The 288358-nt window shown below is 31.7% G+C and overlaps 4 protein-coding genes across 4 annotated transcripts; 3 read left to right on the forward strand and 1 right to left on the reverse strand.

Annotated features, from left to right (window-relative positions):
* Positions 1-461: 461 nt before the first annotated feature.
* LOC135125970 (cytochrome P450 4C1-like) lies at positions 462-121691 on the reverse strand. The gene is made up of 13 exons (XM_064051756.1): positions 121612-121691; positions 107508-107585; positions 107256-107433; positions 107096-107202; positions 106813-106903; positions 106575-106763; positions 47323-47392; positions 46810-46936; positions 44826-45017; positions 37747-37815; positions 30090-30258; positions 17664-17843; positions 462-688 (listed from the first exon to the last, which is right to left on the reverse strand). The coding sequence occupies exons 3-13, from the start codon at positions 107425-107427 to the stop codon at positions 525-527; spliced, it is 1530 nt and encodes a 509-aa protein (XP_063907826.1). The 5' UTR covers positions 107428-107433; positions 107508-107585; positions 121612-121691; the 3' UTR covers positions 462-524.
* Positions 48155-49661, forward strand: LOC135126126 (putative gustatory receptor 28b). Its single transcript, XM_064051948.1, has 4 exons — positions 48155-48166; positions 48220-49191; positions 49287-49439; positions 49596-49661. The coding sequence occupies exons 1-4, from the start codon at positions 48155-48157 to the stop codon at positions 49659-49661; spliced, it is 1203 nt and encodes a 400-aa protein (XP_063908018.1).
* On the forward strand, positions 51035-52045 carry LOC135126412 (putative gustatory receptor 28b). Its single transcript, XM_064052462.1, has 3 exons — positions 51035-51724; positions 51770-51922; positions 51974-52045. Exons 1-3 carry the CDS (start codon positions 51035-51037, stop codon positions 52043-52045), a joined length of 915 nt encoding a protein of 304 aa, XP_063908532.1.
* LOC135126413 (uncharacterized) lies at positions 55572-56740 on the forward strand. The gene is made up of 2 exons (XM_064052463.1): positions 55572-56505; positions 56550-56740. The coding sequence occupies exons 1-2, from the start codon at positions 55572-55574 to the stop codon at positions 56738-56740; spliced, it is 1125 nt and encodes a 374-aa protein (XP_063908533.1).
* Positions 121692-288358: the final 166667 nt, after the last annotated feature.

Here is a 288358-nt window from a genome sequence, read left to right on the forward strand (position 1 = left end):
CTCCAATTGTTTTTTTTTTTATAATGTGGAACCTTCTGGGGGGGGGGGGCAATCTTTTTTAATAAAATGAAACCTCCCCAGGGGCTCCCGTGTTTTTAAGAATGTGACTAGTTTCAAAGAAGAGGAAAAATGAAAAAAAGTATAACATGTAATATTTATTCACTTTACATACAAGACAACAACCTAAACATAACTGATAACTAATTAGAACAATTTGGATGAATATTTGACGAAAGTTTAGCACTCACCTTTCAAGGAAAAACATCATTTCGTATTTGCCTATTTTCACTCAAGACGGCCAACTTCAACCCAAAACTTTCTCAAATATTGTGAAGTGTAAAGCATAAATATTATGTTCTCACATAAATATTTGATATTTAAGACCCTGGCGATTAAAAACACCTATTTTTAAACCGGATTAAATTTCCTAATTGCTAAACTAACTAAATCCTTATTGAATAAACTACAATAAATAAACAGTTACACAGTAATCAATTACAACGGACAAGGGAAGATCAAAAGTGTCATTTGTTTCTCAGCTCCAGCGCGACTTTCAGTCCTCCTTGCGGTCTAAGAACAATTTCCAGGTTGTATTTCATTTCGCTTATCTTCTTTTCGGATCTGACTTTGTACTTTCTAAGAATCGCAGCTAGGAGTATTTTCGTGTTCCTCATAGCGAACTTCTGACCTGAAATGAATCAATAATTACAGTAAACTGTATCAAGTTTTACATTACAACGTACAGAGGGCGCCACACTTATCGTTTGTCTACGCTTGAATAACATTGATAATATGTATAAGAGACAACCAATATTTATGTCGGGGGAGGGGAGTAGTCCGTGTGTATTTTTTCAGTCCGTTAATGAAGTGAGATTAATGAAACGTTCTAACAATAGTCACATAATTAAACCGCTAATTTAGTTGTTGGATGTGTGGCTTCGGGTCATGAAGGGTCTGCTTTGGATGCTTTGTCTGAATAAAATGAAACTCTATATGCTGCAATTAATTGGTAATTAAGCAATGATGGTTCAATGAATTTATCGTAGACTGATTACATGTGGAAATTGCCAGATGAAATATTCAGTCTACATCGATTTTACGTTGTATCAGCGGTAACTGAATGTCAGTTTGGATAGAAAGTCTGGTATCTGTGGCGTTTAGTGGCAGCGGTGGGATTAAAGACGTTTGAAAGATGTGTAGCAAAATAATGACTAATTGTTCAGTGTTGCGAGGATAATAATGCGTTTGCGTTCCACTTTTTTTTTGATAAATTGTATCAGAGTTGTTTGTATCGATTCCTATAGTTTCAGCTGTCAGATTCCTGCAGCGGCAATTCCTTGCACAGTTTCATTAAACCTCCTTTAATTAATTAGCTTTGTTCTCTCCCGCCAAACAAACAAGCACAACATGCCCTATAATTTCGAATTCGCATCCAAGAAAGCCCTCTTTGTTATTCTTCGGCGATGCCTCGTGCAAATTCGAAATCTGCTCCACACGCCAAAACTAAAAGCGTTTTCTCAAAGACTCCTATATTAAATCCGATATCAAAAGGGATTTTTAATATAACGGTTCCGTTGCGTTTATTGCTTTCGGGCTCCTCGCCTAAACATTGTTATAAACATTTCTTCCATCTGCTCGCAGTCAAAACAAGCCGTAAAAGAAAATTAATCGAATCCCGAAAAGTGGCTCACGTGAAAACTCATCAATGTTTATCTCGAGTCAAAGAAAATTCGCCTCTAAAATTTCATTTTCGTTCCGGCTCTTGCATTTGACAGAGCAAAGCTAATTTTTGCTTTTGTACACGACGAAATTATTAATTGGAAAATTCACAAATAAAATTACGCCGGCGAAGCGAAAGCTGAAAACGTCAGTAACAGTTTTCTTTGAGTTTATGCGATTGCGGAAGTTAGAGGCACGTGACGGATAATTACGAGTGGGGATCGATGCGCGGTCACGTGGTGGGATGCCACTTTTCAATTGTAATGAGTAGGATCAGCCCCATAGCTACGGGGGGGCAAGAGGGGGCTGAGCCCCCCCTAGCAGTTGTGGTTGCCCCCCCTGGAAGACTTATACATTATAAATTTCAAATTAGTAATAAAATTTCAATATAATGCCGATTGCCGAAGCATATTAACTGGCCCCACCCGCCCCACCTTTATTTTCTTACAGGGTATATTATTTGGCAATATCACCCTATAAAAAAATGAACATGTCACATTTTATTCCATAGCCTACTATGTACTTGAGAAAAGTCAAAAATATTATATGGATTTTCTAAAAATTGAGCTTTTATTGAAATGGACAAAAAATCGACAAAAAATTCTGAGATGTAGATCTCGATGAGCTTAATCAAAAAACATAAGGTCTTGATGGTCCCAGACCAAGATTTTTCAAAAATTCGGTTCCAAAGTCGACATTTCAAAATTTCTCAAAAATTACATTTCTTTTGGCGGCTCTGGAAAAATTGTACGAATTTTCGAAAAAATAAAACCAAAAAAAAAACATTTGGAGATCGAAATCAATAAAAAGATCCCTTCTGCTAGTTTTCGAAAATGCGTGGGAAAAGTCAAATTTTTTTTATAGATTTTCAAAAATTGAGCTTTTGTTGAAATTGGCTAAAAATCTACAAAAAATTCTGAGATGTAGATCTCGACGAGTTTAGTCAAAAAACATAAGGTCTTGCTGCTATTCGGTTTCCAAGTCGACTTTTTAAAATTTCTCAAAAATTATACTCCTATTTCTTTTGACGATTCTAGAAAAATTTTACAAATTTTCGATCAAATAAAACCAAAAACAACATCTGAAGATTGAAATAAATAAATGAATGACTTTTGGTAATTTTTGGAAATGCTTAAGAAAAGTCAAAATTTATTTAGTTTTCAAAAATTGAGCTTTTGTTAGAGTTGACAAAAAATTCTGAAATATAGATCTCGATGAGCTTAATCGAAAAACATGTTCATGCTCCCGGAGCAAAATTTACGAAATATTGGGTTTCTACCTAAAATTTCTAAAAAATCTCAAAAGTGACTTAAAAAAAAGTTATTTCTTTATGCGATTGTGGAAAAATTCGACGAAATATCAAAAAAATAAAACCAAAAATAACATCTGTAGATCGAAATCAATAAAGAGATCCCTTTTGCTAATTTTCGAAGATGCTTGGGAAAAGTCAAAAAATGTATATGGATTTTCAAAAATTGAGCTTTTGTTGAAATTAACAAAAAATCAACAAAAAATTCCGAGATGTAGATCTCGATGAGCTTAATCCAAAAACATAAGGTCTTGATGGTCCCAGACCAAGATTTTCGAAAAATTCCGTTTCAAAGTCGACATTTCAAAATTTCTCAAAAATTACATTTCTTTTGGCGGCTTTGGAAAAATTGTACAAATTTTCGAGAAAATAAAACCAAAAACAACATTTGGAGATCGAAATCGATAAAGAGATCCCTTTTGCTAATTTTCGAAAACGGTTGGGAAAAGTCAAAAACATTTTATGGATTTTCAAAAATTTAGCTTTTGTTGAAGTTGACTAAAAATCCACAAAAAAATCTGAAATGTTGATCTCGACGAGCTTAATCAAAAAACACAAGGTCTAGATGGTCCCAGATCAAGATTTTCGAAACATTCGATTTCAAAGTTCAAAAATTACATTTCATTTGGCGATTGCTGAAAAATTTTACGACTTTTCAACCAAATAAAACCAAAAACAACATCTGGAGATCGAAATCAATAAAGGAATCCCTTTCGGTAATTTTTGAAAATGCCTGGGAAAAGTCAAAAAATTTATATGGGTTTTCAAAAATTGAACTTTCGTAAAAGTTGACAAAAAATTCTGAAATATAGATTTGGACGAACTTAAAAAAACATGACAGGTTCATGGTTCCGGATCAAAATTTTCGAAATACTCGGTTTCGAGCTCGAATTTTCAAAATTTCTCAAAAATTACCATATTTCTTTTGGCGATTGTGGAAAAATTGTACGAATTTTCGAAAAAACAACCAAAAACAACATCTGGAGATCGAAATCAATAAAGGAATCCCTTTTGGTAATCTCGAACGTGCTTGAAAAAAGTCAAAAATTTGATACAGGTTCTCAAAAATTGCCATATTTCTTCCGTCGATTCTGGAAAAATTGTAAGAATTTTCAAAAAAATTGAATCCAAAACGATTTTTGGAAATCGAGATGAACAAAGGAGTCTGTTTTGATAATTTTTGAAAATGCTTGGGAAAAGTCAAAAATTTTATATGGGTTTTCAAAAATTGAACTTTCGTAAAAGTTGACAAAAAATTCTGAAATATAGATTTGGACGAGCTTAAAAAACATGACAGGTTCATGGTTCCGGATCAAAATTTTCGAAATACTCGGTTTCGAGCTCGAATTTTCAAAATTTCTCAAAAATTACCGTATTTCTTTTGGCGATTGTGGAAAAATTGTACGAATTTTCGAAAAAAACAACCAAAAACAACATTTGGAGATCGAAATCAATAAAGGAATCCCTTTTGGTAATCTCGAACGTGCTTGAAAAAAAGTCAAAAATTTGACACAAGTTCTCAAAAATTGCCATATTTCTCCCGTCGATTCTGGAAAAAATGTAAGAATTTTCAAAAAAATTGAATCCAAAACGATTTCTGGAAATCGACATGAACAAAGGAAACTCTTTTGGTAATTTTCGAAAATGCTTGGAAAAAGCCAAAAATTTTATATGGGTTTTCAAAAACTGAACTTTCGTAAAAGTTGACAAAAAATTCTGAAATATAGATTTCGACGAGCTTAAAAAAACATGACAGGTTCAAGGTTCCGGATCAAAATTTTCGAAATACTCGGTTTCAAGCTGGAATTTTCAAAATTTCTCAAAAATTACCATATTTCTTTTGGCGATTATGGAAAAATTGTACGAATTTTCGAAAAAACAACCAAAAACAACATCTGGAGATCGAAATCAATAAAGGAATCCCTTTTGGTAATTTCGAACGTGCTTGAAAAAAGTCAAAAATTTGATACAGGTTCTCAAAAATTGCCATATTTCTTCCGTCGATTCTGCAAAAAATGTAAGAATTTTCAAAAAAATTGAATCCAAAACGATTTTTGGAAGAAATCGAGATTAACAAAGGAATTCTTTTGGTAATTTTCGAAAATGATTGGGAAAAGTCAAAAATTTTATATGGGTTTCCAAAAATTGAGCTTTTGTTAAAGTTGACAAAAAATTCTGAAATACACATCTCGACGAGTTTAAAAAAAAAATGACGAGTTCATGGTTCCGTAACAAAAGTTTCGAAATATTTGGTTTCGAAGTCGGATTTTTAAAATATGTACTAAACATGCAAAAAAATAAACTCAAATAAATTGGATGTTACCTATATGGCCACTACACAAATTTTTGGATGCAGTACAGCTGTTTGTGAATCTACATTCTCTGTTTTAATCAGCATTTTAACCAAGTACCGTACTAATTTTTTGGACTTCGACAGGTTTTTACGAAAATTTAGCGTAAAAAATCGACGTTTCCGATTATTTTAATGTTTTTTCAAATATAAAAACTCAGAAAAAATAAAGTAGTTATCTGAGTGTATTATTAAAATATAAATATTTACATGAAGCCCCCTCTGTCGACAAACTTGCCCCCCCCCCGAATAAGTTTTCTAGCTACGGGGCTGAGTAGGATGGACGACCCGCGTTTTGAGTTTAGTTCCGATGTGTCCCGCTTGATTACCAAACGAATAAAATGTTTATGGGTTTTGTTTCTGAAACGCAATTTATCTCGTAGGTTTCCACGTAAATAATTTTCTAGTAGTTTATGGCATCCTTGGATTGAAGTCGTCCTCGGGGAGGGGCGGCGCTGCGCTGTCAGCGGCACGTGTGACGTCTCGCGTACCCTCCATGTAATCAAAGCTACAAAGCAGTCACATAACCGTCTAACGTGTAACTTTCGCCGCCGAAATTTTATCTCTAGCAACAATAAAGTTTTCGTCAATCGAAACCGACACAGGTAACTTCTTATAATCAATTTGGCGGAAGTTTCCGCCCCCGAATATTCCCAACTGCGTCTATATCCGATCCGCCTTCTCCGTGTGTAACGTGCCCTTGGCTCGGCTCGCAGAATTAGACTTTTTCTCAACAGTCACGACTTTTTGATCTATCGACAATTTCGGCAACAAAACCGGCCCATTTGCGTTTGAATGCATAAAACGTTCGTGTCGGAGGAAGTAGACTGATCGGCCGGGTTTTGTCTGGAATTCGACTAGGTGGAAGTCCCTTTTTTGCGGTCGATGCGGTGGGCTGGGATGCCACACGCGTTCGGGAGTGCGGTGCCAGCGGAAAAGTTTCTGCGGCTGAATGGGCGCCACGCAATAAAATATAATTAGAAAGATCTGCTGTTGATTTACGGAAGGCTACTACAAGCGATTAGTCGGGTCTATTTAGAGCGCGAAATAGGCGCAGTCGGTAGGATGAAGGTTCGTACCTTTGCACCAGCGTTTCGGAATTTTTAGAACATTGCTGTTTATGCAAGAATGCGGTGAGAATGTCGGGATTAAGCGGCACTAGGAATTTTAACCTATTTTAATAAGTCGTCAAAAATAATTTTCCCTCTGGCTATTACGAAGGACATATTTGTCTCCTTTTCGAGTCACCTAATTTCCCGAATCTTATTATCGACATTTCCCAAAAGAAGCGGCTTTCTTTACACCAAAGCATCAAATTTTCTTTTCGCCAAATTAATTAAAGTGTTAAGGACCCAAACCCATCCCCCTCCCCATAATTAAAGGCAATAAAACGGCTTCCTCAAAAACAGAAAACATCAATACTGAAGCATCAAAGACGGGGGAATTAGTTTTAATTGAATAAACGTCAAGCAACCCTCTGACGGTAAAAATTTTCGACGTATATCTTCCATAGTCGAGGAAAATTACATCGACAATAATCGATCACCCCTTAACTAACTCCACGAATTATGTCGCCGAGGGCGAGGGTTGGCAAACGAACAAAACGCGTCGCAGAGTTGTCACCTAGGTAAGGCCAGAAATTTATTGCTCTATTACTGCATCGCCGCAAGGAGGGGTGAAAAACGGCCAGAAATACGCCTGTTTGGAAGTTGCTGCAGTCGGTAAGGAACTGACCGAGTCAGAACGTGGCGCCATCTGGCGTCGATCGAGACTGATTGAGATTGAAGCAACATCCTTAACAGTACCACTCAATTTTATTTAGTTAGAGTACGAAATGCCTTTCCGCGGCGGCGGCGCCGTCCCCGCGTGCGAGCGGCTTTTCTAATCAGCTTTCGGTCCATTAAGCGCGTATAATACAAGGAATGCTGGCGGCGGTGTGAGCTTACACGCCTCCGGTACATTACCTGGATACAGATCTTTATGGAATAATGAAGTGGAACGACAATTTGTTTTATGGCGATTATCGTTTTATTGAGAAGCGTTCTATCACTGCACACGGTTTTACTATGGAACGGTTAATGGGATAAAGCGACGCTAACGGTCCCATCGTTCGACTCGGACACGACCTGCGTCGAGGATTGCCGCCGGATTTTCTCGTCCTTTTCAAATTGAACGACCGAGATCGCTCTGCATTGGAACGATTATGCGGGCCGAATTACATCTTTTAAGGTTCGTTTCGTCGGAACGACCGGACATAAGCGCTTTTTGTGCACTGGAACAACAAAAACGCATAATTGCAACGCTTGGAAGGGGAGGGGAAATGGTGTTCTTTGTTGGGGGTGGAGTTTCACTATGTTTTGTAGAGGGTTGACGTAGTGTACGATAATGATAACATGTGAGGTTCTTAGGTCAATTCTGAACGCGGATTCATATTCATGAGATTGAAATTAGTAAGTCCAGCAAGTTTCAGGCGACTTTCTTATCGAATAAGAGAGACCAATAAATCGAACGATGTCATTTTTCTAATAGAGGTCGCAACATCAAAAAAAGAAGATCAATTCTGAACTCGAATTCCTATTGGTGAGATTTAAATTAGTAAGTTCAACAAATTTCAGTAGTTTTCGAATAAGACTGGATTGTCATTTCTCTGTAAGCAGTATCATTAAAAAAAATCAGGAAAATTCTTAGGTCAATTCTGAATACGGATTCGGGTTCAGGAGATTCAAATTAGTGGCTCCAGTAAATTTCAGGAGTCTCCTTTGTCGATTAAGACGGATAAATCGAACGATGTCGTTTTTCTACAGGTAGTATCACTGAAAAAAATCAAAAAAATTCAGGAAGCTATTTAAGTTAATTTTCAACTCGGATTGGTATTCAGGATATTTAAATTAGTAAATTCAGCAAATTTAAGTAATCTTCCTTATCGAATAAGACTTGAGATATCGATAAAACATAAAACAAACGATGTCATTTTTCTATTGGTAGCATTATTCAAAGAACCAAATAAATTCGGTAAGCTTTTTTGGTCAATTCCGATTTCGGATTTGGATTCAGGAAATTTCAATTAGTAGGTCTTTCAAATTTGAGGAGTCTTCCTTATCGAATAATACTTGAGAGATCGATAAATCGAACGATTTAATTTTTCGGTAGGTGGTATCATTGAAAAAAAATCAGGAAATTTCTTAGCTCAATTCTGAAGCCGAATTCAGGTTTAGGAGATTCAAATTGGTGACTTCAGCAAATTTTAGGAGTTTCCCTTGCCGATTAAAACTTGAGAGCCGGATAAATCGAACGATGTCATTTTTCAACAGATAGTATCATTCAAAAAAGCAAAAAAATTGAGGAAGTTCCTTAATTCAAATCTCAACTCAGATTAGGATTTAGGAGATTTAAATTAGTAAATTCAGCAAATTTCAACAATCTTCCGCATCGAAAAAGAGTTGAGAGATCAATAAAACGAACGATGTCATGTTTCTATTAGTAGAATTATTAAAAAAAAACGGACAAATTGAGTAAGCTTCTTTGGGCAATTTTGAATTCGGATTTGTATTCAGGAAATTCCAATTAGTAAGTCTTTCAAATTTGAGGTGTCTTCCTTGTCGAATAATACTTGAAAGATCGATAAAACGAACGACTTAATTTTTCCTCAGGTAGTATCATTAAAAAAAAAAGAAAAAATTTGGGAAGTTTCTTAGCTCAATTCTAAACCGGATTCGGGTTCAGTAGATTCAAATTGATGACTTCAGCGAAGTTCAGGAGTCTCCTTTGTCGATTAAGACTTGAGAGACGGATAAATCGATCGATGTAATTTTTCTATAGGTTGTATCATTCAAAAAACCCAAAAAAATTGAGGAAGTTCTTTAATTCAAATCTCAACTCAGATTAGGATTCAGGAGATTTAAACTAGTAAATTCAGCAAATTTCAGCAATTTTCCTTATCGAAAAAGAGTTGAGAGATCCATAAATCGAACGATATCATTTTTCTATTGGTGGTATCATTACAAAAAAAAAGGCAAATTCAGTAAGCTTCTTTGGGCAGTTTTGAATTCGGATTTGTATTCAGTAAATTCCAATTAGTAAGCCTTTCAAATTTGAGGAGTCTTCCTTGTTGAATAATACTTGAAAGATCGATAAAACGAACGACTTAATTTTTCCTCGAGTAGTATTATTAAAAAAAAAAAAATGAAAAAAATTCGGGAAGTTTCTTAGCTCAATTCCAAACCGGATTCGGGTTCAGTAGATTCAAATTGATGACTTCAGCGAAGTTCAGGAGTCTTCTTTGTCGATTAAGACTTGAGAGATGGATAAATCAATCGATGTAATTTTTCTACAGGTAGTATCATTCAAAAAAACCAAAAAAATTGAGGAAGTTCCTTAGTTCAAATCTCAACTCAGATTAGGATTTAGGAGATTTAAATTAGTAAATTCAGCAAATTTCAGCAATCTTCCTTATCGAAAAAGAGTTGAGAGATCGATGAAACAAACAATATCATTTTACTATTGGTAGTATCATTAAAAAAAAAAACGGAAAAATTCAGTAAGCTTCTTTGGGCAATTTTGAATTCGGATTTGTATTCAGGAAATTCCAATTAGTAAGTCTTTCAAATTTGAAGTGTCTTCCTTGTCGAATAATACTTGAAAGATTGATTAAACGAACGACTTAATTTTTCCTCAACTAGTATCATTAAAAAAAAAAAATGAAAAAAATTCGGCAAGTTTCTTAGCTCAATTCTAAACCGGATTCGGGTTCAGTAGATTCAAATTGGTGACTTCAGCGAAGTTCAGGAGTCTCCTTTGTCGATTAAGACTTGAGAGACGGATAAATCGAACGATGTAATTTTTCTACAGGTAGTATCATTAAAAAAAAACAAAAAAATTGAGGAAGTTTTTTAATTCAAATTTCAACTCAGATTAGGATTCAGGAGATTTAAATTAGTTAATTCAGCAAATTTCAGCAATCTTCCTTATCGAAAAAGAGTTGAGAGATCGATAAAACGAACGATATCATTTTTCTATTGGTAGTATCAAAAAAAAAAACGGACAAATTCAGTAAGCTTCTTTGGGCAATTTTGAATTCGGATTTGTATTCAGGAACTTCCAATTAGTAAGTCTTTCAAATTTGAGGTGTCTTCCTTATCGAATAATACTTGAAAGATTGATAAATCGAACGACTTAATTTTTCCTTAGGTAGTATCATTAAAAAAAAAAAATTGAAACAAATTCGGGAAGTTTCTTAGCTCAATTCTAAACCGGATTCGGGTTCAGTAGATTCAAATTGGTGACTTCAGCGAAGTTCAGGAGTCTCCTTTGTCGATTAAGACTTGAGAGACGGATAAATCGAACGATGTAATTTTTCTACAGGTAGTATCATTAAAAAAAAAAACAAAACAATTGAGGAAGTTTCTTAATTCAAATTTCAACTCAGATTATGATTCAGGAGATTTAAATTAGTAAATTCAGCAAATTTCAGCAATCTTTCTTATCGAAAAAGAGTTGAGAGATCGATAAAACGAACGATATCATTTTTCTATTGGTATTATCATTAAAACAAAATGGGCAAATTCAGTAAGCCTCTTTGGGCAATTTTGAATTCGGATTTGTATTCAGGAACTTCCAATTAGTAAGTCTTTCAAATTTGAGGTGTCTTCCTTGTCGAATAATACTTGAAAGATTGATAAAACGAAAGACTTAATTTTTCCTCAGGTAGTATCATTAAAAAAAAAATTGAAAAAAATTCGGGAAGTTTCTTAGCTCAATTCTAAACCGGATTCGGGTTCAGTAGATTCAAATTGGTGACTTCAGCGAAGTTCAGGAGTCTCCTTTGTCGATTAAGACTTGAGAGACGAATAAATCGAACGATGTAATTTTTCTACAGGTAGTATCATTCAAAAAAACCAAAAAAATTGAGAAAGTTCCTTAATTAAAATCTCAACTCAGATTAGGATTCAGGAGATTTAAATTAGTAAATTCAGCAAATTTCAGCAATCTTCCTTATCGAAAAAGAGTTGAGAGATCCATAAAACGAACGATATCATTTTTCTATTGGTAGTATCATTAAAAAAAAACGGACAAATTCAGTAAGCTTCTTTGGGCAATTTTGAATTCGGATTTGTATTCAGGAAATTCCAATTAGTAAGTCTTTCAAATTTGAGGTGTCTACCTTGTCGAATAATACTTGAAAGATTGATAAAACGAACGATTTAATTTTTCCTCAGGCAGTATCATTAAAAAAAAAATAAAAATAATTCGGGAAGTTTCTTAGCTCAATTCTAAACCGGATTCGGGTTCAGTAGATTCAAATTGGTGACTTCAGCGAAGTTCAGGGGTCTCCTTTGTCCATTAAGACTTGAGAGGCGGATAAATCGAACGATCTAATTTTTCTACAGGTGGTATCATTAAAAAAAAAAAACAAAAAAATTGAAGAAGTTCCTTAATTCAATTCTAAACTCAGATTAGGATTCAGGAGATTTAAATTAGTAAATTCAGCAAATTTCAGGAATCTTCCTTATCGAATAAGACTATATAAGAGATCGATAAAATAAACGATGTAATTTTTCTATAAGTCGATCATTCAAAAAAACCAAAAAAATTCAGAAACCTTCTTAGGTCAATTTCAAATTCCGGTTCGTGTTTAGAAGATTCAAATTAGTAAGTCCAACAAATTCCTGGAATATTCCTTGGCGAATAACACTTGAGAGGCCAATAAATCGAATGATGTCATTTTTCTATTGGTAGTATCGTTCAAAAAAACCAAACAAATTCAGTAAGCTTCTCTGGTCAATTTTGAATTCGGATTCGTACTTAGGACATTTATATTAGTAAGTGTCTAAAATTTGAGGAACCTTTTTTATCGAATAATAATTGAGAAACCGATAAATCGAACGATGTCATCTTTCTACAGGTAGTATCATTAAAAAAAAAAAAAAATTAGGAAGCTTTTTAGCTGAACTCTGAACTCGGATTCGTATTCAGGAGACCGAAATTAGTAACTGCAGTAAATTTCAGGTATCGAATAGGATTTGAGAGCCCGATAAATCAAACGATGTCATTTTTCCATTGGTAGTATCGTTCAAAAAAACCAAACAAATTCAGTAAGCTTCTCTGGTCAATTCTGAAGCCGGATTCGTACTTAGGACATTTATATTAGTAAGTTTCTAAAATTTGAGGAATTTTCTTTATCGAATAATAATTGAGAAACCGGTAAATCGAACGACGTCTTTCCTCTACAGGTAGTGTCATTAAAAAAAATTGAAAAAATCAGGAAGCTTCTTAGCTCAATTCTGAACTAGGATTCGCATTCAGGAGATTGCAATTAGTAACTCCAGCAAATTTTAGGTGTCGTTTTTATCGAATAGGGTCTGAGAGCCCGATAAGTCAAACGATGTCATTTTTCTATAGATCGATCATTCAAAAAAAAAAAAAATTCAGAAATCTTCTTAGGTCAATTTTAAACTCTGGTTCGTATTCAGAAGTTTCAAATTAGTAAGTTCAACAAATTTCAGGACTCTTCCTTGTCGAATAACACTTGAGAGGTCGATAAATCAAATGATGTCATTTTTCTACAGGTAGTGTCATTCAAAAAAATTCAGGGAGCTTTTTAGGTCAATTTTCAACGCGGATTCATATTCAAAAGGTTTAAATTAGTGAGTTCAACAAATTTCAAGAGTCTTCCTTATCGAATAAGTCTTCAGAAATTGATAAATCGAACGATGTCATTTTTCTATAGGTCGTATCATTCAAAAAGATAAAAAAAATCAGGAAATTTCTTGGGTCAATTTTTAATTCTAATTCGTATTCAAGACATTAAATTTAGTAGCTCCAACAAATTTCAGGAGCCTTTCCTATGAAAAGACATGAGAGATCGATAAATCGAGTGAAATCATTTTTCCGAAAGCAGTATTATGAAAATTTAAAAATCAGGAAGCTTCTCAAGTCAATTCTAAACTCCAATTCGTATTCAGGAGACTTAAACAAGTATTTTCAACAATTTTCATTAGTTTTCTTTATCGAAAAATACTTGTGTAATGGATAAATCGAACAATGTCATTTTTCTATTGGTAGTATCATTCAAAAAAAAAAACAAACAAATTTAGTAAGATTCTTAGCTCAATTCTGAACTGGGATTCGTATTCAGGAGATTACAATTAGTAACTCCAGCAAATTTCAGGTGTCGTCTTTATCGAATAGGGTTTGAGAGCCCGATAAATCAAATGATGTCATTTTTCTATAGATCGATCATTCAAAAAAACCAAAAAAATTCAGAAACCTTCTTAGGTCAATTTTAAACTCTGGTTCGTATTCAGAAGTTTCAAATTAGTAAGTCCAACAAATTTCAGGACTCTTCCTTGTCGAATAACAATTGAGAGGTCGATAAATCGAATGATGTCATTTTTCTACAGGTAGTGTCATTCAAAAAAATTCAGGGAGTTTTTTAGGTCAATTTTCAACGCGGATTCATATTCAAAAGGTTTAAATTAGTGGGTTAAACAAATTTCTAGAGTCTTCCTTATCGAATAAGTCTTCAGAAATGGATAAATCGAACGATGTCATTTTTCGATAGGTCGTATCATTCAAAAAGCTAAAAAAATCAGGAAACTTCTTGGGTCAATTTTCAATTCTAATTCGTATTCAAGACATTTCATTTAGTAGGTCCAACAAATTTCAAGAGTCTTTCCTATGAAATAAGACATGAGAGATGGATAAATCGAGTGGTCATTTTTCTGAAAGTAGTGTTATTAAAATTTAAAAATCAGGAAGCTTGTCAACTCAATTCTAAATTCAGATTCGTATTCAGGAGACTTAAACAAATAGGTTCAACAATTTTCATTAGTTTTCTTTATCAAAAAATACTTGTGTTATGGATAAATCGAACAATGTCATTTTTCTATTGGTAGTATCATTGAAAAAAAAAACCAAACAAATTTAGTAAGACCCTTAGCTCAATTCTGAACTCGGATTCGTATTTAGGAGATTGATTTTAATAAGTGTCTCAAATTTGAGGGGTCTTCCTTATCGGATAATAAATTGAGAAACCAATAAATCGAACGATGTCATTTTTCTACAGGTAGCATCATTAAAAAAAAAATAAAATATCAGGAAGCTTCTTAGCTCAATTCTGAACTCGGATTCGGATTGAGGAGATCAAAATTAGTAACTCCAATAAATGTCAGGTGTCATCTTTATCGAATAGGATTTGAGAGCCTGATAAATTAAACGATGTCATTTTTCTATAGGTCGATTTCAAACTCCGGTTCGTATTCAGAAGATTATAATTAGTAAGTCCAACAAATTCCAGGAATATTCCTTGTCGAATAACACTTGAGAGGCCAATACATCAAAAGAGGTCATTTTTCGATTGGTACTATCGTTCAAAAAAAAAACAAACAAATTCAGTAAGCTTCTCTGGTTAATTTAGAATTCGGATTCGTACTTAGGAGATTTATATTAGTAAGTTTCTAAAATTTGAGGAGCCTTCTTTATTGAATAATAATTGAGAAACCGATAAATCGAACGATGTCATTTTTCTACAGGTATCATTAAAAAAAAAATTAAAATCAGGAATTTTCTTAGCTGAATTTTGAACTCCGATTCGTATTCAGGAGGCCCAAATTAGTAACTCCAGTAAATTTCAGGTGTCATTCTTGTCGAACAGGATTTGAGAGTCTGATAATCAAACAATGTCATTTTTCTATAAGTCGATCATTCAAAAAACCAAAAAAATTCAGAAACCTTCTTAGGTCAATTTCAAACTCCGGTTCGTATTCAGAAGATTATAATTAGTAAATCCAACAAATTCCACTAATATTCCTTGTCGAATAACATTTGAGAGGCCAATAAATCAAACGATGTCTTTTTTCTATTGGTAGTATCGTTCAAAAAAAAAACAAACAAATTCAGTAAGCTTCTCTGCTTAATTCAGAATTCGGATTCGTACTTAGGAGATTTATATTAGTAAGTTTCTAAAATATGCGGAGCCGTCTTTATCGAATAATAATTGAGAAACCGATAAATCGAACGATGTCATTTTTCTACAGGTAGTATCATTAAAAAAAAAATTATAAAAAATCAGGAAGCGTCTTAGCTCAATTCTAAACTCGGATTCGTATTCAGGAGACCGAAATTAGTAACTCCAGTAAATTCCAGGTGTCATCCTTGTCGAATAGGATTTGAGAGCCCGATAAATCAAACGATGTCGTTTTTCTATAAGTCGATCATTCAAAAAAACCAAAAAAATTCAGAAACATTCTTAGGTCGATTTCAAACACCGGTTCGTATTCAGAAGATTCAAATTAGTAAGTCAAACAAATTCCAGGAATATTCCTTGTCGAATAACACTTGAGAGGCCAATAAATCGAATGATATCATTTTTCTATTGGTAGTATCGTTAAAAAAAAACAGACAAATTCAGTAAGCTTCTCTGGTCAATTCTGAATTCGGATTCGTACTTAGGAGATTTATATTATTAAGTTTCTAAACTTTGAGGAACCTTCTTTATCGAATAATAATTGAGAATTCGATAAATCGAACGATGCCATTTTTCTACAGGTAGTATCATTAAAAAAAAAATTAAAAAATCAGGAAGCGTCTTAGCTCAATTCTGAACTCGGATTCGTATTCAGGAGACCGAAATTAGTAACTCCAGTAAATTTCAGGTGTCATCCTTGTCGAATAGGATTTGAGAGCCCGATAAATCAAACGATGTCGTTTTTCTATAAGTCGATCATTCAAAAAAACCAAAAAAATTCAGAAACATTCTTAGGTCGATTTCAAACTCCGGTTCGTATTCAGAAGATTCAAATTAGTAAGTCCAACAAATTCCAAGATTATTCCTTGTCGAATAACACTTGAGAGGCCAATACATAAAACGAGGTCATTTTTCGAACGATAGTCAAAAAAAAACAAACAAATTCAGTAAGCTTCTCTGGTTAATTCAGAATTCGGATTCGTACTTAGGAGATTTAGGTATATTAGTAAATTTCTAAAATATGCGGAGCCGTCTTTCAAACTCGGGTTTGTATTCGGAAGATTCAAATAAGTAAGTCTAACAAATTTTAGGAATCTTCCTTGTCGAATTTGAGAAGCCGATAAATCGAACGCTGTCATTTTTCTATAGGTACTATCATTAAAAGAAATATAAAAAAATCAGGAAGTTTCTCAAGTCAATTCTGAACCCGAATTTGTATTCAGGAGTCTTCCTCATCGCATAAGACTTAGAACCTCGATAAATCAAATGATGTCATTTTTCTATAGGTCAGATCATTCAAAGCAACTAAAAAAATCAGGAAGCCTCTTAGGTCAGTCTTAGTTGGATTCGTATTCAGATCTAAATTAGTAATTTCAGCAAATTTGATAAATCAAAGGATGTCATTTTTCTATAAAAATATTCAGGAAGTTTGTTTAATCAAATCTGAACTTGAATTCGTATTCAGATGATTAAGAGTAGTGGCTTCAGTAAATTGCAGAAGTGTTCTCAATCGAATGAGACCTGAAAGACCCATAAATTGGATGACGTCATTTTTGTGTAGGTTCTTTATTAATGATCTACAATTATGTAACTACTTAAGCAAACAGTTTCCATCGGAAGAATTGTGGAAATTGCGCCAACACGTGGAAATAATAAAATTTTAATAGAGTTTGAAACATCGAACAAAGACGAACATACGCGGCAATAAATCTGGTACTAACCCCATTTTAAATACACTGCATTATTTTCGTGCCTCGATCCATTATCTCCGCTAACCCCCTTAATAATGCGCTTTTCCGTCTCGTAAAATAAATATCGCCATCCTTCGCCCCAGCCTTCGCGCCCTTGATTTGATACACCCATTACGTTACATAGATGTCACGCCGCCGTAACATCCGTATTGATGCCCTGTCGTATCCGAACGAATGGTTATTGGACTTTTTTCGGGTCAAATTTAGATTTTATGGCTCGTGTCATATTGTAGGCGACATTTTTCACCGTTGCACGCGACAAATGCACTCCGATCATGGAAACGTCGGGCTTTTTCAGGCGTTCACGTACGGAATTTATCTGAACGCCACCTTCCGCCAACAATGGCCGATAAATCCGGTGGATCCCACTTTGTAGAAAGTAAGTTAGCCGGAATATCGCCGAATGGAATCTGTGATATGATTTATCGCCGGAGATTATTGAAAAAGAAATATTTCGACAATGTCATTACCTCGCCGCCCCCGCGCGGGACATACGCCAGATACACAATTCACCTCGCGTCGCCTCCATCATTCCAATTTATCTTGATGTGTGCTTAGGCGGGGACTTACCTAGGCAGTTCCGGGGGCCGGCGCTGAACGGGATGAAGGAGTAAGGATGTCGTTTGGCGATATTTTCCGGAAGGAAGCGGTCAGGGTCGAAACGTTCCGGGTCCGGGTAGTGCTCGGGGTCTTTGTGCAGGCAGGAGAGGTGCATGACCAGCATCACGCCGGCAGGAATCACGTGCTCGCCTGGAAAAAAGAAAACTTTACAGGAATGTACTTCATTTCACTTAAATTATGAACTTGGACTTCCGGCAAATGTACTCTGTGTTATTAAATTTTTTAAAGTTTTGCCAACTTTGGTGCTGGGAAGAATGTTTAGCAGGGTTTAACCTGTTCTCAAACAGTGATAATTCGTCGGAAAAAAATTTCTGTGACACCACAGTTATTTCCCGTCCATACGATGTTCATTATTCTCCAAAACCACCCATTTTAAACCCTCTCCAACCACGTCCTTTCAGAGGTGTTACTAACGAGTGCCGACGTTTACGAAAAGGACCCCGGACTTTTTGCCCCACGCGGGAGAGTATTAACAAGGATGGAACTTTGCGCAAAACAAGCCTGACCCAGATTTCTGGTCCATTGTCGTCCGAAGAGTGAAGTTTTAGTTGCCTGTCGTCTATATTGGTCATAACAATGGCGAGAGAAAAAATATGTTCGAGATATAAAAATCGCCACGATATTTATGGCCACTAATCACTGCAGAATAATGGACGCGACGACTATTTTCGCTCGAAAGCGAGCCTGTGAAGTTGGCCTGTGGAAATTAAATATGCAATTTTATTGCCGCTGTGGCTATCGGTGCCTGTATTAATTTATGGCGCTGAATAACGGCCGATCGATCCATGAATTATAAATTTATTGGGGCGCTAATTTTGCCCTCCATTAGGGTGTGAGACGAGATCGCGATTTTTTCGTGATTTAGAGCGACAAACGTGGGGGCGGGGTGGAGTGGATGGATGGCTTGTTTTTCGGCGCAGTCGAGAGGATAACATATATATGTAGTGAAAGTGGGTGTAATGAAGCTACTAGACAGTGAAATGATTTTTGAAATGGTTGTCTTAGATGAAATATATATGTTTATTCCCCCAACAATGACATGACGTCATCTGCAACCTTTACAATAGTAAAGGTTATTTAAATTTTATAAAATAACACAATGATGACGTCATTTTACAATTTTACATAACAAATTTTATAAAAAAATTCCTGCACTTGTTTTCAAATTTCAAAAAAATCGGAAAATTGAATTTTGTATTTGGCTTGAAAGTCAAATTTTTAATTTTCAATTGACAATTCTGGAAAAATGGTAGTAATTTTCGAAGAAATGAAGCTGAAACTAAATTCTGGAGGTGGAATTCTACGAAAAAAATGTTTTTGGTTAATTTTAGAAGGTGTTTGAAAAACGGTCAAAAATTTCACAATTGAAAAATTTAGCTTTTGGAAAAGTTACCAAAAAATCTACAAAAAATTCGGAGATGCAGATCTCAACGTTCTAATTCAAAAAATATAAAAGTTTTCTTGTTCAGAGCAAGATTTTTAAACATAATCCTAAAAACTGCCATAAAACTGGTGATTCTGCAAAAATGGTAGAAATTTTCAAACAAATGAGGCATAAAATAAATTCTAGGGCGTGAATTCTAGAAAAAAATGTCTTTAGCGAATTTTTGAAGGAGTTCGAAAAATGATAAAAAATTTATAAAGAAAGAAAAAAAACGAAAAATTGAGCTTTCGGAAAACTTTCTGGGATATTTGATTTTGACGTGCTAATTTGAAAAATGCAGCGTGTTTATAATCCCTGACCAAAATTTTCGAAATACTTATTTGGTTTGAACATAATTTTTTTTTTTAAATCCTAAAATTTCACACATTTCAGCGACTTTGGAAATCGAGATCTACAAGAAAATGTCGTTAGGTAATTTTCGAAGGTGTTTGAAAAATGATCAAAAGTTTCACAGAGGGCGATTTTTTGATGTTTCGATTTCTCAATTTTTCAAGTTTTCGATATTTTAATTTTTCAAATTTTGAAATATTAGATTTTTAGATTTCTCGATTTATTGATCCTGCAATGTATCTGTTTTTGAATTTTTTGGATATCTAAATTGTATACTTTTCAGTTTTTTGATGCTTCGATTTCTCAATCTTTCGATTTTTCGACTTCTTGCTTTCAGCTATCAGGTTTTTCAATTTTTCGATTTTTAAATTTTTTCAATTTTTTACTTTTTCAGTTTTTAGATTTTTCAATTTTTTTATTTTCTGATTTAGCGAGATTTCGATGTTTCGATTTCTTCAATTTTTTAAATGTTCCATTTTTTATTTTAAAGTTTTGAATTTTTGAATTTTTAACTTTTCGATTTTCCATTTTTCAACTTTCCGTTTTTCACATTTTTTTACGTTTCGATTTCTCAATGTTTCAATTTATCAATTTTTCCAAGCTTCTATTTTTGGTTTTTTTTGTTTTTTGGTTTCACAATTTTTCGTCATTTCAATTTTGGAATTCTTCAATTTCTAGATTTTTCACTTTTACGATTCTTGAGTTTTCCGATTTTTCAATTTTCCGAATTTTTAAATTTTGGATTTTTCGATGTCTCCTGTTTTTTGATTTTTTAACGTTTCGACCTCGCAATTTTTCAATTTCTCGATTTTTCAGTTTCTCGATTCAATTTTCCGATTTCTAAATTGAAGATTTATAAGTTTTTAAATTTTTAGATTTCTTTGTGTCACGATTTCGTGGTTTTGGAGTTTATCGATCTCTCGATTTTTCGGTTTTTCGGTGTTTGGATTTCTCGACCTTTCGATTTTTTGACTTCTCGGTTTTAGATTTTTCGATTTTTTAAATTTCGATTTTTAAAATTTTTGATTTTCCAATTTTTTAATTTTTCAAGTTATAAATTCTTTGATTTTTCAGTTTTTCAATTTCTCAGTTTGCAATGCTTCTTCAGTTTTTCTTTAATTTTACAAATTTTCCATATTTCCGTTTTGGGATTTTTCAGTATTTCGATATTTCAATTTCCCAATATTTTTTTCATTTCAATTTTGGAATTTTTCAATTTCTCGATATTTCAGTTTTTCGGTTCTTCAATTTTTCGATTCTTTTATTTTCCAATTTTTTAAATTTTGGATTTTTCATTTCCCGATTTCTCGACATTTTAAGGTCTACATTTCTGGACTTCTCGTTTTCCCGATTTTTCAATTTTGCAATTCAATTTTTTGATTTTTCAATTCTTCCATTTTTTAAATTGTCCACTTTTTTACTTTGATTTTTATAGTTTTTGGGTTCTTGATTTTCAGTTTTTCAATTTCTCAATTTTTCGATGTTTCAGTTTTGGGTTTTTTCAATTTTTCGATTCTTTATTCTTTCAAGATTTTGATTTTTCAATTTTGGGACCGTTCAATTTATCGATTCTTCAACTTCTCGATTTTTAATTTTTCCCATCTTTTTACTTTTTCGATTTTTCAATTTTTCGATTATTAAAAGTTTTGATATCTTAATTTTTCAATTTTTAAAATTATAGATTTTTCGATTTCTCGATTTTCAGTTTTTTAATGCTCAGATAACTCTATTTTTCAATTTTTTGATTTCTGGGTTTTAGATTTTTGAATTTTTTAATTTTTCCAATTTTAAGGTTTTTATTTTTCGATTTTTCAGTTTTTAGATTTTTCAATTTTTAGATTCTCCGATTTATCAGGATTTCGATGCCTGGATTTTTCGATTGTTCAATTTACCGATTTTTCAAGTTTCCGAATATTCTTTTAATTTGAAATTTTTAGATTTTGTCATCTTTGATTAACATTTTTGATTTTGGGCTGGCGGGATTTCTTAATTTTTTTTTTTGACTTCTCGATGTTTCAGATGGTCAATTTCCCGATTTTTCAATGTTACGATTTTTTAAATTTTGGATTTTTCGGTGTCTCCTGTTTTCGATTGCTTGGTTTTTAGATTTTTTAACGTTTCGACCGCGCAAGATTTTTCAGTTTTTAAATTTTTAGATTTTTTTGTCACGATTTCTTGGTTTTGCAGTTTTTCGATCTCTCGATTTTTCGGTTTTTCGGTGTTTGGATTTCTCGATCTTTCGATTTTTTGACTTTTCTGTTTTAGATTTTTCGGTTTTCAATTTTTTGGTTCTTCAGTTTTCTTCGATTTTTCAAAGTTTCGATATTTCCGTTTTGGAATTTTTCAGTATTTCGATATTTCAATTTCCCAATTTTTCAATTTCTCAATATTTCAGTTTTTCGGTTCTTCAATTTTTCGATTCTTCCATTTTCCAATTTTTTAAATTTTGGATTTTTTCTTTGTCCGATTTCTCGAATTTTTAAGGTCTATATTTCTCGACTTTCCCGATTTTTCAATTTTGCAATTCAATTTTTTGACTTTTTCATTTTTTTACCATTTTTTAAATTGTCCATTTTTGGACTTAGATTTTTGAGTTCTTGATTTTCAGTTTTTCAATTTCGCATTTTTTCGATGTTTCAGTTTTGGGCTTTTTCAATTTTTCGATTCTTTATTTTTTCAAGATTTTGATTTTTCAATTTTGGGACCGTTCGATATTTCGATTCTTCAACTTTTCGATTTTTAATTTTTCTCATCTTTTTACTTTTTCGATTTTTCAATTTTTCGATTGTAGATTTTTTCATTTTTAAATTTTTCAATCTTTCATGTCACGATTTTGTGATTTTTCAATTTTTCGATTATTAAAAGTTTTGATATCTTAATTTTTCAATTTTTAAAATGAAATATCTCGATATTTCAGTTTTTTAATGTTTAGATTTCTGGGTTTTAGATTTTTGAATTTTTCAATTTTTCGAATTTTAAGGTTTTCATTTTTCGATTTTTCAGTTTTTAGATTTTTCAATTTTTCGATTTCCCGATTTATCGGGGTTTCGATGTCTGGATTTTTAGATTGTTCAATTTCCCGATTTTTCGATTTTGCAAGTTTTCGAATTTTTTTTTTAATTTGAAATTTTTTGGTATTGTAATCTTTAACATTTTCGATTTTGGGCTAGAGGGATTTTTTAATTTTTCGTTTTTTTGACTTCTCGATGTTTCAGATGTTCAGTTTTCCGATTTTTCAATGCTACGATTCTTTAAATTTTGGATTTTTAGATTTCTTTTCAACCTTGCAATTATTTGATTTTCCCATATCTTGTTTTCTCGATTTTTGAGTTTTTCAGTACAATTTTTTTATTTTTTTTTTGTTTTCGGCTTTTCGACTATGATGTTTAAACTTTTCAATTTTTGATTTTTCAGTATTACAATCGCTCAGTTTTTCGATGTTTCAGATGTGGGTCTTTTCAATTTTTTGAATCTTCAATTTTTAGATTTCTCGATTTTTCGATTTTTTTACTTCTCGGTATTTAGATTATTAGATTTTTCAATTTTTCGATTTTTCAGTTTTTAAATTTTTCGATTTTTCAGTTTATTGATGTTTCAGTTTCTCAATCTTTCGATTTTTCGACTTCTCGGTTTTAGATTTTTTGGTTTTTTAATTTTACAATTTTTAAAATTTTAATTTTTCGATTTCCCAATTTTTCGTCATTTCAGTTTTGAAATTCTTCAATTTCTCGATATTTCGGTTTTCCGATTCTTCAGTTTCCCGATTTTTCAATGTCTCGATTCTTTAAATTTTGGATTTTTAGATTTCTCCTGTTTTTCGATTTCTCGATTTCTCGATTTTTGAGTTTTTCAGTACAATTTTTTGATTTTTTATTTTAAATTTTCGGTTTTTCAACTATGATTTTTAAACTTTTTAATTTTATGATTTTTCAGTTTTTCAATCGCTGTTTTTCGATGTTCCATTTGTGGGATTTTCAATTTTTTGAATCTTTGATGTTTCTTCGAAATTTTGGTTTTGGAATTTTTCAATTTCTCGATTTTTTCAGTTTTTCGATTCAATTTTCCAATTTTTTAAAATATCTGTCATTTTTCGATTTCACGACATTTTAAGGTCTCGACTTCCCTACTTTTCAATTTCCCGATTTTTCAATTTTACAAATCAATTTTTTGATTTTTCAGTTTTTCGATTTTTTAAATTTTTGGAATTTTCGATTGATTTTTCCATTTCTCAATTTTTCGATGTTTCAGTTTTGAGCTTTCGGAAAAATGTCCCAAAAATTCACAAAAAATTCTGGGATATATGACTTCGGCGTGTTGATTTGGAAGATACAGCGTGTTTATGGTCCCTGACCAAAATTTTCTAAATACTTGTTGATCTACAAAAAAATGAGTAATTTTCGTAGGTGGCTAAAAAATGAAATGATGTCATAAAATTTTTGGTGGGAACAGTAATTTTAGAGTAATAAAAACTCCAGAAAACAGACAGACGAAATGGGAGAACTACTTTTTCATTCTCTAGGATTCTAGAAGCGGTATTAGTTACAACTTCTAACCAATTTTTTGTACACTATATTTGGATAAAAAATCCCGTGAATTGTAACAAAAGAAAAATATATGTCACTATTGTTCCAAAATAAGTGTAGATAAAGGAGGCTCCAAGCTCGTAAACGCCGGCTGTAATTTTGAAATTAGTGTGAAGCATTTGACTATTAAATCCAGTAATCTACAACACTCTAAAATAATTTCAAACTTGAATGTGCTTAGTATGTACCTCTTTCTTTATCTTTATGTCAGAACTGTGCTTCACCATCATTTTTGAAAAAATACATTGTGACTGTTCAATCGCCTAGAATCAAAAATTTAGCGAAAATTATTAACACTGTTAGTTGGTACCTGGTTTTTGCATTTTTCGGCAAAACTGTTTAAACCAAGTACGATCATAAAAGCAAAAATTATCCACATTATAAAGTAGCTTAAAATAACTTTGCGAGTGTATATGTAGTAGATCCTGTAGACAACAAACGTTTGGTTGTAGTAGATAAAAACCGCCGATGGAATGAAATGTATAGTGTTATTTAGACGAAGTAAATCACACAGTTGGGCGTGAAGTACCGAATATCGTCTGATCGATTTGCACATAATAGTACTATCGTTTATGGATGTGTCTTCCATTTTTGAATTCATCATAGCAAAAAGTCGGTCACAAACATTAATAATAAACGAAAGTCGAATTAGTACTGACATTTGAGTCACGTCGGCGTACCAATAGGAAAAGTAGTACTTAAAATTGATATCTAGTCGTTCTTGTCTAATCAGACTCGTGATTTTTAAAGAGAACGTTATTAGAAAGAACAGTCCATAAAAATATAGCGGCGATGTGGACAACATTATAGACACCCCATTTTTCTCCAGTTCGTCTTCAACGCTGTATAGTTCGTTGTAAAGACCAACTATATGTTTTTCGTGATACATAAAAGTGATAAAAACCAAAGTGAGTAGAACGACTTCCATGAGGTGCATTAATGTATACAGGGTGTTTCTGAGGTCCCAGTTCCCGTCATTTGCGTCGAAGGTGTCGATCAACCAGTAAGTTAGGTTGCAGAAATTTACAACTAATAACACTTTTTGGAAAATATTGTACAAATTTGAGTTTTGTCGTGTGGTGGCTTGATTATCTTTGATTAGAATGGACGGTAGCATCAGCCACTTGCAGATGGTTTCTATTTTGTTAAAAAATTTCAAAACGTGTTGGTGGTTGGTCATTATTGGAATTTGTTGTCGTCGACCGGACAAATGAAGTAAAGTGTGAGGTAAATATTAGTTGGCCACGTAATAGCAAATACAATTAGTTATTTCAATTGTCTTAATTAAATTTCTTCTTTGTATATGTTCTTGTCGTTTTTCGTGTGAAAGCATACAGATAGAACAAATTACAATCACCATTCATCCACGTGACCATGAGCGCCGCTTTTTGTTTTTCGGTTTCCCAATTTTTCGTCATTTCAACGTTGGAATTCTTCAATTTCTCTATTTTTCACTTTTGCAATTCTTGAATTTTCCGATTTTTCAATTTTCCGATTTTTTAAATTTTGGGTTTTTCGATGTCTCCTGTTTTCGATTGCCCGATTTTTTGATTTTTTACCGTTTCGACCTCGCAATTTTTCAATTTCTCGATTTTTTAGTCTCTCAATTAAATTTTCCGATTTCTAAATTGAAGATTTTTCAGTTTTCAAATTTTTAGATTTTTTTGGGTCAAGATTTCGTGGTTTTGCAATTTTTCGATCTGTCGATTTTCGGTTTTTCGGTGTTTCGATTTTTAAAATTTTTGATTTTCCAATTTTTTAATTTTTCAGTTTATAAATTTTTCGATATTTTAGTTTTTCAATTTCTCAGTTTGCAATGCTTTATTTTGGGATTTTTCAATTTTTTGATTCTTCAGTTTTTCTTCGATTTTTAAGATTTTCGATTTTTCCGTTTTGGGATTTTTCAGTTGACGATTCTGGAAAAATGGTAGTAATTTTCGAAGAAATGGAGATGAAAATAAATTCTGGAGGTGGAATTGTACGAAAAAGTGTCTTGGATTAATTTTCGAAGGTGTTTGAAGAACGGTCAAAAGTTTCACAATGGAGGAGTATTGAAAAATTAGCTTTTGGAAAAGTTGCCAAAAAATCTACAAAAAATTCGGAGATGCAGATCTCAACGTGCTAATTATAAAAATATAAAAATTTTCTTGTTCAGAGCAAGATTTTTGAAACATTCGGTTTGAAAACCACTTTTGTTAATAATTCTAAAAATTGCCATATTTCAACGGGTGATTCTGCAAAAATGGTAGAAATTTTCGAACAAATGAGGCATAAAATAAATTCTAGGGTTTGAATTCTAGAAAAAAATGTCTTTAACAAATTTTCGAAGGTGGTTGAAAAATGAAAAAAAATTATAAAGAAATAAATAAATAAAAAAAAAAGAAAAATTGAACTTTCGGAAAAATTTTCTAAAAATTCTGGGATATTTGACTTCGACGTGCTAATTTGAAAAATGCAGCGTGTTTATAGTTCTTGACTAAAATTTTCGAAATACTTATTCGGTAAGAACGTACAATTTTAAAAAAATCCTAAAATTTTCGTGCTAATTCGAAAAATATAAAGGTTTTCTTGTTCCAGAGCAAGATTTTTTAAACATTCGAATAATCGAATCATAAAAAGTGCTATATTTCATTTATATTTTTAATTTTTCGATTTTGGGTTTTTAAATTTTAGATTCTTTGATTTTTCAATTTTTCGATTTTTTGATGTTTCGATTTCTCAATTTTTCGTTATTTTAGTTTTTCAAATTGTAAAACGTTAGATTTTTAGATTTCTCGATTTATTGATCCTCCAATATTTCTGTTGTTGAATTTTTTGGATTTTTAAATTCCATAATTTTCAGGTGTTTGATGCTTCGATTTTTCGATCTTTCGAATTTTCGACTTCTTGCTTTCAGCTCAAGGGTTTTTCAATTTTTTGATTTTTAAAATTTTCGATTTTTCAATTTTTAATTTTTTTCAGTTTTTCAGTTTTCCGATTTTTCAATTTTTCTATTTTTCTGCTTTAGCGAGATTTCGATGTTTCGATTTTTTCAATTTTTTAAATGTTCCATTTTTTATTTTAAAGTTTTGAATTTTTTAATTTTTAACTTTTCGATTATCCATTTTTCAACTTTTCCTTTTCCACATTTTTTTACGTTTCGATTTCTCAGTGTTTCAATTTGTTAATTTTTCCAAGCTTCTATTTTTCAATTTTTCGATTTTTTTTCGGTTTCCTAATTTTTCGTCATTTCAATTTTGGAATTCTTCAATTTCACGATTTTTCACTTTTGCGATTCTTAAATTTTCCGATTTTTTAAATTTTGGATTTTTCGATGTCTCTTTTTTTCGATTACTCGGTTTTTCGATTTTTTAACGTTTCGACCTCGCAATTTTTCAATTTCTCGATTTTTCAGTTTCTCGATTCAATTTTCCGAATTCTAAATTGAAGATTTTTCAGTTTTTAAATTTTTAGTTTTTTTTGTGTCGCGATTTCGTGGTTTTGGTGTTTTTCGATATCTCGATTCTTCGGTTTTGCCGTGTTTCGATTTCTCGATCTTTCGATTTTTTGACTTCTCGGTTTTAGATTTTTCAAATTTCAGATGTTTTGGTTTTTCAATTTTTTGATTTTTAAAATTTTTGATTAACCAATTTTTCAATTTTTCAGTTAATACATTTTTCGATTTTTCAGTTTGCAATGCAATTTTGGGTTTGGGTTTTTCAATTTTTTGATTCTTCAGTTTTTCTTTGATTTTTCAAATTTTCGATATTTCTGTTCTGGGATTTTTCAGTATTTCGATTTTTCAATTTCCCAATTTTTTTTATTTCAATTTTGGAATTTGTCAATTTTTCGATATTTCAGGCTTTCGGTTCTTCAATTTTTCGATTCTTCCATTTTCCAATTTTTAAAATTTTTGATTTTTTCATTTCCGGATTTCTCGACTTTTTAAGGTCTTCTCGTTTTCCCGATTTTTCAATTTTGCAATTCGATTTTTTGATTTTTCAATTCTCCCATTTTTTAAATTGTCCATTTTTCGACTTTAATTTTTAGAGTTTTTGACTTCTTGGTTTTCAGTTTTTCAATTTCTCAATATTTCGATGTTTCAGTTTCCCGTCCGTTCAATATTTCGATTCTTCAACTTTTCGATTTTTATTTTTCTCATCTTTTTACTTTTTCGATTTCTAAATTGTAGATTCATTCATTTTTAAATTTTTCAATTTTTTTGTCATGATTTCGTGATTTTTCAATTTTTCGATTATTAAAAGTTTGATATCTGAATTTTTCAATTTTTAAAATTATAGATTTTCTTTTCCTTTTTTAATGCTTAGATTTCTCGATTTCTCAATTTTTTGATTTCTGGGTTTTAATTTTTGAATTTTTGAATTTTTCGAATTTTAAGGTTTTTATTTTTCGATTTTTTAGTTTTTAAATTTTTTGATTTTTCAGTTTTTAGATTTTTGAATGTTTCGATTTCTAAATTGTAGTTATCTCCATTTTTAAATTTTTCAATTTTTTTATGTCATGATTTCGTGATTTTTCAATTTTTCGATTAACGGGATTTCGATGTCTGGATTTTTCGATTGTCCAGTTTCCCGATTTTTCGATTTTTCAAGTTTCTGATTGTTTTTTAATTTGAAATTTTTAGATTTTGTAATTTTTAACATTTTCGATTTTGGGCTAGAGGGATTTCTTAATTTTTCGTTTTTTTTACTTCTCGATGTTTGAGATTTTCGATTTTTCGATTATTCAAATTTTCAATATCTTAATTTTTTTTTTAAATTATAGATTTTTCAGTTTTTTAATGTTTAGATTTCTCGATTTTTCAATTTTTTGATTTCTGGGTTCTAGATTTTTGAATTTTTCAATTTTTCCAATTTTAAGGTTTTCATTTTTCGATTTTTCAGTTTTTAAATTTTTCCATTTTTCAGTTTTTAGATTTTTCAATTTTTCGATTCCCCAATTTAACGGGAATTCGATGTCTGGATTTTTCGATTGTTCAATTTTCCGATTTTTCGATTTGTCAAGTTTCCGATTTTTTTTTAATTTGAAATTTTTAGCTTTTGTAATCTTCGATTTTGGGCTAGAGGGATTTCTTAATTTTTCGTTTTTTTGACTTCTCGATATTTGAGATTTTCAATTTTTCGATTTCTCGATGTTTTATTATCCAAATTTTCGATATCTTAATTTTTCAATTTTTAAAATTATAGATTTTTCAGTTTTTAAATTTTTCGGTTTTTCAGTTTATTGATGATTCAATTTCTCAATCTTTCGATTTTTCGACTCTCGATTTTACATTTTTTGGTTTTTCCATTTACAATTTTTAAAATTTTTAATTTTTCGATTTCCCAATTTTTCGTCATTTCAGTTTTGAAATTCTTCAATTTCTCGATATTTCGGTTGTTCGATCATTCAGTTTTCGGATTTTTTAATGTTTCGATTTTTTAAATGTTGGATTTTTGGATTTCTCAGTTTTTCGATTTTTCAACGTTTCAACCTTGCAATTATTTGATTTTCTCTTATCTCGATTTCTCGATTTTTGAGTTTTTTAGTACAATTTTTTGATTTTTTATTTTAAATTTTCGGCTTTTCGACTATGATGTTTAAACTTTTCAATATTAGTGTTGGCCACGTAATAGCAAATACCTTTAGTTATTTCAATTGTCTTAATTAAAATTTCTTGTTTGTATATGTTCTTGTCGTTTTTCGTGTAAAAGCATACAGATAGAACAAATTACAATCACCATTCATCCACGTGACCATGAACGCCGCTCGTGCAGACCCCAATTAACCTCTTATTTACAGTCCCGTCGATTTGTAGCCCTTCCTGCAAACTATAAAAACCCTTTCCCCGAGCTTACAGCGAATAACTTCCGGTAAAAGCCAGCAATACCATCGCTCACGTTATTTATCCTTCCGCCCCCGCTTACGGCATCTAGGTGGAAACCCGTGACATTTTTATCCAGCCCATATACCCCGTTATTAAACCTACTCAAATACATAAAAGCCGAATGTACCGCCGAAAATAAAGTGCCGACTCACCGATTTTTACGTCGTGATCCAGCTGTCTGGCGATGGTCGGCACGACCGGAATGACCCTCTGGCTCTCCTTAATCACCTTGTCCAGAAATTGCATCTTGAGTACGTCTTGCGGCGTGATCGGCCGGTCCTCCCCCTGGAAAATCTCGTCCAGTTCTTGATGGACCTTTTCCTGAAAAGCATTGAAACTTCAGCGATTACTCGAACGCTTTGAAGGGTAGCGCAGCCCTTACGGGTGGATTTACGGTCGCTGTATTGCTATTAGGGGAAATTTAGCATAAAATACCGAATGAAATTAATGACTCGGAGGGCCATAAAGGAGACTCTTAATAATTGCAACAGGCACGGCCGGAAGGAGAGATATTTACACGTCATTCGTTCCGCAACGTATCAGATTGTTAGGGGTGTTTAGTACATTCGGTAAACGGTGTCAGGGAGGTTCGTTATGATGTTTAATAACGAATGGTACGGGGAGGTTTTACGGACTGGGTAATTTATTACGATAATGGAGGGTTTTCTATGTAGGTACAGATTTCGAAAACAACACGTTGGGTATTAATAAGGTGCTGCATATTCAACGGATTAGTGCGAGCTGTGTGTGGCGAGATATTTGTTTGACTAACACTTTCATGTATAATAAGTTTCACATGTATATTTCGGATGCGGAAATCGGAAAATGGAAAATCGGGCAAAATCTGGCCGAAATTTACTCATTTTGTAGAAATCCGAAAAGTTGAAAAGTTTACACAACTGACCTGTTGAAAAGTCAAAAAATTGTAAAAATCGAAAAACCGAGATGTCAAGAAATCGAAGCAAAAAATCGTCTCGAAAAATCAAAAAACTGAAAATTCGAAAAATTGAACAAAAGGAATATCGAAGAACTGAAAAATCGAGAAATTGAAAAATTCCGAAACTGAAATTACGAAAAATGAAAAATCGGACGAAAAATAGAAAATTCGAATACCCGAAAAGTTAAAAAACGAAGAAATCGAAAAATTGGTAAATTGAAACATCGAGAAATCGACACACTAAAGATCGTTAAATCAAGTGGAGAAGTCAAAAAATCCAAAAATTGCGAGATCGATATAGCCTAAAATCGAAAAGTTAAAAATTAAAAAATTGAAAAATTAAAAAAAGACGAAAAGTCGAAAAATCGAAAGATCGAGAAATGATAACATACAAAACTGAAAAATCCAGAAACTGAACAATCAAAATATCGAAAAACCGAAATTTGAAAAATTTAAGAACTGAAAAATCGAAAAATTAAAAAATTTAAAATTCAAAAAATTGAAAAACCGAAAAAGCTTAAACCGAGAATTCAAAAACTCGACAGATCTAGAAATCGAAACATCAAAGACGTGAAAATTGAAAAATCGGAAAATTTAAAATTCAAAAGTTGAAAAATGAAAATAAAAAAAATTAATTATAGAAAAATTGAAAAATCTATAATCGAAAAATGGAAATTGTGAAAATCTTAAAATTGAATTATCGACAACTTGAAAAATCGATGAAAACTTGAAGAAATTGAAAAATCAAAATTTGAATTACAAAACTGAAAAATCGAGAAATCGAGACCTTAAAAAGTCGAGAAATCGAGAAATGGGAAAATCAAAAATTGCGAGGTCAAAACGTTAAAAAATCAAAAAGCGGAGAAATCTAAAACAGTAGACATCGAAAAATCGAAAATTTAAAAAGTTGGAAAATTGAAAAATCGTAAAATTGAAGAATCGCAACAGTGAAAAATCCAGAAATTGAAGAATTCGAGAACTGAAATGACGAAAAATTGGGAAACCGAAAAGCAGAAAAATTGGAGCATAAAAGTCGAAAAATGGGAAAAAGGAAATTTGGCAAAATTGATAAATTGAAACATCGAGAAATCGAAGCGTCAAAAAAATGTGGAAAACGAAAAGTCGAGAAGTTCAAAAATCGGAAAGTTAAAAATAAAAAAATTCAAAACTCTAAAATAAAAAATGGAAAACTGAAAAATTGAACAAATGAAAAATCGGAACATAGAAAACTCGATAAATCAGAAAATCGAAAAATTGAAAAATCAGGAAACTGGAAAATTAAAAAATTTAAAAACTGAAAAATCGAGAAATTGAGAAATCGAGACCTTAAAAAGTCGAGAAATCGAGAAATGGGAAAATTGAAAGGCCGAAACGTTGAAAACTCGAAAAACCGAGAAGTCGAAAACATGAGAAATTGAAAAATCTCAAATTTAAAAAACCGGAAAATTGAAGAATCGAAAAATTAAAAATTCCAAAAATTCCAAAACTGAAATGACGAAAAATTGAAAAGGCGAGAAGTCGAAAAATCGAAAAGTTAAAAACTGAAAATCTGGAAAATTAAAATATCGACAAATTGACGAATCGAGGAATTTATAAATCGAAAAATCGAAATGCCAAAAAACGTAAAATTGAAAAATTTAAAATTTGAATAATCGAAAAATCGAAAAATTGAAACATCGGGAAGTCAAGAAACGAAAAATTAAGAAATCTCTCTAGCCCAAAATCGAAAAAGTTGAACGTTACAGAATCACAAAAATTTCAAATTAAAAAAAAAATCGGAAACTTGAAAAATCGAAAAATCAGGAAATTGAACAATCGAAAAATCCAGACATCGAAATACCGATAAATCGGGGAATCGAATAATTGAATGATCGAAAAATTGAAAAATCCAAAAATTTATAAACTAAAAAATTGAAAATTCGAAAAACTGAAAAATTGAAAAATTTCAAAACTGAAAATTCGAAAAAAAAAATTAAAAAGTCGAAAAATTAAAAAAACCGAAAATTTAAAACCGAGAAATCGAAAAATCGAAAGATCGAATTAATAAAGTGAAAAATTGAAAAATTTAAAAATTGAAAAATCAAAAAATTTATAATTTAAAAGTTGAAAAATGAAAATAAAAAATGTAATAATTGAAAAATTGAAAAAGCAAGACACTAAAAATGGAAATATTTAAAAATTGAAAAATCCACAATTTAAAAGTCGAAAAATTGGAAACTCGAAAAAGTATAAGATCGGGAAATCGAAAATCCGAAATATTGAAAATCTTAAAATTGAAATATCGACGACTTGAAAAGTCGAAGAAAAATTGAAGAATACAAAAATGGAGAAATTGAAAAATCAAAATTCAAATTACAAAATTGAAAAATCGAGAAATCGAGACCTCGAAATTGCGAGGTCAAAACGTTAAAAAATCGAAAAACCGAGAAATCGAAAACAGTAGGCATCGAAACATTCAAAATTTAATAAGTCGGAAAATTGAAAAATCGGAAAACTGAAGAATCACAACAGTGAAAAATCCAGAAATTGAAGAGTTCCAGAACTGAAATGACGAAAAATTGGGAAACCGAAAAGCAGAAAAATTGGAGCAAAAAGTTGAAAAATGTGAAAAAGGAAATTTGGAAAAATTGATAACATGAAACATCGAGAAATCGAAACGTCAAAAAAATGTGGAAAACGAAAAGTTGAGCAGTTGAAAAATCGAAAAGTTAAAAATAACAAAATTCAAAACTTTAAAATAAAAAATGGAAAACTGAAAAATTGAAAAAATGAAAAATCGAAACATCGAAAATTCGATAGGCAAATCAGAAAATCGAAAAATTGAAAAATCAAGAAATTGAGAAATCGAGACCTTAAAAATTCGAGAAATCCAGAAATTGAAAGCCCGAAACGTTGAAAACTCGAAAAACCGAGAAATCGAAAACAAGAGAAATTGAAGAATCTCAAATTTAAAAGATCCGAAAATTGAGAATCGAAAAATTAAAAATTCGAAAATTCCAAAACTGCAATGACGAAAATTCGAAAAGGCGAGAAGTCGAAAAATCGAGAAGTTAAAAATTGAAAATCTGAAAAATTAAAATATTGGAAAATTGACGAATCGAAGAATTTATACATCGAAAAATGGAAACATCAAAAAATTGAAAAATTCAAAATTTGACAATCGAAAAATCGAAAAATTAAAAAACGAGAAATCGAAAACGCGAAAAATGGAAAAATCGAATTCAAAAAATCGAAAAATCGAAGTCGAGAGATCAAAAACTTGAAGAATCGAAATATTGAAAAATTCCAAAACTGAAAAATCGAAGAAAAATTGTAGAATTAAAAACTGAAAGAATCTAAAACTGAAACATCGAAAAATTGAGAAATTGAAAAATTGAAAAATCAAAAAATCGAAAAATCGGGATCGAAAATACGAAAATTTAAAAAATCGAAAAACTGGAAAATCAAAAAATTGATTTGCAAAATTGGAAAATCGTGAAATCGAAAAGTCGGGAAATAGAGACTTTAAAATGTCGTGAAATCGAAAAATGACAAAATCCAAATTTTAAACAAATTGGAAAATTGAAGAATCGACAACCTGAAAATCAAGAAAATGAAAAATTCCAAAACCGAAATGACGAAAACTGTGAACTCGAAACTTCGGAAAGTCGAAAAGTCGAAAAACTGAAGAATTGCAATATTGAAAAATCCCGAAACTGGAATATCAAAAACTTGAAAAATCGAAGAAAAATTGAAGGATCAAAAAATTGAATAAAACCCACAAATGAAACATCGAAAAACTGGCAATTGAAAAGCTGAAAAATCAAAAAATTGAAAAGTAAAAAAATCATAGTCGAAAAACCGAAAATTTAAAGTAAAAAATCCAAAAATTGTACTGAAAAACGCAAAAATCGAGATATGGGAAAATCAAATAATTGCAAGGTTGAAACGTTGAAAAATCGAAAAACCGAGAAATCGAAAAATTCAACATTTAAAAAATCGAAACATTGACAAAGCGGAAAACTGAAGAATCGACAAACTGAAATATCGAGGAATTGAAGAATTCCAAAACTGAAATAAGGAAAAATTAGGAAATCGAAAAATTGAAAATTTTAAAAATTGTAAAATTGAAAAACCTAAAAAGTCTAAAACAGAGAAGTCGAAAAATCGGAAGATTGATAAATTGAACCATCAATAAACTGATAAATCAAGAAATCAAGAAAATCGAAAAACTGAAAAACTGAAAAATTTAAAAACTGAATAACGTAAAATTTAAAAACTTTAAAATTCGAAAAATTTATAAATCCAAAAACTAATATTGAGAAGTCAAAAAATCGAAAAATCGAGTAACCTAAACATTAAAAAACTGAAAATTCGAGAAATCGAAAAATCTATAATTTCAAAAATTGAAAAATTAGGATATCGAAAATTAGAATAATCGAAAAATTGAAAAATCACGAAATCGCGACATAGAAAATTGAAAAATTTAAAAATGAAAAATCTACAATTTAGAAATCGAAAAATTGCAAAATCGAAAAAGTAAAATGATGAGAAAAATTAAAAATCGAAAAATTGAAGAATCGAAATACTGAAAAGTCCCAAAATTGAAAAATCAAAATCTTGAAAAAATAAAGAATCGAAAAATTGAGAAAAACCCAAAACTGAAACAACGAAAAATGGAAAATTTAAAAAATGGAAGAATTGAAAAATTTCATTGCAATTGCAAAATTGAAAAATCGTGAAAACGAGAAGTCGACAAATCTAGATCTTAAAAAGTCAACAAATTGGGAAATGAGAACATCCAAAATGTAAAACATTGGAAAATGGAAAAATCGGAAAATTTAAGAACCGAAAACCTGCAATATGGAGAAATTGAAAAATTCTAAAACTGAAATGACAAAAAATTGGGAAATTTAAACATCGAAAAGTCGAGAAGTCGAAAAATTGAAAAATGGAAATACTGAAAAATCCCAAAATTGAAATATAGAAATTTTGAACATTCGAAGAAAAATTGAAGAATCAAAAAAATTAAAAACTCAAAATCGAAGCACTGAAAAACTCAAAAATCAAAAAATTTATAAACTGAAAACTTGCAAAATTGAAAAATCAAAAATTTTAAAATTCGAAAAATTGAAAAACCAACAAATTTGAAATTTTAAAAATCGAAAAATTGAAAACCAAAAATTCTAAAACCGAGAAATCAAAAAATTGAAAGATCCAGAAATCGAAACATCAAAAAACTGAAAATTCGAGAGATCGAGTAATTGAAAAATCACGAAGTCGCGACATAAAAAAAATCGAAAAATTTAAAAATTGAAAAATTGAATTGAAATACCGAAAATAGAAAAATTCAGAAATCGAGAAATCGGAACACTGAAAAGTCGACAAATCGAGAATTGGAAAAATCAAGAAGTCGAAAAATCGATTAATTGAGACACTGAAAAATCGAAAAATTGAAAATTCAGAAACGCCAAAAGTTGAAAAATAGAAAAATTGAAGAATTAAAACATCACAGAAAAAAAACGAGAAATCGAAGATTTGAAAAATCTCAGAAAAATTGAAAAATTAAAAAATGAAAAATTAAAAAACTGAAAAATCCCGAATCAGAAACATTGAAGGAATGAGAAATCGAAAGTTAAAAAATGGAGGCATCGCAATCTCGATAAATTGGTAAATTTAAAAACTGAAAAATTGAAAAATTAAAAATTCAAATATTTTAAAAATCCAAAAATCTACAATCAAAAAGTCGAAAAATCAAAATATCGAGAAATCGAAACATCAAAAAACTGAAAAATCTAAAATTGAAAAATCGAAAAGTCAAAAAGTAAAAAATCGAAAAATGGAAAAACCGAATAATCAAAAATCGATCGATCGAGACATCCAGACATCGAAAAATCGAAATCTTGTAGAATCGAAATACTTATTGAAAAATCCTACAAAATCGAAGAAAAATTGAAGAATCAAAAATTGAAAAAACCCTAAAATTGAAACATCGAAAAATCGAAAATTTAAAAAATCGATAAATTGAATTGAAAAACTAACAAATAAAAATCCAGAAATCGAAAACACTAAAAAGCCGAGTAATCCATAAATGGGAAAATCGAGAAGTTGAAGAGTCGAATCGTCGAAATGTCGAGATATCGAGACATTGAGAAATCGAAAAATCGAAAATCTAGAAACCTCAAAAATTGAAAATTTGAAAAATTAGAAGAATTAAAAAATTGCAAAAAAAATAGAAACTGAAAGATAGTAAAATTGAAGAATCTCAACATTGAAATATCGAAACATTGAAAAATGAAGAATAAAATGTGAAAAGTCTCAAAACTGAAACATTGAGAGAATGAGAAATCGAAAGTTGAAAAATAGAAACATCGAACAGCTGAAAAATCGAAAATTGGAAAAATTGTTGTATCTATAATTTTGATTTTTTCCAAAAATTTCGATATCTCGTATAAAAATTTAACACGGATTAATAAATTGCAAGATGACGTCGTCAATTCCTGCACAGACAGACAGACAGACAGAAACGAATTCAGCAGAGCACACTGATGATTAAGTATGTGCTAATTTAAGCAAACTACATCTGCGGAGAAGTCTGCTTGTACAGGTGCTTTAATTATCACGGGGTTACCGACACCGGCGAACTCCGGGGTGCCCCCGCCCTCGCAAATCTCCTCGCCAATCTCACACCTGATTTGACAGTTACATCACGTCCCGGTAAATATCCGGCACGACAGGAAATGACTCGGCGCCACCTAGCGTTATTCTTTTCGTCATCTTCTGGCAGGCCCGATCGGAAATTCCCGATTCGAAACAGCACTCGTCATTTGTTATAACGCCGCACGATTTATTTACTTCGCCTCCAATTCATTTCCCGCATCAATATTTATTACCTGGTACTCGGGGTGGTTCGACAGCGTGAGCAGCGTCCAGCTCACGGTGACCGTGGACGTGTCGTGACCCTGAAACATACGACGAAAAGTAATAAATAAGTTTTCCGGCCACGAGGGCTGATGTGACGAAAAAATATGTAATTCTGCCAACAGTTTTCATAAAGGAGGAAAAGTTTTTTTCGCCAAGTTCGAACGATGGAACTAATCGGAAGGGGAGTTTTTGTGTCCGGTCTGACAGAGCCGGGAACATTTGTACACATCATAAACAAAGTTTTTCTGTAATCTGTTTCTGTATGTGGTTTTTGTAAAAGGGGATAATTGGGGGCAGCGGACGGAAAATGGGGACGCTTCAAAGGGTTGCGGACGAATGCAGGTTCGGGGATTTTTACTGAAGTTCATTGAGCGACTTCAGGTTTCGGTGTTCCGATTGTGGAATTTTAGTGTAGCGTGACGATTTCCCTAATCGCGTAAACAGTTTTTAAATGCGATGCGCCGCCCCCGTTTCCTTCCCAGCCGTCACGTGCCAAGGTTTTCCGTGATTAATCTCCCTCTGGGCAAAAATGTATCCGTATAATATATGAAAAGCACATAACAAGAATCTCGTTAAATTTTTCCAAAGAACTCGTGTCCGACCGAATCCGCGTTTTTGCCTGCTTTCCGGCCCTTATCAATCTGGGAGCAAATCCGTTTCTGTCGGTGCTCGACGTTCACAAGAGTAATCGACGTTGGTGGATGCAACTGCAAGCCAGGAAAATATAGGAAACTTTTATCCGCTCCGACGAAATAAAACCACCCCATCAATCGCTTTACATAAAGGAAATTTAAAGCAGTCAGAACGCAGTATATGAAGGTCCGCAAAAACGGCTCAAAGCTCAATTTATATCGACATCAATCGCGACGAGTCGATTCCGCACGAAAAACCGACCGAAGACACAAAGGATTTCGCCGGGAAATGGATGGACACTTACTAATTTCGCGCCAATAAAATTCTGCAAACCCCGTTGTTTTTAGCCTCAAAGTGGCGCCCCGGTTTCTGAATACCTTGCTTTTGAAATATTCTCGGCAGGCCTCTCCGACCCTCCAGCAAGTCAAATTACCCATCGTCCGGTAATTCCGCCCGTTCGGTTAGGAAAATAAAAACTTTATAAACAACGAACAACTGGACCTTATCGTTATCAGAATTACCGGCATCAGGCGGCTTTATTACGGTCAATGGCACTAAATGCAGACCGGGGTGTATTAAAAGAAGAGCCGAAAATATTCGTCTGGGGAGAATGGCCGATGGGAATGATAGAAATCGACTTTATGAAACAATCCCAAATGGGACTTTAACATTAAATTCGAGCCGAAATTGCCGGAAGATGTTTTATAACGGGACATAATAATCCGGGACCGCCTCTAGTTTTTGCATTTAAGCACCTATATCTGCTTACAATTTAATTTTCTATATACCAGCCCAACCTCAATTTACAAACTTTGTTAAACTTTATCGATCCGGGCGGTTCCGGAAAGTGCCGGAGGGCTTTCGCCAAATATTCTGCGGCTGCCGCACTTGCATAATTTCGATCAGAAGAGGAGAGAATCGGACGAAAAAGTGGAACGATGACTTAAACAAAGCTGTCCTTAATCTCATCGGATCTGTGCCTAACCCAAGAAGATTTTAGTACTATGTAAAAGCATATGTTCTAACTCACATTCAGAAAATGATGCAAATTATTCAATTTTCACCCCGATTTCAAGTTTTTTAACGTAAAAAACCATAAAATCAATGAAATATTCCATAAATTTTACACCTTTTTTATGTTGTCATTTTTTTTTCCCAAAAAAAATATGGAATGTACACCAGTTTTCAAGACAGTTATGAAAAAGTTTATTTCCAACTTGTTTTTTTCAACTCATATGATGCCAAATGAAGAACCCGTAACAGAAATCGAGGTAGATTCGGAAAATTTTAAAATGTTATCTAATCAGAAGAAAATTAAATTTAATATATTTATAGAAAAAAAACAATAATGAGTACACGATACTAGAAACCGAACAAATTGTAAACACGTTGAGTGCTGATGGTGAAAAATATCATACCCATGGTGAAGAAATTAATTTTAATCTGACGGAAGATGAAGAATTTTAAATTCGTGGATGTAGTCTAGTCCACTCTACTCGAATTTAAGAAAAATTACTGTTACTTTATTAATAAAATTACCTCATAAGGAAATGAAAAAACATATGAAAATATTCTTAAAATTTTGTTGATTTTGGTATATACCTAATTCTTAATAAATTGACTTTTTGTCATTCCACATTCTTGACATTTCGAAACCATTCGTTTCTTATTATTTTTTGTAAGAACAACGCGCGGATTAATATTACCCGTTTTTCTTTTACATTTGACACAATACGAATTCATTTAATAAATTAAAAAATTACAAACTAGAAGAGACAATATGCAAATAAGCAGTAACATCATATATTTCGTACGCTTCTTCCCCATACATGTCAGTAATGAAAACTTTTATTTCTTGAATTTTATTTAAACTTGTATCAACAGGAACGTATAACAAATTATTTGACCGGAATAAATTTTCACCCGATAGTTCATTTTGAAAGACTTGTAATAAATTTTCTTCTACGTGCCTTTGCCTATTATCATGCGATTCAAAGCTTTTACCAGCAATGTTACATTGTATATGATAAATGTTTTTACCTAACAAATTTCTCTTAGTAGCAAATTCAGTTTTTTCTCTAAAAAAGTTACCAGAGTATTTGAACCCTAATAACATACATAAATGTTTATCAAGTTTAAAAGGTATATCTGACTGAATAAATATTTTAAAATCAGTATTAACATATATCTGAAACTTGAAATCATATTTTCGTTCTTTAATTTTTTTTTTGCTATAACATTATTTAATTCTTTTAAATTATAATTACCGGTGAAAATGTCTATCCACGTCTTTTTAATTTCAAATTTGTGATTTATATTTTCTTCCATATACTCGTTTTTAAAACCTAAATATTTACATGTATGTTCATCAAATTTAAATTGTAGTGGTGAATAAATAGTTTTATTTTTTAAGTCTAATTTGAACTTGCTTTCACTATGTCTAGTAATGTTGACAAATGTTTTGTCGACGTTTACCTTATTATCTAAATCATCTAGAGAAGTACTAGATATTTGAAGTTCTTTTTCAATCGTTTCTAAAATACGCGAGCACTTTGATCCCATAGAATTCAGAAAATCAATATCATCATCAAATTCTAATAATTGTCTTGTATTTTCTTCAAGTGAAAACAAAACAGGTGAATTAATCACGAACTTACTGTTTTTATAAGATATATCAAATTTATTTAGTTTTGGAGTTTTAGGTAATTTGGAAAACTCTGGATTTTGATTTATTAATTGATTTATCTCTGGAAATACTGACGTTATTAACGTATCTTTTTTCATTGGGTATCTTATTTCCTATTTATAATTAAGCTTATTCTGATCTTTATAAAAATAAATTACAAAATCTGATGTTAGTTTTGGAATATCATTTTTAATATATTTAAAAGATATTGTAGTTGTTTGTGGTTTTGAAATACCAAAATCAATTCTACCAGGTTCTCTTAAATTTTTAGCTTTATAAGATAAATGTGTTAATGCTATCTTGTAACTGCGATTCCTATCTAAATGAATATGATGTTCTAAATAAAGTCTACCGTGTTTCAGAATAAAATTGCTCATTTAAATGATGAAAAGATTCGGACAAAAGCCGATAAAAATTAAGCCTGCCCCTTTTGATACTAAGCCAAAGTATACGTCTATGTTTCCTGTTCCTTTAAGATGGTTAATTATTGGTTCTAGTGGTAGCGGAAAGACTACATTATTGTATAATTTTATAACATTAGATTGTATTAAATTTGACCACATCTATATTTTTACAAAAACATTATAACAACCGATTTATAAATATTTTGTAGAAGAGTTTGGTATATATAAGAATTTTCTATTTTTATATAATTGTTATGATGATATGATTGATTTAGAAAATTGTGAACTAAATAGTTTAGTGGTATTTGATTATTGTTTATTTGAAAACCAAGATAAAATTAAAAGTTATTTTACAATGGGTCGACACAAAAATATTTCTTGTATTTATTTAACACAGTGTTACTCTAAACTTGATTTACAAGTAATTAGAAACGATGCAAATTTTATTTCAATATTTAGACAAAACAAACACTACACCAAAAAGATTTATGATGATTTTTTTTACATAAATAAATGCATTATATACAACTTACAGAAGCTCAAGAAAAGAAAATTAAGGACAATATAAACAACAAAGGAGGTATTACAATAATGCTTTCAAAAACAAAATTAAGTTATTAATGACTGATACTGATTCATTTCTTGTTCATATTGAAACCGATGATATATATAAAGATATAGAAAATGATATTAATTGGTTTGATACTTCAGACTATAAAATGGATTGGATGCCAAAACAAAATAAAAAGGTTCCCGGATTGTTTAAAGATGAGTTTTTAGGAATACCGTTACGAGAGTATGTGGGATTAAGATCCAAAATGTATGCTTTCAAATATGATGAAATGCAAACAAAATATAATAAAGAAAATAAATCATTCATAACAGAAATGAAAGAAAAGAAAGTATGTAAAGGAATTAAACGACAAAATATTGAGAAAATGAGATTTGAAATGTATAAAGACTGTTTACTTAATACAAAAGAAACATACGAAGAGGTATATAATATTATGTCAAATGGGTTAAAATTATATACAGTTAAAACAAATAAAATAGCTCTATCTCCATATGATGATAAAAGATATGTCATAGATAAAATAAATACTGTACCTTATGGATACTACAATAAAGATAATTGAAGTTCTTCTTCATAAATTCCTTTTTTAATTTTTTCGTTGGAATCAGATGTCTCAACCTTATACCAAATTTGATCTCCTATAAAAACATCATGAATCTTATATATTTCTTTTGTCGAATTAGTTTTTAATTTATTGCGAAACGTATCAACAAGCATAGATAATCTAACTCTGTCGCCAATTTCAAATTTTGTTTTTTTAGTAGTAGTTTTATAATTGTATACAGTACTTAGTAAATTTTTTTCATTATTTTTATTTACATCAGTTGGCTTCATTTTAATTGTTCTATGATAACTATTATTATACTTTTTAATTATTTTAGGTAATTCAATTATCCATGGTTTGTTTTGATAAATAATAATTTTCAATTTGTTTCCAAGAGTTCGATTAAATCGTTCAATATTGATGCTTTATTTTCAGTGCCGGTACTATATATTTGAATACTGTTTTTATCTAATAATTGTTTTACGTCTTTGTTATAGAATTCTTTTCCTTTATCAACATGTAATTTTTTTGGAAATCTTTTTGATTTTTCAAATATAGTTTTAAAACCATCTGCCACTTCTAATCCGGTTTTTGTTTTTAGTGGAACTGCCCAAACATATTTCGAAAAAGTATCAATAACAACTAAAATATATTTATAATTATTATTTTGCCTTAATAATTTTTTATAATCGTTATCAACTGATTTATGTTGAGTTCTTAAATTATATGCATGATCTTCTAATTTTCCCTTTGGCCTGTAAAAGGAATAAAAATCAGCTTGAAAAGTATCATCTATTCCTTTTTGAATAAAATGTCGTGTAGTAAATCTTTTTCTAAATGGTTTGAATAATTCTAAAATTTCAATTTCCTCAGGTGATTTGGAAATATTATTTTTCACTGATTTACAAATTCTGCAGGTTGATATTCTTCGCCACAGTTTTCTTTTTTTATCAAATTTTGGTTCTCCTGTAGATTTAGTTTTTGTTTTACATAATTTACAATAATCCATTTAGTTGGTAATAAACTGACTTTTATCTCAGAATCATATATATGAGTTGAAAAAAACAAGTTGGAAATAAACTTTTTCATAACTGTCTTGAAAACTATTGTACATTCCATAATATTTTTTTTTTGGGAAAAAAAATGACAACATAAAAAAAGTGTAAAATTTATGGAATATTTCATTGATTTTATGGTTTTTTACGTTAAAAAACTTGAAATCGGGGTGAAAATTGAATAATTTGCATCATTTTCTGAATGTGAGTTAGAACATATGCTTTTACATACTACTGATTTTTCACACTTAGGAGTGTCATAAGTGGTCATTGTTTTAATTTTCGTCCAGTGTATTATTATACAGACATGTACAACTTTGTAAAACGCTTTTCCCGTTTATTTAATAATAAAAAATATCGTTCCGGCCTCCCGACCGCCTCACTTAATTAAACGCTCAGCCGCCATAAAAATCAACCCCAGTCAAATCCGTGCCGCCACCCTTCCAATAATATCGTTATTATGAAGATCGGGATTTGCCCGTTCGAAATCCGAACCGATAATTAATGAACAAAGTTGCCGGTCCGACCTGGCCGGGGTAATTTATAGACATTATAAGATCTATCTGTGCCCATTGTGTTACCACTTGTATTGTGCGAAGTTCTCTCAAATCGACCGAAATGCATGTCCGACTACCGAATGAGCAATCGCCCCCCACTACACCCCATTATTCGGGAAAATTGCCCCACCAGACAAGTCGTGACGTCATCGTGAAATTATTATTAGTTTTTCATTGCGCGAAAGCAGATTTTTCCGCAAGACAATGGACCGAAGTTTGGAGAGGGCGTTTTTTGGTTGCGTTGGGGAAGTTTGAAGATAAAATTGTTCTGATTAATTGGGTTGTGAATGAAAGGGGTTGGGTGTAGAAGTTTGCGGGGTAAATATTATCACGTGGGGTAGATTCGACCACCGAAGGGCTATAAAGTTGCGGGTTTACAACATAAATGTGTTTATCGTATTTTGTACAAAACGTACGGTGTTTTTATGGTAATGATAACCTAAATTACTTCATGTAATTAACGTGTAGTGCGCGAAGCGCTCAGGGGTCAGCACTCGGTCCTACATGTTTGTTACAATACATCAACGATCTTTTATATGTTTGCAGAATTACATATTTTAGCTCGCTGCGCTCCACCGATTCAGTGTGTACTTACGGCGAACATGAAGGTGTCGACTTCCTCCCGGAGCTCCTCGTCGGCCAGTCTGTTCTCGCTTTTTTCGTTTGCCTGGAGCAGGAGGTCGAGGAAGGCCAGACGCTTCTTTTTCCCCAACAATTTGTCCTCTTCGCTCAGTTCCTGCATGACGTTTTCCCCACTTGTTAGTTTCTCTTTTCTTTCTTGTATCACCTTCGAGAACACGAGTAAATATTTAAATGGCAATTATCCTTGCAAATTGCTTGGGAATTTTTTGCGGGATTACGTCGGAGAACGAACGATTGGGGTAAATGCCTTTGGTTTCCAGGAAGAAAGCGTTTTTGGGATTAATTTCTCCGTGAATTTAGTTTGACGGTTGGTATTGCCGTTCCAGGGAACGACTGCTCATGCCGATGTGTTTCAACAAAGGAGGGGGTAATTAAACCGGGTGTTCCAAATTCGGATAATTTAAATACGTAATGTATTTATGAGTTTACATTTATGAGATGGTTCTGTATTTTGACATTCAAATACATAATTTATTTATGGAAAAAGTAAATTATCATAGAGCGTCTGCATTTGTGCGCAGATTCGGAAGACGCTGGAATAGAATGAATAAATAATTAGGTCTTGGGAGAGCAATGAACGAACTCTCATTCAGAGAAAAATGGAAGTTGAAAATATCAAACAGTAAAGGAGACACGAGTGATTAAAAGTACGCCAATATAAAGTTGTGTCGGAAAAAAATCCCCTAGAAGAACGAAAAAACTTTATGTACTGTACTGTGTGTCGTGCTGTAGCCAACTACAATTACTTCGGAGACTTGTTCCAGCGCATTAACCCACTTGGGCGACTTTAAAATAAGCGAACAAACATAAAAAAGTTCGACAAGTTCTGTACGTTTCAGTTTGACCCGGAATTTCAAAAGTTGTTGAAATTGGGTTTCAATATTGAGGATACAAGTTTAGGGAGTTCGGTGTGTTCCCTCGGGAGAAGAGACAAAAAGCTTGGGATGATGTTGTAGTATAAAGCGGGTAATTATTGTAGAACCTCGTGGAATATTCAGGCGCGGACATGCAACAAGCAAATTTTATCCCAGCAATTTTATCAGCAAATTGAACGATTCAATTTTAGAAGAAAGTCGAAGTTAACTGAAGTTGGAGAAAGGTTCTCCAATGATAAATGATCTCGGAAACAAGTGTCGGTGTTGAAAAACTCCCGCAAGTTTCATTTGATTAAGTGGCAATACCGTAATAGGAAAACACAAAGGAATTGTCGAGCAAGCCTCTAACTAGCTACAAATAGCAGAGTTCGCGTTCCATAACACGCCGACAACAAAAACGTAAAATAAAAACGAATAGAGAGCATTTATAGAATTTTCCCCAGTCGTTTCATTTTATTAAAAACCAAACTTCAAACAGCAAAAATATAATTTTGTTTTTCACTGAAGCGCCTCGTTCGTTCTCCATATGACTGAAACAAATCAATTTCGCAAAGAGCCAATTAAAAAAATTCAATTTCAGATACAACATCTCGCTGAAATAATCCTTTGTGATGTTTTTACGTTTCGACGATCTTTCAGCGTTTGTTGTAGGATTTGCACAAATTGCTCCCGCTAGAACCGGTTTTACAAAAGCGCCTGTTAAAAACGACCGCGTCTCGAACTTAATTTTGCGGGTGTTTTCGTGTGATGATCGAAAGTGGCGTGGTCGTCAGCAATTTTGCAAATTCGGCCCGGAACAATGCGTTTTTAACCGGATCAAGTTCTCGGAAGACCCGAATCGTAACAATCTGCTGGCATCATCCGGGACGATTAATCAGGAATGGTATTAATAATCCGGGAAACGATGACCTCAAATTAATTTCGCGTTCGCCAGCCCCAAATGTATCGAGCGGGTGTAATGCTCATTTGAGCCGTCTGAAGTCACCCCATTTGATGGCGGATGGATTAATAATAATCCCCGACGCGTGTTCGCAACCCCGGATTGCCGAACGGATGATATACCTTTCTGGTGAAGCCATGCAGAATTGACAGGTACTTCTTCTGCTGGCGGCCTCTGGATGATAGCTTGAATATGAAATCTGGATGCAGATAGGGGTGGAACATGCGGTACAGCATTATGTCTAGTATCCTGGAACACATCGGATGATTAGCATGCATGAATTTCGCGTACCTGTGAAGGCTTCAAAGCATAATCGCGTTAGGGGTGGAGAGTAAATTTGCACTTTTTTAATGGGGTGGAAGGAAGGGTGGGCGGGCGGAAAGTAGCGGTGGCGAATTTGATTTGTGAGGGCGGGTGCCAAAAGTCGGATCCGGGTAAAAGAGGAAGTTCAAATCATTTTGACATTCAGCTCATAATTCTCCCAAAACGCTTGCAAATAATTTTTTAAAAATTTGGAAACCTTTTAAAAGAAAATACAACAATCCGAGTAATTTGAAAACTTCCTTCTACCACGCCCCCACTAAAACTAACAGCTTCATCTTTATAAAAGCTCCATGAAAGCTCGAGAAACTCACCCGTAAACAGCCCGGACATATTCCGAGTTCGAGTCCTTCATCGCGTTGACTTCAACTCCCATGGCGGTCTCTGCAACAATAAAACATCCATAAAAGCCTCGCCGGCATTTTCATTATGGTTTGATAGTCTCGTATACGTCTTATTTTATAGTTTTAACGCTTCGTAACGAATCCTGACATGTGTCTGTTGTCTAGCGTGATGGACGTTTTCCTGAACAACAACAATAAAAACGCTCAACAACGGTCTTTAAAATAAGCCAAACTTTTCCAAGATCTGCGGCTTATAAATTTATTTGACAGATATTTGAAGAAACTTCGGCAATGGGTATGTTTTATGAACACTCGACTTCCGCGGAATAGAATCAGCGGAGCGAAAACCAGTGGCGTCTACATCGGTTTGTACGATTGGTGCCGCAACCACAATTAAATAGTCAAAGTCAGTTGAACCCTAGTTTAAAAAATCAAAAATTCACGTCTCCAATAACTGAATATTTTAAATTTCGTGGAAGGGTTTGACGCGGCTGGGGAGCGAGAGGGTGTTTACAGGTGTGTTCGGTTCAAGGTTTAGTGGGAGCGGCCGAAAGTTTTGGGGTGTAAACTTGGGGATGTCATTAGGAAAATTAATAAGAACTTTATTAATTTCAGGTGTTATTAAGCATAGAAATGTTTGTTGAATGGAGATAATGTGGAGGGTGGAGAAGTTTCAAGGGGCGGTTGAGGTGTGCGCTTGAAGGGGAAATATATGTACAGGTTTTTAGAGTGTTATTTTTGTCCATTCAAAAATTAAACTACATTAGTAAATTGGTCAGAAATTAATTTTTAATGAGACACAATGTTTAATCAAGTATGATACACATAATTTTCTATAGTGCGTTTACTCAACTATTATCGATTCAGACGTTTAGTCAACGTTCGAGGGTCAAAATGTTCGACCGAACCAAACCAAACGTGAAAACCTTCCAAAAATTCTTCAACTATCATAAACGCATTTTAATCCAGAGCCAGATTTTTGGTCTCGTTTCTTTCACTTGCACAAATCAGCATTTTCGGTCGTCGAAACGACAAAAATTGTGGATCGTCGCTCTCATTTTGATATATTTATCGCTCACTGGGTATGTAATATACGCACACTTCAGAGGTCAAGTCGAGAAAGACACTATTCCAAAAATATCTAATATAATAATCCTGAGCTGTTGTTCCCTCTACGTCAGCACCATCTGGCTTACTAGCTTCTTCAACGGCGAGAAAATCGGCGACTTTTTACAAAAAGTGGTGATTTTTGACGACAAAGTCCAACTAGAAAGCGCCAGATACCACAAAACCCAGAAACGAATTTTGGTACACATGGTGGGACGATTCGTGTTTCTGACGTTTTATATAAGTTATTTTCTCTTCATGGACTTTGCGACTAAAACCGTTGTAATAATCCTGACTGAATCTTGCGCTTACGTCCTGCTCGTAATGAATTCAGTAATGTGCCATCAAGCAGGCGAGTTAATATTGATGTTGCGCGACAGGTTCAAAGTCCTGAATAAAAGTCTGGACGTCTTGATCAGACACTACTCCTCCAATATTAACGTTATTTTGAAAAAGAAACCTCCATTGATGGCTTTGAACACAATTTGTACCTTGCACCACCACCTGTCCAAACTCATCAAAATCTTCAACGAAATCTTCGGTGTAGTGCTCCTCTTCATGTTCGGAGTCAGCTTCATCGTCATAGTTCTGGCCCTGTTCTTCACGAGCGGCGAACTGCAGAGGCCCGGAGGCATAAAGTGGTTGGATGTGTTCTACATGCTCATGACCTGCGTCAGCTTTGTTATAGACACCGTGTATATGTGTGACGTGTGCTACTCCACCATACAAGAAGTAAGCTCTAGCTCAATATCAATTTTATTTTAAATGAGAATAGAGTGTGCAACGTAAATGTTGGTCTTGATTTTTATGACTTCGATTTGTTGTAGGCGAGCAAATCCGGCGAGCTCATCCACAAAATAGAGACCGAGGAGCACGACCTCATCGACGAGATCGAGATGTTCTCGCTGCAGATCGCCAACGAGCAGGTCGAGTTCAACGCGGCTGGATTTTTCCCCATAAATTACACTCTGGTGTTTTCGGTATGCGATTTGGGTTCGGTTTAGGTCTGGCATTTCGCGGTCGAATTGGATTACAAATTTTGCGTCATGCCGGATGACCACAGAGTGATGCGTGACGCGGCGATGAAATGTCAGATCTAATTGGAAGCGGGATGTTAATGGGGGTTGTAATTGCAGATTATTGGAGGAGTCACTACGTATATTATAATATTAATACAATTGTCGGCTACACTGAGGGAGTAGCGGATAATGGGGTCGGCTGAGATGCTTGTCAGTGGAGTGGTGTCAGTCATAGAAAGGAGTTACGGAATTAGGGGAGATAATTTGATATTATTGCGACTAGCTGTGTTGAGGGATCAATAAAGTGTAAAAGTTGAGGGGATGTTCTTGGGTAAGTCAGTCGGGGAGTATTGTGGCGGATAATTACGTCAAACTAGCGAACCGGCTGCTTCGAAATTCGGTATTAAGTTGCACTTTTTTATTGAATAGGGAGCAAATCAATCGAAAACTGCAGCATAAAACGTCTTGGTCGTAAATCGTCGGTGCATTTCCGTACTGCAGCTGACACCGTTCTATTTACTCCGCGGAAACAAATACACACGACTTCCGATCCGTAATGCCCATATCTTCCAAGAAAATTACATTCTCATCTCCCTCAAAGACAGTTGCAATACTCACGGCTCAATTTCCGCAATGCACTGAAATCGAACGGCAAAGTGCCAATCTTTGAACATAATCATCTTCGGCTGACGTCTTATTGGAAACTCGCAAGAGTAATAAAGAAGTTAACGTCTTAAGTTGGAAGAGCTAACGTTTCCCATTCTCAGTACACTGTATTTCATAATACTTTACGACGCCTTGGAGCGTCTTCCAAGGTAGTTTTCAGCCGTGACAATTTTACGAAAATCTATGATTTAATGATCTCTTTAATCCGATTCGATGCCTCCTCTGAATAACTCCGATAAACGATAAAACGCATTCAAAGTGTTTGATTTTGTATGGAAAAGCTCGTAAATTGGTCGAGATTCCATCTGTAGTTAGCGGACTAAAAATCGGGTCTTTAAAATGAGGGATGGCGCAGGATGTTTTCCGCGATATAAAAAGTGGAATTCGATTTATTTTTATTCCGGAGCAGAAAGAAATTATTTCGATTGATATATGGTAGTTTTTTGATGGGAAAACTCGTCGCGTTACCTAGCTAGCACCATTCGGAGGTTTTTTTCGTGGTTGATTTACGACTTGTCGTTAACATAATTGACTGTTTTGTACCACAATAAAACGTTAAATGCGCCCAAATATTTACCTAACAACACAATTACCGTAATGAAGACACTCTCACGCAATGAACTCTTTATTAAGTCATCGGAGCAGACAAAATGAGCACGAATTTTTTTCGCCGATTTCTCGGTACAGTCAATTTGCTTTTAATCCACGGCCAAATCGTGGGTCTTGTCACTTTCACCCACGACAGAAAGAAATTTCAGTCGTGTGCTTGGAGAAAGCTCTATAGTGTTTTTTTAATTTTTGTCAAGTTGGGTTTTGGGGGTTTCTGTATGTACGTGATTCCGACTATCACTGGAGTGCCTAGTATTTACAAAAACACAGGGTACTTAATAATGGTGGCTAACACTACCTATGCTGTCACCATTTGGGTTTCTAGCATTCTAGGCAGCGACTCATACATCAAGCTTCTAGCAAAGATTATCGATTTTGATGTCCAACTTCAAACCAGTTGTGTTATCATCGACTATAACAAAGCCAAAAAAAAGGGAGCGTTACACCTTCTGGGACGGTATGTTTTTATGACTGTCTTGTGCGTCTACTACCACTTCAGTCGGGCGAGGCCCCAATTTGCCGAAAAAATAACAGAAATAGCATTTATTTTTCTGATTGTTTTGAACTCAGCTGTCTGCTATCAAGCAACGGAGCTAGTGGCGACTCTAAAAACTCGCTTCGTGCTTTTGAACAAGCAAATCACCACTTTGGTCGAATCTTCTACTACAACTGTACCAAAAGTCGATCCTCAGCAAATCCAGAAGGACTTCGCTATTTTGTGTAAAGTTTGTACCTTGCACCACCATTTGTCCAAATGCGTCCGGCGCTTCAATCAGGCTTTTGGTGTCATTTTGCTAGCAATGTTTGCTGCTAGCTTTAACTGTATTGTTCTTTGCTTGTTCTACACTAGTGTTGCTTTACAAATGACGGTTCTCAATTGGGATGAGGTGTTTTATACAGCTGCTGCCAGCGTACCTTTCATCGTTGATTCGATTTTCGTGTGTCACGTTTGTTATACAACCATAGAAGAGGTAAGGTCGTAATTTGTAGCTTTTTGAAATTGCTTGATTTTTCAGGCGGATAAAGCTGGAGAGCTTATCCACAGAATTGAAACCGAAGATCACGACACGATCGACGAAATCGAGATGTTTTCTTTGCAAATGGCTAACGAAGAAGTCGAATTTAGTGCCGCTGGGTTTTTTCCGGTTAACTACACTTTGGTTTTTTCTGTGAGAGGTTTGAAAGAAAGTGTGAATTTGTTAGAAGATGTTGCTTTTTAGATTATTGGAGGTGTTACAACGTACATAATAATTTTAATACAGTTGAGTGCTACTATTGGCAAAGACCACTGAAACCTAACTGAAGTAATTAATCACCAAACGAGTTCGAAGAAGTGGTAATTACAGGTTAGACAAAACAGTAATTACGTGATAAAAAATAGACGATTTAATTAGACCCCTTCAATAAATTAAACCATCGATCTGTTATTGCTTCAGGATCATTGAGGCAGTTAAAATTCACGTCACTTGAAGTAAAAACAACACCCTGTATGAGTTGTAGTTGCTTTACGCTTGCATTTCGCATAATTGCTCGCTCATGTTACCCAGATATTTACAGGCGGTATATGACAACACAATTACGATAATGAAAACACACCCAGTACATGAAACCCTTATTAATTCGTCACACTAGACAAAATGAGCCGAAATTTATTCCAGAGATTTCTTGCTACGATTAGTCTGGTTTTACTCCACGGTCAGATCATAGGACTTGTCATTTTTGCTTCAAATGGAAAGAAACTCTACTCTTCTATGTGGAGGAAGCTATACACTATTTCTGTACTTTGTATATACTTAGCTTTTTCCGTTTTTTGTATATATACAATTCTTGGTGTTACTGATGTACCTAGTGTTTATAAGTACTCAAGTTACATAATACTAGTGGGTAATGCACTCTATGCCGTCACCGTGTGCTTCTCCAGCATAATCATAACCAAAAAATACAAGCTTCAAAAAAAAATTATAGACTTTGATGTGCAACTTCAAACCACTTGTGTTATCATCGATTATAACAAAACCAAGAAACGCACAATTTGTCATCTTCTGGAGCGCTACATTGTGATTATTTTGCTCAACATCTACTACCATTGGAGCATGGAGAGGTCCCAATTTGGCGAAAAAATGGGTGAAGTGTCAGCGTTTTTTCTTACGATTTTCAGCTCAGCTGTGTGTTATCAAGCGATAGAACTAGTTTGGGTGTTACAAACTCGCTTTATCATTCTGAACAAGCAAATTAACACTTTGGTGGCATCTTCAACTATGGCTATAGCAACAACTGATACGAAGCAACCTCAGAAAATTTTTACCACTTTGTGCAAAATCTGTACCTTGCACCACCATCTGTGCAAATGCGTCAAGCTATTCAACGAAGTTTTCGGCGTCGTTTTGCTAAGCATGTTTGCTGTTAGCTTTGTCGTGATAGTTCATTGCTTATTTTACACTAGTATTGCTTTACAAAGGAGTGTTATGAATTGGGCTGAGGTTATTTATGCAGATAATTCTAGTTTAAGTTTCATTGTTGATTCGATTTTCGTGTGTCATGTTTGTTATACAACGATAGAGGAGGCAAGTTAATTTTTTGTGGTTTCGTGAAACAGCTTTTTTTGTAGGTAAATAAAACCGGGGAACTTATTCATCGGGTTGAAACTGAAGATCACGACACCATTGACGAAGTAGAGATGTTTTCTCTGCAAATAGCGAATGAAGAGTTGGAATTTAGTGGTGCCGTTTTCAGCCGTGACAATTTTACGAAAGTCTATAATTTAATGATCTCTTTGACCCGGTTCGATGCGGCTCCTGAATAACTCCGAAAAAACGATAAAACGCATTCAAAGTGTTTGATTTTGTATGGAAAAGCTCGTAAAATGGTCGAGATTCCATCTGTAGTTAGCGGACTAAAAATCGGGTATTTAAAATGAGGGATGGCATAGGATGTTTTCCGCGATATATGTAAAAAGTGGGAGAAATTCGATTTATTTTTATTCCGGAGTAGAAAAAAATAATGTCTATTGATGTATGCTAGTTTTTTGATGGAAAAAGGCTACCTAGTTTGCAGTATTCCGAGTTTTTTTTTGGTTGATTTACGACTTGTCGTTAACATAATTGACTGTTTTGTACCACAATAAAACGTTAACTGTGCCCAAATATTTACATAACAACACAATTACCGTAATGAAGACACTCTCACGCAATAAACTCCTCATTAAGTCATCGGAGCAGACAAAATGAGTACACATTTTTTTCGCCGATTTCTGTCCACAGTGAATTTGCTTTTAATCCACGGCCAAATCGTCGGTCTTGTCACTTTCACCTATGACAAAAAGAAATTTCAGTCGTGTGCTTGGAGAAAGCTCTATAGCGTTTTTTTAATTTTAGTCCACTTGGCTTTTATGAGTTTCTGTATGTACGTGATTCCGACTATCACTGGGGCGAATAGTATTTACAAAAATACAGGCTACATAATAATGGTGGCTAACGCAGCCTATGCGGTCACCGTTTGGTCTTCTAGCATTCTAGGCAGCGACTCATACATCAAGCTTCTAGGAAAAATGATAGACTTTGATGTCCAACTTCAAACCAGTTGTGTTATCATCGACTATAACAAAGCCAGAAAAAGAGTGGCGTTTCATCTTCTAGGACGATACGTTTTTGTAACCCTCTTGTGTGTCTATTACCATTTTAGTCAGGCGAGGTCCCAATTAGCCCAAAAAGTTGCAGAAGTAGCAGCTATTTTTCTCATATTTTTCAACTCAGCTATCTGCTACCAAGCAACCGAATTAGTGACAATATTAAAAACTCGCTTCATGCTTCTGAACAAGCAAATCACTAGCTTGGTCGATTCTTCTACTACAACTGTACCAAAAAACGGTACAAAACAAACCCAAAAGGACTTCGCTATCTTGTGCAAAGTTTGTACCTTGCACCACCACCTGTCCAAATGCGTCAGATTCTTCAATCAAGCTTTTGGTGTTATTTTGCTAGCAATGTTTGCTGTTAGCTTCATCAGTATTGTTCTTTGCTTGTTCTACACTAGTGTTGCTTTACAAAAGACAGTTCTCAATTGGGATGAGGTGCTTTATACAACTGCTGCCAGCGTACCTTTCATCGTTGATTCGATTTTCGTGTGTCACGTTTGTTATACAACCATAGAAGAGGTAAGGTCAGAATTTGTAGCTTTTTGAAATTGCTTGATTTTTCAGGCGGATAAAGCCGGAGAGCTTATCCACAGAATTGAAACCGAAGATCACGACACGATCGACGAAATCGAGATGTTTTCTTTGCAAATGGCTAACGAAGAAGTGGAATTTAGTGCCGCTGGGTTTTTTCCGGTTAACTACACTTTGGTTTTTTCTGTGAGAGGTTTGAAAGAAAGTGTGAATTTGTTAGAAGATGTTGTTTTTAGATTATTGGGGGTGTTACAACGTACATCATAATTTTAATACAGTTAAGTGCTACTATTGGCAAAGACCACTGAAACTTAACTGAAATAATTAATCACGAAACGACCTCGTAGAAGTGGTAATTACAGGTTAGACAAAGCAATAGTTACGTGGTAAAAAATAGACGATTTAATTAGACCCCTTCAATAAATAAAACCATCGATCTGTTATTGCTTCAGTATCATTGAGGCAGTTAAAATTGACGTCACTTGAACCAAAAACGACACCCTGTATGTGTTGTAGTTGCTTTACGCTTGCATTTAGCATAATTGCTCGCTCATGTTACCCAAATATTTACAGGCGGTATATGACAACACAATTACGATAATGAAAACACACCCAGTACATGAAACCCTTATTAATTCGTCACACTAGACAAAATGAGCCGAAATTTATTCCAGAGATTTCTTGCCACGATTAGTCTGGTTTTACTCCACGGTCAAATCATCGGACTTGTCACTTTTGCTTCAAATGGAAAGAAACTCTACTCTTCTATGTGGAGGAAGATATACATTATTTCTGTACTTTGTATATACTTAGCTTTTGCCACTTTTTGTATATATACAATTCCTGGAGTTACTGATGTACCTAGTGTTTATAAATACTCAAGCTACATAATACAAGTGGCTAATGCACTCTATGCCGTCACCGTTTGCTTCTCCAGCATAATCACAACCAAAAAATACATCAAGCTTCTACAAAAAATTATAGATTTTGATGTGCAACTTCAAACCACTTGTGTTATCATCGATAATAACAGAACCAAGAAACGCACAATTTTTCATCTCCTGGGACGCTACATTGTGATTGTTTTGCTCAACGTCTACTACCATTGGAGCATAGAGAGGTCCGAATTTAGCGAAAAGATGGGTGAAGTGTCAGCGTTTTTTCTTACGATTTTCAGCTCAGCTGTGTGTTATCAAGCAATAGAACTAGTTTGGGTGTTACAAACTCGGTTTATCATTCTGAACAAGCAAATTAACACTTTGGTGGCGTCTTCAGCTATGCCTATAGCAACAACTGATACGAAGCAACCTCGGAAAATTTTTACCACTCTGTGCAAAATCTGTACCTTGCACCACCATCTGTCCAAATGCGTCAAGCTATTCAACGAGGTTTTTGGCGTCGTTTTGCTAAACATGTTTGCTGTTAGCTTTGTCGTGATAGTTCATTGCTTATTTTACACTAGTATTGCTTTACAAAGGAGTATTGTGAATTGGGCTGAGGTGATTTATACAGCTACTTCTAGTTTAAATTTTATTGTGGATTCGATTTTCGTGTGTCATGTTTGTTATACAACGATAGAGGCGGTAAGTTAATTTTTTGTGGTTCCATGAAACAGCTTTTTTTGTAGGTAGATAAAACCGGGGAACTTATTCATCGGATTGAAACTGAAGATAACGATACCATTGCGGAAATCGAGATGTTTTCTCTGCAAATAGCGAACGAAGAGTTGGAATTTAGTGGTGCCGTTTTGAGCCGTGACAATTTTACGAAAGTCTATGATTTAATTTTCTCTTTGATCCGGTTCGATGCCGCTCCTGAATAACTCCGAAAAAACGATAAAACACATTCAAAGTGTTTGATTTTGTATGGAATCTCGTAAATTGGACGAGATTCCATCTGTAGTTAGCGGACTAAAAATCGGGTCTTCAAAATGAGGGATGGCGCAGGATGTTTTTGCGATATATGTAAAAAGTGGGAGAAATTCGATTTATTTTTATTCCGGAGTAGAAAGAAATAATTTCTATTGATGTATGGTAGTTTTTTGATGGAAAAAGTCTACCTAGTTTGCATTATTCTGAGTTTTTTTTTGGTTGATTTACGACTTGTCGTTAATATAATTGACCGTTTTGTGCCACAATAAAACGTTAACTGTGCCCAAATATTTACATAACAACACAATTACCGTAATGAAGACACTCTCGCGCAATGAACTCCTCATTAAGTCATCGGAGCAGACAAAATGAGCACGAATTTTTTTCGCCGATTTCTCTCCACAGTCAATTTGCTTTTAATCCACGGCCAAATCGTCGGTCTTGTCACTTTCACCTATGACAAAAAGAAATTTCAGTCGTGTGCCTGGAGAAAGCTCTATAGCGTTTTTTTAATTTTAGTCCACTTGGCTTTTATGAGTTTCTGTATGTACGTGATTCCGACTATCACTGGGGCACCTAGTATTTACAAAAATACAGGCTACATAATAATGGTGGCTAACGCAGCCTACGCTGTCACCGTTTGGTCTTCTAGCATTCTAGGCGGCGACTCATACATCAAGCTTCTAGGAAAGATGATAGATTTTGATGTCCAACTTCAAACCAGCTGTGTTATCATCGACTATAACAAAGCCAGAAAAAGAGTGGCGTTTCATCTTCTGGGACGATACGTTTTTGTAACCATCTTGTGCGTCTATTACCATTTTAGTCAGGCGAGGTCCCAATTTCCCGAAAAAGTTACAGAAATAGCAGCTATTTTTCTCATATTTTTCAACTCAGCTATCTGCTACCAAGCAACCGAATTAGTGACAATATTAAAAACTCGCTTCATGCTTCTGAACAAGCAAATCACTAGCTTGGTCGATTCTTCTAATATAACTGTACCAAAAATCGATACAAAACAAACACAAAAGGACTTCGCTATCTTGTGCAAAGTTTGTACCTTGCACCACCACCTGTCCAAATGCGTCAGATTCTTCAATCAAGCTTTTGGTGTCATTTTGCTAGCAATGTTTGCTGTTAGCTTCATCTGTATTGTTCTTTGCTTGTTCTACACTAGTGTTGCTTTACAAAAGACAGTTCTCAATTGGGATGAGGTGTTTTGTACAGCTGCTGCCAGTGTACCTTTCATTGTTGATTCGATTTTCGTGTGTCACGTTTGTTATACAACCATAGAAGAGGTAAGGTCATAATTTGTAGCTTTTTGAAATTGCTTGATTTTTCAGGCGGATAAAGCCGGAGAGCTTATCCACAGAATCGAAACCGAAGATCACGACACGATCGACGAAATCGAGATGTTTTCTTTGCAAATAGCTAACGAAGAAGTGGAATTTAGTGCAGCTGGTTTTTTTCCGGTTAACTACACTTTGGTTTTTTCTGTGAGAGGTTTGAAAGAAAGTGTGAATTTTGTTAGAAGATGTTGTTTTTTAGATTATTGGAGGTGTTACAACGTATATCATAATTTTAATACAGTTGAGTGCTACTATTGGCAAAGACCATTGAAACCTAACTGAAGTAATTAATCACGAAACGACGTTGTAGAAGTGGTAATTACAAGTTAGACAAAGCAATAATTACGTAGTAAAAAATAGACGGTCTAATTAGGCTCCTTCAATAAATTAAACCATCGATTTGTTATTGCTTCAGTATCATTGAGGCAGTTAAAATTCACGTCACTTGAACTAAAAACGACATCCTGTATGTGTTGTAGTTGCTTTACGCTTGCATTTAGCATAATTGCTCGCTCATGTTACCCAAATATTTACAGACGGTATATGATAACACAATTACGATAATGAAAACACACCCAGTACATGAAACCCTTATTAAGTCGTCTTACTAGACAAAATGAGCCGAAATTTATTCCAGAGATTTCTTGCCACGATTAGTTTGGTTTTACTCCACGGTCAGATCATCGGACTTGTCACTTTTGCTTCAAATGGAAAGAAACTCTACTCTTCTATGTGGAGGAAGCTATACACCATTTCTGTACTTTGTATATACTTAGCTTTTGCCGCTTTTTGTATATATACAATTCCTGGTGTTACTGATGTACCTAGTGTTTATAAGTACTCAAGCTACATAATACTAGTGGCTAATGCACTCTATGCCGTCACCGTTTGCTTCTCCAACATAATCACAACCAAAAAATACATCAAGCTTCTAGAAAAAATTATCGGTTTTGATGTGCAACTTCAAACCACTTGCGTTATCATCGATTATAACAAAACCAAGAAACGCACAATTTGTCATCTCGTGGGGCGCTACATTGTAATTATTTTGCTCAACATCTACTACCATTGGAGTATGGAGAGGTCGCAATTTGGCGAAAAAATGGGAGAGGTGTCAGCGTTTTTTCTTACGATTTTCAGCTCAGCTGTGTGTTATCAAGCAATAGAACTAGTTTGGGTGTTACAAACTCGCTTTATCATTCTGAACAAGCAAATTAACACTTTGGTGGCGTCTTCAACTATGGCTATAGCAACAACTGATACGAAGCAACCTCAGAAAATTTTTACCACTCTGTGCAAAATCTGTACCTTGCACCACCATCTGTCCAAATGCGTCAAGCTATTCAACGAGGTTTTCGGCGTCGTTTTGCTAAGCATGTTTGCTGTTAGCTTTGTTGTGATAGTTCATTGCTTATTTTACACTAGTATTGCTTTACAAAGGAGTGTTATGAATTGGGCTGAGGTGATTTATACAGCTAGTTCTAGTTTAAATTTTATTGTGGATTCGATTTTCGTGTGTCATGTTTGTTATACAACGATAGAAGAGGTGAGTTCATTTTTGTGGTTTCGTGAAATAGCTTTTTTTGTAGGTACATAAAACTGGGGAACTTATTCATCGGATAGAAACTGAAGACCACGACACGATTGACGAAATAGAGATGTTTTCGCTGCAAATAGCTAACGAAGAGTTGGAATTTAGTGCTGCGGGGTTTTTTCCGGTTAACTATACTCTGGTTTTTTCTGTGAGAGGTTTGAAGGGGAATTGAGTTTGTGTAGAAATTGGTGTTTTTTAGATCATTGGGGGTGTTACGACCTACATTATAATTTTAATACAGCTGTCGGCTACTCTTGGCAAAGAGCAATTCAGTTTGTGAAAAAAATATCATTAGATCTTAACAATGCTATCTTACTCTAGTATATATAGAATATGGGTGATCAGAATTCGAGTGCTTATTGTAATCGTATTGTAGAAATACTTTAAAGTTTCCAAAAAATTACAAAATTTAGAGATAAGTGAGGACTTACTGTCAGATCAATAATTAGATATAGATCAACGTTATAAACTGAAAAGTTGACATAATTATTGTGAGTAATATTAAAACCGCCCGTTTGACAACACTTTCAGTCAATACAATTTATTGATTGTAACACTTATGAAAAGTGCACACTCATCATGAAAACACATAACCTTAGAACGTTCTGCGACGTTTTCAAAATTATTTTCAACCAGTGCCAACTGCTTGGTCTAGTTACATTCACTCGCACACAAAACGGCCTAACACCATCAAAACTAAAGTACTTCGGAAATGTTTGTAGATCTCTTGTATTTACCACATTCGCACTCTACTACTTGTACAGATTTTTAATCGCACCAGGTATTTCAGTGCTGACAAAATGTACAACAACATTGGGCTACTGTTACGCACTTGTTTACGTAAATTCCGCCTGGTTACTGAGCGCCACGACCTGCCACAAGTTGATCCAATTCATTGTAAAAATAGAAGAATTTGACGCTCATTTCTCGTCACCGAAATTAACCTCACATCAGAACTATCGCAAAAAAATCCAAAAATTCTGGCTGGCCAAGCACCTCTTCCTTGTTATTTTTTTCAGTGTGTACAACGTTGGACGTGATGTAACTTTTCTCACGCTTGCGTCTTCTTTCCTGAGTTCTTTTTTCGTCATTTTCAATTTCGTCGTCTGTCAACTGACAACCGAGTTGGTTTTCGTGCTACATTTTCGATTCGTGCTTTTGAATAGTCGGCTTATCAAACTCGGTCAACAACAGTCCAAGAAAGTGGTTGTAATATTTGGCGAAATTTGCTGTTGGCACCAGCACCTATCCAAACTCGTCGAACTCTTCAATGACATTTTTGGCGTGGTTTTGCTGTTTTCGTTTAGTTACACTTTCATCGTTTGTACCGTTTTATCGTTTTATATAGCCATCGAGCTTCAGGGGAGTGAGACGAACTGGCTTTTGGTTGCGTATTTGGTGTTTGTTGCTTTGTTGTACGTTTGGGACGTTGTTCGTATTTGTGACGCGTGCTACAGGGCCGTGGAAGAAGTAAGTTTTTGTCTGTTGGTGGTAATTATTTTTCTGTTTAGATTACGGCGACAGGGGATCTAATTCATAAAATTCGAACCGAAGATGTTGACTTTATTGATGGAATTGAAATGTTTGCTTTGCAGATAGCGAACGAACGAGCTGAGTTTAGTGCCGCTGGGTTGTTTCCGATAAACTATACTTTAGTTTTTTCGGTGAATAAATAGCAGGGTTGTTTGAGTATTTATTAATTCTGTGGAATCGTAGATGATTGGAGGGATTACTACATATATTATTATATTGTTGCAACTGGCAGCCACATTTAAAGAGTAAAAAAATGGTCGAAGGAATGGTGTTGCAGCTCAACAAATCTCGCTTCTTAGTAAAATTATAAAAAATTTTTGCGATTTTTGTTTCTGAAAACCTCTATAAAGTAAAAATAACACTTCCACAGCTTTTTCGATTTGAATTGTTTGGTTCTTCAATTCTTCGATTTGCAGTTTTTCAATTTTCTATTTCTAGTTTTCGATTTTGGAATTTTTTGTTCTCGATTTTTTCGAATTTTTTGATTTTTCGAATTTTAGTTTTTCGGTTTTTGTTTCTGATAATATCTGTAAAGTAAAAATCCGTGTCGTAAATAACACTCCCGTAGCTTTCTTGACTTGAATTTTTTAATTCTTTAATTTTTCAATTTGCAATTTTTCGTTTCGTTTTCTAATTTTTTGTTTTTTTAATTTTAGTTTTCTCAGTTTTTTGATTTGCAGTTTTTCAGTTTTCCGTTTTTTTGTTTCTTCAATTTTTCGATAAGCAACTCGTCTAATTTTCATTTTTAAATTTTGCAATTTCTCGATTTGCATTTTTACGAGTTTCCAATTTTAGTTTGTGAATTTTTCATGTCTTCACATTTTTTTTTCGTTTCGTTTTCTATTTTTTTATTGCTTCAAGTTCTCGGTTTTTCAATGTTCTATTTTTATATTTTTTCTTTTTTTTAATGTGAAATTTTTCGATTTTTGGAATTTTCGTTTCTTCAATTTTTTATTTGCATTTTTTTAGTTTTCATTTTAAATACAGTAATAATAATTGTAATTTCAAAATATTTCACTTTTTCAATTTTATAATTTTAGAATTTTTCATTTTTCAATTTTTCGATCCTTGAATGTTATTGTTTTTCAGCTTAACAATTTTGGCGATTCTATAATTTTTCGATTTTATAATTTTTGGAATTTCCATTTTCTATATTTTGCAGTTTTTCGTATCAGAGAAAGGGAAAAATTGCAAAATTGTTAAATTGAAAAATCAAAAACTGAAAAAAACGAAAAAAAATAGAAACTTTGAAAAATCTAAAAATTGGAAATCAAGAAGTTGAAAAATTGTAATTTTCACAATTTTTGAAATTGTGTGAGTCTCTAGATTTTTGAATGTGAAATATAATATTTATTGTAATTTTTGGCATTGTGACGTTTCAGGAATTTGTAGTCTTTAAAGTTTTTAGAATTTTTTGGTCTATGGAATTTGGAATTGTCGGAATTTTTGACATTTTTGGAACTTGTTAAAAGTCTTGGATGTTGTGAATCTTACAGGATTGTTTAGAAATTTTCAGAATTTCAAGCATTTTCGCAATTTTTGGAATGTTTAAGTCTTCGGAATTTCCGAAAATATTAAATCTTTTTGTAATTTTCGGCTTTATGAAGTATTTACAGTTTTTGTAGAATTGTTTACGTTTTTTAGAATTTCCTATGTAGTTATCGAATTTTTGGAATTGTCGAAGAAACGAAAAATTGAAAAATCGAAAATAAAAAAACAAAAAGTTTAAAATCAAAATTTTGAAAAATTTCAAGAAGAAAATCAAGAACATGAAAAATTGAAGTAACAAAAAATTTAAAAATTAAAAAACTTTAAAATCGAAAAACTGCAAAATTGAAAAAACGAAATATTATAAAATCGAAGTATTGAAAATTAAGAAAATCAGAAAATAAAATAATTGAAAAATCCAAAAATTACAAAATTGATAAGTTCAAAAATTGTGAAATCGAGGAATTGAAAAATCGTAGATACGCAAAATTTTAAATCGGAAAAATAAATTATCGGGAAAACGAAAAATTGTGATATATATAATACATAAAATCGAGAAAATGGAAAGTAAAAATCGGGATAAAGAAAAATGAAAATCGAGCACTTGGAAAATTGAAAAATAAAAATTCAAAATTCGAAAAACTACGAAAAAGTGAATTAAAAATGGAAGGATTGAAAATTAAGGAAATCAGAAATTAGGGTAATTGAGAAATCCAAAAATTACAGAATTGAAAAACTCAAAAATTGAAAATTTGAAGAACTGAATAAACGAAAAATTCAAAATCAAGAAAATGAAAATTAAAAAATTAAGACAATGATAAATGAAAATCAATCACTTGAAAAATTGAAAATCTGAAAATGGAAACAATAAACTGAAAAACGAAAAATTGTTACTAGATTATAAAATTTTTCGGTTTCTCGATTTTTTTTCTCTATTTAAAATTTTTCAATTGCTCATTTTTCAGTTTATTTGTCTTTTAATGTTACAGTCTGTTGATTATACAATTTCCCGATGCTACATATAATTGTCCGATTTTACAATTTTTGGGTTTTCCAATTTTTCGATTCGATTCGTTTTTCTTCTTTCGAGTTTTTGGATTTATTTTTTTTCAATTTTTAAGTTTCACAATTTTTAATTTTTCGATTTTGGAATTTTTCGTTTTCGATTTTTAATTTTTTTTCCATTTTTGAATTTTTCGAATTTTAATTTTTCGGTTTTTGTTTCTGATAAGATCTGAAAAGTAAAAATTCGTGGCTTTTTTGACTTGAATTTTCTAATTCTTCAATTTTTCGATTTGCAATTTCTCAAGTTTCTAAGTTTTTCAGTTTGTCAATTTTACAATTCTTGAATTTTTCAATTTTCGCATTTTTCAATTTTTACATTTTGCAATTTTTCGATTTGAGTCTCTGGAGTTTTCAATTTTTCGATTTGCAGTTTTTCGTTTGGGTTTTATAATATTTTGTTTTTTCAGTTCTAGTTTTTTCAATTTTTCAACTTTCGGTATTTTTGTTTCTTCAATTTTACGATAAGCAACTTTTCCAATTTTCATTTTTAAATTTTCAGTTTTCCGATTTTCCAACTGTTCGATGTTTTAATTCTTAGATTTTGCAATTTTTCAATTTGCATTTTTACGAGTTTTCAATTTTTAATTTTTCAATGTTTTGATTTTTCAGTTTTTCATGTCTTCAATGTTGGGTTTTTTATTTTCTTTTTTGTTTCAAGTTCTCGGTTTTTCAATGTTCTGATTTCCAATTTTTTCTTTTTCCAATATGAAATTTTGCCATTTTTGGATTTTTCATTTTCTCCATTTTTCAATATTTCGTTCTTCAATTTTTTATATGCAATTTTAGAAATTTTCATTTTAAATAAAGTAAATAAAAATTATAGTTTTAATAATTTTTCACTTTTACCACTTTACAATATACAATATTTTAATTTTTTTCATTTTACAATTATTAGATTTTGAAACGCATTCAGCTATTCGATTTTTCAATTTTTCGGCTTTCATTTTCTCGATTTTTAATTTTTCAATTTCTCGATATTTAATTTATCAACTTTTCTATTTTTCAATGTTACAGTTTTTCGATTTACAGTTTTCACGATTGTATAATTTTTCTATTTTACAATTTTTGCATTTTCCAATTTGTCGATTCAATTCCAATTTTTTTTTGATTTGCAATTTTTCGATTTTCGACTTTTTCGATTTTGGAATTTTTCGATGTTTCGAATTAAAAAATGAAAAAAGTGCAAAATTTTAAAACTGAAAAATCAAAAATATAAAAATCGAAAAATTTTCAATCTAGTATTTGAGAAATTGAAGAAACGAAAAAGTCAAAAATCGAAAGATTAAAAACCGAAAAAGTGCAAAATCTAAAATCCGAAATATGTTTTGCCAAATCGAAATTGGGAATGCAAAAATTGCAACATTGAAAAATTAAAAAAATTGAAAATCAAGGAGTTGAAAAATCAAAAATTAAAAATTTAAAGGACTGAATTGACGAAAAATTATAAAATCGATAGAGGCATCGAAAAAATAAGGGAGATGAAAAAACGAAAAACTGTGATAAAAAGTTGAGAAAATGGAAATGAAAAAATCGAGAAAAAGAAAAAGAAAATTCAAGAACTTGAAAAGAAAAATTGGGGAAACGGAAAGTTGAAAAATCGAAAAATTAAAAATTGAGAAAAATAAAAAATATGAAAAATTGTAATATCGAAAAATTGCAAATCGAAACACCGAAAAAACAAAAATTGAAAAATTTGGAAGTCGTGTGATATCAAAAAATTGTGACACGAAAAAATTCGTCGAATGCAAATCATCCAAATTTTTCGAAAAATTATAACACTTCATTTTGAGAATTTTATTTTTTAATTTTCCGGAAAATGGATGAGTCGTTCTTGATTACTACACTAAACTGTTTCATTTATTAATTTTTTTGAGTCACATTGTACAAGTAGTTCTAAAAACTGTGAGTGCAGTGAACACACAAGTATGGAGTCAAATATTTTGGAAATTTTCGAAGATGACGTCATCAATTTTTTTAATTAACGATTTACCGAGATGACGATAATCTTAAAACGTTTGCAAGATTTCAGAACATTCGGTTTTACACTTTTGAAGTAAATTGCAAAATGTTATATAATTTTTTTTATAGAGACGACAGGCAGACAGACAGACTGAAACGGCGGATCACTTTTTTCGTATTCTAGAGGTCAGGAAACGTCAAATAAACATGAAATAGCAAGTCCTTAGCATACGCTCAGAGTAAAAACACCAAACTTTGAGAAATTGTTATGTTTGAAGGAAAAAAACTATACAACTATTGTCAGTGCTATAAAAATGACCTGATTAACCAACTTTTATGTAAATTGAATTTATCGATTTCTTATTGTTTGTACCGATAGAAACCCTACTAAGATTTCAGTATGCGAGCCACGAAGACCACAACCCTGAAAACATTCAACGACTTTTCCAAAATTATTTTCATCCAGGGCGAAATACTCGGCCTCATTACATTCAGTCGCACAAAAAGTGGTCTAACCCCGTCAAAAATAAAATACTTGGGAAATATTTTTCGAGGTCTTGCATTCACCAGTTTCACGTGCTACTTTTTATTCAGATTGACGAGTAGTCCTTACATCCCACTATTTTCAAAATGTACACCGATAATCTGCTATGGTTATTCAATTTTTTACATCAATCTGGTCCTGATTTTGAGCGCAAGCAACTCCCGAAAATTTATCGAGTTTATTTTGAACGTAGCCGAATTCGACGCCAACTTCTCCTTAGAAAAGATAGTCCAATATTTGACGAATCGCCGAAAAATTCAGAGGTACTGGTTGTCGAAGTACGTGTTCCTTAGTGTCTTTTTTGTTTTGTTCAATACGGCAGACAACGTGAATTTTTTCACAATTTCGTCTTCTTGTATGGGTTCTTTGTTGTGTGTTGTCACTTTTATTATTTGTCAAGTTACAACTGAGTTAGTTTTGCATCTACATTTCCGATTTGTGTTTCTTAATAGGAGACTGTTGACAATCGTTAGATATTTTTCGAACCAGGAGTTAAATTCTATAATGAAGGAAAACGACACCAAGAGGATGTTTTTCATTTTTAGCGAAATTTGTACTTGGCACCACCACCTGTCCAAACTCATCAGACTGTTCAATGAAATTTTTGGAGTGCCTTTATTGTTCGCTTTTGGTTACACTTTCCTTGTAAGTGCGGTTTCGTTTTTCTATATAGCCGGAGAATTTCAAAAAAGTGAAATCGATTGGGTTGCTCCTGTGTTTCTTTTGGTTGTTGTGTTATTATACCTTTTGGACACTACTCGCCTTTGTGACGCTTGTTACAGGACCGTGGAAGAAGTAAGTTGTTTCTTAAGTGGTGTTATTATCCTGATTTTAGATTACCATGACGGGCGATCTAATTCACAAAATTCGGACCCAAGATCTTGATATTATTGATGGAATTGAAATGTTTGCTTTGCAAATAGCCAATGAACGAGCTGAATTTACCGCCGCTGGGTTTTTTCCCATCAACTACACTTTATTGTTTTCGGTAGGTAACTAATCGAGTTAACTGATTAGCTGATTTCGTGTAATTATAGTTAATTGGAGGAGTTACTACGTATATTATAATATTACTACAGCTAGCTGCTACACTTCGTTGACAATAGGCTACTGGGTGACGTCATCAGTTACTTCTTTTTTAGAATTGTCAACATTATTAGACTATTAACTGTTAAAATAATCAACCACCAAAAGCATTTATTTGTGATTAAGCTACGTTAAGTAACTCATTGTTCAAATAACATTCTATGTAACTTTTAATCAGAAAATTGGGCCAGTTGTTTGTCTACGTTCACCCAAAATGCACAAAACCAAGCTAACTCTACTAAAAAATTTTCGAGACTGTTTCAAAATTCTTTTAATTCCAGGCGAAATTTTTGGCTTAGTTACTTTTAGTTACTCGACCCACTTAACTCCATCTAGAGCGAAATTAGTGGCTAATATTTTCAGAATTGTGATTTTTGCCCTAACCACAATCTACGCACTCCATTTGTGTGCCACCAACGACGAAATTTTGGTGGTCGTGAAATCCACAACTTTGCTAAGTTTCACCTATTCCATTTTCTGCGTTACTACAATATGGATTTTGAGTGTGACCAATCGTCACAAATTTATCACTTTCGTTACAAAAATAGTCCAGTTTGATGCGAATTGTTGCGATAAGCGACTAACGACGTATCAGAAAGGTCGCAAAAAGGTGATGTTGTGTTGGACAACTAAGTACCTTTTCCTGATATTTTTTTTCGTCGCGATTAACGCCAACTCGTGCGACGAGTTTTCGCTAATTTACACGTTTCTGTGTTCCTTTATGTCAGCGTTTAGCTTCACTATTTGTCGACAGTCAGCCGAGTTGGCACTGATGCTAAAATTCCGCTTTTTCGTCCTGAACGAGAAACTGTTAACAATTATCACAGTCGTTGATGATTTAGATTATGTTAAAAGTGTTTTGACCGAGGTCTGTACTTGGCACCACCACCTGTCGAGACTGGTCAAACTCTACAACGACCTTTTCGGAATCATTTTGTTGTTGGTGTTTGGGTTCAGTTTCCTCGTGGTTACAGTGTGTTCTTTTGTCATTGCGGCTGAGATGCAGCACGGCGGTACCGAGTGGTACGTTATTTTGGGTTTTTGTACCATTGTGGTGTACTACGCCGTGGATGTGGTTTCAGTGTGTGACTCTTGTTACAGCACGATTGAAGAGGTGAGTTTTCTGGTTACGTTGTGTTACGTTGTAGTTGTAGCTTTCCAGAACTGGGGTTCTAATTCACAAAATTCAGAGTGAAGATCATGATGTTATTGACGGTATTGAGATGTTTGCGTTTCAAATAGCTAACGAAGCGGCGGAGTTTAGTGCTGGGGGGTTCTTTCCCATTAATTATACTTTGGTGTTTTCGGTAAGTGGATCACTGTATATATTTTGAGTGGTTTTTTGGTTTTTTGTAGATGGTTGGAGGTGTCACTACGTATATTATAATTTTGCTACAATTGGCAACTACATTTAAGGAATGGTAGTTTGGTTTTTAGCTTTATTTTAGGGGTGTTACAAAATAATGTAGTCTAATGGTGATGAAATAAAAAATTGGTCCAAGGATATTTAAGCAGAACTTCCCCTGTCTTTGAGGCGCAGCCCAATAAATCGTGCTTTTGTTTTCAGTAATTTTTCAGTTTTTTATTTTTTTGGTTCTTCGATTTTTCTAGTTGTTCGACTTGTAAAATGTTCGATTTTCCACTTTTTGGATTTTGGAATATTTCGTTTTTTTCAGTTTTTCGATTCTTAATTTTTTTTCCAATTTTTAAGTTTTGCGAATTTTAATTATTCCATTTTCAACTTTTTGAATCAGAAAATGGAAAAAGTGCAAAATCGAAAAAACGAAATATGAAACATTTTTTTTGCGAATGTTTGTTTTCTGCAACTTTTATATTGTAAGAAAAATAGTTCAATTCTACAATTTTTTATTTTGTTTGTTTCTTCAATTTTTCGTTTGCAATTTTTTGGGTTTTTACGTTAAAATTTTTCAGTTTTTCAATTTTTCAACTTTTGGAATTTTCATATTTTAGACCTTGAAGTTCTTCGGTTTGAGTTTTTCGAGGTTTTAATTTCTAATTTTTTGGTTTTCAATTTTAGATTATCTTTATTTATACAGTTTTTCGATTTTTCAATGTTCCGATTTTATAATTTTTTCTTTCATTAATTTAAATTTTTTAATTTTTCGTCTTTTCAATGTTTCTACAGTTCTTTCTACTTTTTCGATTCTGGAATATTTCGTTTTTTTCAGTTTTTCGATTTTTCAATTTTTTCCGATTTTTTAGTTTTTCGAATTTTACTTATTCCATTTTTCAACTTTTCGAATAAAAAAAATGTAAAAATCGCAAAACTATAAAATTGAAAAATTAAAAATGGAAAAATAGATGTTGTAAAACTGAAATATCCCGGATTAAAGAAATTGGAAATTCCAAAAATTGCAAAATTGAAAAATTTAAAGGTTGGAAAATTGAGAACTTGAGAAATCAAAGACGAAAATTGAAAAAAAATGAAAAATTATAAAATTGGAACAAACACTGAAAAAATAAATAAAACGAAAAACTCAACAAACCCTGCTTCTTTAAAAAATTATATTTTTTGGGGAATTTTTGTTTTGTGTTAATTATAAAGATAATGTAATAAAACATTTCAATTCTTCAATTTTTTATTTTTTTTGTTTCTTCGAGTGTTCAATGTTCCGATTTTAGAATTTTTTGTCTTTTCAATTTTTCGATATGCAATTTTTCAGTTTTTAATATTTTTTTAATTTTACGACGAGATTTTGGATGTCTGAAGTAACACTGATTTTTAAAATATTTCATTTTTTCAATTCTACTATTTTAGAATTTTTTCATTTTTCAATTATAGGTTTTTATAATTTTTTGATTTTCCATTTCTTCAGATTTTTGATTTGCAATTTTTCGTTTCGATTTTTTTTCTTTATTTGTACAATTTTTCGATTTTTCATTTTACTAAATTTTACAGTTATTTGTTTTTGTTTTTTCCATGTTTCAATTTGCAATTTTGCAATTCTGGATTTTGTAGTTTTTCGATTTGAATTTTCGAGTTTTCAATTTTTCGTTTAAATTTTGTTTTTTTAATTTTTTTTTCAATTATTAGGTTTTGTAATTTTTTGTTTTTCGATTTTCCAACTTTAGGATGTTTCAGGTTTTCATACCTTGGCTTTTTCAGTTTGCAATTTTTCGTTTCGGTTTTTATTTCCTTTATTTTTTTGAATTTATTGGTGATCTCATTTTATGTTTTTTTTTCAATTTGAAATTCTTCCATTTTCCAAATTTTCCAATTTTTCATTATTAGTTTTTCCAATTTTAGGTTTTTTAATGTCATGATTATATATAATATATATTTCAGTTCTTCGTTTATTTAATTTTTGATCTGAAGTTTTTTAATTTTCAATTTAAATATATAATAACATTTTTTTTACCATTTTAGAATGTATTCGTTTTTCAATTATTGGATTTGATACTTTTTCATTTATTCGACGTTTCAATTTTTACAAGTTTTTCGATTTTTCAGTGTTATAATTTTTTGTTTTTTCAATTTAAATTTTTTCAATTTTTGTTTCTTCGATTTTTCAATTTTTCATTTTTTTTTGTTGCTTCAATTGCAACCCTTTGGGTTTTTATTTTTAAATTTTTCAATTTTTAGATTTTGCAATTTTCGATTTGCAGTTTTACGAGTTTTTAATTTTTAGTTTTTCAATTTTTCGATTTGCGATTTTTCGTTTCGGTTTTTTATTTTCTTTATTTTTTCAATTTTTCGGTTTTTCAATGTTCTGATTTTAAATATTTTTTCCTCAATGTCAAATTTTTAAATTTTTGGATTCTTAAATTTTAGATTTTTTTTGTCTCTCGATTTTTCAATTTTTGATTTGCAATTTTTCCAGTTTTCATGTTAAATATGTAATAATAACTATAATTAAAAAATCGCTTTATGAATTTTACGATTTTGAATTTTTAAATTTTTCGATCTTTACAATTTTGACTATTTTATAATTATTGGATTTTACAGTTTTTGGGTTTTCCAATTTTTCAATTTAATTCGTTTTTTTGTTTCCAATTTTTCAGTTCATTTTTGTTTTTTCGATTTTTAAGGTTCTCGATTTTTAATCCGGGATTTGGAGTTTTCCAATGTTTCAATTTTTTTATCGTTTCTTCAGTTCTTAGATATGCAAATTTTCGATTTTCCACTTTTTCGATTTTGCATTTTTCAATTTTTGTTTTTTTTCGGAATTTTTAATTTTTTGATATTTCAACTTTTCGAACCAAAAAAATGGAAAAATTGAAAAACCAAAAATGAAAGAAAGAAAAAGTACAAAATTAAAATTTCGAAAAATCTAAAAATTAGAAATAAACAACTTGAAAAATTGAAGGAACGGATAATTCAAAAATCAAAAGACAAAAAAAAATGGGAAATTTAAAAATCGAACGTCAAATTTGAAAAAACAAAATATCTATTATAAAAGCGCAATATAATGAAAATTAAACATTTGATTGAAAATCGTTCTGAAAAATTTAATAAACGAAAACTAATAAAATCGGAAGAAATAAAAGAAATGAACAAACAAAGAATTGTTATATAAAATCGAGAAAACGAAAAATTTAAAAATCGAAAAATTAAAAGTTGAGAAACTGAAAAATCGAATAAATGAAAAATTGTAATATCGAAACCGCGCAAAATTGGTCGGAGAATCAAAAAAATTCAAAAACCAGAAATGAGAAAAAGAAAAAGTACAAAATGAAAACTTCGAAATATCTAAAAATCAGAAATAAAGAACTTGAAAAATTGAAGAAACAAACATTCAAAAATCGAAAGACAAAAAATTGAAAAGTATTATAAGTATAAAAAGTGTGGTATAAACTCGCAAAAACGAAAACTAAAATTCGGGAAAATGAAAAATAAAAATCAAAAACTTGAAAAATGGAGACAACGAAAATAAGAAATTAGGAAACTGAAAAATAGAAAAATGGATGTCGAAAAATAGAAAAATTACAAAATATAAAGTTGAAAAAACAAAAAACTAAGAAACGGAAACACTGAAAAATCGAAAAACTTACAAATTAAGAAAAAGGAAAATATGAAAAATTGTGATGTGAAAAAGTTCGTCGAAGGGGTTTTCCAGTTTTTAGATTTAATTTGTTTTTTTCGTTCATTTTTGTTTTTTCGATTTTTATGATTCTCGATTTTTAATCCGGGATTTTCCAATGTTTCAATTTGTTTATCTTTTCTTCAATCCTTAGATTTGCAAATTTTCGATTTTACACTTTTTCGATTTTTTGTTTTTTTTTTGGATTTTTTAGTTTTTTGATATTTCAATTTTTCGAATAAAAAAAATGGAAAAACTGTAAAACCAAAAATGAGAAAGAAAAAGTACAAAATGAAAATTTTGAAAAATCTAAAAATTAGAGATTGAAAAATTGAAGGAACGAATAATTCAAAAATCGAAATACAAAAAAATTGAGAAATTTAAAAATCGAACAACGTCAAATTTGATAAAACAAAATATTTATTATAAAATCGCAATATAATGAAAATTCGAAATCGTTCTGAAAAATTGAAAAAATAAAAGAAATGAAGAAACAAAAAATTGTTATATAAAATCGAGAAATAAAAAAAAATCAAATACCTATTTCATAAAATGAGAAAACGAAAAATTAAAAAAAGAAAAAGTATAAAACGAAAACTTTGAAAGATCTAAAAATCAGAAATAAAGAACTTAAAAATTGAAGAAACGGGAAATTCAAAAATCGAAAGACAAAAAATTGAAAAGTATTATAAGGATATAAATTGTGATATAAAATCGAAAAAACGAAATCTAAAAAGTCGGGAAAATGAAAAATAAAAAAAAAATTATGATAACCCTTATATGTTAAAATAAAGATGTGTATGTAATGTAAATATACAGAAGCATTTAATCAATAAAATAAACTGCCTCATTCATTAATTTTTTGCGTCAGCCTGTATAAATAATGCTAAAAACCATGAGTGCCTTGACATCATAAGCAGAAACCACTTTTTTCGTACTCTAGAGGCCATGAAACGTCAAGAAAACAAGAAAGTGACAAGTCGTTCTATGAACTCGATTACTATACTTCTCACTTAGCTTACACTCAGAAAGTAAAAATGATTAAATCGATGACCACTACAAGTAATATAATAATACTACATTAATCAGCTGATCTTAATTAGCTAAGTGCTTTACTTTAATGACAATCGTATCAAACAGGACTTGTTTATTTTGTAAACATTGGTTATCAACGACTGAGTCACACACACACTTACTAACTTGTACAATGGAACCATCCAAGACAATTTTGTCTCAAAAGTTTTATCAGTCCATAAAAGTTCTACTCGTGCAGGGACAAATCTTCGGATTAATAACATTTACTTTTAAAGGAATCCAATATCAACCATCAAAAATTTTAATTTTTGCAAACGTCCTAAAACCAGCTGCTTTACTTTTAGCCAGTGTCTACAGCACATATTTATGCCTTTTTGGCATCACTCTACCCAAAGTGCAAAAAGCCACAACCACCATGACTCTATTCAGCACTTGCATTTACATGACCGTAGTGTGGATCATCAGCGCCATCAACAGCCACAAAATCACAAACTTTTTGGACAAAATCGTCGACTTTGACACACATTCGGCAGCAATGTCGTCATTCGTAAATTATAATAATAACCGAAAAACTACCATTAAACGCCTTCTGAAGAAGCATTTTTTGCTGTTGATATACTTCATGGGTCTCGCCGCATTGAGCTCAAAATTCGAGACTCAGTTGGAAATTGTTACCATGGTGGTACACGCTGTTGGCACCCTTGTAAGTTCTGGCTTTTGCCAACAATCGACGGAATTGGTCGTGATGCTCCACACGAGATTTACAACTTTGAACAAGCAGTTGTACAACATCGTCGCGCATTTTGGCAACCCGGATTTCAAAAACGGCAACAGGAAGCAGTTTTTGACGTTCTGTAGAGTGTGTGCGCTGCACCACCACTTGTCAAAATTGATAAAGTTCTTCAATGAGACGTTCGGGTTTATGATGTTGTTTATGTTTGGTCATAGTTTTCTTATGATAACGGTTTCTATTTTTTACTTGGTTGGATTATCACAGACCAGTGCTATCCCCTGGATGACTATATATTATATCGGTTCGACGTGTGTTTGTTATGTTGTTGATGTTCTTATGGTTTGTCATGTATGCTATTCGGCTGTTGAGGAGGTAAAACGTAAAGAGTGACAGTTTTGGTTTTTTACTTTGTGTATTTCAGGCAAACAAATCGGGTGCTTTGATTCACAAAATACAAACCGACGATGACAATTTTCTCAACGAGATTGAGATGTTTTCGCTCCAAATAGCCAACACGAAGGTTGGTTTTAGTGCAGCTGAATTTTTCCCGATTAACTATACTTTGGTTTTTTCTGTAAGAATTTGAAATTTGTTGATTTTGGAAAAAATTTTGTGTTGTAGATAATTGGAGGTGTCACCACTTATATTATCATTCTTCTACAACTGGCTGCCTCCATAGAGTTATAGATTTGTAAATTTCAACTATTTTTTGTTTATGATTTAATCTTGTACCTAATATCTATAATAATCGATTTATTACACGCTTTAACTAATTAGTCCACGTCGATTATTATTTTTCTAGTAAGTAAACAACTCCATCAATGAAACGAAAAAATATAACAAGAAAACTTTCAAAAATCTAAAAAGTGGAAATCAAGAAAAATTAACCAAACGAAAAATTCAAAAATCGAAAGACAAAGAATTGAGCAACGTAAAAAACGAAAAAATGCAAAACTCAAAATTTGGAGATTAAAGAAATCGGAAAATCCAAAATTAGCAAAATTGAAATATTTAAAAGTTCCAAAATTGAGGTATTCAAAAATCAAAGAAGAAAATAAAAAAATATTAATAAACGAAAAATTATAAAATCGAACACTGTACAAGTAAATAAAATGAAAAACCTAACAAATCCCGCTTTTTTTGGAAAATTATATTTTTTGCGAATTTTGTTCTGTAACTTTTATGACGTAAGAATTAAATTTCAATTCTTCAATGTTTAATTTTTTTGTTTCTTCACTGTTTCGATTTGCACTTTTTGGAGTTTTACGATTAAATTTTTAATTTTTTCCATTTTTAAATTTTTGAATTTTCAATTTTTTAGATTTTTTAGTTTTTCGATTTGCAATTTTTGTTTCAGTTTTATATTTTCGTTATTTTTTCAATTATTCGAATTTTCAATGTTTCGATTTTAGAATTTTTTGTCTTTTCAATTTTTACTTTCTCCAATTTTTCGATATGCATTTTTTAGTTTTTTTTTTAGTTATACGACGAGATTTTGGATATCTAAAGTAACACTGATTTTTAAAATATTTCATTTTTTCAATTCTACTATTATAGAATTTTTTCACTTTTCAATTATTCGGTTTAAAATTTTTTTTTTTCAATTTTCCAACTTTAGGATGTTTCAGTTTTTCATACTTTCGCTTTTTCAGTTTGCAGTTTTTCGTTTCGGTTTTTATTTCTGTTATTTTTTTCAATTTATCTGTCGGTGTTGTTTGTTTTCCCAATTAACTACACTTTGGTTTTTTCTGTAAGAATTTGAAATTTGTTGATTTTGGAAACAATTTTGTGTTGTAGATAATTGGAGGTGACACCACTTACATTATCATTCTTCTACAATTGTCTGCCTCCATAGAGTTATAGATTTGTAAATTTCAACTATTTTTTGTTTATGATTTAATCTTGTACCAAATATCTATAATAATCGATTTATTACCGGCTTTAACTAATTAGTCCACGTCGATTATTATTTTTCTAGTGAGTAAACAACTCCATCAATAAAATGAAAAAATACAACAAGAAAACTTTCAAAAATCTAAAAAGTGGAAATCAAGAAAAATTAACCAAACGAAAAATTCAAAAATCGAAAGACAAAGAATTGAGCAACGTAAAAAACGAAAAAATGCAAAACTGAAGAAATGAAAAACGTATTGTAAAATGGAAATATTGGAGATTAAAGAAATCGGAAAATCCAAAATTTGCAAAATTGAAATATCTAAAAATTCCAAAATCGAGGTATTGGAAAATCAAAGACGAAAATAAAAAAAAATTAATAAACGAAAAATTATAAAATCGAACACTGTATAAATAATTAAAATGAAAAACCTAACAAATCCCGCTTTTTTGAAAAATTAGATTTATTTGTGAATTTTTTCTGTAACTTTTATGACGTAAGAAAAAAATTTCAGTTATTCAATGTTTAATTTTTTCTGTTTCTTCACTGTTTCGATTTGCAATTTTTGGGGTTTTACGATTAAATTTTTCATTTTTTCCATTTGCAATTTTTTGTTTCAGTTTTGTATTTTCTTTATTTTTTTCAATTATTCGAAGTTTCATTGTTTGGATTTTAGAATTTTTTGTCTTTTCAAATTTTGTTTTCTCCAATTTGTCGATATGCAATTTTTTAGTTTTTTTTTAATTCTATGACGAGATTTTGGATATCTAAAGTAACACTGATTTTTAAAATATTTCATTTTTTCAATTCTACTATTACAGAATTTTTCATTTTTCAATTATTCGGTTTAAAATTTTTTGTTTTTCGATTTTCCAACTTGAGGATGTTTCAGTTTTTCATACTTTCGCTTTTTCAGTTTGCAGTTTTTCATTTCGGTTTTTATTTCCTTTATTTTTTTCAATTTATCGGTCGATATTGTTTGTTTTCCCAATTAGCTACACTTTGTTTTTCTCGGTAAGAATTTGAAATTTGTTGATTTTGGAAAAAAATTTGTGTTGTAGATAATTGGAGGTGTCACCACTTACATTATCATTCTTCTACAACTGGCTGCCTCCATAGAGTTATAGATTTGTAAATTTCAACTATTTTTTGTTTATGATTTAATCTTGTACCAAATATCTATAATAATCGATTTATTACACGCTTTAACTAATTAGTCCACGTCGATTATTATTTTTCTAGTAAGTAAACAACTCCATCAATAAAATGAAAAAATATAACGAGAAAACTTTCAAAAATCTAAAAAGTGGAAATCAAGAAAAATTAACCAATCGAAAAATTCAAAAATCGAAGGACGAAGAATTGAGCAACGTAAAAAACGAAAAAATGCAAAACTGAAGAAATGAAAAACGTATTGTAAAATGGAAATATTGGAGATTAAAGAAATCGGAAAATCCAAAATTTGCAAAATTGAAATATCTAAAAATTCCAAAATCGAGGTATTGGAAAATCAAAGACGAAAATAAAAAAAAATTAATAAACGAAAAATTATAAAATCGAACACTGTATAAATAATTAAAATGAAAAACCTAACAAATCCCGCTTTTTTGAAAAATTAGATTTATTTGTGAATTTTTTCTGTAACTTTTATGACGTAAGAAAAAAATTTCAGTTATTCAATGTTTAATTTTTTCTGTTTCTTCACTGTTTCGATTTGCAATTTTTGGGGTTTTACGATTAAATTTTTCATTTTTTCCATTTGCAATTTTTTGTTTCAGTTTTGTATTTTCTTTATTTTTTTCAATTATTCGAAGTTTCATTGTTTGGATTTTAGAATTTTTTGTCTTTTCAAATTTTGTTTTCTCCAATTTGTCGATATGCAATTTTTTAGTTTTTTTTTTAATTCTATGACGAGATTTTGGATATCTAAAGTAACACTGATTTTTAAAATATTTCATTTTTTCAATTCTACTATTACAGAATTTTTCATTTTTCAATTATTCGGTTTAAAATTTTTTGTTTTTCGATTTTCCAACTTGAGGATGTTTCAGTTTTTCATACTTTCGCTTTTTCAGTTTGCAGTTTTTCATTTCGGTTTTTATTTCCTTTATTTTTTTCAATTTATCGGTCGATATTGTTTGTTTTCCCAATTAGCTACACTTTGTTTTTCTCGGTAAGAATTTGAAATTTGTTGATTTTGGAAAAAAATTTGTGTTGTAGATAATTGGAGGTGTCACCACTTACATTATCATTCTTCTACAACTGGCTGCCTCCATAGAGTTATAGATTTGTAAATTTCAACTATTTTTTGTTTATGATTTAATCTTGTACCAAATATCTATAATAATCGATTTATTACACGCTTTAACTAATTAGTCCACGTCGATTATTATTTTTCTAGTAAGTAAACAACTCCATCAATAAAATGAAAAAATATAACGAGAAAACTTTCAAAAATCTAAAAAGTGGAAATCAAGAAAAATTAACCAAACGAAAAATTCAAAAATCGAAGGACGAAGAATTGAGCAACGTAAAAAACGAAAAAATGCAAAACTGAAAAAACGAAATATGTATTGTAAAATTGAAATATTGGAGATTAAAGAAATCGGAAAATCCAAAATTTGCAAAATTGAAATAATTAAAAGTTCCAAAATCGACGTATTGAAAAATCAAAGAAGAAAATAAAAAAATATTAATAAACGAAAAATTATAAAATCTAACACTGTACAAATAAATAAAATGAAAAACCTAACAAATCCCGCTTTTTTGAAAAACTATATTTTTAGCGAATTTTTTTCTGCAACTTTTATGACGTAAGAATTAAATTTCAATTCTTCAATGTTTTATTTTTTTTGTTTCTTCAATGTCTCCATTTGCAATTTTTGGGGTTTTACGATTAAATTTTTCATTTTTTAAATTGTTAAATTTTCAATTTTTTAGATTTTTCGGTTTTTCGATTTGCAATTTTTTGTTTCAGTTTTGTATGTTCTTTATTTTTTCAATTATTCGAATTTTCATTGTTTCGATTTTAGAATTTTTTGTCTTTTCAAATTTTACTTTCTCCAATTTGTCGATATGCAATTTTTTAGTTTTTTTTTTAATTCTATGACGAGATTTTGGATATCTAAAGTAACACTGATTTTAAAAATATTTCATTTTTTCAATTCTACTATTACAGAATTTTTCATTTTTCAATTATTCGGTTTAAAATTTTTTGTTTTTCGATTTTCCAACTTTAGGATGTTTCAGTTTTTCATACTTTCGCTTTTTCAGATTGCAGTTTTTCGTTTCGGTTTTTATTTCCTTTATTTTTTTCAATTTATCGGTCGATGTTGTTTGTTTTCCCAATTAACTACACTTTGGTTTTTTCGGTAAGAATTTGAAATTTGTTGATTTTGGAAAAAAATTTGTGTTGTAGATAATTGGAGGTGTCACCACTTACATTATCATTTTTCTTCAACTGGCTGCCTCCATAGAGTTATAGATTTGTAAATTTTAACTATTTTTTGTTTATGATTTAATCTTGTACCAAATATCTATAATAATCGATTTATTACACGCTTTAACTAATTAGTCCACGTCGATTATTATTTTTTTAGTAAGTAAACAACTCCATCAATAAAATGAAAAAATATAACAAAATTTTCAAAAATCTAAAAAGTGGAAATCAAGAAAAATTAACCAAACGAAAAATTCAAAAATCGAAGGACGAAGAATTGAGCAACGTAAAAAACGAAAAAATGCAAAACTGAAAAAACGAAATATGAATTGTAAAATTGAAATATTGGAGATTAAAGAAATCGGAAAATCCAAAATTTGCAAAACTGAAATATTTAAAAGTTCCAAAATCGAGGTATTGAAAAATCAAAAAAGAAAATAAAAAATTATTAATAAACGAAAAATTATAAAATCGAACACTGTACAAATAAATAAAATGAAAAACCTAACAAATCCCGCTTTTTTGAAAAATTATATTTTTTGCGATTATTTTTCTGTAACTTTCATGACGTAGGAATTAAATTTCAATTCTTCAATGTTTAATTTTTTTTGTTTCTTCAATGTTTCGATTTGCAGTTTTTGGGGATTTACGATGAAATTTTTCATTTTTTTCCATTTTTAAATTTTTGTATTTTCAATTTTTTAGATTTTTCAGTTTTCGATTTGCAATTTTTTGTTTCAGTTTTGTATTTTCTTTATTTTTTTCAATTATTCGAATTTTCAATGTTTCGGTTTTAGAATTTTTTGTCTTTACAATTTTTACTTTCTCCAATTTTTCGATATGCAATTTTTTAGTTTTTTTTTAATTTTACGACGAGATTTTGGATATGTAAAGTAACACTGATTTTTAAAATGTTTCATTTTTTCAATTCTACTATTATAGAATTTTTTCATTTTTCAATTATTCGGTTTAAAATTTAAAAATGCATTAAAAATACTTTCGCTTTTTCAGTTTGCAGTTTTTCGTTTCGGTTTTTATTTCCTTTATTTTTTCGATTTATCGGTCGACATTGTTTGTTTTCCCAATTTTCTACACTTTGGTTTTTTCTGTAAGAATTTGAAATTTGTTGATTTTGGAAACAATTTTGTGTTGTAGATAATTGGAGGTGTCACCGCTTACATTATTATTCTTCTACAACTGGCTGCCTCCATAGAGTTATAGATTTGTAAATTTCAACTATTTTTGTTTATGATTTAATCTTGTACCAAATATCTATAATAATCGATTTATTACACGCTTTAACTAATTAGTCCACGTCGATTATTATTTTTCTAGTAAGTAAACAACTCCATCAATAAAATGAAAAAATATAACAAGAAAACTTTCAAAAATCTAAAAAGTGGAAATCAAGAAAAATTAACCAAACGAAAAATTCAAAAATGGAAAGACAAAGAATTGAGCAACGTAAAAAACGAAAAAATGCAAAACTGAAGAAACGAAAAATGTATTGTAAAATGGAAATATTGGAGATTAAAGAAATCGGAAAATCCAAAATTTGCAAGATTGAAATATCTAAAAATGCCAAAATCGAGGTATTGGAAAATCAAAGACGAAAATAAAAAAAAATTAATAAACGAAAAATTATAAAATCGAACACTGTACAAATAAATAAAATGAAAAACCTAACAAATCTCGCTTTTTTGAAAAATTATATTTATTTGTGAATTTTTTCTGTAACTTTTATGACGTAAGAAAAAAATTTTAGTTATTCAATGTTTAATTTTTTCTGTTTCTTCACTGTTTCGATTTGCAATTTTTGGGGTTTTACGATTAAATTTTTCATTTTTTCCATTTGCAATTTTTTGTTTCAGTTTGGTATTTTCTTTATTTTTTTCAATTATTCGAATTTTCATTGTTTCGATTCTAGAATATTTTGTCTTTTCAATTTTTACTTCCTCCAGTATTTCGATATGCAATTTTTTAGTTTTTTTTTTAATTTTACGACGAGATTTTGGATATCTAAAGTAACACTGATTTTTAAAATATTTCATTTTTTCAATTTTACTGTTATAGAATTTTTTCATTTTTCAATTATTCGGTTTAAAATTTTTTGGTTTTCGATTTTCCAACTTTAGGATGTTTCAGTTTTTCATACTTTCGCTTTTTCAGTTTGCAGTTTTTCTTTTCGGATTTTATTTCCTTTATTTTTTTCAATTTATCGGTCGATGTTGTTTGTTTTCCCGATTAACTACTCTTTGGTTTTTTCTGTAAGAATTTGAAATTTGTTGATTTTGGAAACAATTTTGTGTTGTAGTGTAGATAATTTGAGGTGTCACCACTTACATTATAATTCTTCTACAACTGGCTGAATCCTAGAGTTATAGATTTGTAAATTTCAACTATTTTTTGTTTATGATTTAATCTTGTACCAAATACCTATAATAATCGATTTATTACCCGCTTTAACTAATTAGTCCACGTCGATTATTATTTTTCTAGTAAGTAAACAAATCCATCAATAAAATGAAAAAATATAACAAGAAAACTTTAAAAAATCTAAAAAGTGGAAATCAAGAAAAATTAACCAAACGAAAAATTCAAAAATCGAAAGACAAAGAATTAAGAAACGTAAAAAACGAAAAAATGCAAAATTGAAAAAACGAACTACGTATTGTACAATTGAAATATTGGAGATTAAAGAAATCGGAAAATCCAAAATTTGCAAGATTGAAATATCTAAAAGTTCCAAAATCGAGGTATTGGAAAATCAAAGACGAAAATAAAAAAAAAATTAATAAACGAAAAATTATAAAATCGAACACTGTACAAATAAATAAAATTAAAAACCTAACAAATCCCGCTTTTTTGAAAAATTATATTTATTTGTGAATTTTTTCTGTAACTTTTATTACGTAAGAAAAAAATTTCAGTTATTCAATGTTTAATTTTTTCTGTTTATTCTTCACTGTTTCGATTTGCAATTTTTGGGGTTTTACGATTAAATTTTTCATTTTTTCCATTTGCAATTTTTTGTTTCAGTTTTGTATTTTCTTTATTTTTTTCAATTATTCGAAGTTTCATTGTTTGGATTTTAGAATTTTTTGTCTTTTCAAATTTTGCTTTCTCCAATTTGTCGATTGCAATTTTTTAGTTTTTTTTTAATTTCACGACGAGATTTTGGATATCTAAAGTAACACTGATTTTTAAAATATATCATTTTTTCAATTCTACTATTACAGAATTTTTTCACTTTTCAATTATTCGGTTTAAAATTTTTTGTTTTTCGATTTTCCAACTTTAGGATGTTTCAGTTTTTCATACTTTCGCTTTTTTAGTTAGCAGTTTTTCGTTTCGGTTTTTATTTCCTTTATTTTTTTCAATTTATCGGTCGATGTTGTTAGTTTTCCCGATTAACTGCACCTTGGTTTTTTCTGTAAGAATTTGAAATTTGTCGATTTTGGAAACAATTTTGTGTTGTAGATAATTGGAGGTGTCACCACTTACATTATCATTCTTCTACAACTGGCTGCCTCCTGGAGTTATAGATTTGTAAATTTCAACTATTTTTTGTTTATGATTTAATCTTGTACCAAATATCTATAATAATCGATTTATTACACGCTTTAACTAATTAGTCCACGTCGATTATTATTTTTCTAGTAAGTAAACAACTCCATCAATAAAATGAAAAAATATAACAAGAAAACTTTCAAAAATCTAAAAAGTGGAAATCAAGAAAAATTAACCAAACGAAAAATTCAAAAATCGAAAGACAAAGAATTGAACAACGTAAAAAACGAAAAAATGCAAAACTGAAAAAACGAAATATGTATTGTAAAATTGAAATATTGGAGATTAAAGAAATCGGAAAATCCAAAATTTGCAAAAATGAAATATTTAAAAGTTCCAAAATCGAGATATTGAAAAATCAAAGACAAAAATAAAAAAAATTAATAAACGAAAAATTATAAAATCGAACACTGTACAAATAAATAAAATGAAAAACCTAACAAATCCCGCTTTTTTGAAAAATTATATTTATTTGTGAATTTTTTCTGTAACTTTTGTGACGTAAGAAAAAAATTTCAGTTATTCAATGTTTAATTTTTTCTGTTTCTTCACTGTTTCGATTTGCAATTTTTGGGGTTTTACGATTAAATTTTTCATTTTTTCCATTTGCAATTTTTTGTTTCAGTTTTGTATTTTCTTTATTTTTTTCAATTATTCGAAGTTTCATTGTTTGGATTTTAGAATTTTTTGTCTTTTCAAATTTTGCTTTCTCCAATTTGTCGATATGCAATTTTTTAGTTTTTTTTTTAATTCTATGACGAGATTTTGGATATCTAAATTAACACTGATTTTTAAAATATTTCATTTTTTCAATTCTACTATTACAGAATTTTTCATTTTTCAATTATTCGGTTTAAAATTTTTTGTTTTTCGATTTTCCAACTTGAGGATGTTTCAGTTTTTCATGCTTTCGCTTTTTCAGTTTGCAGTTTTTCGTTTCGGTTTTTATTTCCTATATTTTTTTCAATTTATCGGTCGAGGTTGTTTGTTTTCCCAACTCACTACACTTTAGTTTTTTCTGTAAGAATTTGAAATGTGTTGATTTTGGAAAAAATTTTGTGTTGTAGATAATTGGAGGTGTCACCACTTACATTATCATTCTTCTATAACTGGCTGCCTCCATAGAGTTATAGATTTGTAAATTTCAACTATTTTTTGTTTATGATTTAATCTTGTACCAAATACCTATAATAATCGATTTATCACACGCTTTAACTAATTAGTCCACGTCGATTATAATTTTTATAGTAAGTAAACAACTCCATCAATAAAATGGGCTTTTGTTGATTATATTAGTTACGTTTGTGACACTATGACATGCGTTTTTCGCTCACAGCAAAGCTTTCAATTAACTTGAGAGGTCACTCATTATTAATTACCCTATTCATAGAATAATTGAAGTGTTTTTGTGTCTAAATAGTGTATTATTGATTTCGTAAACAGTGCAATCGCAATGGCGTACGTAGCACGCAACCACCAAATTTTCCAAAATTTTATAAAAAACACGAAATTTTTCATAATCCCGTGTCAAGCGTTAGGTTTGATCACTTTCAGCTACAACAACAAGAGTTTACAACTTTCAAAAGTTCTACAGTTCTTGAACATTTTCAGAATGTGTTTTCTTACAACGATGTTGGGTTACACTGCCTACTCTTTTGTAGTAGTAACCGGTGACAAAATTTCCAAAACTGCCAACTTCTTGGCTCTAGTTAGCGGAGGAGTTTATTGCTACGTGGTCTGGATCAACGCGATTCTCCAGAACCGCAAAATGATCGACTTTTTTGCCAGAGTGGTTGACTTCGACTCGAAAATCAGAAGCTTCAACTGGACGAGCGAAAACTACGAACACAACAAAAAAAAGATGGCTAGACGCGTAATTGTCAAGTTTTTATTTCTTTTAAGCTATATATTGTTCTATGGAATTTCCGACACAAGAGTGACACAGTTGCACCAAATGGTCGCTCAACAAGGCAACTTTTCCATGCTGGTGATGAACGCCAGCGTTTGTCTCTACACGAACGAGCTAGTCCTAATGCTGAGAAGCCGTTTCGCCATTTTGAATCGCGAAATCGAGAAAATCGTCACGTATTTCCACGGCGTGCACACAGTTGATAAAAACAATCAAACCCAAAAAAGAGTTGCCGATTTTGGAAAAATTTGCACTCTTCATCACCACCTTCAAAAACTGGTCAAACTTTTCAACAAGATTTTTGGCGTGACGTTGCTCCTGATGTTCGGGTTTAACTTTGTTATGATTACGATGACGCTGTTTTTCACGAGTGGGGAACTGCATGATCCTAATGTCAATTTGAGTAATGTTTTGTATGTGTTGATGATGAGCGTGTCGTATGTTTTGGACTCGTGGACGATTTGCGATTCGTGCTACTTCGCTATAGAAGAGGTAAATAAGGGTAATAGTTGGTGATTTAGTTTAGGCGATTTGTCACTTTCTTGTTTTTTGAGGTTTTATGACGTCTGGAGTACGAAAAAAGTGCTCTCACGTTTTTGTCTGTCTGTATGTTCGTCTGTCGTCTGTATTAATTTTTGTTATTTATATGTATAATCTCGGAGACTAATGGAAATATTGTTGTCAAATTTTGTGTGTGTAAGTAGACGTAATTTTTCGGAAAATCTGGATTTATTTGCCTTCAACGAATTTTTTCATATCACAATTTTTTGTTATTTCATTTTATTTAAATTTTCAAACTTTATTGTTCTTTCAGCTTTAATTTTCTAAATTTTCAACTATTTGTTTCCTCAGCTTCCCAAGTTCTTGATTTTTGTCATTTTCGGGATTTTTTAATTTTCCGTTTCTCGATGTTTTTTTGATTTTTGATGATTGAATTCTACAATTTTTGCAATTTTTACATTTTTTTGATTCGAAAAGTTGAAAAATCTAAAAGCTAAAAATTGAGAAACCAAAAAATCGAAAAAATCGATAAATCGAAAAACTGAAAAAATTAAAATTTGCAACATCGAAAAACTGCAAATCGAAGAACTGAAGAAACGAAAGAATGAAACAATGAAAAACTAAAAATCGAAAAACCAAAAAATTTATTCCCCGGGTTTTCGTTTTTTCATTTTCTTTAATTTTTCAATTTTTCTATTTTCAATGTTTTGGTTTCATACTTTTTTGTTCTTTCAACTTTAATTTTTAAAATTTTTCTATTTCTCAAATTCCAGATTTTCCAATTTTTCAATTTTTCGTTTCCTCAAGTTCTTGATTCTTATTTTTGATTTTCCAGATTTTTAAGTTTCATTTTCTCGATTTTATGCCACAATTCTTCATTTCAATTTTTGATTTTAAATTTCTCGATTTTAAAATTTTTGAATTTTGCAGTTTTTCGAATTCCAGTTATCCGATTTTCCGATTTCTTTAATTTGAATACAATTTTTAATTTTTCAATTTTTGAATTTTTCGTTTCCCCAATTTTGCAATTCTCCCATTTTTTGGTTTGAAAAGTTGAAAAATCGAAAAATTGGAATGTTGAAAAAATGAAAAATCGGAAAATTAAAACTAGAAAAACTAAAAATTGCCAAAAACTGAAAAATCTAGAAACTTAAAAAAAGAAAAATTACAAAATCGAAAAAGTGGAAAATAGAAAAATTGCAAATCCAAGAACTGAAGAAATGAAAGATTGAAACATTCAAAAACTAAACGTCGAGAAACTAAAAATTAATTACACAATTTTTGTTTTTTTTTTTATTTTTTTTAATCAATTTTTCCATTTTCAATATTTCGATTTTATACTTTTTCGTTCTTTCCATTTTTCGTGTTCCAGATTTTTCAATTGTTCGTTTCCTATATTTTTTATTTTCCCGATTTTTGTTGTTTTTTCTCGATTTTATATCACAATTTTTAGTTTTTCATTATTTTTTCAATGTTTTTTTTTTGAATTTATGATTTTTTGTTCATTCATATTTGCAAATTTTCAATTTTTGATTTTTCAGTTTTTCGTTGCCTCCATTTTTCAATCTCTTGATTTTTATTTTTGGTTCTCCCGATTTTTAAATTTTCAGTTTCTTGATTTTATGTCCCAAGTTTTCGTTTTTTCATTGTTTTTTCAATGTTTTTTTCTTCGAATTTATGATTTTTTGTTTATTCAAATTATCAAATTTTCACTTTTTGATTTTTCAATTTCTCCGTTTTCCAATTATTGAATTTTCAAATTTTGCAATTTTTTCCGATTTCTTTAATTTGCGATATTGTGACTTTACAATGCATATTTCGTTTTTTCGATTTTTAAATTTTTCAATTTCAATCTTTCGATTTTTGAATTTTTCGTTTCTTCAATTTCTAATTTTTAGGTTTTTCATACTTGTCATTTTATACTTTTTCGCTTTTTCATTTTTGAATTTTCAATTCAAAATTTTTCAAGTTTTCTATTTTTTGATCGAAGAGTTGAAACACTGTAATGTTGAAATAATTAAAAATCGGAAAATTAAAACTAGAAAAACTAAAATATCGCCAAAAACTGAAAAACTGAAAAAACGAAAAATAGCAAAATCGAAAAATTGAAAATAGAAGAACTGAAGAAATGAAAGATATGAACATTAAAAAACTAAAAATCGGGAAACTTAAAAATTAATTCAACAGTTTTTGTTTTTTTATTTTTTTTAATTTACCAATTTCTCCAATTTTCAATACATATTTCGGTTTCATACTTTTTCGTTCATTCAACTTAATTTTCTTTAATTTTTCCCGAATTCAAAATTTCCAAATTTTCAATTTTTTATTTTTCAATATTTCGTTTCCCCAATTTTTCAATTTCTTGATTTTTCATTTTCCCGATTTTTTAATTTTCATTTTCTCGATTTTATATTCCAAGTTGTCGTTTTTCTAATAATTTTTCAATGTTTTTTTTTTCGAATTTAGAATTTTTTGTTTATTCAAATTTTCAATTTTTGACATTCAATTCCTCTATCTTCCAAGTTTTAAATTTGAATATTGCAATTTTTGGATTTATTTCCGATTATTCGATTTTCCGATTGCTTTAATTTGCGATATTGCGACTTTACAATACATATTTCGTTTTTTCTAATTTGCCCTTTTTCGATTTTTTAGTTTTTCAATTTTTAATCTCTCGATTTTTGAATTTTTAGTTTTTTCAATTTTTCGAGTTCTTGATTTCTAATTTTTAGATTTTTCAAACTTGTCATTTTATACCTTTTCGTTTTTTAATTTTTGATTTGTCAATTCTACAGTTTTGCAATTTTTCCATTTTTTGGTTTGAAAAGTTGAAAAATCGAAAATCGAAATTTCGAAAAAATGAATAATCGGAAAATTAAAACTCGAAAAACTAAAAATTGTCAAAACCTGAAAAATCCAAAAACTGAAGAAAAGAAAAATTGCAAAATCGAAAAAGTGGAAAATCGAAAAATTGCAAATCAAAGAATTGAAGAAATGAAAGATTGAAGCATTGAAAAACAAAAAATCGAGAAACTAAGAATTAATTCCACAATTTTTGTTTTTTTTTACTTTTTTTTAATTCATCAATTTTTCCATTTTTCAGTTCCTTGACTTCCAGATCTTTCCATTTTTCGTTTCCTATATTTTTTATTTTTCCGATTTTTTAATTTTCATTTTCACGATTTAATATCCCAATTTTTCGTTTCTCATTATGTTTTCAATGTTTTTTTTTCCAATTTTTATATTTTTTGTTTACTCAAATTTTCAATTTTTGATTTTTCACAATTTTAAAGTTTTTCTATTTTGCAATTTTTGGATTTATTTCCAATTATCCGATTTTCCGATTTCTTTAATTCCACTGGTCAACAGCTAAGCTCTAACTTTTATTATAGCAGCCAATTATTATTTAATTAACAATTTTAAATCATACTATAAACGGCTAAACCCAAACTTAGCTCTCATTTAAAAGTAATCTTCAATATTATCCTTTGAAAAATACAAAAATCGTACTATTAAGTAATAGGAAACTTTCTATAAGGTGTATTTTTTTGTGATCAAATTGCTACAAACTTCTTGGGAAACAATAAGAAAACTACGTTTAGTAAGTAGAAAACATGTTATCATCATATAAAAAATTTAAAATTAACATATTCTTAAAAGTGCATTTTATGTATTCGCATCTTGATTTTTTCCCCAAAAATTATGACGACGTGAGTGACGGACATAGAGAACGCTTCCATCTGGGCATTTTGTGGATACAAAAACGTTACCAAGATCGATGGAACACCTAAATGCTCGTAGAATACTGCGGGACCATCAAGCGAGAGATCTCCAATGAAATCTATAGGAGGCAACCGAAAAAACGTCGGTCTTAGCTGTTTCTTTTGTTTTTTTCGTTTTTTAAACTACAATCGTTGTTTTTTTCATAATTATGGTTGTTCTTTTGTTAATACATCACTTTTTGCCGTTAAATATACAAAAATTAAATTGTTTTACCTGCTTTTTTGTTTTTAACATCAAATATGCATTTTTATTTTTAATTGAGCTAAGTTGTAAGGTTTATGCCCTTTGTTACAAACACAGAGACAAATTAAACGAAAACATTACAATTATGTCAAAGTTAGAGAGAAAAAATTGAATTTTGTTGACCAGTGTTCTCTGTATTGCGACTTTGGAGTACATATTTCATGTTTTCGATTTTTAAGTTTCACAATTTTTAGTCTTTCGATTTTTGAATTTTTCGTTTCTTTATTTTTTCAAGTATTTTATTTTACTTTTTCGTGTTTTTCATTTTTGATTATCTATTTCTACGATTTTGGAATTTTTCCATTTTTTTATTAAAAAAGTTGAAATTTTCCCAATTTTTAATTTTCATTTTCTCGATTTTATATCCCAAGTTTTGTTTTTTTCATTATTTTTTCAATGATTTTTTTCCAAATTTATGATTTTTTGCTTATCCAAATTTTCAAATTTTCAGTTTTTGATTTTTCAATTTCTCCAATTTCCAATTTTAAAATGTTTGAATTTTGCAATTTTTGGGTTTATTTCCAATTATCTGATTTTCAGATTTCTAGATTTTGCCCTTTTTCGATTTTTAAGTTCCCAATTTTTTAATTTTCAGTTTTTCGAGTTTTTATCACGATTTTTCGTTTTTCATTTCCTTTATTTTTTCCTTGTTTCTTTCGATTTTATTTTTCGTTTATAAAATTTTTCTAATTTTCAATCTTTGATTTTTTAGTTCCTCAATTTTCCAATGTTTAAATTTTCGGATTTTGCAAATTTTGGATTTCCAATTATCATCCGATTTTCCGATTGCTCTAATTTTCAATATTTCGAGTTTACAATATTTCGTTTTTTCGATTTTGTAGTTTTTCGATTTTTTAGTTTCTCAATTTTTATTTAATCCTCCGATTTTTGAATTTTTCGTTTCTTCAATATTTCAAGTTCTTGACTTCCAATTTTTAAATTTTCATTTTACACTTTTTCGTTTTTTCATTTTTGATTTTATTTTACAATTTCGCAATTTTTTTGGTTCGAAAAGGTGAAAAATCGGAAAATTGAAAAATAAAAAAATTGAAATAACAAAAATTTAAGCATCCAAAACTAAAAATTGAGAAACTTACAAATCGAAAAAAATTAATGAATCCGGAAATTGGAAAGAAGAAAAAACTAATCGAATCGAAAAATTGGAAAACCCAAAAACTGTGATATCCAAAAACGATAAAATCGTGAAAATTATAAAGTCAAAACAAACTGTAACTTTGGAAGATCGAAAAATTGAAAAATTATATATTGTGAAATTGAAAAATTAAAAATTGAAAAATCTAATAAACGAAAACGTTTCAAAATAAAATAAATAATTGAAAAATGAAGAAATTCTCACACTCCAAAATTTGATAAATCCCACATTGAAAAGACATAAAATATAATGTCAGACCATTTAAAAACCCAAAAAGTGAAAAAAAATGAAGAAAATAAAAATAGGAAACGAAAAATGGCAAATCGAAAAATTGATATTTCTAAGATTTGGAAACTCGGAAAACTGAAAAATTCAAAAAAGAAAATTCGAAGAGTTGCATGTCATAAAATTCAAGAAAGGAAAAACAATAAAAATTGATGAAACTGAAAAAATTGAAATTGAAGAAACCAAAAAGCTCTACAATCGGAATACTGAAAAAATAAATGAAAAATCCAATAATTGAAAAGTGAAAGAAGATCTAAAATCGTAGAACTGAAAAAGTGAAATACTGTTGTTACTATTACATATTTAAAATGAAAACTAGAAAAAATTCAAATCAAAAATTGAATAATGGAAAAATTTAAAAATCGTGAAATTGAAACACCGAAGAAACGAAAAAAAAATCTGAAATTTGAAAACCGAAAAACTGCAAACAGAGAAACTGAAACATCCAAAATTTGAGAATTTTCACATTGTTATAAATTTATATAAAACCAGAACATGGAAAAACCAAAAAATTGAAAAAATCGAAGAAAATAAAAACCAAAAGGAAAAATTGCAAAATGAAAAATTGAAAAATTAAAATAAAAATTGTAAATCGAGAAATTGTAAAATCTAAAACTAAAACATCCAACAGTTGGAAATCGAAATACTGAAATATTTTACAATGAACACTCGAAGTTTTGCATATCGTAGATTTAGAGAAAAACACAAACAATGAAAATTTGATGAATTGCAAATCGGAAAATTGAAGAAACTAAAAATTGAAAATACTGAAATTGGCAAAATAAAAAATTACAAAATCGGAACACTGAAAAATCGAATAATTGAAAAAATAAAGACAATCAAAAAACGAAAAGAAAAATCGTGAATGGAAAAATCTAAAAGTTGAAAAATTCACAAGTTAATTATTGAAAAACTGAAAAATTTACACATAAAAATCGAAAAAACGCAAACCGAAAACTTGAATTAAAAAAAATAAAGAAAGTCAAACAAACTGTGTAAGCGTTTATACCACGGGTTTTTACTTTGTAGAGGGAACCAGAAAACAAAAATCGCAAAAAAATTATAATTTTTCAAAGACGTGGGATTTGTTGGTCTGCGCTTCAGAATCGAGGGAAGTTCTATCCAAATACCCTTCGACCAATTTTGACACCGAATCTACGTTTTTCCAGGCGAAGAAAGCCGGAGTGCTCATGCACAAAATCGAGACCGACAACCCGGACCTCATCGACGAAATCGAGATGTTTTCCTTGCAAATCGCCAACGAACAGGTTGACTTCAGCGCCGCTGGTTTTTTCCCAATTAACTACACTCTAGTGTTTTCTGTAAGTGCGACCACGCTTTTATTTTGAGTATGGATTTTTCCATTCGCGCGGTTACAGCCGTCCTTAACTAGACTGAAATAGTTTTATCTAATTGTGTTAGTCAGACGTTGATGGTCGCTGAGCTGTAAACGTTGATACTTAATTGAGATTGTGACGCTTGCTGAAATGAAACGTCTGAATTAATGGCGGGAATAACGGGGCGAAGGTTACGACTATAATAATCTTGGATTTAATTGCAGATTATTGGAGGAGTTACCACTTACATTATAATATTAATACAGCTGGCGGCTACACTTAAGGAACAATAATGGCTGAACAAGACGTGCAGGCTTGTCTGGATGCACACTAATGGGTTTATTTTGATGAAATGTACAAGGTTATGTGTAAATAAAGGGTTGTTCTGGTGAGGGGTTGTGTGAGCTTAGACGGGAGACGGGGTGGTTAATTTGGGTTTTTGAACATCGAAAGCCTGTGTAGTTGTAGGAAAATTTTCTACAACGAAGTTAGATAACGTTGCGATATGTTAATGCTGTTATCGGCGAGGTTTAACCGTGAAAAGTGCACTATTGTCATTGAAATCGGATTATTTTTGGGTCAAGTGTGCCGTTGTTAAGATAAAGGCCAAATTGGTGCTCGAGTTTATTTTAAAAACATTATTTTACGTAATCATGATGTTTTTATTTTTAGATTTTACAAATTTGTCGACTTTTAATATGATTAAATTGAATGCTTGTCTCTATTTTTGTTTTTCAGTGCTTGTATAAAAGAGAAAAAGTTCTTCAGTGCTGACATTATATTGGGTGATTTTTTAAATTTCTGCTCAAGTTAACTATTTCAGTTACAATTCTGACGTGATTTTACTTTTGAGACCAACTTGTTTAAATTATATAACCTGTATATTTATATATATTTTGAATTACATCGTCTTAGGTTTTATAGTCGTAGTTTATTTTCGAAATTCCTATACGATCTTGCTTGAAATTTTTATAAACACTCTGTATATTAAAGCTTTATTTATTTGATACCGTGCCACACATTTAACACTATTTTAAAATTAACGATATTGCGATTTTTGTGACCCTCGCTTTGTTAAAAGCAACACTTTGGAATTTCAAAAATAAAGCCTAGAAAGACTAATGCCCAAAAAAAAACCACTCTGTATAGATGAAAATTATTTTATTGTATGCTACTTATAAAACGGTACAACTTTAGTCCCTGATTTTTTTTCTATCTCAATTTTGTGTATTACTAAAAGAAATGAAAATATTGCTTAATACACGTTTTGAAAATATGGCAATATGTGGTGTTTGTTGTGCTTCAGAGGCGAGGAACTTCTGCCTAAACAGCTTTAGATTTTTTTTTATATTTTTATTGAGCCCACAATAAGTTTCCGACTTAAAAAAGGGCCAAAATAATTTTAAATACATAATATTAAGTAAAATTTTAAGGTTTTTAAAGTTTCGATTTTTCAAATTTTAAAATTTTTTATTTTGCAGTTTTTTGATTTTTCAGTGTTTCAATTAAATTTTTCAAGTTTTTTATTTTTCAACTTTCCAATTTTTTTCGATTTTGTGATTTCTCAATTTCTCGGTTAATTGAAATTTTGGGTTTTCGACTTCTAGATTTTTTGGTTTTTCGATTTTTCAGTTTTTCAATTTAATTTTTCAATTGTTCGATTTTTCAATTGTTCGATTTTTCATTTTTATGATTTTTGAGTTTTCCGGTTTTTTAAATTTTCAATTTTTGAATTTTTCTATTATCGATTTTTTGATTTTTCCACTTTTCGATTTCTTAAGTTTTCGACATTTCAACATTTCGATTTTTTGATTTTCCCATTTCTAAATTTCTTGACTTTTGAATGTTTTGATTTTTCGACTTGTCGATCTCTGGATTTTTCGGTTTTTCAATTCAGTTTTTAGATTTTTCAGGTTTTTGATTTTTCAATTTTCGAATCGAATTAAAATTTGTAGACTTTTCGTGTACTCGACTTCTTGATTTTTCAATTTTTAGATTTTGCGAAATTTTAGATTCTTAAATGTTTTAGTTGTCGATATTTCAGTTTTGGATTTTTGGTCATTTAGATTCTTCCATTTTTAGATTTTTCAGGTTTTTGATTTTTCAATTTTTGATTTTCGAATCGAAATAAAATTTTTGGAGTTTTCGTGTACTCGATTTCTCGATTTTTCAATTTTTTAGATTGTCGATATTTCAATTTTGGGATTCAATTCTTGAATTTTTCGATTTTTCTAGTTTTCGATTTTTCAATTTCTCGATTCTTTAGTTTTTCGATTTTTAAATGCAAAATTTTTCAACTTTACGAGTTTTTAAATCGAATTAAAATTTTTAGACTTTTCGAGTTTTCGATTTCTCGATTTTTCAATTTTTGAATTTTTGGATATTGCGAATTTTTCGATTCTTAAATTTTTCAGTTTGTCGATATTTCAATTTTGGGATTTTTCGATATTTAGATTCTTGAATTTTTCGATATTTAGATTCTTGAATTTTTCGATTTCTCGATTCTTTAGTTTTTGGATTTTTAAATGTTAAATTTTTAAATTTTTCGATTTTTAAATCGAATTAAAATTTTTAGACTTTTCGAGTTCCCGATTTCTCGATTTTTCAATTTTTGAATTTTTGGATATTGCGAACTTTTCGATTCTTAAATTTTTGCAGTTTTGGGATTCTTTGATATTTAGATTCTTGAATTTTTCGATTTTTTAAGTTTTCGATTTTTTGATTTCTCGATTCTTTGGTTTTTCGATTTTTAAATGTTAAATTTTTCTTACGATTTTTTAGATTTTTGATTTTTCGATTTCCCAATTTTTCGACATTTCAATATTTCGATTTTTTCATTTTCCCAATTGTTTTCAATATTTTGATTTTTTGACTTCTCGATCTCTGGATTTTTCAGTGTTTAGAGTTTCCAGGTTTTTGATGTTTCAGGTTTTCGATTTTTCGATTTCGATTTTGAGACTTCCATTCTCGATTTCTCGATTTTTAAACATTAAAATATTTCGACTGCAGTTTTGGGATTTTAAAATAGTTTGGTTCTTAAATTTTTCTTCAATTTTTCAATTTGTCGCTGTATCAGTTTTGGGATTTTTCGACATTTAGATTCAATTTTTCGATTTTTCAGGTTTTCGGTTTTCCGATTTCTCAATGTTTCAGTTTTCAACTTTTTTGTTTCTATTTCTCGATTTTTCAATTTTCAGTTGTCCGATATTTAAATTTCTAAAATTTTAGACTTTCGGTTTTCTGGATTTTTTAGTTTTTGGATATTTCTCTTTTTCGATTTTTCGAATTTTTAAATTTTAGATTTTTCAGTTTTTTGATTTTTCGGTTCCTTCATCTTTCGATTTTTCAAATATCCGATTTTTCGATATTTAAATTTTAGGTTTTTCAATTTCTCGATTTTTTGATAAATCGATGTTTCGATTTTTTAATTTTGTGATATTTTTATTTTTCAATTTTTTTTTTTACTTCTAATTTCGATTTCTCTATGTCCGGCTTTTAACTTTTCAAATTGTGTTGAATTTTCAGTTTTTTGATTTTTCAGTTTTTCGGGTTTACGCTATTTTTTATTCGATCTCTTGACATTTCGACTTTCCACTTATCGATTTTTAGATTTATCCAGTTTTAGATTTCTCTTAACAATTTTTCGATAGTTCAGTTTTGGGATTTTTTTTGTTTTTTGTTCTTCATTTTTCCATTCTTCAATTTCTCTGTTTTTCAAATTTTCGATTTCTCGATTTTTTTACCATTCGATTCAGTCAGTCATTTTTACGATTATTCAATTTTCCTTTTTTTCAATTTTCCAATTTTTGACGTTTCTAAATTTTTGACTTTTAGATTTCTCGACTGTTTGATGGTTCCATTTGTCGGCTTCTCGATTTCGCGATTTTTAGATTTTTCAATTTTTCAACACAATGTTCGATTCTTAAATTTTTCGTTTTCCAATTTTTCAATTTTTGACGTTTCTAAGTTTTCGATCGTTTGAATTCTCAATTTCTCCACTTTTGTTTGAATTTTTTGAATTTTTATCGCGATTTTTCGTTTTTCATTTCCTTTATTTTTCCATGTTTCTTTGGATTTTATTGTTTTTCGTTCATAAAATTTTTCAAATTTTCAATCTTTGATTTTTTTGTTCCTCAATTTTCCATTGTTTAAATTTTCGGATTTTGCAAATTTTGATTTCCAATTATCATCCGATCTTCCGATTCCTCTAGTTTTCAATATTTCGAGTATACAATTTTTCGTTTTTTCGATTTTGTAGTTTTTCGATTTTTGAATTTTTCGTTTCTTTAGTTTATTAAGTTCTTGACTTTCAATTTTTTATTTTTCATTTTAAACTTTTGCGATTTTTTTAAATTTTACTTTACAATTTCGCAATTTTTTTGATTCGAAAAGCTGAAAAATCATAAAATTGAAATAACGAAAAATTTTAAATTAAAAATCGTGGAAAAAACTAATGAATTCGGAAATTAGAAAAAAGAAAAAACGATTCGAATCAAAAAATTAGAAAATCCAAAAACTGTAAAATCGAAAAGTGATAAAATCGTGAAAATTATAAAGTCAAAAAAAAACTGCAACATTGGAAGATCGAAGAATTGAACAATTAAAAATCGGGAATTAAAAATTGAAAAATGGAAAATTGTAAAAATTACAATTGTTATTATATGTGTTTAAAAAGAAAAATTGAAGAAACGAAAAACTGAAAAATTGAGAAACTGAAAAATCTAAAACTAAGAAATCCAAAAATTTAAAAATTCCACATTGAAAAAAAGATAAAATACAAAATCAGAACATTGAAAAACCGAAAAATTGAAAAAATGAAGAAAATAAAAATACGAAACGAAAAGTGGCAAATCGAAGAATTGAAATTTCCAAAATTTGGAAACTCGAAAAACTGAAAAATTTAAAAGTGAAAACTCGAAGAGTGGCATGTCGTAAAATTCAAGAAAAAAATTGGTCTAAAGAGTTTCGACAGTACTTCCCTCGCTGTCGGAAACGTGACGACTGCATGCCTATTATGTTTTTTTTTTCGCAGTGGATTTCAAAGAATTCGGTTTTGTTGTTTCTGAGTAAATCAGTAAAATAAATTTACGCATTCATTAATTTTTTTGAGTCACCCTGTATATGCAAATCCAAAAAATATGAATGGAGTGATAGATCACAAGTACAGACTCATCATATTTTGTACATTTTAGATATGATTTATTCGGCAAACTTTCGAGCTGACGTCATCAATTTTTTGGAGGGGATAAGCAAATGTATTTTGACTAAACATTTATTATGCTCTTTATAACCTTAAAACATCTGCAAGATTTCAAAGCATTCGGTTTTGCAGTTCATGATTAAATCGAAAAAATAAATTTACGCATTCATTAATTTTTTTGAGTCACCCTGTATATGCAAATCCAAAAAATATGAATGGAGTGATAAATTACAAGTACAGACTCATCATATTTTGTACAGTTTAGATAAGATTTATTCGGCAATCTTTCGAGCTGACGTCATCAAGTTTTTGGAGGGGATAAGCAAATATATTTTGACTAAACATTTATTATGCTCTTTATGACCTTAAAACATCTGCAAGATTTCAGAGCATTCGGTTTTGTAGTTCCTGATTAAATCAATAAAATATATTTACGCATTCATTAATTTTTTTGAGTCACCCTGTATATGCAAATCCAAAAAATATGAATGGAGTGATAGATCACAAGTACAGACTCATCATATTTTGTACATTTTAGATATGATTTATTCCACAAACTTTTGAGCTGACGTCATCAAGTTTTTGGAGGGGGTAAGCAAATATTTTTTGACTAAAGATTTATGATGCTCTTTATAGCCTTAAAACATCTGCAACATTTCAAAGCATTCTGGTTAGCAGATTAAAAATTAAATTTCAAAATGTTGTTTTATAATTTTGATTTTTTTTCCAAAAATCTGGACGTTTCGGGTGAAAAGTCGATTCGGAGTTGTAAACTACATGTGTAGGACTATGTTATTTTATACACTTGAAAACCCATTTACTATGTACAATTTTGAAGTGACGTCATCGCATTAGTGGTGGGGATGATTAGACAAATTTTGGTTAGCGTTTTACCATCTACATGATATTCTTAATATAAGTACAAAATTTCACAACAATCGGTCGAGTACTTTCGGAGATTATCTGTCTAATAAAAATCCGGGACAACAGACGGACAGACGGACGGACAGACGGACAGACGGACGGACAGACGGACAGACGGACGGACAGACGGACAGACGGACAGACGGACGGACAGACGGACAGACGGACAGACGGACAGACAGACGGAAATGGGAGACCTATTTCTTCGTCTTCTAGGGGTCATGAAAGATCGAGAAAACGTAAAAGTAGAGAGTCGGCCGACGGACTCGATTACAATACTTCCTTTGCTTACGCTCGGGAAGTAAAAACAAAATAAAAAGAAACAAAAAGTTCTAAAATCTGAATAGTGAAAAGAATAAGTGAAAAAGTTCGAGTTTACGTTATCTTTTATTCGATCTCTTGACATTTCGTCTTTCCACTTTTCGATTTTTAGATTTATCCACTTTTCAAGTTTTCGATTTCTTTTAACAATTTTTCGATATTTCACTTATGGGATTTTTAGTTTTTTGTTCTTTGTTTTTCGATCCTTCAATTTCTCGATTCTTCAAATTTTCAATTTTTCAATTTTCCAATTTTTGACGTTTCTAAATTTTTTACTTTCCGATTTCTCGACTTTTAATGTTTAATATTTCCATTTGTCGGCTTCTCGATTTCGCGATTTTTAGACTTTTCAATTTTTCAACTCGATCTTCGAATCTTCAATTTTTCGTTTTTCAATTTTTGACGTTTCTAACTTTTCGATTATTTGATTTCTCAATTTTCAGATTTATCGAGTTTTTGAATTTTAGATTATTACATTTCTCGACTTTTTAATGTTTCAATTTATCAACTTCTCGGTTTCGCGATTTTTAGGTTTACCAGTTTTCAATTCAATTTTTCGATTTTTAAGGTTTTGAATTTTTCAGTTTTCCAATTTTATAAATTTTCGACTTCGATTTTTCGATTTTCAGTTTTGGTATTTTTCAATATTTCGATTCTTCAATTTTTGGATATTTTAGTTTTTCAGTTTCTAAAATTATAGATTATTCGATTTCTCGATTTTTCAGTTCTTCAATATTTCTGTTTTTCAATTTTTTAAATTTGAAAATATTATATACATTTTTTTTTTCATGTTTCGCTTTCTCGATTATTCGATTTTTTTATTTCCCGCTTTTACATTTTTCGGTTTTTCAAATTTTCGTTTTTTCAAATTTTTGTTTTTTCGATTTTTCAGTTTTTCACTTCACACTTTTTAATATGAATATTTTAATACATAAACATTGTTAGACTCTTGTATTCTACTTTTTATTTGTAAAAACTGGTGTATTATTCTAATCAACGACTATTTTCCTTTTTTTTGCTTTATATAGTCACAACTTTATGCGAAAAGTGTTTTTATTTGCTAACTATAAACGCTTATTTAAGTGGAGCTAGTGTTTAAAAAACGAGTGTCTACATATATACATAATAAAAATTTTATTAAACTGTTTGTTCTACTTAAAAATGCAGAGCTTGGCATTAAGGAACCACACTTGGGGAAATTTTAAGCGCCATCCCCCTCCCCCCTCACCAAAAACCCAACCTCTCAACTCAATCAGCGGCTCAAAAACTCAAGTACCATCTCCATTTCGCCTCATTTCGAATCAATTACCACGTCGCATTAGCGCTGATTACTCGCGACTTCCACTTAAACCGCGATCACTTATTAGAAAAGTCCGTCAAAGGTTGAGATTCCCCGATAAGATACCAAAATCCAAATTGTTACCCGATTTCCGAACCGTGACTTGTACTTTGACGCGAAACCAAAGTCCAGATCCGCGATACCGGAGCCGTTATGATGCCCGCGAGTCCACCGCCCCCCCGCCGCTTGACAAACTGCGCATAATTAAGAATTTAATCTAGGCAACCCTCTCTCGCCCGGCCGCAGCTGCACCCCGCGTATTACTGGTTGCCGCAACTTTTCTTCCATCTACGTGTATATTAAGCTTGCCTGTCTCGGTGTCGCCCCTCGCGTGGATTTACGATGTGTATAAAGACCGCGAAAACCGCTTTAAGCTATACTGAGCCTCCGCCCGCTATTCCGGAGCTGAGCAAAACGGCCCGTGTTTGCGAGGGCTGAATGTTGTCCTTCATTGCGACGAGGCGCACGTTTGGAGTTCCGTTATTGCGCGCCAGCACGACCATCAGTCACGGCCCGTTAGCGCGGGAACAATGCGAGCGGGGCGATGGGTGAGTGGGTTCTCGGTGAGCAAACGTCGTTATATCAAGGGTGTAAGTGTGGAGTAATGATAATAACTGTTTCATTTTCATTCTGGAAAATTTTCAAGGATATTGCAATTTTGGCAACGTCGCAGGGATCTTTCAAGAATAGATTAAAAGATCAAAGGTGCCAAGCACTTGGGGCTACTATTATTATTATTATCATCGAAGATAAAAATAAAAACATTGTTCTGAATAATAGTTGACCTACAAATGAAGTTTAATAATGAAGATAATCTACTATTTTTAAAAACTATTTTATCACAACAACTGTCCTTCGTGTTCTGAGATAGAAATTATTACAATGTAGTAATAAAATAATACAAAAATTCTTAGATAAATTGTCTTGTGGTCTATGGAGTACCAATTTACTTCCAGAGCGTAAACTAAGGACGTATTGTAATCAAATCCATCGGCTGAATTGCCACTTTCATATTTTTTAGACTTTTCATGACCCGTAGAGTACGAAAAAATATGTTTACTGTTCCCATCTCTCTGTCTGTTTGTCTGTCTGTCTGCTGTCTATCCCGATTTTTATTAGACAGATAATCTTCGAAGCTGTCTTCTCATCTCCACCAATATATTTTCCAATAGTAAATGTTATTTAATTTCTGCAAAATAATGTACTCCTCTATTTGTGGTTTATGAATCCGTGTTGAATTGTTACATTTTCTGATTTTTCAATTTCTCATTTTCTCAATTTTCAGTTTTTCGGTTACTTAATTTTTCCAAATTTCAGTGTTGAGATTTTTCAATTTTTCGATTCTTCAATTTCTCGATTTTTTTACTTTTCGATTTCTCAATTTTCTGATGTATCAGTTTTTTGATTTTTCAGTTTTTGATTTTTTAAATTTTCGATTTTTCGACTTCGATTTTTGGACTTTTCGATTTCTCTATTTTCAATTTTTCAATTATTCGTTGTTTTAGTTTTAGGTTTTTCAGTTTATCGATTGTTCTATTTTTCTTCTATTTTTTAATTTTTTGATTATTCAGTTTTGGGATTTTGCAATTTTTCGATTTCTTCGTGTTTCGATTACTCGATTTTTCAATTTCTCCATTCTTTTTATTTAAACTTATTCAATTTTCAACTTTTCGATTTTTCGATTTTTAAATTTTAGGTTTTTCAATTTCTCGATTTTTTGATAATTCGATGTTTCGATTTTTTAATTTTTCGATTCTTCAATTTTGTGATATTTTTGTTTTTCAATTTTTTAAACTTTATTTTAAATTTCGAGGTCTCTATTTCCGGCTTTTCAATTTTTCAATCTTGATTCTTGATTTTTCAGTTTTTTGATTTTTCTGTTTTTCAAGTTTACGTTATTTTTTAGTCGATCTCTTGACATTTCGTCTTTCCACTTTTCGATTTTTAGATTTATCCACTTTTCAAGATTCCGATTTCTCTTAACAGTTTTTCGATATTTTACTTTTGGTATTTTTTTTAGTTTTTTTGTTTTTCATTTTTCGATTTTTCAATTTCTCGATTCTCCAAATTTTCGATTTCTGGATTTTTTTATTGTTCGATTTCTCGATTTTCCAATGTGTCACTTTTACGATTATTCAATTTTTCGATTTTCAATTTTCCATTTTTTGACGTTTCTAAATTTTTGACATTCCGATTTCTCGACTTTTAAAGTTTAATGCTTCCATTTGTCGGCTTCTCGGTTTCGTGATTTTTAGATTTTCCAATTTTCAATTCAATTTTTCGTTTTTTCAGGTATTGAATTCCTCAATTTTCTGATGTGTCAGTTTTATGATTTTTCAATTTTTTAATTTTCGACTTATCGATTGCTCGATTTCTTGACTTTTTAAATTTTCGATTTTTCGACTTCGATTTTTGGACTTTTCGATTTCTCTATTTTCAATTTTTCAATTATTCGTTGTTTTAGTTTTAGGTTTTTCAGTTAATCGATTGTTCTATTTTTCTTCAATTTTTTAATTTTTTGATTATTCAGTTTTGGGATTTTGCAATTTTTCGATTTCTTCGTGTTTCGATTACTCGATTTTTCAATTTTTCAATTCATCAATTTTTCGATATTTTAATTTTTCAGTTTTTAAAATTTTAATTTTTTCGATTTCAGGATTTTTTCAATTTTTCAGTTCTTCAATTTTTCGATATTTTAATTTACAGTTTTTCAGATTATAGATTTTTAGATTTCTCCATTTTTCAATTCTTCGATATTTCAGTTTTTGAAATTTTCGAATTACAAATTCTATATTTTTTGGTTGTTTTAAAAAACCGTTGGTTTTTTTGGATTTTTCAATTTTTCAGTTTGTAAAATTTTCGATAATTCATTTTTTCAATTGCTCAATTTCACGATTAATCGATTTTTTTATTTTTCGGCTTTTTAATGTTTCGATTTCTCGATTTTTCGATTATTCAGTTTTTCAATTCAATTTTTTGATTCTTCAATTTCTCGATTTTTTGACTTTTCGTTTTTTTGTTTTCACTTTCTCGTTTTATTCATTTTTCGATTTTTATATTTTAGATTTTTCGATATTTTGATGTTTCCATTTCTTGATTTTACAATTTTTCGATTTTTGAATTTTTCGGTATTTTAACTATTCATTTTTTAGATTTTTATATTGTTCGATATTTTTATTCTAGGATTTTTAAAATTTTAAAATTTTAGATTTTTCAGTTTTTCTCTAATTATCGATTTATCTAGATTTCGATATTTCGATTTTGCGATTGTGCAGTTACCCGCTTTTATAAGTTTCCCTTTTTTTTTAATTTGAAATTTATGATTTTTTTTTTTCGATTATTGCTAGTTTGATTTTTCAATTTTTCGATTTGTCGACTTCTCGACTTTACGATTTGTTGAATTTTGATGTTTCGATTTTTCAGTTTTTCGATTTATCGACTTTTTATATTTTGATTTTTTTTATTTCTCAGTTATTTCGATTTTTCGACTTTTATCTTTTTCGTTCGATTTTTCAATTTTTTCAGTTTTGAATTTTAGGTTTTTGTATTTTTTTGATGTATCGTTTACTCAATTTTTCATTTTATTGAGGTTTTCATTTTTGGTTTAAATTTGGATTTATTGTATTTTCGGCTTTTTGTTTTTTCAATTTTTCGGTTTTCGAATTTTAAAATCTGTGATTTTTCAATTTTTTAACTTTTAAAACTTTTCGACTTTCGGATTTATTGATTTCTCGCTTTTTCACGTTTTCCATTTTTTTATTTTGAAATTTTTGAATTTTTCTTTTCGATTTTGAGTTACTTCGATTTTTCAGTTTTTCGGTTTTTCGATTTTTTATATTTTGAACTTTTCTATTTCCCAGTTTTCGGCTTCTCCATTTTTCGAATTTTCAATTAATTTTTATTTAATTCCTGGATTATTCAATTTTTCGATCTTTCGATTTTTTAAATTTTGTCATTAAATTGCCATTTCTCAGTTTTTGATTTTCTACTTTTATCTTTTTCGTTCGATTTTTCAATTTTTCAGGTTTTGAATTTTTGGATTTTTTTGGGTTTCACGTTCTCAATTTTTCAATTTTTCGAGGTTTTCATTTATAGGTACTTTCGAAATTTAAAATTTTTCGACTTGATTTCTCGGTTTTTCAGTTCTTCGATATTTCTGATATAAGATTTTTCAAATTTTTAAATTTTACATTTTTCATTTTTATGGATTTCTCTTTCGATTTTTCGATTTTAAAAATTTTTGATTATTCAATTTTTCGATTATTCACGTTTTTAATTCGATCGATGTTTCAGTCAGTTTTTACATTTTTTGTTGTTTCGATTTTTCAGTTTTTTGATTTTTCCACTTTTCGGCTTCTCGTTTTTTCGAATTTTCAACTTTTCGATGTTTCGATTTTTCTACGTTTTTAAATTTTAGGTGTTTGAATTTTTTGTTTTCGATTTAAAATTTTTCCATATTTTCATGTTTCAATTTTTTAATTTCATATTTTCCGATTTCTCGATTTCTCAATTTTTGTTTTAAATTGGATGTTTCACTTTTTTTTGGTTTTTGGGTTTTCGGCTTTTTGATTTTTCAAACCTTCAATTTTTCGAATTTTAAAATACTTTTGGATTTTTCAATTTTTCGTGTTTACGATTTTTTGATTCGATTTCCTGCCATTTTAGTTCTTGGATTTTAACATTTTTCCGATGATTCAGTTTTTAGATTTTTCAATTGTTCAATTTCGCGATTAATCGATTTTTTGATTTTTCGACTTGTCAATGTTTCGATTTCTCCATTTTTCGAGTACCTATTCACTTTTTCCATTCAATGTTTTGGTTTTTAATTTTTTGGTTTTTCAGGTTTTTAATTTTTGTATTTTTCGATGTTTCAATTTTTGAATTTTTTTATTTCTCAATTTTTCGGCTTGGGACTTTTAATTCCTCGATTTTTCAATATTCCCATTTTTCGATTTTTTAAATTTTGAATTTTTGACATTTCTCAGTTTTCGATTTTCAGACTTTCATCTTTTTCTAAATTTTTCAATTTTTTGTAGTTTTCATTTTTGAAATTAAAATTTTTTCGATTTATCGATTTTTCAATTTTTGGTTTAAATTGGATATTTCGATTTTTCGGTTTTTCGTGTTTTCGGCTTTTTGATTTTTCAATCTTTCAATTTTTCGGAATTACGATTTTTTGATTCGATTTCGTGCCATTTTATTTCTTCGATTTTTTAAATTTTTGGATGATTCAGTTATTAGATTTTTCAATTATTCAATTTCGCGATTAATCGATTTTTTGATTTCTCGGGTTTTCAGTGTTTCGATTTCCCGATTTTCAATGCAACTTTTTGGTTTTTCAGGTTTTTAATTTTTCAATTTTTCGATGTTTCAATTTTTGAATTTTTTTATTTCTCAATTTTTCGGCTTGGAATTTTTAATTCCTCCATTTTTCAATATTCTCAATTTTCGATTTTTTAAATTTCGAATTTTTGCCATTTCTCAGTTTTCCGATTTTTCGACTTTTATCTTTTTCGTTCGATCTTGAATTTTAGGGGTCTGAATTTTTTGATTTTTTGATGTTTCGCGTTCTAAATTTTTGAATTTTTCGAGGTTTTCATTTTTGAAATTTAAAATTTTTCGATTTATGGAATTTCAATTTTTGGTTTAAATTTAGCTTTTCGATTTTTTGACTTTTTCAAATTTTAAGTTTTTGAATTTTAAAATTTTTGATTTTTTAATTTTTCGAGTTTACAATTTTTTGATTCGATTTCTCAGTTTTTTAACAATTCAATTTTTCGGATTTCGATTATTCGGTTTTAAAAATTTTTTGATTTATCTATATTCGATATTTGAGTTTTTCGATTTTTCGGAAAGCATTGATTATTTCCCGCGAAGCTCTGTCAAAGTATCCTTCGACCAATTTTTTAAAGTTAAAATTTCCGTTTAAGAAGATTAAATCAAAAACAGTTTAGTTAAACATGAGTTATCGTTTTAAATCGGTTTTCGTGTAATTACAATATAATGGACATTAAAAGCTAATTTAAGAATTATCTGATTTCACTTATAAACGGCTTATCTCGGATTATGACAATAGATTGATTATTATCTTATCTATGATTAATATTGACATTGACAGTTATTTAAAACGGCCAAAATTAAAGTCCAACATTCTTAAAAATTAATAACAATGTCATTTTATTTTATTACCAAATTAATAATCGACTTCGATCGAAATTTTTTTGTATAATTTCTGTCAACACTGGCTTCATCAAAACGCAAAGCAGTGTTTGGTCGTCGTCTCCACATTTTCCTATTTTTTGCCCCAAAATAAACTTTACTTGGTAGCGCTGTTCCAGAACCGACCCTAACAAACCCCCAATTAATATCATCGTTAAACACTTCGCTCTATTTTTATTCCGCACTTTTAATAAATCCGCACCCCTCGTTTCCATCAACAAACCCACCCCCAGTACTCACCGCAAATGATGTCGAGCTCGCAATGGGTCAGAAACGGGTAGATGTCGAAATACTGCCCATCGGCCTTTTTCTCGAGGAGTTCAGCCAGGAGTTGAGCTTTCTCGCTCATGACGTCCCCCATATTGTCCAGGATGGAGAAATGAAAGGTCGGTGTTATTAGCCTTCGATGATGGTGCCATTTTTTGATGTCTGCAAGTAATGGACGATAAGATTTTGTCGGTCGGGACGAGGAGCTTACTTGAGCTGGAAATGAGCCCTTCGGCCAGCCAGGGCTCGATGAACGTGTAGAAGTCGCCCTTTCGGAGGTTGCTGGTGCTGTTCAGGACCGGCTGAAAATGGATTAGCAGATTTTAATCCGGGGATCTAATCGGACCATCATTATCGATCATGGGCAATCGACTGTTACTCGAACGTAATCGGAGTGCAGCTGATGCAACGATCTGATTGTGTTATCGCTCACGATGACGTTTATTTAGATTTTAATTAAGGTCGCTTATATTTTTCGAAAAATTTGTACTCACTTCGAGATGTTCGGCTTTCATGATGTGGACAGCGGGAATAGAACCCATCCATGTTCTAAAAATCGGACCATGCTTATTATTTCTGGCGGCATAAATTTCGTAGAATTCTAAAAAAACAAAATATATTGAAATAATGGCCTTCGTGTTTTTTAGTATTTACTGTTTCTTGGTGCTGTTATTACATCCAGGCAGGTACCAACAATGGGGTACCACTTTTCGCCTCCAAATTTTTCAATGCCGTCCCAGATCTTCTTTCTCCTTTGGTACCATTGCAGCATACTTTTCAAAGACAGGGCGAAGACCGTCAAAAGTGCGAGGAATAGAAAGTCCATTTTGTCCTAAAATATTTTTTTTAAATAATTGTTTTAGAACAATTAATAAAGCAAAAACTATTTTGTTAATGAGTACCTACTAGTCAGAGAACGAGGTACTTACACAACCCACTACACTAGAATAATAGTTTTCACAAGGTACCGACTCTATTATTTAACTGAAACAATTAGATTTTATCTGTCAAAAACTGTTAAAAATTATTTTTTTTATCTATAATGACATAGTCTAAGTGATAAGAACAAGTGGTCGGCACCGTTGTGGGTGGCCCCGAGTGCTATTTTTGAGTCGAGATTTCCTTCAATTGGATGCATCAGTTTCCTTTATTTCCTTATTTGACTAAATATTGAGTGGTGGTAATTTAGAAATGAATAATGTTTTTATTTTAAAAAATGGAATGAAGTATGTAGTAAAAATTGTGTGTGACATTTTTTTTCTTTTCGGATCACGTTATATCCGACAAGGTGCAGACGTGAAAGCCACGTGGTTAGTTCCTTAGTCCAAAAATATATAAAATTGAGCAATTTCAAAGTGACTTCACAGTTCAAAAGTTAACTACATTATGAGTGATTGGAAACTTGCTCACACGTTCCTAGAATTTTCGATAAATTTGATTTTTACTTGATTATTGATTTGTTCCATAAGTAGTGCGTGCACCATTTATATAATTTCACTATTTCATTTTTTTTTTTACTAATTTATTAAAAATTAACTAAACTTTAACTAATGGCAAAGCCACAGAATGTAGGAGAAAAAACATTTGCTGATTTCTGTTGCCAAATATTTCAAAACATGATTAATGATTTCCTGTGTACCAATTCCTAAAGGTGTAGAAACCGTGCCTTTACAAATAAGCCCAGTGGGTCATCAATTCATCATATTCTGACAAGTAGAATTCCGCTGAGTTTAGTAGTGCATATTTTTGTATTTACATATGGGTTTCTCGATTTTAGAATTTTCGGTTTTTGAATATTCGATTAAATTAAAATTTTTAATTTTTCAGGTTTTCGGTTTTTCAATTTTTCACTTTTTCGATTTTTCAACTTTACGTTTCTTTGACTTTTCGGCTTTCATATTTTTAAATTTTAGGTTTTTCTATTTGTCAATTTTTTGTAGTTTAGATGTTTTGATTTTTTTATTTTGCGATATTTTTGTTTAAATTTTTGAAATTTTATAGGTTTCTATTTCTATGTATATCTGGATTTTCAATTTTTAATCTTTCGAATTTTGAAATTCTTGATTTTTCAGTTTTTTGATTTTTTGGTTTTTCGGTTGCTCGATTTTTGACTTTCTCGACTTTTCAATTTTCTGATATTTTAATTTTTCAATTTTTAAAATTCCATATTTTTGGATTTCAGATTTTCAGTTTTTGGATATCTCTTTCACGATTTTTCGAATTTTTAAATTTTAGATTTTGCGGTTTTTTGATTTTTCAATTTTTCTGAGTTTACATTTAGTTCTTAGTTGTTTGATGTTAATCATTTTAAGCATTTTGGTTTTGGGTTTTTAAAATTTTTCGATTCTTCAATTTTTTACAATTTTTCAATTTGTCGATATTTCAGTTTGGGGATTTTTCGATATTCAAATTCTTCGATTATTCGATTTTTCGACTCTTCGATTTTTCGATTGTTTGAATTTTAGATTTTTCAGTTTTTTGTTTTTTTTTTGTTTCGATTTCTCGATTTTTCAGTTTTTCGAGATTTAAATTTTTCAGTTTTCAAAATTTTATATTTTTGGATTTCTGATTTTTCACTTTTTGGATATTTCTGTTTCACAATTTTTCGAATATTCAAATTCTTGATTTTTCAGTTTTTTGTTTTTTCAAATTTTCGAGCTGACGGTTTTTTAGTTCTTAGCTGTTTGATGTTAATCATTTCAGGCATATCAGTTTTGTGTTTTGGGATTTTTTGATATTGAAATTCTTGAATTTTTTGATCCTTCAGTTTTCCGACATTTTCATTTTTCAGTTTTTAAAATTTTATATTTTTGGATTTTTGATTTTTAGTTTTTGGATACTTCTTTTTCACGATTTTTCGAATTTTTAAATATCATTTTTTTCAGTTCTCTAATTTGTCAATTTTTTGGCGTTTCGATGTTTCGATTTTTTAATTTTTCGATTCTTCAATTTTTTGATATTTTTTTACAATTTTTTAGCTTTCATAATATTTATGTATTTCTGGATTTTCGATTCTTCATCTTTCAGTCTTTTGATTTTTTCAATTCTTGATTGTTCAGTTTTTTGATTTTTCGTTTTTTCCAGTTTAGGTTTTTTTAGTTGCTAACTGTTTGACGTCATCAAGTTTTCGATTTTTTGATTTTCCCATTTCTCGATTTTTCAATGTTTGGATTTCTTGTTATCGCGATTTTTGATTTTTCAGTTTTTCAATTCAATTTTTCGATTTTTCAGATTTTTGATTTTTCAGTTTTTTGATGTTAAACATTTTCGATTTTTGACTTCTAATTTTGGACTTTTCGATTCTCGATTTTTTAAATTTTCGGCTTTCCGATTCAATTTTTCAATGTTCCTATTTCTTAAATTATTGATTTTTCAGTTTTTCAAATCAATTTTTGACTTTTTCAGGTTTTTGATTTTTCAGTTTTTCGATGTTTAAAATTGTCGATTTTTGGACTTTCTGATTTCTCGATTTTTCGTTTTTGCAGTTTAAAATTGGGTTTCTAAATTTTTTCGATTCTTCAATTTTTCAGTTTGTCGGTGTTTAAGTTTTGGGATTTTTCGATATTTAAATTCTTCAATTTTCGGATTTTTCGATTGCTGGATTTTTGAATTTTTCGATTTTTAAATATTCAAGTTTTCAGTCTAGATTTTTCAATTTTTCGATTTCTTGATTTTTCAATTTTCCGATGTGTCATTTTTCCGATATTTTAATTTTTCGGTTTTTAAAGTTTTATGTTTTTGGATTTCTGATTTTTCAGCTGTTGGATATTTCTGTTTTACGATTTTTCGAATTTTTAAATTTTAGATTTTTCGGTTTTTTGATTTTTCGGTTTTTTGATCTTTCGATTTTTCGACTTCTCGGTTTTAGATTTCTACGCAACATGAAAAAATCAGTTGGCAAATATGTCAAAAGTTGATAAATGATTTCGTGTGTACTAATTATCAAAGGTGTAGAAACCGTGCGTTTACAAATAAGCAGAGTGGGTCATGATCATCTGACAAGTATAATTCCACCAGTGGCGGAACAGTGAGTTTAATAAGAGGGGTCATTCGTAGTGCATATTATTGTATGATGATTATAATGTTTCAAATTCTTGATTTTTGATTTTTTAGTTTTTCGAATCAACTTTTCGGGTTTTTAGTTTTTCGATTTTTTTATTGTTCGATTTTTGGCTTTTTTCGATTTTCCAATTTTAGATTTTTCCATGTTTCGACTATTTTTGTTTCGATATCTCGATTTTTCAATTTTACGACATTTTGATTTTTCAGTTTTAAAATTTTATATTTTTTGATTTTTGATTTTTCAGTTTTTGATTATTTCAGTTTCGCCATCGTTCGATTTTTCGACTCCTCGGTTTTAGATTTTCGGTTTTTCAATTTGTCGATCGTAAAAATTTTTGATTTTTCAGGCTTCCGGTTTTTCAATTTCACGATTTTTCGATTTTTCAAAGTTTCTCTTTTTTCGTAATTTTAAATTCTTCGATTTTTTACTTTCGATTTTGAGCTATTTCAAAATCTCAGTTTTCGACTTTACGTTTCTTTGGCTTTTCGGCTTTCGTATTTTTAAATTTTAGGTGTTTCATTTTGTCAATTTTTTGTAATTTAGATGTTTCGTTTTTTTAATTTTTCGATATTTTTATTTTAAATTTTTGAAATTTTTAGATTTCGATTTCTGTATTTCTGGATTTTCAATTTTTCAATCTTGCGAGTTTTGAAATTCTTGATTTTTCAGTTTTTTAATATTTCGGTTTTTCGTGTTTACGATTTTTTAGTTTTTAACTTTTTGATGTTAATCATTTTAGGCATTTCAGAATCAAGTTTACGATTTTTTGATTTTCGGATTTCTCGAATTCTCGATTTTTCAGTGATTAGACTTTTCGTTATTTCGATTTTAGATTTTTTAGTTTTTCAATCAATTTTTAGATTTTTTCAAGTTTTTTATTTTTCAGTTTTTGGATGTTTAAAATTTTCGACTGCGATTTATGTTTTTCAATTTTTAAATTTTTCGATATTACAGTTTTGGGTTTTTAAAATTGTTCGATTCTTCAATTATTCAATTTGTCGATATTTCAGTTTTGGATTTTTTTCTTATTTAAATTATTAAATTTTTCGGTTTTTCGATTGCTAGATTTTCGACTTTCTCGATTTTTCAATTTTCCGATGCGTTAGTTTCACAATTTTTCGAATTTTAAAATTTTAGATTTTTTAGTTTTTTGAATTTCTGGTTTCTTAATCTTTTGATTTTTCGTCTTCTCGGTTTCAGATTTTTCGGTTTTTCAATTTGTCAATTTTCAAAATTTTTCATTTTTAAGATTTTTCAAATTCCCGATTTTTCAATTTTTTTCAAGTTTCAATTTTTTTAATTCTAAAATTTTCAATTTTTAACTTTTCGATTATTAGATTTTGAGCCATTTCGATTTCTTAGTTTTTCGATTTTTCGGCTTTTCGGTATTTTCCGATTTTTAAATTTTAGGTTTTTGCATTTGTTAATTTTTTGGTGTTGCAATGTTTCGATTTTTCAATTTTTTGATATTATATATTTTATTTTCATTTCTTTAAATTTTATATATTTTCAATTTTTCAGTCTTTCGAATTTTTAAATTCTAGATTATTCAGTTTTTTGATTTTTCGATTTTTCGTGTTTACATTTTTTTAGTTTTTGGCTGCTTGATGTTTATTATTTTAGGCATTTCAGTTTTGGGTTTTTAAAATTTTTTGATTCTTCAATTTTTTGCAATTGTTCAATTTGTCGATATTTCAGTTTTTGGATTTTTCGTTATTTAAATTTATTTCAGTTTGCTGGATTTTTGAATTTTTCGATTTATAAATACATATAATTCAATTTTTCAATTTTTCGATTTGTTGATTTTTCAATTTTCCAATGCTTCATTTTCCCGATATTTTAATTTTTCGGCTTTTAAAATAGTATGTTTTTGGATTTCTGATGTTTCAATTTTTGAATATACGTGTTTCACGATTTTTCCAATTTTTAAATTTTAGATTTTTCAGTTTTTTGATTTTTCGGTTTTTTGTCTTACGATTTTTCGAATTTTTAAATTTTTGAGTTTTTTGATTTTTCGGTTTTTGATTTTTCGAGTTTTCAACTTCTCGGTTTTAGATTTTTTGGTTTTTCAATTTGTCAAGATGTTTTCGCTTTTTTGATGTTTCGATGTTTCGATATTTTAAATTTTTGATTTTTCGAGTTATCGATTTTTCGATTCTACAATTTTCCTTCAATTTTTCAGTTTTGGGATTTTTCGATATTTCAATTTTTCGATTTTTCAAGTTTTCGAATTTTCGATTTCTCGATGTTTCAGTTTTTAGACATTTTTGCATCGATTTTTCGATTTTTCAATTTTTCGATGCTTCAGTTTTCCGATATTTTAAAATTTTAGATATTTCGATTACCCGAATTTTTATTTCTTGGACACTTCTGTTCCACGATTAGATTTTTCAGTTTTTTTATTTTTGGTTTTTTGATCTTTCGATTTTTCGACTTTTCGGTTTTTCAATTCGTCAATCTTTAAAATTTTTTATTTCGATTTTTCAATTTTTTAAGTTTCCAGTTTTTCTAAATTTTCAATTCTTCAATTTTTAATTTTGGATCTTTTGATTTTGATTTTGAGCTATTTTTCGGTTTTTCAATTTCCCAATTTTTCAATTTTTCGAGTTTCCATTTTTTTGTAATTTACAATGTTTCAATTTTTAACTTTTCGATTTTCCGATTTTGAGCTATTTTGATTTCTCAATTTTTCAATTTTGTCACTTCTCGATTTTTTGACTTTTCGCCTTCCTATTTTTAAATTTCGGGTTTTTGGATTTTTGAACTTTTTCGACTTTTCGATATTTAAATTTTTCGATTTTCTATTTTTCGGTTTTTTTTTCAACACATCAATTTTGGAAACCTTTGAATTTTTCTATATGTATTTTAAATTTTCGATTGCTTCGTCTTTTGAGTTTTCGGGTTTCGATTTCTTGGCTTTTCAATTTTTCTATTTTTAAAACTTTTTGCTTTTTAGATTTTAAAATTTTTCGGGCTTTTTGGGTCACAGTTTTTCATTTATTCCTTTACTTCATTCTGTCAATGTTTTTTTCGAGTGAATAATTTTTCGCTTATTAAATTTTTCAAATTACCAATTCCTCGATTTTCCAATTTTTAAATTCTTCAATTTTTAACTTTGGATATTTTGATTTTGAGCTATTTTTCGATTTTTCAATTTTTCGAGTTTCCATTTTTTTATAATTTAAAATTTTTCAATTTTTAACTTTTCGATTTTACGATTTTGAGCTATTTTGATTTCTCAGTTTTTAAATTTTTTTACTTCTCGATTTTTTGACTTCGCCTTACTATTTTTAAATTTCAGGCTTTTCAATTTGCCAATTTTTTGGTGTTTCGAATTTTTAATTTTTTGATATTCTTATTTTCAATTTTTTAAATTTTATATATTTACTTTGATATTTGTATTTCTGGATTTTCAGTTGTTCAATCTTGCAAATTTTTAAATTGATTGACCAAACCTGACTTGACTGGACCTGACATAACTTGATATACTATACTCCACCTGATCTGATTTGAGCTGACGTAGCCTGATCTGATGTGACCTAATTTTACCGGACTTGACCTAACCGAACCAGAGCTGACCAAAGCTGACCTGTCCTGACCAAACCTGACCTGACCTGAGCAGAGCTAAGTTCATATGAACCCACCAATGAAAAAGTCGATCGTGAAAACAGACAATATTTTCGTATGCTACTTATCTCTTGAATTGAAAATTTTAACTTAAGAAAAAGGTGTAGCCTGTCCTTATTAAAATTTCTAGTAAGAATTTCATCATTTTCTTCGGAGATAAACAAAATAAAAGTTAATATAACCATTTAATCTAAATTTGGTCCATAATCAACCTCATCTGCATTTTTCCTCCTCATTTCCATTTTCCCCTCCGCCATGTCCGACCCGCTAACACCTGTCCCGCGTCATATTAAACCGTAAGTAAACAGAAAAGCCCAGCAAGCTTTTCGGAGCTTTGCCGCCCCAACGATAAGATAAAGATAATTGCATCCCGACAGCGTCACGGTTAAAGCAAAGGGTGAAATTCCGGCAAACCCGGAAAAATTGCACACGTCCGGACCGCCATCAGGATACACACTAAAACAAGATAATAAAGAAAATGCGTCGAGGATGAAACATTTACATTGTCATTATTGACACTCAACGCACTTTGTCAACTCCGACGATTATCTGATTTAGTAGATCTGATTGCGAACACCTGCTGGAATTAGCCGATTAGGAACGTGCCTGGTTACAGGCCACCATTGTTTTGGGGTTTTTTGTTTATTTTTTGCGGCGCTTTTTGCTACGCACTGTTGAGAAAGATAAGGACACTCAAGGTTGGCAGGATTGATTGGGTGAGTGATGAGGGATATCGAAACTGTCGAAGTTCGGTAGCTGGGACAGGTCTGTGGGTAGTCTTTAAATTGGAAATTTTCGATTTAATTTGAAGGGAGTCGTGAGTTGGAGGAGTTTTGACGGCGATAAGGAAGACATGACAGGGACGCGTGATTTTACGTTTCTTAGGTCAGTTATCTGTTGATTGGGTGCTAGTTAGGTTCGTGGAGTGGAAAAAATTTTGAGGGCCACTTGATCGTGATAACTTTGGTTCGTGCCGTGGTTAATCGATTGAGCAGACTTGATTCCAGGTGCTGATAAGTGGAGAGTTGAGATTAGCATAAATCTATTTTTTCACTATTTATTTTTGTTTATTTATATTAAACACATATTTATTTAATTTAATAATTAAGATAATTCAACTTTGACTATCAGAAAGTAGAAACAACATAATTTCATTTAAAAGTGTTAGTGCTTTCAGTGGTTTGGGTCGGTAAAACGTTCCAACATGTTTTTATTTATCCTTCTCAGGAAATTTTCAACTTTCCTTCGTTTCTATCAAAGTTAAATTCGATTTACAAACATCGCTTAAGTTTTCCAATAGCTTTCATTGGAAAAACTTCCATTAATTTTTTTTGTCATATCCATGCCAAATTTTTACCTTGTCAATACAAATCGGCTTTGAATACTTGATTTAAATCCTAAAGCATTTTCTCTAAATGTTCTTTAAAAATAATATCAAGTTCCGCTCCAAAATTAATTAATGCACAGTGACAAATGAATTATACAATTCATTCATGGACGAGCCGCCACTGGGTGTGTACGTCTCAACCGAATTTATAAATTCACTTCAGCCCAAAAATACGATGGAAAATCGAATCGTGCTATGTCTTCTCATCCGAACACTCCTTCTCTAACTAACTAGGTTCCACCTTTTCTGCATCGAAAACAACTATTCTAAAATTCTGCATGCCGCTGAGTTAATCCATAGATCTCCAAAACAGCCGCTAAGACTTTTATGGTTTCAAGGGGTGAGATAAAATACATGTACCAATTTTTGGTAATTGAAAATTATGAGCAAAAGTGTTTACACATAAATATTGTGAAAAGTAGATCAAATATGGGTATTTGTTCCGAGAGACCTTTGAAAGAAAAGCTGTTCCAACTTAATAGTCAAAAGTATAATACCTTCAAGATAGTTCTTGAAAAACCTTTACTTGATTTCATTTCAATAGAGAGGATAATTTGTCTTTAGAAATTTTTCCGAAATAAACTTAGTTAGATAAAGAAAGAGTGTACGGATGAGAAGGTGTAGCACAATTAAACAGGTCAAACTATTTTATGAGCTCCGACATCCATTGTGTTAGTCTTCTCATCCGGACATTTTCTATACTTTATTAATTTTTGAATTTCTCGACTTTCATATTTTTAAATTTTTCGGTTCTTCAGTTTTTTGATATGCAATTTATCAATTTTTCATTTTTTCATTTTTTAGTTTCTCAATTGTTAATTTGTCGGTATTTCAGTTTTTCAAGTCCTTGACTTTTATTTTTCATTTTTCCCGATTTTTGAATTCTCATTTACTCGATTTTATATCATAACTTTTCGTTTTTTTATTTCCTTTGTTTTGTCAATGTTTCTTTCGATTATATAATTTTTCAAATTTTTCAGTTTTGGAATTTTTGGATTTCGCAATTATCCGATTTTCCGATTTCTTTAATTTTCAATATTTCGATTTTTTAAAAATCAAAAATTAAAAAATTAAATAAAATTAAAAATTCTGAAGTTGAAAATTCGAGTACCAAGTTGAAAAAACGAAAAATTGAAATTTTAAAAATATAGAAATTTATCAAATTTAAAAACAAAGTAGTTGAATTACCGGATAATCCAAAAATCAACAATTAAAAAATCATAAATATATTTTTGAATGTTTCAAAGGACGATTCTGGAAAAACCAATGGAGTTATCGAAGAAATGAAAGCGGAAATGACTTCTGCGGCCCGAAATCTATAAGAAAATGTATTTTGTGAAATTTCGAAAATTTTGGTGAAAATTGGTCGAAAATTGGGATATTTTGCATATTTTTGAATGTTTCAAAGGACGATTTTGGAAAAACCATTGGAGTTATCGAAGAAATGAAAACGGAAATGACTCCTGCGGTCCGAAATTTACAAGAAAATGTATTTTGTGAAATTTCGAAAATTTTGGTGAAAATTGGTCGAAAATTGGGGCATTTTGCATATTTTTGAATGTTTCAAAGGACGATTCTGGAAAAACCAATGGAGTTATCGAAGAAATGAAAGCGGATATGATTTCTGCGGCCCGAAATTTACAAGAAAATGTATTTTGTGAAATTTCGAAAATTTTGTTGAAAATTGGTCGAAAATTAGGGTGTTTTGCATATTTTTGAATGTTACAAAGGACGATTCTGGAAAAACGATTGGAGTTATCGAAGAAATGAAAGCGGATATGACTTCTGCGATCCGAAATCTACAAGAAAATGGATTTTGTAAAATTTCTAAAATTTTGTTGAAAATTAGTCGAAAATTGGGGTAGGTATTTTGCATATTTTTGAATGTTTCATAGGACGATTCTGGAAAAACCAATGGAGTTATCGAAGAAATGAAAGCGGATATGACTTCTGCGGCCCGAAATCTACAAGAAAATGTATTTTGTGAAATTTCGAAAATTTTTGTGAAAATTGGTCGAAAATTGGGGTATTTAGCATATTTTTGAATGTTTCAAAGGACGATTCTGGAAAAACCATTGGAGTTATCGAAGAAATGAAAGCGGATATAACTTCTGCGGCCCGAAATCTACAAGAAAATGTATTTTGTGGAATTTCGAAAATTTTGGTGAAAATTGGTCGAAAATTGGGCTATTTAGCATATTTTTGAAGGTTTCAAAGGACGATTCTGGAAAAACCATTGGAGTTATCGAAGAAATGAAAGCGGATATGACTTCTGCGGCCCGAAAACTACAAGAAAATGTATTTTGTGAAATTTCAAAAATTTTGTTGAAAATTGGTGGAAAATTGGGTTATTTTGCATATTTTTGAATGTTTCAAAGGACGATTCTGGAAAAACCATTGGAGTTATCGAAGAAATGAAAGCGGATATGACTTCTACGGCTCGAAATCTACAAGAAAATGTATTTTGTGAAATTTCGAAAATTTTGTTGAAAATTGGTCGAAAATTGGGGTATTTTGCATATTTTTGAATGTTTCAAAGGACGATTCTGGAAAAACCATTGGAGTTATCGAAGAAATGAAAGCGGATATGACTTTTGCGGTCCGAAATCTACAAGGAGAATTTATTTTGTGAAATTTCGAAAATTTTGTTGAAAATTGGTCGAAAATTGGGGTATTTTGCATATTTTTGAATGTTTAAAAGGACGATTCTCGAAAAACCAATTGAGTTATCGAAGAAATGAAAGCGGACATGACTTCAGCGGCCCGAAATCTACAAGAAAATGATTTTTAAAATTGAGAAATTCTAAAGTTGAAAATTCGAGAAACTGTAAAAATTTAAGAAATTCGAAAAATTAAAAATACAAAAATTAAAGAATTGTAACAACAAAGAAACTGAAAAATCGGTTTACCGATAAATTGAAAAATTTAATATTGAGAAATTAAAGACTAAAAATTTTAAACATTGTATAATTGAAAAATTGCAAATAAAAAAAATTGAAGAAATGAAAAACCGAAAACCTCAGTAGTTGAAAAATCGAAAAGTTGAAAAACTGTGTAAAGTTAAATTATCTAGAAATTGTTAAAATGGAAAAAAAAATGTTGAAAATAATTAAAATCCAATAACTTAAATAATAATAAGTTTATTACGCCAAAAAAAAAAAGGCAATACATAATTAGTTAAACAAAAACAAAAACAAATTATACAAATAACAATTTACGGCATTCTCTCTTGAATCTATTAAATGAAACACCAAAAAATTCTAGGTTCTTACAGTATTGGTTAGCAAGTAAAATCATACTGTTCAAGGGAGAATGAAGCGTATAATTCCTTCGATGATAAGGTACAAAAAACACATAAGGGGAACGGACAGTTCGAACAGGTATATTAAAATAAATCATAGATAATAAATCGGGCGCATCTACTAAACCATTTACTAACTTAAAGATAAAACACAATTTGTGATAAATTCGACGATTTTCTAAACTACTAATTGATACATAACTAGCAACCAGCTGAGTATTCTCTAAAATAATGTTTTTTAAAGCAAGTCTATACATTAAATATTTAAGAAAATTGTTTTGAACAGCTTCAAAACGCCTGATGTGGGAAGAATAAAACGGTGACCAAATAAGAGTGTTATATTCTAACAAGGATCTTACGAGAGAACTAAATAATATGACTAATACACGTATATCATTGAAATCAGTAGACCACCTTTTAACACAACCTAACGTTTTCCTACCTTTAGAAATTATTGTATCATAGTGACAATGAAAACTTAACTTAGAATCTAGTAAAACACCTAAATCTTTAATTTCTTTGACCACAGACAGTGCAGTACCACATAAAATATAAGAACACGGAGATGAAGCAAATTTCCTGCTAAAACATATAACCTGACATTTATCTAAATTGAATGACATATCATTAATTTTGCACCATTCTTCAATTTTAATTATATCGGATTGTAGGACAACAGTATCAGTAAGTGTGCGTATGCTCTTAAACAATTTTAGGTCATCTGCGTAGAGAAGCGTATCCGATGTAATATTCGAAGCAATATCGTTAATGAAGATATTGAACAGAAGTGGGCCAATGACTGAACCTTGCGGAAATGAAAATTCATAAACTGACAAATCAAGAAAGTAAAAAATAGAAAAGTCGAAAGAACGAAAAGGAATATAGTCTAATTAGATAAAGAAAGAATGTGCGGATGAGAAGGGGTAGCACAATTAAGCATGTCAAATTTCCAAATTTTTGATTTTTCAATTTTTGGACATTACAATTTTTTCATATTTTTTCATGTTTCTGTTTCTCAATATTTACTTTTTATGTATCTCAATTTTTCAAGTTCTTGATTTTGATTTTTCATTTTCCCGATGTTAATTTTTCAATTTTTAAAATTTTGGATTTTCAATTTTTCATTTCTTCAATGTTTGTATTTTTTCAATTTTTTGAATTATTTATTATTTTCCATTTTTCAATCTTAAATTTTGGATTTTCGATTCGTCGGTTTTCCGATCTTTCGACTTCCAGATTTTTGAATTTTTCGATTTTTAAATTTTGGATTTTTGAATTTTTCTATTTTTTAATTTTTGTTTTCGAATTGTTCAATTTTTTGATGTTTTCATTTTTCGAAATTTCAATTTTTGAGATATTTCCATTTTCCAGTTTTTAAAATTTTCGATTTTTCTATTTGTCAGGTCTTCGATATTGCTATTTCCCAATTTTTCGTAATTTTAGTTTTGGAATTTTCAATTTCTCGATTTTTCGGTTTTCCGATTCTTCAGTTTTTCGATTTTACGATGTTTTGATGTTTCGATTTCTTGATATCTCGTTTTTCGATTTTTCAACTTTTTCTAGTTTTCGGTCGATCGATTTTGGGAACTTTTGAATTTTTCTATATTTTATTTTTCGATTACTTCGTCTTTGGACTTTTCGGATTTCTATTTCTTGGCTTTTCAATTTTTGAATTTTTGTTTTTTCGATTTTGAAATTTTGCAAGCTTTTTAGATCACAACTTTTCGTTTTTTCGTTTACTTGAATAGTTTTTCGCTTATTAAATTTTTCAAATTATCAATTCCTCGATTTTCCAATTTTAAAATTTTTCCGATTTCTTTAATTTTCAATATTTCGATTTTACAATATTCGTTTTTTCAATTTTGCAGTTTTTGATTTTTAAGTTTCTCAATCTGTAATCTTTCGAGTTTTCAGTTTTCCTTTTCTTCAATTTTCCAAGGTCTTGATTTTAAAAATTTCATCTTATACTTTTTCCTAGTTTCATTTTTGATTTTTCAGTTTCACAATTTTGCAATTTTTCCTTTTTTTGATTCGAAAGATGAGAAATCTAGAAATTAAAAATCTAAAGTTGGAAAGACGAAAAATTAAAAAATCCAAAATTTGAAAAACCGAACCGGAATGAAAATCGATAAATTGAAAAAAAAAGGATTAAATCAGAGCACTAAATAAACGAACATTTGTAAAAACAAAAAAATGTGTAAAAATAAAAAAATTAAAAAACCGAAATGAAAAACTGCAAATCGAAAATTTGAAGAAATGAAAAATTAAAGAAACGAAAAACTGAAAAATTAAGAACTTTAAAAATTGAAAAACGGATAAATTTAAACTGGAAAATGAAAATTGCAAGTCGAAAATCTGAAGAAACAAAAGTCGAAAAATTGAAGAAATATAGCAAAAAAAATGATAATTTTTCAAAGAAACGGGAAAATTAATTCCTAGAACATTATTTACAGATGCATGTTTTATTCCAAAAATCTGACGTAATGATTTTAAATTGACTCTAACATTTCGTCAGACAAATTTTTTACGAAAGTAGGTACAATAGAATTTTATTAAAAAAAATGTCCTTCAAAATGAAAATAATTACGCATTGTCTGATAATTTTCAAATTGTTGTATAAAGTACTAATTACCCTATCCTTATCACGCAGACAGATCCTATCATCTCATAAAAAAATCCTGAAGTAGTAATTCAGAATTAAAATCCACTTGACTGAAAAACGCAAAATTTGCATTAAAATTTGTATTAAAATTTGTTTGCAAATTCTCTGTACAATTACACAGTTTTTTTGTGCTTTTTTTGGGTAATGTTTTCAAAGATCTAGAAAATTTGCTGCAACCAAAGATTTTACAATTGACGTAGTAGACGTATGTCTGTATTATGTCAGTCATTGTTGTCCCAGATTTAGATTAACTTGACTGATAATCATGCAACGTCTGTCTGCCAGACAGTACGTGTACCAAAAAGAAATTGTATATTTATTTTTTCAAGTGTCTGGCTTCACTCACTTGAAGCTGGCAAATGTGGAGGTATTTTAGAGAGTGGTTAAGTAAATACGTCATCAAGTTTCTCTTGTCTTTGTTTGATAAATGTAATTATACAGAAAAAAAACTAACAGTCTACAATTCCTCATTTTTTGACAGCTCGTACCCTTTGAAACAATCCCTGCATTTAGTACCTCTCCAGAACAATATAATACACCTTTCAATGCAAAAAATGGTTTTACTGCTATTCTTCCCAGATCGCTCCCCATAAAACTGCACTAAAACCCCTCATTATGCAGGCGTCGGCCCACTCAGGCGCGCTTCCTCAATCGTTCCCGTCTTTAAAAGTCGACTTAATCCAATTAAATTCTCCTTCAGACCCGTTAATCCTATTAATAATCCGTAATCCTCGATTGCACTCAAGCCGCCAACAGCGCCGACCCGGGGCTCCTCCTGCGCCGCCCCCAATAATGCAGGCCCTAAGAAAAGCTCTCGCGAAAACAATTTCCTTGAGCTTTTGCTGACCGTTACAAAGCGTTGCTTTTATCCTTCGTTAATGTCTAATAAAATCTTTAGGGACCAATAAAGCAAATCCACATAATCAATTTCTCCCAACGCAACCTGCCGACTCGTCAGAAGAAATGAGAAGAGAAAGAAGGAGAGGTTAAGGAGCTGGAATCGCGCTGAATAATTAATTGCCGGGAGATTGGGATGTGATGCGGGTATTTTTTGCCTCTTGAGTGATTGTGAGTGGGTCGTTCTGACCACCGGCTAATTCCCTGTTTTCGCGGAAAATACAAAAATGGAAAAAGTTTAGGGTTTGTTTCGGGGCAATCAGGAGTGAGGGACTATTCTGACGGGGAAATTTAACCACTTAACGGGAGATAGGCGGCTTTAGCAAGAGTGTTAATTGGAGTAATTTGGCTGCATGTGTATTATTACAAACCGCTATAAATTGCTGGCTAAAGCTTGCTATTAACCGGAAGTGGCACTGTAACGATGTGTACATTAAAACGTTGCTGCTGAAACGGCTTTAGCGAAATTCGATATGCGGAAATCGAATGAAGGATTCGACTCAAATAATAAAACTAGGATAAAAAGCGTTTTTTGCAACGCGCGTGTTTTGGAAAAGTGTTGAGCTACGCAAAGGTTTGTGGTGGGATAATTTTGACAAATGCTCAGGATCGTGTTTCGCAGCCTGCACAGCCCGTAAAATATGAGAATGCAGGTTTCCTGTTTCCGTTTGTGTGTGGACTGCTGGCGATTTTGTTACACGAATAATCTCCGAAACTACGGAATGGAATTTTAAGTGTACTTGACGATGGTAGTGAAGATAGCAAAGTGCGGACGAAACTTGTCGACCCCTCTATTCTAAAAATTACATATAAATGAATATGTATTCATACAATTCGAAAATTTTTTAGCGTGCTTTTCAAAAAATATCTACTGAATTAGCTAACTGATTTTGGATTATTTTTCCTTTTGTTGTTTACTCATTTCTTGTTCTATATTGTGGAATTAATGTTGTATCTTTGTTTCTTTTTTCCTCCTGTGTGGTTTTTTGTCAATTTGTATTTTCGTGTTTTACTTACGTCCATTGCATCCTTGACAATAATTCTAATAAATTTCCCTGTCATTTTTTGTTTATTGGTAATTGCCCTTTATATTTTTCACATTCGAGCCATTTTGTTTTTTTCTCACATTCGTCTGCACTACTTTCTGTCCTATATTTCTTTTATATAAGTATTATATAATAATTTTGTTTGTTTTATTTTCCTTTCTTTCACTCCCTCTTTCTTTGTCTTTGCTATTTGCATTTTTCAATTGTAATTAGATGATATTTCCATGTGTATGTTTTCTATTTATTTTTTATTCCTGTGTTTTTCGGCTGTTTTTGATTTCTCTTCAGTGTAATTTTGGTTTCTTCAATTTCTTGTATTGATTATTTTCATTTAATTTTTGTTATTGTTATCTTCTGATTATATACAGGGCGTATTTCCTTGTATTATAGCACTTTTGTTTTTACAGGAAATAAGACCGTTTAGTTTTTCAATTTAAACTGTAATTATTCTTTTTGAATATTTTTCTAATTACAATAATATGAAATTCTTCTCACAAGAAAAAAATTTCAAGTAATTGTGACAAAAATCAACTCGGATTTATAAATTACGAGTACATGAGTATATTATTTCATACATATAGATAACCTTAATACTCAAAACGATGACGAGACGTCATCAGAATGATGTTGCCGAGGACGATTAACCGAATTTTGGTTAGCGTTCTACAATCTACATCATATTCTTAAAAGACATATAAAATTGGACTGCAATCGGTTCGGTAGTTTCGGAGATTATCTGACTAATAAAAATCGACACAGGCAGACGAAAGACAAATTGAATTCGAAGATCCCTGTTTGTTCGTATTCTAAGGGTCATGAAACGTCGAAAAAACATGAAAGTAGGCATTCATCGGACGGACTCGATTACAATATTTCCTTAGCTCACGCTTATGATACAATCAATAATCTGGTACCATCCGTCAAAACAAATAATAATTATTATTCTCAAAATAATAAAAATATTGCGACATCATCCTAATCCGTCACAGCCCGTCATAGTTCGTCAGAGTCTCTCATATCACGTCTCATTCATTAAAATAAATTAATAATAATCAGCAAAAAATTTCCATTATCATAATTTTCATAGTTTGTTATAATCCGTCATCATTAGTCATAATCCGTTAAAGTCCGTGATAATTGATTAATTGATTTATTTATTTAATAATATATAATACGTCATATACGTCGTACTCCGTTAATATCCGTCACCATACATTAAAATAAATAATAATACCCAAAAGTTTTCTATAATTCGTTATCATCCGTCAAAATAAATAATGATTATTTCGTTATCACGGAAATAATATACCTAAATATTCTGTCATTATTATCACCCGTCTTAGACATAGTCCGTCATCATACGTTATAATCCGTCACAATAAATAATAAGCAAACATTTTCCGTCATCGTCATCATCCGTCATAATAAATCATACCAAGTATATATTCCGTCAGCATTATAATCAGCATCCGTCATAATCATTCAAAATAAATACAAATAAGTTAATATTTTGTTATCATCATTCGTTTTTGTTTTGTCATAGTACGTCATAATTCATTGAAATAAATTGATAATAATATTAATAAGCAAAAAAATTCCATCGTTATCATAATTCGTCATAGTTTGTCATAATATGTTAATAATAGTAAGCAAAAATTTGCCGTCATAATCAACATCCGTTATAGTCCGTAATAATTCGAAGTCATCCGTCACAATAAATCATAAGGAGTAAATATTCCGTCATCATTATCACCATCATCCGTCATAATCCGTTATCATCCGGCAAAATAAACAATCATTATTTCGTCATCATGGAAATAGTACACCTAAATTTTCCGTCATCATCATTACTCCCTTAGTATATCATAGTCTGTCATCATACGTTATAATCCGTCATAATACATCACACTAAGGTATATATTCTGTCATCATTATCATCATCCGTCATAATCCGTCAAAATAAAAAATGATAAGTAAATAATCCGTTATCATCTTTCGAAATAAATAATAATAACTAGTCTCTTATTATGAAATTGTATAAATATTTTGCCATCATCATCGTCATCATCATCCGTTTTTGTTTTGACATAGTACGTCATGATTCATCAAAATAAATTAATCATCATGGGCAAAAAATTCCCATTATTATCGTAATTCGTCACAGTCTGTTATAATACACCACAATTCGTCATCTTGCGTCATTATCCGTCAAAATAAATAATAAGCAAAAATTTTCCGTCATAATCACCATCCGTCATAGCCCGTCATAATTCGAAGTCATCCGTCATAACAAATCATAAGGAGTAAATATTCAGTCATCATTATCACCATCATCCGTCATAATCCGTTATCATCCGGCAAAATAAATAATCATTATTTCGTCATCATGGAATTAGTACACCTAAATTTTCCATCATCATCATCACCCGCCTTAATATATCATAGTCTGTCATCATACGTTATAATCCGTCATAATAAATCACACTAAGGTATATATTCTGTCATCATTATCATCATCCGTCATAATCCGTCAAAATAAAGCATGATAAGCAAATAATCTGTTATCATCCGTTGAAATAAATAATAATAACTAGTCTCTCATTATGAAATTGTATAAATATTTTGCCATCATCATCGTCATCATCATCCGTTTTTGTTTTGACCTAGTACGTCATGATCCATCAAAATAAATTAATCATCATGGGCAAAAAATTTCCATTATTATCATAATTCGTCACAGTCTGTTATAATACACAACAATTCGTCATCTTGCGTCATTATCCGTCAAAATAAATAATAAGCAAAAATTTTCCGTCATAATCCGTTATCATCCGGCGAAATAAATAATCATTATTTCGTCATCATGGAAATAGTACACCTAAATTTTCCGTCATCATCATCACCCGTCGTAATTTATTATAGTCCGTCATCATACGTTATAATCCATCACAATAAATAATAATAATCAAACATTTTCCATCTTCGTCATCATCCGTCGTAATAAATCATACTAAGTATATATTCTGTCATAATTATCATCATCCGTCATAATCCGCCAAAATAAAGAATGATAAGTAAATAATCCGATATCATCCGTCAAAATAAATAATAATAATTAGTCTGTCATCATGAAAATAATATAAATATTCTGCCATCATCAGCCATTTTAATTTGTTTTAGTCCGTCATAATACCTCTTAATTCGTCATAGTCTGTCATAATCCGTCATTATCCGTCATAATCCATCAAAATAAAAAATGATAAGAAAATAATCCATAACCATCAAATGAAGTAATAATTATTGCGTCATCATGAAAATAATATAAATATTCCGCCATCCTTATAGTTATAATCCGTCATTATCCGTTGTAGTCCGTTATAGTCCGTCACAATCTGCCAATTAAATAAATATTCCGTCATCTTCATGATCCGTTATAATCCGTTATGATCCGTCATCGTGATCAGTCATAATAAATAATGATAATAAACTGATGTTTTCCACAGGGAGCACAATGACATTGATGGCACTTTACGAGCAATTATTTTGGAATCAGTGCTTTTACCAACCCCGGCGAAAGTGATTTATCTGCACATTCGAACCACTTCTTTCTTGTACATTTTTTTATTTGATTCTCCACTTCCATTATTCCTCCTCGTCTTTCTCTCCATAACAACACAATAGTGGCGCACACGACGCAATTCACGCAATTCGACTTAAATATTTCAATTTACGCGGCGCTATTTTTTTATTAACCCCCTTAAGACCTCTAAGACCAACCCCTATAACTCTCCGCCACATAATAAACACTTCGCACCTTTCTGATCCTGGGCAATGTTGACTATCTCATATCGGCGACCCTCCGTAAATTACTGCGGTTTTGTAATGAATTCCGTTAATATAGCCGGATCTGGGGTTGATGCACTACCTAAACTACCCCGGTCTAGCGCCATTCCGGCCGCACCAAGAATTCTTTTTTCGGGGGTACCGCTAAAGCAAAACGTTATTTGCTCGGCCTTAATTCAAGAGACGAAATTTATTAAATTCGAAACACACTTGTTTACTTCTGCTTTATTTATTCGAGGCGGTTGCTGGGACGGGGGAAATTGGATTATAGTGTGCCTTTTTTATATCGGGGGGGAGATTTTCGTGAAACGAGAACGGTGAGTCTTTAGTGTTAAATGCTGGGAATTATTAATTTATTATTAGGGAATCCATTCGACCCACGGAGGCCACAAACCCACAAACTCGCCCCTAATCGCATCCGCATTATGCAATTCGTGCACATTTAACCCCAGCTCGCCACCCCATTGTCAACAATATTGCACTGACCCTTGAAGTCATTACTCGCTGTTGCACCTTCGTAATTATTGGCACGATTATTCAACCCTCGCCACCTCGGGCGATTAATTATTGTTTTAAAAGTGGACTCGTTTAGGGGTTGATCCGCTCCTTGTTAAACGAATCGTGGCGGTCACGCTCAGGCGGTTTTCTAATGACGGCACACCGTGAAAATTCCGCAATTACAATCGCAAATAAAAGAAAATTCTTCTTTTGTTCCCAACGAGGGATCATTAGGTTTGTTGCGGGGAAAATGAGCTGCGGAGTAATGTATGATGGCTTCGGGGTAAATGGGATTGGGGGAGGTTTTGTGGTACTGAAACATTGATGGTGTGTGGAAATCGGTGGCGCGACGTGATATGTGTGGGGGTGAAGCAATAATTTATTAATGGCAGTTATATTAATAACGGGATTGGTAATAATAGACTGTGGGGGTGGTTTACGAGTTGAGATAGTTAAATAATTAATTAATTTTGATTACAATAAACAAAAAATTTTATTAGTTACTCGTATATATGAAAAGTACTTCAGGTCTGTAGGTTCAGGGAGAACCCTTTGTTCTATTCGAATTCGTGCTGCAACCCCTTGAAATATATATATATACGTTTCTGCAGGCTTGGCTATTTGTAGCCACAATAATAATTAGTGGTAGTGCCTATATGGGACTGGAGGTGGTGATTAATAATATGTTCAGTTGTTTTAACGAAGTTTATATTATGAAGTTTGCTGATTGTTAATTAATAAACAAACACGAAACTAAATGAAATTATTGGAGCGGTAACGTTTTAGAAGTTGGAAACAATTTTAGTTTCGTTCGTAAAGGGATCTGGTTGGGAGAGTTAGATTTAAAATTTACAGTTAGCATTTGATTGTTTTAAATCTCTAATTTTAGAATTTTACAAAGGTAAATTAAATACATAAAAAAAAGATTTTGACGAAGTTGCCTAAGAATCAATAAAAAATCTGGGATGATATAGTTCTCGACAAACTGAAATAAGAAATATGGCGTGCATGGTTTTCAAATTTTTTAAACTTTCAAAAATTGCTATACCTCAATTGCGCAATTGTGGATAAATGGTAGGAATTCTTGAAAAAATTAAGGCGAAAAGAAATTCCAGATACAGAAAGCAAAAAAAGAATCTGTTTTGGTAATTTTTGAAGATACTTAAAAAATGTTAAATCTTTCCATGAGCTTTTTGTTGGTCCTGGAGTAAGATTTTTCTAAATATTCGGTCTCAGATTAAACATTTTAAAATTTTGAAATATTTGGATCAATCGCAACAATTTTTGAAGAAATGAAGTCGAAAACAACTTGTGGAAATGAAAATCAAAAAAAGAATATGTGTGGTAATTTTTGAAAGTTTCTAGGAAAATGTAAAAAATTTCAGTGGCCGGTATTGAAAAATTGAGCTTTCCGAGAAGATTTCTTAAAGTCCACACAAAATTCTGGAATCTAATAGATTTTCACAAGCTAAATTCAAAAGTATAGCTTCTTGTGGGACTTGGAGTAAAATTTTTTAAATATTCGTTTCAAATTCAAATTTCTAAAATTTCCAAAATTTGCTATAGGTATGACAGTTTGGCAATTCTGTATAAATGTTAGGAATTTTGGAAGAAATGAAGTCGAAAACAACTTGTGGAGATAAAAATTAACACAGGAATATTTTTTGGCAGTTTTCGTAAATATCTGGGAAAATATAAAAAAAAAATCACACTAGGACTATTGAAAAGTTGAGCTTTCGGAGAAATTTTCTAAAAGTCCACACAAAATTCTGGAATCTATTATGTTCCTACGAGCTAAATCCAAAAATAGAGCTTCTTATGGATCCTGGATCAAGATATTTTTATTATTCGGTTTCAAATCCAAATTTCTAAAATTTCCAAAATTTGCCATATTCCAGTTTGGCAATTTTGGAAAAATGGTATGAATTTTCGAAGAAATGAAGTCGAACACAACTTGTGGAAATGAAAATCAATAGAGGAATATTTTTTGACAATTTTTGAAAGTATCTGGCAGATTGTAGAAGATTTCACATTGGGGGCTATTGAAAAATTGAGCTTTTGGGGGCAATTTTCTAAAAGTCCACACAAAATTCCGTAATCTATTCTATCTCCACGAGCAGAATCTAAAGATATAGGCTTCTTGTAGGCCATAGAGCAGGATTTTTTAAATATTCGTTTTCAAATTCATATTTCTAAAATTTCTAAAATTTGCTATATTTCAGTTTGGAAATTCTGGATAAATGGTAGGAAATTTCGGAGAAGTGAAATCGAAAACAACTTATGGGGATGAAAATCAGCAAAGGAATATTTTTTGGTAATTTTCCAAAAATTTCTGGAAAAATATAAAAAAATCACATTTTGTGTAATTGAAAAGTTGAGCTTTCGGCGAAATTTTGCGAAAATTCTAAACAAAATTTTGGAATCTATTATATCCCCACGAGCTAAATTCAAAAATAGAGCTTCTTATGGATCCTGGACCAAGATATTTTTATTATTCGGTTTCAAATCCAAATTTCTGAAATTTCCAAAATTTGCTATATTTCAGTTTGGCAATTTTGGATAAATGGAAGGAATTTGCGAAGAAATGAAGCCGAAAACAAATTGTGGAAATGAAAATCAATGAAGGAATATTTTTTCACAATTTTCGAAAGTATCTAGAAGAATGTAGAAGATTTCACATTGGGGGCTATTGAAAAATTGAGCTTTCGGGGAAATTTTCTAAAAGTCCACACAAAATTCTAGAATCTATTCTATCTCCACGAACAGAATCTAAAGATATAGCTTCCTGTAGGCCCTAGAGCAGGATTTTTTAAATATTCGGTTTCAAATTCAATTTCTAAAATTTCCAAAATTTGCTACATTTCAATTTGGAAGTTCTGGATAAATTGTAGGAATTTTCGAAGAAATGAAATCGAAAACAACTTGTGGAGATGAAAATCAGCAAAGGAATATTATTTGGTAATTTTCGAAAATATCTTGGAAAATATTAAAAAAATCACATTTTGGGCAATTGAAAAGTTGAGCTTTCGGGGAAATTTGCTAAAAATCTAAACAAACTTTTGGAATCTATTATATCCTCACAAGCTAAATCCAGAAATAGAGCTTCTTATGGGTCCTGGATCAAGGTTTTTTTATTATTCGGCTTCAAATCCGAATTTCTGAAATTTCCAAAATTTGCTATATTTCAGTTTGGCAATTTTGGATAAATGGTAGGAATTTGCGAAGAAATGAAGCCGAAGACAAATTGTGGAAATGAAAATCAATGAAGGAATATCTTTTGACAATTTTCGAAAGTATCTGGGAGAATGTAGAAAATTTCACATTGGGGGCTATTGAAAAATTGAGCTTTCGGAGAAATTTTCTAAAAGTTCACACAAAATTCCGGAATCTATTCTATATCCACCAGCAGAATCTAAAGATATAGCTTGTTGTAGGCAGTAGAGCAGCATTTTCTAAATATTCGGTTTCAAATTCAATTTCTAAAATTTCCAAAATTTGCTACATTTCAATTTGGAAGTTCTGGATAAATGGTAGGAATTTTCGAAGAAATGAAATCGAAAACAACTTGTGGAGATGAAAATCAGCAAAGGAATATTATTTGGTAATTTTCGAAAATATCTTGGAAAATATTTAAAAAATCACATTTTGGGCAATTGAAAAGTTGAGCTTTCGGGGAAATTTGCTAAAAGTCTAAACAAACTTTTGGAATCTATTATATCCTCACGAGCTAAATCCAGAAATAGAGCTTCTTATGGGTCGTGGACCAAGATTTTTTTATTATTCGGCTTCAAATCCGAATTTCTGAAATTTCCAAAATTTGCTATATTTCAGTTTGGTAATTTTGGATAAATGGTAGGAATTTGCGAAGAAATGAAGCCGAAAACAAATTGTGGAAATGAAAATCAATGAAGGAATATTTTTTGATAATTTTCGAAAGTATCTGGGAGAATGTAAAAAATTTCACATTGGAGGCTGTTGCAAAATTGAGCTTTCGGGAAATTTTCTAAAAGTCCACCCAAAATTCCGGAATCTATTCTATCTCCACGAGCAGAATCTAAAGATATAGGTTGTTGTAGGCCCTAGAGCAGGATTTTTTAAATATTTGGTTTCAGATTGAATTTTTAAAATTTCCAAAATTTGCTATATTTCCGTTTGGAAGTTCTGGATAAATGGTAAGAATTTTCGAAAAAATGAAATCGAAAACAACTTGTGGAGATGAAAATCAGCAAAGGAATATTATTTGGTAATTTTCGAAAATATCTTGGACAATATAAAAAAAGTCACATTTTGAGCAATTGAAAAGTTGAGCTTTCGGGGAAATTTGCTAAAAGTCTAAACAAAATTTTGGAATCTATTACATCCCCACGAGCTAAATCCAAAAACAGAGCATCTAATGGGTCCTGGACCAAGATTTTTTTATTATTCTGTTTCAAATCTAAATTTCTAAAATTTCCAAAATTTGCTATATTTCAGTTTGGCAATTTTGGATAAATGGTAGGAATTTGCGAAGAAATGAAGCCGAAAACAAATTGTGGAAATGAAAATCAACGAAGGAATATTTTTTGACAATTTTCGAAAGTATCTGGGAGAATGTAGAAAATTTCACATTGGGGGCTGTTGAAAAATTGAGCTTTCGGGGAAATTTTCTAAAAGTCCACACAAAATTCCGGAATCTATTCTATCTCCACGAGCAGAATCTAGAGATATAGCTTGTTGTAGGCCCTAGAGCAGGATTTTTTAAATATTCTGTTTCAAATTCAATTTCTAAAATTTCCAAAATTTGCTATAATTCAGTTTGGAAGTTCTGGATAAATGGTAGGAATTTTCGAAGAAATAAAATCGAAAACAACTTGTTGAGATGAGAATCAGCAAAGGAATATTATTTGGTAATTTTCGAAAATATCTTGGAAAATATAAAAAAAATCACATTTTGGGCAATTGAAAAGTTGAGCTTTCGGGGAAATTTTCTGAAAGTCTAAACAAAATTTTGGAATTTATTATATCCCTACGAGCTAAATCCAAAAATAGAGCTTCTTATGGGTCCTGGACCAAAATATTTTTATTACTCGGTTTCAAATCCAGATTTCTAAAATTTCCAAAATTTGCTATATTTCAGTTTGGCAATTTTGGATAAATGGTAGGAATTTTCGAAGAAATGAAGTCGAAAACAACTTGTAGAGATGAAAACCAACAAAAGAATATTTTTTGGTAATTTTCGAGAGTTCTGGAAAAATGTAAAAAATTTCACAATGGGATTATTGAGAAGTTGAGCTTTCGGGGAAATTTTCTGAAAGTCCACACACAATTCTGGAATCCATTATATCTCCACGAGCTGAATACAAAAATATAACTTTTTGTGGGTCCTGGAGCAAGATTTTGTAAATATTCGGTTTCAAATTCAAATTTCTAAAATTTCCGAAATTTGCTATAATTTCAGTTTGGAAATTCTGGATAAATGGTAGGAATTTTCGAAGAATTGAAGTCGAAACAACTTGTTGAGGTGAAAATCAACAAAAGAAAATTTTTTGCAATTGGGAAAATGAAAAAAATTTTGCACAAAAATTGAGCTTTCGGGGAACTTACCTAAAAACTCCACAGAAAATTCTGGAAAATTGATGTACACGAGCTAAACTGAAAAATAAATTTGTTATTCCATTTCAAATTTAAATTTTTAAAATTTCCAAAATTTGCTATATTTCAGTTTGGCATTTCTGGGTAGGAATCGGTCGAATTCAACAAGAAAAATTCTTTTGCTGAATTTCGACGGTGCTCAGGAGAATACCAAAAATTTCCTTTTAATAAAACACCAGCGACGTCCAAGAATTTTTTCTAAATAATTCTAAAATGAAATACGAGGGATTTCCAATATTTTATCCAGATATTTCAAAAACAAGACACAAGCGATTCCAAAGATGCGTTCAAAGCCCATTCAAAAATAAACACCAGTGGCTTCCAAGTTTACGTCAAGTTCTTTATAAAAAAATACCGAGGATCGAAAGATTTTTATCAAGATCTTTCAAGTTCGTTCTAAATATTTCTAAAATCAAACCCAAAGGGTCTTCAAAGTGGCTTAAAATTTTTTCAAATGAAGTTGTTAATTGACAAACTTTAAAGTGTGTAAATTTCAAGTACAAAAACCATATTATTTTAGTGTATTAAATGAGTTTCACTTAACAAAATTTTGACATGACGTCATAAATTTTTTTGACTGGATGAACAGACAAATTAGGCTAACGGAAACATTGTGGGTTATTTTAAATATTCGGTTTCAAATTTAAATTAAAGCTGCAGTCCGCTTCTGACGGTCGAAATCAACAAAAAAATTATCTTGCTAAATTTCAACTGTGCCCAAAAATTCCTTACTTGAAAAATAACATCTAATGAATGAAATCATGGTGAAGTGTTTTTATCTTTTAACCCTCTGATCAGAACACATTGTATAACCTTGAATTTTTAACTTTGTGTTGAGATAAGTCTTTAAAATATCCAGGAATGAAAAGATTGCCGCGACAATGTAAACGAATACTTTTCAGAAGCTTGTTCATGGATCCATCGGAAATCAGTCGAGAATTCCTTCAAACAGAAAAATCTCCCGAGAAACATCAACTCCTTTTACTTTGAATTTTCTCTCCTCCGAGATTTCTCAGAAGCCGTATTAATTACTTTCCAAATAAACAACAAACGGATCCTCCTACTGAACAGGAAACCTCTTCTCCGAACGCCCCCAAACACGAAAAAACGCCAATTACCCCACCAACCTTGAATAATAACAAAGCAGAACTCGGCAAATCATAGACAAACACGAACAATTAACATTGAAATCACATTTCCCCTTTTCATCCAAAGCAAATATAAAGGTATTTGATTTAAGCTTTGATATTTACCCAATTCCCCAGCTCATATTCCCCGTTTCCGCACCGACTGCGCCAAACACAAGTCTAAGACGTCAGCAATAAATTACAATCGCAAAAAAAATCCAATCATCTCTTCCTGATTACTTTAATTACTTTCTTCCCATCCCCCGAAAAACAATTGAAACAACAATTGCAGTTGTCCTAATTTAATTACCACCCCGTCAGTTTCTCCAAACTTGCTTAATTGCAGCGGCTACACAATTAAAATTTTGATTGCCACCCAAAACAACCGCCCCCGGCACCGGCATTTGCATATCAATCGCGTTGCCGATTTTGAAGGGTCGTTTCTTTGTTATTAGGCCGATCGCGGAGGTCAGCTCAAGGTTTTAAACTAATTTCGGAAACAAGAGGCTTGTACAGGTACGGAGTGCTAACCGGGTTAAAAGGTCGTAAGGGATGTTTCGTATAACGTTCAACCCTCTAAAACATTTATTACAATCTATCAAGCGATTTCCCCTTTAATTACAGGGCGCCACGTAAGCAACGACCAATTTGTCATCCCCAGGTGAGTTTATTGCGACCCTGTGTTGGCCCGTTTTGGGTGGAAACGCTGGGAAACGTCCACGGGAAGGCGAGAATTCGGAAGGCTGGAACTGTTAACTGCGGTTTAAACAAGAATTTTGGACGGGGTTTGTGTTGTCGGGCTCGTTAGTGAACTGGTTTCTCATTTAACCTTTTGAGAGAAAATATTCATGAAAAAAGCGCTTTGACATATAGAGGGTGCTGGACACGATTTAAAGGGCGAGGGAAGTACTGTCTGACCATTTTCGATTTTTCATAGACCCTTGAATGTGAAACATTAGGTTTTCCGTTTCTCTTAGCCAAACTTTGTCTGTTCATCTCATCCAAAAACTTAATGACGTCACGTCAAAATTTTGCTTAAGTGAAATATAGCAAATTTTGAAAATTTTACAAATTCGAATTTGAAGCCGAATATTTAAAAAATCTTAGTCCAGGAGTCCAGGACTACTACAAACTATACTTTTACATTCAACTCGTGTACATCTATAGTCCCGAATTTTGTGTAGACTTTTAGGTAACTTCTCCGAAAGCTTAATTTTTCAATAGCTCTGAAATTTTTTCTATTTTCCAGTTATTTTCAAAAATTACCAAAACATATTTTCTTGTTGATTTTCATTTCAATAATTTGACACCAATGTTCAGTCGATTGAATCAATTTGAGCCATTTTTTTGAAAAATTTTTAAAAACTGTGAATTCACTTTAAGCGTTTGTTGAAATAGATTAGGTGACGGCGATTTCAGATTTGTCACTAGCGGAAAGTTATCAACATTTTGGCACCAATTTTCAGTCAATTGAACCCGTTTTAGCCATTTTTTTGGAAAATTTTTGGAAATTTTCTATCAACTTTTCGTGTTTTTTGGAACAGTTATCCTAAGGGCAAATTCAGATTTCTAACTAATGGAAGGTTATCAAGAATTTTGCACTAATTGTCATTCGATTGAACTAATTTTAGTCATTTTTTTAGAAAATTTTTGGAAAATTTGGGATCATATTTTACCTTTATTGCAATAGATGTCATAAAGTCGATTGCGGATTTGTAACTGGTGAAAGATTATCACCAATTTGATACCAATTTTCGGTAGATTGAACCCATTTTAGTAATTTTTTCGGAAATTTTTTAAAAATTTTGTAATCACAATTTACATTTTTTGCAACAGATGTCATGAAGGTGATTTCGGATTTGTAAGTGGGGAAGGATTATCTCCAATTTGAAATCAACTCTCGATGGATTGAACGCATTTTAGCCATTTTTTTGGAAAATTTTTTAAATTTTGAATTCACTTTTCGTGTTTATTGGAACAGATATCCCGGTGGCGATTTCCGAATTGTAACTGTTACAAGGTTATCTACAATTTGACAGCAATGTTCAGTCGATTGAACCAATTGGACCCATTGTTTTGGAAAATTTTTGAAAATTTTGTCTTCACTTTAAGCGTTTAATGGAATAGATATGGTGACGACGATTTCAGATTTATAACTAACGGAAAATTATCAACATTTTGGCACCAATTTTCAGTCGATTGAACCCGTTTTAGTCATTTTTTTGGAAAATTTTTGGAAATTTTCAATCAACCTTTCGTGTTTTTTGGAATAGATATCCTGAGGGCGAATTTAGATTTGTAATTAATGGAAGATTATCAACAATTTTACACAAATTTTCATTCGATTGAACTAGTTTTATTAATTTTTTTGGAAAATTTTTGGAAACTTTGGGATCATATTTTACCTTTATTGCAATAGATGTCGTGAAATCGATTGCGGATTGTAACTGGTGAAAGATTATCTCCAATTTGATACCAATTCTCGGTAGATTGAACATATTTTAGTAGTTTTTTCGGAAAATTTTTAAAAATTTTGTAATCACAGTTTACCTTTTTTGCAACAGATGTCATGCAGTTGATTTCAGATTTGTAAGTGGGGAAAGATTATCTCCAATTTGAAATCAACTCTCGATGGATTGAACGCATTTTAGCCATTTTTTTGGAAAATTTTTGGAAATTTTGAATTCACTTTTCGTGTTTATTGGAACATATATCTCGCTGGCGATTTCCGAATTGTAACTGTTACAAGGTTATCTACAATTTGACACAAATTTTCAGTCGTTTGAACCAATTTGACCCATATTTTTGAAAAATTTTTTAAAATTTTGAATTCACTTTTCGTGTGTATTGCAACAGATATCGTGACGGCGATTGCAGATTTGTCACTGGCGGAAGATTTTTCAACAATTAAACACCAATTTTCAGTCGATTGAACCCGTTTCAGCCATTTTTTTTGGAAAATTTTTGGAAATTTTCGATCAACTTTTCGTGGGTTTTGGAACAGAGATCCTGAGGGCGAGTTTAGATTTGTAACTAATGGAAAGTTATCAACAATTTTACACTAATTTTCATTCGATTGAACTAGTTTTATTAATTTTTTTGGAAAATTTTTGGAAACTTTGGGATCACATTTTACCTTTATTGCAATAGATATCGTGAAGTCGATTGCGGATTTGTAACTGGAGAAAGATTATTTCCAATTTGACACCAATTCTCGGCCGTTTGAATCCATTTTAGTAATTTTTTTGGAAAATTTTTGGAAATTTTGTAATCATAATTTACCTGTATTACAACAGATGTCATCAAGACGATTTGTGATTTGTAAGTGGGGAAAGATTATCTCCAATTTTACACCAATTCCTGGTGCATTGAACCCATTTTAGCTAGTTTTTTGGAAAATTTTTGGAAATTTTGAATTCACTTTTCGTGTTTATTGGAACAGATATCCCGGTGGCGATTTCAGAATTGTAACTGTTACAAGGTTATCTACAATTTGACACCAATTTTCAGTAGATTGAACCAATTTTAACCATATTTTTGGAAAATTTTTGAAAATTTTAAATTTACTTTTCGTGTTTATTGGAACATAAGTCGTGGCGTCGATTTCAAATTTGTCACTGGCGGAAGGTTATTAACAATTTGACGCCAATTTTCAGTCAATTGAACCCGTTTTAGACATTTTTTTTGAAAATTTTTGAAAAATTTGAATCAAATTTTCGTGTGTGTATATTGGAACAGATATCCTGACGGCGATTTCAGATTTGTAACTTGCGGAAAGTTATCTACAATCTTACACCAATTTTCAGTCGATTGACCCAATTTTAACCATATTTTTGGAAAATTTTTGAAACTTTGAATTCACTTTTCGTGTTTATTGGAACAGAAGTCGTGACGGCGATTTCAAATTTGTCACTGGCGGAAGATTCTCAACAATTTGACACCAATTTTCAGTCGATTGTAACCGTTTTAGACATTTTTTTGGAAAATTTTTGGAAATCTTGAATCCACTTTTCGTGTATATTGGAGCAGATATCCTTACGGCGATAGATTTGTAACTGGTGGAAGGTTATCTACAATTTTACACCAATTTTCAGACGATTGAAATAATTTTAGAAATTTTTTTGAAATTTTTTTGGAAATTTTGGGATCATATTTTACCTTTATTGCAATGGATATCATGAAGTCGATTTCGGATTTGCAACTGGTGGAAGATTATCTACAATTTCACACCAATTTTCAGTCCATTGAACCAATTTTAACTATTTTCTTTGGAAAATTTTTGAAAATTTTATAATCATATTGTACCTTTATTGCAATAGATCTCGTGAAGGCGATTTCGGATTTGTAATTGGTGGACGATTATGTCCAGTTTGACAACAATTCTCGGTGGATTGAACCAATTTTAACCATTTTTTGGAAAATTTTGAAAAATTTGGAATTCACTTTTTGCGTTGATTGGAATAAATATCGTCTTGGCGATTTTTGATTTGTAATTGGCGGAAGATTATCTACAACTTTACTCCTATTTTCAGTCCATTGAACCAATTTCAACTATTTTCTTTGGAAAATTTTTGAAAATTTTATAATCATATTGTAACTTTTTTGCAATAGATCTCGTGAAGGCGATTTCGGATTTGTAATTGGCGGAACATTATGTCCAGTTTGACAACAATTCCCGGTGAATTGAACCAATTTTAATCATTTTTTTGGAGAATTTTTGAAAAATTTGAATTCATTTTTGCGTTGATTGGAATAGATGTCGTCTTGGCGATTTTGGATTTGTAACTGGCGGAAGATTATCTACAATTTGACACTAATTTTCAGTCGATTGAACCAATTTTAACCATATTTTTGAAAATTTTTGAAAATTTAGAATTCATATTTCGTACTTATTGGAACAAATATGGTGACGGCGATTTCAGATTTGTAACTGGTAGAAAATTATCTACAATTTGACGCCAATTTTAAGCATTTTTTGTTTAAATTTTTGAAAATTTTGAATTCACTTTTCGTGTTTATTGGCACAGATATCGTGACGGCGAGTTCAGATTATTAATTGGCGTAAGATTGTCTACAATTTGACACCAATTTTCCGTCTATTGATACAATTCTACCCAATTTTTTGGAAAATTTTTGAAAATTTTGGAATCATATTTTACCTTTACTGCAATAGATGTGAACGTGATTTCGGATTTATCTCCAATCTGACATCAATTCTGGGTCGATTGAACCAATTTTAACCATTATTTTTAAAATTTTTGAAAATTTTGAATTCACTTTTTGTTTTTCCATTAAGTTCGTCAAGGTCTATAGGTGTTCCAGTATTTTGTGTGAATTTTTAGGCACTTTGATCAAGAGATTAATTTTTCCATACATGACATGTCTGACCTTTTTTTCTACACTTTCGAAAATTACCAAAGGAAGGTTTTGTTGATTTCGAGCGGCAGAAGCATCTTTCGACTCCATTTCTTCAAAAACTCCCACGATTTTCACAGAATCGCCAGAATGAAATCTAGCAATTTCTTGAACATTTTAAAAATTATTTTTCAAAAAGGTTTTGTTAAGATCTAAGGGACTTTTTACTTTGGAAGTAATTTGAATTTGATTGTTTTAGAAAATATTAGAAAGGAACTTGGTAGATAATAATTTAATCAAATCTTAGGAGCCTGGAGTTTTGTTTTAGAAAAAATTTCAAAATGTTGGGAACCGCTGGTGTTTTAATTTAGAAAAAAAATGATAAAATTTCGGGAGCCGTATGAATTTTATTTTAAAAATAATTAGAAAAAATCTTGGGCGCCATTAGTGTTTTATTTTGGAAGAATTTGAAAACATCTCTGGAGTCCCTGATATTTTATTTTGGAAGAATCTGAATGCATTTTACAGACGCTTTATGTTTGGTTTCAGAAATATTTAGACCTCAGGTGTATTGATTTAGAAAGGCTTTGTTAAAATCTTAAGAGACGATCGTATTTAATTTTAAAAATAGCAAATTTAGAAATTAAAAATGTACTTTCCTTTAATTAATAGCAAAATAATGAGACTGAGTTAACGAACATTAAATTGATAAAACTTCGAACTGCAAGCTAATATTAGTCATTCCATAACTCCCGCTAATCTATTGTTTAAACGGTTCGACTATTCGTCTCTGAATTGTGCAAATTTTATCGTCGGTTTAAATCATCAAACCACAGCAATTTGTGTTTAATTTATCGCTTGCTCGCTTTTGTAATTTAATGTGTAACTGATTTGGATTATTGTATTTCCGTATTAGTTAAGTGAGTTGTTATAGATATTAGAGTCCATTGTTCCGTTAATTTCGTCTAGCGACTTAATTAAATGAAATACATATTGCAATGTTGTTCTGTAAATTAAAAAAACAAAAAAAAAATTAAAAACGTGTCTGATGTTGCATACCGAGCACGACTCTACCTCGTACCAAGCACAGAAAATAATTATTCCGCGAATCCTACTTATCGCAGCCCCAAGAAAATTACTTCCAAGAAAATCCAGCTTCTAACGAAGTCGAACACTGCATTCGCTGCATCATCTTTTTATTCACAGTTTCTTTTGTCGCAACTCCAGTAATAACGTTAATTACGAAGTGTCGCTAACAAACACCTTCGATTTCTTTATCATCCCTTTCATCTCTCCGAACCGTCACAATAACCCCCCAGAAATCGGATCGCCTCTCTTTATTAAATTTTTTACCATTTCTCGAAACATCACAAAAAACGAAGAATTTAATTAATCGCTCGACAAAAGACGTGTCCGAAACGGGGAGAAGAGCAACATTATTTGCACACTTAATTAAAAAGTTTCGCAGTCACTTTCTTTTAATGCGATGAGTGAAATTTGTAAGCCTGTTAATTGCAAAGGAGTCGCTTGGACAAAATATCGGGGAATGGAGGTTCGCCGGAATCCGGCACAGATGTTGTTGTACTTCCGGAATGAACGCCGGGGGAATACTCCGGTCCTGCGAGGATACCGGATGCTGCTTAGTTAAAACTTTCCGGTTTAAATATATCGCTGATTTAGTGCATTTTTACGTCGATGTATTTTAATGAAGGGGAAGTTTGTTCATAAATAAAACATCTTGGAAGGTCTCATCGATTGGGGGGGTGGAATTAGGCAGACGAGGGCTTAGCGGAAGTGCCTGTTTTCGATATTTATGTTGCCGACTGGTTGTGTATAGATTTAGATGGCTTAGTTCCTAAATGGCACAGAAATGCTGATTTCGGCGCTTCAAGGATCCTCTACGTCGAAAATTCAAGGAAGAGTTTAACTTCAAAGCTATTTCAAAGAAAGGTAATAAAGTATCTACAAAAATTAAACTTGTTGTATTATTTTCCTATTTTTGACAACTTTCTTTAGTTCATCTATAAATTTTCCTTCGATTCCCTTTTAGCCCTAATACCCGCACAAATACTTCGTTTCTCGTATTCGATTACTGCAAACTGCTATAAATCTCGTCGAACTTTAAACCTCCCAACACACCGCTTATTGTAGCAAAATTATTGTCGAGCGCAATACAGGTCAGAAAGGTCAACTTGAATTCGATTCGATTTCTAGCGCAAGAAAGCCATAAATTACCTCCGCAACATATCAGCCAATAAAAGCATGAACGACCGATTTGTTAACGAAATTAGCCCTTCTTCAAACTCGCTGAATCATCTCTAATTCAATTTGTTTAAAAGCGACTGAAAAAATCCCCGAGATCGTAATATGATAAAGATCAAATAAAGCGATCTCGTACGCAGTTGCCTGAAAACAACGTCATTCCGAAATTTCAAAGTAATATCTCGGAGCTGCGATTGTAAATAGGATAAATAAAAAATGGCGGATGCGCCGGGAAACATCCGAATTCTTTATTACTTATTAGCTGTGAAATTCAGACGTCTCCGTTCCTAAAATTAGAAGCCTGAGTGATTTTGAATGGCGGACTGTTTAAGAATGTAAATGGAGCCGTCATAAAACGGATTAATTTTATTTTTATTATGCGATGCTGGATGCGCCGGGAGAATTAAATAATTGAGTGGACGTAATGGATTTGCAGACTAAATGATGTCGTTGCTGTACTAACACACATCCAACTTTAGGCGAGTATTTAATAAAATATTTTCGTTCCATTATAATAGTAAACACATTAAATTTTTACTTCCCTATTTTTACTACTTTTATATTTTTCTGACTTTTCATAAACCCTAGAGTACTAAGAAATAGATCTCCTGTTTCCACCTGTTTGTCTGTCAGCCTGCAGTCTGTCCAGATTTTCATTAGACAGATAATCTCCCAAACACCGAATTCCAATTTTCCAATATTTTTCGTTTTAAGACTTTTCAAATTTTCAAATTTTGGCGTTTCTAAATTTTCGATTTCTCCATTAATCAATTTTTCGGCTTTTTAATTTCTCGATATTTTGATTTTGCACGTAGATGTTTCGATTTTTGATTTTCTCATTAGGTACTTGATTTTCGCGACTTATTGATGTCTCGATTGATCGACGTCTCGACTTCTTGGTTTTTCAGTTTTTGTATTCTTCAATTTTTTGATTTTGCAATTTTTGGCGGTTTCTAAATTTTCGATTTCTGTATTATTTGATTTTTAGACTTTTCGTTTTCTCGATTTTTTTACTTTTCAACTTTTAGCTGTTTCGATTTTTTTTTATTTTCTTGTTTTTCGATTGCTCGACGTCTCGATTTTTCTTTTTCAGATTTCCAATTCTTTGATTTCTCGATTTTGGAATTTTTTTTTGGATTTTCTACACTATGATTCCTAAATTTTTCGATTTTTTGTTTTCTCGGTTTTTTCCTTTCCAATTCTTGCATATTTCGATTTTAAGATTTTTCAGTTATATAAATCTTTAATTTCTAGATTTTCAATTTTTCGATTTCTCGATTAATCGGTTTTTCGAATTTTCGATTGCTTTTTTCTATTTGTCAGTTTTTCAATCCTTCAATTTTCCGATTTTTCAGGTTTTTGATTTTTTAATTTATCAATTTTTAAAATATTCGGGTTCTCGATTTCTCGATCTTTTAAATTTTTTGATTCTTCAATTGTTCTTGGCTTTTTCAGTTTTTCTATATTTCTCTTTTTGGATTTTTCTACATTTCTATTCTTAAATTTTTTGATTACTTATTTTTTTTTGATTTTCCGATTTTTCAGTTCTTTGATTTTTCAATTTTTCGATTCTTCTGGTTTCTGATTTTTCAATTTTTTATTTTTATTAATTAATCTTTAGACTTTCCGTTTCCTCGATTTTTTTGGCTTCTCGACTTTTACATTTTTCGATTTTTTGTATTTTTTTGTTTTTCGAATGCTCGACGTTTCGATTTCTATTTGGCCTTCTTCCAATTCTTCAATTTTTCGATTTTTCAAGTTTTTATTTTTTTTCTATTCTTTCAAAATTTTTCGATTCTTCAATGTTTCGTTGATTTTTCAGTTTTTGTGGATTCTTTAACATTTCTTACATTTTTCGATTTTTCGATTGCTCGATTTTTTCCTTCCTTCAGTTTTTCGAGTTTTTGGATTTTTCAATTTCCGGTTTCTTGATTTTTCGATGTTTCGGTTTTAGGATTTTTTAGTTATACGATTCTTCGATTTTTTGATAGTCCCGTTTTTCGATTTCGAGACTTCTCGTTGTTTCGATTGCTGAGTTTTTCAATCTTTCCATTTTTCGGTTAGGCAGGTTTTTGATTTTTTAATTTTTCGATTTTTAAAATTTTCGACTTCTCGATTTCTCGATCTTCAAATTTTTCGATTCTTCAATTTTTCTTCGATTTTTTCAGTTTTTGGATGTGTCTCTTTTTGGAAATGTCTATTCTTCTAATTTCGATTCTTTATTTTTTAATTTCTTGACATTTTTCTTTTCGATTTTAAAATTTTTCAATGTTTCGAATTTTTAATTTTTAATTTTTCGATTTTTACATTTGTGGACATTTCAATTTTCGGTTTTACGTTTTTCTGATTTTTCAATTTCTTAATTTTTTATTTTTAATACTTCAATTTCTCAATTTTTAGACATCTGGGTTTTTCGATTTTTGAAATTTTGGTTTTGCGACTTTTCCACTTCTGAATCTTGAACATTTTTCGATTCTTCAATTCTTCGTTGATTTTTCGATATTTCAATTTCTGGATTATTTAACATTTCGAATTTTAAATTGTTCGACTTTTAGTTTCGATTTTTCGATTTCTCGATTTTTTTCTTTTCGATTTTTGGATTTTCGAACTTCCGTTTTCTCAATTTGTGGGTATTTCAATTAAGTATATGAATTTTTAATTTCTAGATCTTCAATTTTTCTATTTCCCGATTTTTTGACTTCAATTTTTTAGATTTTTGGTTTTTTTGATTTTCCAATTTCTCGATTTCTACACTTTTCGATGTTTCGATTGTCTTTTTCTATTTGGCAGTGTTTCAATACTTCAATTTTTCGATTTTTGAGGTTCTTGATTTTTTAATTTATTGGTTTTTAAAATTTTCGACTTTTCGATTTCTCGATGTTTAAAATTTTTTGATTTTTCAATTTTTTTCGATTTTTCACTTTTTTTTCACCAGTTCTATTCCCAAATTGTTTGATTATTTAATTTTTTATTTCCGATTTTAAAATTTTTTAATGTTTCGAATTTTCAATTTTCGATTTCATATATTTTTGATTTTTCAGATCTTTGATTTTTGTGTTTTTCAATTTTTTGATATTGCGATTTCTGGGTCTTTCGATTTTTAGACTTCTCGGTTTTCGATTTTGTGGTTTTTCAGCTTCTCGACTTTTCGGTTTATCCAACTTTTGATGTTTTTCGTTAATTCGATTCTTCGATTTCCCAATTTTTCGAAGTTAAAAAATCCCAAAACAGAATTTTCTAATTTCGCGATTTTTTTAATTTTTAGATGCTCCAATTTTTCAATTTTACGTCTTTTTAATGTTTCATTTTCTGTTATTTAATTTTTAATACTTCCATTTCTCGATTTCTCGACATCTCGGTTTTCCGATTTTTAAAATTTTTTGATATCTCGATTTTTCAAACTTTCGGTTTCTCAACCTTTTTGACATTTCAGTTTTCGGGAATTGTTCATTTTTTTTAAAGGTTTCGATTGCTCGATATTTCAATTTCTCAAATCTTGGCTTTTCAAAATTTTTGATTTCTCAATTAATCGATTTTTGAAATTGGACTTCGATTTTTCGATTTTTTGGTTTTCAGTTCTTCAGTTTTTCGATTGTTCAGTTTTTTGATGTTTCAATTTTTCGATTTTTAGATTCTTCGATTTCTTGATCTTCAAATTTATCGATTCTTCAATTTTCCTTCGATTTTGCACTCGATTGTCGGATTTCTCGATTTCTCTGGGTTTTCTTCTTCGATTTTCAATTTTTCGATACTTTAGTTTTAGATTTTTTCAGTTATTTGAATCTTCAATTTTTGGATTTTTCAATTTTTCAATTTCTCGACTTTTAATTTTTCGATTCTTCAGTTTTTGGCGTTGTAAGTTTTCGATTTTTCTATTAATTGATTTTTCGACATTTCGTTTTCTCTATTTTTTGACTTTTCGACTTTCAAATTTCTCAATTTTTTTATTTATTCCAATTCTCGATTGCTGGACTGTTGGATTTCTATTTTTCAATTTTTGAATTCTCAAGCTTTTCTATTTTTCACGTTTTTGATTTTTAATTTTTTCGATTTTTAAAATTTTCTTAAATTTTTCAGCTTTCGATATGTCGATGTTTCAGTTTTTGGATCTTTCAAAATTTCGATACTTAAATTTTCGGTTTTTCGTTTCGATTTTTCAATTTCTCAACTTTTTCCTTTTTCATTTTCGCATTTCGATTTTTGGATTTATCAACATCCAATTTCCCAGTTTTTCGATGTTTCAATTTTAGGATTTTTCAGTTATGAGTCTTCAATTTCTAGATTTTCAATTGAAAAATGAAAAAATAAAAAATCGAAAATTCCGAAAGTGGAATAGTCAAGAAGTCGAGGAAACGAAAAGTCAGCTTTTGGGAATTTTTCATTTTTTTTTATTTTGCGATTGCTCGATATTTCAATTTTTTTAATCTTGGTTTTTCGAATTTTTGGTTTTCTTATTTCTCGATTTTTCGACTTTTTGATGTTTCGACTGGTCGACGTCTCGATTTTTCGATTTCCAGTTTTTCAATTCTTCAATTTTTCGATTGTTCGCTTTTTGATTTTTCAGTTTTTGACGTTTCTAAATAAATCTATTAATCTCTATTAATCGATTTTTCGATATTTTTCGAGTGCCTGATTTTTATTTTTCAGTTTTTCAATTCCTCAAGTTTTCTATTTTTCACGTTTTTCGATTTTGAAAATTTTCTTCGATTTTTCGACATTACGATTTCCAGATTTTTCAAAAGTTCGATATTTAAATTTTTCGATTTTTCGTTTCAATTTTTCAATTTCTCAACTTTTTCCTTTTTCATTTTCGCATTTCGATTTTTGGATTTTTCAACTTACGATTTCCCAGTTTTTCGATGTTTCAATTTTAGGATTTTTCCGTTATGAGTCTTCAATTTCTAGATTTTCAATTGAAAAATGAAAAAATAAAAAATCGAAAATTCTGAAAGTGGAATAGTCAAGAAGTCGAGAAAACGAAGTCAGTTTTTGGGAATTTTTCATTTTTTTGATGTTGCGATTTGCTCGATATTTCAATTTTTCAAATCTTGATTTTTCGATTTTTTGGTTTTCTTATTTCTCGATTTTTCGACTTTTTGATGTTTCGACAGGTCGACGTCTCGATTTTTCGATTTTTCAGTTTTTCAATTCTTCAGTTTTTCGATTGTTCAGTTTTTGATTTTTCAATTTTTCGATTTTTAGATTCTTCGATTTCTTGATCTTCCAATTTATCGATCCTTCAATTTTCCTTCGATTTTTCACGCGATTGTCGGATTTCTCGATTTCTCTGGTTTTTCTTCCTCGATTTTTCAATTTTTCGATACTTTTGTTTTAGAATTTTTCAGTTATTTGAATCTTCAATTTTTGGATTTTTCAATTGTTCAATTCCTCGACTTTTAATTTTTCGATTATTCAGTTTTTGGCGTTCTAAGTTTTCAATTTCTCTATTAATTGATTTTTCGACATTTCGTTTTCTCGATTTTTTGACCTTTCGACTTTCAAATTTCTCAATTTTTTTATTTATTCCAATTCTCGATTGCTGGACTGTTGGATTTCTATTTTCAAATTTTCAATTCTCAAGCTTTTCTATTTTTCACGTTTTTGATTTTTAATTTTTTCGATTTTTAAAATTTTCTAAAATTTTTCAGCTTTCGATATGTCGATGTTTCAGTTTTTGGATCTTTCAAAATTTGGTTCTTAAATTTTCTGATTTTTCGTTTAGATTTTTCGTATTCTCAATTTTTTCCATTTTCGATTTTTCGGCTTTTCGATTTTTCAGTTATATGATTTTCCAATTTCTATGTTTTCAAGTGTTGATAAATTTTCGACTTCTCTATTAATCGATTTCGACTTTTCGACCTTTAGATTTTTTGATTTCATGTTATATTTTCGATTTCTCAATTTTTGCTGTTTCAACATCTCGACTTTTTGATGTTATGAGTTCTCGATGTTTCGATTTCCCGATTTTTCGGTTTTCTGATTTTTCGCCTTTTCATTCTATCGAGGTTCTAATTTTTCGTTAATTCTTCTGATGTTTCAATTTCCCTATTTTAAAATTTTATTAATTCAATTTCTCGTTTTTTCAACGTGTCAGTTTTTCGATTTTTAAAATTTTTCCTTTCCCGAGTTTTCGATGTCTCAATTTTTCAACATTCAGATTTTGGGAATATTTCAATTTTTTTGATGTTTCGATTGCTCGATCTTTCAATTTTTCGACTTTAGTCTTCAGGTCAGGTCAGGTTTGTAAAGTAGTCCCATTTTTGACTCAAAAATATCAAAACAAGTGGCGATTTCTTGTTTATATAAGTCAAGATATCTACGTCATTGGGTCCTTGAACTGACAAATCGCAGCCATGATTCCCATAAATGTTAAACGATGCTTGATGATTTTTTGTCATTTTATATAACTTAAGTCAAACTTAATATTACTAATGTTAATATAATTATTAAGAGTAAAATTTTAATCTGGATTTCAAATTTGAATATTTTCGCTATTTTAATTTGATGGATTAAGTTATTTCATTAATTGCCGACTTTCAAATTACTTAACTCACTTGGCATCCGCGCTGTCAGATTCTAAGGTCACATCACCTTCTTAGTAAATCGAGTTACAAAAACAACAATAATTAAGTAACGAACTTCCAAAATTCCACTTTTTCGTTTCCATTCTAGGCGCCTTCGACGCCCTAATTTGCTTAACGTTCTTCCACTGTCAGTTAATTCCACCTTGAAATCTCGACAAGACAGAAGGCATAAAAGCTCGCCAAAAGCTCGAACTTATACATTTCACATAAAATATTTAAGTCATTTCCTGCCAGACGGGCATCGGCTTTGACTCATATATCACAACATCTCCAAACAAACTTACTTATTTCCGGGCCGGTTTCTAGTTTGTTTCCGTTGCGACTTATAAGCAAGCCGCTTAGTGCACATAAAGAGACTCCGAAAACCATAATAGGCTTAGGAAAAGATCCGATAACCGAAATTTGCATAATTACATTAGAAAGAGGAGTGCAAAGGGAGCGCCGCACGAAGGTAGCAAGGCTCTTATTTTTCAGACATACTGCTATCTGAACCGGCGCTGTAACGTCAGAGTTTGGCTCGATTTTCATTTAATTCCACAAACGAAAAAAGATACAGTGATGAGTGGACTAGAAGCCCCAGTATATAATCACTGAAAACGAGTGCGGGACGTGTGAAGGTGACACCACATGAATTTCAGTTAATTGCACAAACAAAGAAAAGATACAGTGATGAGTGGACTAGAACCCCCGCTATATAACCACTGAAAACAAACGCGAGTCGTGTGAAGGTGACACGGGGTGGAGGAAACTTCTCAGAGGGAATAAACCCACGCTCAAATTGTCGAACTGACTTCAAATAAAACAAGCGCCGTTTCGTGAGCAATGAAACTCTAAACAGTGACTCCTCATATCAGCGGTTCTATTTCTGTGCTCAAACCGACAAACGCGTTCCGAGGAGGCGTAATTCGGAGCAAAAAGCGCAAAGACCAAAATAATACAGCGAAATGAACAAAGCAATTGGAAGCGACGCGCTAAGGGCGAATATCTGAAATTGGAATCGAGATCGAACACGAAAAGTGAAAATCAAAACACGGATTAGCTGCTCGCTATGACGAGCTCGTAGTGCGATTTTCCTAGAAAATTTCGCTCCTAGTTTACGGAGTTTTAACAGCCTGTAGAACTTAACAACCAACTAGATTACACCGAAACTTCGTCTAATAGTCGTAAATTTAGCCGAGCTTCGAGCGAATTTTTAGAGAAAGCGAACGCCGGCGAGGTTTTTATTGTCTTTTGACACGGCGTTCGCAAAAAGGAGGAATCTTAAATGAATGATGTTGATGAAGCGAGGAGAAATTGGTCGAAGGTTATTTCGAGAGAAGTTCCCTGGGGTCTGAAGTGCAGCCGAACAAATCCCGCTCTTTGAAAAATTATTAATAATGTTATGATTTTTGTTTTCTGATAAAGTCTGTAAAGTAAATAATCGAGCAATCAAAACACCAAAAAAATGAAAAGATTCCCAAAAATTGAGAAATCAAAAACCTGAACAATCGAAAAATTGAAGAATTGAATAACCGAAAAATCAAGAAATCGAGACGTCGAACACTCGAAACATCGAAAAGTCCAGAAATTGAAAAAGAGAGGAAATCAAATTATCGAAAAATCAAAGTCGAAATTCAGAAAAATCGAGAAATTGGAAAGTCGAAAAATCGATTCATTAAGAAACCGAAAAGTTGGAAACGCGAAAAATCGGAAAATTGAAGAATCGAAAAACTGGGACATCGAGCAATAGAAACATCGAAAAGTCTATAAATCGAGAAATGGAAAAATCGAAAAACCTAAAGGTGGAAAGTCAAAAATCGAGAAATCGAAAAGTCCAAAAATCGATTAATCTAGAAGTCAAAGAGTTAGAAATGGCAACAATTGAAAATTGAATTAAAAAAAGACTGAATGATCGTAAATTTGAAAGTCGAAAAGTCAAAAATCGGCAAAAGGGAAACTCGAAAAATTAGTTAAAAGAGAAATCAAAAACACAGAAACGCCAAAAACTGAAAAATAAAAAAATTGAAAAGTCAAATATCTGAAAAAATCCTAAAACTGAAATATCGAAAAATTGAGAAATCGGAAGTTGAAAAATCGAAAAGAAAAAACCCACAAAATCGAAAAATTGAAAATTCTAAAAATTGATAGATTGAGAAGTCGAAAAGTCGAAAAATCTAAAATTTTAAAAATCGAAAAATTGAACTTTGAAAAACTTAACAATCGAAGAATTGAAGAACTGAAGAACTGAAAAATCGAAGAAAAATTGAAGAATCGAAAAATGTAGTAGTCGAAAATTTTAAAAATCGAAAAATTAAGACTTCGAGCAATTGAAACATCGAAGAGTCTAGAAATCGAGAAATGAGAGAATTAAAAAATCCAAAAATCTGAAAGAAAACTCAAAAAATTGGCAAATCGAAAAGTCGAAAAGTCAAAAAGTCTATGATTCTCCAATTTCTAGAGTTTAAATTTTTTGATTTCTTAATTTTCCGCCATTTCCTTTTTCTGATTAATCAGTTTTCTGATTAATTTTTAAGTTTTGCTGTTTCTAAATTATCACCTTCTCGATTAATCGATTTTTCGACTTTTCGACTTCCCGATGTTTTGACTTTGCTATTTTAATTTTCTCGATTTTTTTATTTTCCCATTTCTTGATTTCTAAACTGTTTGATGTTTCGATTGCTTGACATGTCAATTTTTCGATTTTTAAAATTTTCGATTTTTTGACTTTTCGACTTCTTGATCTTTCACTTTTAAAATTCTTTAATTTCTCTTCGATTTTTCACTTTTTAGATTTTCCGAATCTCGATTCCTGGGTTTTTTCTTTCACGATTATCCAACTTCTGATTTCGCAGTGTTTCGTTATTTCAGTTTTAGGATTTTTCAGTTGTTTGAGTATTCAATTTTTAAATTTTTCAATTTTTCCGTTTCTCGATTTTCAATTTTCGATTCATCAATTTTTAATTTTTTAATTTGTGGGGTTTCTATGTTTTCGGTTTCTCTAAAAACCGAAATCGAAAAATTGAGACGTCGAGCAATCGAAACATCATAAAATCTAGAAATTGAGAAAAGGGAAAATCTAAAAGTTGAAAAGTCACAAAACTGACAAATCGTAATGTCCAAAAATCGATAAGCCGAAAAATTGAAAAGGAAAAAATCGGCAAATCGAAAAATAGGAACGAAAAATTGAAAAATTTAAAAATCGAAATTTTGAAAACTCAGAACGGTGAAAAATGTAAAAACAAAGAATTGAAAAGCTTAAAAATTTAAATCCAGAGGTCGAGCAATCGAGAAATGGGAAAATAAAAAAAAAGAAAATCTGAAATTCGAAAAGTCAAAAAGTTGAGAAAACGAAAATTAGAAAAATTAGTTCATAGAGAAATCGAAAACTTAGACACACCAAAAACTGAAAAATCAAAAATTGAACAATCGAAAATTTAGGTATCGAAATTTTGAAAAATCGAAAGACTGAAAAATCAAAAACGTGAAAAATAGAAAACTTGAGGAATTGAAAAACTGAAAAATAGAAATCCAGAGTTCGAGCAATCGAAAAATGTCGAAAAATCGGTTAATAGAGATTAATAGACTTACTTAGAAACCCCAAAAACTGAGAAATCAAAAATTTCAAGAATCGAAAAATTGAAAATTGAGAAACTGAACCCTGAAAATTCGAAAAATTGAACAGTCAAACAACTGAAAAACCCTAAAACTTAAATATCGGAAAACTGGAAAACGGAAGTTGGAAAATCGAGAAAGAAAAATCCGAGAAATCGAGAATTAAAAAATTGAAAGATCGAAAATCGAAAAATTGTAAAATTGAAAAGTCATTAATCTGAACAATCGAAAAATGGAAGAATTGAATAACTGAAAAATCGAAAAATCGAAAAGTCCAGAAATAGAGAAATAAGAAAATCAAAATATCGAAAAATCTAAGTCGAAATTTAGAAAAATCAAGAAATTGGAAAGTCGAAAAATCGATTCATTAAGAAACCGAAAAGTTGGAAACGCGAAGAATTGAAAAGTTAAAGAATCGAAAAACTGGGACGTCGAGCAATGGAAACATTGAAAAATATAAATCGAGAAATGGAAAAACCGAAAAACCTAAAGGTAGAAACTCAAAAATAGAGAAATCGGAAAGTCTAAAAATCGATTAATCGAGAAGTCGAAAATTTAGAAACGGAAAAATAAAAAATTGAAAAATCAAAAATTGAAAATCTAGAAACTGAAGACTCATAACTGAAAAATCTGAAAGTCGAAAAGTCAAAAAATCGGCAAAAGGGAAACTCGAAAATCAGTTAATAGAGAAATGAACAATATAGAAACGCCAAAAACTGAAAAAAAAAAATTGAAGAGTCAAATAACTGAAAAAGTCCTAAAACTGAAATATCGAAAAATTGAGATCTCGAAAGTTGAAAAATCGAAAAGGAAAAACCCAGAAACCTTGAATCGCAAAATCGAAAAATTGAAAATTCTAAAAATTGATAGATTGAGAAATCGAAAAGTCCAAAAATCGGAAATTTTAAAAATCGAAAAATTGAACTTTGAAAAACCTAACAATCGAAGAATTGAAGAATTGAAAAATGTAGTAGTCGAAAATTTAAAAATCGAAAAATTGAGACGTCGAGCATCGAAGACTCTAGAAATCGAGAAATGGAAGAATTAAAAAATCCAAAAATCTGAAAGTAAAGTCAAAAAATTGACAAATCGAAAAGTCGAAAAGTCAAAAAGTCTATGATTCTCCAATTTCTAGAGTTTCAATTTTTCGATTTCTTAATTTTCCTCCATTTCCGTTTTACAATTAATCAGTTTTCTAATTTCTAGATTAATCGATTTCTTGACTTTTCATCTCTTCAATTTTTCGATTATTCAAGTTTTCGAGTTTTCAGTTTTTCGATTTTTAAAATTTTGGATTTTTTTACTTTTCGACTTCTTGATATTCTTCAATTTCTATTCGAGTTTTCATTTTTTAGATTTTCCTATTCTTGATTCCTGGGTTTTTCTTTCACGATTATTCAACTTCTGATTTCTCAATGTTTCGATAATTCAGTTTTAGGATTTTTCAGTTATGTATTTGAGTATTCAATTTTTACATTTTTCAATTTTTTAGTTTCTCGACTTTCAATTTTTAATTTTTAAATTTTTGGGGTTTCTAAATTTTGGGTTTCTCTGTTAATTGATTTTTCGACTTTTCGTTTCATCGACTTTTTGACTTTTCGACTTTCAAAATTTTCGATTTTTTGTTTTTCCATTTTTCAATTGAAAATTTGGAAATTGAAGACTAATAACTGACAAATCCTGAAATTGAAACATCGAAAAACTGGGAAATCGGGAAAACGGAAGTTGAAAAATCCAAAAATCGAAATGCGAAAAATGAAAAAAGAAAAAATCGAGAAATTGAAAAATCTAAACAACAAATCGAAAAATTTTATCGAAATTTTGGAAAACCCGAAAACTGTAATGTCGAAATATCCAAGAAAATTTTAAAAATCGAAAAATTGAAAAATCAAAAACGTGAAAAATGGAAAATTTGAGGAATTGAAAAACTGAAAAATAGAAATCCGGAGTTCGAGCAATCGAAAAATGTCGAAAAATCGATTAATAGAGATTAATAGACTCATTTAGAAACGCCAAAAACTGAAAAATCAAAAAATTCAAGAAGCGAAAATTGAGGAACTGAAAAACTGAAAATTCGAAAAATTGGATAGTCAAATAACGGAAAAACCCTAAACCTCAAATATCGACAAGCTGGAAAACGGAAGTGGAAAAATCGAGGAAGAAAAATCCGAGAAATCGAGAATTAAAAAACTGAATAGTCGAAAATCGAAAAATCGTAAAATTGAACAGCCAAAAATCCGAACAATCGAAAAATGGAAGAATTAAATATCTGAAAAATCGAAATTACGAAAAGTCCAGAAATAGAGAAATAAGAAAATCAAAATATCGAAAAATCAAAGTCCAAATTAAAAAAAATAGAGAAATCGGAAAGTCGGAAAGTCAAAAATTTAGAAACGGAAGAATCATATAACTGAAAAAGCCTAAAACTGAAATGTCGAAAAACTGGAAAATCGGAAGTTGAAAAATCCAAACATCGAAAAATCAAAAAGGAAAAAATCGGGAAATCGAAAAGTGTAAACGAAAAATTAAAAAATTTAAGAATCGAAATTTTGTAAAATTCAAAAACTGAGATACATATCAAAAAATCGAAAAACTTAGGAATTAAAAAAATTTAAAAAAATGAAAAATTGAAAAATCAAAAACGTGGAAAGTAGAAAAATTGAAGAATTGAAAAACTGAAAAATAGAAATCCAAATCTGAAAGTCCAAAAGTCAAAAAATTGGGTAAACGGAGTCCTAAAAAATCAGTTAATAGAAAAATCGAAAACTTAGAAATGCCAAAAACTGAATATTAAAAAAATTGGGAAATCGGAAATTGAAAACGAAAAGGAAAAAGCCGAGAAATCAAGAATCAGAAAATCGAAACAGTGAAAAATTGAAGAAAATTTGAAAAATCTACAAATTGAAAGATTGAGAAATTGAAAAGTCGAAAACTCGAAAACTTAAGAAATCGAAAAATTGACACGTTGAGCAATCGAAACATCGAAAAATTGAGAAATGGGAAAATTTAAAAGTTGAAAAGTCACAAAATTGATAAACCGTAATGTCCAAAAATCGAAAAGCCGAAAAACTGGAAAGGCAAAAATCGGAAAATCGAAAAATCGAAATGAAAAATCGAAAAATCGAAATTTTGAAAACTCAGAAACGTGAAAAATGTAAAAATTAAGAATTGAAAAACTGAAAAATTGAAATCCAAAGATTGGGCATTCGAAAAATGGGAAAATAAAAAAATCACAAAATTTGAAATTCGAAAAGTCAAAAAGTTGAAAAAACATGAAGTCGAAAAATCAGTTAATAGAGAAATCGAAAACTCTGAAACACCAAAAACTGAAAAATCAAAAATTTGACAATCGAAAAAATGAAAATCGAAAAATTGAATAATTCAAAAATCGAAAAATTGGAGAGTCAATTAACAAAAAACCCTCAAATATCGAAAAATTGAGAAATCGGAAGTTGGAAAATTGAGAAAACAAATTCCCGGATTTTGTCTGAACAATCGAAACATCGAAAAGTCGCGAACTCTAGAAATGAGAAAATCAAAAAATCGAAAAACCAAAGTCGAAATTCAAAAATCGAGAAATCTGAAAATTGAAAAAATGAAAACTCGAAAAAAATTGAAGAATCGAAACATTGAAACATCGAGAAATCGAAAATTTTAAAGATGTTAAAAAATTCAAAAATCAAAAACCTGTACAATCGAAAAATTGAAGAATTGAAACATTAAAAAATCCAGAAATCGAGACGTTGAAAAATCCATTAATTGAGAAATTCAAAATTTGGAAAATCGTCGGAAAATTGAGAAATCGAAAAATAAAAACCTAAAATTTGACCTGACTTGACAACGTGAGACTATTTATTGGATATACAAAATATAGTAATTTTAATATTCTAACTACGCATGTAATTAAACTACGTTAGCCAGTTTTGGTTGTTTAAAAAATATATCTTCACATATTTTATATCATACAGTATAGACAACTGTGTGAACTAAATTACACCTGTTAAATCTCACTTAGTTTGAGCGTGTTGGAGAAGGAATGAAATTCAATATCCAGTAACTGATATGGCAATTAATGGACCATAACAAGTCCGCCAATTGTTGCTGATTACATTTACAAAACAATATTATTGTGGAGTTGTATTGATTTTGTATCACAAAATCGCCTCTATTAAATCAACTTAGAGATAAATGGAAGATGAATGCTTACACTGACAATTAGTGGTTAAATTCTGCATAGATTCCTTTCGTATCAGTGCTACATTCTGGCAATGACAAGAAGTAAGCGGCACTTCTAATTGTAAAATAATACGCATCTTTCTAGAGGGGTGCGGCACACTGTCCACGTACATTATTCAAATTCAAACACTCGCGCAAATACCGATCGCTTCAATCGATGAAGACACAAATTAGATGTGGCAAAAAGCTAGCGGACCACCGGTGTCACGTCTTTCACCAATAAACACCAAGCGCGATTATTCGCTTGGTCAACTTGTTCGAAGTTCTTGTATCATCCAGTTGAAAGAACAGTCCGAAGCGACCCAGTTCTTCGCACCCGCGTAAACTTTGTTTATGAACTGGAGATTTATGAAACAGCGTACACTGCTGTAATGAGTCAACTGAATATTATCTTTTTTAATTATTCATTAAAATTAATTATGATGCGGAAAAACGATGCATTTATTTACATTAATTAAAAAGATTTTTTCTAGACTGTCGTGCTCGAATTCTTTAAAGCAAATAAAATAATGCTTGGAGGAGTTTCTTTTGAGAATTTTTTACTGTCGAATGTGATCAATAAATGCTAGTTGGGTAAATGTACGGTAAAAAATTAGGTGTATCATGGTGTTATTACATGAAGTGGCTCATAAAAAATGCATTTGTGAGTGAATTAGTAATGTTATTTAATTTAGTAATTTTCTTGTGTTTCTTTGAAATGGCGTGCACGTATTATTCAAAAAACGTTGTTGGGTTTTATGAAGTTCTTTCGTTATATTTTAGCTTGCTGGAATTACAGGCCCGGCGTCGTTGGTAATTTAGCGCCCCCGCCCGGCGTCCGGATTAAAAATGGAAATTAATCCAGATCCGGACCGCTCCCTCCATCAGTTCCTCTTCTTGCCGGGCCGATTTGCTTGATCGCTATCTCGTTGCACGCTCCAGTACTCCCAACCCCACACCTTCGCCTAATTGATAAAATATAGACGAGCAAACAAGATCGTGAATTTATAGTTCTGCCCCTTATTTAAATCCATTCGCTTGCTCGCGCTAATTTATCAAGTCTACGGTGAAATTTCGCAATTTCACTTGTTTTATAGCGCGGCGAACAAAGGCCGATCCGATTAATATCGACTCGGAAATTGCTCCGCCGAAGAAGCGCCTTAAAACTTTATTGCATACAACTTATGTAGATTAAAAAAATACAACGGCCCTCGAGCAGGAAGAGTTCGCTGCCGGCATCCACTCCATTAGCTTATCCAATTATGCCTTCGTACAAAGAAATATGATTTCGTCCAACGTTCGCCGCTTTTTCCGGCCTCCCCTAACTGCATTCCCCGCATTAAATGCCCGAATCTGCCATCTCGCCAATAACTCCTCCAACCGTAAATCGCTTTTGTTGCGGACTTTTTAATATGTTTTCTCGTAAATAAACGACCCAAAATATATGTGAAAACGTTTTTGTCGACGCTAAAACTCCAACAAATACAGTCCGAATTCCCCGTATCTACCATCTCAGAAACCATTTCTATAAGTCTGTAGTTTTTACAGCTGCGAGCTTTCCGGCCCACTTTTCAATTGTTGAGAGCTCCGATAAATCTCCGCAAACTCGACGATAAAATATTTAACCGTTCGCTCCATTAATTGAAAAATGGACCGCCGCCCAAGATCCCCTAATTCATTCCTAACCCTTAATTAATTAATTAGAAAAATCGTGTGTTCGGAGCACTTCAAACGGATTTGCGCGATCCGCTGACTCCGGACTCGTCGTTTTAATTAGTTTGATTTTTTGCTCGATTTTAATATTGATGGGACGAGGCAAAATAATTAATCAGGCGCTGCATTCAAAGTAGCTGAGCTTTCGTATTATTCTGCGACGGCCAAAGGAGTCGCAAAGAGGATTTTTATATAAATATGAATTTTTTTCGTTTTTTTAATAACGCAGGATTCGCAAATCCCCTGCTGCAGCGCCGCTTTCAGAGATCGTAACGGGATTTGTTAAGGACTGGATCTAAAATTTCTCCAGATGTCAAATTTGTCAGGGGGTTTAGTCGCCCGACTAAGAGCAGCGGCGGGCTTGGTTTTTCTGGACCCAATGGTAAATATTTTTGCTGGACGAGCGTAAGCTAAGGAAGTATTGTAATCAGGTCTGCCGTTTCCGTCTGTCTGTCTGGCTGTAGTAAATTTGTTTTTATTTATTAAAAATTCAAAATTGTGCAACAACATTTTGCAATTTAATCTCTAAACTGCAAAACCGAATGCTCTGAAAATCAAAAAGTATTCGTTTATACCTAAATCCTCTCTGAAATATGCAAAATATTATGTGGTTTATCATTACGCTCATAGTTTTTAAAATTACTTATACAGGGTCACTCAAAAAAATTAATGAATGAGGCAATTTATTGTATTAATGAAATCAGTCAGTACAGTAAACCGCCTCATTCATTAATTTTTTTGAGTCACCCTGTATAAGTAATATTGCCGAAAATTTGGGAATACGGTACTGTCATTATTACTATTACAGTACACCTATCCAAGTCGATATACGTGTGATTGTAAAAATGAACATCAGATACATATCTAGATATCTTTATTTTAACTTATAAGTGTTGTCATAAAAAAATAAAATTGGCAGAATTAAATCTTAAAATTTTTCCAAAAATCTGAATTTATTTACCTTCGAGCACTTTTCTCATGATAATTTTTCGTTTTTCTTTTTATTTTTCCATTCTTCAGTGTTTAGGTTTCATTATTCTTCGTTTGTGCAACTTAAATTTTTTTCAATTTTTTGATTTCCAAATTTTTCAGATTTTCGTTCCTTCAGTTTTTCGATTTGCAATTTTTCAATTTTGCAAGTTTTCGTTATTACGATTTTTCATTTTTCGATTTTTCAGTTTCTCAAGTTTTAATTTTTGATTTTTCAATTTTCCAACTTCTAGATTTTCAATGTTTTTTTTCTGAAAATTTTCGATATCACAATTTTTCACTTTATCGATTTTTCAATTTTTCATATTTTAATTTTTCAATTTTCCAATTTTTTTCAGTTTTTCAAGTTATTGATTTTTATTTTTCATTTTCCCGACATTTTAATTTTCATTTTCTCGATTTCAGATCACAATTTTTGGTTTTTTCATTTCTTTTATGTTTTCAATGTTTCTTTCGATTTTATAATTTTTTGTTTATTTAATTATACATTATTTTCTCTGATTTTTCGATTCCTCGATCTTCCAATTTTTAAATTTTGGATTTCTCAATTATCTAATTCTCTAAAATCTTTTTTTCGATTTTTAAGTTTCACAATTTTTAAAATTTCGAATTTTCAATTGTACGTTTCTTCAATTTTTCAAGTTTATGATCCAGAGTATACACATTTTAAAGTTTTCATTTTATACTTTCCGTAATTTTCTTTTCGGTTTTTCAATTTTAACACTTTTTGCAATTTTTTCATTTTTTAATTTGAACAGTTGAAAAATCGCAAAATTAAACATGCAAAAACTAAAAAATTGTAAAAAATCTAAAACGTGGAAAATAGAAAAATTCTAAAACGAAAAACTGAAGAAATGAAAGATTGAAACACTGAAAATCTAAAAACCGAGAAACTTAAATTGATTCCACAATTTTTCGTTTTTCCTTTTTCTTCAATTTTACAATTTTTTGGTATCCACGTGTTTCTTTTTATTATTTTCTTTTTTCATTTCTCTATGTTTTGGTTTCAAAATTTTTGGTTTCTGCAACTTTGATTTTTAAAATTTCTCAATTGCCCGATTTCCAAATTCTTCAGGTCTTCTTTTCTTCAATTCATCAATTTGCAATTTTTCAGTTTCTCAAGTTTTAATTTTTGATTTTTAATTTTTTCAAGTTCTTGATTTCCAATTTTCAGATTTTTCAAAATTTTCATTTTATACTTTTTTGAAATTTCCTTTTCTGTTTTTCAATTTTAACAATTTTTGCAATTTTTCCATATTTTGATTTGAACAGTTGAAAAATCGAAAAATTAAACATGCAAGAACTAAAAAATTGTAAAAAATCGAAAAAGTGGAAAATAGAAAAATTGTAAAGCGAAAAACTGAAGAAATGAAAGATTGAAACACCGAAAAACTAAAAACCGAGAAACTTAAATTGACTCCACAATTTTTCGTTTTTTCATTTTATTTAATCTTTCAATTTTTCCATTTTTCAATGTTTCGGTTTGAATTTAAATGTTTCAATTTCTCGACTTCTAGATTTTTCAATTTTTCATTTCTGCAGTTTTTCTATATCACGATTTTTCATTGTTTCGGTTTTTCAGTTTCTCAAATTTTAATTTTCCCATTTTTCAATTTCTTTCAATTGCTCGATCTTTCAATTTTTAAATTTTTCAATTTTGAAATTTATTATTAAAAATGAAGATTTTAAAAATTGATTCCACAATTTTTCGTTTTTTCATTTTCTTCAATTTTTCCATTTTTTAGTGTTTCGGTTTCAACTTTAAATTTTCAACTTCTGGACTTCCAGATTTTTCAATTTTTCATTTCGATTCTTTGATTTGCAATTTTTCATTTCTGAAATTTTTTGATGTCACAATTTTTCATTTTTTCGATTTTATATCACAATTTTTGTTTTTTCATTTCTTTTATGTTTTCAATGTTTCTTTCGATTTTATAATTTTTCGTTTATTTAATTCTACAAATTTTCAATCTCTGATTTTTCAATTCCTCGATCTCCCAATTTTTAATTTTTTCAATTTTGCAATTTTTGGATTTCTCAATTACCCAATTCTCTGATTCTTTTAATTTTCAATATTCCAGTATTCCAATATTTCGTTTTTTCTATTTTGAATTATTTCGAATTTTAAGTTTCACAATTTTATTTCATTTTATACCTTTTTATTTCTTCATTTTTTCATTTTTGATTTTTCAGTTTTATTATTTCGCAAATTTTAATTTTGCCATTTTTCAATTTCTTTCAATTTCTCGATCTTTCAATTTTTAAATTTTTCAATTTTGAAATTTATTATTAAAAATGAAGATTTTAAAAATTGATTCCACAATTTTTCGTTTTTTCATTTTCTTCAATTTTTCTATTTTTAAGTGTTTCGGTTTCAACTTTAAATTTTCAACTTCTGGACTTCCAGATTTTTCAATTTTTCATTTCAATTTTTGATTTCTGAAATTTTTTGATGTCACAATTTTTCATTTTTTCGATTTTATATCACAATTTTTGTTTTTTCATTTCTTTTATGTTTCCGATGTTTCTGTGGATTTTATAATTTTTCGTTTATTTAATTCTACAAATTTTCAACCTCTGATTTTTCAATTCCTCGATCTCCCAAATTTTAAATTTTTCAATGTTACAATTTTTGGGTTTCTCAATTAACCAATTCTCTTATTTCTGTAATTTTCAATATTCCAATATGACAATATTTCGTTTTTTCTATTTTGATTTTTTTCGATTTTTAAATTTCTCAGTTTTATTGCATTTTATACTTTTTTTGTAAAATCGAAAAATTAAAAATTGAAAATCAAAAAAAATCGGAAAAAAATTGAAAAAACGAAAAATTACAAATTCGAAAAAATGGAAAATCGAAAAATTGCAAATCGAAGAAATGAAGAAACGAAAAATGGAAACAATGAGGAAAAAAATCGAAAAAAAAATTAATGAAGCGAAAAATTGGAAAGAAATGTGAAATATTAATTTCGTCAAGAGATTTTAAATTGTATAAAGAATTATATCTTTTTTATGTATCTTAAACAAAAAAAAACTAAACAAACACAAATCTCAACCAAGATAAAAAAAACTGTTTTCAGAGAGATTCAACGAACGATATTTTTTTGTACAAAGACATTATTTTCTGCCTTATGTGACGCGATACGACAAGAGTAATTACGGATCCGTAGTTCTGAGAGAATTTCTGATAAAAGTAACCCAATTTCGCACGTATTTCATCAACAAAGTTTTTGTGTAAAATGGTGGAGGCGCCGGGCGAAATAAATTAAAAAAAAATTTATAAAATTAATTTCTGTATTTTAGCATTAATCATGTGTTTCTTTAAGCTTCCTGAACAAAATAACAAAATAAAAAAAATTAAGCATTATAATTAAATTATTTTTGTAGCGATTTGACGAACTTTGTTCTTTTCAATAAATTCGGAGTTTTTTCCCTTATGTAATGAGCTGTGGCAAAAACAAACACAGATTCATAATCCTGAGAATATTTCTGCTGAAAATGACCCGAAATAAATCATTGTTTTCAGTCTTTTGACAAACGATATCCTTTTGCATCAAACATCTTTTTATCGTTCATTTGTGGCAAGATACGGTGAAAATAAACACAGCTTTATAATCTTAAAAACATTAATAAGCAGTTCTGAAAATTCTAAATTCTCTTAGTGTCACTCGAACGTTTATTGTTATTGTGCACATTGTGCTCATTGTTTTTAATTTCAACAAACACAAGCTTAAAAATTGAGCTTCTCGTCCTCCATCCACAATCCATTTGTCTTTTTTTTTATTAATTAATTGTTTCCAGCTGTACATCAGAACGTCCTCATAATCCCTTTAACATTTATTATCCTGCAAAAATGTTTAATTTTTAATATTTTTAGAGCACTGAAAAAGAGTAACCATGTACTGTTAGGAAGGAATTTAAGAAACGAGTTGGAAATGGTGAGCAGGACATAAAAATGCAGCTCCAATCACGTGGTGTTGAAAATCTCATATTTTTTGTCACCTCTTCCGAACTTACAAACTAACCCCACAGACATAACAAAACGTCTACAGGCAAAAACCCCAGACTAATAATTTTAGACCTTAGCCCTCCCAAGGACGAACACCTATGTGCCGCGTAGGTTGCTATTAACGCTTTTACGTGCCACGAATATCCGTGTAGGAATCCAAACTTGAGATTCCGCTAGCGAACAATGGAATTCATACACTGCTCGCTGAGCCATTTCTCAAAAAACCATTCCGTCCTCTATAATTCCACTTTATTGCCCAATAAGTAATTGCTACATTAATAATCCTGCATCCAGCTGCATAACGCCGACTTTCATCATGCAACCTAATCTTCCCTGCGTTACTCCGCTGCAATAACTCTCGCGAGTAACGGGATAGTTGCACTTAATTAAATCTAAAATTAATTAAGAGTTAATTCGCAGGATGTGCGCTTTTTACGCAAAAAAGTAAACAAACACGGAATCCGCATTTACACTGCGATAAACTAACGAGGGCTTCTTGTTTCTCTTATTTTGGAGTGATTAAAGCCGAGCAAAAATAGTATCTCGGGAAGGGTTTCTGTGTGTTTTAAATTGATGGAGAATTGAAGGCGGCACAAATCCTTCATTATGAATATTTAAAAGAAATTTGCATCGCCATTAAGACGGAAAGATAACACAATTTAAATATTTAAGCAGGTAGAGCCGGAATCTATGCCAAATATACCCCACAGTCGTATTATGTAAGTCGTTTGCTTTTCGTTTGCATTAGGAACCTACATTTTTCTAGAATTAAAATGTATAAGGCGGCGCTTCTTCGTTTGGTTCGTTTTACTTTGAAAGTGTGGTGAGGAAACAATAATCTTTTAGAAAGATGGAAAGACGTGGTTACGTTTAAAATATGGAGGCAGGAAATTCTAGAGAGATTTTGTAATGTAAACCATAGCGGGTGACGTCATCAAAATCTCGATCGTTATTACGTCACGCAGTCAAACTATCACTACCGAAAATACGCCTTTTTCTAGCCTATGTAACGAAATATGACGAAAATAAGCACAGATTTGTAATCAAGAGAAAATTTCTAATTAGAATGTCATATTTCCGAAACAATTTGACTAAATTCATTTTTGTTTAAAAATGGTGGAGGCGCCGGGATAATGTATTTATTTTTTTTTAATTTATAAACCTTCTTGAGGAATAAGCGACAATTAGTACACCAATAACTGTATAAATACACTACCCTGGTCACTCTTTCCCTAAAAATAGCCCGGTTTGGAATCAGTATCCTCCGGGATCGCTCTCCCGGAGCCGCAGTTAAAAAAATATTTGCTTCTCGTTCGCATAATTGCTCGCGTATTTCTAACTTGGAACGTAAGACGGCGTTTTTCGATTGGTTCGTTTTTCGTTAACGTTTCATTTACCAGACTAACGAATTGTTTACACGAGTTGCTCGTTCGCAACGACGGCATGCATATTTAAGCAGGGTGTATACGTATATCCCCATTCGGATCGGACTGTCACTCCCATATATTTATAGGGGAATTTAAATTTTGAATAGATCGTAATCTAACTTGGACCGTGTTGTAGAGGAATTTCGAGGAAAATGGAGCCTACACTCGAATACGTGCCGAAGAAAATTGATTCTACATTCGAAATTAGGGTGGAAATTAGTGGCTCCGGAATTCGGACGAGTCGGACAAGGTAATTATATTTGAGATTTGGATTGCCGGGATGAGTTTCGGTTATTAGATCAGGTAGACAACAAATGGCTCGGTCGGCGAGATGTTGAGATTCCGCGCGCGAGTAGTCGAAAAATTATAACGTGTCCGGAATTTCGCGCTAACGAACTTGTTTAAGTGCTTGAATGGAAGTGAAGTTGTGGTATGAAGTTTCTGGAAGTGCGCAAACAGCGGGGTTTTGGTGTTTGTGATGTGGTGTGGGGGCACGAAGTCCACAAGTCAACAACGGATTTTATAAAAATTGGTCAAAGAGCTTCCCTGATCCTTCTTCAAAAAATTTTTTGCGATTTCTGTTTTCTAATAACCTCTATTAATTAAAAACCAGAGGCATAAATGATACCCCCACAGTTTTTTTGACTTAAAATTTTCAATTTTTCAATTTTTTCATTTTTGTTTGTTTCCCAAATTTTTCATTTCTTCAAATTATCGATTTTCAATTTTGGGTTTCGGCTTTTTTCTTCATTTTTATAATTTTTCGATTTTTAAATGTTCTGATTTTAGCATTTTATGTTGTTTTCAATTTTCTTTCGTTTCTTCAATTTTTGGTTTGTAGTTTTTCAATTTTTTCTTTCGCAATTTTTCATTTCGATATTTGATTTTCTTTATTTTTTCAATTTTTTTTTGAGTTGTGATTATCTATTTTTTCTTTTTTTTTTCAATGTGAAAATTGTCAGTTTCGAACTTTCCAATTTTTGGGTTTTCAATTTTTCGATTTTTCATCTTTTAGAATTTTTAATTTTTTGCGTTTTTTTGATTTTTATCATTCGCAATTTTTCAATTTTTCAGTTTTTTTGTCGTTTCTTCACCATTTTGGAAATTTTCTACTTAAAATTTCTCAATGTTTCGATTCGCAATTTTCCGTTTCCGTATTTTATCTTCTTTATTTTTTCAATTTTTCTGGTTTTCAGGATTCTGATTATCTAATCTTTCTTTTTTTCAGTGTGAAAATTTTCAACTTTTGGATTCGTCAATCTTTCGATTTTCCGGTTTTTAATTTTTCGATTTTTCAACTTTTAGAATATTTTATTTTTTGTTTCCTCAATTTTTGATTTGTAGTTTTCATTTTAAATATGTATCTAATAATAATTATAGTTTAAAAAATGTTTCGCTTTTTAGAATTTTTCGATTTTTCAATTAACACTTTTTCATTTTTTCGATTTTTCAATTTTTCGGTTTTTTATTTTCTTTATTTGTTCAGTTATTCAATTTTGGAATATTTCGATTTTATAATTTGTTTTTTAATTTTTATCATTCGCGATTTTTCAATTTTTCAGTTTTTTTTTTGTTTCTTCACCATTTTGGAACTTTTGCAATTAAAATTTCTCAAGTTTTCAGTTTTTAATTTTTAAATTTTAGATTTTAAAATTTTTTATTTCTTCAATTTTTCGATTCGCAATTTTTCGTTTCGGTATTTTATCTTCTTTATTTTTTCAATTTTTCTGGTTTTTAGGATTCTGATCATCTAATTTTTCTTTTTTTGAATGTGAAAATTTTCAACTTTTGGATTCCCCAATCTTTCGATTTTCCGGTTTTTAATTTTTCGATTTTTCAACCTTTAGAATATTTTATTTTTTGTTTCCTCAATTTTTGATCTGTAGTTGTTCTAGTTTTCATTTTAAATATGCATCTAATAATAATTATAGTTTAAAAAATGTTTCGCTTTTTAGAATTTTTCGATTTTTCAATTAAAACTTTTTCATTTATTCGATTTTTCAATTTTTCGGTTTTTTATTTTCTTTATTTGTTCGGTAATTCAATTTTGGAATATTTCGATTTTATAATTTTTTTTTCAATTTTTATCATTCGCAATTTTTCAATTTTTCAGTTTTTTCGTTTCTTCATCATTTTGGAACTTTTCCAATTAAAATTTCTCAAGTTTTCAGTTTTTAATTTTTAAATTTTAGATTTTAAATTTTTTTATTTCTTCAATTTTTCGATTCGCAATTTTTCGTTTCGGTATTTTATCTTCTTTATTTTTTCAATTTTTCTGGTTTTCAGGATTCTGATAATCTAATTTTTCTTTTTTTCAATGTGAAAATTTTCAACTTTTGCATTCCCCAATCTTTCGATTTTCCGGTTTTTAATTTTTCGATTTTTCAACTTTTAGAATATGTTATTTTTTGTTTCCTCAATTTTTGATTTGTAGTTGTTCTAGTTTTCATTTTAAATATGTATCTAATAATAATTATAGTTTAAAAAATGTTTGGCTTTTTAGAATTTTTCGATTTTTCAATTAAAACTTTTTCATTTATTCGATTTTTCAATTTTTCGGTTTTTTATTTTCTTTATGTGTTCAGTTATTCAATTTTGGACTATTTCGATTTTATAATTTTTTTCAATTTTTATCATTAGCAATTTTTCTATTTTTCAGTTTTTTTGTTTCTTCATCATTCTGGAACTTTTCCAATTAAAATTTCTCAAGTTTTCAGTTTTTAATTTTTAAATTTCAGATTTTAAAATTTTTTATTTCTTCAATTTTTCGATTCGCAATTTTTCGTTTCGGTATTTTATCTTCTTTATTTTTGAATTTTTCGGGTTTTCAGTAATCTGATTATCTAATTTTTCTTTTTTTCAATGTGAAAATTTTCAACTTTTGGATTTCCCAATCTTTCGATTTTCCGGTTTTTAATTTTTCGATTTTTCAACCTTTAGAATATTTTATTTTTTGTTTCCTCAATTTTTGATCTGTAGTTGTTCTAGTTTTCATTTTAAATATGCATCTAATAATAATTATAGTTTAAAAAATGTTTCGCTTTTTAGAATTTTTCGATTTTTCAATTAAAACTTTTTCATTTATTCGATTTTTCAATTTTTCGGTTTTTTATTTTCTTTATTTGTTCGGTAATTCAATTTTGGAATATTTCGATTTTATAATTTTTTTTTCAATTTTTATCATTCGCAATTTTTCAATTTTTCAGTTTTTTCGTTTCTTCATCATTTTGGAACTTTTCCAATTAAAATTTCTCAAGTTTTCAGTTTTTAATTTTTAAATTTTAGATTTTAAATTTTTTTATTTCTTCAATTTTTCGATTCGCAATTTTTCGTTTTGGTATTTTATCTTCTTTATTTTTTCAATTTTTCTGGTTTTCAGGATTCTGATAATCTAATTTTTCTTTTTTTCAATGTGAAAATTTTCAACTTTTGCATTCCCCAATCTTTCGATTTTCCGGTTTTTAATTTTTCGATTTTTCAACTTTTAGAATATGTTATTTTTTGTTTCCTCAATTTTTGATTTGTAGTTGTTCTAGTTTTCATTTTAAATATGTATCTAATAATAATTATAGTTTAAAAAATGTTTGGCTTTTTAGAATTTTTCGATTTTTCAATTAAAACTTTTTCATTTAATCGATTTTTCAATTTTTCGGTTTTTTATTTTCTTTATGTGTTCAGTTATTCAATTTTGGACTATTTCGATTTTATAATTTTTTTCAATTTTTATCATTCGCAATTTTTCTATTTTTCAGTTTTTTTGTTTCTTCATCATTCTGGAACTTTTCCAATTAAAATTTCTCAAGTTTTCAGTTTTTAATTTTTAAATTTCAGATTTTAAAATTTTTTATTTCTTCAATTTTTCGATTCGCAATTTTTCGTTTCGGTATTTTATCTTCTTTATTTTTGAATTTTTCGGGTTTTCAGTAATCTGATTATCTAATTTTTCTTTTTTTCAATGTGAAAATTTTCAACTTTTGGATTTCCCAATCTTTCGATTTTCCGGTTTTTAATTTTTCGATTTTTCAACCTTTAGAATATTTTATTTTTTGTTTCCTCAATTTTTGATCTGTAGTTGTTCTAGTTTTCATTTTAAATATGCATCTAATAATAATTATAGTTTAAAAAATGTTTCGCTTTTTAGAATTTTTCGATTTTTCAATTAAAACTTTTTCATTTATTCGATTTTTCAATTTTTCGGTTTTTTATTTTCTTTATTTGTTCGGTAATTCAATTTTGGAATATTTCGATTTTATAATTTTTTTTTCAATTTTTATCATTCGCAATTTTTCAATTTTTCAGTTTTTTCGTTTCTTCATCATTTTGGAACTTTTCCAATTAAAATTTCTCAAGTTTTCAGTTTTTAATTTTTAAATTTTAGATTTTAAATTTTTTTATTTCTTCAATTTTTCGATTCGCAATTTTTCGTTTCGGTATTTTATCTTCTTTATTTTTTCAATTTTTCTGGTTTTCAGGATTCTGATAATCTAATTTTTCTTTTTTTCAATGTGAAAATTTTCAACTTTTGCATTCCCCAATCTTTCAATTTTCCGGTTTTTAATTTTTCGATTTTTCAACTTTTAGAATGTTATTTTTTGTTTCCTCAATTTTTGATTTGTAGTTGTTCTAGTTTTCATTTTAAATATGTATCTAATAATAATTATAGTTTAAAAAATGTTTGGCTTTTTAGAATTTTTCGATTTTTCAATTAAAACTTTTTCATTTATTCGATTTTTCAATTTTTCGGTTTTTTATTTTCTTTATGTGTTCAGTTATTCAATTTTGGACTATTTCGATTTTATAATTTTTTTCAATTTTTATCATTCGCAATTTTTCAATTTTTCATTTTTTTTGTTTCTTCATCATTTTGGAACTTTTCCAATTAAAATTTCTCAAGTTTTCAGTTTTTAATTTTTAAATTTTAGAATCTAAATTTTTTTATTTCTTCAATTTTTCGATTCGCAATTTTTCGTTTCGGTATTTTATTTTCTTTATTTTTTCAATTTTTCTGGTTTTCAGGATTCTGATTATCTAATTTTTCTTTTTTTCAATGTGAATATTTTCAACTTTTAGATTCCCCAATCTTTAGATTTTCTGGTTTTTAATTTTTCGATTTTTCAACTTGTAGGATATTTTATTTTTTGTTTCTTCAATTTTTGATTTGTAGTTGTTCTAGTTTACATTTTAAATATGTATCTAATAATAATTATAGTTTAAAAAATGTTTCGCTTTTTAGAATTTTCCGATTTTTCAATTAAAACTTTTTCATTTATTCGATTTTTCAGTTTTTCGGTTTTTTATTTTCTTTATCTGTTCAGTTATTCAATTTTGGAATATTTCGATTTTATAATTTTTTTCAATTTTTATCATTCGCAATTTTTCAAGTTTTCAGTTTTTTCGTTTCTTCATCATTTTGGAACTTTTCCAATTAAAATTTCTCAAGTTTTCAGTTTTTAATTTTTAAATTTTAGAATCTAAAATTTTTTATTTCTTCAATTTTTCGATTCGCAATTTTTCGTTTCGGTATTTTATCTTCTTTATTTTTTCAATTTTTCTGGTTTTCAGGATTCTGATTATTATCTAATTTTTCTTTTTTTCAATGTGAAAATTTTCAACTTTTGGATTCCCCAATCTTTCGATTTTCCCGTTTTTAATTTATCGATTTTTCAACTTTTAGAATATGTTATTTTTTGTTTCCTCAATTTTTGATTTGTAGTTGTTCTAGTTTTCATTTTAAATATGTGTCTAATAATAATTATTGTTTAAAAAATGTTTCGCTTTTTAGAATTTTTCGATTTTTCAATTAAAACTTTTTCATTTATTCGATTTTTCAATTTTTCGGTTTTTTATTTTCTTTATCTGTTCAGTTATTCAATTTTGGAATATTTCGATTTTATATTTTTTTTTTCAATTTTTATCATTAGCAATTTTTCAATTTTTCAGTTTTTTTTCGTTACTTCACCATTTTGGAACTTTTCTACTTAAAATTCCTCAAGTTTTCAGTTTTTAATTTTTAAATTTTAGATTTTAAAATTTTTTTATTTCTTCAATTTCTCGATTCGCAGTTTTTCGTTTCCGTATTTTATCTTCTTTATTTTTTCAATTTTTCGAGTTTTCAGGATTCTGATTATCTAATTTTTCTTTATTTTAATGTGAAAATTTTCAACTTTTGGATTCCCCAATCTTTCGATTTTCTGGTTTTTAATTTTTCGATTTTTCAACTTGTAGGATATTTTATTTTTTGTTTCTTCAATTTTTGATTTGTAGTTGTTCTAGTTTTCATTTTAAATATGTATCTAATAGTAATTATAGTGTAAAAAATGTTTCGCTTTTTAGAATTTTTCGATTTTTCAATTGAAACTTTCTCATTTATTCGATTTTTCAATTTTTCGGTTTTTTATTTTCTTTATCTGTTCAGTTATTCAATTTTGGACTATTTCGATTTTATAATTTTTTTCAATTTTTATCATTCGCAATTTTTCAATTTTTCAGTTTTTTTGTTTCTTCATCATTTTGGAACTTTTCCAATTAAAATTTCTCAAGTTTTCAGTTTTTAATTTTTAAATTTTAGATTTTTAAATTTTTTATTTCTTCAATTTTTCGATTCGCAATTTTTCGTTTCGGTATTTTATTTTCTTTATTTTTTCAATTTTTCGGGTTTTTAGTATTCTGATTATCTAACTTTTCTTTTTTTTTAATATGAAAATTTTCAACTTTTGGATTCCCCAATCTTTTGATTTTCCCGTTTTTAATTTTTCGATTTTTCAACTTTTAGAATATTTTATTTTTTGTTTCCTCAATTTTTGATTTGTAGTTGTTCTAGTTTTCATTTTAAATATGTGTCTAATAATAATTATAGTTTAAAAAATGTTTCGTTTTTAGAATTTTTCGATTTTTCAATTAAAATTTTTCATTTATTCGATTTTTCAATTTTTCGGTTTTTTATTTTCTTTATTTGTTCAGTTATTCAATTTTGGAATATTTCTATTTTAGAATTTTTTTTCAATTTTTATCATTCGCAATTTTTCAATTTTTCAGTTTTTTTTTGTTTCTTCACCATTTTGGAACTTTTCCAATTAAAATTTCTCAAGTTTTCAGTTTTTAATTTTTAAATTTTAGATTTTAAAATTTTTTATTTCTTCAATTTTTCGATTCGCAATTTTTCGTTTCGGTATTTTATCTTCTTTATTTTTTCAATTTTTCGGGTTTTCAGGATTCTGATTATCTAATTTTTCTTTTTTTCGATGTGAAAATATTCAACTTTTGGATTCCCCAATCTTTCGATTTTCCGGTTTTTAATTTTTCGATTTTTCAACTTTTAGAATATTTTATTTTTTGTTTCCTTAATTTTTGATCTGTAGTTGTTCTAGTTTTCATTTTAAATATGCATCTAATAATAATTATAGTTTAAAAAATGTTTCGCTTTTTAGAATTTTTCGATTTTTCAATTAAAACTTTTTCATTTATTCGATTTTTCAATTTTTCGGTTTTCTATTTTCTTTATTTGTTTGGTAATTCAATTTTGGAATATTTCGATTTTATAATCTTTTTTCAATTTTTATAATTCGCAATTTTTCAATTTTTCAGTTTTTTTTTTGTTTCTTCACCATTTTGGAACTTTTCCAATTAAAATTTCTCAAGTTTTCAGTTTTGAATTTTTAAATTTTAGATTTTAAAATTTTTTATTTCTTCAATTTTTCTATTCGCAATTTTTCGTTTCGGTATTTTATCTTCTTTATTTTTTCAATTTTTCGGGTTTTCAGGATTCTGATTATCTAATTTTTCTTTTTTTCGATGTGAAAATTTCAACTTTTGGATTCCCCAATCTTTCGATTTTCCGGTTTTTAATTTTTCGATTTTTCAACCTTTAGAATATTTTATTTTTTGTTTCCTCAATTTTTGATCTGTAGGTGTTCTAGTTTTCATTTTAAATATGTGTCTAATAATAATTATAGTTTAAAAAATGTTTCGCTTTTTAGAATTTTTCGAATTTTCAATTAAAACTTTTTCATTTATTCGATTTTTCAATTTTTCGGTTTTTTATTTTCTTTATTAGTTCAGTTATTCAATTTTGGAATATTTCGATTTTATATTTTTTTTTCAATTTTTATCATTAGCAATTTTTCAATTTTTCATTTTTTTTTTGGTTACTTCACCATTTTGGAAGTTTTCTACTTAAAATTCCTCAAGTTTTCAGTTTATAATTTTTAAATTTTAGATTTTAAAATTTTTTATATCTTCAATTTCTCGATTCGCAGTTTTTCGTTTCCGTATTTTATCTTCTTTATTTTTTCAATTTTTCGAGTTTTCAGTAATCTGATTATCTAATTTTTCTTTCTTTCAATGTGAAAATTTTCAACTTTTGGATTTCCCAATCTTTCGATTTTCCGGTTTTTAATTTTTCGATTTTTCAACCTTTAGAATATTTTATTTTTTGTTTCCTCAATTTTTGATCTGTAGTTGTTCTAGTTTTCATTTTAAATATGTATCGAATAATAATTATAGTTTAAAAAATGTTTCGCTTTTTAGAATTTTTCGAATTTTCAATTAAAACTTTTTCATTTATTCGATTTTTCAATTTTTCGGTTCTTTATTTTCTTTATTTGTTCGGTAATTCAATTTTGGAATATTTCGATTTTATAATTTTGTTTTAATTTTTATCATTCGCAATTTTTCAATTTTTCAGTTTTTTCGTTTCTTCATCATTTTGGAACTTTTCCAATTAAAATTTCTCAAGTTTTAAGTTTTTAATTTTTAAATTTTAGATTTTAAAATTTTTTATTTCTTCAATTTTTCAATACGCAATTTTTCGTTTCGGTATTTTATCTTCTTTATTTTTTCAATTTTTCGGGTTTTCAGGATTCTGATTATCTAATTTTTCTTTTTTCGATGTGAAAATATTCAACTTTTGGATTCCCCAATCTTTCGATTTTCCGGTTTTTAATTTTTCGATTTTTCAACCTTAGGAATATTTTATTTTTTGTTTCCTCAATTTTTGATCTGTAGCTGGTCTAGTTTTCATTTTAAATATGTATCTAATAATAATTATAGTTTAAAAAATGTATCGCTTTTAGAATTTTTCGATTTTTCAATTAAAACTTTTTCATTTATTCGATTTTTCAATTTTTCGGTTTTTTATTTTCTTTATCTGTTCAGTTATTTAAATTTTGGACTATTTCGATTTTATAATTTTTTTCAATTTTTATCATTCGCAATTTTTCAGTTTTTCAGTTTTTTTTGTTTCTTCACCATTTTGGAACTTTTCCAATTAAAATTTCTCAAGTTTTCAGTTTTTAATTTTTAAATTTTAGATTTTAAAATTTTTTATTTCTTCAATTTTTCGATTCGCAATTTTTTGTTTCGGTATTTTATCTTCTTTATTTTTTCAATTTTTCTGGTTTTCAGGATTCTGATTATCTAATTTTTCTTTTTTTCAATGTGAAAATTTTCAACTTTTGGATTCCCCAATCTTTCGATTTTCCGGTTTTTAATTTTTCGATTTTTCAACCTTTAGAATATTTTATTTTTTGTTTCCTCAATTTTTGATCTGTAGTTGTTCTAGTTTTCATTTTAAATATGTATCTAATAATAATTATAGTTTAAAAAATGTTTCGCTTCTTAGAATTTTTCGATTTTTCAATTTTTCGGTTTTTTATTTTCTTTATTTGTTCAGTTATTCAATTTTGGAATATTTCAATTTTATAATTTTTTTTCAATTTTTATCATTAGCAATTTTTCAATTTTTCAGTTTTTTTTCGTTACTTCACCATTTTGGAACTTTTCCAATTAAAATTTCTCAAGTTTTCAGTTTTTAATTTTTAAATTTTAGATTTTAAAATTTTTTATTTCTTCAATTTTTCTATTCGCAATTTTTCGTTTCGGTATTTTATCTTCTTTATTTTTTAAATTTTTCGGGTTTTCAGGATTCTGATTATCTAATTTTTCTTTTTTTCGATGTGAAAATATTCAACTTTTGGATTCCCCAATCTTTCGATTTTCCGGTTTTTAATTTTTCGATTTTTCAACCTTTAGAATATTTTATTTTTTGTTTCCTCAATTTTTGATCTGTAGTTGTTCTAGTTTTCATTTTAAATATGTATCTAATAATAATTATAGTTTAAAAAATGTTTCGCTTTTTAGAATTTTTCGATTTTTCAATTAAAACGTTTTCATTTATTCGATTTTTCAGTTTTTCAGTTTTTTATTTTCTTTATTTGTTCGGTAATTCAGTTTTGGAATATTTCGATTTTATAATTTTTTTCAATTTTTATCATTCGCAATTTTTAATTTTTCAGTTTTTTTTTGTTTCTTCACCATTTTGGAACTTCTTTACTTAAAATTTCTCAAGCTTTCAGTTTTTAATTTTTAAATTTTAGATTTTAAAATTTTTTATTTTTTCAATTTTTCGATTCGCAGTTTTTCGTTTCCGTATTTCATCTTCTTTATTTTTTCAATTTTTCGAGTTTTCAGTAATCTGATTATCTAATTTTTCTTTTTTTCAATGTGAAAATTTTCAACTTTTGGATTCCCCAATCTTTCGATTTTCCGGTTTTTAATTTTTCGATTTTTCAACTTTTAGAATATTTTATTTTTTGTTTCCTCAATTTTTGATTTGCAGTTGTTCTAGTTTTCATTTTAAATATGTGTCTAATAATTATTATAGTTTAAAAAATATTTCGCCTCGTCAATTTTACGATTTTAGAATTTTCCGATTTTTCAATTAAAACTTTTTCATTTATTCGAGTTTTCGATTTTTCGGATTTTTATTTTCTATATTTTTTCAATTATTCGATTTTTAACCAAGGTTGTGAAGACAATCATTCATTGGTTTCACAAACGTGGTTAATATACTATTTTTTTTCACTAGTAAAAACCACAAGACAATAAATTGCAAAAATAAACCTTCATTTTTTTGACGCAAAATGGTTTGTTTTTGATTTCTAATTCAACTTAACCTAAATCTTCAACACCGTCTACCAATTACCATGCGTATACTGAAGTAATGTTAGTAGCACACATTTATTCATTTGTGAAGAAATAATCACATTAAGTATTTCATACATAACCTCAATCTACTTTTTTAACCTTGGTAGCAAAGGTTGAACTTTACTACCTCTAAACAAGGCGACAATTACATGCTTCATGGCTACTAGTGAAAATAGTTATTTATTTAATCGTTTCCAAAATTATTTATTTCTGTAGGTTCAAATTTGTGTCTGCTTTGTTATTTTACGTAAGATGCCAAAGAAATTATAAATGTTATTTATTCAGAAATCCCGAACTAAATATAAATAGTTTTAATTATTTTTTATGCCGGCAGCTTTATTTTTTTTTCACAAGAAATTTCCATTTTTATATATTCTTTCAGGATTTTTTTTTGGTGAGTGGATTACATTAAAAAAAAATCGATAGAAAACAGAAATTCATCGAATAATTTTTGCATGTGGTTTACAAATAACGATTTAAAGGAAGAGTTGTGCATGAAATTGAATTCAACTGATCTGACTTGACTTGATCTGCCCTGATCTAATCTGACTTGGACTGATTTCACTTCACCTGCGCTGGAATGGCTTACCTTAATTTGAAAAGACCTATTTGTCCCAACTTGGCCTGGTTCAAGTGATATGACTTAGTATAACATGATCTGACTTGACCCGACCCGATCTAAGCAGACCTCACCTGCTTTGATCTAATGTGATCTGAATTGAGATGACCTGAATTAACGTGACCAGACTTGGCCTGATCTCACTTGATTTGTTCTAACGTGACCTGACCTGACGTGACTTGAATTGGACTGACCTCTTTTGATTTAATCTAACATGACCTGATCTGACATACCCTGAGTTAACGTGTCCTGATCTTGGTCAACCTCAACTGAGTTGATCTCTCGTGACCTGATTTGGATTGATCTGGCTTGATTTGATCTAATATGACCTGACTTGACTTAATTTGACCTGACTTGACGTGATCTGATTTGACGTGAGCTGTCGTAACCTGACTTGACGTGATCTGACTTAATGTTATATCACCTGACTTAATCTACAATATGACCTGACTTAACGTGATCTGAACTGACTTACACTGATCTCACTGACCTGACCTAATTTGATATAACGTGACCTGACTTGACGTGATCTGATTTGATGTGGCCTAGCTTGACGTCACCTGCTCTGACTGACTTCACCCGACTTGATCAAACGCGACCAGAGGTAAAAAAAAAAAAAGACTTGATTTGACTGGATGGACTGACCTTACTTGGTTTAATTTAACGCGACCTGAGTTGGCTAATATGACATGACTTGCTTTAATTTGACCTGACCTCAGGTGATTAAACTTGACCTAACCTGACATGTATGACCTGACTTGACTTGACGTGACCTACTTGATTAGACCCGATCTGGACTGACCTGCCCTGATTTAATTTGACTTGACCTGACTTGAAACAGGCGCAAATTCGAGGTGTTTTAGGGTATCAATTATTATTTAGAAAAGACAGTTTTTAAAATTTTTTGAAATTTCACTACCCACTGAAAATTCTGTCGTAGGTTGTAAATCCACCGCCACCTCCGCAAACTTTTCAAATTACCGAAAAATCAGGAATAAACTCGCGTTAGGAAAAAATGTATAGCCCGGAAAAATACGTGTCCTTTTTATTAAGATGCATTCGGCACTTCCCTGTCCCGCCGCACCCTCGACGATGTTGTTATCGTGAGCTAAGACCAAATCCTCGGTTGAGAGGGTGCGAAAAGAGATTTGTGGTTTGAGTTAGTGGCCCTATTAATGTTAGATTTAGTTGAGCCGCTAATATATTTCGGCCCGCACACAGAAGCGAATCTACGCTTGATAAGAAGAGAAATTTATATCTCTGTATGATACACCACCTTCTTAGTCTAAGTTTCTTAGATGGAGTGCCATCACGACAAGGAAAAAACCGAAATGAATAAATCATAGCGAGATACAACGTCGAGGCGAGATGTGCGTGCTTCATTCAGACTTTTATCTTTATTCGTTGTTTTTTAACTTTGCACTAACGCTAGGGTGCAGGCGCCTAAGAGCTCCAACTAATCAACCTCTTCCAGCGGTAAACGTTTCAATTCGCCGCGTTAATATCGCGTCTACCAAAATCCCCCGCGCTTTCGCATGAATCTTTTTTATTGCCCTCGAGTCCCCCGGGAGCACACATGTTGGACCGCTGTGAGGGTTAGAAAAACTGATATTTTTATAAATGCGCAAGGCAATTTGCAGCTTATCCTGCGTACCATTTACATGACTGCGTGCGAAGTAAAAGGGAAATGTATCTTTGTACAACGTGAATAGAATTTTAATAGCACTAGGTGGAATTTATGGCCGTTAACAAGTAACAATTTCGCAATTATTTACGATTTTTCCTTCCTCTTTGTTTTCCGTCTCATCATAAACAAAGCTGTGGGAATATTTCCGGGGGCCGGACGATTTTTTCTGATCGGCTTGGGATTTCGGATGGACTGTGAAATATTTACAGATGGTGGAACGTGAGCGATACGGCAAACAAGACGGGTCAATTTTGGATGGGGCAATTAAAACGGGCTAAAATCTCAGAAAAAAAATTGTAAATTTGGAAGGGTTTGCTTTCGGGGGTTAAATTTTCCACTAATAAATAGGTAATTTGTACTAATGAACATAATATCGTTCATTTTCACGTTAAATATAAATAATCGTAAGTAGTGTGGCATTTATGGGTTTTGTCCCTTTCATCATGTAGCGGTATTATTTTTTCATTACCGCTTGCTTGAAGGTTCAAGACGATACTCGTATAGATTAAACTGGGGCATATATTTATAATTTAAACCTGTAGCAGGAGGAATATTCCTGTGTGACTATCGACAGTGCACAGTCACCATGACCATTACGGAGATATTAGAAGGCGATCCTCTGTTAGTACTAACATATTTACCAAGAGCACTATCTGTGAATAAGATCGGACAAAAAATTAGTTACTTTTATTATTCCTTTTTAATACTAATAGTCCTCGGCGATGTTGTAGTCGTCACGCGAAACAACCAGTGGAATTTGCTTTTGAGCCAATATTTAGCTTTCGCAGGAGGAGCCCCTTTGGTGAGTTTTTTCAGTGTTAAAATTTATATATCGGGAGTACGTTTTAGGCATTTGCTTCTTACATAACAATGTACCATCGTTCATACGTCGAAATGTACTGGGATATATACCACGAACTATTTCCCTTCCTTTGGCCCTTGCAAAGTCTCGGTAATAAACAATTCAAGAAATTCCAGACACTTGCAAAACTTACAACACTTGCCGCAAAGACTGTGATAGTAGTGGCTTTGATCACAGTAACAATTAGTCTACCTTGGTTTGGGGATGATTATGACATTCTACTTCCGGTTAAAATAGCAATGGATAATTTCGACGGGTGGTTATTGAAAACATTCTTGATACTGTTCTATTCAACCTTGTACCACGGTACTCTTACTGTAGTGGCTAATGTGTTCTGTCAGACATACTTAGTACTGCACTTATTCAACCAACTGTGCATGTTGAAAGTGAGATTAAGCAATTTGGGGAAAGGTCCAGATTTGCCTCAAGCGATTCGGGATAAAGCATATCAAGATTTTGTAAAGACAGAACTGATTTCGTGCATTAAACTTCACCAGGTACTTCTCAGGTACTACAGTAAGCTCGTTGTGAAGGAAATATTAATTGGGAGTATTTTAGGTACGCGGAAAAAGTAAACGAGCTGATATATTACCCGATTTTTTATTACACATTTGGTGGAATATCACTTGGTTTGTCCATTATTTTAGTTCCGGTATGTTTTTTTTTTATTACAAGGGATAAAATTGACTGTCATTTGAGAGTTTCAGAAAACGTATATAATGTTGGCGAGGATTGGAACCATTGCATTTATTGCACTATGCATGACGATGCTTTTCTGCGTTCTTGGACAGTTGTTGGAAGATGAGGTACATAAACCACATTTCTTATTATTTTTGTTTTTTTTTGAAAAAACTTGTTACAGTCGGAGAAAGTTTTCATCAGCGGCTGCAATACGGCTTGGTATTCATGGAACACCAACAACAGAAAACTTCTGTGCTTGTTTTTGTTTAAAACTAGAGAAAACTTGGTTTTATCCAGTTCGGGACTCATTACCATCAATTATCAACTTTTAATTGCTGTAAGTAATTACGTAGTCGCAAAAACCAGTTCAAAATTTCGAATTTTAGCTTTATCGGACGATCTACTCTGCTGTTACATTTCTAATTAATGTATCTGAGAATTTGTAATCTTATACGGCAATATTGTTTCTATGCTTGTTAGTTTATGTAATCAGATATTTAATAAAATAAATGCACCGTTCGTTCTAAATATCAATATCTACCAAGAGTGTGTCAATTATTTGTACAAATGTTTTCCTATTAATTATATTCTGTTTTACCATTACTCTTTTGAAGAGGTTCAAAGGTTCAAGGTTTACCTTCTGAACTGTATTTATAATTTAAACGTACATTAGTGTACACTTATCGAAAAATATTAGTATCCTTATAAATGTTGACATGGCCACTAAGGAGATAATTGAAGGTGGGAGTATTTTTTGAGATAAAATTTCAATTGATTAATACTGTTTTTAGACGATTCTCTATTCGCACTGGTACGTGTAACCAAAATATTAACTATGAATAAATTCGCAAAGATGATTAGCTACTTTTATTACGGGTTTTTCATAACAACAGCTGTGGGAAATGTTGGACTTATGCTAGTACAAAACGAATGGAAATTGTTGTTCAGCCAATATTTGGCTTTTGTAGGCGCATGGCCCATGGTGAGATAATCTCTCTAAATTTCGAATATATTTCCTCGAACGAATTTTAGATGTTTTCTTGCTACGTGACACGGTACAATCCTGAATACATAAGAATGTTTTGGAAAATATACGACGACATATTTCCATTTCTTTGGCCTTTACGAAGCATGGGAAAAGAACAGTTCGACAAATTTCAGAAATTGTCAAAATTGACCACGACTGCGTCAAAAATTGTCATAGCACTAGCCTTGATAACGTCAACGGGAGGTTTACCATGGTACGGAGACGAATACTACGTCTTTCTTCCAGTGAAAATAGCCGTGGATTATTTCGATGCGTGGTCATCACAAATATATTTGATCATATTCTATTCGTCGTTTTATCACATATCACTAACAATAATCTCGAATGTTTTTTTTCTGGCATATTTAGGGTTGCATCTGTACAACCAGTTGGAAATGTTGGACCTAAGATTGAGGAATTTATTGAACGGTCCAGATCTGAACTGCGCTTTGGAAGATACAGCGTACCAAGAATTCGTAAATGCAGAACTAATTTCGTGCATTAAACTGCATCAAATACTTCTCAAGTTATAAGAAACAGGTTTTAGTTTTGAAGTTATTTATTTGGGATTTTTAGATTTACGGAAAGAGTGAACGAATTGATTTATTATCCGATTTTTTATTACACGATTGGTGGCATCCTGATTGGACTAGGGGTTGTATTCGGACCGGTGTGTCGTGTTTATCGTACGAAATGAAATTAATCTAGTATAATAAAAAATTTCAGAAAACATCTATAACTGGAGCTGCTTTAAGAATTGGATGTATTTCAGTTATGGCGGTAGGAGTGACAGCGGTCTTCTGCACTCTTGGTCAGAAACTGGCAAATGAGGTCTAACGAGCCAAATTTGTTTTCTTTTATTGTAAATATGCTTTTAGTCAGAGAGGGTTTTCATTTCCGCTTGTAGTACGCCTTGGTACTTGTGGAACTCCGGCAACAGAAAGCTTCTGTGCTTTTTTTTGTTAAAAACTCAACAACTACTGATTTTATCAAGTTCAGGTTTGATTACTATTAATCATGTACTTTTAATCCGGGTAAGTACCGACAATGTCACAGTGCGTTTAAAAAATTTACAGATTTCAGTTTTATCGAGCCATGTATTCAGCTCTTATGTTTCTACTGAATGTATCTAGAAGTGCATAAGGTTTTCAGGAATATATTACATGCACTTTAATAATAAGTATAATTAACCCTTTATATTACCCAATTTTTTTATTATGCAGCTGCACGTCAACAAATGTTTTAAGATTTTTAGTCCGGGGAACTTCTTGTATGCGCAATTTTCTAAATTTTATTGATGTGAGTATCTACTTAAGCACATCATGTTATTAAACATTTTCAAATTTTAGCTTTATCGTGCCATTTATTCCACTCTTACGTTTCTGCTAAATGTATCTGAAATTTTGTAATTTTGTGCGGCAAAACCTGTTGCATAGTAGTGTTTGGAAAGTCATCAAATTGGGGTTGTTTCTTGATAGAAGGAAACATACTCTTGTGTATAATCGATTTTGACAGGGTTGTTATAAAGCGTTAATTTTATGTAAATTTACATTAAAATGATTTCTTAGGTTTAAGTGGAATTATTGATGTTTCATTAGCCACGCAGCAATTCATTTAGTTTGTATTAACTTTGTTCTAAAAACCAATAATGAGTATGGTTCAGAAATTAGTCTAGACCTGCTATAAATTGTTCTTTTATATTCAATATAAATACCTATAAACAGCCATTTGTCCATATTTATCCTTCTCAAGACATGAATGATTTATTTTGTCAGCAGAGTTTAGATCGTCAAATTAGAATTTGTTTTTTGAACGCATTTATAATTTAAAACTATACTAGTATGTTTTTCTTGGACAAATATCCAGTGTGTGTGCTGAGGGCCAGTGTTGAATGTCGACATGCCTATTAGGGAGATACTAGAAGGTGCAAATGTTTTCGAGACAATTTTTCGAATAATTAAAGCTTCTTTTTAGGTGATCCCCTATTAGTACTCACGTACTTATCGATAATCTTATCAGTGAATAGAGTTGGACGGAAAATTAGTTATTTCTATTATGCATTTTTAGTAACAACAGTTTCTGTAGATATTTTAGTCATCTCAGTAAACAAAGAGTGGAATTTGTTATTTGGCCAATATTTGGCTTTTATAGGCGGATTGCCAGTGGTGAGTTTTATCAATACCTTGAAAATTCGCTCAAGAATTAGCTTGTTTTTTATTTTAAATCAATTTAGGTGTTTGCTTGTTACGCAACAGCATGTCACCGTTCATACGTTAATATGATTTGGAATATATATAATGAAACATTTCCATTTCTATGGCCCTTGTGAAGCTTGGGATATGAAGAGTTCAATAAATTTCAAAAGCTTGCAAAATGGGTGAAAATTGCTTCAAGAACTACGCTAGCTCTAGTTGTATTAACATCAACACTATGTCTACCGTGGTATGGAGATGAATACGATGTCTTTCTTCCGGTGAAAATAGCTATGGATTATTTCAAAGGGTGGATATTAAAATTATCTTCGATTATATTCTTTTCGTCATTTTATCATATGGGATTTACGATAATCTCGAACGTTTTTATTATGGCATATTTTATATTCCATGTATGCAACCAATTACACATGCTGAATGTGAGATTAAGGAATTTGTCGACGGGTCCAGATTTGCGGTACGCTTTCAACGATGTAGGATATCAAGAATTTGTAAAAACAGAACTTATATCTTGCATTAAACTTCACCAAAGACTTATCAGGTTGTAAAATTGACTCGTTAATTTTGAAACAATTTATTGGAAATATTTTAGGTGTGTGGAAGCAATAAATAACCTGCTGTATTTCCCAATTTTTTACTATTCAGCTAGTGCCGTTCTCTTGGCTTTGGCTATTATCTTGGGTCCAGTACGTTATATAATTTTTTGGAAATTAACATCATCTATTTCACTGAATGAGTTTCAGAAAACGTCTGCAAGTGCCTTAAGATATGGATTTATTGTAATGGGCGCATTCAGTTTGATACTGGTTTTCTGCATACTTGGACAATTGCTAGAAAACGAGGTCTAAAAATGAATATGTAGGTGTTTTTTCTTGTAACGATATTTTTAGTTTGAGAAAGTTTTTGTCTGCGGCTGTAATACAGCGTGGTACTTATGGAACACTGACAACAGAAGATTTCTGTGTTTATTCTTGTGTAAAACTCAGAAAGAAATGGTTCTGTCCAGTTCGGGTATAGTTACCATCAATTATCAGTTGTTAATTAGTGTAAGTAAGTACTTAAGGTCTTGGTATAACTAAACATTGCAAATTTTAGCTTTACCGTGCAATTTATCCTACTCTTATATTTTTGTTGCAAGTATATGGTACGATATAATTTTTTACGTTAAAGGAACAATAGTTTGTAATTATTTGTGTACAATTAATCTAATGGATATAATATTGATATCGATAAAGTGCCTCAATTTTCTATATTTACTCTTCTCTGTAAAGTTAATTATTATATGGTCATAATGCTTCTTAGAAAGTTCAAAATATTTATCTTATGTATTAAGCATTAGTCTGACGGCAAAAAATTTAGTTTTATAAGTCACGTACTAAACTCGTCTGCACAGTTTATCCTGAAGCGTCGACATGCCTTTTACTGGGTTATTAGAAGGTTCGGTATATTTGACACATTTCAACAAGAATTTAACACACATTTTCAGACGATTCTCTATTCGGAGTAATGTGGTTGACAGTTGTAAATAAATACAACAAACTTGGTTACTTTTATTACGTCTTTTTAATAACCACATTTTATGGGGGCATTGTAATCATGGTGGCGAACAAAGAATGGAAACAGTTGTTCGGTCAATGCATTTCGTTTGTGGGTATAGTACCCTTGGTGAGAAATTTCACTAAAACTTTTCTGAAAAATTCACTGAATATTTTTCAGATTTTTGTTGCTTATATGACGAGGTACCATCGTTCATACGCCAAAATGTTTTTGAGAATGCTAAATGAAATCTGGGAAACGAAGATTTTGACAAATTTCAGGCATTTGCAAAACCGACCTTACTTGCATCGAACATTATAATAGGGTTGGGACTAGTCACGTCAACAGTAAACTTACCGTGGTATGGAGACGAGTATTATGTGTATTTCCCGGTAAAAATAGCTGTGGATTATATCGATGGGTGGTTTTTAAAAATATTTTTGGTGATTTTTTATTCATCGTCTTACCATCTGGCGATTACAGTACTCTCCAACGTTTATGCTTTAACTTATTTAGTACTGCATTTGTACAATCAGTTGCGGATGTTGAACGTAAGGCTTGAAAATTTGGCGAATTGTGTAAGTTTGACCATTCCTATTCGAGATACAAAGTATCAAAAATTTGTTAAAACGGAACTAATTTCCTGCATTAAACTTCACCAAATACTTCTCAGGTTGTAAGTGAAGTGTTCGAGTAGGAAATGATTTATTTGGAGAATTTTAGGTTTACGCAAAAAATTAACAACTTTCTATATTATCAGATTTTTTATTACATGATTAGTGTTATATCACTTGGTTTGACTCTTATACTGCTTCCGGTATATCACACATTGTGGTAAAGCAAATAAGGGATAAAGAATTATTTCAGATAATCTCTACGTTATCATTAAGGGTTATATTGCTTGGTGTTATATCCTGTTCGGATATCATTATTATTATTCATGAATTCTTGATTCGTGTAAGTAGGGGTTTGTTAATTTAACTCAATTAATTTTTGTTAATTCCAGCTTTATCGAACCCTGTATTCAGCTCTTATGTTCCTGCTTCATATATATGAAACTTAATAATTATGTGGAATAAAATCCAGTGTAGTTATTGTATTACTCTTGTAATAATGTAAAACTTTAATAAATTTGTTGTCCCCACGATTATTTTGTTTAATTAAATTTACAGTGTAGCGAACCCACTGGTGCTTTAACGTTACTAATTCATACGTGTATTGAAAAATGTAGATTCTTGAAAAGTTGCATAAGAATGGTCAAAGAATTCGGCTTGATATTGAGTGTTTTCAAATACCTCGAAAATTGTCATGTTTTCTTTTATCTTATCAGGACAAATTGTTGAAATTTTCGAAGAAATGAAACCGAAAATCACTTTGACAAGTCGAAATCTATAAGACAATAAAATTGTTATGGTCAAAAATTAAATTTGTGTCAGTATATGGTTGATTTCTTGACACTAGGGAGTATAATGCCGAAATCAGTCTACGACAACATTAAAATTTACTTTGGGACTGAATATTAATACTTAATTAACTGAATTATCCATAACTATTCTCTTTGTAGCATTGATACATTACTTTCTCATTAGTGTTTTTAGAAGTTCAAGTTGTCGTATTAAAAGTTATATTCGGACACACATTTATAATTTAAACTTATATTAGTACGTTGTGGGGACAACATCCAGTTGTAAAGAATAAGTGCTGAACTTCAGTACGAACTACGATGTCCACTGCGGAGATACTAGAAGGTGCAAAAATTGTTTGAGGCAATTCTTCAGTAAGTAACATTTCATTTTAGATGACCCTCTGTTGGCGCTCATGTATTTATCGAGAATGTTATCTGCGAACAAGATTGTACAAATGATTAATTATTTTTACTACACATTTTTAACAGTAACTATTATTGGAGAGTTTCTTGTCATTTTGCTAAACAAAGAATGGAATTTATTTTTAAGCCAATATTTAACTTTTTTAGGTGGAATGCCGTTGGTGAGATATTGTAGTAACACAATGACTTAAATTTGTATATTTATTTGCCGTCTATATTTATAGATATTTGCTTGTTACGTTACAAGGTATCATCGTTCATACGGTAAAATATTCTGGAATATATACTACGAAATATTTCCAAGGCTTTGGCCTCTGCGATGCTTAGGAATTGAAGAGTTCAATAAATTTCGTAAAATTGCAAAACTGGCGACATTCAGCTCAAAAATAGCAATAATAATTGTGTTAGTAACATCGACCGGTGCTTTACCATGGTATGGAGACGAATACGAGGTAATACTTCCTGTGAAAATCGCCATGGACTATATCGATGGGTGGTTATTAAAGTTATTTTTGATAATTTTCTTTTCATCGTTTTACCACATGGGTTTCACAATAATCTCGAACGTTTTTTCTCTAACATATTTAATGTTGCATTTATACAACCAACTACGCATGTTGAACGTAAGATTGAAGAATTTGTCCACTGGTCCAAATTTAAATCACGCTTTCGAAGATGCAGCTTTCCAGGAGTTTGTAAACACAGAACTTATTTCGTGCATTAAACTTCACCAAAGACGGTGGCATTCTGATTGGATTAGATATTATTATGGCTCCGGTATGTTTTTTCTTTTTTGGAAAAACGCAGTTTAGTTTAATATTAACTGAATTTCAGAAAACGTCTTTAAGCGCGGTAAGACTTGGATTCATTGCACTGACTGCAATATGCTTGACTGTGGTGTTTTGTATACTCGGACAGTTATTAGAAAATGAGGTCTAACAATTAACTCTTGTCGGCTATATTTTTCCAATAAAGATGGTTTTAGTCGGAAAAAACTTTTATTTGTGGTTACAATACGGCTTGGTATTTATGGAACACTAACAACAGAAAACTTCTGTGCTTGTTCTTGCTTAAAACTCAGGAGAAGTTGGTTTTATCGAGTTAAGGTATCATTACTATCAATTATCAGCTTTTGATTGATGTGAGTATTTACTTAAGCAGATCGTGTTATTAAACATTTTCAAATTTTAGCTGTATCATGCCATTTATTCCACTCTTATGTTTCTATTAAGTGTATCTGAAACTTTGTAATTTTTTGAGTCAAAAATAGTGCATATACCAGGTGTTCAAAAAATCATGAAACCGGCGTTGTTTCTTGATAGAAGAAAATATAGGAAAAAACGCTTATATTTGATTAATTAATCCATACTCTTTGTTGCTGTTGTTGTAAAGCGATAATTTTATGTGTGTAAATTTATCTAATTAAAAGAATGTCCTTGCGGTCATTTTGTTTAAAATATTTCCTGGAATCACGGACGTTATTGATGACTCATTAGCGACTTTCGATCTTGTCTAAAAATGTAGGAGTTCTGAAAGCGTGTTGCTTTTTTCGAAGCAGTTATCCATTTATTTTCTATTAAATTTGTTCTAAAAAACGAAAATGAGGATAGTAGAGAAATTAGTCCGGAGTTGCCATAAACAGTCTTTTCGTATTCAATATAAACAGCTATAAGCAGTCAATTGTCCATACTTATTCTTCCCAAGATATCAATTATTTATTTTGTCAGTAGAGTTTAGATAATCGTATTAGAATTTGTTTTCTGAACTCATTTATAATTTAAATCTACATTAGTATAATTCTCTTGGAAACATATTCATTATGAGTGCTGAAGGACAGTGTTAAACGTCGACATGCCGTTTAGGGAGATACTAGAAGGTGCAAATATTTTTGAGACAATTTTTCGAATAATTAAAACTTCTTTTTAGGTGATCCCCTATTGGTACTCACGTGCTTACCGATATTTTTATCAGTGCATACAGTTGGGCGGAAAATAAGTTACTTCTATTATGCATTTTTAGTAACAACACTTTCTGCAGATATTTTACTCATTTCAGTAAACAAGGAATGGAAGTTGTTATTTAGCCAATATTTGGCTTTTATAAGCGGATTGCCCATGGTGAGTTTTATCAGTACCCTGAAAATTCACTCAAGACTTAGCTTGTTTTTTATTTTAAATCAATTTAGGTGTTTGCTTGTTACGCAACAGCATGTCACCGTTCATACGTTAATATGTTTTGGAATATCTATAATGAAATATTTCCATTACTTTGGCCCTTGCGAAGCTTGGGAAATGAAGAGTTCAATAAATTTCGAAAGCTTGCAAAATGGGTGAAGATTGCTTCAAGAACTGGGGTAGCAATAGCTTTATTAACATCAACAGCGGGTCTACCGTGGTATGGGGATGAATACGATATCATACTTCCGGTGAAAATAGCTACGGATTATTTCAAAGGGTGGATATTAAAATTATTTTTGATTATATTCTTTTCGTCATTTTATCATATGGGATTTGCGATAATCTCGAACGTTTTTATTTTGGCATATTTTATATTCCATGTATGCAACCAATTACACATGCTGAATGTGAGATTAAGGAATTTGTCGACGGGTCCAGATTTGCGGTACGCTTTCAACGATGTAGGATATCAAGAATTTGTAAAATCAGAACTTATATCTTGCATTAAACTTCATCAAAGACTTATCAGGTTGGAAAATTGACTCGTTAATTTTGAAACAATTTATTGTAAATATTTTAGATGTGTGGAAGCAATAAACAACCTGCTGTATTACCCAATTTTTTACTACGCAGGTAGTGCCGTTCTCTTGACTTTGGCTATTATCTTGGGTCCAGTATGTTGTATAATTTATTGAAAATTAACATCATATATTTTACAAAACGAATTTCAGAAAACGCCTGCAAGTGCTTTAAGATATGGTTTTATTGTAATATCTGCACTAAGTGTGACAACAGTTTTCTGCATACTTGGACAACTGCTAGAAAATGAGGTCTAAAAATCACGGTTTAGGTGCTCTTTTCTTGTAACGATGTTTTTAGTTCGAGAAAATTTTTATCTGCGGCTGTAATACGGCTTGGTACTTATGGAACACTAACAACAGAAGATTTCTGTGTTTATTCTTGTGTAAAACTCAGAAAAAAATGACTTTGTCCAGTTCGGGAATCGTTACTGTCAATTATGAGGTTTTAATTCGTGTAAGTAAGTATTTGCGCATATAGTATAAATAATCATTTCCAGATTTCAGCTGTACCGTGCAATTTATCCCACTCTTATATTTTTACTGCAAGTATCTGGAACTCTGTAATTTTTTGTGATGTGCGGTAAAGATACTCATTCTTTCTATAAATCTTTTTTCAAATATCATTTAGTCAATAGTTCCTCAGAAGTTCAAAATATTTGTCTTAAGTATTTGTCGAACCCAAAAAATACAGTTTTATAAGTCACGTAGTGAACTGTGAATTCCAGGTATACAAATGAATTTTTGTGTTTTTTTTTTTTCTAAAGCTGGTTTCAGTCCGAGAAAGTTTTCACTTCTGCTTATAGTACTTGGTGGCACTTGTGGAACACGGAAACCACAAAACTTCTATGGTTGTTCTTGCTTAAAGCTTCGAAGAATTTGGTTATATCCTGTCATTACTATTAATCATGAGTTTTTGATTCGTGTAAGTAGCGGTTTGTTAATTTAACTGGATTATTTATTTTTTTTAATTTCAGCTTTATCGAACACTGTATTCAGTTCTTGTGTTCCTGCTTCATATATATGAAGCTTTATAATTATGCGGAATAAAATCCATTGTAGTTGTTGTAATACTCTTGTATTAATATAAAACTTTAATAAATTTGTTGTCCCCACGATTATTTTGTTTAATTAAATTTACAGTGTAGCGAACCCACTGGTGCTTATAACGTTACTAATTCATACGTCTATTGAAAAATATAAATTTTTGAAAACTAGCACAAGAATGGTCAAAGAATTCGGCTTGATATTGAGTGTTTTCAAATACCTCGAAAATTGTCATGTTTACTTTTATCTTATCAGGGCAAATTATTGAATTTTTCGAAGAAATGAAGCCGAAAATCACTTCGACAAGTCGAAATCTATAAAACAATAAAATTGTTATTGTCAAAAATTAAATTTGTGTCAGTATATGGTTGATTTCTTGACACTAGGGAGTATAATGCCGAAATCAGTCTACGACAACATTAAAATTTACTTTGGGACTGAATATTAATACTTAATTAACTGAATTATCCATAACTATTCTCTTTGTAGCATTGATACATTACTTTCTCATTAGTGCTTTTAGAAGTGCAAGTTGTCGTATTAAAAGTTCTATTCGGACACACATTTATAATTTAAACTTATATTAGTACGTTGTGGGGAAAACATCCAGTTGTAAAGAATAAGTGCTGAACTTCAGTACGAAGTACGATGTCCACTGCGGAGATACTAGAAGGTGCAAGAATTTTTTGGAGCAATTCTTCAGTTAAGTAATATTTCTTTTTAGGTGACCCTCTGTTGGCGCTGATGTATTTACCGAGATTACTATGTGCGAACAAAATTATAAAAATGATTGGTTATTTTTACTACACATTTTTAACAGTAAATGTTTTTGGAGAGTTTCTTGTCATTTTGCTAAACAAAGAATGGAATTTGTTTTTAAGCCAATATTTAATTTTTTTAGGTGGAATGCCTTTGGTGAGATATTTTAGTAACACAATGACTTAGATTTGTATATTTATTTACCTCTTATAATTACAGATATTTGCTTGTTACGTTACAATGTATCATCGTTCATACGGTAAAATGTTCTGGACCATATACAACGAAATATTTCCAAAGCTTTGGCCGATGAGAAGCTTGGGAATTGAAGAGTTCAATAAATTTTGCAAAGTTGCAAAACTGGCGACATTCAGCTCCAGAATAGTAATAATAATGGTGTTGATAACATCGACAGGTGCTTTACCATGGTATAGAGACGAATACAAGATAATACTTCCTGTGAAAATCGCCATGGATTATTTTGACGGGTGGTTATTAAAGTTATTTTTGATAATATTCTTTTCATCGTTTTACCACATGGGTTTCACAATAATCTCGAATGTTTTTTCTCTAACATATTTAATGTTGCATTTATACAACCAACTACGTATGTTGAACGTAAGATTGAAGAATTTGTCCACTGGTCCAAATTTAAAGCACGCTTTCGAAGATGAGGCTTTCCAGGAATTTGTAAACACAGAACTTATTGCGTGCATTAAACTTCACCAAAGAATTCTCAGGTTATAAGGTACACACGATCTTGAAACAGTTTAGATTTCATTGTACATTTTAGATACACGGAAGCAGTGAACAACTTGTTATATTACCCGATTTTTTATTATACAGCTGGTGGCATTCTGATTGGCTTAGCTATTATTATGGCTCCGGTATGTTTTGTCATTATTGGAAGTTCGGCGTTTAGTTTAATGTTAACCGAATTTCAGAAATCGTCTTTAAGCGCGGTTAGACTTGGATTCATTGCACTGACTGCAATATGCTTGACTGTGGTTTTTTGTGTGCTTGGACAGTTATTAGAAAACGAGGTCTAACTATCAACACTTGTCGGCTTTATTTTCCTATAAAGATGCTTTTAGTCGGAGAAATCTTTTATTTGTGGTTACAGTACGGCTTGGTACTTATGGAACATTGACAACCGAAGACTTTTGTGCTTGTTCTTGCTTAAAACTCAGGAGAAGTTGGTTTTATCGAGTTCAGGTATCATTACTATCAACTATAAACTTTTGATTGATGTGAGTATCTACTTAAGCACATCGTGTTGTGAAACATTTTCAAATTTTAGCTTTACCATGCTATTTATTCCACTCTTACGTTTCTGTTAAGTGTATCTGAAATTTTGTAATTTTTTGCGGCAAAAATTGCTGTTCAGATATTAAATTTTTCAGTATTTCTTCATCTTAATGCAGGTGTTCGGAAATTCATCGAATTGGCGTTGTTTCTTGATAGAAGGAAACTTATTCTTCTGTGTAAATGACATTAGACATAGTTGTTATAAAGCGTTAATCTTATGTATGTATATTTACATAATTAGAAGAATGTCCTTGCGGTCATTATTGATGTTGTATTAGCCACTTTCGTATTGTATAAAAACACACTGGTTCTGAAAGCGTGTCCCTTTATGGAAAGCAGTAATCCATTTTTTTTATACCTTAGTAACTTTGTTCTAAAAAACGATAATGAGTATAGTAAGGAAATTAGTCTGTAGTTGACATAAATTGTCCTTTCGTATTCAATATAATTACCTATAAACAGCCATTTGTCCATACTTACTCTTCTCGAGACATGAATTACTTATTTTGTCAGCAGAGTTTAGATCGTCGAATTAGAACTTGTTTTTTTGAACGCATTTATAATTTAAAACTGTATTAGTATATATTTCTTGGAGAAATATCCAGTATTGTTGCTGAAGCCCAGTGTTGAACGTCGTCATGTCGATTAGGGAGATTCTAGAGGGTGCAAATATTTTTGTGACAATTTTTCGAATAATTAAAACTTCTTTTTAGGTGACCCTCTATTAGTACTCACGTACTTACCGATAGTCTTATCAGTGAATACAGTTGGACGGAAAATTACTTACTTCTATTATGCATTTTTAGTAACAACAGTTTCTGTAGATATTTTACTCATCTCAGTAAACAATGAGTGGAATTTGTTATGTAGCCAATATTTGGCTTTTATAGGCGGATTGCCAGTGGTGAGTTTTAGCAGTAACTTAAAAATTCACTGAAGACTTAGCTCGTTATTTATGTTAAATAATTTTAGGTGTTTGCTTGTTACGTAACAGGATGTCACCGTTCATATGTTAAAATTTTTTGGAACATTTACAGGGAAATATTTCCATTACTTTGGCCCTTGCGAAGCTTGGGATATGAAGAATTCAATAAATTTCGAAAGCTTGCAAAAGGGGTGAAAATTGCTTCAAGAACTATAGTAGCTCTAGCTGTGTTAACATCAACACTAGGTCTACCGTGGTATGGAGATGAATACGATGTCTTACTTCCCTTGAAAATAGCTACGGATTATTTCAAAGGGTGGATATTAAAACCTTTTTTGATTATATTCTTTTCGTCATTTTATCATATGGGATTTACGATAATCTCGAACGTTTTTATTTTGGCATATTTTATACTGCATATATGCAACCAACTACACATGTTGAATGTAAGATTAAAGAATTTGTCGATTGGTCCAGACGTGCGATACGCTTTCAAGGATGAAGCATATCAACAATTTGTAAAAGCAGAACTTATATCTTGCATTAAACTTCACCAAAGACTTCTCAGGTTGTAAAATAGATTCGTTAATTTTGAAATAATTTATCGTAAATATTTAAGGTGTGTGAAAGCAATAAACAACCTGCTGTATTACCCAATTTTTTACTATGCAGCTGGTGCCGTTTTACTGGTTTTGGCTATTATCTTAGGTCCAGTATGTTCTATAATTTATTGGAAATTAACATCATCTATTTCACGAAATGAGTTTCAGAAAACGTCTACAGGTGCAGTAAGATATGGATTTATTGTAATGATCGCATTAAGTGTGATAATGGTTTTCTGCATACTTGGACAATTACTAGAAAATGAGGTCTAAAAATCACTATGTAGATGTTTTTTTTTTTTTGTAATGATATTTTTAGTTTGAGAAAGTTTTTGTCTGCGGCTGTAATACGGCGTGGTACTTATGGAACACTGACAACAGAAGATTTCTGTGTTTATTCTTGTGTAAAACTCAGAAAGAATTGGTTTTGTCCAGTTCGGGTATAGTTACCATCAATTATCAGTTGTTAATTAGTGTAAGTAATTACTTAAGCTCTTGGCATAACTAAACATTGCAAATTTTAGCTTTATCGTGTAATTTATCCTACTCTTATATTTTTGTTGCAAGTATCTGGTACGATATAATTTCTGACGTTAAAGGAACAATAGTTTGTAATTATTTGTGTACAATTAATCTAATGGATATAATATTGATATCGATAAAGTGCCTCAAGTTTCTATATTTACTCTTCTCTGTACAGTTAATTATTATATGGTCATAATGCTTCTTAGAAAGTTCAAAATATTTATCTTAAGTATTAAGCATTAGTCTGACGGCAAAAAATTTAGTTTTATAAGTCACGTACTAAACTCGTCTGCACAATTTATCCTGAAGCGTCGACATGCCTTTTACTAGGTTATTAGAAGGTTCGGTATATTTAAGACATTTCAACAAGAATTTAAAACACATTTTCAGACGATTCTCTATTCGGAGTAATGTGGTTGACAGTTGTAAATAAATACAACAAACTTGGTTACTTTTATTACGTCTTTTTAATAACCACATTTTATGGGGGCATTGTAATCATGGTGGCGAACAAAGAATGGAAACAGTTGTTCGGTCAATACATTTCGTTTGTGGGTATAATACTCTTGGTGAGAAATTTCACTGAAATTTTTGTCAAAAATTCACTCAACATTTTTCAGACATTTGTTAATAATAATAATAATAATAATATATATTTTCCAACAGACATATACGTCTACAGTGGAAACACAAGGCAGTAATACATAACAAAATAAAATAAAATAAAATAAATACAAATACAAATGAAAGAGAACATATACTAAAGAAAATTTGTATCCTAATTAATTCGTTGCTTATATGATGAGGTACCATCGTTAATACACCAAAATGTTTTGGACTACGCTCAATGAAATATTTCCTCACCTATGGCGCTTACGAACTCTGGGAAAAGAAGATTTTGAAAAATTTTAATTTAACTCAATTAGGTTTTTTTTTAATTTTAGCTTTATCCAACACTGTATTCAGCTCTTATGTTCCTGCTTCATATATATGAAACTTTATAATTATGTGAAATAAAACCAGTATAGTATTTGTATTACTCTTGTACCCATGTTGTTGGAAAATCGTTTTCGCACTTTAAAATCAATTACTTTAATAAACTTGATGTCTTTATGATCACTTGGTTTAATCAGATTTACAGTGTAACAAACCCACTGTTGGTTATAACGTTACAAAGCCAAAAATTACTTTTACAAATCGAAATCAAAAAAAAATAAAATTCTCATTGTCATAAATTAAATTTGTGTCAGTAAAATGGTTGAATTATTGCACTAGGTAGTATAATCCCGTTACGTTGAGCGGGCGAATAAAATCGGGGTGGATTAAAGTCAACAATTTATTTCTTAATAACTCGAATTACACGACTAACTATTACAGTAGTTGTGTACAGAATAACTTCGCGGTTCACTTGAATGAATTCGCTCACACACTGGACTTGGGTTCTTTACTCAATTATCGTTCCTGACCGCGTTCGCGTTAGATGAGTCACCCCCGCCGTACGACCGGAAAGTTCTCGACGGTCCATAGGCGTCGTATCGGGGCGGCGTATGGATTTATATGTAAAAATACATTAGAAAATTGGAATTTTGTAAGTTTTTATGTCACAAAATGCGATATTCGTAATTTTTATAAATCTTTCGTTACTCGCTTCAAAGTAAATTTACTTGAAGCAAAATAGTAAACCAATAATAAATTATAAATAACGTGTACACAGGTACGATTAATCTAATGTTAAATAACACTGAAATGGATAAAGTGCCTCAATTTTTCCATATTTATTCTTCTGTGAATACTTAAACATCATTAAGTAATAATCCTTTCTCGGAAGCTCAAAATATTTGTCTTAAGTAGTAAGGATTAGTGTAATGATAAAAAATACGATCTTTGAGCCACGTTGTACTTATTTGCGCCCGTTATTCTGAAACGTCAACATGTCAATTACTGCGAAATTAGAAGGTTCATGTTTGACGTCGTTCAACAGGAGTTTAACACACGTTTTTAGATGATTCTCTATTTGGATTAATGTGGTTGAGAATTATAAATAAATATAAGAAAATTGGTTACTTTTACTATGTCTTTTTAATTACCACATTTAATGGAGGCATAGTAATCATGGTGGCGAATAAAGAATGGAAACAGTTATTCGGTCAATATATGTCGTTTGTGGGTATAATACCCTTGGTCAGATACTTCAGTAATTTTTTTTTCTCAAAAATTCACTGAATATATTTCAGATATTTGCAGGTTATGTGACAACATATCATCGTTCATACACCAAAATGTTTCAGTGTACGCTCAATGAAATATTTCCTCACCTCTGGCCTTTACGAACTTTGGGAAACGAAGAGTTTGACAAATTTGAGAAATTTGCAAAACCGACGATATTTGTTTCGAAAATTTTAATAATGTTGGCAATACTGACGTCAACAGCGAACTTACCGTGGTATGGAGACGAGTATTATGTGTATTATCCGGTAAAAATAGCTGTGGATTATATCGATGGGTGGTTTTTACAAATATTTTTGGTAATATTTTATTCATCGTCCTACCATCTGGCAGTTACGGTACTTTCCAGTAATTTTGCTTTAACGTATTTAGTATTGCATTTGTACAATCAGCTGCGGATGTTGAACGCACGACTTGAAAATTTGTCGAGTTGTTGCTTAGCCCATCCTTATCAGGATGCAATTTATCAAAAATTTATAAAAGCAGAACTAATTTCCTGCATTAAGCTTCATCAAACTCTTCTGAGCTTGTAATGAAGTTTTTGTGTGCGAAATGATAATTCGGAGAATTTTTGCTTTACGAAAAAAATTAACAACTTTATATATTATAAGATTTTTTATTACATGATTAGTGATATATCACTTGGCTTGACTCTTATTCTCTTTCAGGTACATCACATTAGTAGGGTAAATTAATTAAAGCCGAAAGAATTATTTCAGATATTATCTACGTTACCATTAAGAGTTATATTGCTTGGGGTTTTTGCAATAAGTGGCACAATAGGTTTCTGCATGCTTGGACAGTTAATTGAATCTGAGGTACACAAATGAACTTTTTTTTTTGTAAATGTGTTTTCAGTCTGAGAAAGTTTTCACTTCTGCTTATATATAGTACCTGCTGGTACTCATGGAACACGGAAAATAGAAAACTCCTGTGGTTGTTCCTGCTTAAAACTCAAGACTATTTAGTTATATCTTGCTCGGATATCATCACTATTAATCATGAACTTCTGATTCGTGTAAGTAGATGTTTGTTAATTTAACGTAGTTAAGTAGATTTTTTTATTTTAGCTTTCTCGATCATTGTATGATCGAGAAAGCTAATTATGTTCCTGCTTCATATATATCGAACTTTGTAACAATGTGGAAAAATCTAGTGTAATTTTTTAATTACTCTAGTATTAATGTTGTTGGTAGATCTAATTTTTGGGGGGTATTCGCAGAACGGTCAAAAATTCGTAAATTGAGATTGTTCACAAGCTGCATAAAAATAATAAGAAATTATTTTAATTATATCGAAAATTGTCATTGTCAAAAATTAAATTTGTGTTCCAGTATATTTCAGTATATTTTGGAATTAACTAAATGCTGCTGTTTGTTTATTCTCGTAATTGTTGCCTTTTTTCACAACAAATGGTTCATTTTACAATAAATTGCAAAATTTCAAATCAACAATTTTTTTATTATACAGCTGCTGCCGTGGATGGCTTGTTAGAACTCAACATCATCTATTTTCTAAATGAATTTCAGAAAACGTCTACAAATTTTTAAGATTTGGTTTTGTGGCACTGACGGTATTGTGTGACAGTGATATTTATGAACCACTGTCAACACAAGATTGCTGTGTTTCTTCTTGTGTGAGACTCAGAAAATATTGGTTGTCTCTAGTTCGGGTTCATTACTATCAATTATCAGTTTTTAATTAGTGTAAGTAAGTACTTAAGCACATGATATAACTAAGCATTACAAATTTTAGCTTTATCGTGCAATTTATTCCACTCTAACGTTTTTACTGAAAGTATCTGAATCTTAGTAATTTTTTATGTTATAAAGTGCGGTGCAGGCACTCAGTTATAATAAATCTTTTGGTAATCGTTGCTTGGTAGAAGTCATTGAACTAGAATATTCAAGTAACAATAATTTGTTAATAATATGTACATAGACATAATTAATCTAATGGAAGTAATATTGATATCGATAAACTGCCTCAATTTTCTATATTCTTTCTTCTCTGTATACTTAAACATCATTTAGTCTTAATGCTTCCCGGGAAGTTCGAAATATTTATCTTAAGTATTAGGCATTAGTCTGACGGCAAAAAATTCAGTTTTATAGGACACATAGTCAACTCGTTTGCCCAGTTTATCGTGAACCATCGACATGTCGTTTACTGGGAAATTGGAAGGTTCAATATATTTGAAACATTTCAACAGGAACTTAACACATATTTTCAGACGATTCTCTGTTTGGATTAATGTGGTTGAGAGTTATAAATAAATACAACAAAATTGGTTACTTTTATTATGCCTTTTTAATAACCACATTTTATGGAGGTATTGTAATCATGGTAGCGAACAAAGAATGGAAACAATTATTCGGTCAATATATTACGTTTGTGGGTATAATACCTTTGGTGAGATATTTCAGTCAAATCTTATCTCCAAAAACTCACTCAGTATATTTCAGATATTTCTGGGTTATGCGACAAGATACCACCGCTCATACACTAAAATGCTTAGGAATACGCTCAATGAAATATTTCCTCACCTCTGGTCTTTACGAACTTTGGGAAACGAAGATTTTGACAAATTTCAAAAATTTGCAAAACAAACGACACTTGCCTCGAAAATTATAATACTATTGGCACTAGTGACGTCAACTGCCAACTTACCGTGGTATGGAGACGAGTATTATGTGTATTATCCGGTAAAAATAGCTGTGGATTATATCGATGGGTGGTTTTTAAAAATATTTTTGGTAATATTTTATTCATCGTCCTACCATCTGGCTATTACGGTACTCTCTAATTTTTTTGCTCTAACTTATTTATTACTGCATTTATACAATCAATTGCGGATGTTGAACGTAAGGCTTGAAAATTTGACGAGTTGTGTAAACTCGACCAATCCTCTTCGGGATACAACGTATCAAAAATTCGTAAAAACGGAACTGGTTGCTTGCATTAAACTTCATCAAGTACTTCTCAAGTTGTAAGTGAAGTTTTTGACTACGGAATGACTTACTGGAAAATTTTAGGTTTACACAAAAAATTAACAACTATATTTATTATCAGACTTTTTATTACACGGTTAGTGATATATCACTTGCTTTGACTCTTATTTTGCTTCAGGTATATCATATAATTGTGGTAGAATGATTAAGGGCTCAAGTATTATTTCAGATATTATCTACGGTTCCATTAAGAATTATATTGCTTGGGGTTATTGCATTATGTGCTACAGTGTCTTCCTGCATGCTTGGGCAGTTAGTGGAGTCTGAGGTATACAAACGAAATTTTGTGCTTTTTTTTTGTAAAGTGTTTTCAGTCTGAGAAAGTTTTCACTGCGGCTTATAGTACCTGTTGGTACTCATGGAACACGGAAAACAGAAAACTTCTATTGTTGTTCCTGGTTAAAACTCAGACCAATTTGGTTTTATCCTGTTCGGATATCATCACAATTAATCATGAACTCTTGATTCGTGTAAGTAGATGTTTGCTAATTCAGCGCAATTACAATTTTTCTAAATTTTAGCTTTATCGAACACTGTATTCAGCTCTCACGTTCATACTTCATATATATCAAACTTTATAATTATGCGGAATAAAACCCACATTTTCGCATTTTAAGTTGTATTATTCTAATAAATTTGATGTGTCTATGATCATTTTGTTAAATTTAGATTTACAGTGTAAAAAGCCTGCTGGTTCTACTACTAATTCATACGTGTATTGAAAATTACAGATGTTTGAAAAGTTGCATAAAAGTGTTCAAAAACTGCAGGAAATAGGTTTAGACATTTCAAGAAGTTCGATTAGAAATTGAGCGAAATTTTCAGGTTTAAAAAATAAAATTATAATGGTCAAAAATTAAATCTGTGTCAATAAAATGACACAGTGTAGTATAATACCGAAATCAGTCTACGACAATATTAATACTTATGAATTGTTGATTAAGGTATTCTCTTTGTTATATTGATACATTACTTTCTCGTTAGTGTTTTTAGAAGTTCAAGTCGTTATATTAAAAGTTATATTCGGATACACATTTATAATTTAACTTCTATTAGTACGTTGTTGTGAAAATATCGAGTTGTAAAGAATAAGTGCTGAACTACAGTACGAAATACAATGTTGACTACGCAGATACTGGAAGGTGCAAAAATGTTTAAAGCATTTCTTCAGTGAAATAACATTTATTTTTAGGTGACTCCCTGTTGCTTCTCATGCACTTACCGAGAATATTATCTGCCAACAAGTTTATACAAATCATTGGTTATTTTTACTACACATTTTTAACAGTAACTATTTTTGGAGATTTTCTTGTAATTCTTCTAAACAAAGAATGGAATTTGTTTTTAAGCCAATATTTAACTTTTTTGTACATTTATTTACCTTCTATAATCACAGATATTAGCTTGTTACGTTACAAGGTATCATCGTTCATACCATAAAATGTTCTGGAATATATACCACGACATATTTCCACTGCTTTGGCCACTGCGAACCTTAGGAATTGAAGAGTTCAATAAATTTCGCAAAGTTGCAAAACTAGCGACATTCACTTCAAAAATAGTAATAATAATGGTCTTGATAACATCGACAGGTGGTTTACCATGGTATGGAGACGAATACGAGGTAATACTTCCTGTGAAAATCGCCATGGATTATTTCGACGGGTGGTTATTAAAGTTATTTTTGATAACATTCTTTTCATCGTTTTACCACATGGGTCTCACAATAATCTCGAATGTTTTTTCTCTGACATATTTAATGTTGCATTTATACAACCAACTACGCATGTTGAACGTAAGATTGAAGAATTTGTCCACCGGTCCAAATTTAAAGCACGCTTTCGAAGATGCAGAGTTCCAAGAATTTGTAAACACAGAACTTATTTCGTGTATTAAACTTCACCAAAGACTTCTCAGGTTATAAAAGGTGATTTTGAAACAGTTTAGGTGTCATTGTACATTTTAGGTTCACGGAAGCAGTGAACAACTTGTTATATTACCCGATTTTTTATTATACAGCTGGTGGCATTCTGATTGGGTTAGCAATTATTGTGGCTCCGGTATGTTGTAGTCTTAATTCGAAAAACGCAATTTACTTTATTGACTGAATTTCAGAAAACGTCTTTAAGCGCGGTTAGGTTTGGATTCGTTGCACTTATTGCAATGTGTTTGACTGTGGTTATTTGTGTGCTTGGACAGTTATTAGAAAACGAGGTGTAACTATCAACACTTGTCGGCTTTATTTTTCCTATAAAAATGCTTTTAGTCGGAGAAATCTTTTATTTGTGGTTACAGTACGGCTTGGTACTTATGGAACACTGACAACCGAAGACTTTTGTGCTTGTTCTTGCTTAAAACTCAGGAGAAGTTGGTTTTATCGAGTTCAGGTATTATTACTATCAACTATAAACTTTTGATTGATGTGAGTATCTACTTAAGCTCATCGTGTAGTTCAACATTTTCAAATTTTAGCTTTATCATGCTATTTATTCCACTCTTATGTTTCTGTTAAGTGTATCTGAAATTTTGTAATCTTTTGCGACAAAAACTGCTGTTCAGAGATTTATTTTTCAGTAGTTCTTCATCTTAACGCAGGCGTTCGGAAAGTCATCAAATTGGCGTTGTTTCTTGATAGAAGGAAACATATTCTTCTGTGTGATTGACATTAGACAGAGTTGTTATAAAGCGTTAATTTTATGTATGTACATTTATATAATTAAAGGAATGTCCTTGCGGTCATTATTGATGTTTTATTAGCCACTATCAGATTGTCTAAAAACACAGTTGTTCTGAAACCGTGTCCCTTTTTTGAAAGCACCAATCCATTTATTTTATAGTAACTTTGTTCTAAAAACCGATAATGAATATGGTTCAGAAATTAGTCTAGACCTCTTATAAATTGTCCTTTTATATTCAATATAAATACCTATAAACAGCCATTTGTCCATATTTATCCTTCTCAAGACATGAATGATTTATTTTCCCAATAGAGTTTAGATCGTCACATTAGAACTTGTTTTTTGAACGCATTTATAATTTAAAACTGTCGTAGTATGTTTTTCTTGGAGAAATATCCAGTGTGTGTGCTGAGGGCCAGTGTTGAATGTCGACATGCCGATTATTGAGATACTAGAAGGTGCAAATATTTTCGGGACAATTTTTCGAATAATTAAAACTTCTTTTTAGGTGATCCCCTATTAGTACTCACGTACTTATCGATAATCTTATCAGTGAATACAGCTGGACGGAAAATTAGTTACTTCTATTATGCATTTTTAGTAACAACAGTTTCGGTAGATATTTTAGTCATCTCAGTAAACAAGGAGTGGAATTTGTTATTTGGCCAATATTTGGCTTTTATATGCGGATTGCCCGTGGTGAGTTTTATCAATACCTTGAAAATTCACTCAAGATTAGCTTGTTTTTTATTTTAAATCAATTTAGGTGTTTGCTTGTTACGCAACAGCATGTCACCGTTCATACGTTAATATGATTTGGAATATATATAATGAAACATTTCCATTTCTATGGCCCTTGCGAAGCTTGGGCTATGAAGAGTTCAATAAATTTCAAAAGCTTGCAAAATGGGTAAAAATTGCTTCAAGAACTACGCTAGCTCTAGTTGTATTAACATCAACACTATGTCTACCGTGGTATGGAGATGAATACGATGTCTTTCTTCCGGTGAAAATAGCTACGGATTATTTCAAAGGGTGGATATTAAAATTATTTTTTATTATATTCTTTTCGTCATTTTATCATATGGGATTTACGATAATCTCGAATGTTTTTATTTTGGCATATTTTATATTCCATGTATGCAACCAATTACACATGCTGAATGTGAGATTAAGGAATTTGTCGACGGGTCCAAATTTGCGGTACGCTTTCAACGATATAGGATATCAAGAATTTGTGAAAACAGAACTTATATCTTGCATTAAACTTCACCAAAGACTTATCAGGTTGTAAAATTGACTCGTTAATTTTGAAACAATTTATTGGAAATATTTTAGGTGTGTGGAAGCAATAAACAACCTGCTGTATTTCCCAATTTTTTACTATTCAGCTAGTGCCGTTCTCTTGGCTTTGGCTATTATCTTGGGTCCAGTACGTTATATAATTTTTTGGAAATTAACATCATTTATTTCACTGAATGAGTTTCAGAAAACGTCTGCAAGTGCCTTAAGATATGGATTTATTGTAATGGGCGCATTCAGTTTGATACTGGTTTTCTGCATACTTGGACAATTGCTAGAAAACGAGGTCTAAAAATGAATATGTAGCTGTTTTTTCTTGTAACGATATTTTTAGTTTGAGAAAGTTTTTGTCTGCGGCTGTAATACAGCGTGGTACTTATGGAACACTGACAACAGAAGATTTCTGTGTTTATTCTTGTGTAAAACTCAGAAAGAATTGGTTCTCTCCAGTTCGGGTATAGTTACCATCAATTATCAGTTGTTAATTAGTGTAAGTATAAGTAAGTCCTTATGCTCTTGGTATAACTAAACATTACAAATTTTAGCTTTATCGTGCAATTTATCCTACTCTTATATTTTTATTGCAAGTATCTGGTACGATATAACTTTTTGCGTTAAAGGAACAATAGTTTGTAATTATTTGTGTACACTTATTCTAATGGATATAATATTGATATCGATAAAGTGCCTCAATTTTCTATATTTACTCTTCTCTGTAAAGTTAATTATTATATGGTCATAATGCTTCTTAGAAAGTTCAAAATATTTATCTTAAGTATTAAGCATTAGTCTGACGGCAAAAATTGTAGTTTTATAAGTCACATATTAAACTCCTCTGCACAATTTACCGTGGTATGGAGACGAGTATTATGTGTATTTTTCGGTAAAAATAGCTGTGGATCATATCCATGGGTGGTTTTTAAAAATATTTTTGGTGATTTTTTATTCATCGTCTTACCATCTGGCGATTACGGTACTCTCCAACGTTTTTGCTTTAACTTATTTAGTACTGCATTTGTACAATCAGTTGCGGATGTTGCACGTAAGGCTTGAAAATTTTGCCAATTGTGTAAGGTTGACCAACCCTATTCGGGATACAAAGTATCAAAAATTTGTTAAAGCGGAACTAATTTCCTGCATTAAACTTCACCAAATACTTCTCAGGTTGTAAGTGAACTGTTCGAGTAGGAAATGATTTATTCGGAGAATTTTAGGTTTACGCAAAAAATTAACAACTTTCTATATTATCAGATTTTTTATTGCACGGTTAGTGATATATCACTTGGCTTGACTCTTATTCTGCTTCAGGTATATCACATCGTTATGGTAACGCAAATAAGAGCTAAAGATTCATTTCAGATATTAACTACGGCACCATTAAGAGTTATATTGCTTGGGGTTATTGCAATATGTACGACAGTGGGGTTTTGCATGCTTGGACAGGTACTTTTATGTTTTTTTTTTGTAAAGGTGTTTTCAGTCCGAGAAAGTTTTTACTTCCACTTATAGTACTTGCTGGCACTTGTGGAACACCGAAAACAGAAAATTTCTATGGTTTTTCCTAGTTAGTTAAAACTCAGAAGAATATAGTTATATCCTGTTCGGATATCATTACGATTAATCATGAATTCTTGGTTCGTGTAAGTAGGGGTTTGTTAATTTAACTCAATTAATTTTTTGTTAATTCCAGCTTTATCGAACCCTGTATTCAGCTCTTATGTTCCTGCTTCATATATATGAAACTTTATAATTATGTGGAATAAAATCCAGTGTAGTTGTTGTATTACTCTTGTAATAGTGTAATACTTTAATAAATTTGTTGTCCCCACGATTATTTTGTTTAATTAAATTTACAATGTAGCGAACCCACTGGTGCTTTAACGTTACTAATTCATACGTGTATTGAAAAATACAGATTCTTGAAAAGTTGCATAAGAATGGTCAAAGAATTTGGCTTGATATTGAGTGTTTTCAAATACCTCGAAAATTGTCATGTTCACTTTTATCTTATCAGGACAAATTGTTGAAATTTTCGAAGAAATGAAATCGAAAATCACTTTGACAAGTCGAAATCTATAAAACAACAAAATTGTTATTGTCAAAAATTAAATTTGTGTCAGTATATGGTTGATTTCGTGACACTAGGGAGTGTAATGCCGAAATCGGTCTACGACAAACATTAAAAATTACTTAGGGACTGAATATTAATACTTAATTAACTGGATTATCCATAACGACTCTCTTTGTAGCATTGATACATTACTTTCTCATTAGTGTTTTTAGAAGTGCAAGTTGTCGTATTAAAAGTTATATTCGGACACACATTTATAATTTAAACTTATATTAGTACGTTGTGGGGAAAACATCCAGTTGTAAAGAATAAGTGCTGAACTTCAGTACGAAGTACGATGTCCACTGCGGAGATACTAGAAGGTGCAAGAATTTTTTGAAGCAATTCTTCAGTTAAGTAATATTTCTTTTTAGGTGACCCTCTGTTGGCGCTGATGTATTTACCGAGATTATTATGTGCGAACAAAATTATAAACATGATTGGTTATTTTTACTACACATTTTTAACAGTAACTGTTTTTGGAGAGTTTCTTGTCATTTTGCTAAACAAAGAATGGAATTTGTTTTTAAGCCAATATTTAATTTTTTTAGGTGGAATGCCTTTGGTGAGATATTTTAGTAACACAATGACTTAGATTTGTATATTTATTTACCTCTTATAATTACAGATATTTGCTTGTTACGTTACAATGTATCATCGTTCATACGGTAAAATGTTCTGGACCATATACAACGAAATATTTCCAAGGCTTTGGCCGTTGAGAAGCTTGGGAATTGAAGAGTTCAATAAATTTTGCAAAGTTGCAAAACTGGCGACATTCAGCTCAAGAATAGTAATAATAATGGCGTTGATAACATCGACAGGTGCTTTACCATGGTATGGAGACGAATACAAGATAATACTTCCTGTGAAAATCGCCATGGATTATTTTGACGGGTGGTTATTAAAGTTATTTTTGATAATATTCTTTTCATCGTTTTACCACATGGGTTTCACAATAATCTCGAATGTTTTTTCTCTAACATATTTAATGTTGCATTTATACAACCAACTACGTATGTTGAACGTAAGATTGAAGAATTTGTCCACTGGTCCAAATTTAAAGCACGCTTTCGAAGATGAGGCTTTCCAGGAATTTGTAAACTCAGAACTTATTGCGTGCATTAAACTTCACCAAAGAATTCTCAGGTTATAAGGTACACACGATCTTGAAACAATTTAGATTTCACTGTACATTTTAGATACACGGAAGCAGTGAACAACTTGTTATATTACCCGATTTTTTATTATACAGCTGGTGGCATTCTGATTGGCTTAGCTATTATTATGGCTCCGGTATGTTTTGTCATCATTGGAAGTTCGGCGTTTAGTTTAATGTTAACCGAATTTCAGAAATCGTCTTTAAGCGCGGTTAGACTTGGATTCATTGCACTGACTGCAATATGCTTGACTGTGGTTTTTTGTGTGCTTGGACAGTTATTAGAAAACGAGGTCTAACTATCAACACTTGTCGGCTTTATTTTCCTATTTTATGCTTTTAGTCGGAGAAATCTTTTATTTGTGGTTACAGTACGGCTTGGTACTTATGGAACATTGACAACCGAAGACTTTTGTGCTTGTTCTTGCTTAAAACTCAGGAGAATTTGGTTTTATCGAGTTCAGGTATCATTACTATCAACTATAAACTTTTGATTGATGTGAGTATCTACGTAGCACATCGTGTAGTTCAACATTTTCAAATTTTAGCTTTATCATGCTATATATTCCACTCTTATGTTTCTGTTAAGTGTATCTTAAATTTTGTAATCTTTTGCGACAAAAACTGCTGTTCAGAGATTTATTTTTCAGTAGTTCTTCATCTTAATGCAGGTGTTCGGAAAGTCATCAAATTGGCGTTGTTTCTTGATAGAAGGAAACATATTCTTCTGTGTGATTGACATTAGACAGATTTGTTATAAAGCGTTAATTTTATGTATGTACATTTATATAATTAAAGGAATGTCCTTGCGGTCATAATTGATGTTTTATTAGCCACTTTCGGATTGTCTAAAAACACAGTTGTTCTGAAACCGTGTCCCTTTATGGAAAGCAGCAATCCATTTGTTTTATAGTAACTTTGTTCTAGAAAACGATAATGAGTATAGTACGGAAATTAGTCTGTAGCTGCCATAAATTGCCCTTTCGTATTCAATATAAGTACCTATAAACAGCCATTTGTCCATACTTATTCTTCTCGAGACATGAATTACTTATTTTGTCAGCAGAGTTTAGATCGTCGAATTAGAACTTGTTTTTTGAACGCATTTATAATTTAAAACTGTATTAGTATATATTTCTTGGAGAAATATCCAGTCTTGTTGCTGAAGGCCAGTGTTGAACGTCGTCATGTCGATTAGGGAGATACTAGAAGGTGTAAATATTTTTGAGACAATTTTTCGGACAATTAAAACTTCTTTTTAGATGATCCCCTATTAGTACTCACGTACTTACCGATAGTCTCATCAGTGAATACAGTTGGACGGAAAATTACTTACTTCTATTATGCATTTTTAGTAACAACATTTTCTGTAGATATTTTATTCATCTCAGTAAACAAGGAGTGGAATTTGTTATGTAGCCAATATTTGGCTTTTATAGGCGGATTGCCAGTGGTGAGTTTTAGCAGTACCTTAAAAATTCACTGAATATTTTAAGAAGCTCGTTATTTATGTTAAATAATTTTAGGTGTTTGCTTGTTACGTAACAGGATGTCACCGTTCATATGTTAAAATATTTTGGAACATTTACAGGGAAATATTTCCATTACTTTGGCCCTTGCGAAGCTTGGGACATGAAGAATTCAGTAAATTTCAAAAACTTGCAAAATGGGTGAAAATTGCTTCAGGAACTATGCTAGCTCTAACTGTGTTAACATCAACACTAGGTCTACCGTGGTATGGAGATGAATACAATGTCTTACTTCCCGTGAAAATAGCTACAGATTATTTCAAAGGGTGGATATTAAAACCTTTTTTGATTATATTCTTTTCGTCATTTTATCATACGGGATTTACAATAATCTCCAACGTTTTTATTTTGGCGTATTTTATATTGCATGTATGCAACCAACTACACATGTTGAATGTAAGATTAAAGAATTTGTCGATTGGTCCAGACGTGCGGTACGCTTTCAAGGATGAAGCATATCAACAATTTGTAAAAACAGAACTTATATCTTGCATTAAACTTCACCAAAGACTTCTCAGGTTGTAAAATAGATTCGTTAATTTTGAAATAATTTATCGTAAATATTTAAGGTGTGTGAAAGCAATAAACAACCTGCTGTATTACCCAATTTTTTACTATGCAGCTGGTGCCGTTTTACTGGTTTTGGCTATTATCTTAGGTCCAGTATGTTCTATAATTTATTGGAAATTAACATCATCTATTTCACGAAATGAGTTTCAGAAAACGTCTACAGGTGCAGTAAGATATGGATTTATTGTAATGATCGCATTAAGTGTGATAATGGTTTTCTGCATACTTGGACAATTACTAGAAAATGAGGTCTAAAAATCACTATGTAGATGTTTTTTTTTTTTTGTAATGATATTTTTAGTTTGAGAAAGTTTTTGTCTGCGGCTGTAATACGGCGTGGTACTTATGGAACACTGACAACAGAAGATTTCTGTGTTTATTCTTGTGTAAAACTCAGAAAGAATTGGTTTTGTCCAGTTCGGGTATAGTTACCATCAATTATCAGTTGTTAATTAGTGTAAGTAATTACTTAAGCTCTTGGCATAACTAAACATTGCAAATTTTAGCTTTATCGTGCAATTTATCCTACTCTTATATTTTTGTTGCAAGTATCTGGTACGATATAATTTCTGACGTTAAAGGAACAATAGTTTGTAATTATTTGTGTACAATTAATCTAATGGATATAATATTGATATCGATAAAGTGCCTCAAGTTTCTATATTTACTCTTCTCTGTACAGTTAATTATTATATGGTCATAATGCTTCCTAGAAAGTTCAAAATATTTATCTTAAGTATTAAGCATTAGTCTGACGGCAAAAAATTTAGTTTTATAAGTCACGTACTAAACTCGTCTGCACAATTTATCCTGAAGCGTCGACATGCCTTTTACTAGGTTATTAGAAGGTTCGGTATATTTAAGACATTTCAACAAGAATTTAAAACACATTTTCAGACGATTCTCTATTCGGACTAATGTGGTTGACAGTTGTAAATAAATACAATAAACTTGGTTACTTTTATTACGTCTTTTTAATAACCACATTTTATGGGGGCATTGTAATCATGGTGGCGAACAAAGAATGGAAACAGTTGTTCGGTCAATACATTTCGTTTGTGGGTATAATACTCTTGGTCAGAAATTTCACTGAAATTTTTGTCAAAAATTCACTCAACATTTTTCAGACATTTGTTAATAATAATAATAATAATAATATATATTTTCCAACAGACATATACGTCTACAGTGGAAACACAAGGCAGTAATACATAACAAAATAAAATAAAATAAAATAAATACAAATACAAATGAAAGAGAACATATACTAAAGAAAATTTGTATCCTAATTAATTCGTTGCTTATATGATGAGGTACCATCGTTAATACACCAAAATGTTTTGGACTACGCTCAATGAAATATATCCTCACCTATGGCGCTTACGAACTCTGGGAAAAGAAGATTTTGAAAAATTTTAATTTAACTCAATTAGTTTTTTTTTTAATTTTAGCTTTATCCAACACTGTATTCAGCTCTTATGTTCCTGCTTCATATATATGAAACTTTATAATTATGTGAAATAAAACCAGTATAGTATTTGTATTACTCTTGTACCCATGTTGTTGGAAAATCGTTTTCGCACTTTAAAATCAATTACTTTAATAAACTTGATGTCTTTATGATCACTTGGTTTAATTAGATTTACAGTGTAACAAGCCCACTGTTGGTTATAACGTTACAAAGCCAAAAATTACTTTTACAAATCGAAATCTAAAAAAAATAAAATTCTCATTGTCATAAATTAAATTTGTGTCAGTAAAATGGTTGAATTATTCCACTAGGTAGTATAATCCCGTTACGTTGAGCGGGCGAATAAAATCGGGGTGGATTAAAGTCAACAATTTATTTCTTAATAACTCGAATTACACGACTAACTATTACCGTAGTTGTGTACAGAATAACTTCGTGGTTCACTTGGATGAATTCGCTCACACACTGGACTTGGGTTCTTTACTCAATTATCGTTCCTGACCGCGTTCGCGTTAGATGAGTCACCCCCGCCGTACGACCGGAAAGTTCTCGACGGTCCATAGGCGTCGTATCGGGGCGGCGTATGGATTTATATGTAAAAATACATTAGAAAATTGGAATTTTGTAAGTTTTTATGTCACAAAATGCGATATTCGTAATTTTTATAAATCTTTCGTTAATCGCTTCAAAGTAAATTTACTTGAAGCAAAATAGTAAACCAATAATAAATTATAAATAACGTGTACACAGGTACGATTAATCTAATGTATGTAAATAACACTGAAATGGATAAAGTGCCTCAATTTTTCCATATTTATTCTTCTGTGAATACTTAAACATCATTAAGTAATAATCCTTTCTCGGAAGCTCAAAATATTTGTCTTAAGTAGTAAGGATTAGTGTAATGATAAAAAATACGATCTTTGAGCCACGTAGTACTTATTTGCGCCCGTTATTCTGATACGTCGACATGTCAATTACTGCGATATTAGTAGGTTCATGTTTGACATCGTTCAACAGGAGCTTAACACACGTTTTTAGATGATTCTCTATTTAGATTAATGTGGTTGAGAATTATAAATAAATATAAGAAAATTGGTTACTTTTACTATGCCTTTTTAATTACCACATTTAATGGAGGCATAGTAATCAAGGTACCGAATAAAAATGGAAACAGTTGTTCGGTCAATATATGTCGTTTGTGGGTATAATACCCTTGGTCAGATACTTCAGTAATTTTTTTTTCTCAAAAATTCACTGAAAATATTTCAGATATTTGCTGGTTATGTGACAACGTACCATCGTTCAAACACCAAAATGTTTCGGAGTACGCTCAATGAAAAATTTCCTCACCTCTGGCCTTTACGAACTTTGGGAAACGAAGATTTTGACAAATTTGAGAAATTTGCAAAACCGACGATATTTGTTTCAAAAATTTTAACAATGTTGGCAATACTGACGTCAACAGCGAACTTACCGTGGTGTGGAGACGAGTATTTGTGTATTGTCCGGTAAAAATAGCTGTGGATTATATCGATGGGTGGTTTTAAAAAATATTTTTGGTAATATTTTATTCATCGTCCTACCATCTGGCAGTTACGGTTCTTTCCAGTAATTTTGCTTTAACGTATTTAGTATTGCATTTGTACAATCAGCTGCGGATTTTGAACGCACGACTTGAAAATTTGTCGAGTTGTTGCTTAGCCCATCCTTATAGGGATGCAGTTTATCAAAAATTTATAAAAGCAGAACTAATTTCCTGCATTAAACTTCACCAAACACTTCTGAGGTTGTAAATGAAATTTTTGAGTGCGAAATGATTAATTTGGAGAATTTTAGCTTAACGAAAAAAATTAACAAGTTTATATATTATCAGATTTTTTATTACGCGATTAGTGATATATCAGTTGGCTTGACTCTTATTCTCTTTCAGGTACATCACATTAGTAGGGTAAATTAATTAAAGCCGAAAGAATTATTTCAGACATTATCTACGTTACCCTTAAGAGTTATATTGCTTAGGGTTTTTGCAAGAAGTGACACAATAGGGTTCTGCATGCTTGGACAGTTAATTGAATCTAAGGTACACAAATGAACTTTTATAGTTTTTTTGTAAATGTGTTTTCAGTCTGAGAACGTTTTCACTTTCGCTTATAGTACCTGCTGGTACTCATGGTACACGGAAAATAGAAAACTTCTGTGGTTGTTCCTGCTTAAAACTCAGGACAATTTAGTGTTATCTTGCTCGGATATCATTACTATTAATCATCATCAATTTTCTAAATGAATTTCAGAAAACGTCTACAAATTTTTAAGATTTGGTTTTGTGGCGCTGACGGTATTGTGTGACAGTGATATTTATGAACCACTGTCAACACAAGATTGCTGTGTTTCTTCTTGTGTGAGACTCAGAAAATATTGGTTCTCTCTAGTTCGTGTTCATTACTATCAATTATCAGTTTTTAATTAGTGTAAGTAAGTACTTAAGCACATGATATAACTAAGCATTACAAATTTTAGCTTTATCGTGCAATTTTTTCCACTCTTACGTTTTTACTGAAAGTATCTGAATCTTAGTAATTTTTTATGTTATAAAGTGCGGTGCAGGCACCCAGTTATAATAAATCTTTTGGTAATCGTTGCTTAGTAGAAGTCATTGAACTAGAATATTCAAGTAACAATAATTTGTTAATAATATGTACATAGACATAATTAATCTAATGGAAGTAATATTGATATCGATAAACTGCCTCAATTTTCTATATTCTTTCTTCTCTGTATACTTAAACATCATTTAGTCTTAATGCTTCCCGGGAAGTTCGAAATATTTATCTTAAGTATTAGGCATTAGTCTGACGGCAAAAAATTCAGTTTTATAGGACACATAGTCAACTCGTTTGCCCAGTTTATCGTGAACCATCGACATGTCGTTTACTGGGAAATTGGAAGGTTCAATATATTTGAAACATTTCAACAGGAACTTAACACATATTTTCAGACGATTCTCTGTTTGGATTAATGTGGTTGAGAGTTATAAATAAATACAACAAAATTGGTTACTTTTATTATGCCTTTTTAATAACCACATTTTATGGAGGTATTGTAATCATGGTAGCGAACAAAGAATGGAAAAAAGTATTCGGTCAATATATTACGTTTGTGGGTATAATACCTTTGGTGAGATATTTCAGTCAAATCTTATCTCCAAAAACTCACTCAGTATATTTCAGATATTTCTGGGTTATGCGACAAGGTACCACCGCTCATACACTAAAATGCTTAGGAATACGCTCAATGAAATATTTCCTCACCTCTGGTCTTTACGAACTTTGGGAAACGAAGATTTTGACAAATTTCAAAAATTTGCAAAACAGACGACACTTGCCTCGAAAATTATAATACTATTGGCACTAGTGACGTCAACTGCCAACTTACCGTGGTATGGAGACGAGTATTATGTGTATTATCCGGTAAAAATAGCTGTGGATTATATCGATGGGTGGTTTTTAAAAATATTTTTGGTAATATTTTATTCATCGTCCTACCATCTGGCTATTACGGTACTCTCTAATTTTTTTGCTCTAACTTATTTATTACTGCATTTATACAATCAATTGCGTATGTTGAACGTAAGGCTTGAAAATTTGACGAGTTGTGTAAACTCGACCAATCCTCTTCGGGATACAACGTATCAAAAATTCGTAAAAACGGAACTGGTTGCTTGCATTAAACTTCATCAAGTACTTCTCAAGTTGTAAGTGAAGTTTTTGACTACGGAATGACTTACTGGAAAATTTTAGGTTTACGCAAAAAATTAACAACTATATTTATTATCAGACTTTTTATTACACGGTTAGTGATATATCACTTGCTTTGACTCTTATTTTGCTTCAGGTATCTCACTTTATTATGGTAAAATGAATAAGGGCTAAAGTACTATTTCAGATATTATCTACGATTCCATTAAGAATTATATTGCTTGGGGTTATTGCATTATGCGCTACAGTGGGTTCCTGCATGCTTGGGCAGTTGGTGGAGTCTGAGGTATACAAACGAACTTTTGTGCTTTTTTTTTCTAAAGTGTTTTCAGTCTGAGAAAGTTTTCACTACGGCTTATAGTACCTGCTGGTACTCATGGAACACGGAAAACAGAAAACTTCTATGGTTGTTCCTGGTTAAAACTCAAACCAATTTGGTTTTATCGTGTTCGGATATCATCACAATTAATCATGAACTCTTGATTCGTGTAAGTAGATGCTTGCTAATTCAACGCAATTAAAATTTTTCGAAATTTTAGCTTTATCGAACACTGTATTCAGCTCTCACGTTCATACTTCATATATATCAAACTTTATAATTATGCGGAATAAAATCCACATTTTCGCATTTTAAATTGAAAATTACAGATTTTTGAAAAGTGGCATAAAAGTGCTCAAAGAACTGTGGGAAATAGGTTTCGACATTTCAAAAAATTCTATGAGAAATTGAGTTTTTTGAAAAACCTCGAAATTTTCATGTTTAAAAAATAAAATTATAATTGTCAAAAAATAAATCTGTGTCAATAAAATGGTTTATTTCTTGACACAATGTAGTATAATACCGAAATCAGCCTACGACAATATTAATACTTATGAATTGTTGATTAAGCTATTCTCTTTGTTATATTGATACATTACTTTCTCATTAGTGTTTTTAGAAGTTCAAGTCGTTATATTAAAAGTTATATTCGGATACACATTTATAATTTAACTTCTATTAGTACGTTGTTGTGAAAATATCGAGTTGTAAAGAATAAGTGCTGAACTACAGTACGAAATACAATGTTGACTACGCAGATACTGGAAGGTGCAAAAATGTTTAAGGCATTTCTTCAGTGAAATAACATTTATTTTTAGGTGACTCCCTGTTGCTGCTCATGCACTTACCGAGAATATTATCTGCCAACAAGTTTATACAAATCATTGGTTATTTTTACTACACATTTTTAACAGTAACTATTTTTGGAGATTTTCTTGTAATTCTTCTAAACAAAGAATGGAATTTGTTTTTAAGCGAATATTTAACTTTTTTCGGTGGAATGCCTTTGGTGAGATAGTAACACAATGACTTAGATTTGTACATTTATTTACCTTCTATAATCACAGATATTAGCTTGTTACGTTACAAGGTATCATCGTTCATACCATAAAATGTTCTGGAATATATACCACGACATATTTCCACTGCTTTGGCCACTGCGAACCTTAGGAATTGAAGAGTTCAATAAATTTCGCAAAGTTGCAAAACTAGCGACATTCACTTCAAAAATAGTAATAATAATGGTCTTGATAACATCGACAGGTGGTTTACCATGGTATGGAGACGAATACGAGGTAATACTTCCTGTGAAAATCGCCATGGATTATTTCGACGGGTGGTTATTAAAGTTATTTTTGATAACATTCTTTTCATCGTTTTACCACATGGGTCTCACAATAATCTCGAATGTTTTTTCTCTGACATATTTAATGTTGCATTTATACAACCAACTACGCATGTTGAACGTAAGATTGAAGAATTTGTCCACTGGTCCAAATTTAAAGCACGCTTTCGAAGATGCAGCGTTCCAGGAATTTGTAAACACAGAACTTATTTCGTGTATTAAACTTCACCAAAGACTTCTCAGGTTATAAAAGGTGATTTTGAAACAGTTTAGGTGTCATTGTACATTTTAGGTTCACGGAAGCAGTGAACAACTTGTTATATTACCCGATTTTTTATTATACAGCTGGTGGCATTCTGATTGGGTTAGCAATTATTGTGGCTCCGGTATGTTGTAGTCTTAATTCGAAAAACGCAATTTACTTTATTGACTGAATTTCAGAAAACGTCTTTAAGCGCGGTTAGGTTTGGATTCGTTGCACTTATTGCAATGTGTTTGACTGTGGTTATTTGTGTGCTTGGACAGTTATTAGAAAACGAGGTGTAACTATCAACACTTGTCGGCTTTATTTTTCCTATAAAAATGCTTTTAGTCGGAGAAGTCTTTTATTTGTGGTTACAGTACGGCTTGGTACTTATGGAACACTGACAACCGAAGACTTTTGTGCTTGTTCTTGCTTAAAACTCAGGAGAAGTTGGTTTTATCGAGTTCAGGTATTATTACTATCAACTATAAACTTTTGATTGATGTGAGTATCTACTTAAGCACATCGTGTAGTTCAACATTTTCAAATTTTAGCTTTATCATGCTATTTATTCCACTCTTATGTTTCTGTTAAGTGTATCTGAAATTTTGTAATCCTTTGCGACAAAAACTGCTGTTCAGAGATTTATTTTTCAGTAGTTCTTCATCTTAATGCAGGTGTTCGGAAAGTCATCAAATTGGCGTTGTTTCTTGATAGAAGGAAACATATTCTTCTGTGTGATTGACATTAAACAGAGTTGTTATAAAGCGTTAATTTTATGTACTCGTATGTACATTTATATAATTAAAGGAATGTCCTTGCGGTCATTATTGATGTTTTATTAGCCACTATCAGATTGTCTAAAAACACAGTTGTTCTGAAACCGTGTCCCTTTTTTGAAAGCACCAATCCATTTATTTTATAGTAACTTTGTTCTAAAAACCGATAATGAATATGGTTCACAAATTAGTCTAGACCTGCTATAAATTGTTTTTTTATATTCAATATAAATACCTATAAACAGCCATTTGTCCATATTTATCCTTCTCAAGACATGAATGATTTATTTTCCCAGTAGAGTTTAGATCGTCACATTAGAACTTGTTTTTTGAACGCATTTATAATTTAAAACTGTCGTAGTATGTTTTTCTTGGAGAAATATCCAGTGTGTGTGCTGAGGGCCAGTGTTGAATGTCGACATGCCGATTATTGAGATACTAGAAGGTGCAAATATTTTCGGGACAATTTTTCGAATAATTAAAACTTCTTTTTAGGTGATCCCCTATTAGTACTCACGTACTTATCGATAATCTTATCAGTGAATACAGTTGGACGGAAAATTAGTTACTTCTATTATGCATTTTTAGTAACAACAGTTTCTGTAGATATTTTAGTCATCTCAGTAAACAAGGAGTGGAATTTGTTATTTGGCCAATATTTGGCTTTTATATGCGGATTGCCCGTGGTGAGTTTTATCAATACCTTGAAAATTCACTCAAGATTAACTTGTTTTTTATTTTAAATCAATTTAGGTGTTTGCTTGTTACGCAACAGCATGTCACCGTTCATACGTTAATATGATTTGGAATATATATAATGAAACATTTCCAGTTCTATGGCCCTTGCGAAGCTTGGGCTATGAAGAGTTCAATAAATTTCAAAAGCTTGCAAAATGGGTGAAAATTGCTTCAAGAACTACGCTAGCTCTAATTGTATTAACATCAACACTATGTCTACCGTGGTATGGAGATGAATACGATGTCTTTCTTCCAGTGAAAATAGCTACGGATTATTTCAAAGGGTGGATATTAAAATTATTTTTTATTATATTATTTTCGTCATTTTATCATATGGGGTTTACGATAATCTCGAACGTTTTTATTTTGGCATATTTTATATTACATCTATGCAACCAATTACACATGCTGAATGTGAGATTAAGGAATTTGTCCACGGGTCCAGATTTGCGGTACGCTTTCAACGATGTAGGATATCAAGAATTTGTAAAAACAGAACTTAAATCTTGCATTAAACTTCACCAAAGACTTATCAGGTTGTAAAATTGACTCGTTAATTTTGAAACAATTTATTGGAAATATTTTAGGTGTGTGGAAGCAATAAACAACCTGCTGTATTTCCCAATTTTTTACTATTCAGCTAGTGCCGTTCTCTTGGCTTTGGCTATTATCTTGGGTCCAGTACGTTACATAATTTTTTGGAAATTAACATCATCTATTTCACTGAATGAGTTTCAGAAAACGTCTGCAAGTGCCTTAAGAAATGGATTTATTGTAATGGTCGCATTTAGTTTGATACTGGTTTTCTGCATACTTGGACAATTGCTAGAAAACGAGGTCTAAAAATGAATATGTAGGTGTTTTTTCTTGTAACGATATTTTTAGTTTGAGAAAGTTTTTGTCTGCGGCTGTAATACGGCGTGGTACTTATGGAACACTGACAACAGGAGATTTCTGTGTTTATTCTTGTGTAAAACTCAGAAAGAAATGGTTCTGTCCAGTTCGGGTATAGTTACCATCAATTATCAGTTGTTAATTAGTGTAAGTAAGTACTTAAGCTCTTGGTATAACTAAACATTGCAAATTTTAGCTTTATCGAGCAATTTATCCTACTCTGATATTTTTGTTGCAAGTATCTGGTACGATATAATTTTTTACGTTAAAGGAACAATAGTTTGTAATTATTTGTGTGCAATTAATCTAATGGATATAATATTGATATCGATAAAGTGCCTCAAGTTTCTATATTTGCTCTTCTCTGTACAGTTAAATATTGTATGGTCACAAAGCTTGTTAGAAAGTTCAAAATATTTTTCTTAAGTATTAAGCATTAGTCTGACGGCAAAAAATGTAGTTTTATGTCACGTACTAAACTCGTCTGCACAATTTATGCTGAAGCGTCGACATGCCTTTAACACACATTTTCAGACGATTCTCTATGTCTACTTTCCAATGTTTTTGCTTTAACTTATTTGGTGCTGCATTTGTACAATCAGCTGCGAATGCTGAAATTGAGACTTGAAAATTTGGCGAGTTGTGCATGCATAACCAGTCCTTTTCGGGATACAACCCCCAAATTTGCTAAAACGGAACTAATTTCTTGTATTAAGCTTCATCAAACACTTCTCAGGTTGTAAGTGAGGTTTTTGAGTGTGAAATAGTTATTTGGTGAATTTTTAGTTTCACGCAAAAAATTAACAACTATCTATGTTATCAGATTTTTATTACACGATTAGTGTTATATCACTTGGTTTGACTCTTATACTGCTTCCGGTATATCACATATTATGGTAAAGTAAATAAGGGATAAAGAATTATTTCAGATAATCTCTACGTAATCATTAAGGGTTATATTGCTTGGTGTTATTGCAATATGTACGACAGTGGGATGCTGCATACTTGGACACTTAGTTGAAGCTGAGGTATACAAATGAACTTTTGTTTTTTTTTTAAAGGTGTTTTCAGTCTGAGAATGTTTTCATTTCCGTTTATAACACCTGCTGGCACTTGTGGAACACCGAAAATAGAAAACTTGTATTGTTATTCCTGCGTAAAACTCAGAAGAATTTGGTTATATCCTGGATATCATTACTATTAATCATGAACTTCTGATTCGTGTAAGTAGATGTTTGTTAATTTAACGCAATTAGATTTTTTCTATTGTAGCTTTCTCGATCACTGTATTCAGCTCTTATGTTCTTGCTTCATATATATCAAACTTTGCAACCATGGGAAAAAATCTAGTATAGTTCGAAATACTATTTGTATTGATTTTGTTTAATACGTTTTACAGTGTATCACATCTATTATTTGTGGTTATGTTATAATGTTACTAATTCATTTGTGTGTTAAAAAATTTTATAAAACATCTATAACTGGAACTGCTTTAAGATTTGGATGTATTGGAGTTATGGCGGTAGGAGTGACAGTGGTCTTCTGCATTGTTGCTCAAATACTGGAAAATGAGGTCTAAAGAACAAAATTTGGTTTATTTTTTTGTAAAGATGCTTTTAGTTAGAGAGAGATTTCATTTCCGCTTGTAGTTCTAACTGAAAGTATCTTGAACTTTCGTTAATCGTTGCTTAGTAAAATTCCTTGATAAAATATTAAAGCAAGAATAATTTGAAAATAATATGTACATAGAGATAATTAATCTAATGGATATAATATTGATATCGATAAACTGCTCCATTTTCTATATTCATTCTTCTCTGTATACTCAAACATCACTTAGTCGTAATATTTTTTGGAAGGTTCAAAATATTTATCTCAAGTATTAAGCATAAGTCTGGCGGCGAAAAATTCACTTTTATAAGACACGTAGTGAACTCGTTTGCACAGTTTATCCTTTAACGTCGACATGCTTCTTACTGGGATATTAGAAGGTTCAGTATATTTGAGACATCTCAACCGGAATTTAGCACACATTTTCAGACGATTCTCTATACGGACTAATGTGGCTGAGAATTGTAAATAAATACAACAAAATTGGCTACTTTTATTATGCTTTTTTAATGACCACATTTAATGGCGGCATTGTAATCATGGTGGCGAACGAAGAATGGAAGCAGTTGTTCGATCAATACATTTCGTCTGTGGGTATGATACCCTTGGTGTGATATTTCACTAAAATATTTTGCCAAAAAGTCACTGAAAATTTTTCAGATGTTTGTTGGTTATGTGACAAGGTACCATCGACCATACACCAAAATGTTTTGGAGTACGATTGATGAAATATTTCCTCACCTCTGGTCCTTACGAACTCTGGGAAACCGAGATTTTAACAAATTTCAGAAATTTGCAAAACCGACTATATTTGCCTCAAAAATTATAATAGTGTTGGCACTACTGGCTTCAACAGCCAACTTACCGTGGTATGGAGACGAGTATTATGTGTATATTCCGGTAAAAATAGCCGTGGATTATATCGATGGGTGGTTTTTAAAAATATTTTTGGTGATATTTTACTCAGCGCCGTACCATCTGGCGATTACGGTACTCTCCAACGTTTTTGCTTTAACTTATTTAGTACTGCATTTATACAATCAATTGCGGATGTTGAAAGTAAGGCTTGAGAATTTGGCGACTTGTGAATGCGTAACCAATCCTCTTCGAGATACAATGTATCAGAAATTTGTTAAAACGGAACTAATTTCCTGCATTAAACTTCACCAAATACTTCTCAGGTTGTAAGTGGAGTTTTTGGGTAGGAAATAATTGATTCGGAGAATTTTAGGTTTATGCAAAAAATTAACAACTATCTATATTATCAGATTTTTTATTACACGATGTGTGATATTCCACTTGGTTTGTCTCTTATTCTGCTGCAGGTGAATCACATATTATGGTAAAACAAAGGGCTAAGGGATTGTTTCAGATATTTTCTATGGTACCATTAAGAGTTATATTTGTAGCGGTTATTGCAATATGTGCGACAGTGGGGTTCTGCATGCTTGGACAGTTAGTTGAATCTGAGGTACACAAACGAACTTTCGTGTTTTTTTTTTGTAAAAGTCTTTTCAGTCTGAGAAAGTTTTCACCACCGCTTATGATACCTGCTGGCACTTATGGAACACGGAAAACAGAAAACTTCTATGGTTGTTCCTGCTTAAAACTGAGAACAATTTGGTTATATCCTGTTCAGATATTATTACTATTAATCATGAGTTCTTGATTCGTGTAAGTAGCTGTTTGTTAATTGAATTCAATTATAGATTTTTTTTAATTTTAGCTTTCTCGAGCACTGTATTCAGCTCTGATGTTCCTGCTTCATATAATATAAAACTTTGTAATCTGGTTACGATCATTTTGTTTAATGTGTTTTTCAATCTAACAAACCTATATGTGAAAATTGGTTGGTAATAAATTTGTATTTTCTGGTATGCCAGACAATTTCATTTTACATTATTAAGCGTAATAACTTTATTCAATGCGTAGTGTGTTTCTAACCATCCATCATACGAAGTTAATTCCCTTATTTATTGTCCTGCGAATTATTAATACATTTTATTTATAAGAAAACCGGACGCCACCATCGAATCGAAACACAGAAAAGTAGGACATATACAGGGTGTCCCAACCAGCTGATGGTATTTAAAAAATAGCTTGCACGTTAACCGCTTCCAATCGACGTTATCAACTTCACCCGCTTCACTCAATCGCAATGAAGTTAGCCGCAAAATGGCGATCAACAATTAAAACCCGATCCTGTATGCGGGCTTGTCACTCACACGCGATGCGTATCGAGGGGTGTTTTATATTTACTAAATTAACATAGTGCACAAAGGGCTTTATTTACTAAATGGAACCTGGAAGCATTCGACCTGAAATATGGCCATTAATCAACGATAAAAACGGGATGGTTGATTAGGGTTTGAAAGTTTGCTGATTTCCGCTCGGATAGCCAAACGTGAATAGTTTGCGGACGGTTTTGATAGTTTTATTTTATACAGAGGAAATTAAATATGCCTCGGTTTGCTTACAACAGAGTCGCGTTTGTTGGCTGTTTCAGACGGAATCAGTTAATAAACACGGGTCTGATTACCAAATAGAGACACCAAAAGCATGCAAGTTCCATTAAATTCGTGTTTCAGCACATTGTGGCCGTTCCACCAAATCTTAAATTGTTACAAATTCTTTAAGTCAACATTTTGGGTGTCACTTGCTAATCATCACAAGGGTAGTTTTCCCCCGAATAATACCATTGTAAGCGTTTATGCCGACCCCGCCCGTCCTCCCGCCCGCCCCCCGCTTAATTAAACCCTTTCGTTTCATCCTTTCGAATTGAAATTCCATCGCAAAGCCCCACACAACAAATAATTCAACATCGCCGGACCCGGGCGAACCGCCACCCGCTCGCTCGTCAAGGATAATTCCAAGGACAATCCTCAAATTGTATTAGACAATCCCGGAAAGTTCATCCTTTCGGGAAAGTCAGCGCGTCGTCTGAACATCAGCACATGACATGGTCGAGCAGCCAAACCGGACTCATTCGTCGAAATCCTGTTCACAATGCCGGAATTATTAGATTTGCTTGTCGGCTCGGTCTCGCCGGAATCCTTAAAAAGGATCAGCGGACAAATTCGCAGCAGGACGACGACTCGCAAGACGAGGTATCGAGTACTTTGGCAATTTTAGTACCGTGGGGGTCGAGGTGATTAAACCGGTCGGATTCCGGTTATGTTAGATGGGCGAAATGGCGGTCTAGCACGCAAATAAACATTTCTCTTCATTATAATGGTCGAGCAAACTGAACAAGGACTCTAAACATCAGCTCACTAAATTAGTATTTTACCCTCTGCATGCTTTTATCGTGTTCCGCCGGCTGGAAAAAGTGTTGACTGCGACGAAATTGCGGACATTATGCGAATTTATGTGGAATTTTAAAAACGTATCGAAACGGGACGTTGATCCGGAGGGGCGGCGGAATGCACTTTGACATTTCGGCGGTGGGGGCGGTGCGACGGGAGAAATGGCGAGGTGGAATTTATATAACGAGTGTTCTTAACGACGATAACAAGACGCGACATGCTTGAAATTTGTACGTAATACACTATTCGGTGGAGCGTCTCTATGGAGGAACTTCTCACGGGGCGATTTTGTCAAAGATGTTGGAGGGATTGACGCTTTGAGGGTGTAACTGGATAACATTGTGTTTGTTGAAAAAATATTTCAGACAGAATGAGAAATTTAAAAACGAAATTGTTGGTTGGTGATTTTAGATAAATTGTGGGTATAACCTGGACAAAAGTAGCGTGAAGCTAACATTTGTTGTACGACTTCGCCTCGCAGATGTTATTGATCCTGAAATCAGTTCTCGTTCTAGTGGAACATCTAACACGCTACTTTACAAACACCGCTAAATTTGGACTTTTTGGGCTTTCGGTAAATGTTGCAGTAACTTGGCAGTTTTTGGCAAAGTTTCAAGAAAAAAAATTAGTGTTTCTTTTAATTTTATGTGGCGTACATTTCTTAAATTGACAATCAACTGGTAAATTAAGATTGATGAAATAAGTCCGCTTTTGTAGGAAATTTTTGATTTTGGATTAATTTTCTCTAAAAGTTTCTCGGTTACGAATTCATTTTTATTTTCAACGTATTTCTTCAAATAATGCAGCAAAAAGCGCTTCTTTGCAGGCAAAAGAGTTCAAAGTCATTTTATCTATCTAATGAGAAAAATCTCCTTGAATGGGGAAAAAGTAGTCTTTACCTGTTTTGTTATTTCGCTTATGATTATAATTCAGAAAAGAATAAAAATTTCCCTAAATTCCTAGATAAAAATAATTAAAATTTGGGTGAAAAGGACTTATGTTTTCACCAGTTTAACCAAATTTTAGATAAAGTGTCTATTTTTCCAAAGATACCGATAGAATTACAAAACAAGCATGCGTTTGAACGATAATAATTAATCTTCGATTGAAACCGAATTGCCAACTTTAATTTTTTTAATTCGAACCCATTTTTCTTTAGTTCTTTAAGGGATGCAGAGATACTAAGCACAGATTCGTGATCCTGAAGAAATTTTGGAAGAGATTGATTTATTCTCTGACCAAAAAAACCTAATTCTTTTTTTGCAAAAATGGTGGAGGCGCCGGGATAAATTTTATTTTTTACGTATTCCTACAATTTCCACAAAGGTTTTGGATGAAAAAGGGCAAACAGCAGGCGGAAAAAGCTGGAAAACAACGTTTATTCGTGACGGCGATCTCAGATTTGAAGAATTTGACACAAACTCTCGCCCATTTTAATATTTTTTTGAAAATTTTTTGAAATTTGAAATTATGCTTTACTTTTATTGAGATTATCTACAATTTGATACCAATTTTCAGTTGTTGAACCTATTTTAAACATTTTTTGTGAAAATTTTGGAATATTTTGCAATCATATTTTATCCTCATTGTAAATGATGTCGTGGAGCCGATTTGGAATTTGTAACTGAAGGAAGATTATTACAATTTGACACCAATTTTAATCATTTATATGGAAATTTTTTGAAAATTTTGAATTCACGTTTCCTGTTTATTGGTACAGACACTCTGACGGATTTCATATTTGTAATTGGCGGATTTTGGCATTTTTTTGACATTTTTTGTAGCTTCGTTTAATCCTCTTATTTTGGTTTTTATGGGCTTTGTTTTTATCCTTTTTTTAGGTTTTTTGATGTGCCTTTTCGCCTATTTCTGATTTTTTAGCCATCATTTTTCAGCGCCTCTTCGTCGTCTTCCATTCGCCTCTTTGTCATTTTGCGTTTTTGTCAACTTTTTCAGTTTTTTTGTGATTTTCAAATTCAAATTCATCTTTTCTGAGTCGCTTTTCTTGTTTCTTTTCGTAATTACTTCTTTTTTGTTTTAATGTGTTATCGTCATTTATTTTAGTTTTTTTGTGGCTTTGTCTTTCTTGCAGCGTTTTATCATTTTTTGTCGCATTTTTTATAGCTTTTTTTTCGCAAATCTGAAACCATATTCTTGTCCAGGAGGGTTTAATTAGTAAGAAGAACAAATTTCAAGAAGATGTGTGCCTTTTGAGAAAGTTCTGGCTAATTCGTGGCTGGATACTCCCAGAAAAAATGAGAAAAAGTCAAAATTCTCAGATCGAGTTGAAATTTTGGTCCAAAGTCAATTAATTAGACGCTGATGAATTGATTTTTGCATTCAGTTGTTGAGAATTTATAAGGGTTCAAGAAAAATTTGCCTTCATTTTATTTTAGTCGCGTGCTCAAAAAATTGTTTTCAAATTTGAAAATTCGTAACTTGAGAACCACTAGTGATACGTAGCTGAAATTGAAATTGTTGGATTCCTTGGACCTTTCTGATTTAGAAAAAAAATTGACAATATTACGCCCTTGGTGGTTTAATTGTAGAGAACGCATGCATCCGATGATGTTAGTTTTCTTAAAGTTGGAAAAGGTCAGCGCCTAAAAAATTATTGCGGCCTCAGAGAACAAATCTGAAAGCAGATTTTTGTTCAGGAGGTTCTAATTAGTAGGTGGAGCAAAGTTCAAGAATATCTATGCCTTTTGAGAAAATTCTCAAAATCTGACTGGAACTAAATATGACAAAAACTCAAAAGTTTGAGATCGACCTGAAATTTTGGTCCAAGGTCAATTAGATACTATTGAATTGATTTTCGCAATCAATTGTTGAGAATTTATAACAGTTCAAGAAAAATTCGACTTTATTTCATTTTAGTCGCGTGTTCAAAAAATTGTTTTCAAATTTGAAAATTCGTAACTTGAGAACCACTGACGATACGTAGCTGAAATTAAAACTGTTGAATTCGTTGAACTTCTCTGATTTACAAAAAAAATCGCCAATATTACGTCGTTGGTGGTTTAGTTGTAGAGGACGAATGTATCGAACGATGTTAGTTTTCTTAAAGGTAGAAAATGTGAGCTCCTAAAAAATTATTGCAGCCTCAGAAAACAAATCTGAAGACAGATTTTTGTTCAAGAGGTTCTTATTGGTAGGTGGAACAAATTTCAAGAATATCTATGCCTTTCGAGAAAATTCTCAAAATAGCGACTGGAACTAAAAATGACAAAAAACTCAAAAGTTTGTGATCGCTCTGGAAACTTGGTCCAAGGTCAATACGACACTGCTGAATTGATTTTAGTAATCAGTTGTTGAGAATTTATAACGGTTCAAGAAAAATCCGACTTTATTTCATTTTAGTCGCGTGCTCAAAAAATTGTTTTCAAATTTGAAAATTCGAGACTTGAGAACCACTGGTGAAACGTAGTTGAATTCGAAACTGTTGGATTCCTTGGACTTTTCTGATTTAGAAAAAAAAACTTCAATATTACGTCCTTGGTGGTTTAGTTGTAGAGAACGAATGTATCGGATGATGTTAGTTTTCTTAAAGTTGGAAAACGTCAGCTCCTAAAAAATTATTGCGGCCCCAGAGAACAAATCTGAAGCCAGTTTCGTGTTCGGGAGGTTCTAATTAGTAAGTGAAGCAAATTTCAGGAAAACCTGTGCCTTTTCAGAAAACTCTCAAAATCTGACCATTCGTGACTGGAACGAGAAAAAACTCAAAATTTTCATATCGACCTGAAATTTTGGTCCAAGTTCAATACGACACTGCTCAATTGATTTTCGCAATCAGTTGTTGAGAATTTATAACGGTTCAAGAAAAATCCGACTTCACTTCATTTTAGTCGCGTGCTCAAAAAATTGTTTTCAAATTTGAAAATTCGAGACTTGAGAACCACTGGTGATACGTAGTTGAATTCGAAATTGTTGGATTCCTTCGACTCTTCTGATTTAGAAAAGAAATTGCCAATATTACGTCTTTCGTGGTTTAGTTGTAGAGAACGAATGCATCGGACGATGGCCGCAATGTTTTTTATCGGTTTTCTAATCATTCTTTTTTGTTCACCGATTTTACTTTGTCATTTTATTTTTGTGGCTTTTCCTTTTGCTTTTTCCATACAAATATTTATATTTTTTGGTGACCATTTTGTAGATTTTTATTTTTACGTCTTTTTATTCGTCGCATTTTTGTCGCCCATTTAGTGTGGCATTTTTTTTTTCGAATCCTTTCTTCTCATTGCCTTTTTCCGTTTTCTTTGCTGCTTTTTTTTGGCATATGTTTTGATGATTTTTCTAGCCCCTTTTTTCGCATTTTAATACTTATTCAGACTCTTTTAATCGCTTTTTGTCGCGCACTTTAATCTTTTTTGTTTTTTCTCACATGTTTTTTAGCTTTTTTGATAATTTTGACTGTGCCTTTTCGCCTATTTCTGATCATTTTTCATAGCCTTTTTGTCGCTCTTCGTCGTCTTCCATTCGTTCCTTTGTATGCTTTTTGTAGTCGTTTTTAGACGCATTTTTGTCACCTTTTCCGTTTGTTTTTTGTAATTTTTTTGGCTTTTTTTGTTGCGCCTTTTTAATTTTTTTTAAGCCGATTTTTTGTCTTTTTTGGTTGCATTTTTGACCATCTTTTTTGGGTAGCATTTTTAGTTTTTTTTTTGGCAATTTATTATTTATTTTTTATGTGTTTTCCTAATTTTTTTAGATTTTTTTGTTGCTTTGTCTTTCTTGCAGCTGTTATCATTTTTTATCGCATTTTTCGTAGTTTTTTGTCGCTTTTTTGTTTTTTTATTGCAAATTTTTTTATTGGTCATTCCTTTTTTTTGGCCCGTTCTACATTTTGATTTTTGTGGCTTTTCCTTTTGCTTTTTCCATACAAATATTTATGTTTTTTGGTGACTTTTTTGTAGTTTGATATTTTTTTTAACCCTCGTTTCGCCTACTTTTACCCTTTTTACTGTCTTTTTATTGTATTTTTGTAGCACTTTTTGTATTCTTTTTGTGTCTTTTGTTATTTTGTCAGTTTTTTTGGTCAATTTTTAATGTCACCGTTTTGGTCACTTTTTTGTTTGTTTTTAATCTACTTATTTTTTTTGTTCTTTTTTCGTCTTTCTATTGTTTTTATCTCATTGCTTTTTTTAGGGCCTTCTCGTTCGCCTTTTGTTTTTACGGCCTTTTTAAATGTCCACTTTTTCCGTTTTCTTTGTTGCTTTTTTTTTGGCATATTTTTTGATCATTTTCCAATCTCCTTTTATTTTCGCATTGTAATCTTTATTCAGGCTTTTTTAGTCGATTTTTGTCACCTATTTTACTCTATTTTGTGTCTTTTCTCACAAGTTTTTTTCGCCTATTTTTTTTTGAGTCGATTAAACCAATTTTAACCATTTATTGGGAAAATTTTTGAAAATTTTGAATTCACGTTTCATGTTTATTGGTACGGATATCCTAATAGCGATTTCAGATTCGTAACAGGCGGAATGTTATCTACAATTCTACGCCAATTTTGAGTCAATTGAACAAATTTTAACAATTTTTTTTGGAACATTTTTGAAGATTTTGGAATCATGTTTTACCTTTACTGCAATAGATATTGTAAAGGCGATTTCCAAAATTTTGAATTCACATTTCATGTTTATTGGTACAGATATCCTGGCGGCGATTTCATATTTGTAACTGGCTAATTTTGGTATTTTTTGACATTTTTTGTAGCTTTATTTAATCCACTTGTGGTTTTTGTGGCCTTTGTTGATGTCCTTTTTTTTAGCTTTTTTGACTATTTTTGACTATGCCTTTCGTCTATTTCTGATTTTTTAGTCATCATTTTTCATCGCTTTTTTGTCGCTCCTCGTCGTCTTCCATTCGCCCCTTTCTATGCCTTTTTATCGCCTTTTTGTGATTTTTTGGATTATTTTGTTGCCTCTTTTTGATATTTTTTTTCGTAATTTCTTCTCTTTTTTAATGTGTTTTCGTAGTTTCTTTTCGATTTTTGTCGTTTTGTCTTTGTTGCAGCGTTTTATCATTTTGTCGCATTTTTCTTAGTTTTTTTGTCGCTTTTTTGTTTTTTTGCCGTAATTTTTTATTTTATAATTAAAAATGACGTAGAAGTCATTATTTTTTCTTTTCTTATTTTAATTTAGCGTTATTGTGGCTTTTCCTTGTGCTTTTTCCATACAAATATTTATATTTTTTTCTGCTACATTTACCTTTTTATTGCATTTTTTTGGCTCTTGTTTTATTCTTTTATTGTGTTTTTGTTACTTTGTCGCTTTTCTTGGTCACTTTTTTGTGTCATATTTTTGGTCATTTTTTTGTTTGTTTTTCATCTTCTTTTTTTGCCTCTTTTTCGTTTTTTTTATTCGTCGCATTTTTATCGCCTTTTTATTGTGGCATTTTTTTTCGATTCTTTTCATATCACTGCCTTTTTTATAGCCTTCGCGTTCGCCTTTTGTTTTTGCGGGCTTTTTTAATGTCCATTTCTTTCGTTTTCTTTACTACTTTTTTTTGTATATTTTTTGATCATTTTTCTTTCCTCAGATGTTTTTGTCGTCTCTTCTTTCCAGTCGATTTAACCTATTTTTGACGGTTTATTTGGAAAATTTTTGAAAACTTTGAATTCACGTTTCATGTTTATTGGTGCAGATATCCTGACGACGACTTCGGATTTGTAACTAGTGGAACGTCATCTATAATTTGACATCAATTTTCACTCGATTGAACTAATTTTAACCATTTTTTGGAAAATCTTTGAAAATTTTGGAATAATATTTTATCCTTGTTGGAGTAGATGTCGTGGAGGCGATTTTGAATTTGTAACTGACGTCATCTACAATTTGACACCAATTCTGGGTCAACTGAACCCATCTTGACCATTTTTTTGGAAAATTTTTGGAAATTTTGAATTCACTTTTCGTGTTTATTGGTACAGATATCCTGATGGCTATTTTAGACTTGTAATTGGCGGATTTTTTTTTTGACATTTTTTGTAGCTTTCTTTAATCCAATTGTTGTGGTGTTTGTGGCCTTTGTTGATATCCTTTTTTCTTAGCGTTTTCGACAATTTTTGACTGTGCCTTTTCGCCTATTGCTGATTTTTTAGTCATCATTTTTCGTCGCCTGTTTGTAGCTCTTCGTCGTCTGCCATTCGCCCCTTTATATGCCTTTTGTGGCCTTTTTTAGGCGTCTTTTTGTCATCTTTTGCGGCTTCTTTGTGAATTTTTTTGGCCTTTTTTGGGTGTATTTTTTATCATCTTTTCTTGGTCGCATTTTTTGTTTTTTTTCGTAATTTCTTCTTTTTTTTATTGTGCTTTCGTCGCTTCTTTTTAATTTTTTTGTCGCTTTGTCTTTCTTGCAGCGTTTTATCATTTTTTTTGCTTTTTTCTTTTTTTTTGGCCTATTTTGCTTTGGTATTTTGATTTGTGTGCCTTTTCCTTTTGCTTTTTCCGTACAAATATTTCTATTTTTTTTGTTACCCTTTTGTCCAATTTTAACCATTTATTTGGAAAATTTTTTAAAATTTTGAATTCATGTTTCATGTTTATTGATACAGATATCTTGACGACGATTTCAGATTTGTAAATGGCACAAGGTTGTCTACAATTTGACATCGATTATCAATCGATTGAACCAATTTTAACCAAGCGACTAATAAAACTGATAAAAAAATATGCTCAAAATTACAACACCAGTAAAAGTGTTTGAACCAAGGCAATTAAATTTTTAAATAAATATGTACCTTTGTGTTCAGTTTTTCGTCACTATTTCAAGAAATACGAAGAAACAAATCTCGGATTTGAGATTTCGAAAAAAAATCTGTATTGAATGACCTATTTTTTCATCAATTTGACCAAATTTTAGATTTACGTATGAATTATGAAGGCACCTGCTTAACATATTTTTAATAAAATATGTATTTTCACAGTTTTACAAAATCTACCTGATAAGTGATGTTTCTGACAGAGAAAGTGGCTATTTTTTCAATCATAGTGACAAGATCGCAAAGAATAGTTTGATTTTGCACCAGTCTGCCTAAGTTTTGCGTTTAGACAAAAATGGTGGAGGCGCCGGGATAACTTTTCTTTTAGTAATGATTTTTCTGCTCAGTTTAAAAAATACGTTATGTGATATGTCTAAAAAAAAGTGTTTTTCGTCAAAGACACTAATGTATGACCAACAAGCTAATGTTGGAACGAACCATACGTTTATATTTAAAGTAAATATGTTAACATTGTAGTGTTACCTGTTGTCGACATAATTCCTTTAGACTGATACTCAAACATCCTGACATACCCCACGTGAAATCAAAACTATCATTACTTTGTTTGGCTGATCGATTTTATCAGCTTTGAAACGAACCTGAGACTAGCTAAAATCCGCCCCGCACTCTATTAACGTAAACTAGCTCTCGTCGCATGTAAATGACAGCCCCCCACATATGGATCGCTTTTTAATTGCATCCGCCATTTTGCGGCCAACTTCATTCAGATTCAGCGAAGAGTAGATAGAGTTGTCATCCCGGCCCATAAAAATGGATGCTATTTTTTCAGCGTGTTCGGCGGCGGTTGACATCCCGATACCCGCCGGCGCATCCATCAATACGTCCAAGAGACAAGCTGCCAATTAATCGCGTCGGGGGCGGCGTTGCTGCCGGAAATGCAAATAACTCTCCGTAATCGCATAATCTGCACATAAACTGCGGACTATTTTTGCGGGAATTTATTCGTGCTGGAACGTGCCGGGACGATTTGTTTGGTTTCGTGCACGGCGCACAAAAAATGCGCCCCATAAATGAGTAAGTCGGCTTTCTTGGACGACTTTTTGCCGGCGGCGACTCTAATAATAGTGCAAGACGTCCGAGGCCCGTTATCAAAGTGGGACGTCTCAGATGACACGAGATAGAGCGTAGTTAAGTTAGAAACGTTCCATTACAAACGACGACATAAAAATTTAGATTAGAGCAAACTGCGAGCATTATTCTTCGTTCTCTTTACCATATTACGTTTGTTCGCCGCCGACGTTGTGTACTTTAAACGATTACGTTTGTGCGTGTGTCTTTTCCTTTTGTACACGAAACGATCCGTTTATAAAGTTAATTAAGTGCAACTGTAATCTAATTCGAACATCCGCTCTGGGGGCCTGAATGTTACGTCACCGGCATACAGAGGGCCGTTGAAAGCAAGCTAGAGACAAGTGCAGGGTGTGACGTCACAACCACAGTCACTTCGTTCTTTGTTTTTAACAGTCATGAGTAGAGAGCGGAAAATATGCAGCAAAATTTTGGGAAATATGATCATATGACATGCATCAAATTTATGCAAATATGCAATAGCTTTCTTAATATATGCAGAGATATGCAGTTACATATACTCCAAAAATAAAAAAAAGCGAACTAAATTTATTTACAAATTGCAAAAACACCTTACCTTTTATTACAAAAAAATACATAAATCACATTGCAAAGTGTTTAATTAGATCTCACTGACAAATAAATGACATTTTTTAAGATAATTTTCTTATACTAAAAAATAAATATAGGTAAACAGAACGAATTAAAAAATAGTAGTAATCGACTATTTAATTACTATTTTGGTAACAATTTATTTTTAAATATTTTTCGAAATATTCTAACAAAAATTTTTCCGGTGATTCTAAAGTATGTATTTGTAAATAGAAAAACTGCGTACTGCGTCCACAGATGTAAAAATACTTATCGTATTAGAGCAGGCACAACAAAACACAGTTCCTTCTTAAAGAATAAGTTCAGGAAAAGGTTTAATTCATAAATTAATTTGAGTTATCTACATATTGACACACATCTCTATCGCTTTAAATACTTAAATGCAAACTCACGATGAAAAATAATAGGATAACGTCCCTTCGACCACTATAAAACATACCAGTAATACACTTAAGTAACGAACAAAAATATTGAAATGAACGGTATTTCCAAAAGTAATTAGGACACGAATTTACCTGGAAGGATGGCTTAACATCCAGTGGTGTCTCCAAACTACCATAAAACCCAAACCTTTCCCAGTTATTTGAAGCTCAGGACAATAGTTGCGATATGATTCATGAAATTTCGTTTTTATAGAAAAATGCCGTTGCATTTTTTTTTCAAAGTAGCACAAAAATTGACAAAAATGCAAAATATGCACCCGTTACGTGAAATATGCAGCAGAAGGCAAATATATGCAAATATGCAATTTTTTTATAGCTGTATTCATTTTTAATTAGCATGATTCGTTCACATATTAAATATCAAGACTTATATGCAAAAAATAACGGATATGCAAATTTCATAAAATCCGCTCTCTAGTCATGAGAAAATTTACAAAAAAATATTTGGCGTTCTTTGAATTCTTCAAGCACTTATTGATACGTTTGGAATGCGTGGGAACTTCATACATAAATGACACTATTATATTTTATGACACATTGTCGGCGTAGAATAGAAATGTGGAAAAGAAAGCAGGATATAAGCAATCATCTATTTATTGCATTTTTATAGTTCAATGGATTTTTACTTTTCTGTAAGTGATTCTTCCTAATGATAAGCGCTGAGCGTTGTAAGTTTCATTGTAATCATTTTTACTAACGTTATTTCTAAGCACAACGATTTGTGGGGCATATTGAATCAATTGTGCCGGTGTATAATAGAAATCATCAAGCGGTTCAGACCGAGAACGACAGGCCAATTCTAGGACCATTATTATTATTATTAATATTTGGGGTTATAAATGGATCCGACGAGAACCCTAGGGTTGCAGAAATGTCAATAGAAATGACTATTTGTGTCTTGTCAACAAATAAAATAAATAATTTTGGCATTTAATTGTTCCCCATTACAAATAAAATCTACTAACAAAATACGTACAGCTTCGTGATGCTCAGGATATTTCTGAAAACAGTGATGGTTTCTGGCCGACAAAATTTAATTTTTTACTCTCTTTACTTTTCCTAGTTCCATCTTCTGTCATTTGTTTGCCGCTGTTTTACCTCTTGTGGACTTTTTGCAGTGTTTCTTCGGACTCCTTTTTTTGTTGTATTTTTTGTCGCGTTTTTTTATCCATTTGTCTTAATTTTTTTATGCCTTCATCCTTTTTTTTTAATCGTCTTTTCTGTGGCATATTTTCGGGTTTTTATTTTGTCGCATATTTGACGCTTTTTTGTTATCATTTTTGTCGTTCCTATTATTCTTTTTTGTCGTTTTTTTATAGTCCATTTTTTTACCGTCTTTTTAATTTTGTAGTCTTGCTTTTACTTGTGTTCTTGTGTCACTATTTTTGCTTTTTTTTGGTGGTATCTTTTTTTTTGGCATCTTTTAGTCGCAATCCCTTCATCCGTTTTTTGCCTATCATTTGTCGTCCTTTTTGTCATCCTTTTTTGCCGCACTTTTGGCTTTCTGTACTCTCCTTTTTTCATCTATTTTTATTTTTATTCGTCATTTTTTCAGCGCTTTTTGTCGCTCTTTCTCGGCTTCCATACGCCTCTTTGTGCGCCTTTTTTGTCGTCTCTTTTTAGCCGTTTTTTCACTTTTTTCGGCTTTTTGTGATCTTTTGGTCTTTTTTGTTGCCCCTTTTTGTTCTTTTTAAGTCGCTTTTTTGGGTCGCATTTTTGTTTTTTTTGTTTCGTAATTTCTTTTTTTTAATGTGTTTTCGTCGTTTATTTTCAATTTTTTTTCGTTTTTCGTCCTTCTTGCACTACCGTTTTTAATTTTGTCGCCTTGTTTTAAGTTGTTTTCCGGTCGCTCTGTTCCACTTTTTTGTTCTTTCTTTTTCTCCATTTCTTTGGTTTTTTGCCATTTTTTCTCCTTTTTTTTTGTCACTTTTGCTTTTTTGTTCGTGTTTTTCATATTTTAGTCGTTACTCTTCCACCTTGTTTATTTTTTGTGGTCTTTTTTGACATCCTTTTTTTTTTGCTTTTTTGACGATTTTTTTTCGCTAGTTTTTTTTTTAGTCATCACTTTTCATCGCCTTTTTTGTTGCTTTCCGTCGTCTTAACATTCGCCTTTTTGTGTGCCTTTTTGTCCCCTTTTTAGGCACCTTTTTGTCACCTTCTTTGGTTTTTTGTGATTTTTTGCCCTTTTTTGTTGCTTCCTTTTTGATCTTTTTTTGTTGTATATTTATAAGTCCATCATCTTATCGTAATGTCTTCTTTTTTTTCTTTTCTAATGTTTTCGTTGTTTCTTTTCGATTTTTTTTCGTTTTTTTCGTCTTTTTTTGCAGTGTTTTATCATTTTTTAATCTTTTTTTTTTCCTTTTTTTTATCCACAAATTTTTTATTGGTATTTAATCATTCTTTTTTTCTTGGCCTAGTTGTTCTTGTCCTTTTGATTTTTGTGCTTTTTTAGTTGTTTGTTTCCATACAAATATTTGTATTTTTTTGGTAACTCCATAATTTTTATCGATGTTTTTTTAAATTTTTAACTCTCTTTTCGTCTATTTTTACCATTTGGCAATTTTTTTATTGCATTTTTATGACTCTTTTTGTTATTCTTCGATTTTTTAGATCCCTTTTGCGGCCTGCTTGTAATCGTTTTTCTTTGGCTTTTTTCTAGTATCCTTTTTGTGCCATAGTTTTGGTAATTTTTGTTTGTTTTTCAGTTTTTTATTGTTTGGTAACATGATTCAGATGTTTTTTGCCTCTTTTTCAACTTCTTATTCGGCGCATTTCAATGTGTTTTTTTCGGTTCTTTTCATCTCGTTGCCTTTTTGTGGCTTTCTCGTTCCCCTTGTGTTTTTGCGGCTTTTTTTAAACCCAATGTTTTGTTTTCTTTGTCATATTTTTTGTTGCTTTTTTTTGTCCACTTGTTGCTTTTGTAGCTTCTTTTGACGATTATTTAATCTGCCTTTTTCCCCTATTTTTATTTTTTTAATCATCATTTCTCATCGCTCTTTTTGGTTCTTCGTCGTCTTCGATTCGCCTCTTTGTCGCCTTTTTTAGGGCACTTTTTGTAATTTTTTTCGGCCTTTTTTTGTAATTAATTCGGCTTTTTTGTCCTTTTTTCTTGCCCCTTTTTTTAATATTTTCAAGTTTTTTTGTAGCATTTTTTGGTGTCCTTCTGTTTCGTAAATTCTTCTTTTTTTCTTTTTTTAATGAGATTTCGTTGTTTCTTCTGCATATTTTGTCGCTTTTTTTGTCTTTCCTGCAGTGTTTTATCATCTTTTTTGTCGCATTTTTTGTAGTTTTTTTTGTGGTTTTTTCGTTTTTTTTTTCAACCACAATTTTTTCATCGGCTTTTTAGTCATTCTTTTCTCTTGGTTTATTTGACGACTTTTTACCCTGCTTTTTTGCCTATTTTAATTTTTTTATCATCATTTTTCATCGACATTTTGTGGCTCTTCGTCGTCTTTCATTCGCCTCTTTGTGCGCCTTTTTTGTAGCCTTTTTTGGGCCTCTTTTTACTTCCCGAGCGTAAGCAAAGGAAGTACTGTAATCGAGTCCGTCGGCCGACTCTCTACTTTTACGTTTTCTCGATCTTTCATGACCCCTAGAAGACGAAGAAATAGGTCTCCCATTTCCGTCTGTCTGTCCGTCTGTCCGTCTGTCCGTCTGTCCGTCTGTCCGTCTGTCCGTCTGTCCGTCCGTCTGTCCGTCCGTCTGCCGTCCCGGATTTTTATTAGACAAATAATCTCCGAAAGTACTCGACCGATTGTTGTGAAATTTTGTACTTATATTAAGAATATCATGTAGATGGTAAAACGCTAACCAAAATTTGTCTAATCATCCCCACCACTAATGCGATGACGTCACTTCAAAATTGTACATAGTAAATGGGTTTTCAATTGTATAAAATAACATAGTCCTACACATGTAGTTTACAACTCTGAATCGACTTTTCACCCGAAACGTCCAGATTTTTGGAAAAAAAATCAAAATTATAAAACAATATTTTGAAATTTAATTTTTAATCTGCTAACCAGAATGCTTTGAAATGTTGCAGATGTTTTAAGGCTATAAAGAGCATCATAAATCTTTAGTCAAAAAATATTTGCTTATCCCCTCCAAAAACTTGATGACGTCAGCTCAAAAGTTTGTGGAATAAATCATATCTAAAATGTACAAAATATGATGAGTCTGTACTTGTGATCTATCACTCCATTCATATTTTTTTGATTTGCATATACAGGGTGACTCAAAAAAATTAATGAATGCGTAAATTTATTTTACTGATTTACTCAGAAACTACAAAACCGAATGCTTTGAAATCTTGCAGATGTTTTAAGGTTATAAGGAGCATAATAAATGTTTAGTCAAAATATATTTACTTATCCCCTCCAAAAACTTGATGACGTCAGCTCGAAAGTTTGCCGAATAAATCCTATCCAAACTGTTAAAATATGATGAGTCTGTACTTGTAATTTATCACTCCATTCATATTTTTTGGATTTGCATATACAGGGTGACTCAAAAAAATTAATGAATGCGTAAATATATTTTATTGATTTAATCAGGAACTACAAAACCGAATGCTCTGAAATCTTGCAGATGTTTTAAGGTCATAAAGAGCATAATAAATGTTTAGTCAAAATATATTTGCTTATCCCCTCCAAAAACTTGATGACGTCAGCTCGAAATTTTGCCGAATAAATCATATCTAAAATGTACAAAATATGATGAGTCTGTACTTGTCATTTATCACTCCATTCATATTTTTTGGATTTGCATATACAGAGTGACTCAAAAAAATTAATGAATGCGTAAATATATTTTATTGATTTAATCAGGAACTACAAAACGGAATGCTCTGACATCTTGCAGATGTTTTAAGGTTATAAAGAGCATAATAAATGTTTAGTCAAAATATATTTGCTTATCCCCTCCAAAAACTTGATGACGTCAGCTCGAAAATTTGCCGAATAAATCATATCTAAAATGTACAAAATATGATCAGTCTGTACTTGTGATCTATCACTCCATTCATATTTTTTGGATTTGCATATACAGGGTGATTCAAGAAAATAAATGAAAGCGTAAATTTATTTTACTGATTTACTGAGGAACTAAAATACCGAATGCTTCGAAATCTTGAAGATATTTTAAAATTATCATAAGCATGGTAAATTTTTGATCAAAATGTATTTGGTCGTCCCCCCTAAAAAATTTATGACGTCACCACAAAATTTTGCTGAATAAATCCTATCTAAAATGTACAAAATATGGTGAGTCTCTTCTTGCGATTTATCATTCCATTCAAATTTTTTCGATTTGCATATACAGGGTGACTCAAAAAAATTAATGAATGCGTAAATTTATTTTATTGAGTTAATCAGGAACTACAAAACCGAATGCTTTGAAATCTTGCAGATGTTTTAAGGTTATAAAGAGCATAATAAATTTTTAGTCAAAATGTATTTGGTTATCTTCTACAAAAAACTGATGACGTCAGCTCAAAAGTTTGCCGAATAAATCGTATCTAAAATGTACAAAATATGATGAGTCTGTACTTGTGATTTAAAATTCCATTCATATTTTTGGATTTGCATATGCAGGGTGACTCAAAAAAATTAATGAAGGCGTGAATTTATTTTATCGATTTAATCAGGAATTACAAAACCGAATGCTTTGAAATCTTGGGAATATTTTAAAGTTATTATAAGCATGGTAAACTTTTGTTCAAAATGTATTTGTTCATCCCTCCTAAAAAAATTGATGACGTCACCCTTAAATTTTGCTGAATAAATCCTATCTAAAATGCAAAAAATATGATGAGTTTGTACTTGTGATTTATCATTCCATTCATATCTTTTAGATTTTCTTAAGAGGTGGTTCAAAAAAATTAATGAAGTCAATTTATTTTATTGATTAAATTAAAGCGGAAGTCGAAGCAATAAAACCGATGGTCGTTTTGTTTACAGTTTCTCTGTTTGACTCTCACGTATGCCGTTACGCCTGTCATCTTAAATTAAGAATGTTTATACATAAACGATTTTCAGTTGCCGTATACGTGAGTAAATTGTTTCGTTATTTTATTGATTATAAAAAATCAATATTCAAAACGACCCAATTAATTTTCCCGAAAATTTGGGAATACAATAATTTTATTCTTAGTATTACACTACATCTATCCCAACTGATATACGTTTCCTTGCAAAAATGTTGATGACGTCATCGCAATTTTTTTTAAATTCCCACTACAAAAATGTAATGAGAAAAAAACACAATAGGCATGCAGTCGTCAAGTTTCCGACAGCGAGGGAAGTACTGTCTAAACTCTTTAGACCAATTTTTTGTAATTTTTTTCGGCTTTTTTTGTGATTTTTTTTGGCTTCTTTTGTTGCTCTTTTTTTTGACCTGTCGATTTTTTTTGTCTTTTTTTTGGTCGCATTTTTTGTTTTGTAATTTCTTTTTTTTTCTTTTCAAAAAAAGAGAAAACTCATTTTTCGTCGTTTCTTTTAAATGTTTTATCGCTTTTTTTTCTTTCCTGCAATGTTTTATCATCTTTATGTCGCATTTTTCGTTTTTTGTTTTTTAAGTCACTATTTTTTCTTCGGTTCTGCTTTAGTCATTCTCTTGGTCTATTTTCCTTTGGCCTTATGATTTTTGTGTTTTTTTTTGTTACTTTCTTCATACAAATATGTATTTTTTTTACTCTTTTATAATCGTTTTTTGTGGGTGTTTTTGTATTTTTTCAAGTCTCTTCTCGCCTATTTTTACCTTTTATAGTATTTTTTTATTGCATTTTTGCGGCTCTTTGTTATTTTTGATCACTTTTGTCGCCTGTTTTTAATCGTCTTTTTATAATTTTTTTGCCTCTTGTTTTGTTTTTGTCTAGCCTTTTTTTAGTATTCTTTTTGTGTCATCATTTTTGTCATTTTTATTGTTTTTAATTCTTCTTCGTTTTTTATACGTGGCAATTTTAACGTGAAATTGTTTTTGGATATTTTCATCTCATTGCCTTTTTTGTGGCCTTTTTGTTTGGCTTTTGTTTTTGCGGCCTTTTTTAATCTCCATTTTTTCGTTTTCCATTGTGGGATTTTTTGTCACATATTTATTTTTTTTTTTGAATTTTTGCTGTCTTTCTTTTTATTCTTTTGTTTTGTGTTTTTGTATTTTGTCGCTTTCCTTGATCACTTTTTGTCGTCTGTTTTTCTCATTTAAAAAAAAAAAATTCTGCCTTTTTTTTATTTTGTCACTCTGTTTTGTTTCTTATTGTCTTATAACACGTTTTTGTCGTCTTTTTAGTGTGGCATTTTTTTTTCGTTCTTTTCATCTTGTTGCCTTTTTTGTGTTCTTCTCTTTCGTCTTTTGTTTTTTCGGTTTTTTTCGATTTTTTTCGCATTTTTCGGTTTTTTTGTCAAATTTTTGGATTATTTTTTCTATTCCCTTTTTTCTTCGCTTTTTTATCTTTATTCAGGGCGTTTTAATCAGTTTTTTCACCTATTTAACTCTTTTTTTGTGTTTTTCTTTGTTGGTCGCTTTTAGGTCTTTGATTCGTTTTTTTTTGCTTTTTTGTCGCTTGCTTCGCCCTTGCTGTTGTTTCTTGCTTTTTGTCGGTCCTTTTTCTGTTCTTTTTGAGTTGCCATTTTGTCTCTTTTTATTTTTTGTTTCCCTTTTCTCATTTTTTTTTTCACTTTTTAAGATGGTTTTTGCCTTTTGTTCATGATTTTGTTGTTTTTTTTAGTCGAGTTTTTCTATAATCTTTTTTGTCGAATTTTTGTACAGTTCTTTGTCTCCCTTTTATCCCGTTTTTTGTCGCGTTTTTTAGGATCGTGATTTTAAGGAAATTTAGGAAAAGAATCATGCATTTTTGGACCAATTTGACAAAATTTTATTTTTCGAATAGAAATGATGGAGCAAGAAAAAAAAATACCACAAAAAATGCTAAAAAATATGTCAAAAAACAATTAGAAAGAAGCGGCAAAAACCAAAAAAAAAACCTGAAAAAGAGCCAATTAAAAAAAGCACAAAAAATGCGACCACAAAAAGAAGGGTAAAAGAGCCCAAAAAAAAAGAACAAAAAGCCACAAAAGGGCAGATAAAAGTGACTAAAAACCACAAAAAAAACACAAAGAAGTGACAACAAACGACAAAATAAACCAGAAAACGTTTACAAAAAAAAGAGAGTCAAAAACTCTACAAGCACACCTAAAATTTCATAACAATAAATTCAGAGGTTTTGAAAATTAAATATGACGGAAAAGAAGACCTACTTTTTCACACTGTAGCGATTAGGAAACGTAGGGTTCACACTCGGGAAGTAACAAGATAAAATATGTTACGCTTGCGAAGCAGAAATCTCTTTGCGAACAAATTTCCTGTGCTTCGGGGATTTTCCTTTTTGAATTTCGTAGCCAGGATTCCTAAAGCTTTCAATCTATTATTTTAGAAACTATTTTTCTTTAATTCCGACAGCGCTGGTTATTTTAGGAAAATGTGTGTTTTGAGTAGCCGGTCATGTTTAAATACAAATTTATCACGAAGTCGGTTTTTGAATAACCTCATTAAGTATTGTCATTCCTGTTATGTGTTACAAAACAATTTTTCTTTCGTCCCTCGACCTCACATAATCAAAGCAAGTAAAATAATTTTCTTGTGTGCCAACCGGAATATGAAAGGCGATATTTCCGATGCGTCATTTTTAAAAGCCCCCCTGTTTACCGAACTCAGATCCAATTACTTCCTCGTCCAGATTATCAGAAGATACATCGCGTCCTGATGGGGCTAACAGATAGTTAAGTTGCGTGTTTGCCATCCTTTCCGGGTCGGCCAGGGCCGGATTCGGTCCGCTGAACATTTGAAAAGCAATTAACTGTGTCGGAATATCCATGTACACATTCGAGTGCCGAATTATCTTCCCACATAAGATGTTACGGGCCCGTCTCGAGCGTAATTGTTTGCATGACAGCCCCCAAGTCAACACACCCGAGCCTCTTCGACGAACCCAAACACCCCGTCGAATTCGCGCCCCGCGAAAAAAGGAAATTAGAAGTCGAATCTGGCTTAATTACCCTCATTATCGCCGGTCTGGAGGTGCTGATGACGATAATTTCCTCCGAATATACATTTTTACGACGTCTGACTTCGCCGTAATTATTGTTGCGACTCGTAAAAAGTTCGACGGGCAGTTGCGCAACAAAGCCGACTTTCCGCGAGTTTTCCCCGAAATTCGTGCATTCTTCGGCCTGCATAAATTCGCCGTGACGTCCCCATTGAATATTTTATTTGTTTTTACTCGTCCGAATTTTTCCAGCCCCTTTCTTCTCCGAAAACCCGCATTATTTCCATTCATAACATTTTGTCCGCGTTTAATACGAACGAGGGGCGAGGGAGGGCCAGATAAATCGTCAGAGAGGAAATTAGAGTGTTTTTCGCGGGCGGAGCGGCAGGGAGAGCGGGGGATTCTTTTGTAGCATCTGAGTTTTGAGGTAATTCGACTTGCTGGGGGTTGTAATTCAGATTTCTAGCTTTAATAAATTCGCTTTTTGAGGTATAAAGCTATTTCCCGTGTAAGCTCGCCATCCAGGTGTCTCCGAAGCACGTCCCGAACTAGCTAATAAAGTTAAAATTCGGGCGGCCGAGAAATGTGATATGTTAATTTGGCGGAGGCAATAAGGGGAAGAAACGAAAGAGGAACGTCAAGTATTCAAATCCTCCGGTGTTTCGAGCGAGCGATTCGTTTATCGCAGGGATCTGTGCTGATTGTGCGGTGTAATTCCGGTGTTTCCGGTCGGCTGTTGTGAGGTATGAAAGCGAGAGGTGCGTTGCGTGCCGGACCGGTTGTATGACCTAGATGGGCCCGGAATGATTTGTGCTTTCTTCGAGAATCCAAGAATTGAAACGTATCCAGAGGTGGATCGATCGATGCAAATTCCGGCCATTACCTACCACTTGAACATTCCAAAAATCTCCTTTATTTCATGCTCGGGGGAACTAAAAATAATTTCGAAGTGCCGCGAAGACGGCTTAGCGCCGCGTTCGCGAATTAACGACTCATAAAAGTTGCCTGAAATTGGGGTTTTCGTCAAAAAACGGCCGCGATGACGGAAGGCTCTGCCTTGAGTTAATTACTTTAAGAGGATTGTGAGTAACTACCGACATTTATGGAGTTTTGATAGACGCCGGAACGGTGCCACTTTCCGGGGTGTTTGGGTAGACGGAGTTTTAATTAAGGAGAACTAGTTGTTAGTTTTAAAGCGGAAAAAGGGACGCGATTAAGATAGTTGTTCGATGGGGACTGAGTCGGCTAGGATTAAACTACAATTATTAGATGTCCATTTGGAGAAGTATTAACTCGAAGTTCTTGCTAAAGTTTATTTGATTAATGCAGTTGCATGCAGGATAGTCACTCTGACGAGTCTACATTTACGTGTTTACTACCCAGTAAACACAATTATGTGCCAGCGATGTAGAAGAACCCAAATCTATTTTTGTGCGTAAAACATCAAAGAACACTTTTTATTACACTGTTAAGCAAGTAGGTAGGTTTTAAAATAATTAATTTTTTTTTTTTACAGGCCCCGACACAAGTTATCTTTGGCTTTACTAGGAAGAGCTTTGATGTGTTAAAACACCAAGCCCTTCTACAACTTTCTTTTCGAGTCCTCTTCCTGTATTAATTAATTCGTGTTGGGTTTTCGTAAAATGAACTTCAAAAATCTTCTATTTTGTGCCATTTTTAAAAACGCCCCAAGTTAAATCGTCTTTAAAGAACAAGTTAAGGGAATGGACGAAATGGATTTGTTCTGATTCTCTCTTTCAGATCCATTCGAATTTTTTCGGATTGTTCCAGATTTTTTGGAATCTTCAACATTCTATCAAATTATTCAGTTCTATTCAGATCGTTTCAGACGCTTCCAGATTTTTCTAGTTTCTTGGAGATTATTTGAGATTCTCTAAGATTCCCTCGGATTCCTTTAGATCTCTTCAGATTCTTTCCAAATCTCTTAGATTCTTTCCGAATCGCGTAATTTCGCTTAGATTCTCTCAGATTCCCTCAGTTTCCTGTATATCTTCTCAGATTCCTTCAGATCACTTCAGATTCTTTACAAATTTTTCCATATCGCTTCCGACTTCTGCAGACTGCTCCAAATTTTTCCTGATTTGTCTAGATTCTTCTAGATTTTTCTAAATTCTTCAAAATTTTTCCAGATTTCCTGAAATTCTCTGACATCTCTTTCGATTCCTTCTGATCCGTTTTGATTTTTTCTGATTCTGTCCGATTCGTTGTTTCATGTTCCCTCAGCTTCTCCCAGGTTCTTCCAAATTCTAGATTCGTTTAGGTTCCTTGAAATTCTCTCAGATTTCTCCCGATTCCTTCCGATCCCTTCAGATTTTTTCTCATTTTTTACGATTCTTTTGTCATGTTCCTTCACATTTTCTTAGATTCGTTCAGATTCTTTGACATTCCTCCAGATGCTTTCATTTTTTTACGATTCTTTTTTTTCTATTATTTTTGGTTCTATATTACGTTAGTGACATTTTTCGGCTTTTCGATTTCTCAATTTTTCAATATTTCAAATTTGGGCTTCTTCAATTTTTTCATTCCTCAAATTTTCGATTTTTTAATTTTCATATTTTTCGATTTCTCAATTTTCCGATGTTTCAATGATATCATTGCTCAATTTTTGTCCTCCTTAATTTTGCGATTTTTAAATATTTCGAATTTCAATTTTCCAAAATTTGACATTTCCTCTTATTTTCTTATCTTTCGACTACCCAAAATTTTCGACTTGTCACTTCTACAATTCTTCAATTTTTAGATTTTTCTGGTTTTTGATTTTTCAGTTTTTCGGTTTTTTTGAGCTTACGATTTTTCGATTTTGACTTTTTAGTTTTTCGATTTCTCAATTTTCCAATTTTTTAAACTCTTAAATTTTTGGATATTTCTTTCAGTTTTGGGATTTTTCAATATTTCGATTTATCGACTTTTCATTTTTGGACTCCTGGATTTTTTACATTTTGGGTTTTCAATTTTTCCGTAGACCCTAAAGTTTTCAATTTTTCGCCTGATTTATTACTTCGATACCTCAATTTTTCAACTTTTCCATGTTTTAATTTTTCAGTTTTTAAAATTTTAGGTTTTTCGATTTCTCGAGTTTCCAATTTTTCTTTTTTAAAATTTTTGGTTTTTCAATTTTTTGATTTCTCGATTTATCAAATTTAGATTTTTCGATGTTTTGATTGTTCACTTTCTTGATTTATCTATTTATTTTTTACGATACTTTTTTCATGTTCCTTCACATTTTCTTAGATTCGTTCAGATTCTTTGAGATTCCTTCAGATGCTTTCATTTTCTTTACGATTCTTTTTTTTCTATTATTTTTGGTTCTATATTTCAGATTTTTCAAAGTTTTTCTGATTCTTTCGGATTATTCAGGATGCTTCTGGAAGCTTTCGGTTTGTTTTTTTTCAGTTTTTTCATTTGTATTCGGATCCCTGCAGACTCTTCCAAATTCTTCTACTTTCTTCCAGTTTTTCTTTAGATTTCTGTAAATTCTTTGAGATTCTTCTAGATTTTCTCAGATTCTCACAGGTTTCATGAAATTGTCCCAGATTCCTTTAGATTTTTTCCGAATCTCCAGTGATTATCCTACTGATATCAATTATTTCAAAAAAAGGCGGTATTCAAAAATGCTTTAATTATATGGTAGTAAAAAAAAAAAAATCAATGAAATGACGTAATCTCCAAATTTTACAATAGTAGATGTAATTTAAATTTTATATCCTCCGTTTACGGTTTATGAATCTGTGTTAAGTTTTTACCTTAGACGTCAAGAATTTTTGGAAAAAAATCAACAGCATTTTGCCAATTATAGTTATTGGAAGCATGTTAAATCGTTAGTCAAAATTTATCCGTTCATGCCCCCAGAAATTGATGATGTTAAAAAGTAGCATAGTGGTTTATACTTAAATACGTTATTGAGATTTTTCGGCTTTCGATTTCTCAATTTCAATATTTCAATTTTGGGCTTTTTCAATTTTTTCATTCTTCAAATTTTCGATTTTTTAATTTTTATATTTTTCGATTTCTCAATTTTCCGATGTTTCAATGATACCATTGCTCAATTTTTGTCCTCCTTAATTTTACGATTTTTAAATATTTCGAAATTCAATTTTCCAAAATTTGACATTTCTAAATTTTTAGTTTTCCGATTTCTGAAGTAATCTTCCTCTTATTTTCTTATCTTTCGACTACCCAAAAGTTTCGACTTTTCACTTCTACAATTCTTCAATTTTTAGATTTTTCAGGTTTTTGAATTTTCAGTTTTTCGGTTTTTTAAGCTTACGATTTTTCGATTTTGACTTTTTAGTTTTCCGATTTCTCAATTTTCCAATTTTTTAAATTCTGGGGTTTCTATTTCCCGATTTGACGATTTTTCAGTTTTTCAGTATTTTTATTTTTCAGTTTTTCAAATTTTAAGGTTGCTAAGTTTTCAGTTTTCCGATTTCTCAATTAATCTGTTTTTGATTTTCTCATTTTTCGACTAGCCAAAAGTTTCGAATTTGACTTTTTCAATTCTTCGATTTTTCAGGTTTTTGATTTTTCAGTTTTTCAATTTTTTAAGCTTACGATTTTTCGATTTTGACTTTTTAGTTTTCCGATTTCTCAATTAATGTGTTTTTGATTTTCCCATTTTTCCACTACCCAAAAGTTTCGAATTTGACTCTTTCAATTCTTCGATTTTTCAGGTTTTTGATTTTTCAGTTTTTCAATTTTTTAAGCTTACGATTTTTCGATTTTGACTTTTTAGTTTTTCGATTTCTCATTTTTCCAATTTTTTAAATTCTCCAATTTTTCAAAGTTTCGATTTTTCAGTTATCCGCTTTTTAAATTTTTCTATTTTTAAATTCTGGGGTTTCGATTGCCCGATTTGACGATTTTTCAGTTTTTCAGTATTTTTGTTTTTCAGTTTTTCAAATTTTGACGTTGCTAAGTTTTCAGTTTTCCGATTTCTCAATTAATCTATTTTTTATTTTCCCATTTTTCGACTACCCAAAAGTTTCGAATTTCACTTTTTCAATTCTTCAATTCTTCGATTTTTCAGGTTTTTGATTTTTCAGTTTTTCGATCTTTTAAGCTTACGATTTTTTCATTTTGACTTCAATTTTTCGATTTCTCAATTTTCCAATGTTTTAAATTCTCAAATTTTTGGACATTTGTTTAATTTTTGGGATTTTTCAATATTTCGATTTATCGACTTTTCACTTTTTGGACTCCTGGATTTTTTACGTTTTAAGTTTTCAATTTAGGCCCTAAATTTTTCAATTCTTCGACTGTTGGATTTCTAAATTTTTCAATTTTTCGATGATTTAATTTTTCAAAGTTTTAAAATTTTAGGTTTTTCGATTTCTCGAGTTTCCAATTTTTCTTTATTAAAATTTTTGGTTTTACAATTTTTTAATTGTCGATTTATCGAATGCAGATTTTTCGATGTTTTAATTGTTCACTTTCTTGATTTATCAAGTTTTCAATTAACTTTTTTTCTCGGGTTTCGACTCCTCGATTTGTGGATCCTCTGGTTTTTCGATTTCTCGATGTCTTAGTTTTTGAATTTTTCGATATTTCGATTTTTCAGTTTTTCGATTTTCCAATTTTTCAAAATTTCGATTTTTCAGCTATCCGCTTTTTAAATTTTTAAATTTTTGAAATTCTGGGGTTTCGATTTCCCGATTCGTCGAATTTTCAGTTTCTCCGTATTTTTATTTTTCAGTTTATCAAATTTTCACGTTGCTAAGTTTTCAGTTTTCCGATTTCTCAATTAATCTGATTTTGATTTTCTCATTTTTCGACTACCCAAAAGTTTCGACTTTTCACCTCTTCAATTCTTCAATTTTTAGATTTTTCAAGTTTTTAAATTTTTAGTTTTTCGATTTTTTAAGCTTACGATTTTTCGATTTTGGCTTTTTATTTTTTCGATTTCTCAATTTACCAATTTTTTAAATTCTCAAATTTTTGGATATTTCTTTCAGTTTTGGGATTTTTTAATTTTTCGATTTATCGACTTTTCCATTTTTGGACTCCTGGATTTTTTACGTTTTGGGTTTTCAATTTTTCCTTAGACTCTAAATTCCTCAATTTTTCGCCTGTTTTATTACTTCGATTTCTCCATTTTTCAATTTCTCCATGTTTTAATTTTTCAATTTTTAAAATTTTAGGTTTATCGATTTCTCGAGTTCCCAATTTTTCTTTTTTAAAATTTTTGGTTTTTGAATTTTTTGATTTCTCGATTTATCGAATTCAGATTTGTCGATGTTTTGATTGTTCAGTTTTTTGATTTATCAAGTTTTCAATTAACTTTTTTTCTCGGGTTTCGACTCCTCGATTTGTGGATCCTCTGGTTTTTCGATTTCTCGATGTTTTAGTTTTTGAATTTTTCGATATTTCGATTTTCAATCTTTTTATTTTCCAATTTTTCGTAGTTCCGATTTTTCAGATATCCGATTTCAGTATTTTTATTTTTCAGTTTTTCAAATTTTGACGTTGCTAAGTTTTCAGTTTTGCGATTTCTCAATTAATCTATTTTTGATTTTCCCATTATTCCACTTTTCAAAGTTTCGAGGTTTCAATTCTTCAATTCTTCTATTTTTCGATTTTTCTACTTTGTTTTTTTTGGTAAATCGAAAAATGAAAAGCGCAAAATTCTAGAATTGGAAAACTGAAAAATCAACTTAGGAACGCCAAAAAATGAAAAATCGAAAAACTGGAAAACCATAAATGGAAAAATTGCAAAACTGAAATATCGGCAAATTGAGAAATTGAAAATTTGAAGAATCACAAAAAGTGAAAAATTCCAAAACTGAAATATCAATAAGTTGAGAAAACAAAAATTGAAAAATCGAGAAAACGAAAAGGTAGGAACGTCAAACAGTGAGAAACTGAAATATCGAAAAATGAGAAATTGAAAAATTGACGAATCGAGAATTCACAAAATCGAAAAATTGAAGGATTAAAAAAGTGAAAAATCCCAAACTAAAATCTCAAAGTACAACAGTTGAAAATCCGAGAAATCGAAAAACGAAAAGCCGAAAAATCGAAAACTTCGGAACGTCGAAAATTATAAAATTGGCAAAAAATTGAAAAATCGCACAACTGAAATATTGAAAAATTGAGAAAAGAATCAAAAAACTGAAAAATCAAAAAATTATTGTCTCTATTTAGATCGTTTCAGAACCCGGCAGACTCTTTCAAATTCTTCCAAATTTTTCTATATTTTCCGAGATTATTGGAAATTCTCTAAGATTCTCTCAGATTCTTCCCAATCTCCTAATTTCTCTTAGATTCTCTCAGATTCCTTCAGTTTCCTGTAGACTCGCTCAGATTTCTTCAGATTCTTCTTCTTTCGAATTTTCTCAGATTTCTTCAGATTTTTCCAGTTTTCTCAGATTCCCGAAAATTCTCTGAGAATTTTTCACATTTCAAAGCGTTTCAAATTCCTTAAAACCCCTTAAAATTGTTCCAGATGGCTTCAGATTCCTGGAGACCCTTTCCAATTTTTGCAGATTTGTTTAGATCCTTCTAAATTTTTCTAAATTCTTCAAAATTCCTCTAGATGTTTCTAGATTCTTCTAAATTTTCCCAGATTCCCCGAAATTCTCTCAGATTTCTTTCGATTTCTTCTGATCCGTTTTGATTCTTTCTGATAATTTGTTTCGTGTTCCCTCTAATTGTCTCAGATTCTTCCAGAGTCTAGATTCGCCTAGATTCTCTCAGGTTTCTTCCGATTTCTTCCGATCCCTTTTGATTCTTTCTGATTTTTTGCGATTCTTTTTTCATGTTTCTTAGATTCATTCAGATTCCCTCAGGTTCCTTTAGATGCTTTCAGACACTTTCATTTTCTTTACGATTCTTCTTTCGAATTATTTCTGATTCTCTCTTTCAGACTTTTTCGAAGTTTTTCGGATTCTTTCGGATTATTCAGGAATTCTCAAGATTTTTTCAGTTTTTTCTTTTCTATTCGGATCCCTGCAGACTCTTCCAAATTCTTCTAAATTCTTCCAGATTTTTTTATATTTTTGTAAATTCTTCGATTCCTTCAGATTGTTTCGGAATCTTTATTGATTGGGCTATATCAATGAATTCAGACAGAAGGCTCTATGAAGCAAAAACATTTTTTTTGACGAGTAATTAGACCACAACCTCTTGTACCCCTATATCTAATTTAGCTGATTTGTACAATTTTTTTTACCATCTTAAAAACAAGTATAAATAGATTAGAGACCATTAGGTTGACCTTAAGGTCCATCTGTGGATATAGAAGAGCAATTGCATAAACGATTGGAAAATACCCCAGGGAAAACAGATGAAATGGCATTTAAAAAGCTGCAAGATACTGTTACGTTGAACGGGCGAATAAAATCGGCGTGGGTTACACTCAACAATTTATAATGTTATGTACAAAATACTCACTCGACTTGTTGACTGAATAATAAACTCGTTCCTGAAGGTGGCCTTCATTTAAACCCATATTCCCTTCTCGATATTTCGCAATTGAGGTCTTTCTTGAATCCATCGCGATTTCCGCTTCCGAATTTTGGATATTCTCCTTTAACATCGTGTGATGTTGAGAGATCTTTCTCTAGGTATGGAAATGTCTTTGCAACACACAAAAAAATGTATGCCGAAAATTTAGAAAAATGTCTAATTTGCTATCCAAACTTTAACGAAGCTTAGGATCGCTGATTATGTAAAATACGAAAGAAAACCAGACGTTACCTAAAATTTATTTTTCCTAAAATTTTCCATTTTTATCGCGTATTTTGGGTCCCATTTTGGCTTTTCTTTCGCATAAAATCCGCTCTTTCCATGATTCACTCTTCCTACTTCACTCAATTTTGTTTTAGTCTATATTTTCGGTAGGCCTGTGCGCGAAAAGTCCTTAAAACCGTTCCCCTCGACTATCCCTTTGAAGTGTGTTTCCACGACGACAAATTATTATCGAATCGCTCAAAGCTTTCCGTTAGCTCAGAGCTCTGCCCACATTATGTCGTAACATAAACCCGCCGAATAAAACGTGTTTATAGAAATTTTCATAATAAAACCTATGCCTCAGCCGGGCTAAAACAGACCATTACAAAGAAAAACAGTAATTACATTCCCCGCCTTTATTCGGCGAAACGCGCATTAAAACCCATTGAAGCGGATTAGTGGAGCCCCAACAACATTCTTATTTTATGCCCCGAGTCCCTATTTGTTTGTATTCGGCGGCCAATCGCCCGATTCGGTTAATTGGAATTTTTATCATAACAAATTGCTCAAATCGGAATCTTAATGATCGAGAGAATCAATCAGCTTGATTGATAAACGCCGCACACTATTTGCCACAATTAATTTTGTTCGCGGATTTATCCCAACGAAATTGTAAAATTTCATCCGGTCCAAACGCGATCCGATGATGATTAATGAGGTTTTTTGCCGGCTCGGGACAATGTGTATGATCGAATGTTCGTCGAATGGGGTGGGAAAATAGACCAGCGAAACAAATTCGGCGAATGAGGGTTGGTGCATTGCTTATGCGCTTTTCCGGAGCGAAAGCTCAAGACTGCGGCTGGTGTGTGTTTATTATTTACCGTGCACTTGAATTTGAATTTCGAACGCAAATTCTGCATTCCCCCAGAAAATGTAAGCTGGGATTACATGACTATGCTTTAAAAAGACTTATTTAACAGAAAAAAAAGAAATATTTAATTACAGGATTTACAAATTTGGTGTTCAATGAGAATGTGTAAAAAAGGTGGATGCGCCGGGGCAACAATTAAATTAAAAATTATTTTTGCATTTTCAGATTTTGAGAATGAAACGAAACACCCGTGGCATTCCGAGACGAAAGCGTGAATTATTCACTTTGACGTATTTTACGAATGAAATCTAAAATTAGCGTCCTGCCACCGCGACCCCTGAAAAATGAGCTTTTAAAACGATAATGTAATATATTTAGATATAAACGCGGCGATTGTGTCTAAACCGTGGACATTCAACATGCAAAACGCTAGCTTACTAGTATTAAATTCATAAACAACAGTGACAAATTTCATTCAAACACGCTTTTCAAAACACTGTAATTTATTTGTAGATAGTAGCACATCGAAAACGAACGCGGTCATAAAATCAATGTCCGCTTTTATTCAATTTTAATTTATTATGTCTGCATTGGCACGAAGAGGTTCATAACGAATGGCTTGTGAATAGATAATGAAAATGACATGTTGGGGCCAAAAAGCGATGATTGATCGACTCCGGACGCTCCGCTGATAAATACACAATAAATAATAGACGCACATCAAGCACAAATCTTGCGCATTAATAATCGAAAAGTGCATAAGCGAACAGCGATCGTCTAGTTGATGAATTTGTTTCGGGGTTGTGCTGTCTATTTTTCCGACAAACATGGATAAGAGCTGCACCCAAACGTCGAAGAGTTCATTAATCACTCCCAATTTTTCGAAATTTCAAACAGAGATCAAATAAAGTAAGTCAAGAAGTCAAACAGCAAGTTAGTATTTTATTCCGCGATTTTTCCCGTCGAACAACTAGAACCGTAAGTAACTCCTTAGAAAATCAAACGAAACTTTTTTCTGCAAAACTCTCTAAGTGATTTAATTTTAGCACACAATGTCTTCTCAATCCACTCGAGACTGTCGGTTTGACTGCCAATTGTTTTCTCGAATTCGATTTTAGAACGGTGAACTTTAGTTCGAAAGTTTTGCCAGCCGGAGACATCCGGTAGGTAAATCAGAGAAACTCGACTCCCCTGGGACAGCCGATATTCGTACGATGTTTCCCTGTAATTCGCGCTTAATTGTGTATAATTTCCGCGAAAGTCGAGCTTTCGTCTAAAATTTTCCCGGATTAAGGTAACATCGTATCGACCCACGTTCGAACTCCCACTTGCTAGAATTTATTATTAGAGAAAATAACGGACGTGTGTTCGATTTCAAAGCGCAGAACGAACGCTTCCTGCTGTGATCGCGTTAGTCCACCGATACAGGTTTAATCTCTTTTAAATCTAATCAGGTTTTCAAGCACGATATTGCTGGATTTCCGCTCTGGAAACCGCCATTTGATGTTAATGCATGTAGCCATCGTCTGAAAAAACTTACAATGCGGAGCTTGAGGGTGGGTTGATTAATGGGATGGAAAATTACATATCTGTCCATTGTGGGAGATAAACTGTACATGGGAAAAATAAAATCAGCAAAAAGTGGGCCTGTGAAATATGGCGGCTGTTATCGTCATTGAATGCGCAGTTTACATCTCACTAACATAATCGGTCCAGCTTGATATAAATAACGGGCGGATTCGCGTCCGCAAGATTCTGCCAAATGTGCTACGGACGGATTTTCATAAATTGTGCATTTTTCAGAATTCGTGGTGAATCACTTACCTGGTCTAATAATAATAATAATAAATTAAAATTAACATCCCAACTAAACCACAAAACAACACAGTATTCATAATTTAAGCGCGAAAAATGGCAAAACACCTATTATTATTTTTTTGTTTTTGATGGCACTTTAGGCAGCCGTCAAATGTCAACTAAAATATGACACATGACTTGACATATAATAAATAAGGTTATGTTTATATGTTAAACTGGTCTGGTTGTTTTACGAGTTTTTACACGTAATTTTATTTTATTTTTACTTGCAATTTGTGTTAATTCTTTAATTACTTGTTTAAAATCTACTTCCAGAATTTCTAGGTTGGGCCGAACGTCGAAATCTTTGATAGAAGAACATGAAACTTTCTTCCCTCTATATGCGCCACCCCGGTACGACGCCTATGCGTTTTCTAGTATGTGCGGCGATGATGGGTGACTCATCGTCGGTGACGGCGGCCGGACGGCGTTCGGTACAGAAAAGCCTGGATGCGGAAGTGGCGATGGGTGCTCCAGAACAAGCCTAGAAGCGGGAGCAGTCAATGAAGTCCAGACAATGGGAGAAGTAGAGTCTAGTCAAATCCATTCCAGTAGAGTCGGAATTATTCTGTACATAATCGCTGTATAGTTAGTCGTGTAAATTAGTATAGCCGAGAAATAAATAGCTGAGTTTTACTTACCCACGCCGATTTTAAATAACCCTTCAACGTAACAATATCTTGAATGGGATCGTATTTTTTAACAACTGGACATCTTCCTCAACTGTTAAAATTCGTTGTATTCTTTTTAGTTGTGAGCTATATTTTTTAATAATTTTTTTCTCTCTTTAGTTGCTCCATTTTTGAAAGTTTTGCCCTTCTCTTTATTAACTCGATAAATATTTGGATGGTGAAAACCGACGGACTTGAATAACAATTTTGGCTTTTTCTAAATTCCTCAGTTATCCTGGCCCAGAAATAATATTTTGTTCTGGAAAGTAATAGTGGATATTTTGGTGTTTTGAGGATTTGGGGATATCGGTGTTTTAAGGATTTAGAGATTTTGGTGTTTTGAGGATTTTAAGATTTTGACGTTTTGAGGTTTTGAGGATTTTGGTGTTTTGAAGATTTGGGGGTTTGATTTTGAAAATTTGAGGATTTTGGTGTTTTGAGAATTTGTGGATTTTGGTGTTTTGAGGATTTTGAGGTTTTGGGGTTTTGAGGATTTGAGAATTTTGATGTTTTGGGGATCTAGAGATTTTGGTGTTCTGGGCGTCTGAGGATTTTGGTGTTTTGAAGATATGGCGATTTTGGTGTTTCGCGATTTGAAAATTTTGATGATTTGAGGATTTGGAGATTTTGGTGTTTTGAGGATTTGGGGATATTAAAGTTTTAACGATTTAGGGATTTTGGTGTTTTGCACTTTTCTTTGTTAACTCGGTTTATACTGGGGTGTTGAATAATGAGGGATTGGAGCAAGAATTTTGTTTTTTTTTTCGTCGTTTCATTGCCTTTTTGAGTTGTTCTACTAGATTTTGGATTTCGAAATTTTAGTGTTTTGAAAATTTGAAGATTTTGATGTTTTGAGGATCTGGAGGTTTTGGTGTTTTGAGAATTTGAGAATTTTGATCTTTTGAGGATCTGGGGATTTTGATGTTTTGAGGATTTAGGGATTTCGATGTTTTGAGGATTTGGGGAGCTTGATGTTTTATGGATCTAGATATTTTGGTCTTTTAGAGATTTGGGAATCTTGGTGTTTTGAGGATTTGGGAATTTTGGTGTTTTGAGGACCTGAAGATCTTGATGATTTGCGGATTTAGGAATTTGGTTGAGGATTTGGGCCTTTTGGTAGATATTGGGATGTTGAAAACCGAAGAATTTGAATAAGAATTTTGGCTTTTTTCGTTGGTTTCATTGCGTTTTTGATTTGTTCTACTAGATTTTGTATTTAGGAATTTTGGTGTTTTGAGGATTTTTGGATTTTGGTGTTTTGAGGATTTGGGGATAATGGGATTTTGAGGATTTTGATTTGAGGATTTTGATGTTTTGAGGATTTGCGAATTTTGGTGTTTTGACGACTTGGAGATTTTGGTGTTTTGAGGATCTGGGGATTTTGATGTTGTGACGATTTGGGGATTTCGGTGTTTTAAGGTTTTAGAAACTTTGGTGTTTTAGGGATCTGAGAATTTTACTATTTTCAGGACTTGAGGATTTTGGTGTTTTGAGGATTTGAAGATTTTGATGATTTGAGGATTTGGGGATTTTAGTATTTTGAAGATTTGGGGATCTTGATGTGTCGAGGATCTACAGATTTTGGTGTTTTGAGGATTTGAGAATTTCGATGTTTTGAGGATTTGGGGATTTGGTGCTCTTTGGGGATTTGGGGAGCTTGGAGTTTTAAGGATTTCGGGATTTTGGAGTTCTGAGGATTTGGGCCTTTTGGTAAGTATTGGGGTGTTGAAAACCGAAGAATTTGACAAAGAGTTTTGTTTTTTTTCGGTGGTTTCATTGCATTTTTGAGTTGTTCCACTAGATTTTGGATTTAGGAGTTTTGGTGTTTTGAGGATTTGGGGATTTTGGCGTCTTAAGGATTTGGGGATTTTGGTGTTTTGAGGATTTTGATGTTTTGAGGATTTGGAGATTTTGGTGTTGTGAGGATTTGTGTATTTCGGTGTTTTGCAATTTTAGGCATCTGAGAATTTTGGTGTTTTCAGGATTTGGGGATTTTGGTGTTTTGAGGATTTGAAAATTTTGATAATTTGAGGATTTGGGGATTTTAGTATTTTGAAGATTTTGGCGTTCTGTAGTTTTAAGGATTTAAGGATTTTGATGTTCTGGAGATTTTGGTGTTTTGCACTTTTCCTCGTTAACTTGGAGTGTTCAAAATTGAGGGATTTGGATAAGAATTTTGGCTTTTTTCAGTCGTTTCATTCACTTTTTGCGTTGTCTTACTAGATTTTTAAAGGCCCAATTGTCCTGACCCAGAACTAATTTGCCTTGAAAAGTAATTGAATATATATTTTATTCTTTTGAGGATTTGTGGATTTCGGTGTTTTGAGGATTTGGGGATTTTGGTGTTTTGAGGATTTGGAGATTTTGGTGTTTTGAGAAATTGAGAATTTTGATGTCTTGAGGACATGGTCATTTTGGTGTTTTGAAAGTTTGAGGATTTTGATGTTTTGAGGATCTGGAGGTTTTGGTGTTTTGAGAATTTGGAGAATTTTGATGTTTTGAGGATCTGGGGATTTTGATGTTTTGAGGATTTGGGGATTTCGGTGTTTTGAGGGTTTGGGGAGTTTGATGTTTCGTGGATTTAGATATTTTGGTATTTTAGAGATCTGGGAATTTTGGTGTTAAGAGGATTTGGGAATTTTGATGTTGTGAGGATCTGAAGATCTTGATGATTTGCGGATTTGGGGATTTGGTGCTCTTTGGGGATTTGGGGAGCTTCGGGTTTTAAGGATTTCGGGATTTTGGATTTCTGATAATTTGGGCCTTTTGGTAAGTATTGGGGTGTTGAAAATAGAAGAATTTGACTAAGAATTTTAGCTTTTTTCGGTGATTTTATTGCGTTTTTGAGTTGTTATACTAGATTTTGGATTTAGGAATTTTGTTGTTTTGAGGATTTGGAGATTATGGGATTTTGAGGATTTGAGGATTTTGATGTTTGGAGGATTTTGATGTTTTAAGGATTTGGGAATTTTTGTGTTTTGAGAATTTGTATGTTTTGACGATTTGGAGATTTTGGTGTTTTAAGGATCTGGGGATTTTGGTGTTGTGAGGATTTGGCGATTTCGGTGTTTTGAGGTTTTAGATATTTTGGTGATTTAGGGATCTGAGAATTTTGGTGTTTTCAGGATTTGAAGATTTTGATGATTTGAGGATTTGGGGATTTTAGTATTTTGAAAATTTGGGGATTTTGGAGTTTTAATGATTCAGGGATTTTGATGTTCTGAGGATTTGGAGATTTTGGTGTTTTGCACTTTTCCTCGTTAATTTGGAGTGTTGAAAATTGAGGGATTTGGATAAGAATTTTGGCTTTTTTCAGTCGTTTCATTGCCTTTTTGGGTTGTTCTACTGGATTTTTAAAAGATCTAATTGTCCTGATCCTGAAATAATATTTTGTCTTAAAAAGTAATTGTGTATATTCTAGTGTTTTGAGGAATTGGGTGTCTTGAGAATTTGAGGATTTTGTTCTTTTTAGGATTTGGAGATTTTGGTGTTTTGAGGATTTGAGAAATTTGATGTTTCGAGTTTCTGGGGACTGTAATGTTTTGAGGATTTGGGGATTTCGGTGTTTTGATGATTTTGGTGTTTCGAGGATTTAGAGATTTTGGTGTTTTAGGGATCTGTTAATTTTTGTGTTTTGAGGATTTGGGGAATTGGGTGTTTTGAAAATGTGTGTATTTTGATGTTTTGAGTACTTGGACATTTTGGTGTTTTGAGGATTTGAGAATTTTGATGTCTTGAGGATCTGGGGATTTTGGTGTTTTGGGGTTTTCGAGATTTCGGTGATTTGAGGATTTACAGATTTTGGTGTTTTGCGGTTTGGGAATTTTGGTGTTTTGAGGATTTGGGTATTTTGGTATTTCGAGGATTTGAAGATGTTGATGATTTTGATGTTTTAAGAATTTGGTGTTTTGAGGTTTTGGGAATTTTGGTGTTGTGAGGTCTTGGAGGTTTTGGTGTCTTAAGGATTTGGGGATTTTGGTGTTTTGAAAATTTGGGGATTATGGGATTTTGAGGATTTGAGGATTTTGATGTTTTGTCGATTTGTAGATTTTGGTATTTTGAGGATTCGGGGACTTCGGTGTTTTGAGGTTTTAGAGATTTTGGTGTTTTAGGGATCTGAGAATTTTGGTGTTTTCAGGATTTGAGGATTTTCGTGTTTTGAGGATTTATAGATTTTGATGATTTTAGGATTTGATGATTTTAGTATTTTGAAGAATTGGGGATTTTGGAGTTTTAAGGATTTAGGGATTTTGATGTTCTGAGGATCTGGAGATTTCGGTGTTTTACACTTTTCCTCTTTAACTTGGAGTGTTGAAAATTGAGGGATTTGGATAAGAATTTTGGCTTTATTCGGTCGTTTCATTTCCTTTTTGAGTTGTTCTACTAGATTTTTAAAGTTTTCCTGACCCTGAACTAATATTTTGTCTTAAAAAGTAATTGCGTTTATTCTAGTGTTTTGAGGAATTGGGGATTTTGATGTCTTGAGAATTTGAGGATTTTGTTCTTTTTAGGATTTGGAGGTTTTGATGTTTTGAGGATTTGAGAATTTTGATGTTTCGAGTTTCTTGCGACTGTAATGTTTTGAGGATTTGGAGATTGATGTTTGAGGATCTGAAGATTTGTTGAAAATTTCAGGATTTTGTTGTTTTGAAGATTTGGGAAATTAGGTGTTTTGAAAATTTGTGGATTTTGAGGTTTTGAGGATTTGGACAATTTGGTGTTTTGAGGATTTGAGAATTTTGATATCTTGACTGGAGATTTTGGTGTTTTGGGGATTTCGAGATTTCCGTGATTTGAGGATTTAGAGATTTTGGTGTTTTGCAATTTGGAAATTTTGGTGTTTTGAGGATTTGAAGATGTTGATGATTTTGATGTTTTAAGAATTTGGTGTTTTGAGGATTTGAGAATTTTGATATCTTGACTGCAGATTTTGGTGTTTTGGGGATTTCGAGATTTCCGTGATTTGAGGATTTAGAGAATTTAGTATTTTGCGATTTGGGAATTTTGGTGTTGTGAAGACTTGGAGATTTTGGCGTCTTGAGGATTTGGGGATTTTGGTGTTTTGAGGATTTGGGGATTATGTTGTTTTGAGGATTTAAAGATTTTCGTGTTTTGACGAGTTGGGAAATTTGATGTTTTGAGGATTTGAAAATTTTGATGTTTTAAGAATTTGCTGGATTTCAATAAGAATTTTGGCTTTTTTCGGTCGTTTCAATACCGTTTTGGGTTGCTCTACTAGGTTTTAAAGTGCCCAATTGTCCTGGCCCAAAAACTAAGGCTTTATCTTGAAAAGTAATAGTAGCTACTGGATCTTCTGATTTTGCAGCGGTTTTATATGCTACTGGTAAAATTCGGTGCTTGTTTTAAAAGCAAATATTTAATATTTAATCCTGCTTCCGTTTCCATCGGATCAATCTGAAACTGGTGAAATATTCAGACAACGAGACTGTCGATATATTTTTTTTATATTACCAATTATTTTCCTACAAAGCCATTTTGGGGTATCCAAAAATAAAAGCTATAAAACCTTTTTCAAAAATTTTTAAGTTTTTTGAACTAATTTCGATGACCTTCATACAATTTTTTAGGTGCCCAAATGTTCTGACCTAGAAATAAAAAATCGGATTTTTGACTTGTTTTCGGTCGTTTTCCAATGACTTTTGCCTATGGCAAATGGCTTGGTCCAGAAATAAAAAACCATTTTGGTTTGTTTAAAAACAAGGTATTTTGTAAGTTTTTTAGGGTAATTTTCATTATTTTGGGTGGTTTTCGATGGTTTTGTCGGGTGCCCAATTTTTGGTGGTTTATAGATACATATTTGGTTACTTTTAGGGCCTGTTTTTAAGGTGCCGAATACCCTGTTCGTTCCAGTAAGTAACATTTTATATATACTAAGTAGGGTTCAAATAAAAAGATTTTCTCAGGTACACATTTATATACAACTTTTACGCATTTGTCCACAAACAAAATGAAAATGCCCCAGAATCCGCTCTTTAAATTCATTACTCGCTCTTAGCACCCGTAATACCTCCGTTTTTAATTCGTCTAAACTCGCAATAACTTCAAACCGCCGCCGGCGCGTTTAAAACTTCATCTTCTCAGATTTCGCTTCGTGTCGAACAGCAATTTTTTAAAAGAAAGGAACCCCAGCGTGCATCTCGTAAATTACAAGCGGCCGTTCCGAAACAGTCATTAGGCGTTAAACGCGATCCTGGTTTAGGTTAATGGATTTCAAATGCTTTAATGGATTTATATGGGCCCGTTATGGAGCGGCTCGTACGATAAAGCGGCCCGTCCTCCATAAAAAACAAAACAACCAACACAGAAGAGTACAAGAGCGAAATATCGGTCCGCCGGAACCACGGCTGATTCTTCGTGTAATTTATCTGGAAGGAAAATTGAAACGCCATTAAGCTTCTTAGGGGAAAGCTGCTACGACTTTAAAAAGAAGCTTAAAATTTGAATCGCGAAAATCGTATTTTCGACCATCAATCAGTCGCTCGGAGTCGAGGAAAAAATTAAATTAATTCGCACAATATTGGCGGGCCATCAGTTCTGCATTAGGAGGCGGCGGCAGTTTCAATAAGTCGCACTTTAAGTTTACTTTATTCGTGTGGAGAGGTTAGGAATCGTGTTTAATTGAAGCTAATTCTGGTTATATTAATTAATCGCCGCAGCCTTGTCGCGCCATTATTTTTCCATTAACGACGTCGGGGGTGGCGGCAACTTGTGCGAAATTTACAGTTTTGTAAAGAGTCGCACGACCGCCGCCGCATTAAACTCTTGTCTTTCGCTTTTGGTACGACTCACTCTGGTAAATAACGCCGGCAACAAAACAACTCCGCAACACTGAACAACTGCATTGCAAGGATAAGTGTTAATCTCCTTAAAGGATTTGCTTTTAACTACTGAACCCGGGTAAATTTTTAATAGCGAAATAAAAGAGCGCCCGTAAAAATCTGAAACGAGTTGATTCGAAATCTAGCGGAAACTTTGAAATAAAAGCAAATCTTTCTTTTTCTTTAGAATAAGCCCGACCGCGCCGCTACGAAAATATTTTCCCATCGAACGAAAAAAAGTATTTCTTTTGTAAACTTAATGCCAAGCAAACGCTACGTTTCAAGATTTAGATACTGAGTGGCTGACTCGAGAAGTTAACTTTGTTGCCAACTCTAAGTAAATATCTAATAGAATTTAAGTAATCGTTAGTGATTCTACAAGAGACGACGAGTTTCGGAGTTAAGTAAATTTAGTCGTTAAGGGGCTGCTGCTTGTTTTTTAAAGGGTAATTAGTTTTTTATCGCTAGTTTGTGTTTATTATTCATTACGAAGTCGCCGTGGCGGGTGAATGCAAATGTTCCTGCATTTTCCGTCACATGCAACGCCGACTTTTATTAATTTTATACGGTTATCGCAAAGCGGAACGTAAATAATAAAATATTTATGCGGGATGTCAAATAACTTTTGTTACGCTTCGCGGAGAATTTTTTAACGACGAAATGCAAGCCAAAAACATTGTTCGTAATTCACATTCGCATCTAGTGGGCTTGATAATTGCGTCAGTCGTCAAACTCCAAACCGGGCCGTAGCTCGATTTTTACCATGAAATGTTTGCTCGTTAACACCTCCGCATCCTTTGTCTCCACTTTGTTGAAAATTAGCACTTTCCAGCTGTAAGCCAGCGATAATTTGCATGACAGTCCACCGCACAACAATAGTCGTAATACCGCTTCTATAACCGCCCGTGATATTAAAATTCCCTGCTAGTTTGAAACTAGCTGACTGAGTTCTGATTTTAAGCAGTTAGTTGGTGCAGCTATCAAACGAACTTTCCAACCCGTTAATATTTTCGCAGCGCAAACTGTCGAACTTTCCGCCTCGACTGATCATTTCAATTTTCCAAAAGAAAAAACCGATACAGAAATGGCGGATGCGCCGGGATTAAAATTGGCACGAACTCCTGCAACTGCACTTCTTCAGAATCGGGCGATAAAAGTGGGAATTTATGAAGCCGGGAAAAAGTAGCTGCGTGTTAATTTATCGGCCGAATTATATCGTTCCATAACTTTGGCGTAGTTTGTCAGTTAAAATTGCTTTTATAATTACGAACCACAATAAAGCCGGTGTGATGCAATTTTAAATAAATCAAAAAGTGGTGATTTCGTTGCAGGGAGAAACTTCGTGGAATGAGTTATTAGCGGTGGACGAATCGATCGCGATTGCTGAGGCTTAATTGTGGCTATTTTTATCAAACTATTTTACGTAAAAGCTCCGAATTCATATTTCTAAGCAAATATTGCTTAACCTGGGAAAGAAATCCAAATACCAAATTATCAAAAAATGTTTACTCGAACGTGTAATAATTATTGACTGAACAAGCATTCCTCGGCGAGTAAACATGTTTTAAAATTGATTTAAAACTGTGGACTCTTGCTCAAAAATTAAACATCAATGGAAGGAAAATATTTATTTTATTAGCTTGTAATTTCCCAGTTGTTGTTAAAATATTTATGTAAGGAACGTTATGTTATTGTTATTTCCAACCAAAAGGAATCAAGTGAGTTCAATTGCTGCAATTTTATTTTGATTTGGTTACGAATTTCTGCATTAATCAATTCAACAATTGTTTTGTTGCTAGTTTTACTGTGGCGTAAATTTGAGCCATTTTAGTTTGTTTTAGTCCCATTAGCATAAATTACAAACGGGGCGTTAAATTATGGAACTCGTTTTTAAATTTCGTTGTTGAAAATCAATGGGAGCGTTATTTCAAATAGGACTAGGTTTTGACGTCTGCACCACATTTGGTAAAACTTTTCACTGATGGTAAATATTTAAATTACATTTAAATTTGAAATGTATGTTTCGGTTTTTACGCCACTGCGAGCACCAGCTGTAACTCCAGCCATATTTTAAACGTTTTGTTAAAACATGAATTTTCGCTCATTTTCCGGTTTCGGCTCTCCGATGTTGTGCCACCAGACAATAAATTGTATGTCACACTTCATTTGATGTAATTTATGCACTCCATTATGATAGTTTCAGAAAAAATCGTTGTATTTATTATTGAATTATATTATTATTTCAATAAATAATAGTATTTTGATTTTAACTAGTAAATATTTAATGGATAAAAATTATTAATCATTGGCGTTTAAGCAGGACATAATTTATTCTATTATCCACTCACAAATTTTTAAACTGGTCACGTTCTCTGAATAACTGCGATCTCGCCAACAACTAGAGTCTAAAATAGGAGGCGAGTACTACTAAGTTAGATAAAAAAAAAATGTTCAGATGAGAAGACGTTTGTATAATTATATATTTTCATGAACCCATTCCACATAAATAGACAGTTCGTTTATCTAATTATCAAAATTTGCCATGGTCAATATTTGGCGATGAAATTAATACAGATTCCGGACGTATGCACATTTTGCTGATGCACATTAAACAACAATTTTCGGAGTAATAATTCCAAGCAATCATCCGTATTTGATTAATAGAATAACTGAAATATTCAACAATACTTTGACAAACCTTCAGTTAATATATTAAACCCGACCGCTCAACCGAAATAAACTCCCCAACTGATTCATAGCTGCTTGATCCCAAAAAGCCCTCAATTCCTCACTGCAGTTTTGTTGTTCGTGGAAGTTTGGCGAATTTTATAGCCCGTGTTCCACTTATGCTCGATAAAATGTGAAATCTTATATCAGAGAGTGGGGCGCGGTCGAGTTAAAATTTACTACTTGTAATGTATGCGCAGCGATATTTTATTCGTGCTTTAGGTGAAATAAACGGGATGCTCGTAATCGTGTTGCATGCAAACCGAGGGATCTTAGTTCACTTTTAATGTGTGTGTATACAAATAAGGGTCAATTCGCGCGACTGGCGCCATGTGTCCGCCACCGCTCCTATCAAAGCTCCAAAGTTTTCCCACTTCTTCATCAATTTAAAAACGTCCGAACGTCTATCCGTCCGAATTGTGCGAGGGCGGCCCCAATTTCGGGGCGCACCCAAGACGACACGGAACATTCACCACTGACAATCGCATTGTGCGACATCCTTCTTTCATCGGCGGTTTGACAAATCGTGCGGACTTTTTTACCTTTTGTGTGGCGAAATGGACGATTTGCAAGATGGGCCGGCGATAAAACCGACAAGGAGGCAGGTGAAAATGCGCCAGGATTGCGGATCAAAACATTGTCGGGAATTGGCGATTGTCGGCGTGAAAGCGGGCGTCAAGTGGGCACTGGATGTGGTGCCAAATTGGGGCTATAAGATGCTGCCCAGGAAACACATATGTGGCATTGGCGTGACAGGTACATATACAGGGTCGCTGGAATGTATATAAACGGTTAAATATCTTGAGGACTAATTGTACAAATCACCTGAAGTTGGTTACAGGGGTACAAGGAGTTGTGCTCAAATTATTCGTTAAAAATTTTTTTTTTCTGCTACATTTGTTTCCAAGGTCAACTTGATTTTTTTAAATACATTTTTGAATAGAGCTTTTGTCTGAATTCATTGGTAAGAGAGGAATTTGGAAGAGTCTGCAAGGATCTGAAAGGATATGGAAAAATCTGAAACGATGTGAAACAACTGAAAAAACTGAAAAAAGTAATAATCGCAAAAACAATCGAAAGAATCAGAAACAACCGGAAAGCATTCAGAAGCGTCCTGAATAATTCAAAATAACCCCAAAAACCTTCGAAAAACTCCGAAAGAAAGAATTAGAAAGAATTCGAAAGATGAAGCGTAAAGAAAATGAAACAGTCTGATAGCATTTGAAGGAATCTGAGGAAATCTGAATGAAGCTAAGAAAATTCTAAGGAACATGGAAAAATAATCGAAAAAAATCAGAACGGGTGAGAAGGAATCTCAAGAAATTTGATAGAATTTCAGGAAATCTAGGCGAATCTAGATTAAACGTGAAGAATCTAAGAAAACACGAGGAAACTGTAGCAAAGAATCGGAAAGGAGAAAAAATGATAAAAAAGGATCAGAAGGAATCGAAAGAATTTTTAGACAATTTCAGGGAATCTGGAAAAATTTAGATGAATGTAGACAAATCTGGAAACATTGGAACAGTCTGCAGGAAACTGAAGCGATCTTGAAAAATTTGAAACGAATTGTAAGGTAAGAAATTCTGAGAGAATTTAAGGGAATCTGCCAAAATTGGAAAAAATGTGAAGGAATCTGAGAAAATCTGAAAGAATCTAAGAGAATCTAAGAGAATCTAGCAAAATCTGAAAGAATCCGAAAGAATTTGTAATAATCTGAAACAATCTGAAGAAATCTGAGGGAATCTAAAAGAAATTAAGAGATGCGGAAACAAATCTGGAAGAATCTGAAACGATCTGAATATAACTGAAAAAACTGAAAAAATCTTGAAAGTATCTAAAACAATCGTAGGAATCAGAAACAAACCGAAGGTATCCAGAAGCATCTTGAATAATCCAAAAGAACCCAAAAAATTCGAAAAAATCTGAAAGAAAGAATTAGAAAGAATTCGAAAGAAGAATCGTAAAGAAAATGAAAGAGTGATAGCATCTGAAGGAATCTAAAGAAATCTGAACGAATCTGAGAGAAGCTGAGGGAACATGAAAAAAAGATCCGGAAAAATCAGAAAGAATCAAAAGGAATAGGAAGGAATCGAAAAAATCTGAGAGATTTTCAGGGAATCTGGAAAAATCTAAATCTAAGAGAATGTAGAAAAGTCTGGAGTAATCTTGAAGAATTTAAAAAAATCTAGAGGAATCCAAACAAATCTGGAAAAAAGATTTAAAAGGTGAAAAATTTTGGGAGAATATGAGGAAATCTGAGCAAATTGGAAAAAATTTGAAGGGATCTGAAGCAACTGAAGAAACTTCAGCAAATCTATAACAAAATGAGGAGACTTGAGAGAATCTAAGAAAAATTAAGATATTCGGAAAGACTCTGAGAGATTCCGAAACAATCTGAAGGACTCTGAGACAGTTTCATGGAAGCTGTGAGAATCTACAAAAATCTAAGGGAATATGGAAGAGTCTAGAAGAATTTGGAAGAGTCAGGTTAGGTCAGGTCAGGTCAGATCAGATCATATTTACTATTTCAATTTTCTATTTTATATCGTAAAAAATATGATTTTCGTTTTCCTTATTTATTTATTGATTTATTTATTTATCGTATCTTTTTTTAGTTCTCATAACGCTGCCACAAATGGTCTATTTATTTATACCTTCCAAAAAACTGATGACGTAATAAAACGTGCTACATAGGGTGTTTTTTTTATATCTGAATCCCTTTATCTCTTACACCCTTCGTCTTTCATCTCTTTCGTCTCCCTCTCTTTTGTCTGTTAGGTCTCCTTCGTTTCCTTTGTCTCCTTTGTCCTTTACCTTCTTCGACTTTTTCGTTTCATTCGTGTCATTCGTTTCCTTTGTCCATCGTTTCCATCGTTTCCTTTCTCACCTTCGTCCTTCGTCCTTCGTCTCTTTCGTTTTCCTTCATTCTTCGTTCCTTCCTTCCTTCGTCTCCTTGGTCCTTAGTCTGCTTTGTCTTCTTCGTCCCCTTTTTCCTTCGTCTACTTTCTTCTTCGTCTGCTTTTTTCCTACGTTTCCTTCTTCTCATTCATTTCCTTCGTCGTTCGTCTCATTCATTTCCTTCGTCCTGCGTCTCATTCGCCTTCTTCGTCCTTCTTTTCCTCCGTTTCCTTCGTCTCATTCGTCCTGCGTCTCCTTCGTCATTCGCCTCCTTCGTCCTTACTCCCTTTCGTCTTTTTCGTCCTTCGTCTCCTTCGCCTATTTCGTTCTTCATCTTCTTCGACTATTCTGTCTCCTTAGTCTACTTCGTCTCATTCCTCCTTCGTCTTCTTCGTCCTTCGTTTCCTTCTTCTTTAGCCTCCTTCCTCTTTCGTCTGCTTCATTCTTCATCTCCATCGTCTACTTCGTTTCCTTCATCCTTCGTCTCCTTGGTCCTTGGCCTCCTTCTTCCTTCGTCTGCTTAGTTTGCTTTGTCTCCTACGTCTTCTTCGTCCTTCGTACCCTTCTTTTTTCGTCTCCTCGGTCCTTCTGCATTTTCTTCTTCAACTCATTGATTTCATTCGTCCTTCGTATAATTTGTCTTTGGTATCCGTCTCCTTTGTCATTTCTTTCTTTCGTTTCCTCCTTCCCCCTTCGTCTGATTTGTCTTCTTCGTCCTTTTCTTCCTTCGTCTACTTTGTTGTTCGTCTGCCGCCTCTTCGTCTCATTCGTCCTTCGCCTCCTTCGTCTTTCGTTTGCTTCGTTTCCTTCATTGCCAACGTTTTCTTCATCTCGTTCGTTTTCTTCGTCCTTCATCTCATTTGTTTCCTTCGTCCTGCGTTTCCTTCGTCATTCGCCTTCTTCGTCTTTCGTCTCCTTTGTCTTATTCGTGCTTCATCTTCTTCGTCTCCTTCGTCTCCTCCGCCCTTCGTCTCTTTCGTTTATTTCGCTTTTCATCTTCCTCATCTCCATCGTCTCCTTCATCTTCTTCGTCCTTCGTATCCCCCTTCCTTCCTCTCTTTTGTCCTTCTGCTTTGTCTACTTCAACTCCTTCATCTCATTCATTCTTCGTATAATTTGTCCTTGGTATCCGCCTCTTTTATCATTTTTTTCTTTCGTTTCCGTCTTCCCCCTTCGTCAGATTTGTCTTCTTCGTCCCCTTCTTCCTTCGTCTACTTTGTTCTTCGTCTGCTTTGTCTCCTTCGTCTCATTCGTCCTTCGCCTCGTTCGTCCTTCGTTTGCTTCGTTTCGTTCGTTTCCAACGTTTCCTTCATCTTCTTCATCCTTCGTTTCCTTCGTCTCCTTCGCTCTTCGTCTCCTTCGTCTCCTTCGCCTATTTGCCTCTTCATCTTCTTCGTCTCCTTGTTTTTCGTCCGCTCTGTCTCCCTCGTCTCATTCCTCCTTCGTCTCCTTCGTCCTTCGTCTCATTCGTTCTTCGTCTTCATCGTCTCCTTCGTTTCCTTTGTCCTTTGTCTGCTTCGTTCTTCGCCTCCCTCGTCTTTCGTCTACTTCGTCTTTCTCGTCCTTCGTATCCTCCTTCCTTCGTCTTCTTGGTCCTTCTGCTTTGTCTTCTTCAACTCCTTCATCTCATTCGTCCTTCGTATAATTTGTCCTGGGTATCCGTCTTGTTTGTCATTCTTTTGTTTCGTTTCCTTCGTCTCCTTCGTTCTTCGTCTCCTTCGTCCTTCGTCTCCTTCGTCCTTCGTCTAATTTGTCTTTTTCGTCCACTTCTTCCTTCATCTACTTTGTACTTTGTCTACTTTGTCATCTTCGTTTCATTCGTCCTTCGTCTCGTTTATCCTCGATCTTATTCGTCTCCTTAATTTCGTTCTTCCTTCATCCTCTTTGTCCTTCGTCTCCTCCGTCCTTCGTATTTTTCGTCCTTCGTCTCCTTCGTCCTTCGCCTCCTTCGTCCTTCGCCTCCTACGTCCTTCGTCTACTTCGTCTCCTTGGTCTTTCGTATCCTCCTTTCTTCGTCTTCTTTGTTCTTCTTCTGCTTTGTCTCTTCATCTCCTTCACCTCATTCGTGCTTCGTCTTCTTTGTCCTTCATCTTCTTCGTCTCCTTCGTTTCCTTTGTTCTTTGTCTCCATCGTCTCCTTCATTTCCTCGCTTCTTTCGTCCTGATCCCTGAATCTCAGAGAAACTCAAATAATCTCGAAGAATCTAGGAAAATCTGCAACAATTTGAAAGAGCCTGTAGGGAACTCAAACGATCTTTTTTTTTCTTCATACAGCTTTTTTTCTGAATTCATTGATATAGTACAGTACAATCAATGGAGATTCAGAAAAAATCTGAAGGAATCAAAGAATTTACAAAAATCTAAACAAATCTGGAAGAATCTAGAAGAATTTGGTAGAGTCTGCAGGGATCCGAATAGAAAAGAAAAAACTGAAAAAATCTTGAGAAATCCTGATCCTGAATAATCCGAAAGAATCAGAAAAACTTCGAAAAAGTCTGAAAGAGAGAATCAGAAATAATTCGAAAGAGGAATCGTAAAGAAAATGAAGGCATCTAAAGGAATCTGAGGGAATCTGAATGAATCTAAGAAACATGAAAAAAGAATCGTAAAAAATCAGAAAGAATCAGAAGGGATCGGAAGGAATCGAAAGAAACCTGAAAGAATTTCAGGAAATCTAGAAGAATCTAGACTCTGGAAGAATCTGAGAGAAGCGGAGGGAACACGAAACAAAGAATCGGAAGGAATCGAAAGAAATCTGAAAGAATTTCAGGAAATCTGGAAAAATTTAGAAAAGCTAGAGGAATTTTGAAGAATTTAGAAAAATTTAGAAAAATCTAGATAAATCGGGAAAATTGGGAACAGTCTGCAGGAATCTGAAGCCATCTGGATAAATTTGGAGGGATCTTAAGGGATTTGAAAGGTGAAAAATTCTGAGAGAATTTGGGGGAATCTGAGAAAACTGGAAAAATCTGAAGAAATCTGAAAAAATTCGAAAGAATTTGTCAAAATCTGAAAATTTTTTAGAGAATCTGAAGCAATTTGAAGGAATCTGAGCGAATCTACAGGAAACTGAGGGAATCTGAGAGAATTTAAGAGAAATTAGGAGATTCTAAAAGAATCTGAGGGAGGGAATCTTAGTGAATCTCAAATAATCTCGAAGAATCTAGAAAAATCTGGAAGAGTTTGAAAGAGTCTGCAGGGAACTCAACCGATCTATTTTTTTGCTTCATACAGCCTTTTTTTTTAATTCATTGATATAGTGCAATCAATGGAGATTCGGAAAAAATTTGAAGGAATCGAAGAATTTACAAAAATCTGAACAAATCTGGAAGAATCTAGAAGGATTTGGTAGAGTCTGCAGGGATCCGAATAGAAAAGAAAAAAACTGAAAAAATCTTGAGAGTTCCTGGTCCTGAATAATGCGAAAGAATCCGAAAAGCTTGGAAAAAGTCTGAAAGAGAGAATCAGAAATAATTCGAAAGAGGAATCGTAAAGAAAATGAAGGCATCTAAAGGAATCTGAGGGAATCTGAATGAATCTAAGAAACATGAAAAAAGAATCGTAAAAAATCAGAAAGAATCAGAAGGGATCGGAAGAAACCTGAAAGAATCTAAAATCTAGAAGAATCTAGACTCTGGAGGAATCTGAGAGAAGCGCAGGGAACACGAAACAAAGAATCGAAAATGATCTGAAAGAATCAAAAAGGATCCGAAGGAATCGAAAGAAATCTGAAAAATTAGGAACAGTCTGCAGGAATCTGAAGCCATCTGGAAAAATTTGAAGGGATCTTAAGGAATTTGAAACGATTTGAAAGGTGAAAAATTCTGCGAGAATTTGAGGGAATCTGAGAAAACTGGAAAAATCTGAAGAAATCTGAAAAAATTCGAAAGAATTTGTCAAAATCTGAAAACTTTTTAAAGAATCTCAAGCAATTTGAAGGAATCTGAGCGAATCTACAGGAAACTGAGGGAATCTGAGAGAATTTAACAGAAATTAGGTGATTCGAAAAGAATCTGAGGGAGGGAAGCTTACTGAATCTCAAATAATCTCGAAGAATCTAGAAAAATCTGGAAGAATTTGAAAGAGTCTGCAGGGAACTCAAACGATCTATTTTTTGCTTTATACAGCCTTTTTTTCTGAATTCATTGATATAGTACAATCAATGGAGATTCGGAAAAAATCTGAAGGAATCGAAGAATTTACAAAAATCTAAATAAATTTGGAAGAATCTAGAAGAATTTAGTCTGCAGGGATCCGAATAGAAAAGAAAAAACTGAAAAAATCTTGAGAATTCCTGATCCTGAATAATCAGAAAGAATCCGAAAAACTTCGAAAAAGTCTGAAAGAGAGAATCAGAAATAATTCGAAAGAGGAATCGTAAAGAAAATGAAAGTGTCTGAAGGCATCTAAAGGAATCTGAGGGAATCTGAATGAATCTAAGAAACATGAAAAAAGAATCGTAAAAAATCAGAAAGAATCAGAAGGGATCGGAAGGAATCGGTAGAAACCTGAAAGAATTTCAGGAAATCTAGAAGAATCTAGACTCTAGAATTTTGAAGAATTTAGAAAAATTTAGAAGAATCTAGATAAATCGGGAAAATTGGGAACAGTCTGCAGGAATCTGAAGCCATCTGGAAAAATTTGACGGGATCTTAAGGAATTTGGAACGATTTGAAAGGTGAAAAATTTTGCGAGAATTTGACGGAATCTGAGAAAACTGGAAAAATCTGAAGAAATCAGAAAAAATTCGAAAGAATTTAAGTGATAATCTGAAAATTTTTTAAAGAATCTGAAGCAATTTGAAGGAATCTGAGCGAATCTACAGGAAACTGAGGGAATCTGAGAGAATTTAAGAGAAATTAGGAGATTCGAAAAGAATCTGAGGGAGGGAATTTTAGTGAATCTCAAATAATCTCGAAGAATCTAGAAACATCTGGAAGGATTTGAAAGAGTCTGCAAGGATCTGAAACGATTTGAATAGAACTGAATTATTTGACAGAATATTGAAGATTCCAAAAAATCAGAAACAATCCGAAAGCATATAAAAACGTGCAACTGTTACGTGATTGGCTTTTTCCAATATTTTAGAGACCAGTAAATGTGGTGTAGCAGCTGTATCCATAGATAATTTTTCCAATTCCATTAGAATTTGTAGTTTCATCTAGTGCGATCCAAATATCGTGAACCCCAATATTTGTTCTAACTCTATTAATCACCTACAAAATTTCAATGTAAAATAACTAAATAAATAAAACAGCAAAAATTAGGATCTTCCCAGTTTAAGTTTCTACACTTACGTCTTCATAAACTTGGGACAAGTAATTCTTTCTTAAAGTTGATTCCTTAGGAATCTTTTTCTTAGTCCGCGTTTCCGTTTTTGACTTTAATTTTTCGATCACACCGCCTAATAAAACTGTCCCTTCGATAATGAACCCGGCAAAAAATTGTTTACTCGACTTCGAGGCGCCATATGTCACCAAACCCTATTAAGATTCACCTCTGAATTACATTTCCACTCGACTCGATTCCCGGCAGTAAAAATCGCTAAACTTCCCAACTTCCCGCTCTGAGGTGGTAATGTCTGCTCCATTACCTGATTTAAATCGTCGAAAAGACAGTATTTCGAGCGCACTAAAACAATGTCTTTCAAACTCGGTGTAATATAATTCAAAAAGTAGTAGAACCCGCGAAATATCGCCTCAGTAGTTTCCCGACAGTCCCACATGTTATTCCTTCACCTCGTTTAAAGTCGACCGATCGTCCAACTTTCCAACTCCAACAGGATCCCGACGCACTAGTTTTTTTGCGATGCCACATTTCATTTATTTCTGACAAGTCGATCCTACTTTTCAGTTACAGCGACGAGTTCGGGAACGAGTTCTCCGGCACTTGCAAGAAATCCCTCAAGTTGATTTTTGGTTTTCGGTTTTTGGTGTGTAACGAGCGGATTTAGTTTGCTAAATATGCGCATTTATGAGTGGAAATCCGAAAATATGACGAAAATGCTAAAATCTGTACAGATTTTCATAATGTATGCAATTTTACTTCTAACGTTAACGTAAAGTGCGAAAAAGTAGGTCTCCCGTTTCCACCTATCTGTTCTTCCGAGAAACACTTTTGCGACTGTTACGCTCGAACCGCGCTCCCTTTCACTCCCACATTTCATTTATTTCTGACAACTCGATCCCACTTTTCGGTTACAGCGGCTGAATTGGTCCGAAAGATGAAATTAAAATTCCCCGGCACTTATAGGAAATCCCTCGGGATTGATTTCCTATTAACGCTCTTAATTAATGTGCACTGCGAAACCACTTTAACGACCAATTTAAACTTTCATTAAATATTTATCCCGATGTAGTGGGAGAAATTGCCGGCAGCTGAATTATAAATTGTTTTCTTTTAAGCGACAATTTGTCGTGCGACTGTTCGTTTTTCACCGTTCCGGATTATAGGCCCGACAAGAAAATTACCCAGGTCGTAATTCGAGTAAAGTGGTAGGTATGCTTGTCTCTGGGCGGTGGTTTATTTATAGAAAAAAACTTGATATATAAGGATTTCTCGGTTCCATATTCCCAGTTTTCTCAGGTAATAAAATGGATGTCGTTTGCTTCCTAGTGGCGCTTCTCGCCGTTATCTCTTTCGTCAACTGCGTTTTCCTCGATATTGAATTCCTCAAGGACTTTTTCAGGGGCAGAAACGTCGTGATCACCGCTAATACGTGCTGGAGTTATGGTAAATATGTGGGCGGCGGTCAGGTTTAAGTCGATATGTCGATAACGTTGCAGGGAAAAGAGTACAGATGCTGAAGGAGGTGGCGCTGCATGAAACCACCGAGCTCGGTTTCTACAGACAATCGATTGACGTCAACATCTTAAAGAACTGGACTAACAAACAATATCTAATTCTAGACATGAGGGATTGCCCCAGTTCCGAAGACATTTTAACCCAAGTAATTACACACACTATTACTAATAATCACACTGAATATTATTTTCAGCTGAATCAAACCAATACATTTCTTTATCCCCTAAACTACCTTCTGCTCGTCGACGCGGCCGCTTTTCCCGCCTTTTCCGGAAAGCTGGAGTCCTTCCAGCTCCTGCCCAACGTGGAAATAGTGACGGCGCTTTTCGACGGCGGATCCGTGTTTTTGCACCAGCCCTACAAAGTCGGGAAGATTAACGAATTAAGTAAAACCCTGCAAATCGTGTAAACGCATGTTATTTAAATTAGCGTTTCAGCGTGGGAAAATTATGGAAATTGGTCGTTGGATGGGGGCTTGGTGGAATACTACGCCACCATTCCGACGCCGCAGAGACGTGCGAATTTGAAACGGGTCAATCTGGTGGTTGTGATTGTCATTTATGTGAACGATACGTGGAATCATCTGACGGATTATAGGTAACGTTTTGAATGATTTGTTTTTTGTTGCACTATTTATGTATGTGTTTTATTTAGACAGAACTATAAATAATAATTCTAAACAACATGAATGCATTCAGCAAACTTTTTAAATGACGTCATTAGGTTTTCGGGAGGGGATAAAAGAGTAAATTTTGAACCATTTACCATGCCTACGATAACCTTAAATCAGTTGATTAGCGTTTTATCATCTACACAATTTTCCTAACATATTTACATATAAAATTCGACAACAATCGGTCGAGTAGTTTCGGAGACTATCGGTTTAATACGTATAGTAGGCGTATTATTTTTGGAAATGTAAACTTTAAACACTGGAACATGTATCTTTGATAACTAACATTACGTCTGCATCTTGCAATAGTTTGCAATGTGGGGGCGAAAGGGCTCTCAGAGAAATTGAGGGAATCTGAGAGAAACTAAGAAAAATTGGAAGATTTTTAAACAATCTAAAGAAATATAAAGAAACCTGAGAAAATCTCAAAGAATATAAGAAAATCTGAGGGAATCTGCAGGAATTTGAGAGATTCTAAAAGAATCTCGAGGAATATGCAAGAATCTTGAAGAATCTGAGGGAATTTGAGTGGATCTGAGAAAAAATGAGAGATTTGGAAAAAATCTCAAGAAATAAGTATGTAAGAATTTGAGAAAATTTGAAAAAGTTTAAGAGAATCTTAAGGAACTTGTGAGAATATGAGAGAATTTAGAAGAATTTGGAGCGATTTGAAGGAATCTGAGAGAATCTCAGGAAATTTGAGGAGATTGAGGGAATCTGAGAGAAACATAAGAGAATTTGGGACATTTTTAAAGAACCTAAACAAATATTAAGAAATATGAAAAAATCTGACGGAATCTTAAGGAATTTGAGAAAATCTGAGGGAAATTGAGAGATTCGGAAAGAATCTCGATCAATATGCAAGAATCTTGAAGTATTTGAAGGAATATGAGAAAATCTGAAAGAATTTGAGAGAAGTTGAAGGAACCTGTGAGAATTTGAATTTGAAAGAATGTAAGGGAATCTCGAAGAATTTGGAGAATCTAAAGGAATCTGAGAGAATTTGAGAAACTCGGAAAAAATTCGAAAGAATTTTGGAGAATCTGAACGAATCTGAGAGAATGTGAGAAATTCGGAAGAAATTCGAAGGAATCTAAAAGAATTTAAGGGAATTTGAGGAAATCTGAAAGAAACTGAGAGAAATTGAGAATTTTTTTTGAAAAAATCTCGAGGAATACGAAAGAATCTAAAAAATGAAATAATTTGAGAGAATTTAAGAGAATCACGAAGAATTTGGAGAATCTGAACGAATTTGGGAGAATTTGAGAAATTAGGAAAGAATGCGAAAGAATCTAGGAGAGTCTGAGGAAATTTGAGGGTATCTGAGAAAAATTGAGAGATTCGGAAAGAATCTCAAGGAATATGGAAGAATCTGAGAAAATCTGAAAGAGTTTGAGAGAATCTGATACGGGAATATGACAGAATTTCGATGAATTTCGAGCAATCTGAAGAAATCTGAAAGAATTTCAAAAATTTGGAAAGAACTTGAAAAAATCTGAGAATCTCAGGAAATCTGAGGGAATTTGAGGGAACCTGAGAGAAACTAAGAGAAATTGGGAGATTTTCAAAGAATCTAAAGAAATATTAGGGAATCTGAGAAAATCTCAAAGAATATGAGAAAATCTGAGGGAATTTGAAGGAATTTGAGGAAATCGGATAGAAATTGAGAGATTCGGAAAGAATCTTGAGGAAAATGCAAGAATCTGGAACAATTTGAGGGAATATGAGAAAATCTGAAAGAATTTGAGAGAATTTGAAGGAACCTGTGAGACTTTGAGAGAATCTAAGGGAATCTCGAAGAATTTGGAGAATCTAAATGAATCTGGGAGAATTTGAGAAATTCGGAAAAAATTCGAAAGAATATCAAAGAACTTGACAAAATCTGAAAGAGTTTGAGAGAATCTGGAGGAACCTGCGAGAATATGAGACAATTTCGAAGAATTTGGAGCAATCTGAAGAAATCTGAAAGAATTTGAGAAATTCTGAAAGAATATGAGAAAATCTGAGGGAATCTGAAGGAATTTGAGGGAAGCTGAGAGAAATTGAGAGATTCGTAAAGAATCTCGAGGAATATGCAAGAATCTGGAAGAATTTCAGGGAATATGAGAAAATCTAAAAGAATTTGAAGAACTTGAAGGAATATGGGAGAATTTGAGAAATTAGGAAGGAATTCGAAAGAATCTAGAAGAATCTGCGGGAATTTGCGGGGATTTGAGAGAAATTGAGAGATTCGGAAAGAATCTCAAGTAATATGAAAGAATCTGCGAAAATCTGAAAGAGTTTGAGCGAATCTGAAGGAGCCTGCGAGAATATGAGATAATTTCGAAGAATTTGGAGAAATCTGAAGAAATCTGAGAGAATTTGAGAAATTAGGAAAGAACTAGAAAGAATCTGAGAGAATCTCAGGAAATCTGAAGAAATTTGAGGGAATCTGAGAGAAACTAAGAGAAATTGGGATATTTTTAAAGAATCTAAAAAAATATTAAAAAACCTGATAAAAGTCTCAAAGAATATGAGAAAATCTGAGGGAATCTGAAGAAATTTGAGGGAATCTGAGAGAAATTGAGAGACTCGTAAAGAATCTTGAGGAATATGCAAGAATCCGAAAGAATTTGAGGGAATATGAGAAAATCTGAAAGAATTTGAAGGAACCTCTGAGGATTTGAGAGAATCTAAGGGAATCTCGAAGAATTTAGAGAATCTAACGGAATCTGAGAGAATTTGAGAAACTAGGAAAAAATTCGAAAGAATTTTGGTGAATCTGAAGGAATCTGAAAGAATTTGAGAAATTCGGAAGCCATTCGAAGGAATCTAAAAATTCTAAGGAAATTTGGGGAAATCTTAAAGAAACTAACAGATAAATTGAGAAATTCGAAAAGAATCTTGACAAATATGAAAGAATCTGAGAAAATCTGAAAGAATGTGACAGAATTCAAGAGAATCTCGTATAATTTGGAGAATCTGAAGTAATCTGGGAGAATTTGAGGAATTAGGAAAGAATTCGAAGGAATCTAGGAGAATCTGAGGAAATTTGAGGTGATCTGAGAGAAATTGAGAGATTCGGAAAGAATCTCAAGGAATATCAAAGAACTTGACAAAATCTGAAAGAGTTTGAGAGAATCTGAAGGAAACTGCGAGAATATGAGACAATTTCGAAGAATTTGGAGCAATCTGAAGAAATTTGAAAGAATTTGAGAAACTCGGAAGGAATATGAGAAAATCTGAGGGAATCTGAAGGAATTTGAGGGAAGCTGAGAGAAATTGAGAGATTCGTAAAGAATCTCGAGGAATATGCAAGAATCCGGAAGAATTTCAGGGAATATGAGAAAATCTGAAGGAATTTAGAGGAACCTGTGAGAATTTGAGAGCATCTAAAGGAATCTCGAAGAATTTGGAAAATCTAAAGGAATTGGAGAGAATTTGAGAAACTAGGAAAAAATTCGAAAGAATTTTGGAGAATCTGAAGGAATCTGAGAGAATTTGAGAAATTCGGAAGCAATTCGAACGACTCTAAAAGAATCTAAGGAAATTTGAGGGAATCTGAAAGAAACTAACTGAGAGAAATTCAAAAATTCGGAAAGAATCTCGACGAATATGAAAGAATCTGAGAAAATCTGAAAGAATGTAAGGAATCCAAGAGAATCTCGAAGAACTTGGAGTATCTGAAGGAATCTGGGCCAATTTGAGAAATTAGGAAAGAATTCGAAGGAATCTGGGAGAATCTGAGGGAATTTGAGGCGATCTGAGAAAAATTGAGAGAATCGGAAAGAATCTCAAGGAATATGAAAGAATCTGAGAAAATCTGAAAGAGTTTCAGAGATTCTGAAGGAACCTCCGCGAATATAAGAGAATTTCGAAGAATTTCAAGCAATCTGAAGAAATCTGAAAGAATTTGAAAAATTTGGAAAGAACTTGAAAAAATCTGAGAGAATCTCAGGAAATCTGAGAGAATTTGAGGGAACCTGAGAGAAAAACTAAGAGAAATTGGGAGATTTTTAAAGAACCTTAAGAAATATTAGGGAATCTGAGAAAATCTCAAAGAATATGAGAAAATCTGGGGGAATTTGAAGGAATTTGAGGAAATCGGATAGAACTTGAGAGATTCGAAAAGAATCTTGAGGAAAATGGAAGAATCTGGAACAATTTGAGGGAATATGAGAAAATCTGAAAGAATTTGAAGGAACCTGTGAGAATTTGAGAGAATCTAAGGGAATCTCGAAGAATTTGGCGAATCTAAAGGAATCTGAGAGAATTTGAGAAACTCGAAAAAAATTCGAAAGAATTTTGGAGAATCTGAACGAATCTGAGAGAATGTCAGAAATTCAGAAGCAATTCGAACTAATCTAAATAATTTAAGGGAATTTGAGGGAATCTGAAAGCAACTGAGAGAAATTGAGAATTTTTTTTGAAAAAATCTCGAGGAATATGATAGAATATAAAAAAAGCTGAAATAATTTGAGAGAATTTAAGAAAATCACGAAGAATTTGGAGAATCTGAACGAATTTGGGAGAATTTGAGAAATTATGAAAGAATGCGAAAGAATCTAGGAGAATCTGAGGAAATTTGAGGGGATCTGAGAAAAATTGTGAGATTCGGAAGGAATCTCAAGGAATATGAAAGAATCTGAGAAAATCTGAAAGAGTTTGATAGAATCTGTAGGAACCTGCGGGAATATGAGAGAATTTCGAGCAATCTGAAGGAATCTGAAAGAATTTGAAAAATTTGGAAAGAACTTGAACAAATCTGAGAGATCTCAGGAAATCTGAGGGAATTTGATGGAATCTGAGAGAAACTAAGAGAAATTGGAAGATTTTTAAAAAATCTAAAGAAATACCTGTTAGGGAATCTGAGAAAATTTCAAAGAATATGAGATAATCTGAGGGAATTTGAAGGAATTTGAGGAAATCTGATAGAAATTGAGAAGTTCGGAAAGAATCTTGAGGAAAATACAAGAATCTGGAACAATTTGAGGGAATATGAGAAAATCTGAAAGAAATTGAGAAAATCTAAGGGAATCTCGAAGAATTTGGAGAATCTAAAGAAATCTGGGAAAATTTGAGAAACTCGGAAAAAATTCGAAAGAATTTTGGAGAATCTGAAGGAATTTGAGAGAATTTGAGAAATTCGGAAACAACTTGAAAAATTCCCACAGATATTCTCATATTCTTTGAGATTTTCTCAGATCCCCTAATATTTCTTTAGACTCTTTAAAAATCTCCCAAAATCTCTCTGAAATGAGAGAATCTCAGGAAATGTGAGGGAATTTGAGAGAATCTGAGAGAAACTAAGAGAAATTGGGAGATTTTTAGAGAGTCTAAAGAAATATTAGGGAATCTGAGAAAATCTCAAAGAATATGAGAAATTCTGACTGAATCTGAAGGAATTTGAGGGAATCTAAGAGAAATTTAGAGATTTGGAAATAATTTCGAGGAATATGCAAGAATCTGTAAGAATTTGAGGGAATATGAGAAAATCTGAAAGAATTTGAAGGAACCTGTGAGTATTTGAGAGAATCTAAGGGAATCTCGAAGAATTTGGAGAATCTAAAGGAATCTGAGAGAATTTGAGAAATTCGAAAAAAATTGAAACAATCTACTGAGGGAAACAGAGAATTTGAGAGAATCTGAGAGAAACTAAGAGAAATTGAGAGATTCGGAAGGAATCTCAAGGGATATGAAAAAATCTGAGGAAATCTGAAAGAGTTTGAAAGAATCTCGAAGAATCGGCAGCAATATGAAGGAACCTGCGAGAATCTAAGAGAATTTTGCAGAATTTGGTGTAATTTGAAGGAATTTGAGATATTTTTCAGAAAATCTGTAGGAATCTGAGAAAAACTAAGAGAAATTGGGAGATTTAGAAAGAATCTAAAGAAATAGTAAGAAATCTGTGAAAATCTGAAAGAATATGAGAAAATTTGAGGAAATCTGAAGGAATATGAGGGAATCGTAGAGAAACTAAGAAAAATTGAGTGATTTGGAAAGAATCTGAAAAAATATGAAGAGATCTGAGGAAATCTGAAGGAATATGGAAGAATTTGATAAATGCTGAAAGAATTCGGAAGAATTTGGGAGAACCAGAGGGAATCTGAGGGAATTTGAGGGAATCTGAGAGAAACTAAGAGAAATTGAGAGGTTTGGAAAGAATATGAGGGATTAGGAAAAAATCTGTGAAAATCTGAGGGAATTTGAAGGGATCTGAGAAAAATTGAGAGGTTAGGAAAGAATCTCAAGGAATATGAAAGAATCTGAGAAAATTTTAAAATGTTTGAGAAAATCTGAGGGACTCTGCGAGACTCTGAGAGAATCTCGAAGAATTTGGGAGTAATCTGAATGAATCTGAGAGAATTTGAGTGAAGCTAAGAGAAATTTAGAAATTTGAAATAAAATAGAAAGAAATATTAAGAAAGCAGAAAAAAATCTGAAAAAATAGGAGAAAATCTGAAGGAATCTGAAGGAATGTGCGGAAATCTAAAAAAAATTGGGAGATTCGGAAAAAATCTCGACGAATTTCCAATAATCTGGAAGAATTTGAGGGGATTTGAGGGAATCTGAGAAAAACTGAGAGAAATTGAGTGATTTGGAAGAAATCTGAAGGAATATGAGAAAATCTGAAAGAAGTTGAAAGAACTTGTGAGAATTTGAGAGAATCTAAGGAATCTCGAAGAATTTGAAGAATCTAAAGGAATCTGAGGGAATTTGAAAAAATCGGAAAAAATTCGAAAGGATCTTGGAGAATCTGAGAGAATCTGAGAGAAACTAAGAGAAATTGGGAGATTTGGAAAGAATCGAAAGAAACATTAAGAAATCTGAGAAAATCTGAAAGAATATGAGAAAATTTGAGGGAATCTGAGGGAATTTGAGGGAATCTGACAGTAACTGAGAGAAATTGAGTGATTTGGAAATAATCTGAAGAAATATGAAGAGATCTGAGAAAATCTGAAGAAATGTGAGAGAATTTGAGAAATGCGGAAAGAATTCGAAAGAATTTGGAAGAACCTGAAGGAATCTGACGGAATTTGAGAGAATCCCAGAGAAACTAAGAGAAATTGGGAGCTTTGGAAAGAATATGAAGGATTAGGAAAACATTTGTGAAAATCTGACGGAATTTGACGAGATCTGAGGGAAATTGAGAGATTCGGAAAAAATCCCAAGGAATATGAAACAATCTGTTTGAGAAAATCTGAGGGACTTTGCGAGACTCTGAGAGCATCTCGAAGAATTTGAGAGCAATCTTAGGGAACCTGCAGGAATATGAGACAGTTTCGAAGAATTTGGAGCAATCTGAATGAATCTGAAAGAATTTGAGGAATTTGGGGGAAAATGAAGAAATCTGAGAAAATCTTAAAGAATTTGAAAGAACCTGAAGGAATCTGTGAGAAATTGAGAGAATCTAAGAGAATCTTGAAGAATTAGGAGAATCTGAAGGAATCTGAGGGAATTTGAGAAATTTGGAAAAAAATTCAAAAGAACCTGGAAGAATTTGAGGGAATTTGCGAGAATCTGAGATAAACTAAGGGAAATTGGGAAATTCGGAAATAATCTAAAGAAATATCAAGAAATCTAATAAAATCTGAAGGAATATGAGAAAATCTGGGGGAATCTGAAGGAATTTGAGAGAATCTGAGAAATTTGGAAAGAATCTCAAGAAATATGAAAGAATCTAAGAAAATCTAAAACAGTCTGAGGGAATGGGATGAAGGAGATAAAGGAGACCAAACAAACGAAGGGCAAAGGAGACGAAGGAAAAAAGAAACGAAGGACGAATGAGATGAAGAACGAATGAGACGAAAGAGAGGAAGGAGACAAAGCAGACGAAAAACAAGGAGACGACGAAGATGGACAACAAAATATTCGAAGGAGACGAAGGAGAGGAAGAAGACGAAGGACGAAGAAGACGAAAGACGAAGGAGGCGAATGACGAAAGAGACGCAGGACCAACTAGCTGAGGGAAACGAATGAAAACAAGGACGAAGAAAACGAATGAGACGAAAGACGAAGGAAACGAAGAAGACGAAAAATATGGTGGAAACGAATGAGGCAAAGGGCGAATGAGACTAAGGAGACAAAGTAAACGAAGGAACAAGGGTACGAAGAAGACAAAGCAGACGAAGGAAGGAGGAAACGAAGGATGAAGCAGACGAAGGACGCGAAAGACGAAGGAGACGCAGAACGAAGGAAACGAAAACATTGTCAACCAATCAATGACAAAATTCCATGGTTTTCATTCAGACTAGAATACCATTCCAGACAAAATTAGCTTCCTACTAAGCAAAAATATCCACGTCACTCAGTTAATCCTCAAGTAGTTTCCAGACTGTATGTATACACACAATTTTCAATTTTTTGTAGAGACCCCGGCGTGGACACCTTCACCAAGCAGGACTTCGAATGCATGAAGTGCGTCTTCGAGCACCTCAACATCAACTACTCCCTCCTCGGCGTCGACAGCTACGGCTACGTGGACGAAACCACCGGCGAATTCAACGGCCTCGTTCACGCCGTCCAGGGCGGCGCAGCAGACGTCTCAGGTAATACACTTTCGACGCTTCAGAGATTACGTCTCGAGGAGTTATTGCAAAATAAACGAGGTTTTAACTCTTTTTCCCCGTCTTAGCGCTGCGTGTTTTCACCGCCGCCCGGAGCTTGTTCATCCGGTTTAGGGGTGAATGTTATCATCTCGCTCCGGCTTTTTTTCTATTTGCTCTTATTTTATTATCTATTTTTTCGGGCTTTATTGGTGTGCCGTTCGGTTTTATTGATTGCGGCTTGCGGTGTTAAATAATTTCGCCGACGTTTAACAGAGGGGCGGCGGATTTATGAGTGCTATTAAAATAATATTTTGTGTTAGTGGATGATTGGATTATGTTTACGGATGTGATTGGGTTGGGGGTGGGGGTGCTGGGTTGGCGCTTTTTTGTTGGATTGGTAAACACGGTTCACGTTTGGAGGGGTTTAAATGATTTTTGGGAATTTAATTTGGGGAATTACGACGGCTGGTTGTTTTTTTGGAGAGAACAATTATTCGCTGTTTTTACGATTTATGGGGGAAAATTTATTTTTGCGGTTATAGTTGAACCAATTACTCTCAGTAAATTTTGTTATATTATTTTTTGAAGATAAAACATTTTTGTGCTAATGTGTTTTACAGGTGTTTCTATATACTTTACCGAAGACAGATACCAAGCTGTAGATTTGATTAAAATGGGCAATCCACTAGGCCTCAGATTTATCGTGAAGAAACCTTCTACCTCATACATAAAGAACATTTTTTTCATTACTTTCAACACCAACGTCTGGGTGGCTTCCATTGTAGTAATAATAATTGCAGTTCTTGCGGTCAGAATAATTTTGAACTGGGAGACGAAGCACAAAGAGGTCTTATAACCCATTTTAATTATTTTTATTTAATTTATTATTATAATTTTTTTTTTATTGTAGACCGTAAAACAAAACAAATATAGCATAAGCGATGTCACTTTAATTGGTCTGGAAGCAATATGTCAACAAGGTTACTCAAAAAACTAAATAAATTCAATTTTGTATTCACCTTTGCAGGAACTACAACCGAACCTCAAAGTCTCTCAGGACGGATTTTAGCCCTAATTGTTTTCGGAGCTTTCATGTTCATTTATGTGTCATACAGTGCCAATATAGTCGTTCTTTTACAATCAACTACCAAAATTAATACAATCGAGGAGTTGGTTGAAAGCAGGATAACAGCAGGAGGTTGTGACACCCACTACATGAAAAACTACTTTGAGGTTAAATTTCCCAAATTGTAAAAATTTAGAAAAAACAAGTGTTTTAGTCGGTTCGAAAAGGTCCGCTGCGGAAACTCTACCTCGAGAAAATTTACCCCGACCAGTATTATGCACTCGATGTTGGAATGCGGAAGCTTCAAGAAGGAAATTTCGCTTTCCATGTTTTACTGCAAGGAGCTTACGAATATATTTTGAAAAATTTTACCAATTATGAAATTTGTGGCTTGCAGGAACTTCCGGGCTATATTGAGGTAAAATTCCAAGAGAATCAAGTTCTGTTTACAACTGTTTCAGAAAATTTTTACTTTTGTGTTACGTTACGTCCGTTCAAATGATTATAAATTTCCATTTTCTTGCACAACAGGCGAATTTATCTTACTTTATAATATGGGATGTGTTTATTCTGTGCGCCAGGTGTTTCATACTATGTTTTTTTGTACACTGACCTACATGTTCACATTTTATTTATTATGATATTATGAAAGCAAATATAAACAAACATAAAATGAAGGCAGACTAATTAGTTGTAATCTGGAGAGGTATTCGTTGGTAACTATGTATTTAGAAAACGCGACTGGGTAGTTTATTTTGTTTAACATGCAGAGTATTCATTTGGCTTTAAATTTTATGAAAGGTTTAGTTGGTGAAAGAGATAATTGGGAGAAAAGTTGATAAAAGTGTTATATTCGAAATCCTTATTTTTAAAACTAATGAATGCTTTTGATAAAATCTGAATTACTAGTTGACTACTCGACATTTATTCACCTACTTTATGAAAAACAGATTTTTTTCTATATTTGACAGTATTTAAAATTTTTTATTTTTCCAAATGATATACATAATTTCAAAAACTTGTGAGTTACATCCACAGAAACTCACGTATTTTAGAAGGAAACACGTATTTCTTCAAATTTTTATTGAAGTCTCATTAAAATAGCAAATTTAGTACAGTTTCGAACCAAAATATGTGTCTAGAGTTCTCTTCAATGAAACCTTATTTAATAGCTCCGACAAAAATTAAATTTTTTGTGTTACTTGAAGTGATAAAGCAAAAATAAGCGCAGAATATTGATACTGGAGACATTTCCTTTCAGAATGACTCTGGTCCACATCGATTTGGCCATTATTAATTTTTGAGCAAAAATGGTGGAGGCGCCGGGATTAAAAATTTACCTTGTTGGTATTTATGTATTATATCAAATTTTGAGATAATTCCAGGATGTGATTTTGAACTGGATATTTCAAAAATCAACCTTCACATGGACGTCGATATATTTTATTCTAATTGAGATGCCATTTTTGCGTAATAGAGAATTTTTTCATAATTTTTGAGTTAAGAATTTTCGGAGTAACACTAAATATGTCCTTCAGGAAAGGTGTTATGAGTAATTAAATTGGAATTTTCAGGTTCGTGTAGTATTCTTGGTTTGGAACCATTAACAAATTTGCTTTTCCGGTTAATTTTGCCAAAATCTACCTTTTCGAAGAATTTTTTGAGAAAAATTGTTTTTTTTTTGAATAGTGAGAGTATTTGAAATTTTTTATTTTTTCAGAAACTCCAAAAAATACCAAAAAATTCTCTTTAGTCAATATCGATCTATTGAAGTTGTCTAGAGAATCACTTCGTCGACAATTCCTACGGTTTTTCCAAAATGACTCAAGTGATGTACTGGGTGTCTGGAAAATGACTAATTAACTTTTCAGTAAGTTATATCGCAAAAAAATAATAAAAAAATTCTTTATGACCTAAATAACGAAAAAAAGTATTTTTGTAAAAGTAAAATTGGCAACACTGCACAATGTGTGAATACCTTCGGCTTGCTTTCGGATTTCTTAATAACGATAGCGACTACATTCAACCTTTTATTTTTTTTTAGGACAATAAACATAACAAACTGATTTTAGCAGCTACTAGCTCCACCCACTCACCCTGTCTTTTCTTAGAGCGTACGTCATTTGCCAAAATTGATGTTATTTTAGCAAGTAGTAACCCCACCCATCCTCCTGTATTTTCTTTGAGAGATCTCATTTGCCAAAACCCTAGTAGGTACTAACCCCGCCCACTCATCCTCTCTTTTTTTTAAGTATCTCATTAGCAAAAGTCAGTGTTATCTTAGCAGTTACTAGCCCTGCCCACCCACCCGGTCCTTTTTTAAAGAGCATGTCGTCTGCCAAGATTGATCTTATTTAGGCAAGTACTAACCCCGCCCACCCGCCCTCTATTTCCTTTCAGACATCTAATTTGCCAAAACCCTAGTAGGTACTAACCCCGCCTACTCATACTCTCTTTTTTTTTAAGTATCTCATTAGTTAAAGTCAGTCTTATCTTAACAGTTACTAGCCCCGCCCACCCACCCGGTCCTTTTTTAAAGAGCATGTCGTCTGCCAAGATTGATCTTATTTTAGAAAGTACTAACCCCGCCCACCCGCCCTTTATTTTCTTAGAGAGATCTCATTTGCCAAAATCCTAGCAGGTACTAGCCCCGCCCAAACATCCTCCTTTTTTTTATGAGGTATCCTACTAGTCAAAAGCGCTCTTATTTTAGCAGATACTAGCCCCGCCCACCCACCCTCTCGTTTCTCAGAGGATATGTGATTTGCCAAAATCAGTCTTATCGTAGCTAGTAGCTGCTAAGATAAAACTGATTTTGGCAAAATCAGTCTTATCGTAGCTAGTAGCTGCTAAGATAAAACTGATTTTGGCAAATGACATATCCTCTAAGAGAAAAGAGGGTGGGTGGGCGGGGCTAGTAACTGTTAAGATAAGACTTAGTGACGGTAAATATGTCCTTGTGAATAATTAATTTGGAATTTTCAGTTTCCGGTACTAATCTTGGTTTGGAGCTATTAACAAACCTACTTTGAGAAAAACTGATTTTTTTTCAATAGTTAAAAGTGGGATTTGAAATTTTTTATTTTTCCTGAAAGTCTTCCAAAAAATACCGAAAAATTCTCTTTAGTCAATTTCGACATCTTGAAGTTGTCTAAAGTATCATTTCCTTTACAATTCCTACGGTTTTTCCAAAATAGCTGAAATGATATAATATCAAATTTTGAGATAATCCAAGAATGTGATTTTGAAATCGGATATTTCAAAAATCAGTCTCCGCGTCGACTTGGATATATTTTTTTCTCAACGATATGACATTTTTAAGTAATAATGAATTTTTTCATAATTTTTGAGTTTAGTTTGTCTCAAGTGACGCTAAATGTGTCCTTCAGGAATATGATTATGAAAAATTAATTTGTAATTTTCAGTTTCCGGTGCTAATTTTCGTTTGGAACTATTAACGAACTTAGTTTTTCGATTAATTTCGTCAATATCTACTTTTCCGATTTTTTTGGCGATTTTTTACCTACTTTGAAAGTAACTGATTTTTTTCAATATTTGAGAGTATTTGAATTTTTTTATTTTTCCTGGAAGTCTTCCTAAAAATACCAAAAAATTCTCCTTAGTCAATTTCGACTTCTTGAAGTTGTCTAAAGTTTCACTTCGTTTACAATTCCTACGGTTTTTCCAAAATGGCTCAAATGATATAATGTCAAATTTTGAGATAATTCAACAATGTGATTTTGAACCCGGATATTTCAAAAATCAGACTCTGCGTCGACTTGGATATATTTTTTTCTCAACGATATGACATTTTTACGTAATAGAGAATTTTTTCATAATTTTTGAGTTTAGTTTATCTCAAGTGACGCTAAATGTGTCCTTCAGGAATATGGTTATGAATAATTAATTTGGAATTTTCAGTTTCCAGTGCTAATCTTCGTTTCGAACTGTTAATGAACTTAGGTTTTCGATTAATTTCGTCAATATCTACTTCTCCGAATTTTTTGGATATTTTTTACCTACTTTGAAAGTAACTGATTTTTTCAATATTTGAGTATTTGAAATTTTTTATTTTTCCTGAAAGTCTTCCAAAAAATACCAAAAAATTTTCTTTAGTCAACTTCGACTTCTCGAAGTTGTCTAAAGTATCACTTCGTTTACAATTCCTACGGTTTTTCCAAAATGGCTCAAATGATATAATTCCAGATTTTGAGATAATCCAAGAATGTGATTTTGAACCCGGATATTTCAAAAATCAGCCTCCGCGTCGACTTGTATATATTTTTTTCTCAACGATATGACATTTTTACGTAATAGAGAATTTTTTCATAATTTTTGAGTTTAGTTTGTCTCAAGTGACGCTAAATGTGTCCTTTAGGAATATGGTTATGAATAATTAATTTGGAATTTTCAGTTTCCAGTGCTAATCTTCGTTTCGAACTGTTAACGAACTTAGTTTTTCGATTAATTTCGTCAATATCTACTTCCCGGAATTTTTTGGCGATTTTTTACCTAGCTTGAAAGTAACTGATTTTTTTCAATATTGAGAGTATTTGAAATTT

Source organism: Zophobas morio, unplaced genomic scaffold (assembly GCF_036711695.1).
Source record: "Zophobas morio isolate AGI-343-1 ecotype UQ-CSIRO unplaced genomic scaffold, CSIRO_AGI_Zmor_V1 ptg000010l, whole genome shotgun sequence".
Lineage (NCBI taxonomy): Eukaryota > Metazoa > Arthropoda > Insecta > Coleoptera > Tenebrionidae > Zophobas > Zophobas morio.

Bases quoted from the DNA above. Each gene is read 5' to 3' on its own strand.
- LOC135126413 (XM_064052463.1), top strand. From the start codon at position 55,572: ATGAGCCGAAATTTATTCCAGAGATTTCTTGCCACGATTAGTCTGGTT. The intron at 56,506-56,549 runs GTTAATTTTTTG...TTTTGTAGGTAG, and splicing joins TACAACGATAGAGGCGGTAA to ATAAAACCGGGGAACTTATT.
- LOC135126126 (XM_064051948.1), top strand. The intron at 49,192-49,286 runs GTAAGCTCTAGC...GATTTGTTGTAG, and splicing joins GCTACTCCACCATACAAGAA to GCGAGCAAATCCGGCGAGCT. The intron at 49,440-49,595 runs GTATGCGATTTG...TTGTAATTGCAG, and splicing joins ATTACACTCTGGTGTTTTCG to ATTATTGGAGGAGTCACTAC.
- LOC135125970 (XM_064051756.1), bottom strand. From the start codon at position 107,427: ATGGACTTTCTATTCCTCGCACTTTTGACGGTCTTCGCCCTGTCTTTG. The intron at 45,018-46,809 runs GTATATCATCCG...GTGTTCTCGAAG, and splicing joins TGCATGGCTTCACCAGAAAG to GTGATACAAGAAAGAAAAGA. The intron at 37,816-44,825 runs GTAAGTACACAC...CGTATGTTTCAG, and splicing joins TCGACACCTTCATGTTCGCC to GGTCACGACACGTCCACGGT.
- LOC135126412 (XM_064052462.1), top strand. From the start codon at position 51,035: ATGGTGGCTAACACTACCTATGCTGTCACCATTTGGGTTTCTAGCATT. The intron at 51,725-51,769 runs GTAAGGTCGTAA...TTGATTTTTCAG, and splicing joins GTTATACAACCATAGAAGAG to GCGGATAAAGCTGGAGAGCT. The intron at 51,923-51,973 runs GTGAGAGGTTTG...GTTGCTTTTTAG, and splicing joins ACTACACTTTGGTTTTTTCT to ATTATTGGAGGTGTTACAAC.